Here is a 286,926-nt window from a genome sequence, read left to right on the forward strand (position 1 = left end):
AGACAGTGCGGCTACAGTTCCTCTCACAAATGAAATGGAGCCTCAACTGTTTCCCCAGATGACTGAACAGCTTCCAGATTGGCTTAATGTGGGAGCTCAACACATTCTCTCTCACACAAAGGAATTTGAGCTGGCTGCAAGTACAGCTTCTAGAACAGATGTTCTTAATTTGTGGTCGACAGATCCCTGATGCAAAATTTTAAATGTGCATGACAGTTTTCTAGAGAGTATTCAGCTTTCTTTGTATTCTCAAAGTGATCCATGTCCCAAAAAGTTAAGAACCAATGATCTTAATTAAAGAGGGTTTGAAAGCAAACTGACTAGATTGAAGCTCTGGCCATGGGTTGTGCAAAGAAAGCTTTTTATTTGAGAACACCTAGATACTTTTGGAAATGTTCTTGTTGGATCACAAACAACCTGACTGACAGTCTATCTCCAACAGCCACAAACACAGCAAACAGTCCTGTCCTGCAGACCATACAGGGTACATCTAGAGGGTTCTACTTGCATCACCCACACTTCCACTCCTGTGAAACAACTGTCTTGGGCATGAGAAGGGCCAGGATAGGCCAGGTGAATGTCAGGCTGCCCAACAACCCCAATCCCAAACCAACCTCACAGGCCATGGGCCCAAGTCCCTGCAGGAAAATGCTAATAGGTAGAACAGGTAGAACATGTAGACACAAACATCTAGTTTATTTTTTCTGACGGTAACCAAAGTCAGCAAAAGAAACAACAAAACTTCAGTGCCCTAGAAATCCTCCTGGATTCAATGACAACACATCAATGGCCGGGCACAGGGTTGGATTCCTTTTATGAAATCACCTCATGATCTCTCATCATCCCAGGACAGGACAGTGCCTTTTGGGACTGCCTGAATCTTTAATAGCACACCACATTTTCTCATCCTTTAAGTCATGACAGACAGGTTATCTCTCTCCAAGAGCATCAGGTTAGATGCTCTTTCCCTCTTACAAACTGTCAGGTGGAGGGAGAATCACGACATCGTTCATTTAACTGTGGAGTCTGGGATGCTGGCTGAAGGCATTCCAGGAAGGACTGGAGGGTGATTGTGCTAAAGGGCTGCTCACTGCTCATTTCACTGCATGCCGCTTTTCTCACTTTGGCTGGGAGTCTGAAGGACCATGTAATCACAGAGAAGATTAGAGCTCCCTGTGAAATCAATCACTGCCTTTAGATCTCCACAAAGACCTGTTCTCCAATAGCGCATGTGTTTCTCTGTGAGCTGTACTCACATCAGCGCCGGAGCCTCAGAAAGAATGCGTGTTTACACTCTGTACTCTCCAATGGGTAATATTTATCATAGAAATCTAATACATATTCTTCAGTCTTGAATCCAAACTTCTGGTACAGTAGCATAGCAGGGTTGCTTGCTGAGACATGAAGGGTTACGTCCTTGCCCATGCAGGTCTGCCAAAAGAGTGGAAAAATACAAGATAAAAATGGAAAGTCCTGAGGGAAAATGAGTAGGTAAAGAAACGCTTTTAAGTGTAGGTAGTTAGTTATGGAAACTGGAGAAATCAGAGACTGAGCCTAAGACATTGCAACACCTAGCAACAGCTGGAAACAGAATGACATTTTGCTGCTGATCAAAACATTCACAAGACCAAGGAAACTGATAGTATTCTGGGTGTTTTTTATTTTTCTTTGAAGCAAAGGGTCAATGGAGATATTGTTATTGTCAGCTTTATTATTTACAACTCAATTACCTTTAAATACGTCAAACATTTCAATACCCAACACTATGATAACCTTGAATAAATACAGAACAAAATAAGTTTTGCTTTTTGAAACTAGATGTTATCTTGTACCTCCCCAAAACCTGTAAAAATTCCTTTACTAGGCCTGCTAAATTACATGCACAAACATGAAATATTAAGAATGTAATTATAAAACCTGAGGCCCTTGTATAGACCTTCTGAATCCCAAAGTCCACCTTCTGTCTCTCTAAAACTGACAGAATTAGCTTCTTAGAACTGAGATTTCTACATTCAGCTTTGACCTAATCTTAGGGGAAAAGAGTAACAATCATTCTATCAACACAAGGCAAGTCCTTAGATTCTTTAATCAGCTACACAGAGTAAGGTGTCCCAAAAGTCATACCATTTAAGAACTTACTTTTTAATAAAGAAGGCACTGAAATACTGAAGTTGATAGAGTCCTTGAGATTTACAACCCATGGTTCTCTCAGGCCTCTAAGAACTCCTCTGTTGACAGTCATCTGATAGCTACCTGCTTTCTCTGCTTAACTTCCATGTGTATCCATAGGCATTTTTAGGACAAGAGAACACTTACCAGTATGCCAGGGACAAGAGCACCTTGTGAGTTTTTAAAGCAAATTTTGTGGGGTCATGTTAGTGTTTGCTAGATTGCAAATATACGTGATCTCACCATGGCCATCATTGAGTGCCAGCGACTGTGCGCCACCTATGTTTGGGCCCTCAGGTGTATGGCCTGGCTGGAGGGGAAGTTGTCCACCTGCAAAGATGAACCACTCCCCCAGTGGCCTCGCAAACACTCAGCAGGGACTGACTCTGTACCAGCCCTCATGTTGGGCACCAAGGACACACACACACAAGGACAGAGTACTATTCCTGCCCTGTCTTCAGGCCCTTACCAGTGACAGATAAGGCAGCAAATCCTCTAAGTGCTCTCCTAGGTTAAAAAAGATGCATACTGAGAGATCAACTCTTGTGCATGAGAATGGGGCAGAGAAAGGCAGTGCTGTAGAAATAACTGAGAAACTCTCAAGAGAAAACCACCACCCAAAGTAGCACATATTAATTACTCAGTGAGTGATTTACATAGTCACTGCCTAAGGAGAGAAGGAAAGCAATTTCTAGGAAAATGGTTCTCAAGGTTCCTGCCAACATTTGGGAATTATTAAGCAAGTTTCATTAAAAACTGGAGAAACAACTTTTATCATCTTCATCTCCTTTTTAAAAGGAATCTTGCCTGCATAACATATAATCCTCCATACCAAATGGTTTCTAAGTAAAAGTTAACTAAAAAAATTCTAGGGGAAAAAAATCCTTGCATGTTTTTTGATGTTGGTGTATGGTGTATTTTCTTCAAAGGTGATACAAATATATCAAAGGATGAATTATAATTCAATACTAGAATCAAATCTTAGAAGGTTCATATCAGCCTTATACAGTGATAGTAAAATTAAAAACTATCAGCAAAAATAAAATATGTAGCTAGGCACGGTGGCTCATGACCATAATCCCAGCACTTGGGAGGCTGAGGTGTGAGGATTGCTTGAACCCAGGAGTTCAAGCACAGACCAGGCAACACAGTGAGACCCTGTCCCTACAAAAAATAAGCCAGGCATGGCAGTGTGCACCTGTGGTCCTGGCTACCCAGAAGGCTGAGGTGGGAAAATCACTTGAGCCCAGGAGGTTGAGGCTGCAGTGAGCTATGATTGTGCAACTCCAGCCTGGGTGACAGAATGAGACCCTGTCTCAAAAAATATACATACATTCTAACTGATACAATTGTGCTAAAATGTTTACAAATATTTAAAAAAATAAAAATAATAGTCCTACCCTCACTTCTCTGAGCTGCGAAGGTGATGATCCTAAGAACAGTAGCTATTACTAATATGAATAGTCCACCCTAAAGCTCTTGCTTTTGGTATTTTCTCATTTTATTTACTACACATGTTCACAAACTGGTATCTATGAAACCTGAGCCTGAATAATAATCTTATTTTAGAGGGTCGGAGATTTTTGTCTGTGTGCTTTGGTAACCTCATGAATGCTGATGACTGGCTTTCTTCACTTGGTTTCCAAGGAAACCATTCCATTGGGCCATGCTGGGAAGGGCTAGCTCAGCTTCATTCCTCCTCCAGGTTGTTCAGGGGAGCCCAGACGCAGGTGATAAATCATAAACACAGACAACTTACCTGAATCAGATGATAGATCATGAAAGTTGCAATCCCTGCTCTTCTCCATTCAGGGTGGACAAACAGAAATGAAATGTAAGCTTCATTGTATTTCACATCGGGAACCATGAAGCCAAAGGCAATGATGACTTTTTTATAAAGAACAACAACACTGAAGTCTGGGTACTGCAGACACTCAGACAGGTCAATGCCTAAAGAAAAGAAACCATCGGAGACTCAAACCACATGCCTTTGAGACTTAAGGGACACCAAGCTGTTCAGCATGTACATATAGCTACACCTGCATGCTAAAAAAAAAAACCACCAAAACTAGAGGTAACATAGAGACCACACATCCAGATCATAAAAATAAGAGTGAATTTTAGAAAATATTGAAATTACATAGTATTTTCTAAAAGAAGAGTGGCAGAATAGGGTAGGTAGCAGTGCACGGGTTCAGAATTGGACACAGCTGGCTTTTAACTCAGCCTCCTCTACCATGTGTGGCTTGGCACATTTCAAACTGTCTCACAGACTCCGTTTCTGCAATGTGTAAGATGAAGAGCATACCTAGACCTGACAGGGTTGAGTAAAGATCCCCCGAGCGTGTTCTATCACATCCGTTACCCCACACACATATAATTTATAAGCTCTTTTGTACAAATGCTACCTTTCACAATAAATAAGTAAAATACGGTTCTGTGCATAATGTATGGAAGGCACCCAACATAAGGGCAGGAAGCAGGAGATGCTCCCAGAATGTTACTTTTGGCTCAATATGACTCCCAAAAGAATGAGTGCAGCTCTGCCACCACATTCACGGTTATGGGACTTTGTGACAATAAAGACGACACAGCTCTATCTTGATGAAATCGTATCTAACATCTGAAAGACATGTATTATTTCCTTTAGGTTTCAAGGCAGCGTGGGAAAGCAGATCCACAAAGAACAGTTTATATTTAGCAATGAAAATGTGTTCCTTTAACTAATGACTTTGATCTTCAGAGGCAATTTTGTTAAGGCTGATAAAATGACAAATTATATTGGGTTTACCCTTATTCTCACAGTCTGTGATCAGGTTATTTAGCTTTTAAAAAACACCTTCTGGCTGTACTAATACTCTCTAAGGAACAGCTAAATAAACAAAACAAAGAATTATTAAGTCAAAAACAAAAGTGTCCAAACACGCCCAAGCTACCAGTCTGTGTATCTTTGATAGACATTACCTGGTATCTAAATATATGCAGAAGCAAAACAGGATGAATCTTTTACTCTGGAAGCAGAGACAAACAGGGAAGAGAAACAAACAAAAACACTGTTTATTGCTGGCTTCTTCTAGATTTTAGGAAAGCAAGAGGTATTTGTATTTTAATATTTCCATGTTAGCAGAGACAAACTAAATGAAATCACAAATAAAAATCTTAAGGATATCACATAAACTAATTTTAAAAATTGCTAGAATGGACCGTACAGAAAAATGACCTGCCTGGTTTGGGAGGGGGAACATACCAGGCCAAAAAAACTCCTGACACATGGAGTTGATCGTTGGGATGTGATTTGGCCGCACATAACAGTAATCGAGAGGTGCGTCGGGCTCCGGTGTCCAGTGAGGGTCGCTCTTGTGCAGGTGGGAACGAATCTGTGACAGGAGCTGCAGTTTGGGTGGCTTTGTTTCATAATCACGCCTCCGGTACCACAGAAGATAAACAAATTCAAGTCAAGAAAAATACCTGGTATTATTCCTAGCTTTTTGACTCATATAAACTCTTTGATCTGCTTGAAACGTTAAAGTAATCTACACTGTTTTACACGAAGCTGGCTTGATTATAGCTATACTTTTATGTATGAAATCTAAAATTCACTCTGAACATTCATCAGGCCAAAGCCCTCTGTACCCACCAGGGACTGGGCTAGGTGCCTTCATGAACAAAGTGAAGAAACAGATACAGCATCAGATTCACCCCGAGGAGTCAGACATGAGGATGCATCTCCAGTGCCTTGGAGGCCAGAAGAGGGAACACTCAACTTCATGGGTCATTTGGGGAACACCAGAGACAAAGTGAGCTTGGAGCAGGCTCACAAACTGCTTCTCACTGTGCCTGCCCAGGAATGTGGTGCTGGCATGGAGGGTCAGGGTGATCATGGAGCTGCAGGGCAATTGTAGTGCAATGAGTGCAATAATGTGCTCTCATTTACAGTGCCAGACACTGCTGGGGCCTCTCTAGCAACCTCAGCTTCCATTTCATTGCCTGGACAATGACATTCATTATTGGAAACTGTTTCATATACATCCAGTCCAGATGGAGGCTCAACTGAGATGTCTTTCACATTTTTTCATTTCAGACTACTAAAAATATACAACTTTAGTATTTAAAATAACATAATGAGGGCCAGGCCCAGTGGCTCATGCCTGTAATCCCAGCACTTTGGGAGGCCAAGCTGGGCGGATCACTTGAGGTCAGGAGTTCAAGACCAGCTTGGCCAACATGGTGAAACTCTGTCTCTGCTAAAAATACAAAAATTAGCTGGGCTTGGTGGTGCATGCCTATAATCCCAGCTACTTGGGAGGCTGAGGCAAGAGAATTCCCTGAACCCCAGAGGCGAAGGTTACAGTAAGCCAAGATTGCACCACTGCACCCCGGCCTGGGTGACAGGGCGAAGAGTCTGTCTCAAAAAAATAATAATAATAATAAATAAAATAATGATTATGATCATCACAAAGCAATCTTTCAGTTAATTTATTTTTGCTTTTTAATTTTCTTTCAAAGGACCATGTTCTCTGCAAAAAAGTAGAGTTGAAACAAGCAAAGGACAAAACTGGAGGTGAAGAACAGAACTCAGTCCTTGCCAATGTTGCTCACAGTTTGTGATCTTTATTCTCTCCAACAGGAGAACAGGGCACAGAAACCACAATCATTATCCCTCATGACAGACCTGACATCACACCTCTAGTTCTCCATATACCTGATATAAGGTTTCAAGATCCGAGAGGTATAAGGGCTGACAATACTCTGGTCCACAGCCATATCTTCTGATCCCACCAAGCGATACAAAAACTTGGTGGTCTGGTGTCGAAATCCCTTTCTGGACGGCAAGGAAGTCTATGAGAAAGAAACACTGGTTATATAGAAATACTCAGGCTGGGCACAGTGGCCCATGCCTGTAATCCCAACACTTTGGGAGGCTGAGGCGGGCGGATCATAAGGTCAGAAGATTGAGACCATCCTGGCTAACACGGTAAAACCCCGTCTCTACTAAAAATACAAAAATTAGCCGGCCGTGGTGGCAGGTGTGCCTGTAGTCCCAGCTACTTGGGAGGCTGGGGCAGGAGAATGGCATGAACCCAGGAGGCGGAGCTTGCAGTGAGCCGAGATCGCACCACTGCACTCCAGCCTGGGTGACAAAGCAAGACTCCGTCTCAAAAAAAAAAAAAGAAAGAAAGAAAGAAAAAGAAAAAAAAAAGAAATAAAATTACTCTGAGGATTGGTTAATTTCCATATATAATTAGTATCATATTTTTATGTGTCAAAAAGTAGGTCTTTTTGTATTACTTATTTGGAAAGCTCAAACTTCAATACAAAGTTTGTAGACACCTTTGCATAAAACTAGACACAAAAAACCCCAGCTGTTTAAAATCAAAATAATAATTTTAAAATTTTGAAGCCATTTAAAAATTTTTTTAACTCATTAGAGTGAGTGAGAAGCAGGATTGAACACTGGATTTGCAGCTTCTCTAGGCTTCACTTTGTCTATATTATGCCTTCAACCCATTCACTAAATATTAACCAGCACTAGTATCAAGTAGGTAACACACACATGAGTCATATTATATGATCGCTCTGTTATCCAAAGAGCCACTGGGGCCAACTACTACTGTATATAGAATTTTTGAAATACATCTCTGATATGGTTTGGCTCTGTGTTCCCAGACAAATCTCATCTGGAATTGTATTCCTTTAATTCCTTTGTGCTATGGGAGGGACCTCGTGGGAGATAATTTGAATCATGGCGGCAGTTTCCACCATACTGTTCTCATAATAGTGAATAAGTCTCACAAGATCTGATGTTTTCTTTTTTAATCAGGGGTTTCTGCTTTTGCATCTTCCTCATTTGTTTCTTGCCACTGCCCACTAAGAAGTGTCTTTTGCCTCCTGCCATGATTCTGAGGCCTACCCAGCCATGTGGAACTGTAAGTCCAATTCAACCTCTTTTTCTTCCCAGTCTTGGGTATGTCTTTATTAGCAGCATGAAAATGGGCTAATATAATAAATTGGTACCAGGAGTGGGGTGTTGCAGAAAAGATATCTGAAAATGTGGAAATGACTTTGGAACTGGGTATTAGGCAGAGGCTGAAACAGTTCGTAGGGCTCATAAGAAGACAGGAAAATGTGGGAAAGTTTGGAACTTCCTAGAGATTTGTTGAATGGCTTTGACAAAAATGCTGATAGTGATATGAACAATAAGGTCCAGGATGAGGTGGTCTCAGATGGAGATAAGGAACTTGTTGGGAATTGGAGAAAAGGTAACTCGTACTATGTTTTATCAAAGAGACTGGCGGCATTTTGCCCCTGCCCTAGAGATCTGTGGAACTCTGAATTTGAGAGAGATGATTTAGGGTATCTGGTGGAAGAAATTTCTAAGCAGCAGAGCATTCAAGAGTGGACTTGAAGTCCAGGCATGGTGGCTCATGCCTATAATCCTAGCACTATGGGAGACTGAGGTGGGTGGATCACCTGAGGTTAGGAGTTCAAGACCAGCCTGGCCCAACATGGTGAAACCCTGTCTCTACTAAAAATACAAAAATTAGCCAGGCATAGTGGCACACACCTGTAATCCCAGCTACTTGGGAGGCTGAGGCAGGAGAATCACTTGAACCTGGGAGGCAGAGGTTGCAGTGAGCCGAGATCACAACACTGCACTCCAGCCTGGACAACAAAGCAAGACTCTGTCTCAAAAAAAAAAAAAAAAAAAAAGTGACTTGGGTGCTATTAAAAGGATTCCATTTTAAAAGGGAAACAGAACATAAAAGTTCAGAAAATTTGCAGCCTGACAATGCAGCAGAAAAGAAAAACCTATTTTTTGAGGAGAAATTCAAGCTGGCTGCAGAAATTTACATAAATAACAAGGAGCCGAATGTTAATCCCCAAGACAATCTCCAGGGCATGCTATAGGTATTCATGGCAGCCCCTCCCATCACAGACCTGGAAGCCTAGATGGCAGCCTGGGGACTTGCTGCCCTGTGCCCCAGCCGCTCCAGTCATTGCTAAAAGGGGCCAAGGTACAGCTCGGCCTATGGTTTCAGAGGGTGCAAGCCCCAAACCTTGGCAGCTTCCACTTTGTGTTAAGCCTGAGGGTGCACAGAAGTCCAGAATTGAGGTTTGGGAACCTCCACCTAGACTTCAGAAGACATATGGAAACACCTGGATGCCCAGGCAAATGTTTGCTGTCAGGTCAGGGCCCTCATGGAAAATCTCTGCTAGGGCAGTGCAGAGGGGAAATGTGGGGTTGGAGCCCCCACACAGAGTCCCTACTGGGGCACTGCCTAGTGGAGCTGTGAGAAGAGGGCCACCGTCCTTCAGACCCCAGAATGACAGATCCACCAATAGCTTGCACTGTGCAACTGGAAAAGTTGAGACACTCAATGCCAGCCCATGAAAGCAGCCAGGAGGGGGGCTATACCCTGCAAAGCCACAGGGGTGGAGCTGCCTAAGACTTTGGGAACCTACCTCTTGCATCAGTGTGACCTGGATGTAAGATAAGGAGTCAAACAAATTAGTTTGTTTTCAGCAGCGTGAAAACAAACTAATACAATCTCTTTTCCAGTGAATAAATTTGATAAAAATGGGAGTGATGTAGAATATCATCCCTAAAATAAATCTCAGTAGCAGAGAGGTCTTATCAGGGGTTCAATGAGGAAGAGGCCTCTGTTCCCTAGGAAGATATCCTAACAGACTTGGTAGATTTTATATGTTTCATTTCAAACCCCAGGAGCTGGCCTGGAAATACGTTGTTCTTCAGTGACTGCCGCTCCAGGGCTCTCAGTCATGTACTAACAGAACATGTGCAATTAGGGCTTTATAGCAAAGAAATCGGATGGAAGATTAAAGGCACATTTATAAAGTTGTTTGCAAAGGGTTGGATGAAGTTTAAAAACTTGTTTTTGTAGAATCAGTTTGCTCTTAACCTAGAAAATAACTTGGTTAAAAGGAAAGAGCAAGATTCCTTCCATTATAATTTGCTTTCATACCTTCCCAAACTGGACACCAAAATTTTCAAAGGCCAACTTTGAATTCTTCCAAGGCTTAAAGTCAGTTTCAAGGTAAAACTGAAAAGTGTGGTATGTAATTTCTAAATACAGCCACTAGCAGAAATAACTTTCTGGGACTTTTGAGTCTAGGTCTTAAGACAACTGGTGGCTTGCTTCCACTTTCTCCCTCTTGGAGTCCAGCTAGACCAGTTAATAACTAGAGGCCACAGGGAGACTGACTCTGGAGGAAGAGAGGCTCTCCTGGTCATTCCAATCCCAAACTAGCTCCCAGGTTAATGCAGCACATGAGCGACCCCAGCCTTCAGCCCACTAAGTAAAGAACCACCCAGCAGTGCCCAGTCAATCCACAGAATCAGAAAAAAGATACAGGGATCAAAAGCCACTAAGTTTTGGAGTGGTTTATAATGCAGCAACAAATAACTGAAACACCAGCCACTGAACTACTTACTGCACACAGAATACTCACATTATCTGGTTAATGTCTCAAGGTAAGTTCTGGGAAGCTCCATCAAAGTTATACAGCTCCCTAACTTCTTCCCACTCTAGTGTAAACCACTCCCAATGCTGTCTGGATCCACTACCTCCCACTGGTCTCTCTGCTCCCACTCTTACACCCATACTATCCACTCTCGACACAGAAGCCAGAGTCTTCTAAAAACATAAATTCACTTCTCTTGATCAAAACTCTGACATGGCTTCCTACCATATGTTCAGAATGCAGTTCAAACTCCTTACTTATGACCTGCAGGATCCTGCAGGATCTGGCCCCTGTCACCCCAGCAGCCTCATTAGCCACCAACCTGTTCCCTCTGCCATCACTAGGTTCCAGCCACATACACCAACCCAACTCCTGCCTTAGGGCCTGTGCCTGGGTCTTCCACCCTGGCCCTTCATCACCCTGGCTCCTGTTGTGGACTTAGTTCAAGTGCAGCCTCCTCAGAGAGGCCGTCCTGAACCCCCATAGAGCAGTGCTCCTGCCCGCTACTCCTCCACTGTCCCCGCGTTCACTCTGCATGACGTAATCTTATTTGCCTGGTGAGCTAGTTAATGTCAGCTCCCTGCTCAAGGATGTCCCCTGCCTAAGGACAGGGACCTACTCTGTCTTAGTTCACAGCAGATCCCCTGCTAGAATAGCGCTTGGCACTCTTTTTTTTTTTTTTTTTTTGAGACAAAGTCTCACTCTGTTGCCCAAGCTGGAATGCAGAGGTGTCATCTCAGCTCACTGCAACCTCCACCTCCCGGATTCAAGCGATTCTCCTGCCTCAGCCTCCTGAGTAGCTGGGACTACAGGCACGCGCCACCATGCCTGGCTAATTTTTGTATTTTTTTTGGTAGAGATGAGGTTTCCTCATGTTGCCCAGGCTGGTCTCAAACTCCTGAGCTCGTGATCTGCCTGCCTTGGCCTCCCAAAGTGCTGGGATTATAGGTTTGAGCCATGTTACGGCTCTTGGTGTATGTTATGTACTTGACTTACATTTGCTGAATGGTAAAGTGTGGAAAAAAAAGCATCCCAAGGTCAAATAAGTGAGAAAAAATGTTAAATGAGTTTCTTTAAACTTCTAGTTCTAAACAAAATGGAGAGCTAGGTGGGCTGCTTGGTCCCTTTCCAAGCCCATCTGAAAGATGCTACAGACAAGAGAGGGAAGGCAAAACACAAGGCTGGGAGAAAGCCCGGGGAAGCGACGGGTGGCTGGGTACGAGTGAGGCAGCAGAGTAGAGAGGGCAGAAAAAGGCTCTGCCCCGCAGATGGGTCAGGGGCTGCTTGGTTAAGCCATCTCCTCCCCTGAGCACTTCTCTGGGAGAGGTAGATCGCTGCCAATCAACTCTGCCAGCCACGTATTGGCTGGAAGGTAACACCAGAGCGGCACTAGAACCTTCCTGGGTGAGGGTGGACACCACTCTGGGCAGCCCCTGAGCATCCCACAGTCCTAGGAAGCAACACCAGAGGAAGATCAAAAGCAGCACCTGGGCGAGAGGTCCTGGGAGGTTCCCTGAGAGAAGAGGGTGGCTGATTGTGGGAAAAAGAGAGGATGAGAAATGGTTTTGCCCAGAATCTCCCATTTTGCTAAACTTGCTGACAGGATCAAAAGCTAGGAACCAGGCTTTTGCTCTCTCCCCCAGGTGTAAACTTCCAGCAAAGGTAGCTGAAAACACTAAGGGGGTATGAGCTCACAGGGGAAAAAAAAAAATCAACACCCGTAAATAAAAAGTGCAAGAAAATCGTCGGGCACGGTGGCTCATGCCTGTAATCCCAACACTCTGGGAGGCCAAGGTTGGTGGATCACCTGAGGTCAGGAGTTCGAGACCAGCCTGGCCAACATGATGAAACCCCCATCTCTAATAAAAATACAAAAATTAGCTGGGTGTGGTGGCGGGCGCCTGTAATCCCAGCTACTTGGGTGGCTGAGGCAGGAGAACTGCTTGAACCCGAGGCAGAGGTTGCAAAGAGCCGAGATCGCATCACTATACTCCAGCCTGGGTGACAACAGTAAAAATCCACCTCAAAAAAAAAAAAAAAATTCAAGAAAACAAAAGGATAACAAGCTATTACAGGAAAAGGCATACTTAATTTACCAACAGACAAGAATTTTAAAGTATAATAGTCATCAAAGAAATGCAAATCAAAACTGCAATGAGATACTACACTTCATACTCACTAGGATGGCTATAATAAAAAAGACAGACAACAACAATATGGCAAGCAAGGATGTGTGGAGAAATCAGAATCTGCATACCTTGCTTGGTGGGAATGTAAAATGGCACAGCCACTTTGGAAGACAGTCTAGCAATTCTTCAAAAAGTTAAACATAGAGTTACATTTGACCCAGCAATTCCACTCCTAGATCTACACCCAGAGAAATAAAAACGTGTCCACACAAAAACTTGTATACATATGTTCAAAGCAGTATTTATGTTCATAGTCGAAAGGTAGAAACAACCCAAAAGTCCATCAACTGATGAATGGATAAACCAAATGTGGTCTATCCATACAACGGAATATTAAGCCATATTTAGGAATACTAATATATGTTACAATATGGATGAATCTTGAAAACATTATGCTAAGTGAAAGAAAGTGTTCACCAAAGGCCACATATTATATGACTCCATTTATGTGAAATGTCCAGAGTACATAAATCTACAGAGGCAGAAAGTCAATTGATGGGCAGTAGGAATAGGGAGTTTTGGATAGTAACAGCTAAAGGGTTCAGGGCTTCTTTCTGGGTTAACAAAATGTTCTAAAATTGATTATGGTTCAACTTTGTGAATATATTAGGAACCCGTCAACTGTACACTTTAAATAGGTGAATTGTAAGGTATATGAACTGTATATTAATAAAGCTGTTACGGAAGTAAAAGCATAAGAAATAGCCTCCAAGGTAATGGAGGAGCCTGGAAGCAGGAATGAGTAGTTATGAAGCATCTCTTATTCATTACCAGATATTAAACACATGATCACTGAAATAAAGCACTCAACAAATGATGTCAGGGACTGGCTAAGGATTTTGTTTAAAAAGCAAAAGAAAAGACAAAAAAAAAAAAAAAAAGAAGTAATGGTGTTAACATCCATATTCAGAGTCCAGAAGAGGAAAAGATAAAGGAGGAACATATTTAAAGAACCAATAATGGGGAATTCCTAGATCACAGCAGCATATCCAAGGACTTCTGGTTTCCAGTCTGGCAGGCAAGAAGCTTAGAAGTCATTCCTCCAGTCTAACAAGTAAACCACTGAACAAAGTGAAAAATCAAGAACTCTTGTAGATCTGTAAAAGACATGAGATAACAAGGCAAACCACTGCCCTCAAATCTGGAGAGAAAGAATCACAGCACACGGGAGCAGAGCCTCTGTGGGAACCAGCATCAGGGCGGGAAAGCCCTGAAGAACTGAAAATTGCCGAAGGCTCAATGCGGACAAGTCTAAGGATAAAAACTGCACTCCACAAGGTTTACCTCCAGAAGTTGGACCAGGTTCTCACAGTGAATATCAAAGAAAACTCCCCTCTTGATTCCAGATGGAGAAGGGGAAAAGGAACCATCTTAAAATAAAACACAGCATTGTGTTCTTAGTAACACCTGCCCTCAGGAGAAGTTATTTTTATCAGAGCCTAACCTATTGGGATTTAATCAGAGCCTAACTCACCTGGGGGAAGAGAAATACCTAACTTCACACCCTCTAGCCATCCTGTCCCAGCTGACCGGACAGAAAACTGAGAAGCACTTTTAGTCCACAGCCCAGAGCACAGGCTCAAAAAAGACTGAGAACTACTCACAGAGCTATAGAGGGCTTTCCCTGCCCACACCTCCCACATTTCCAACAGCCTACTTATCACAGCTCCTCTTACCCAGAACATCATCTTTGGCTTTCAACAAAAAATTACAAGGTATAAAGGCAAAAAAACACAGCTTGAAGAAACAGAACAAACATCAGAACCAGACTGAGATATGGCAAAGATGTTACAACTACTGGACTGGGAATTTAAAATATAGGCACGTCTCAGAGACGTTGCAGGATCAGTGCCAGACCACCGCAATAAAGTGAATGTCATAATAAAGCAAGCTGCACAAGTTTTTGGTGTCCCAGTGCATATAAAAATTATGTTTAAGGCCGGGTGTGGTGGCTCATGCCTGTAATACCAGCACATTGGGAGGCTGAAGTGGGAGGACTGCATGAGCCCAGGAAGTCAACTGACAGCCACAGTGAGCCATGATTGTGCCACTACACTCCAGTCTGGGTGACAGCGAGACACTGTCTCAAAAAAAAAAAAAAAAGGGGGCCAGGCGTAGTGGCTCACACCTGTAATCCCAGCACTTTGGGAGGCTGAGGCGGGCGGATCACGAGGTCAGGAGTTCAAGACCAGCCTGGCCAATGTGGTGAAATCCCATCTCTACTAAAAATACAAAAATTAGCTGGGCATGGTGGCGTGCACCTTTAGTCCCAGCTACTCAGGAGGCTGAGGCAGAAGAATCGCTTGAACCCAGGAGGCGGAGGCTGCAGTGAGCCGAGATCACACCACTGCACTCCAGCCTGGGTGACAGAGTGAGACTCTATCTCAAATAAAAAAAAAAAAAGTTGACACTATATTGTTGTTGTGTGCAATAACAGCATTATGTCTAAGAAAAAAATGTATGACTTAATTTTAAATACTTTATTGTTAAAAAATGCCAATTATCATCTGAGCCTTCAGTGAGTCAAGCATTTTATTGGTAGAGGCTCTTGCCTCAATAGTGATGGTTGCCAACTGATCAGGGTGGTGGTGGCTGCTGAAGGTTGGGATGGCTGGGGTAATTTCTTAAAATAAGACAACAATGAAGTATGCCACATTGACCTGCTCTTCCTTTCACAAAAGATATTGGGTTTTTTTTTTGAGACAGTCTTGCCCTGTTGCCTAGGCTGGAGTGCAGGGGTATGATCTCAGCTAACTGAAACCTCCACCTCCCAGGTTCAAGCGATTCTCCTGCCTCGGCCTCCCAAGTAGCTGGGACTGCAGGTGTACACCACCACGCCTGGCTAATTTTTGTATTTTCAGTAGAGACAGGGTTTCACTATGTTGGCCAGGCTAGTCTCAAACTCCTGACCTCAGGTGATCCGCCCGCCTCGGCCTCCCAAAGTGCTGGGATTACAGGCGTGAGCCACTGTGCCTGGCCATGTGATACTGTTTGATAGCATTTCACCCACAACATAACTTCTTTCAAAATCTGAGTCACTGTGCCACTAACTTATCAACTAAGTTTATGCAATATTCTAAATCTTTTGTTGTGAAATTTCAACAATTTTCATAGCATCTTTAGCAGGAGTAGATAGCATCTCAAAAAACCACTTTCTTTGCTCATCCATAAGAAGCAACCCTTATCCATTCAAGTTTTATCATGACATTTATCAGTCACATCTTCAGGCTCCACTTCTAATTCTAGTTCTCTTGCTCTTTCCACATCCACGGTGACTTCTTCCACTGAAGTCTTGAACCCCTCAAAAGTCATCCATGAGGCTTGGAATCAACTTCTTCCAAACTCCTGTAAATGTTGAAATTTTGATTTCTCCCACGAATCACAAATGTTCTTAATGCATCTAGAATGGTGAATCCTTTCCAGAAGGTTTTCAATGTCTTTGCCCAGATCCATCAGAGGAATCACTATCTAAAATAGCAATAGCCTTACAAAAAGTCTTAAGTGGTAAGACTTGAAAGTCAAAATTACTCCTGGATCCATGGGTTACAGAATGGATGTTGTTTTAGCAGGCATGAAAATAATACTAATCTTATACCTCTCCATCAGAACTCTTGGGTGACCAGGTACATTGTCAATGAGCAGTAATTGTTTGAAAATAATCTTTCTCAGGCCGGGCACAGTGGCTCACGCCTGTAATCCCAGCACTTCGAGAGGCCGAGGCGGGTGGATCACGAGGTCAGGAGATCGAGGCCCTCCTGGCTAACACACAGTGAAACCCTGTCTCTACTAAAAAAAAGACAAAAAATAAGCTGGGCGTGGTGGCGGGCGCCTGTAGTCCCAGCTACTCGGGAGGCTGAGGCAGGAGAATGGCGTGAACCTGGGAGGTAGAGCTTGCAGTGAGCCGAGATCGCACCACTGCACTCTAGCCTGGGTGACAGAGTGAGACTCCTTCTCAAAAAAAAAAAAAAAAAAAAAAAAAGAAAATAATCTTTTTCTCTGAGTAGTAGCTTTCAATAGTGGGCTTAGAATATTCAGTAAACCATGCTGTAAACAGATATGCTATAATCCAAGCTTTGCTGCTATATTTATAGAGCACAGCCAGGGTAGATTCAGGGTACTTTATAAGGGCCCTAAGATTTTTGGAAGAGTAAATAATCATTGGCTCCAACTGAAAGTCACCAGTTGCATTAGCCCCTAACAAGACAGTTGGCTTGCCCTTTGAAGCTCTGAAGCTAGGCACTGACTTCTCTCTAACTATGAAAGTCCTAGGTGGCATCTTCTTCAAATAGAAGGCTGTTTGTTTCATCTACAGTGAACATCTTGCTTAATGTAGCCACTTCCATCAATGATCTTAGCTAGGTCTTCTAGATAACGTGTTGCTGCTTCTACATTAGCAAATGCTGCTTTAACTTGCACTCTTTTGTGTTATAGAGCCGACTTCTTTCCTAAACCTCATGAACCAACCTCTGCTAGCTTCCAACTTTTCTTCCGTAGCTTCCTCCCTTCTCCAAGCCTTTACAGAATTCAAGAGTTAAGGCCTTACTCTGGATTAGGCTTTGGCTTAAGGGAATACTGTGGCTGGTTTGATCTTCTATCCAGACCACTCAAACTTTCTCCATATCAGCAATAAGGCTACTTCGATTTTTTATCAGTCGTGCACTCACTGGAGTAGCACCTTTAATGACCTTCAAGAACTTTTCCTTTGCATTCACACCTTGGCTAACTGTTTGGCACAAGAGGCCTAGCTTTCGGCCTATCTCTGCTTTTGAAATGCTTTCCTCACTAAACTTAATCATTTCTAGTTTTTTATTTAAAGTGAGAGAAGTATAACTCTTCCTTTTACTTGAACACTTAAAGGCCATTATAGGGTTAACTGACCTAATTCCAATATTGTTGTCTTAGGGAACAGGGAGCCCCAAGGAGAGGGAGAAATATGGGGAACAGCTGGTTAGTGCAACAGTCAGAAAACACACATTTACCATTAAGTTCATTGTCTCATACGGGTGTGGTTCATGGTGCTCCAAAACAATTACAATAGTAACATCAAAGTTCACTGATCACAGATCACCATAAGATATAATAATAATGAAAAAGTTGGAAGTAATGCAAAAACTACCAAAACGTGAGACACAGAGACAGAAAGTAAGCACACACTACTAGAAAAATGGTACCAACAGACTTGCTCAACATAAGATTGTCACAAACCTTCCATTTGTACAAAATGCAGTATCTGTGAAGTGCAATACAGCAATGTGAATAAAACAAGGTATGCCTATAATATGTTTAATATGTTAAGGGCTTAATGGACAAAGTACACAATATGCAAGAACAGATGGGCAATTAAAGAGATGAAAACTCTGAAAATGAATCAAAAAGAAATGCTGGAGATAAAAAACACTGTAACCAATATAAAGGTTGCCTTTGATGATGGGCTTATTTGTAGACTGGACACGGCTGAGTAAAGAATCTCTGAACTTGAGGATTTGTCAGTAAAAACTTCCAAAACTGAAAAGCAAAGACAAAAAAGATGAAAAAAAGAACAAAACAGACTATCCGAGAACTGTGGAAAACTACAAAAGGTGTAACAAACACACAATGCGAATACCAGAAGACAGAAAGGAATAGAAGAAATATTTGAAGCAATAATGACTGAGAATATCCCCAATTTAATGTCAGACACCAAACCACACATTCAGGAAGCTCGGCGAACACCAAGCAGAATAAATGCCAAGAAGCATATAAAATACCTCTGACCAAAAGAACAAGAGTTGTGAAGTAAGACAAATGAGAACAAACACAATTTCTGTGTTTTGGATGTGCTGGAAAATAAAAAAATAGAAAAAAGAAAACAAAGCTTTAAAAAGAGAAAATAAAAGACAGTTAACATGCATTAATTAAAGATAAAAAACAAAGAGAAAATTCTGAAAGTTTTAGGAGATGGGAGAATAAAACAAGGAGGCCACTTAATTGATGAGAAACAAAAATTTTTTTTTTTTTTTGAGAGAGAATCTCACCCAATCACCCAGGCTGGAGTGCAGTGGCATGATCTCAGCTCACTGTAACCTCCACCTCCCTGATTCAAGTGATTCTCAAGCCTCAGCCTCCCAAGCAGCTGGGATTATAGGCATGCGCCATCAGGCCTGGCTAATTTTTTTATTTTTAGTAGAGACTGGGTTTCACCATATTGTCCAGGCTGGTCTCAAATTCCTGGCCTCAAGTGATCTGCCTGCCTCGGCCTCCCAAAGTGCTTACAGGCATGAGCCACTGCGCCCAGTCAAAAATTTCTATTTCTTATCAATACCGGGGTTCTCAGGAGTGACACTGTATGTAAGATGATAATGAAGTCATAATTTCAAAATATCAACGGAAAAAACAAAATAACAATTTTATATGACTGCTATCATTTAAATGAAAAAGTGAAATGAAGATATTCTTAGTTGTATAAGTTTTCAAAATTAACCTCAAAAAGCCCATATTTTTAAAGAACTGTTAGAGAAAGCAGTCCAGCAAGAAATTAACCTAGAAAGAAACAATAGGACGAGTGAATAATTTAGTAAAGATTTATGTCATTTAAATAAGCAATGCAAAAGAAAAAAGAGATGAGTGCATGAAAATGTACTTTTTTGTTTGGGGGGACAACCACATGATATTAAAAAAAGAATAAGGAAAAATAAATGTATCAAGTTAGGACTTGTAAAAAGAATAAAAATAGAATGTATAACTTTCTTTATGGTACAGAATCAACATCACATAGACTATTTTGTCTGATCATAATACAACATTAGAAATCACATCAATTACCAAAACATAGCTTAAAATTCTCATATATCTGAAAACTAAAAAACAGAACTAAATAACCTTTGGGTTAAAGAGGAAATAATGAGAAAAATAACAAAATGCCAAGTACTGATTGGAAATAAAATCACATCATTTCAAAAGTCAAGAATCACAGCTAAAGCGGCACTTATTGAGAAATTTATAGCTACGAATACATTCAAAGAATAAATATAAAACAAGAATATGGATTGAATAAATGCATTTACAGCCACTCCCTGTGTAAATACATTAAAATTTATACTAAAATTCCAAGTTAAGACCGGGTTAAAACACAAGCATATAAAGCTTTACTACTTTCCGAAATCCCACTAAAACTACAGAAGCTGACTTAATTAGAATAGTAACTGGTAAACAGATGGACAAATAGTAATTGATTTAACACCAAAATCCCGAAGTGGCTTTGGGTAGGCTAAATGAGAACTAACCCAATCTATACTGCAGAACCCGCTAAAATCCAGGCAGCAGCAGCAGATTCCTCTGGAACTGGGACCAAATGGGACAATAAAATAAGGAGCAGGCAAACACCATGTGGAAAGCAGTATAATCCCCAGATCCTTCCACTCCCTCTTGCCGGGTGGCTGCCCTCCCCCAGAAGCCAGGAGGTCTGATCTCTAGAGAAGTAACAGGAGATCCAGATGGAGGGCTGAGGTGTGAGTGCCTGACAAGCTGAATGCTAAGGTCCCTCTTCCCCAACTTGGCAACCAGCATCCTGAGCCCAGAAGATTATTCTCCAGGGACTCTGACTAGCTTCAAAGAAAAGACCTAAAGGAAGTGCAGTGGTCCTCAACAGAGGTCTCACCTAGACAATGTGGCTGTGTATGGAATTCCAGGTTCAACCTCACTTAATCAGGGTCTTTTCAGTATGTTGGTCTCAAATTTTACTTCCCATGCAGCTTTTCTCAGGAAGCCATTAAGAACAAGGGAATAAACCTATAACAAGGTAAAGATGGGCCACAGGAAACAGGAGATCAAATACAGAGGAGGGCAAAAGAATCTCCAGTGAGGGGAGATCCCAGCACCTCTGCTGAGTTTCACAACAAAGGGTGAACAAGTGTGACCCATGGGGCAGACATACTGTAGAAAGTAGAAAGTTTCCTCTTCGAAGTTTTCCTTCTTGTTAAAGAATAAATCATAAGTGTTAAAAATAATAGTTTCTTTTAAAGACTTTCTTCAGGCCTCCTTGCCTTGTGCTAATAACTCTTTGTTAAGCCCTATCCTATGTAACCGTTGGACATGCTCACAGGCACATTCCAGCCCACAGTCTATGCCCCTTCCTTATTTGGAAATGTTATTGCTTCCTTAAACCTTTTGTAAGCAACTTCTTTGTTCTTCCCTGCACTTACCTATTTAGGAAAGTTTTAGGCTGTTAGCAAATCGGGTATCAGTTTAAGATTGTGAGGTCCCGCTCCAGCCAATGGATGCAGGACACAGCAGTAAGGGATAAATATGTCTGCTTTTCCTTTGTTCAAGTGTGCTCTCGCCTTTGTTCCATCTGTGATTGAGCACCCTTTCTACAGAAAGTAAAGATGGCCTTGCTGAGATACCTTTTGTCTCTGTGCTGACTTTTCTTCGCAGCACCGATTATCTATTTCTAACAATTTTGGTATTTCTAACACATACTGAGGCTATCATCCTTAAGTCCTTGCTGCCACTGACCATCTTTTAAACCTAGGGCGTCGTGGCCCAGAATCTTATCTATGCTCAGCTTGTCTTTACCACGTACGGGTGAGCCTCCTGTACACCACCCATGCCCACCTCAAGGACCAGCTGATGATGCTCACTCCACAAATAACCGCTTTGACCTTCTGCAAGCTGGAAGAAAGCTGTCAGCTCAGGCAGGAAATACAGAGGATCTCACTTCCTCTGCCCAGATTCTGCCGCATCTCTGGTATACATCACAGCCCTGGCTGATGCATACACTATGGTGAGCCTCATGTTTCCCAGGATTCCCTAGTGACCTTGGCCAGTGACTTCCCCAGAAGGGGTTCATGGTAGCTGAAGCCAGAACATCACTGTAAGTATTAGTTTCCCAGGGCTGTAGGAACAAAGCACCACAAACTGGGTGGCTTAAAACAACATGAATTTATTGTCTCACAGTTCTAGAAGTCACAGTGTGGGCAGGGCTATGCTCTCTCGGGTACGCACTAGGGAAGAATTTCTTCTGTGCCCTTCTCTTAGCTCCTGGTGCTGCCGACAATCCTTGGTGGTCCTGGCTAATTATTATCTGTAAAGGGCCTATTTCCAGATAAGGTTGCATTCATAGGTACCAGGGTTGGGACTTCAACATATGCTTTAGGGGGACACAATTCAGTCCACAACAATGACCCAGAATAACTATTTAGCTTATCTTCTCCAGGAAACCTCATCTAATAGTGGCAGTTTCCTTACACAGCTAGATTTATGCTTGCTACTCAGTATTTTTTTAAACTGAAAGTATATCGTTTAGAGACATATACATTTAAAAAGCAAATGAATAATTAACACTATAAGTCAAAGTGGCTTCCTCTGGGGGAACAGAAAGTACACAAGAGACTTCTAAGGTGTTTACAATACTCTTTATCCAGGAGATGAATACATGGGCATTTATTCTATTAATGTCTAAACTATACCATATTTCTATGCTGCCTTCTATCTGTATGACACATCTTACAATTTGAAAAATTAAGTATAGGCACTAAACAGACAGGCCCACAAGAATAAGAACAAAGAACAGGTGAATATTGGCCAGGCGCAGTGGCTCATGCCTGTAATCCCAGCACTTTGGGAGGCTGAGGCGATCACTTGAGCCCAGGAGTTCGAGACCAGTCTGGGCAAGACAGTAAGACCCTGTCTCTACTAAAAAAAAAAAAAAAAAAAAAAAAAAATTAGCTGAGTGTGGTAGTGTGTGCCTACAGTACCAGCTACTTGGGAAGCTGAGGTGGGAGAATTGCTTGAGCCTGAGAGTTCGGGGCTGCAGTGAGCTGTGGTTGTGCCACTACATGCCAACCTGCGTGACAGAGACAGACCATGTCTCAAAAAAAAAAAAAAAAAAAAAGAACAAGTGAATAGATGACTAACAAAAGCATATGAACAAGCAGCAAATGACTTAACAGACCAAAGAAAGCCAATACCTAAGCCAGTGGTGAAGCTAAGCAGGGTGATTTACAAAACACAGCCTCAGGGAAGTGCAGTCACCTAAGGCATCAGGCTTAGAGCCTGGGGGGTATGACTATGGATTGAGAGGCTCTTTAAGAGGTTAAAGCCTCCAATTATACCCCTATAGTAATTATATTGCCCACATCTAGGAAATGATCTTTCCCTTCACAGGCAGAAGACTGGAGAGGCTCAAGAGGGAGATTCTGGACACAGGAAGCCAAGGGTGGGAGTACTGTACCGAAGACAGGGAGAGTCAGTTTACCTCCTAAACGATGGGCTCCTGGGCCCTCCCGACTTGGCTCCTGGTATGCAGGCCAGTTAATACTGTGCTTCCCAGGAAAGATGGGAATTAGGAGAAAAAAGAAAAGAGGATCTATCTGGAGTAGGGATCTTGGTAAACTATAGCCCCCAGGCTAAATCCAGCCCACTGCCCATTTCAGTAGATAAAGTTTTACTGGAACACAGCCACACTCATTCACTATGGCTCTCCAATCACAACAGCAGAGTTGAGGAGTTCCGAATGAGATTTTGTGGCCGGCAAAGCCTAAAATAATTACTATCTGGCAGAAATAGTTATTTCTTTACAGACAAAGTTTGCCAACTTTTTTTCTACAGGGTCCAATATCCAAATAATGGGGAGTTCTAAAATGAGAGAACAGAAAAAATAGAAGATAGGAAATCAAGACTTTTCCATACTCAGGAAAGAAAGTTTCAAATTGAAAGGGCCCACACACCACATGTCCAGCACAAGGAAAGACATAAGCCCTACATATGGCACATCACTGAATAATACCAGAACACCAGCAATGAAGAGCAGATCCCACTAGCTTCCAGAGAAGAAGAGAGAAAAACATGCAGACTCCAAACAGGCAATTCACAAAGAAACAACCAGGAAATTTAACCTCACCTGTAACCAAAGAAATGTAAATAAAAAACAAGATTTCACTTTACAGCCAGCCAATTAGCAAAACTTAAAGGCTGGTTAGTGTGAAGTGCTAGCAAAGATATAGGGAAATAAGGCCTCTTGTTCCTCCCAGTGGGAGAGTATATGCAGGTAGTTCTAAGTGGAATTAATTGTTCCCAGAAGCATCCACAAAATTTGAGTTCCACCGACCATCCTTTGAGCAACACTGATACCACGCTGATACCACACTGATCCCTTGGCTGCTATTTCTTCATTTTGTCCTATGCAGATGTCTACACACCTTCAGATCCTGTGCAGCACAGTGTCCGAGACACTGTCATGGCCTCAACAAATTTGTCAAAGCTATGACACAAACCATGTATAGCTATCCTCAGAGAGAGAGAGAGAGAGGGACGGATGAAGAAAACTTATAGGTTATGTTTGAATGCCCAAAGGAAAAGAAAAACTCAGATGTATTCAGGTGTACTTATAATGAACAATTCTGAAAAATAAAGCCCAGGGATTTTTGTATTTTTTTCCCTTGCACTTTACTTTTCTCTTCCCAAATGACTCAGGATTTAAAAGATCACAGCATAACCATGTCCAATGCCTGGTGCTGCCTGCCCCACCTCCACTCCTGCCCCCCACTGGCTTTACAGCAAGTGCTTGCATTCACCTGGTATCGGTCAAGGATTCTGAAGTCCTGACAGGTAGTTCTGTACGTGGCTTGTCCAGCTGGAAGTCTGGAAACTCCTTCTTTGGCTCCATAAATCCCATCAACTAACAGAAGAGCAGCATTAACAACTTGATCCAAGTCAAAAAGTGGTAATCCCCTATCCCTTTTCGCTTGTCTGATAATCAGTTTGCGTTTCAGTCTCCGAGCTTCCGGAGTCATGGCAACAGCACCGGGACAAGCTTCCAGCCTCTTGAGCAGCAGCTTTTCCTCATAGATGCTCACGGGAGTATACTTGGGCTCATTCAGCTTTGTGTCCTTCTCCAGCTGAGGCTTCCTCTTTTCTCTAGCCCTTGTTTGCAAAGACGTGTTTGAATCTGTGTCTTCACTGTCAATATCCATCCTGTCGGGTTTTTCCTCCTCACTCTCTACCTCCTGCTTTATCTGTTCAGGGCCTCTGACCTTCTTTCTGCCCCCAATCACTGGCCCAGAAGCTACTGACCCAGCAGGGGGTGGGACGTACTCCATCCCTGGGTCTATGACTCCATCGCCTTCCATCTCATCATCATCTGTGCAGAGTACAAAACAGTGCCATCAAGACATAGGAAGGAAGAAATGCAGAGCACACAGCCCACGGGGTGAAAACTTGTACATTTATACCATGGCCCATAAAAATAAAACAGCAAAGCAAACAAAGTCTTACCATGAAACAAGGCTTGTGGGGGCATCACATCTGGAATCAGATCTGCTTCTGAAAGCAAGCTAGGTGTGGCAGAATGAGAGGCAGGTGTCCCAGGGGCAGAGAAATCCAGAGAAGGAGAAGGAGATGGGCTTGTCAGCGGGGTGCGGTCAGAGGAGCTCAAGGAGGAAAAGTCAATCACTTCGCCTTTTTCCAGAATCACATCTGGCCTGCGGCCTCGGCTTATGAATTTTACAGGGGTAGAAGACGTGCTCCTGTCAAGAAAGCCAGCGGCCTCCTTCTGGGCTCTTCTAATGTCTTTTGCTTCCTGAGTTCGAGACCTTTTCTCTTTTAATTCCATGGCAGATTCCACAGGATTCCGACTTGCTCGTTTTCTAAGTCCCTCAACAGTAATGATGGGATCTAAAGTTGGTTTTGAGGCTGCTAAGAAAGAATAAATACAGGCTGAGTATCCCTCATCTGAAATGCTTGGGCACAAGCATGTTTTGGATTTCAGATGTTTTCGGCTTTTGGAATATTTGCATTATACTTATTGGCTGAGTATCCCAAACCCAGAAATCCAAAATCTGAAATGCTGCAAACGAGCATTTCCTTTGAGCGTTATGTCGGTGCTCAAAAAGTTTCAGATTTTGGAGTGTTTTTGATTTTGGATTTTCATATTTGGATTGCTCAACCCATATCTACATTTTAAAATAACTACTCAACTTTAGTTTCTTTTGCTAATTTATTATTATGAATAATATCATGTTCAATAAAGAGAAGTGTTCAATGAATGCCCTAAACTAAAAAAGACTTAGATATCTCTTGAGAAAAAATAAGTTATACTGCAAATTTAAACAAATAAATACTGTCTTTCACCTACTGGAACTGGCAAACATTAAAAGTTTAGGCAGGCGTGGTGGTGCACGCCTCTTAATCCCAACAATTTGGGAGGATGAGGTGGGCGGATTTTGAGCCTGGGAGGTGGTGGCTGCAGTGAGCCAAAAAAAGTTTGATAAAGCTCAGTAAATGTATGGGGAAATGGGCATTTTCATGGGCATTTCAATGGGCACTTTTTTTTTTTTTTGAGACAGGGTCTTGCTCTGTCACCCAGGCTGGAATGTAGTGGTGTCATCTCGGCTCACTGCAACCTCCACCTCCTGGGTTCAAGCAATTCTCCTGCCTCAGCCTCCTGAGAAGCTGGGATTACAGGCATGGGCCATCACGCCCGGCTGATTTTTGTATTTTTGTACAGATGGGGTTTCATCATGTTGGCCAGGCTGGTCTCGAACTCCTGACCTCAGACGATCCACCTGCCTCAGCTTCCCAAAGTACTGGGATTATAGGCATGAGCGACCATGCCTGGCCTTATTACAGTTTCTTGGAGGATAATTTGGCAATCCTGACTAAAATTTTGAATGAATATGCCTTTTGATGTAGAAACTCCAGGAATTTATCACATTTTCACATGTACACAAATTTGTAGAATTGTAGCACTGTTTAAAGTAACAAAAGGTCAGGCATGATGGCTCACGCCTGTAATCCCAGCACTTTTGGAGGCAGAGGCTGGAGGATCACTTGAGCCCAACAGTTCAAGACCAGCCCAGGAAACACAGTAAGACCCTATCTCTATTACTTTTTTTAAATGTTTTAATTAAAAAATAAATAAATAACAACAAAAAGGTAGAAACAACCAAAATGTCCATCAACAGGAGAATGGTTTAACAAATTATCACATAATTACATAATGGATGTAATGAAATAAAATAGTGTAAATCTACATGTACTGTCATGGAAAGATGTCCAAGACATACTGGTAAGTGTGGCAAAAATGGAAAACTCGTAATAGTACGAGTCCATTTTACTTTTTTAAAAAAGTAAGAAAATGCTTAAATCTGCAGAGATCATTTCTGAAAGTATTCACAAAAGACAACAGTGGTTACTCTGGGAAGTGAAATTGCAGGCAATAGGCAGGAGGGGGAACTTTCATACTTTACACCCTTAAGTACTATTTGATTTTCTTCCCAATTATATTTTAAAAATTTTAAAAGCTCATCAGCCTGGTCTGGTGGCTCACCCTATAATCCCAGCACTTTGTGAGGCCAAGGCAGGTGGATCGCCTGAGGTCAGGAGTTTGAGACCAGCCTGGCCAACATGGCAAAACCCCGTCTCTAATAAAAATACAAAAATATTAGCTGGGCATGGTGGCATGTTATTTGGGAGGCTGAGGCATGAGAATCATTTGAACCTAGGAGGCAGAGGTTGCAGTGAGCCAAGATTGCACCACTGCACTCCAGCCTGGGCAACAAAGCGAGACTGTACCTCAAATAAATAAATAAACAAGCAAACAAATAAATATAAAAATTTAAAAGCTCATTAAAAGCTTTTTAGATTATAAAACCAGATCAATATGTGATAGTAAGAAGTCACTGTTAACATCTTTTTAAATATGAAAATGGCATTATGGTCAGGCTGCAAAAAGGAAAGAATCCTGATCTCTTAGAGATACATACTAAGATACTTAGGAATGAAATGTTGATTCCTGTGATTTGTTTCTAAATAATCCAATTGTAAGAATGGGGAAGGTTGGGGAAAAGTACTGAGGATTTAGATAAAATGAGACTGTCAGGAGTTAATGTCAAAGTGAGGTGGAAGGTACATGGGAATTCATCATGTTATTTATTAATGAGAATTTTAAAACATCTCTTCACCTTTGTGAGAAGTTTAAAAACAAAAACCAGATGGAAAACATTGAACCTTTCAGATATCCTGGGAAATCTATAAAACTGATAACTTGATTAGGAAGTGATAAAATGTTTTTACGTGGCATTTATCTCTAGCACACACACAAGTGTCATCACAGAAGTGTTAAACAGAGTAGCTTCAGAGAGGCCTGAGAGCCATGCCCAGTGGAAGCAGGAGCATCTCCTGGACTCACACCAGCTTGGCTCTGGTCTGACTAGCATCTTTTGTACTGTTCTCACAACAGTACCTTTTATTTTCAAAGTAGAGGCAGACAACTTCTCTCCTTCAGGTTTCATCGTTGGGGGCTTGTTATGAACAAGTTTCCACCATCCCGGCTCTCCAAATTCCTGAGCACCTGAACGGAAGTACATGGGACTTCCCACGCTGAGGCAGCCTGCCACGGTGCTCCACCAGGTAGACGTCTTTTTCCTAAAGAGTCCAAGAATTTAAAAATGATTGGCACTTCAATTTGCTCATTATATAGAAAAGACAGTCTGTGTATACTGTGACTCCTGGCCTGCAACATGCAATGGCACCTCCGGCTACTGAAGGAGCAGAGCACGAGAGGCAGGAGAGAGGCTCTGGAGTCCGCCTGCTTCAAACTCTGGCGCTACCAACTTCTAGTAGCCTCGGTTTGTTCATCTGTAAAATCAGGATAATAGAACTTACCTCACAGGGTTGCTGTGAGGATTAAATGAAATAATTCAAACAAAGCACGTAAAATACTTCTCATCACAATCATCACGATTATGGAATTCTACAGGCTAATTTTAATTAAGTTGCTTTGTTATGTGAATTAAGCACAGCTCCCAAGAATAAAGCATACAAAAAGCGTAACTGCAAGGCTGGGCATTTTGTGATAGAATTAATAACTGGCTCCAGTAAATAGCTCATTTTACCTGAGGAGTCGCACACATCTCTCAATCTGATCCTATCTGCCTTGATGCACTAGAGTGGTAACAAAACTATGTGGTATACTCCACAAACACAGAGAGCACCTATTGCACAACAAAATAACAAAACATGCAAAATGTCAACTATCCGGGTTCCCTATTGAAAATTCTTTTAAGGCGACTGTTCTATTTCCACCTTGAAAACATAAATCAATTGCCGGAAATCCTAAAAGACAGTCTTTCACAAGAAGACCAGTCTAACAGTTGGAAGGTATTGCTGGGAAGGCAAAGGAAAAGCATTCTGAGGAACAGAAATGTAATATTAACAGAAAACTCAGAAAATAAAACAAATAAGCTAAGCTATAGTAGGCATAAGCACTATCTGAGGCTGGGCGCAGTGGCTCACGCCTGTAATCCCAGCACTTTGGGAGGCCGAGGCGGGCGGATCACCTGAGGTCAGGAGTTTGAGACCAGCTTGGCTGACATGGTGAAACCCTGTCTCTACTAAAAATACAAAATTAGCTGGGTGTGGTGGCACATGCCTGTAATCCTAGCTACTCGGGAGGGTAAGGCAGGAGAATCTTTGAACCCGAGAGGTGGAGGTTGCAGTGAGCCAAGACTGCGCCATTGCACTCCAGCCTGGGCGACAAGAATGAAACTGGGTCTCAAAAAAAGCACTGAGATGGAGAGAATGAAAGAGTACCTCTCCTACATTCTTATCTTTTCCTAATCTTTCCAAACCCTCTCTAATACAAAATGTAGCATAAGCACATACAATAGAATATTATTCAGTCTTAAAAATAAAGGAAATCCTATCATATACTGCAATGTGGATAACACTTGAGGACATTATGCTAAGTGAAATAAGCCAGTTTCAAAAAGACAAATACTGTATGGCTCTACATATATGAAGTATTTAGAGTAGTCGAATTCATAGACACAGAAAGTAGAATGGTGACTGCCTAGAGCTGTGGGGAGGGGAGAATGGAGAGTTATTTAACAGGGATAGAGTTTCAGATCTGCAAGTTGAGAAGAGTTCTGGCCATCTGTGAATCTATATTCAAATATGTGAACATACTTAACACCACTGAACTGTACACTTAGAACTGGTTAAGATGGTAAATTTTCACTGTTTTTACTGCAATAAACAAACAGAAGTCTGGGCAACATAGTGAGACTTCATTTTTACAAAAAAATAAAAAAAAATTAGCTGGGTGTGATGGCACGTGCCTGTGGTCCCAGCTACTTGGGAGGCTGAGGTGGGAGGATCACTGGTGCCTGGGAGGTCAAGGCTGCAGTTAGCCATGATTGTGCCACTGCACTCCAGCCTGGGCGACAGGGTGAAACCCTATCTCAAACAAACAAAAACAATAAAAAAGACTGACAAAGACTCAAAAGATTTTAAAAACCAATGTGTTATTTAGTGTGTGGAAAACGAGTGTGTACTTGTACATTGGCAGTGGGACTATAAACGGGCATATACTTTCTGGAGGTTACTTTCATAATGTACAGCAAAATTGTGTGTATCCTCTGACTTCACAAATCTACTTCTAATCACAAAAACACGAAGGATATATATACAAGAATATGCCCCACAAGGATAACTTAAACACAGGAAAACTGGAAATAACATAAATGTTTATAAAATTATCGGCCAGTGTTAGAGATTTCATTGTGTCCTCCCAAAAGATGTTGAAGTCCCAGTACTTGTGAATGTGACCTTATGTGCAAACAGTGATCATGAGGTCATTAAGTTGAACACTAATCCAATATGACTGGTGTCCTTACACAAAGGGGAAACTTGGACACAGAGACAGACGTGTAGAGAGGGAAGATGCATGAAGACACAGGGAGAACATCATCTACAAGCCAAGGAAGGCCTGTGGCTAACAGAAGCTAGGGGAGAGGCATAGAATACTCTCTCCCTCACAGCCTTCAAAAGCAACCAACCCTATCAACACCTGGATTTCAGATTTCCAGCCTCTAGAACTAGAATACATTTCTGTTGTTTAAGCCATCCAGTTTGTGTTACAGCATCATTAGCAAACTAATACAGCCAGCTAAATCACAGCACAACACATAATGAGATATTTGTATGGAATGGAATAAATTTGTTGTCAGGACATATACAAACACAGTATTTATGAATGGCCTCAATAGTTTTCCCCCAAAACTATTATTGTGGTAAAATATACATAACATTTACTATCTTAACAATTTTTAAGACTAGAGTTCAGTGGTATTAAGTACATTTATATGGTACAATCACCACCACCATCTACCTTCAGAACACTTTTCACAGGGCAAAACTGAAGCTCTATATCCGTTAAACAACTCCCAGTTCCACCCTCCCCGCCAAGTGCTGACAACCACCGTTCTACGTTCTGTATCTGTGATTTTCACTACCCTAAGTATCTCAGATAAGTAGAACCACACAGTATTTGTTTTCTTGTGATTGGTTTGTTTCACACAGCATAATGTCTTCAAGGTTCATCTACACTGCAGCATGTACCAGAATGTCCTTCCTTTTTAAGATTGAATGATATCCACTGCATGTATATGCCACATTTTGCTTATCCATTTATCTACTGATGGACACTTCAGTTGCTTCCACATCTCAGTTATTGTGAATAATGCTGCTAAAAACATGGATATACAAGTATCTCTGAGACCCTGCTTTCAATCCTTTTGAGTATACACCCAGAAGTGAAATTGCCAGATCATATGATCATTATATTTTTAACTATTTGAGGAAACACCACACCATTTTCCACAATGATTGTACAATTTTACATTCCCACCAACACTGCAAAAGGGTTCTCATTTCTCCACATTCTTGCCCACAGTTGTTGTTTTGTTTCTTTGATAATTGTCATCCTAAGAGGCGTGAGGTGGTATTGTGTTATAGATTTGATTTGCATTTCCCTAATGATTAGTGATGCTGAGCATCTTTTGATGTGCTTATTGGCCATTTTAATATCTTTGAAGAAATGTCTATTAAATTCCTTTACCCATTTTTGCAATGGGGGGAGCTATAACAACAATGGCTGCCATCTCTTTTCACCTCTATGATTAGAAGCAGCAATCAGTGATCAGAGCACAAATACCCAGTATTTGGAAAACAGGCTTATTTTTGCCCACCCTGGATGCTACAAGCTGTGTGTAAGCCACTCCAGGAACACACACACAGCTTTCTTCCTAGTGGCTGGAGAAGGGGGATGGGTAGCTGCTACTGCATTAAGAACTAAAATTGACCAGTATTAACCGCAATCTACTGTCTATTCCTTCCCTTGGAAACCACAAGCCTTTATTAGACTCCAGAGTTCCAAAATAGTTCCATCAGTCAGATTCTGCCAGTGCAACTGCTGTCCAGGCAGGAAGGCAAATGCTTCCTATCTGCCACCTTCCCAGAAACCTCCTTGTAAAGTTGATTGAAGTGTAGATACTACGAATGTGTACTATCATATTTCATCAATTTGAAGATCCATTAACTTTAAGATACACTATTTTATGTACAAATAAGAGCTAACTACCAATTAAATTGACATATCATTAACTATAAGATGTATCTAGCTGTCAGAGATGTCAAAATTTGCAAAATTACGTATCTTAAAATCAGTAAAATATGGTAATAGAAGAAAATATTCAAGCTATTCTTCACTAATCGAAACTATACCTTCTGGAAGAATTCAAGGTCAGGACTGTAAAAGCAGATTAAATGAACAAATACTAGGCAATTATTCAGTAATAACTAAGTTTTCATATACTTTTTAACTTGTTTCTACAATGGTACATAAAATTATTTAGGTTAGCACTAAAAAAAAACCACCTTTCTACATTTAAACTTTAATAACATATTAAAGGCATAAAAGAAAAACCTGTAAACATCTGAAAGAAAATTCAGAACTTCATTACACTGTATAGTATTCTCTTAGATCTTGTGACAAATGAGAAATGGTTACAATTTTCAAGAATTTAAAGTATGTCCTGGCCAGGTGCAGTGGTTCACGCCTATAATCTCAGCATTTTGGGAGGCCAGGCGGGTGGATCACCTGAGGTCAGGAGTTCAAGACCAGCCTGACCAATAAGGTGATACCCCATCCCTACTAAAAATACAAAAATTAGTCGTGCATGGTGGGGTGTGCCTGTAGTCCCAGCTACTCCACAGGCTGAGACAGGAGAATTGCTTGAACCTGGGAGGCGGAGGTTGCAGTGAGCTGAGATCGCGCCGCTGCACTCCAGCCTGGACGACAGAGCAGGGCTCCGTCTCAAAAAAATAAGTAAGTAAGTAAATCAATAATGTACGTCCTATGGATAGCAGAATGAAAATCTTTAGTAGCTATGAAAAAAGTGTACCTTAAATATAAATGCTCTTTACAGACAGCTTCTCTGGGGTATGGTAATCTTGTTAACATTCGCACACAGAAATGTCTGAGCAAGTGGTAACTACCCAGGGGTAGTGGTTTCAGGGGACTTCTTCAATCACTGATGTTTCAAGTGCAGTTCGCAAAGTGAAGAGCAGCACTGTAGCATGAAACCGGGTGGCAAGAATCATAGAGTGATTTCTAATTCTCTTTTGCTTCTTCTGGTTAGATCAAGAGAAAGTTTACTGCTTTAAATTCTCATTAACATTTGTAGCAGCCTCCCTTTTTGACTGGAAAAGAAAGTCATGGCTTGCCATTATATGCCATGGGATCCAGCTACAATTTAACAGCATTGTTTTATTTTTATTGTTACATTCTATTTATGACAATTTATATAGGTTTCCCACTTACTATGGTGATGTTTTCTTTTTAAAATTAAGTGACTTGATTTAAATAGGAAGATCAAATAAATAATAATTCCAGTGATATACCAATATGACCAACACACTAAATAAACTACACAGAAACTGGAGAGTAATTAATGCCTTTCATTGGTATGTTAAAAAGAAATAAGGCTCAGCTGATTCCTCTCAGAACATGCTCTAGAAATGAACAAATGAAGCAATTAAACAACTTCTGTTAAAATCCAGCAATATTCTTAAAAACAGGCAATCTAAATCTAATTTCTTCCAGGAAATAACCCACTAAATAGAACAGCACTCAAAGATCATGAAAACATTCCAAGATCCAATTTTATCAGTTTTTTTCCCTTTCTTATCCCTTATAAATGGGGTACATTAAGGTCCATAAATAGTGCTAAATCATTAAACTAAACAACAGATTTCTTTTCCTTATGAGAAAGAACGAGTTATAGTGTCGATTCTTTTCTTAGCACCAATAAATAGCTCAAGAACTAAAATAACCCCTTTTGCAAAAATGTAGGGAGTCTATTCCATTTTCTCACAGCAGCCTGCCGGTCACCCTCCTTCTGACTGCCCTCCCGCACCCTCAGTAATACGAGCAAAGCTGTGATTCCTCAGCGTCTGAAGAAACAGAGGCTGCAGTGAACCCCAAGTGAGGAAAGGCATGAACTCCCTGCCCTGACTTGAAGTGATCAAAGACTTTGTCATGTCTAAACTAACCTCATTATGTAAGATTCATGAATCTCACACGGGACTTCGGACAGCAACTAACAATCAGAATCTCAAACAAAAATTCACCAATGTGGTAGCAAACTCACAAGTACCCAAGAGCAATAAAAGTCTTGACAGATCCACGTGGACATTTAGTGAACATATATGGTTGCAAGGTCTGTGCATCCCTGAGTCTAATGAACCAAAGCAGCCACTGGGGAGAGCACACAGCAGCAAACTCAAAGCGCAATGATAAACACAGTGACCAATGAACAAGCCATATGCAGATGTGCCCAGACTTTGCTAAGCACTATGAAAAATAGTTAAAAATATAAAAGAGTGTCTACTTTACAGAGTTAAAAACAAATACTAGTAATACAAAACTCTATTAACTAAGGGCAACCTAAATAGATGCAGTCAGTAACTGCCATTATTTTTCCTCTCTTGTCCTCCTAGAAGGCACTGCTCTGTTTGGTTATTTTTTTTTGGTTGGTTGGTTGGTTGAGACGGAGTCTTGCTCAGTCACCCAGGCTGGAGTGAAGTGGCACCATCTCAGCTCACTGTAACCTCCACCTCCCCGGTTCAAGCGATTCTCCTGCTTCAGCCTCCCGAGTAGCTGGGATTATGGGCACCCGCCACCAAGCCCAGCTAATTTCTGTATTTTTAGTAGAGATGGGGTTTCACCATGTTGGCCAGGCTGGTCTCGAATTCCTGACCTCAGGTGATCTGCCCGTCTCGGCCTCCCAAAATGCTGGGATTACAGGCCTGAGCTACCAGGCCCAGCCTGGTTGGTGTTTTCTAAGAGATGAGGGTCTCACTATACTGTCCAGGCTGGCCTCAAACTCCTGGGCTCAAGTGATCCTCCAACCTTGGTCTCCTGAGTAGCTGGGACAACAGGCATGCCCCACCACACACAGCTTAAAAAAATATAATAACCCTATCTCCTCAAGTGAAATATTGACTTACCCAACTCTTGAACAGTCTCATGTAATACAACTCTTATTTTTAAATATTCTAAGAATTTCTTCAAAAAACATCATGTTCAGTTGAAATAAACATCTTTTTTTTGTTTGGTTTTTTTTTTGAGACAGTCTTACTCTGTTGCCCAGGCTGGAGTGCAATGGCGCAATCTTGACTCACTGCAACCTCCACCTCCTGGGTTCAAGCAATTCTCCTGCCTCAGCCTCCTGAGTAGCTGGGATTATAGTTGCCTGCCACCATGCCCAGCTAATTTTTGTATTTTAGTAGAGATGGGGTTTCACCATGTTGGCGAGGCTGGTTTTGAACTCCTGACCTCAGGTGATCCACCCGCCTTGGCCTCCCAAAGTGCTGGGATTACAGGCGTGAGCCACTGCACCTGGCCAAGTTTTTTTTTTCGGTCAAGTTTTTTTTTTTAATTTTAAAAAAGTAAAAACATTCTCTGGAATTCAAAAATTTTTGTAATTGCCACAAGTAAACACTCTAAATCTCTAACAAGGTAAGGAACGGTGGCTCACACCCATAATCCCAGCACTTTGGAAGGCTGAGGCAGGAGAGCTGTTTGAGCCCAGGAGTTTGAGACCAGCCTGAGACAACACGAGACCCCAGTCTCTACAAAAAAATAGAAAAATAAGGCCAGGCGCAGTGGCTCACGTCTGTAATCCCAGCACTTTGGGAGGCCGAGGCAGACGGATCACTTGTGGTCAGGAGTTCAAGACCAGCCTGGCCAACATGGTGAAACCCTGTCTCTGCTAAAAACACAAAAATTAGCTGGGCATGGTGGCAGGTGCCTGTAATCCCAGCTACTCAGGAGGCTAAGGCAGGAGAATCGCTTGAACCCGGGAGGTGGAGGTTGCAGTGTGCTGAGATCACGCCACTGCACTCCAACCTAGGGAATAGAGCAAGACTCTGCCTCCAAAAAATAAATAAATAAATAAGCCAGGCATGTTGGTGCACACCTGTAATCCCAGCTACTCAGGAGGCTGATGCAGGAGGACTACTTGAGCCCAGGAGGTTGAGGATGCAGTGAGCTATGGTCATGCCACTGCACTCAAAAAAATTAAAATAAATCTCTAACAAGTCTACATTAGGCTGTCTCAAATCTTGTATACTTCATTCTTTACATATTCCTTCAAGTATAAGATTTTTTAAAAACACATTACCTATTCCCTAGTAAAAAAGTCCAGTGTTTCTCAATAAAAGCACAGATATCTTCTTTCCACCTGAAATAACCTTGACGTCCACTTCCTTCCAGAGACAAGTTGTACATTGCCAACATGACGACCTGAAACACAATTGAAACAAGAGGTGGCAGAACAGCACAGTTAGGGATGTTAATCTTGAGGGGGGAAAAGTTTCTTCTGTTTTATATTCTGAGTAGGAATGGTGGGGAACAGAGGGAACAAAGGAAGGACGGTATCTTGGAATATTCCCAGGGTAGAATTTACTTCCTTTTTTACTTTCAAGATATCACTAATCCACTTAATTATGTGCAGAAACTAAGCATCTAATCCTTAGATGCCACACATGCAGGGCTAATATTGTGGCTGAACTGATGGCTACAACAAAGCTGTCCCTGAATCAGTTGATAAACAGGCATTGTCCCAAGGATCCCGCACCCTACACAGTGTAGTCCTAAATCAAGGGCTACCTTCTGGCCAGCAGGAGGCCTCCAGGTGCCTACTCCAGCCAGCATTTTCTGACCAACGGCACTACCTTTTATCAAATATCTTGAAAATCACCCTTGTATATACTTCTCTAAGCTCTTAGATGGCAAAAACAAGACTCAGAATTTCAGAACTAAAAATAATGCTACATGCCATCTACTCGGTGACTTAGCCGTTTTTGCCTGTCAAACTCCTCCTTCAAATGAAATCAGCATTAGAAAAGAAACAGGGAACTGAAAGGCCTGGCCACTCAGCCCATTCTCAGAGAGCTCCAAGACACCTCCAGAGCTCAGGATGCAAACTCCTAATCTAGTCTACTCTTATTTTGCAGATGAGGAATTCATGGCCCCAAATGGGGAGGTATTTTCCAGAAATATAAGTAACATATGCTCATTATAAAACACTCAGTAATACAGAATGTACTACTGCATTCAGTAATACAGAAAAGAGCAAAGGAGGAAGTAAAAATCACTTGAAATCCACCATCAGGAAATAATCCCATCCTTTCAGACATTTTTCTTTGAATCTATACTCAGATACTCATATAGATGTTTTTTTGTGTTTGTTTGTTTGGTTTTTTTTGAGACAAGAGTCCCACTGTGATACCCAGGCTGGAATGTGATGGTGTGATCTCGGCTCACTGCAACCTCCGATTCCTGGGTTCAAGCAATTTTCCTGCCTCAGCCTCCCAAGTAGCTGGGACCTCAGATGCGCACCACCACTCCTGGCTAATTTTTGTATTTTCAGTGGAGACAGGGTTTCAAACTCCTGACCTCAAGTGCCCTGCCCGCCTCAGCCTCCGAAAGTGCTGGGATTACAGATGTGAGCCACTGCGCCCAGCCTAATCCTTATTTCTATAAAGAGCATCCTGTGGCTGTAAGGAGTGTAGTAAATTGCAGTTAATGTCCCCAACATCTGTATTCACAGCATTAAATCCCCAACAGTCTTACGGAAAGACCAATATCTACACCACTCAAAGGGGCCCAGTAATTCTGACCCTTCACTAACCAAGTTTCAATTTCCCCCATTCTTAAACTTGCAATACTTGCAGACAGTCTAAAAACAATTAACCCCATGAACAGATTTTTAAAAATGTCTTCCAGTTATATCTGCATCTGGTCTACATCAGCCAACAAATATCTTCCTTTAAACAATCAATATTCATGGGAAGTTAGTGTTTAATGGGCATGGAGTTTCATTTTGTAAAGATAAATTCTGGAGGTAGATGGTGGTGGTGATTATACAGCAATGTGAATGTACTTAATTCCACTGAACTGTACACTAAAAAATGGTAAACTATATGTTATGCATATTTCATCACAATTTTAAAAAATAATTATTGCTCAATAAATAATTTAAGAAAATCATAGAACAAGCTTTGCCCACTCTAAGAGTATCTCAGAACTATGTATTTGCTGATAATCTCAGTGATAAAGTATTTCTATGACTTTTTTGTATAATTGAGACATTTTATGACCCTAAAAAGTTAAAGTTTACATATTTACTTGAAAATAACTTCTCTTATCACTTAATCTTTACTGGGCAAACTATAAACTAATATATAAAGGACCTGTTTTTCCTTCTCTCCTGGAATTTATGATCTAAAAGAATGAATCCCAGGCCGGGCATGGTGGCTCACGCCTGCAATCCCAGCACTTTGGGAGGCTGAGGTGGGTGAATCACCTGAGGTCAGGAGTTCAAGACCAGCCTGGCCAACATGGTGAAACCCCGTCTCTACTAAAAATACAAAAATTAGCCAGGCATGGTGGCGCACACCTGTAGTTCCAGCTACTCGGGAGGCTGAGGCAGGAGAATCGTTTGAACGTGGGAGGCAGAGGTTGCAGTGAGCTGAGGTCACGCCATTGCACTCCAGCCTGGGCAACAAGAGTGAAACTCCATCTCAAAAAAAAAACCACAAAAAAATGAACCCCAGTTTAGTTTTCCACTCTCATGTTACCAGACCAAGCTCATCAGTAACGAAGCTGATCTTGTGGACCAATGTATCCACAGGGCCTAGCTCAGAGCTGGCAGGTACTCAGTATATGCTGAAGAACACTAGAAAAATAACGAGCAAAGATCGATCATGGTATCTTTACTTGTGCCATAAGAATGAGTCTCCAGGAAAAGAATGCAAAAACTTCCCTATCCTTCCCAAATATTTGATAAAGTTTCTCCTATGTATGGAACTGCTATTCACAGGAGTCACCAAGGAAGAGGAAAGGACACAGAAAGGGAGTGTGGCAGGAAGGGGCTTTTTAATCAGGAGATCAGACCTCTTTACTGTAAGTATTTTATAATACAAACAAAATGCTGTTTGTGTTACAAGCATTTCTACATATTTCTTTGGTAAATCTTTCAAAGTTTAAGATTTAAAGACAGAAAACCCACATTTCAATATACTAAGAATATGGCTACATCAATGGAGTTTATTCAAGACCAACTGATTCTCTTTCAGGTCTTCAATGAGAGATGGGCTTTTTCAGATGCAACTAGAAATACTGGTCAGTTGTTTGCTAAGAACCAGATATGTGCAACCTAAGTTATCACTTCACCCTACCAGGTTAGTATCCACCATCAATACGTCTTTTGGAAGTGAAAAAATAATCTGCAAGTTATGTTAGTCTAATTAAATATGCAAAGTGGCCAGGCACGGTGGCTCACGCCTGTAATCCCAGCACTTTGGGAGGCCGAGGTGGGTGGATCACCTGAGGTCAGGAGTTCGAGACCAGCCTGGCCAACATGGCAAAACCCCATCTCTACTAAAAATACAAAAAATTAGCCAGGCATGGTGGCACGTGCCTGTAATCCCAGCTACTAGAGGGGCTGAGGCAGGAGGATTGCTTGAACCTGGGAGGCGGAGGTTGCAGTGAGCCAAGATCGTGCCACCGTACTCCAGCCTGAGCAACAGAGTGAGACTGTGCCTCAAAAGATTTAAAAATTTTTTTAAAAAAAGAATAAATATGCAAAGTGAGCCAATATTACATATTCTGAGCAAAATAAGCAAAAGCCAGCTTTTCTTTTAAAAAGAACCACTACAAAAAACTCACATTTTTGAAAATAACAAATTACATATATTTGCTCTTCTTCCATTTTACAGCTTTTGAGAAACCACTTGCAGGACAAATACAAATCTACCTGTGTGCACATATCACAATAATCTATTAATAAGATCTTGCCTACACACAGTATCCCATGTACACTTGAGAAAAATGTCCCAATTATAATATTCATAAAGCTCTATCCTCAATACAAACTTCTCTTCATTTTCTACTTACATTTTTTTCAGGCAAGTCAAAGAAAAGACTTCCTAATTCAACACTGACAGATTTCATCAGATGTCCTAATAAAGCACTGATAATTAAGATAATAGACGAACGCTATTAAGGCAACTACAATTTACAAGGAACACCGTAAGTGGCTAAAATGGTGTAATTTAAAATCTTTCTCATTACTCTATTTCCTTCAAAGTAAAAAGTGCTGTGGGTAATTATCTTGTTGATCTGTTTATTATCAAAATTAAGTATAGAACGTCAGCTGTCTTGGGGCAGAGGCCTTAGCTGTCTCGTTCACCACAGTAGTCTCAGGTCTAGAACAGCACCTAGTTCATAATAGGTACTCAGTATCTGTTGAATAAATGAATGAACATAAAAACTAAGTAATATATAATTTTTTTTTTTTTTTTTTGAGATGGGGTCTCACTCTGTCACCACCCAGGCTGGAGTACAGTGGCTCGATCACAGCTCATTGCAGCCTCAACCTCACAGGCTCAAGCAACCCTCCCACCTCAGTCTCCTGAGAAGCTGGGACCACAAGAGTGCACCACCACCACACTTAGCTAATTTTTGTATTGTTTTGTTTTGTTTTTTTGGTTTTTTTTGAGATGGACTTTCACTCTTGTTGCCCAGGCTGTAGTGCCGTGGCGCGATCTCAGCTCACTGCAAACTCCGCCTCCTGGGTTCAAGTGATTCTCCTGCCTCAGCCTCCCAAGTAGCTGGGATTACAGGCATGCGCCACCGTGCCCAGCTAATTTTGTATTTTTAGTAGAGACGGTGTTTCTCCATGTTGGTCAGGCTGGTCTCGAACTCCCAACCTCAGGTGATCTGCCTCCCTCAGCCTCCCAGAGTGCTGGGATTATAGGCATGAGCCACCGCGCCTGGCCTGTTTTTTATAGAGACAGGGTTTCATCATGTTGCCCAGGCTTGTCTCCTGAGCTCAGGCGATCTGGCCGCCTCCACCTCCCAAAGTGCTGGGATTACAGATGTGAGCCACCATGTCTGGCTTCATTTGGTTTTTGAACTAAAAAGTATACACTGATGCCTTATTATTATTCATATTATACATTAACATATTGATATAGAAACAAAACCAAAACAATTTAATACAACCTGGAGATCAGTAAAAAGCTACTGTTTAGGATACAGCTGGCTTAGATTAGGGTGTTGGTATTAGAGACGGTTAAAAATGAACAAGTATTTCAGCAAACAAAAATTCAAACATCTCCGAGTTCAAATGCAGAAAAGCTGGGTTATGTCGGTTTTTGCAATCAGTCACCTTCCTTCTTCCAAATCTATTTTCAACATAGCCATCTTTCCACTTTAAAAAAATAGTTTTATTGTTCTTAAAATGGCTGCCAGGAAAGTGAGAATTTCATTTTCAATTATAATCAGAGCTTGGTATCACATATAAATGAAATCATGAGATTCTCAAGCCTCTCAAGCCCAATTCATCAAGTCAGCAGTGAATATTTTTCTTTTTTTTTTTTGAAAAGGAGTCACACTTTGTCGCCCAAGCTGGAGTAGGAGTACAGTGGCGCGGTGTGGGCTCACTGCAGCCTCCGCCTCCCAGGTTCAAGCGATTCTCCTGCCTTAGTCTCCCAGGTAGCTGGGATTACAGGGGCCCACCACCATAGCCAGCTAATTTTTGTATTTTCAATAGAGATGGGGTTTCACCATGTTGGCCAGGCTGGTCTCAAAGTCCTGACCTCAGGTGATCTGCCTGCCTTGGCCTCCCAAAGTGCTGGCATTACAGCGAGTATTTTTCACTCCCTTCTCCACATATTTGGTATCTAATTTCATTGCGAAATAAAAAGTGCCCCTCCAAACAACTCAAAAGCTCATCCCTACGTTTCTAGATATTCGTTCCAACAAACTCCTGGGGGAACCACCCTCATGGACTTGGGGAAGGGCTTTTTACTCACTTGCTGCCATGTCAGCTTCAGCCTTTCATACTGCTCCTTGCCATCTGCTGAGCAATCCGAACAAGTAAACCTAAAAAAATTATCACCCTTAAGGTAACTGAGCTGTTCCCTCAGCTGACCTAGGAGAAAAACAAAAAGTCACATCATGGGTTTATCTAGAGCAGCGGTAACCTAAAGGCTTAATCAGTTAATCACCCAGATTTTCCTTTCCCATGTTGTCTTCTTTTCTTCAGCCAACCCACAGTTGCAAGACGGGGAAAAGGAAGGGAATAAGAAAGATTTCTATTCTTCTAACACCAAGTATACGCCCACTAAGATCTGTAGGATCCAGTAACTTTTAGGAGAAAGGTACTGGAAAAGCAGGTATTGTTGATGGATTTCCCAACTGTCACATTCCTGACTCCCAGAGGCAGGTCTCTTCACACATTCTTTCAAAAAATATGAGCTCCTGCTGCATACCAGGCACTGGGCTAGGCACTGGGAATACAAAGTCCAAGACAGATAATGGTACCTGCTGTCACAGGTTTGCACTTCCCTGAGGGCTGCATAGAAAATAGGTGATCACAACAGCACAGTGGTTCTCCACACTCACAGTGCATTGGAATCACCCAAGTTGTTCTTGGTTTTCTAAATATGCTTGGTTCTAGCCCAGATAAAATGAATCAATTTCTGAAGCAGAGCCTAGGAGTTACATTTCTTAGTCCCTCAGGTGATGCTGATGCTCTGTGACACATAAGGAATGGAATGTGATGTGTACCACAGGGCAGTGTGAGGGTAAATAAAAGGGGAGCCCAACCTATATTGGGGGAGGCTTAGGATTAGAAATTGGCCAGGTGAAAAGGGGTGTCTTTGTGTATAGGGAGAATGGAGGCTGTGGAGATGCATATTCCAGAGGAAAAAAACTGTGCAAAGCCCTAAGGATAAGAATTGATTGTGAAGAGTAAGTTCACCCTAACTGCAAAGTTGTGTGGGGATCAAAGAAGCTACAGTTAGCAGGGTCCTGACCACAAAGGGCAACAGGACAAAGGGAAAGCCACTGAGAATTCAGGCAGAACCTGAAATTAATAAGCAGAGACTGCTCAGAAGCAAAAACCAGCTAACTAGTAAATTCTACGTTTCCTGTGAAAATGTTACTATTAATTTGTTAACAGTGACTAAATTTGAAGTTGAACCCATTTTAAGAAAACCATTTTCACATGCCAGAAAATGACCCTCTTCACAATTATATATGTATTTCTCTGACTTGGTTACAAATTATATTACACAAAGGCATTCCTCAAGTACCTATGTCTTTACTAGTCTCTTGCCTAATGGGAAAATCCTGTTTCGGTATGAACCACAGGATGGCTGGCAAGCCACGCTCCTCAGGTGCCAGGAAGCTGGCCACTGAAAATCTCAAGATCAGGGCCAAGCACAGTGGCACATGCCTGTAATCTCAGCACTTTGGGAGGCTGAGGCGGGCGGATCACCTGAGGTCAGGAGTTCGAGACCAGCCTGACCAACATGGAGAAACCTCATCTCTACCAAAAATACAAAATTGGCCAGGCATGGGGGCACATGCCTGTAATCCCAGCTACTCGGGAGCCCAAGGCCAGAGAATCACTTGAACCTGGGAGATGGAGGTTGCAGTGTGCCAAGATCATGCCATTGCACTCCAGCCTGGGCAACAAGAGGAAAACTCCGTCTGCAAAAAAAAAAAAAATTAGCCAGGTGTGCTGGCAAATGCTATAATCCCAGCTACTTGGGAGGCTGAGGCAGGAGAATCGCTTGAACCCAGGAGCCAAGATCATGCCACTGCACTCTAGCCTGGGCAACAAAAGCAAAACTCCATCTCAAAAAAAAAAAAAAAAAAGAAAGAAAAGAAAATCTCAAGATTGAGGCAATCAGGGAGTGTGTATGAGGTATCTCTTGCCAGCAGAAAAAAAGGAAAATGGAAAAAAAGACTGGTCCTAGAAAAAGGGCAAAAAACATCTTCAATCTGCTAATTCTAACCTCTTTTCAGTATACAATAGCAGGAGTTCTCCACTAAGTTAAATATTAACAAGGTAATTTTTATAAACTTGAACATGAATTCAACACTGGGACTGGAATTTGGCCCTAAATCTCTATGATCTTGTTAGAAAAATATGGCTAATTCTTTAAGTAACACAGGATTTCCAATTTTCTCAATTTTATTGAGTTACCACCAAAAGTGTTAATTTAACAATGTGATAGAGGTTGACAGTAAGTTTCATTAGTACAAACATGCCTATGTTTTATATAAATTTATAGCTGATGAACTAGAGAATAAATATAATTATCCTTTTATTTAGGTCTCTTTTACATTCACGTTTCTTTCACAGGTTGGGAAAACAAACCTTCACACAGGAATTGACAAATCAAAGGAATTGAGAAGCTCCTTACTGGCTGGTATCCATTTTTGGCACTTGTCACAGAAGTAGGACAGCTGCTCCTCTATCCACGACACATCTCCTTCATCGCTGTTGAGGGAATCCCCACTCTGGTCGTGCGATAAGTCCACTGATGCCTGATCCTCGGATTCGACAATCAGGAGCGTCTCTCCCTCCACTTCACCTTCCTCCAGTCCTTCTGAGGTCGATGTTCTCGTGGCTTCGTCATCATGCCGACTGATCAGACTACTCAGGTGGATGCTACTATCCATCCCTTCCTTCTCTCCCTTCTCACAAGCTCAGCAGTGCTTCTCAGTAACAACCCTAAGCTCTGGACAGTGACCCTAATGGGGCTTCTACCAGGATCACCCAGACAGAGACTCTTCCAAAGAGTGTCTGCCCACACTCCTTTATTCAGATATAAGGGACCCTGAAAGCAGTAATTTACAATATATGACCCACTGTCCTTTATTTGATCAAGTTTAAAAGGACAGTGACCAAAAAAAAGATGAAGATACTACTAAGCTACTCTCCATCAACACACACACAAACTCGTGTTGTCTGTCCAACAGATATTTCACATTCAAGTCATGATTTTTGAGATCCTTTTGCCAATAACATCTTCTCTCTTTCTGCTTCGAGTTGCTCAGTCAAAATAATCTGTTCTCCCAAAAGACGAATGTTTTCTTTTTTCCGAATTTGCCTCTCAATGTCTCTGATAACTCCGTCACGAAGCCTCTAAAAACGTAAGAAACAGATTTCAGTAACATCCCGAACAGGTGGTCTCCATCCTTGTGCCATTCAAATCCAAATAACAGTGTTACCAAAATATACTTAAAACTTTCAGATTCCAAATATCCAGTTACTATTTTAATTTTCTGTACAAATGTAAAATGTAATAAATGATCAAATAAATTTGGTAGTGTGCTAAATGTTATTACTGAAATGATTTCTTATCATATTTTAAGAAATTCCTGAGTGTTTAGTACAGAAAATTTAATGGGAAATAACAGAAAAAAAAAAAAACTGGCACTATGTTAAATTTTTTTTTTTAATTTATTTTTTGAGAAAAGAGTCTCACTCTGTTGCCCAGGCTGGAGTGCAGTAGCGTGACCTCAGCTCACCGCAACCTCCACCTCCTGGGTTCAAGTGATTCTCTGGCCTCAGCCTCTCGAGTAGCTGAGACTACAGGCGCGCACCACCATGCCCAGCTAATTTTTGTATTTTTAGTAGAGACGGGGTTTCACTATGTCATCCAAGCTGGTCTCAAACTCCTGATCTCAAGTAATCCACCTGCCTCGGCCTCCCAAAGTGCTGGATTACAGGTGTGAGCCACTGCACCCGGCCAATGTTAAATTTTTAAAGTTTAATTGATATGTAATGCTTTAAAAACTTGGCGAGTTACTACAGTAACACTCTAAACTACTCTTCTGTTAGCAGTTATCCTAGCTGAACAATAAACATCAAGAGAAAAAAATGCAGATTACTAAATTCTGAACTTGGCTTCTAGCATGTAAAGTTAAAAATGTAAAAATCATGCAGAATTATTATTAATTATATAACAGAGAAAGAAGAAAAAGAAGAATGCTACTACCAGATGAAAAAATAAGTGCTCATCAATGGTAGTTACCTTAGTAAGCACTAAAAAACCACAGCATTTCAGAACGTGGACCTGGCACCCAAGACGAGACTTTTAAAAACATCAATTCAGTCATTACTAATAACTAACATTTTATAGTTTATTGCTCACAAAATACTCTAAAGGTTTTAGGCCAGGCGTGGTGGCTCACTCCTGTAATCCCAGCACTCCTGTAATCTTAGGCCAAGGCAGGCAGACTGCTGGAGCTCAGAAGTTCTAGACCAGCCTGGGCAACATGGCAAAATCCCATCTCTAGCAAAAATACAAAAAAAAAAAAAAAAAAAAAATTGCAGGGAGTGGTGGTGTGTGCCTGTGGTCCCAGCTACTCCGGAGGCTGAGGTGATAGGATCACCTGAGCCTGGGAGGCACAGGCTGCAGTGAGCTGAGACTGTGCCACTTCACTCCCACCTGGGTGACAGAATGAGCCCCCATCTCAAAATAAATAAATAGGTTTTTTTTTTTTTTTTTTTTTGAGAAGGAGTCTCATTCTGTTGCCCAGGCTGGAGATCTTGGCTCCATGGCATGATCTTGGCTCACTGCAATCTCCACCTTCTGAGTTCAAGCGATTCTTGTGCCTCAGCCTCCCCAGTAGCTGAGATTACAGGTGTGCGCCACCAGGCCTGGCTAATTTTTTTGTATTTTTAGTAGAGACGGGGTTTCACCACGTTGGCCAGGCTGGTCTCGAACTCCTGACCTCAAATGATCTGCCTGCCTCAGCCCCCCAATCCCTCATGCCTGCTGGGATTACAGGCATGAGCTACCGTGCCTGGCCAATAAATAGTTTTTAATAGTGGCTATATAGAGTAGAATTAATGGGAGTGGGGCCCAGAGCTTGCGTATGTCTGTGGGGTTTTTTCCAAATTATTTTACCTATTTTTAAAACTCACCTAATATAATACCTACTTGCTGGACCTCCTCCAGGCCTACAGCTTCATTATGAGGGATTTGAAGGAGTCCCGGGATTGATATAACTCAACTGAAACACAACTGTCTTGAACCATGCACCCTTGGCAAGATCCCCACTGAAACAAAAACAGAGGTGCTTATTCCACTCCCCCAACCGCAGGTCTTCCTGTCCTGTGCTTCTTACACCATGACACACCGATACCCACCCTCCCAAGCCCACACCATTCACCAGAATCATTCCTTCCACACCTGCCTCCCAGATCCTACCCTTCCTTCTCAGAGATGTCATGTGTGCTTATGATCTGGCTCTCCATCCCATCATTTGCTATCTTCCTCTAGGTTTCAAGGTCTATGCTGATTGCCTCACACATCCTTCCTGTGACCCTTACTGAACTACCTTTCTAACCACTTTCCTTACTAACCACTAAAGACCTCTTTATTCTTCCAACCCTAACACCTAGAACTCTGGCTCCTTATGTAGCACTGCTTAATTTTTGCTAGGTTACTGTGAGGATTACAGATGATATACGTAAAGTGCTTAATACACTGCCTGGTATGTGGTGGATGGTCAGGAAACAATATTCATTATTTAATTTCTTGCTTCCTTGAACCTTCCGACACATGCACTGTGCTAATCATTTGTCCTAGTCTTTCCCACTGCTATTAATACAATGTAAGCCCCTAATGAAGAACCGGACGTAAAAGGAAAAAAAAGAAACACACACACACACGTTATTCTTGTCAACCTTTTCTTCATCTCTAACTTCCAAATAACCACTTTTCCACTCTGTAACACAATGGTGCTTAGCCCTGTGTTAAAATTCTCAGGGTTACTTGCTGAACCAAGTCCCCATCCCCAGGAGATTCTGGTTTAAATGGTCTGGGGTGGGGACCAAGCCTTAGTCACATTGTAAAAACTTTCCGGGAACATTTCATGTTCAGCTAGGGTCCAAAGCCAAGCTCTAATCCATCCCTACCCAAACCCTTCAAACATCACTTCACTGACGTCAGAACAACATCTGTCATACTAAATTTTACTCCATCTCAAGTTTTCCCAGGATCAACATCTTTTACTTTTCCTTCTAAGAGGCGGGAGTCTTCTGCCTCTATTCCAAAAGCTAGCCCCTTAGGACCACATTTTAATCCCAAATCTCTGATCTCTCCTGTGCCCTTTCGTTGTTAAGTCATCTCATCCCCGTCAAAATTCTTGTACCATCACATGCTTCCTCTCTTCTAATTTCCACAGTCTGTGAACACCAAGAACAAAGACCTCATCCAATTCATCTCTGTATATCAAGCACATAGCACAGTCCAAAGCTGTGGGTAGGCAAATCAAGAAAAGACTGTTTACTCTTGATTCATCCAGTCCATTATTTTCACCCTTGGTGAACTAGGTTCAACCCCAATCACTGCCAAGTTGTTTTCTGAAAATTCACCAACGACCCAATTCCCTGTTCTCAGCACGGTCGTGAATCACTGATAGACTCTGGAAGAGCGGAGTTTCCTTATCTTTGTATTCCCAAGGTGCTTAGTGAGGTAACTTCCACACAGTTATCAGCCATTAAAGGTCTGTCAACTTGAATAAGAAAATATGAACTGAGAGGAAAGAATAGATAGTCACTGCTGATCAGCAGGTCACGGATATTTCCTGAAATAAAAGTACCAAAAAGAAAATCTGGAGGCTGTTATCTCTATCGTTCCCAGATTCTAGTTTCCATAGCAAACTGTTCATTTAAACGAGAAGTGCAAATATCTCACCAAATTATCTTGGTCAAAGGCATGGAGAGTGAGTATGGGGAGGGGGGCTCCCTTACCATGGGATAAAATCAATAGCACTTAAAACACATTAGGCTTTAACCCCAACCTTGGGCCAGGAGGGAGGCTGGTAGCTTGCAGAATGCACCCCAAGAAATTCCTTCCCCGCCTTCTATTTTCTAGCGGCCCAAGTGAGATGTGGAAAGGTCCGCACCCTGGGGGCCGGCTGTGACTTGAAAACAGAGCCGCTGCGCACCCCAAAAGCGTGCGTGCCGTGCCTGTGCGGAGCAAGGCCCCTTCAGCGCGGAGCTCCCAAGGCGCTAAGCCTGGCAGCCGGGTCGTCCTGAACCTGCGGGCTGCACACGTCCGCCGGGAGCTGCAGCGCCCGGAGCCCAGTAGGGCGGCCGCCAGCCGCAAACGCGTAGGGTGCAGGGCCGCGCCACCGCGGGGGAAAGACACCAGGAGGAGCTGAGGAACCGAACGGGCAGGGACCACGAGAGGCCCCAGGTCGCCGTCGCGCGCGGGCCCGGAAGAAACGGTCACGTGACACCGACCTGCTGGTCCCACTGCTGCTTCACATGTACGCCGGCCACTGTGGCCGCCGTCAGCAGCACCGAGAGGCCCAGCACCACCTTCGAGCTCCTCGACATCCCCACGCTGGCCGCCGCGGCCTCTCTCTCCCGCCCGCCCGAGGCGCAGAGGCCGCCGCAGAGTGCGCACCGCGGCCTGTTCGGCCCAGGCTCGACCCCTCGAGCGCAGAGCCCCAGCCGTCGCGTGCGCCGCCCGCCGCTGCCAGGCGCGAGCAATCGAGAGCCGAGCATAGAGCGGCGCCCCGGCTCTGCGAACTCTTGGCTTCGCTAGGGGCCTCCTGCACACCCCGCAGGCGACAGCGTTAGACCACCCCCGATTCAAATTCTAGGAGTCCCGGCCCAAACTGGCCCCGGCACCTTACCAGGGTGGAGGGTAGGGGTTCCATGCCTCAGTCAGTTCAGTACCAACCTCACCCCGGGTGGGGTCTGGCTACCGTACTGACCCCTCTCCCACAGACGTCCCTTCTGAGCCCCTGACTGACCCAGAAGCTTTGCCCAATACCGGCTTCGCCTAAACGCAGCCTCTCATTGCTCCTTTGGCAGGGCAGGCGCCACCAGGAGACCGCCTCGTTGGGCAGCTTCAGAGGCGCGGGGTTCCTATCCATGGAGTTTTTGTCTGAGGATCCATTATTAAACGCTGTAGTCGCGGTCACCTGGTTTCACCTTGACGCTGTGGGGCAACTGATCAGGCTCGGATTTTTATTATTATTATTATTTTGATACAGAGTCTCTGTCTATCGCCCAGGCTGGAGTGCAGTGGCGCGATCTCGGCTCACTGCAACCTTACCAGATTCAAGCGATTCTCCTGCCTCAGCCTCCTGAGAGGATTACAGGCGTGAGCCACCGCGCCTGGCCCCATGTAATCTTTGTGATCACTTTTACACCCAAGTTTCTGGGCCAGTAATACAGGATTCCTTCTGCCCACATTACTAGGGAAATAAATGATAGAATGAAGTCTTGCGTTGGGAATAGTTAAGCAATTGTGCAAGACGCATTTTCACTTCTTCCTTGGGTAAAAAAGGCAAGACCTCCCAGAAACTGTAAGTATCTGATAGAGCAGCCAGTGAAGACGTGTTCATCATTCAATCATTCTTTCCCACTAGAATTCACAGAGAACCAGCTTCTTCCGGTGGACACGGCTATAGGCAGTATTGGTTAAGCCTCACCAGGGACTTTTACAACATTCATCACCGTTCATAGTGCTTTGCTATTCCAGTCTCTTATGTGAGCGTAAATGGCATAAGGGGACTATTGGTCTTAAAGATATCTTTAAAGATACCTTTTTCAAATGTCATTTTGTCCACTGCATTTTTTGCAGCCTAGAGAGAATGTACCACTGAATTAGAAAATGGAGTTCTTGCCGTAATGAACTTTGGAGTGAGAAGAAATTCAATTCATGGTATGTTTGCATATTTCTCTTTAAAAATTATATTAGACTTCTTTTTATTCGTGGTATATCCTAGATATTTTCCCCTTTAAATCAGTGAGCCTTCAACAGAGCTGTATGTCTTTAGAATGTACATCAGGGAATTAGATCAATCGCCTTTCATTTTATTGTGACTAATTTTTCAACTTGTTTTCTCGAAATGTACTCTTTTCTTTATTTTCAGGATACCAGAAGCAAAAAAAAAAAAATTCTACTTTTAAGAAATCAATGGCCATCATTAAAAAAGCAGGAAACAACAGATGCTGGAGAGGATATGGAGAAATAGGAACACTTTTACACTGTTGGTGGGATTGTAAACTAGTTCAACCATTGTGGAAGTCAGTGTGGCGATTCCTCCGGGATCTAGAACTAGAAATACCATTTGACCCAGCCATCCCATTACTGGGTATATACCCAAAGGACTATAAATCATGCTGCTATAAAGACACATGCACACATATGTTTACTGCGGCACTATTCACAATAGCAAAGAGTTGGAACCAACCCAAATGTCCAACAACGATAGACTGGATTAAGAAAATGTGGCACATATACACCATGGAATACTATGCAGCCATAAAAAATGATGAGTTCGTGTCCTTTGTAGGGACATGGATGAAACTGGAAAACATCATTCTCAGTAAACTATTGCAAGGACAAAAAACCAAACACCGCATGTTCTCACTTATAGGTGGGAAGTGAACAATGAGAACTCATGGACACAGGAAGGGGAACATCACACTCCGGGGACTGTTGTGGGGTTGGGGGAGGGGGGAGGGACAGCATTAGGAAATATATCTAATGCTAAATGACGAGTTAATGGGTGCAGGAAATCAACATGGCACATGGATACATATGTAACAAACCTGCTCATTGTGCACATGTACCCTAAAACCTAAAGTATAATAAAAAAAAAAAGAAATCATTTATTATTAATTGTGTCAAATAAAAAAGTGGGTTGGGGGACTGAGGGAGGTCTTGCAAAAAAAAAGTATGTTTATCTGTTTAAATATTTATAAACCTAAGCAGTATTTTTCCGTGATTATTGTCGCATAAATTACTGATTTGTGAGAGTGACTGCATATCATCAAACTGAGAAGCAACTATTTTTTACTTTTTCTTTTCTTTTCTTTTTTCTTTTTAATTAAGACAGGGTCTCGCTCTGTCACCCAGGCTGGAGTGCTGTGACGTGATCTCACTGCAGCCTTTGCCTCCCAGATTCAAGTGATTGTTGTGTCTCAGCCTCTGGAGTAGTTAGGGTTACAGGCCTGAGCCACCAGGCTGCGCTAATTTTTGTATTTTTAGTAGAGATGGGGTTTCACCATGTTGGCTAGGCTGATCTAGAACTCCTGGCCTCAAGTGATCCACCTGCCTCAGCCTCCCAAAGAGCTGACATTATAGGTGTGAGCCACCTTCCTGGCCATGAATACATTTTCAAAAAGAAAAATTCAGATTTGCTGATCACCTCTTTTCTGATGTTGATTACATTCATTCTTTCAACAAATCTTGAATGTGTCAGAACAATGTATTCAAGGTACCCCTCCTGCCATCCCTCAAGCATGTCAATGCCCGGAAGGAAAAGAGACTGGTATACAAAATTATCACAGCAAAAAAGGGGAGATAGTTGACAAGAAGTAAATGTTACATTTGTGCCCTCAAATTCCTATGTTGAAACCCTAACCCCCAAGGGAATCTATTAGGAGGTGGGGTGTTTGGGAAGTAATTAGGGTTAGATGAGGTCATGAAGGTGGAGGCCCCGTGATGGGATTAGTGCCCTTATAAGAAGAGAAAGAGGCTAGTGCTCACTCTCCACCATGTGAGGACACAGCTGGAAGATGGTTGTCTGCAAACAGGAAGAGGGCCCTCACCAGAACCCAATCATGCCAGTACTGTGATCTTGAACTTTCCAGCCTCCAAAACTGTGAGAAATAAATTGTTGTTTAAACCATGTAGTCTATGGTATTTTTGTTACAGCAGCCCAAACTGACTAAAACAGCAATTAACTGTTTCCCAAAGTTAAGTGTGGGTGTGGGCCTACCCCAACCGAGGAGAAGATTCCATACTCAGTTCTCTGTCAGAAACTTCCAGCAACTCTCCTTCAGAAACTGAGTCCTGGTTGTCTTGAACTCCTCCCTCACTTCCTCTCTGTGCTGAATCATCACTAATGCCCAGTAAATGAAAAAGTCTTGCTTTGCCATTGATGACTCCTGGTGACATGGACACCTGAAAAAATCCCAGAGGTATGTATAGGTAAGACTTCCAGTCCAAGGTAGAAGACAAAATTGAGGCCCTCTCCCACACAGGGAGGGTAAAAACATCACTTCATGTTAGCAAACAGCACACTGAGGTGCAGGGCACATTTTAAACTGTTTATTATATCAAATTATTTCATCTTTGAGATGACCCTATGACGTAGGTGCTGTTATTATCTCCATTTTACAGGTGTGGAAGTGGAAGTACATTTTGTAATGTGTCCACAGCTAGGAAGTTACAGAGCTGGGCAACCTAACTGGCTTTTAGGTTTGTTTTCAAAAGATTAAATTCTCTTGGTTTAATAGAAGTTTAAGACACGTAACATGTCTTTAGTTAATAAATACAAGGGGAATGTGTATACATCTAGAATGTTCCAATTCCATATTTTCGCTACTTAGAAAAATATGAGGACATGGGGAAGAAGGAAGAGACGTGACTAGACACACAGGGCAGAGGGATAAATAAAACAGAAGCCCACAGAGGCAGCTGCCAGGTACGTTATCAGGTAGTAGTGTTCACCTTTGTGAACATTTGAACTTGAAAAACGATTTCAAAGGCTTTGAAATCGTTTTTCAAGTTTTCCATTCCTCCCTTTGAGCAGAGGAGCCGCTGTCACCCTCCAGCGACATGTTACTGGAAGCTGGCCTCTATGAGCAAAGTTCTGCAACAGAAAGTGGTGGGAAGTAAGGCTCTGCCTTCATGCAGCAGCTCATTTGCTGCGTGACTTGGGGACAGTCTCTTACTTTGCTGGGCCTCCGTTGCCTCCTCTGTACTATTGAGATAATAACATGTCTTCTACCTCATTGGTGTACTATTTGAGAGGATTAGTTAATAGTATGGCTTTGCCAAAGTCAGCTGTGTGGCGATCATACATGCTGAAGCATTCCACCCAGTGACCTCCAGTGGTCCCCTGTGAGTCCTAAGACTCAGACACTCTCGGTGGCCCTGAGGGGTAGGAAGGGAAGAAGACGGGGAGGTGCAGAATCCTTGTCTTTAAATATTTGGAAAATGTCTGTTTGCAGCTGAGTGGGCCTTCTGGTGACATCCCAGCTGACAGCAGCACTTCTAACAGTGCTTGCCCAAGCTGTGAATTAGAGCTTCATTGTTTCACAATACTTGGTGTGACTAAGTTATTTAGATTCAGGATTCACTTACATTATCAGGAGGAAAAAAATGTCAATACTGTATTGCCATTATGAATAGAAGAAAAGAGCTGTCAGATCTTTTGAATACTATTTCAGCTGCTACAAATGTATGAATCACTGTTTTTTGTTTTTTTAATGGCTTTAACTGACAATACCATGTGTTGGCAAAGATGTGGAACAGCTCTGCACTCCTGGTAGGAGCGTCAGCTGGAATCATCTGTACCCCACGACCTGGCAACTTCACCCCCATATGCATATCCAGCAGAACCGTATGCATATGTGCACAAAGAAACATATGGAAGAGTGTTCACAGCCACACAACCACAACAGAAAAACTGGAAACTACCCAAAGGTCCATCAGCAGGAGTGTGGACAGTAAATTCTGATATTTTCATACAATAAAATCCTATGCAGTCTTGAGAATGAGCGAACTGTTGTCACCCTAAGTGATGTGTGGATGAATCTCACAAACATAACATTGAAAGAAAGAAGCCAGGCGCGAAACAAATTATTCATATAAATTCCACATACAGAAGTCAGTATGGTAGTTACCTTATTGGAAGAGAAGGAGTATTTGCTGGGAGAGGCATGAATGGGGCTTCCGGGATGCTGGTACCATTCTGTTTCTTGATCTGGGTGCTGGTACCGGGTGTTTGTGAAAATTGGTCCAGTGGCACACCAAGGCTGTGTGGTCACACATACATGCATGATACATTTCTATACAAAATCTTACATAACTATAGGAACAGAAAAAAAAAATGGCTCTTTTTTGTTTCTTTTATTGTCTTTATTTCCTTTTGATTTTTTATTTTTTATTTTTCCATTGGTTCATAGACGATGGCTTTACATTTTATCATCACTTCTTGTATCAAATAGCTTTTTGGCTGGGAACGGTGGTTCATACCTGTAATCCAGGCACTTTGGGAGGCCAAGGCAGGTGGATCAGTTGAGGTCAGGAGTTCAAGACCAGCCTGGTCAACATGGTGAAACCCCATCTCTACTGAAAATACAAAAATTCGCCAAATGTGGCAGCGCATGCCTGTAATCCCAGCTACTTGGGAGGCTGAGGCAGGAGAATCGCTTGAACCCGAGAGGCGGAGGTTGCAGTGAGCCACTGCACTCCAGCCTCAGTGACAGAGTGAGACTCCAACTAAAAAAAAAAAAAAAAAAAAAGTTTTTTCTCCATGGTAACTATCAAAAATTAAAGAGATGATCATTTAAAAACATTTTGATGGGCCGGGCGTGGTGGCTCACACCTTTAATCCTAGCACTTTGGGAGGCCAAGGAGGGTGGATCACTTGAGGTCAGGGGTTTGAGACCAGCCTGGCCAACATGGTGAAACCCCGTCTCTACTAAAAATACAAAAATTAGCCAAGTGTGGTGGTGGATGCCTGTAATCCCAGCTACTTGGGAGACTGAGGCAAGAGAATCACTTGAGCCCAGGAGGTGGAGGTTGCAGTGAGCCGAGATCGCACCACTGCACTCCAGCCTGGGTGACAGAGTGAGACTCCATCTCAAAAAAAAAAGAAAAAAAAAATCTTGATCAAGAACTATGTGCAGGAACAATGATCAGGAACTATTTTTTTTTTTTTTTTTGAGACGGAGTCTTGCTCTATCACCCAGGCTGGAGTGCAGTGGCCCGATCTCGGCTCACTGCAAGCTCCGCCTCCCGGGTTCACGCCATTCTCCTGCCTCAGCCTCTCCGAGTAGCTGGGATTACAGGCGCCCGCCACCACGCCCGGCTAATTTTTTTGTATTTTTAGTAGAGACGGGGTTTCACTGTGGTCTCGATCTCCTGACCTCGTGATCCGCCCGCCTCGGCCTCCCAAAGTGCTGGGATTACAAGCGTGAGCCACCGCGCCCGGCGATCAGGAACTATTTTTAACACAAAACTTGATATTTAAAAGAGACTCCAAGAAGAATGTAATCAGGAAATTTTACCCAAAGTTGATATTTAAATCTACCCCAAGATTTGCTTTTATTTTTCTTCTCATAATTATATGTCATTTATTTTTTTGTTTTTTTTTTCTTTTTTATAAGAGTACCATATAAAGGAAATGTAAATAATTATTATCCATGAAGCTCCTTTTAGAATTATCCAAGCTCACTCAAGTTGATCCCAGTGAGTTATACAAATATCCTTATTTTTTATGTTTACCAAGGTAGGACGAAGCTTAGGAAGCATGGCTGATTTAATACAATTTGCTTATAAGGCCAGAACATCTGAACCCTGTGTATCTGGCTATATTCAGTGTCGCGGCATCCTAAGATCACATCAGTTCCTGCCCCTCTCCGCTTTGGATTGACTTAGATGTGCCCAGAATGGCCACTGCTTTCCTGGAGAGGACAGTGGGTGCCTTGCCCTGCCATTGGCTGGCCTTCAGAGTGAACTTACCTCCAAAGACAAAAATATGAAGCTGACCACCTTAAAAACCTCTCAGTGGCTCCCCATGCCTACAGGATAAAGTCCCATACTCTTTAGAACAGCATACTACCCTGTCCTTCTCTTCAGAATCCTCTAAGCAAGAGGCAGCATCAAAAAAGAAGTACAGTTGGAAGTCAGGGCTTGGAGAAGAATCAACAAATGAAAACTAAGGGGAGGGAATGCAGTCATTTTCCTGTGTTTGAACAACGTGGTCACACAATCTTTGTTCCATCTTCACTCACACAAGGGTGGGGACTTGAAAAAAATGCCTTCCCCACTGAGTGTGTAATTTGGCTTATGTTATTTGGGCTTGAATCATGGCCAGGTCCTGGCAGCTATCCTGGGAGAGCTGGGTTTCGGGTCACTTCTGTCTTAAAGAATAGTAAATCACTAGTACCATAGCAGGAGGTATCAGTAGGAGGCATGGGTTTAAACTGGACTTGATGGTGGGCATGAATGTAATAGGTCAAGGCAGAGGCTTCAGGCAATGATCAGAAGCTTGTAATCACTGGGGCTGAGAGAGAAAGAGGAGGTGAGGAGGAGGAGGTTTGTTTGGGAAGGAGGTGGAGGGTGTCAGCTGAACTGGCACCAGTGACCGATAAATTTATCAGTCTCAGCACTAAATGATTACAGAAACATCACACCACATGACACCACATAAAGCACCATTATGACTATTTTAAATGCAAGCAAGAAGGCTTGCCTTGTGTATGGCCCTGTAGTGGGCTCTATAGGCAGACAAGGCAATGAAATCCCACCTTCTTCAGGCTGAGGCTCTGAAATCAGCATATAAGGAAAAAATCAAAAACAGTTAAAACTACCCTTAAAAAACGTCTTAGGAAGGTGACATGTTGAAGAAAATAGATATTTTCTCAGAAACTGCAAAGCATCCAGTTTTTCTTCTAGCACTGGAATTAATCACCATGAATTCAATGCAGTATCTATATAACTAATCTGAAATTCTGCACAGGTTTGTCTCTTCTCTCCCATTTAGTAACGGATTCAATCATTTGTTTATATCAGTGTGGACTGGTGGTATTTTGTACTTGGGGTTATAATCTAATATTACTTTATTTTGTTGCTCAGATGGCTTCAGCTTTGGCCGTTGGGAGATCTTTCAGCTCCTCTGCTTCTCTGACAGACCCTCATCAATGTGAGTTTCCCTTGTTTAACACTTGTCTATTTTCTGACACTGCACAACATTCTGAGCTAATCTTGTATATTTCCTGCCCAAGTCTCAGAATCCACCATTTCTCCAAGAAGCCAAGGTTCTTTTTATTGTAGAATAATATTGGAATCCAAGATATAGGTCCTGGCATGCTTATTGCTACTGGAGCTTTGTTTCTTTTGGGCCCTCTCAGCTGACAAAGCACATAAATATGTGTGTGTATACTTATCTGTATATGTTACATATCTGCAAATATTTCTATATGTAATCACCTGAATCTATATTGACTAAAATGTGAGATATTGCTGATGTCTCCAACACTAGTCCATTACCACATGGATTGTTCTAACCTCCTTTGTTTATTGGTAAATTCCTACTCCATCAGTGAGAACTCAGGCTCCCATTTTCCGCCATCCACTTGTGCAATTGTTTGACTCCAGTGTACATGTATAGCAGTCTCAGGATTGCTTACCTCACAATTATATGTCATTTATTTTTTTGTGGGAAACAACTTTACCTACTAGAGTACCATGATTTTTTGCAGTTCCTATTGCTTTTGGCTTTATAGATCTCATTTATTCCAAAGTTACCAAATCAGCACCTTTGCCCTCCACCCCTTCAGTGATACCATTTCATATGTTTGCAATACAGTTAGATGCTCTTGTCATGGTTTGCACTTTTTCCTAGGATCTTCCTGAGAGTATTTTTTAACTCCTTTCTTTCTTTCCTTTCTTTTCTTTCCTTCCTTCCTTCTTTTCTTTTCTTTCTTTTTTGCGACAGGATCTCACTCATCCAGGCTGGCGTGCAGTAGCACGATCTTGGCTCACTGCAACTTTTGCCTCCTGGGTTCAAGTGATTATCTCACCTCAACCTCCCGAGTAGCTGGGAGTGCAGGTGCATGCCACCATGCCCGGCTAATTTTTGTATTCTTAGCAGAGACACGGTTTCACCATGTTGGCCAGGCTGGTCTTGAACTCCTGACCTCAAGTGATCCACCTCCCTCAGCCTCCCAAAGAGCATGGATTACATGTGCGAACCACTGCGCCCGGCCTTTTTTACTCCTTTCCATAAACATGATGGAATCAGCATATATCCTGTCTTCATACCACCCAACTTAGGGATTATATTGTTTTTAAGCTTTACCTTTATGCCTTTAAATATATTTAGACCTCTGTGCTTGATTTACCAGCTTTAAATAATATATTCTGGCCACAAGCTCTAAACATTCAGGAAACCAGCTGTATTAGTTTGTTCTGACATTGCTATAAAGAACTACCTGAGCCTAGGTAGTTTACAAAGAAAAGAGGTTTAACTGACTTATAGTTCCACAGGCTGTACAGGAAGCTTGGTTGGGGAGGCCTCAGGAAACTTACAATCATGGCAGAAGGTGAAGGAGAAGCAAGTACATCTTCACATGGCTGGCCGCAGAGAGAGAGAGAAAGGGGAGGTGTTACACACTTTCAAACAACCAGATCTTGTGAGAACTCTACTATGAGGCAGCACGTGGGGGGTGGTGCTAAACCATTAGAAACCACCCCCATGATCAAATTACCTCTCACGAGGCTCCACCTCCAACACTGGGGACTACAATTCAACATGATATTTGGGTGGGGACACACAGCCAAACTATATCACCAGCATACTTGACCTATTTCCTATCTTCTGCTTTTTCTCATTCAACTTTTGTTGGTTATATCACTCCTTCACTGTCAGAGTTTATAATATATATATTTTTCTCTTTTTTTTTTTTTTTTTTTTGAGACATGGTCTCACTCTGTCACCCAGGCTGGAGTGCAGTGGCTCAATCTCGACTTACCGCAACCTCCATCTCCCAGGTTCAAATGATTCTCCTGCCTCAGCCTCCCAAGTACCTGGGATTACAGGCATGCCACCATGCCCAGCTAATTTTTGTATTTTTAGTAGAGATGGGCTTTCTCCATGTTGGCCAGGCTGGTCTCGAACTCCTGACCTCATGTGATCCACCTGCCTCAGCCTCCCAAAGTGCTGGGATTATAGGCGTGAGCCACCATGCCTGGCCTACATTTTGTTCTTTAACCATAATTGCCATGTTTGTTTTCATCTTAGTTGCATCTTTAAGTGGATTTGATGGTCATCACCAGTCCCTTCTGTGTCTTTTCTCCATTTACCCTCTATTAGAATCTTTTAAAAAGTGTTGTAGAAATTATATTTCCTGAATTCTTGCACATTAAAAAACATGTTTGTGTTGCCTTTGTCCCTGAAGTGCAGTTCAGCTGAGTAAAAATTTCTTGGGTCACACTTTCTTTGCATGAAGACTATATAGACTTTACCCATCTGTCCTCAAATATCAAATATAGCTGTGGCGACTTGGAGGCCAGTCTAATTTTCTCCTTTTAGTTAATTACTTTGCATAGTTGCTTAAAGCATACTTTCTTTATCTTTGAAGTCCAATAACTTTACAAGAATATATTTTTGAATCTATTTTCCTTGGACATGAAGTACCCATTCAATTTTTAGATTCATACTTTTAACTCTGGAAAATTTTTAAAATTACATCTGTAAATACATTTTCTGTTCTATTCAAATTTCTCCTTTAGGGACATGAATTATGTGCCTATTGGATCTCCTGTGCCTGCCTGTCACATTTATTACTTTCTGTCTAATCCTTTTTAAACTCTGGTCATTTTAATTTCATTTGCCTTCCTATCTCTATTCTAATTGATGGGTCTCTCTTACTTCAATGGTATCTAGTCTACTCTGGAAAAGTACACTTGGAAATAATTTTTTAAATGCTTTTTTGAAATTCTACTTATTTACCCAATGCTTTAAACTCATAGTTCATCTTTTTAAAATTGTGTAAAATACACATAGCATAAAATTTACTATGTTAACCATGTTTAAGTGTACAACTCAGGGGTATTAAGTACACTCACACTGTTGTGCAACTAGCACCACTATTCATCTCCATAACTTTTTCATCTATCCAAACAGAAACTGTGTCCATTAAAACTAACTCCCTATTTCCCCTCCCTCTAGCCCCTGGTAAGTGCTATTCTACTTTCTGCTTCTATGAATTTGCCTATGTTAGGTATAAGTGGAATTATGCAATATTTGTCCTTTTGTGTGTGACTTATTTCACTTAGCAATAATGCCTTTGAGGTTCATTCATGTTGTAGCACATGTCAGAACTTCCTTCCTCTTTAAGGCTTAATAATATTCCATTGTAAGTATATACAACATTTTGTTCATCCATTCATCTGCTGATAGACATTTGAGATGTTTCTACCTTTTGGCAATTGTGAATAATGCTGCTGTGAATCTTGGTGTGCCAGATTCTGATCCTTGCTTTCAATTTTTTCAGATATACAGATAGTTCCAGAGTTATGACGGCTTGACTTATGATTTTTCCACTTTACAATGGTGCGGAAGTGATAGACATTCAGTATGCTTCTCAACTTATGATGGGGCTGTGTCCAGATAAATCCATCATAAGTTGAAAATATCAAAAGTCAAAAACTCTGGCGGGGCACGGTGGCTCATGCCTGTAATTCTAACACTTTGGGAGGCTGAGGCAGGCAGATCACCTGAGGTCAGGAGTTCGAGACCAGCCTGGCCAACATGGTCAAACCCCGTCTCTGTTAAAAATACAAAAATTAGCCAGGCATGATGGAGCATGCCTGTAATCTCAGCTACCCGGGAGGCTGAGGTAGGAGAATCCCTGGAACCTGGGAGGTGGATGTTGCAGTGAGCCGAGATCGTGCCACTGCACTCCAGCTTGGGTGACAGAACGAGACTCTGTCTCAGAAAAACAAAACAAATTCCAGGCGCAGTGGCTCATGCCTGCAATCCCAGAAACTTGGGAGCCAGAGGCGGGCAGATCACTTGAGGTCAGGGGTTTGAGACCAGCCTGGCCAACATGGTGAAACCCTGTCTCTATTAAAAATACAAAAATTAGCCGGGCACAGTGGCACACGCTTGTAATTCCAGCTACTTAGGAGCCTGAGGCAGGAGAATCGCTTGAACCCGGGAGGCGGAGGTTGCAGTGAGCCGAGATAACACCACTGCACTCTAGCCTGAGCGAAAGAGTGAGACTCTGTCTCAAAAAAAAAAAAAAAGTCAAAAACTCATTTTCAATTTATGATATTGTCAACCTTTTTTCCCCTATGGGTTCACTGGGATGTAAACTGGGGAGTGGAATTGCTAGATCATAAGGAAATTCCATATCTAACTTTTTAAGGAACTGCCATCCTGTTTTCCACAGAGGGTGCATCATTTTACATTCCCACCAGCAAGGCACAAGGGTTCTAATTTCTAGATATCCTTGCTGATATGGTTTAGGTCTGTGTCCCTGCCCAAATCTCATGTCTAATTGTAATCTCCAGTGTTGGAGGTGGGGCTTGGTGGGAGGTGACTGGATTACTGGGGTGGAGTTCTCATGAATGGCTCAGCACCATCCCCACTTGGTACTGTAGAGTGAGTAAGTTCTCATGAGATCTGGTTGTTTAAAAGTGCGTAGCACCACCCCACTTCCTCTCTTCCTCCTGCTCCCGCCATGAAAGACATGCTTGCTTCCCCTTCCCCTTCTGTCATGATTGTGAGTTTCCTGAGGCCTCCCCAGAAGCAGATGCTGCTATGCTTCCTGTACAGCCCGCAGAACCATGAGCCAATTAAACCTCTTTTCTTCATAAATTACCCAGTCTCAGGTATTTATTTATAGCAGTGCAAGAATGGACTAATACACTTGCCAACGCTATTTTCTTTTTCTTTCATCTTCTTTTTTGTATAAAAGTAGTTACCCCAACAAGTGTGAAATGGTATCACATTGAGGTTTTTATTTGCATTTCCCTAATGATTAGTGGATGTTGAACATCTTTTCATTTGCTTATTGGCCATTCATATATTTTATTTAGAGAATGTTTGAGTTTTTTGCTTTTTTTTTTTTTTTTTTGAGGCGGAGTTTTGTTCTTGTTGCCCAGGCTGGAGTGCAATGGCACAATATTGGCTCACTGCAACCTCCGTTTCCTGGGGTTCAAGCGATTCTCCTGCCTCAGCCTCCCAAGTAGCTGGGATTACAGGCATGTGCCACCACACCCAGCTAATTTTGTGTTTTTAGTAGAGACCAGGTTTCTCCATGTTGGTCAGCCTGGTCTTAAACTCCCGACCTCAGGTGATCTGCCCACCTCGGCCTCCCAAAGTCCTGGGATTACAGGTGTGAGCCACCACACCTGGCCTTTTGTTTTTTAAATTGAATTGCTTGATTTTTTGTTGTTGAGTTGTAGGCATTCTTTATATATTCTGGATATTAACCTCTTATCAAATATATGACTTGCAAATATGTTTTCCCATCCCATAGGTTGCGTTTTCACTCTACTGATAGAGTCCTTATGTATACTAAAGGTTTTAATTTTGATAAAGTCCAATTTATTTGTTTTTTCCTTTTATTGTCTGTGCTTTTGGCGTCATACTGAAGAAATTATTGTGCTTTTTTTTATTTTACTTTAAGTTCTAGGGTACATGTGCACAACATGCAGGTTTGTTACATATGTATACATGTGCCATGTTGGTGTGCTGCACCCCTTAACTCATCATTTACGTTAGGTATATCTCCTAATGCCATCCCTCCCCAGTCCCCCCACCCCACGACAGGCCCCAGTGTGTGATGTTCCCCACCCTGTGTCCAAGTGTTCTCATTGTTCAATTCCCACCTACAAGAGAACATGTGGTGTTTGGTTTTCCATCCTTGTGATAGTTTGCTCAGAATGATGGTTTCTAGCTTCATCCATGTCTCTACAAAGGACATGAACTCATCCTTTTTCATGGCTGCATAGTATTCCATGGTGTATATGTGCCACATTTTCTTAATCCAGTCTGTCATTGATGGACATTTGGGTTGGTTCCAAGTCTTTGCTATTGTGAATAGTGCCGCTATAAACATACGTGTGCATATGTCTTTATAGCAGCATAGCAGCATGATTTATAATCCTTTGGGTATATGACCAGTAATGGGATGGCTGGGTCAAACGGTATTTCTAGTTCTAGATCCTTGAGGAATCACTACACTGTCTTCCACAATGGTTGAACTAGTTTACAGTCCCACCAACAGTGTAAAAGTGTTTCTATTTCTCCACATACTCTCCAGCACCTGTTGTTTCCTGACTTTTTAATGATTGCCATTCTAACTGGTGTGAGATGGTATCTCATTGTGGTTTTGATTTGCATTTCTCTGATGGCCAGTGATGATGAGCATTTTGTCATGTGTCTGTTGGCTGCATAAATGTCTTCTTTTGAGAAGTGTCTGTTCATATCCTTTGCCCACTTTTTGATGAGTTTGTTTGATTTTTTCTTGTAAATTTGTTTAAGTTCTTTGTAGATTCTGGATATTAGCCCTTTGTCAGATGGGTAAATTGTAAAAATTTTCTCCCATTCTGTAGGTTGCCTGTTCACTCTGATGGTAGTTTCTTTTGCTGTGCAGAAGCTCTTTAGTTTAATTCAATCCCATTTGTCGATTTTGGCTTTTGTTGCCATTGCTTTTGGTGTTTTAGTCATGAAGTCCTTGCCCATGCCTATGGCCTGAATGGTATTGCCTAGGTTTTCTTCTAGGGTTTTTATGGTTTTAGGTCTGACATTTAAGTCTTTAATCCATCTTGAATTAATTTTTGTATAAGGTGTAAGGAAGGGATCCAGTTTCAGCTTTCTAAGTATGGCTAGCCAGTTTTCCCAGCACCATTTATTAAATAGGGAATCTTTTCCCCATTGCTTGTTTTTGTCAGGTTTGTCAAAGATCAGATGGTTGTAGATGTGTGGTACTATTTCTGAGGGCTCTATTCTGTTCCATTGGTCTATATCTCTGTTTTGATACCAGTACTATGCTGTTTTGGTTATTGTAGCCTTGTAGTATAGTTTGAAGTCAGGTAGTGTGATGCCTCCAGCTTTGTTCTTTTGGCTTAGGATTGACTTGGCAATGCAGGCTCTTTTTTGGTTCCATATGAACTTTAAAGTAGTTTTTTCCAATTCTGTGAAGAAAGTCATTGGTAGCTTGATGGGGATGGCATTGAACCTATAAATTACTTTGGGCAGTATGGCCATTTTCACAATATTGATTCTTCCTATCCATGAGCATGGAATGTTCTTCCATTTGCTTGTGTCCTCTTTTATTTCACTGAGCAGTAGTTTGTAGTTCTCCTTGAAGAGGTCCTTCACATCTCTTGTAAGTTGGATTCCTAGGTATTTTATTCTCTTTGAAGCAATTGTGAATGGGAGTTCACTCATGATTTGGCTCTCTGTTTGCCTGTTATTGGTGTATCGGAATGCTTGTGATTTTTGCACATTGATTTTGTATCCTGAGACTTTGCTGAAGTTGCTTATCAGCTTAAGGAGATTTTGGGCTGAGACGATGGGGTTTTCTAAATATACAATCATGTCATCTGCAAACAGGGACAATTTGACTTCCTCTTTTCCTAATTGAATACCCTTTATTTCCTTCTCCTGCCTGATTGTCCTGGCCAGAACTTCCAGCATTATGTTGAATAGGAGTGGTGAGAGAGGGCATCCCTGTCTCGTGCCTGTTTTCAAAGGGAATGCTTCCAGTTTTTGCCCATTCAGTATGATATTGGCTGTGGGTTTGTCGTAAATAGCTCTTATTATTGTGAGGTAAGTCCCATCAATACCTAGTTTATTGAGAGTTTTAAGCATGAAGGGTTGTTGAATTTTGTCAAAGGCCTTTTCTGCATCTATTGAGATAATCATGTGGTTTTTGTCTTTGGTTCTGTTTATATGCTGGATTACATTTATTGGTTTGCATATGTTGAACCAGCCTTGCATCCCAGGGATGAAGCCAACTTGAACATGGTGGATAAGCTTTTTGATGTGCTGCTGGATTCGGTTTGCCAGTATTTTATTGAGGATTTTTGCATCGATGTTCATCAGGGATATTGGTCTAAAATTCTCTTTTTTTGTTGTGTCTCTGCCAGGCTTTGGTATCAGGATGATGTTGGCCTCATAAAATGAATTAGGGAGGATTCCCTCTTTTTCTATTGATTGGAATAGTTTCAGAAGGAATGGAACCAGCTCCTCTTTGTACCTCTGGTAGAATTCGGCTGTGAAATAAAGATGTTCTTTGAAGCCAATGGGAACAAAGACACAATATACCAGAATCTCTGGGACACATTTAAAGCAGTGTGTAGAGGGAAATTTATAGCACTAAATGCCCAGAAGAGAAAGCAGGAGAGATCTAAAATTGACACCCTAACATCACAATTAAAAGAACTAGAGAAGCAAGAGCAAACACATTCAAAAGCTAGCAGAAGGCAAAAAATAACTAAGATCAGAGCAGAACTGAAGGAGATAGAGACACAAGAAACCCTTCAAAAAATCAATGAATCCAGGAGCTGGTTTTTTGAAAAGATCAACAAAATTGATAGACCACTAGCAAGACTAATAAAGAAGAAAAGAGAGAAGAATCAAATAGACGCATTAAAAATTGATAAAGGGGATACCACCACCGATCCCACAGAAATACAAACTACTATCAGAGAATACTATAAACACCTCTAAGCAAATAAACAGAAAATCTAGAAGAGATGGATAAGTTCCTCGACACATACATCCTCACAAGACTAAACCAGGAAGAAGTTGAATTCCTGAACAAACCAATAACAGGTTCTGAAATTGAGGCAATAATTAATAGCTTACCAACCAAAAAAAGTCCAGGACCAGACAGATTCACAGCCAAATTCTACCAGAAATTGTTGTTAAATTGAATGTCATGAGGCTTTTTCCCTGTGTTTTCTTCTAACAGTTTTGTAACTTTAACTCTTTGTTTAGGTCTTTGATCCACTTTGAGTTAATTTGTGTGCATTCTGTAAGGTAAGGTCCAACTTCATTCCTTTGCATTTAGATATACAATTGTCCCCCTGAAAATTTGAAGACTGTCCTTTCCCAGTTGAATGATCTTAGTACCCTTGTTGAAAATCAATTAATCATGTATAGGTTTATTTCTACACTTTATTGTCCTGTAGTGACCTATATGTCTGTCCTTATTGCCAGTCAGAACCACACTGTTTTGATTACTACAGCTTTGTAGTAAGTTTTGCAACAAAAAAGCATGAGTCCTCCAACTTTGTCCTTTTTAAGATTGTTTTGGAGGCTGGGTGTGATGGCTGACTCCTGTAATCCCAACACTTTGGGAGGCTGAGGCAGGTGGACCACTTGAGGTCAAGAGTTCGAGACCAGCCTGACCAGCGTGGTCTGTCTCTACTAAAACTGCAAAAATTAGCTGGGCATGGTGGTGCATGCCTGTAGTCCCAGTTACCTAGGAGGCTGAGGCATGAGAATCACTTGAACCCAGGAGGCAGAGCTTGCAGTGAGCCAAGATTGCACCACTGCACTCCAGCCTGGGTGACAGAGCGAGACTCTATCTCAAAAAAAAAAAGATTGTTTTGGCAATTAAGGGTCACTTAATATTCCCTATCGATTTTATAATGGGTTTTCTTTTTATGAAAAACAATCATGTTGGATTTTGATGGAGATGGAGATTATGCAGAATGTAGATAGCTTCGGATGATATTGTCATGTTGTCAATATTAAGTCTTCCACTCTATGAATTAGAGATGACTTTACATTTAATAATGTCTGTTCAAATTTCTTTCAGAAACATTGTATAGTTTTCTATGTAAAGTCTTTTGCTTCCTGTGGTAATTTCTAAATATTCTATTATTTTTGATGCTGTTGTAAGTAGAATTGTTTTTTTGAGACGGAGTCTCACTCTGTCACCCAGGCTGGAGTGCAGTGGCAAAATCTCGGCTCACTGCAACCTCTGCCTCCTGGGTTCAAGTGATTCTCCTGTCTCAGCATCCCAAGTAGCTGGGATTACAGGTGCCTGCCACCATATCTGGCTAATTTTTGTATTTTTAGTAGAGATGGGTTCTTGCCATGTTGGCCAGGCTGGTCTTGAACTCCTGACCTCAGGTGATCCGCCCGCCTTGGCCTCCCAAAGTGCTAGGATTACAAGCATGAGCCACTGAGCCCGGCCTTTTTTTTTTTTTTTTTTTTTTTTTTGAGATGGAGTATCACTCTGTCACCCAGGCTGGACTGCAGTGGCACGATCTCGGCTCACTGCAACCTCTGCCTCTCAGGTTCAAGGGATTCTCCTGCATCAGCCTCCCGAGTAGCTGGGATTACAGGCATGCACCACCATGCTTGGCTAATTTTTGTATTTTTAGTAAAGACAGGGTTTCACCATGTTGCCCAGGCTGGTCTCCACCTCCTGACCTCAAGTGATTCTCCTGCCTCGGCCTCCCAGAGTGTTGGGATTGCAGGTGTGAGCCACCGTGCCCAGCCCTGAATGGATTGTCCAGCTCTAAAAGTTTCTTTGAATGAAACCAATCTTTAGAGTTTTCTACATATAAGATCAAGTAATCTTCAAACAGAAATGATTTCATTTCTTCCTTTCCAATTGGATGCCTCATTTTTTTTTTTTAATGGGGTCTTGCCCTGTTGCCCAGGCTGGAGTGCAATGGCGTGATCTTGGCTCACTGCAACCTCCGCCTCCTGAGTTCAAACAATTCTCCTGCCTCAGCTTCCAGAGTAGCTAGGATTACAGGTGCCCATCACCATGCCCAACTAATTTTTGTTATTTTTAGTAGAGACAGGGTTTCTCCGTTTTGGCCAGGCTGGTTTCAAACTCCTGACCTCGTGATCCACCTGCCTCAGCCTCGCAAAGTGCTGGGATAACAGGAATGAGCCACTGAGCCCTGCCGGATGCCTCATTTATTTTCCTTGCCTAATTGCTCTGGCTAGAACTTTCAATACGATATTAAATAGACATGGCAAGAGTGTGGCCGGGCGTGGTGGCTTACGCCTCTAATCCCAGCACTTTGGGAGTCCAAGGCAGGTCGATCACTTGAGGTCAGGAGTTCGAGACCAGCCTGGCCAACATGGTGAAACCCCACCTCTACTGAAAATACAAAAATTAGCTGGGAGTGGTGATGCAGCCTATGATCCCGGCTACTTGGGAGGCTGAGGCAGGAGAATCACTTGAACACAGGAAGCGGAGGTTGCAGTTCCAAGATTGCACCACTGCCCTCTAGCCTGGGCAACAGCAGAGTTTGACTCTTTTAAGTCTCAAAAAAAAAAAAAAAAAGTTGCCAAAAGTAGGTATCCTCGTTTTATTGCTGATCTTAGGGGGAAAGTTTTCAATCATTCTCCAATGATGTTAGTCATAGATTTTTCATATATGGCTGTCTTAGTCCATTTGTGCTGCTATAACAAAATACTTTAGACTGGGTACTTTATAAAGAATAGAAATTTATTTTTTACAGTTCTGGAGCTAGGAAGTCCAAGATCAAGGCACTACCACTGGTGTCTGGTGAGGGCTGCTCTCTCCAAGATAGCATCCTGTTGCTGTATCCTCACATCCTGGAAGGTGGAAAGGCAAGAGACTGCTCCCTTCGTACTTCAGCCCTTTTATAAGGATGCCAGTCTCATTTATGTGGACAGAGCCCTCGTGATTTAGTCACCTTCAAAAAGCTACATCTCTTATAATTGCACTGGGGATTAACTTTCAACATGAATTTGGGAAGGGACATCATCGTTAAAATCATAGCAATGGTTTTTATCATGTTGTGGTAGTTTCCTTCTATTCTTACTTTGTTAAATGGTTTTATCACAAAAGAGGATTGGATTTTGCCACATGCTTTTTCTGCATCAATTGAGATGACCATGTGTTTTTTTCTTTTTGTCTATTAATGTGTATTCATTTCATCTTCATATATTGAATCATTCTTGTATTTTAGGAATACATTTTACTTGTTAAACGTATATAATCTTTTTTAAAATGCCACTGATTCCAGTTTGCTATTATTTTATTGAGGATTTGACATCAATATTGATAAGGAATACTTGTCTATTCCTTTTTTGTAGTGTGTTTTCTGGTTTTGGTATTAGGTTGATGCTGGCCTCATCGAGTGAGTTAGGAAGTACTCCATTCTCTTCAAATTTTTAGAACTGTTTGAGAAAGATCGGTGTTAATTCTCTTTAAAATATTTGGTAGAATCAGTCAGTAAAGAAATGTGGTCCAGGCATTTCTTTGTTTGGGAGATTTTGGATTACCAAATCAATCTCCTTATTAGTTACAGGTTTACTCAGATTTTCTATTTCTTCACGATTCGGTCTTTGTAGATTGTGTGTTTCTAGAAATGTGAGGATTTCGTCTACTTATTTAATTTCTTGACATACAAATGTTCATAGTATTCTCTTTTATTTCTTTAAATTGGTAGTAATGTATACACTTTTATTTCTGATTTTAATAATTTGAGTCTTCTCTCTTTTTTTACCTCATCAATTTAGCTAATCATTTGTCAATTATATTGATCTTTTTGAAGAGCTAACTTTCAGTTTTGCTAATTTTCTCTTATTTTTCTACTTTTGATTTTATCTTTGTTCTGGTCTTCATTATTTGCTTTCTTCTGCTAGATTTGTGTTTTATTTGCTTTTCCTTAAAGTGTAAAATGTAGTTACTGATTTGAGATCTTTCTTCATTTTCAATGTGTGTAGGTTTTAGCTACAAATTTCTCTCTCAGCACTGCTTTCACTGTATTCCATAAGTTTTGGTATGTTGTGCTTTTATTTTCATTTGCTTCTTGGCATTTTATAAGTTCCCTTGTGATTTCTTCCTTGACCTACTGGTTGTTTAAAATTGTATTGTTTAATTTTCATATATTTCTACATTTCCAGCTTTCCTTCTGTTATTGATTTCTAGCTTTATTCTATTGTGATCTGAAAATACATTTTGTATGACTTCAATCTTTTAAAATTCATTAAGAATTGCTTTGTGGTCTACACATTGTGTATCCTGGAGAAAGTTCCATGTACACTTGATAAAAAATTCTATTCTGCTGTTGTTGGGTAGTGTTTTGAATATGACTTATTTGTTCTACTTGGCTTATTACTTGTTCAAGTCCTCTATTTTCTTATTAATATTCTCTCTGGTTGTTCTATCCATTATTGAAAGTGGTGTTGAAACCTCCAACTATTATTTTAGAACTGTTTCTCCCTTCACTTCTATCAATGTTTCCTTCAAATATTTTGCAGCTCTAATATTTGGTGCACATGTTTATCATTGTTTTATGCCTTGGTGAATTCACCCTATATCTTTATGTAATGTCCCCTTTGATCTCCTGTAGCAGTCGTTTCCTTAATTCTATTTGGTTATATTAGTATAGCCATTTCATCTCTCTTTTGGTTACTATTTGCATAGAATATCTTTTTCCATTACAGGCATACTACAGAGATATTGTGGATATGGTTCCAGACCACTGCAATAAAATGAATATCACAATTTAAAAAGTCACATTTTTTTTTTTGAGACGGAGTCTCACTATGTCCACATTTTTTTTAGTTTCCCAGTGCATATAAAACTTATGCTTTGGGCCAGGCGCAGTGGCTCACGTCTGTAATCCCAGCACTTTGGGAAGCCCAGGCGGGTGGATTACCTGAGGTCAGGAGTTCAAAACCAGCCTGGCCAACATGGCAAAACCCCGTCTCTACTAAAAATACAAAAATTAGCTGGGCATGGTGGTGGGCGCTTGTAATCCCAGCTACTCGGAAGGCTGAGACAGGAGAATCACTTGATCCCGGGAGGCGGAGGTTGCAGTAAGCCAAGATCGCGCCATTGCACTCCAGCCTGGGAAACAAGAGTGAAACTCTGTCTCAAAAAAAAAAAAAGTTGTGTTTATACTATACTGTAGTCTTTTAAGTGTACAAAAGCATTATGTCTTTAAAAATGTACATCTCTTAATTTAAAAGCAAGTTGTAATTTTTTGCCGGTGGGGAGTCCTGCCACAGCATTCATGGCTGCTTACTGATTAGGGTGGTAGTTCCTGAATGTTAGAGCTGCTGTGGCAATTGCTTGAAATAAAATAATAGTGAAGTTTGCTATATCAATTCTTTTTTTTAATTTTTTTTGAGATGGAGTCTCACTCTGTCGCCCAGGCTGGAGTGCTGTTGTGCAGTCTCGGCTCACTGCAACCTTCGCCTCCCGTGTTCAAGCAATTCTCCTGCCTCAGCCTCCCAAGTAGCTGGAATTACAGGCACGTGCCCGTATGCTCAGCTAATTTTTGTATTTTTGGTAGAGACGAGGTTTCACCATGTTGGTCAGGATGGTCTCGAACTCCTGACCTCAAGTGATCTGCCTGCCTCAGCCTCCCAAAGTGCTGGGATTACAGATGTGAGCCACCGTGCCCAGCCTGATTATTTTATGTATAAGAAATTGAATTTATTCATTTTGTAGGTTGGGGATGTTCTTTTAAATATCCCAGCGTAGGTAAAAGCTGAGCAAACTGAAACATCAACAACTCTTCTTAGATCTGTTAAAAAAAAAAAGGGAAGTCACAAGGTAAAATGTTGCCCCCCACAACTGGAGAGACAAATAGGTAGGTGAATACAGAGAATCACAATATACTGGGGAAATCCTGAACCGTAATTGATTATTTGCCGGAGGTTGATTGTGGAAAACTCTGAGAGTTAAAAACTCCACTGGAGTCATGGGGAGGGGAGGGGGGTCCCCACACTTTTGTGAGTGTTACCTCTAGGAGCAGAACCAGTTCTCACGGTAAATGTATATCAGAGAATATTAGTAAAGAAAACCCCTTCATGCTTCCTGCAGGGGTGGGGAGAAGGAACAATTTTGAAATTCCTCAGAGCACTGTGTTCTTCTTAACAAGATTTGCTCTCAGGAGAAGCTAGTTAACCAGAACAAAGACTGGAAAAAAGCAGAACAGCATATACAAGAACTGTGGAACAGTTATAAAAGATGTCACATACGCATACTGTGAACACGAGAAAGAAAAAAAGAAACAGAAGAAATATTTGAAACAATAATGACTGAGAATTTCCCCAAATCAATGTCAGACACCAAATCACAGATCTAGGAAACTTAGAGAACACCAAGCAGGATAAATCCCAAACAAAAAACAAAAAGACAGAAAAATCCACCAAAAGCCTATACTAGGCATATCATTTTTCAAGCTACAAAAAATAAAAGATAAGGAAAAAATTCTGAAAGAAGCCAGAGGGAAAAAACAACTATCTATAAGGGATCAAAGATAAGAATTACATCCAACTTCTACTCTGAACCCACATAAGCAAGAAGAAAGTAGAGTGAAATATTTAAAGTGAGAGGAAAATACCAACACGTAGAATTCTGCAAAATTGTCCTTTAAAAGTGAAGGAAAAAGACTTTCTCAGACAAAGAAAAATTGGGGTAATTTGTTGTCAGTAGGTCTGCCTCGCAAGAAATAGTCTTTCCCTGTCTCCCTCCCTCCCTCCCTCCCTCCCTCCCTCCCTCCCTCCCTCCCTCCCTCCCTCCCTCTCTCTCTCTCTCTGTCTCTCTTTCTTTCCTTCTTTCTTTCTTTTGAGACAGAGTCTCTTGCTCTGTCACCCAGGCTGGAGTGCACTGGTGTGATCTCAGCTCACTGCAACTTCTGCTTCCCGGTTGCAAGTGATTCTTGTATCTCAGCCTCCCAAGTAGCTGGGATTGCAGGCGTGCACCACCACACTTGGCTAATTTTTGTATTTTTATTACAGAAGAGGTTTCACCATGTTGGCCAGGCTGGGCTCGAACTCCTGGCCTCAAGCAATCTGGTCTGCCTCAGCCTCCTAAAGTACTGGGATTACAGGTGTTAGCCACCATACTAAAAAAGGTGTTTAGAGACAAAGAAAAAAAATAGGTCAGAAAATCAGCTCTACATAAAGAAAGGAAGTACATTGAACAAGGAATAAACAAAAGCAAAATGAAAACTTCTATTTTTCCTTTTTTGTTGAGATGGAGTCTCACTCTGTTGCCCAGGCTGGAGTGCAGTGGTATGATCTCGGCTCACTGCAACCTCCGCCTCCCGGGTTCAAGGAATTCGCCTGCCTCAGCCTCCTGAAGAGCTGGGACTATAGGCACCTGCCACCATGTCTGGCTAATTTTTTTGTATATTTAGTAGAGACGGGGTTTCACGATGTTGGCCAGGTTGGTCTCGAACTCCTGACCTCAGATGATCCACCCACCTCAGCTTCCCAAAGTGCTGGGATTACAGGCGTGAGCCACCACACCTGGCTGAAAACTTCTATTTTTCTTACTCTTGATTGTTCTATCAGATAACAGTTCATTCAAAATAATAGCAACAATTGTATTTGATCATGTAGATTTCTGTGTATACCTCGTGTGTGTGTATGTTTATATGTATTTATATAGAAGTATAACGAATGACAGCGATGATAGAAGGGACAGGAAGGAAGAATTAGGATACTTTGTTTTTTGTTTTTTGTTTTTTTTTTGAGACGGAGTCTCACTTTGCCACCCAGGCTGGAGTGCTGTGGCATGGGCTTGGCTCGCTGCAACCTCCACCTCTCAGGTTTACGTGATTCTCTTCCCTCAGCCTCCCCAGTAGCTGGAATGACAGGTGCATACCACCACACCTGGCTGATTTTTGTATTTTTAATAGAGATGGGGTTCGCCATGTTGGCCAGGCTTGTCTTGAACTCCTGACCTCAGGTGATCCACCCGCCTCAGCCTCTCAAAGGGCTGGGATTACAGGCATGAGCCAGAATTAGGATTATTTTATTACAGGGTACTCACACCACTGGTGAAGTGGTATAGTATTATTTAAAAGTAGGTTTTAATTAGTTGTAAATGTATATTGCAAACTCTAAGGCAATCACTGAAAAAAGTAAAAAGAAAAAAGAAGTATAACTAATATGCTTAGAAAGGAGAAAAAATTGAAATCATATAAATGCTCAATTAAGACCAGAAAAGGGGGAAAAAAAAAAAAAGAGTGGAAGACAAAAATAGGGAAAAAGAGCAAGGGCAACATATAGAAAACAGAGGCAAATTTTGCAGGCAGTAATCCAATTATATCAATAATTACATTGAATGTCAATGGTTCAGATACATCAATTAAAAGAGCTTTGGATGTTGGCCGGGTGCAGTGGCTCACACCTTTAATCCCGGCACTTTGGGATGCTGAGGTAGGGGGATCATCTGAGGTTAGGAGTTTGAGACCAGCCTGGCCAATATGGTGAAACCCCGTCTCTACTAAGAATACAAAAATTAGCGTGGTGGTGGGCGCCTTTAATTCCAGCTACTTGGGAGGCTGAGGCAGGAGAATCACTTGAACCCAGGAGGTGGAGTTTGCAGTGAGCTGAGATTGCACCACTGCACTCTAGCCTGGGCAACAAGAGCGAAACTCCATCTCAAAAAAAAAAAAAAAAAAAAAGAAATGATCATGTGGATCAAAAAACAGGACCCAACTACATGTTGTCTACAAGAAACCCATTTCACATATAAAGACACATACTGATTAAAAAGTAAATAAATGGAGAAAGATATACCATGTTTACCTGAACCAAAATAAAGGAGGAGGCCGGGCGCGGTGGCTCACGCTTGTAATCCCAGCACTTTGGGAGGCCGAGGCGGGCGGATCACGAAGTCAGGAGATCGAGACCACGGTGAAACCCCGTCTCTACTAAAAATACAAAAAATTAGCCGGGCGTGTTGGCGGGCGCCTGTAGTCCCAGCTACTCGGAGAGGCTGAGGCAGGAGAATGGCGTGAACCCGGGAGGCGGAGCTTGCAGTGAGCCGAAATTGCGCCACTGCACTCCAGCCTGGGCGACAGAGCAAGACTCCGTCTCAAAAAAATAAATAAATAAAAAATAAATAAAGGAGGAGTAGCTATGTTAATATCAGACAGAGCAGACTTCAAAGTGAAGAAAGTTATAAAGGATAAAGAGGGGCATTACATAATGATAAATGGATCAGTTATCCAAGAAGACATAACAATCCTTAATGTGTACACACAACAACAGAGCATCAAACTACATGAGGTAAAATCAGATAGAACTGCAAGAAGAAATAGATAAATCCACTATTACAGTTGGAGATTTCAACACCCCTCTATCAGAAATGGACAGACCTAGCAGGCAGAAAGTCAGTAAAGACATAGTCGGTGATACACAACACCATCAATCAATTGGACATAATTGACATCTATAGACTACTTCACCCAATGACAGCAGAATACACATTCTGTCCACCACATAGAAATTTACTAAGATAGGGACCACATTTGGGGCCATAAAACACACTTTAACAAATTTTAAAGAGTAAACTATGAACTATAAGAAAACACTGAGGAAAGTCTCCAGGACATCAATCTGGGCAAAAATTTCTGGAGCAACGCCCCATAAGCACAGGCAACCAAAGAAAAAATGGACAAATGGGATCATATCAGGTTAAAAGCTTCTGCAGAGCAAAGGAAACAATCAACAAAATGGAGAGACAACCCAGAGAATGGGAGAAAATATTTGCAAACTATCCATCTGACAAGGGATCAACGAGAATATATAAGGAGCTCAAACAACTCTATAGGGAAAAAAATCTAATAATCTCATCAAAAAATGGCCAAAATATTTGAATAGACATTTCCCAAAAGAAGACATACAAGTGGCAAACAGGTATACGAAAAGGTGCTCTACATCACTGATTATCAGAGAAATGCAAATTAAAACTACAACGAGGTATCATCTCACCCCAGTGAAAATGGCTTTTATTCAAAAGACAGACAACAACAAATGTTGGCAAGGATGTGGAGAAAGGGGAGCCCTTGTACACTGTTGGTGGGAATGTAAATTAGTACAACCATTATGGAGAAGAGTTTGGAGATTCCTTAACAAACTAAAAATGGAGCTACCATATGATCCAGCAATCCCACTGCTGGGTATATTTCCAATAGGAAGAAAATCAATATATTGAAGAGATAGCTGCACTCCCTTGTTTGTTGTAGCTCTGTTCACAACAGCCAAGATTTGGAAGCAACCTAAGCGTCCAACAACAGATGACTAGATAAAGAAAATGTGCTACTTATACCCAATGGAGTACTATTCAGCCATAAAGAAAGAACAACATTCAGTCATTTATAACGACATGGATGAAACTGGAGGTCATTATGTTAAATGAATTAAGCCAGGCACAGAAAGATAAACATTGCATGTTCTCGCTTATTTGTGGGGTCTAAAAATCAAAACAATTGAACCCATGGAGATAGATAGTAGAAGGATGGAAGGGTAGTGGGGGTTATGAGGGGAAGGTAGAGATGATTGATGGGCACACAAAAAAAGAATGAATGACTAGGGGCTAGTATTTGGTAGCACAACGGGTGACTACAGTCAATAATAATTTAACCGTACTTTTAAAGATAACTAAAGAAGTATAATTGGATTGTAACACAAAGGATAAATGCTTGAGGGGATGGATACTCCATCTTCCATGATGTGACTATTATGCATCACATCCCTGTATCAAAACATCTCATTACCCCATAAATATATACGCTTACCATGTACTCACAAAAATTAAAAATTAAAAAAAATTTAAAAAGTAGAAAGTATACAATCTCTCTTCTCAGACCACAATGGAATTTAACTAGAAATCAATAACAAAAAAATAACCAGAAAGTCTTCAAATATGTGGAGATTAACTGCTTCTACATAACACATAGCTCAAAGAAGAAATCTCAAAAGAAATTTAAAAATATTTTAAACTAAATAAAAGTGAAAACATAGCATTAATATTTATGAGATGCGGTGAAAGTAGTACTTACGAGAAAATTTATAGCATTGAATGCATTCATTTGAAAAGAAGAAAGTTAAAAAATCAATCATCTAGGCTGGCCTGAAGGTAGTGAGTTATCTCAATTGATTGTTCACAGTCAGTTACAGATCAAACTCCTTGTTCTACTCTTTCTCCCCTTCTCACCACTGCACTTGACTAGTCTTATAGAAAAAAAAAAAAACGGAATAGAAAAATCAATCATCTACACTTCCACCTTAGGAAATTAGAAAAAGAAGAGCAAATTAAATCAAAGTAAACAGAGAGAAATAAGCAATAAAAATTATAGCTGAGGCTGGGCACAGCAGCTCATGCCTGTAATCTCACCACTTTGGGAGGCTGAGGTGAGTGGATCACCTAAGGTCAGGAGTTGGAGACCAGCCTGACCAACATAGTGAAACCCCATCTCTACAAAAAATACAAAATTAGCCAGCTGTGGTGGTGCATGCCTGTCATCTCAGCTACTTGGGAGGCTGAGGCAGGAGAATTGCTTGAACCTGGGAGATAGAGGTTGCAGTGAGCCGAGATTGCACCATTGCACTCCAGCCTGGGCAACAAGAGCAAAACTCCGTCTCAAAAAAAAAAAAAAAAAAAAAAATTACAGCCAAAGTCAAAGAAATTGAAAATAGGAAGTCCTCCAGGTGCAATGGCTCACACCTGTAATCTCAACACTTTGGGAGGCCAAGGCAGGTGCATCACCTGAGGTCAGGAGTTCAAGACCAGCTTGGCCAACATGGTGAAACCCTGCCTCTACTAAAAAATTACAAAAATTAGCCAGGTGTGGTGGTGGGTGCCAGTAATCCCTTAAGCTACTTGGGAGGCTGAGGCAGAAGAATCGCTTGAATCCAGGAAGGGGAGGTCGCAGTGAGCCAAGATTGTGTCACTGCACTCCAACCTAGGCAACAGAGTGAGGCTCCATCTCAAAAAATTAAAAAAAATATAAGAAAATAAGAAGTCAACAGAAAAAAAATCAATGAAACCAAAAGCTGGTTTTTGAAAAGATAAATAAAATGGATAAGACTCTAACCAGGCTGACCACAGGGAAAAAAAAGAGAAAGAGGACACAAATGCTAACATCATAATGAAAAAAGGATCATCACTACAGATCCCATAGATAGCAAAAGAATATAAAGGAATATTATGAAAAACTCTGTGCCCACAAATCTGATAACTAGATGAAATGGACCAGTTCAATAAAATACACTTCTGCCAAAATTTCCACAAAAAGAAATAGGCAATCTGCACATATATATATATACATATATATGTTCAGATTTTATATTCAGTCATATATATTCATATATATAAATATATACATTCATATATATATTCATTATATATAATATTAAACTGGATCAGTAATTAACAACTGTCCAAAATTGAAAACACCAGACCCAGAGGAGTTGATTGATGGGCTCTACCAAACATTTAAGGAATAAATTTTTATTTTTTGAGACAGTCTCACTCTGTTGCCCAGGCTGGAGTGCAGTGGCTCGATCTCAGCTCACTGCAAACTCTGCCGCCTGAGTTCAAGTGATTCTCCTGTCCCAGCCTCCTGAGTAGCTGGGATTACAGGCACGCACCACCACACCTGGCTAATTTTTGTATTTTTAGTAGAGATGAGGTTTCACCATGTTGGCCAGTCTGGTCTTGAACTCCTCACCTCAGGTGATCTGCTCACCTTGGCTTCCAAAACTCCTGAGATTACAGGAGTGAGCTGCTGTGCGGCCTTAAGGAAGAAATTATATCAATCCTTTATAATCTCTTTCAGAAGCTAGAAGCTGAGGGAATACGTTCTAACTCACCCTATGAGGCCAACATTACCATAATAACAAAACCAGACAAAGACATTATAAGGAAAAGAAACTGGTCGGGTGCAGAAGCTCACACCTGTAATCCCAGCACTTTGGGAGGCTGAGGTGGGCAGACCACTTGAGGTGAGGAGTTCAAGACCAGCCTGGCCAGCATGGGGAAACCCCATCTCTACTAAAAATATAAAAATTAGCTGGGTGTGGTGACACATGCTTGTAATCCCAGCTACTTAGGAGGCCGAGGCATGAGAATCACTTGAACCCAGGAGGAGGAGGTTGCAGGGAGCCGAGATCATGCCACTGCATTCCAGCCTGGGTGACAGAATGAGACTGTCTGAAAAAAACAAACAACAACAACAAAAAAAAAAATAGGAAAGGAAATTACAGGCCAGTATCTATTATGACTGTAGACACAAAATACTCAACAAAATATTAACAAATCACTCAAATTCAATAATGTATAAAAAAATTATACGTCACAATCAAGTGGGATTTATTCTAGGTATTTAAAGCTAGTCCAACATTTGAAAACCAGTTCACGTAATCAACTACATCAACATGCTAAGAAAGAAAAATCACATATCAATAGATGCAGAAAAAGCATTTGACAAAATTCAATATACCTAGTCATAATAATTACTCTCAGTAAACTAACAATAGAGAGAACTTCAACTTGATAAAGAATATCAAGCTAACATTATACTTAATGGTGGGAAACAAGAAGCTTTCTCATTAGGAGCAGGAGCAAGGCAAAAGTGGCCCATTTTACCACCGTTTTCAACATTATACTGAAAGTCCTAGATAACACTACAAGGCAAGAGAAGAAAATAAAAAGTATACAGATTGTGGAGGAAAAAATAAATCTGTCTTTGTTCACAGACGGCATGATTGTTTATACAGAAAATCTGAAAGAATAGACAAAACCAAAACAAACAAACAAAAACAAAAACAACCCTCCTGGAACTAAGAAGCAATTTTAACAAGGTTGCAGGATGTAAGGTTAATATACTAAAGTCAATGCCATTCCTGTACACCAGCAAGGAACAAGCGAAATTTGAAATGAAAAACTCAATACCTTTTATATTAGCAGCCCCCAAAATGAATTTGTGCCATTGCACTCCAGCCTGAGCAACACAGCCAGACCCTGTCAAGAAAAAAAAAAAAATTAGCTAGGTGTGGTGTCATGCACCTGTAGTCCCAAATCTAACAAATTATGTCTAAGATCTATATAAGGAATATGACATAACTCTAATGAAATAAATCAAAGAACTAAATAAATAAAGAGAAATTCCATGTTGATTACTAGAAAGACTCAGTATCACCAGGACGCCACTTCTTCGCTGTTTGGCCTATAGATTCAATGCAACCCCAGTCAAGCTCCCAGCAAGTTCTATTTTATAGATAGTGATGGCTGTGCACAGTGGTGGCTCACACCTGTAATCCCAGCACTTTGGGAGGCCAAGGTGGGAGGATTGCTTAAGCCCAGGAGTTCAAGACCAACCAGCTTGGGCAACATAGTGAGACTTGTCTCTACAAAAAATGAATAAATAATTAGGTCGGGAGTGGTGGCTTATGCCTGTAATCCCAGCACTTTGGGAGGCCAAGGTGGGTGGATTGCTTGAGGTCAGGAGTTTAAGACCAGCCTGGGCAACATGGCAAAACCCCATCTCTACAAAAAAATACAAAAATTGGCCAGGCATAGTGGCATGTACCTGTAGTCCCAGCTACTCAGGAGGCTGAGGTGAGACAATGGTTTCAGCCCCAGAGGCAGAGACTGCAGTCAGTGACCTAAGATTGTGCCATTGCACTCCAGCCTGAGCAACACAGCCAGACCCTGTCAAGAAAAAAAAAAAAATTAGCTAGGTGTGGTGTCATGCACCTGTAGTCCCAGCTGCTTGAGAGGCTGAAGTGGGAGGATCACCTGAGCTTGGGAAGTCAAGGCTGCAGTAAGCCAAGATCGCACCACTGCACTCCAGCCTGGGAAGCAGAGCAAGACCCTGTCTCAAAAAAAAAATTTTTTTTTTTACAAAAAGATACTGACAAACTGATTCTAAAGTTTACATGGTGAGGCAAAAGACCCAGGAAAGCCAGCTTAATATTGAAGGAGAAAACGAAGTTGGAAGACTGACATGCCTGACTTCAAGACTTACTAAAAGGCTATGCAGTAATCAAGACAGTGTGATATTGGTGAAAGAATAAACAAGTAGATCAATGGGACAGAATAGTAAGCCCAGAAGTAGACCCACATAAACACAGTCAACTGAGCTTTGACAAAGGAGCAAAAATAGTCTCTACAGCAAATGGTGCTGGAACAATTGGACATCCACATGAAAAATAAAAAGAAGAATCTGGACAGACATTAGAAGCTAACTAAAATGCATCATAGACCTGCCAGGTAGGATGGCACCCACCTGTTGTCCCAGCTGCTCAGGAGGCTGAGGTGGGAGGATCCCTTGAACCCAGGAGTTCAAGGTCAGCCTGGATAACACAGCAAGACCCTATCTCTTAAGAAAAGAAAAGTCACAGACCTAAATGTAAAATGCAAAACTATAAAACTGCTAGACAATAATATAGAAAAAAATCTAGATGACCTTGGGTGTGGCAATGACTTTTTAGATACAACACTGAAGGTACAATCCATAAAAAAAGAATTGATAAGCTGGACTTCATTAAAATTAAAAACTTCTGCTCTGCAAAAGACACTACAAGAGAGTAAAAAGCCAAGTCACAGACTGGGAGAAAACATGTGCGAGAACATGCCTGGTAGAAGACTGGTATTCAAAATAGACAAAGAATTCTTAAAACTCAACAGTAAGAAAACAAACAATCCAATTTAAAAATGAGCAAAAGACCTTAACAGACACCTCACCAAAGAAGATATACAGATGGCAAATAAGCATATGAAAAGATGCTCCACATATGTCATCAAGGAAATGCAAATTGAGGCAACAATTTACCACTACACATGTATTAGAATGGCCAAAATCCAGAACACTGACAATGCCAAATGCTAACAAGGATGTGGAGAAACAGGAACTCTCATTCATTGCTAGTGAGAATACAAAATCGTACAGCAACTTTGGAAGACAGTTTTACAGTTTCTTACACAGCTAAATATACTCTTACCATTCAATAGAGCAATCATCTTCCTTGGTATTTACCCAAAAGAGTTGAATACTTACATCCACACAAAAATCTGTTTAGTAGGTTTATTCATAATTGTCAAAACTTGGGAGCAACCAAGATATCCTTCAGCAGGTGAATGGATGAATAAACTGTGAGCTAAAAAGAAATGAGCTATCAAGCCATAAAAGATATGAAGGAAACATAAATGCATATTGCTAAGTAATAAGCCAATCAGAAAAGGCTGCTTACTGTATGATTCCAACTATATGACATTCTGGAAATGGCAAAACTGTGGCGACCGTAAAAAGATCAGTTGTTGCCTGGACTTAAGGGGAGAGAAGTATACATATGCAGAGCATAGAGGATTTTTGAAGCAGTGAAAATACTCTGCATAATTCTATAGTGGTGGATATATGTCATTGTGCATTTGTCCACATCCACAAAATGTTCAACATCAAGAGTGAATAGAGGCTGGGTGCAGTGGCTCACGCCTGTAATCCCAGCACTTTGGGAGGCCAAGGTGGGTGGATCACCTGAGGTCAGGAGTTCGAGACCAGCCTGACTGGTATGGTGAAATCCATCTCTACTAAAAGCACAAAAACTAGCTGGGCTTGGTGGCATGCGTCTGTAATCCCAGCTGCTTGGGAGGCTGAAGGCAGGAGAATTGCTTGAACCCAGGAGGCGGAGGTTGCAGTGAGCCAAGATCACACCACTGTACTCCAGCCTGGGCAACAGAGTGAGACTTCGTCTCAAAAACAAAACAAAACAAAAAAAAGAGTGAATAAACTATGGACTTTGGGTGATGGTGAGGTGTCAGTGTAGATCCATCAACTGCAACAAATGTACCACTTTGGTAGGGGCTGTTGATAAAGGGGAAGGCAATGTGTGTATATGGACAGGAAATATATAGGATAACTCTGTATCTTCCTATCGAATTTTGCTGTGAACCTAACACTGCTCTAAAGAAAAACAGTCTTTTTTTATTTTAAGTAACAAACAAACAAAAACTGGTGTTGGAGCTGTGTGTGTGCTGTTTCGTGTGTGGTGGTGGCTGACTGGTGGGATTCCCTTTAGTGGACTGGGCAAGGATTGACTGTTTCTTTGGGGAACCCTGCATATTTATATGTGTAAGTCTTTTCTTTCTTTCTTTCTTTCTTTCTTTCTTTCTTTCTTTCTTTCTTTCTTTCTTTCTTTCTTTCTTTCTTCTTTTTTTTTTTACATTTTCTGGAAGCCACATTAAGAAGGAAATAAACAGTCTGGGCATAGTAGCTCACACCTGTAATCCCAGCACTCTGGGAGACCGAGGTCAGGAGTTTGAGAGCAGCCTGGCCAACATGGTGAAACCCTGTCTCTACTAAAAATATAAAAATTAGCCTGGTGTGGTGGCACACACCTGTAGTCCCAGCTACTCGGGAGGCTGAGGCAGGAGAATTACTTGAACCCAGGAGGCAGAGGTTGCAGTGAGCTGAGATCACGCCACTGAACTCCAGCCTGAACGACAGAGGGAGACTCCATCTCAAAATTAAAAAAAAAATATTTTGGCCGGGTGCGGTGGTTCAAGCCTGTAATCCTAGCACTTTGGGAGGCCGAGGTGGGTGGATCACGAGGTCAGGAGTTCGAGACCATCCTGGTCAACATAGTGAAACCCTGTCTGTACTAAAAATACAAAAAAATTAGCAGGGCGTGGTGGCGGGCGCCTGTAGTCCCAGCTACTCGGGAGGCTGAGGCAGGAAAATGGCATGAACCTGGGAGGCGGAACTTGCAGTGAGCCGAGATGGTGCCACTGCACTCCAGCCTGGGGGACAGAGCTAGACTCTGTCTCAAAAAAAAAAAAAAAAATTAAATTAAAAAAAGGTGAAATAATTTCCATATATTTATATGACCCAATATATCCAAAATATTACCCTTTCAGCATGTAATCAATATAAAAATATATTAATGAGATGTTTTACCCCTTTTGTGTACTGTCTTTAGAATCTGGTGTGTAATTTACACTTACAGTACATTTCAATTCAGACTAGCCACACAGTTCAAGTGCTCAGCAGCCACACGTGGTTAATGGCTGCCATGTCGGACATTCAGATAGAGAAAATAATTATTATTGCCCTTGAAGGAACGAAGCTCCAGAAATTTTTTGCCTGTGTCTCTTCTGTTCCAAGTATCAGATTTTCAGGAGGGAGCATCTCGTTGGGTAGGCCCAGTTTTGCCTTGGGCCTGTCCTGGACCAAGGCCAGATGCCATCATATCATATTGAAGGGAGCCATCTTGGGTGTCTGAGAAGTTGGAGCTGTAAATCAGGCAGCCATCCCATGAAGGAGCACATAAACGCTCCTGTCAATATTTAATCACTTCACATGCAATATTATATCAATTGTGGTTTTTATTTTCTGTATTTCTTGATGCTTTAACATCCTGAGGGCCTTGCTGACTTGGAGATACTGCCCCTTCTAGGGCTAGCCAATTCCTAAAGGTAGTAAGGGGCTCATCTGCGAGTGCACCTTTCCAGTACAAACTAACCGATCTGAAGCCCATACCCCAACCACCTCCTTTATCAGACTCTCATACCTGGCCCAGACTCTCACATTCCCCTGCCCTATTCACTCCAAGGCCAGGTACTGGGAAAGCAGGGACAGCTCCTGTAGCCTAGAGCCCACTGAGATTACTCAAAGTAGCCAATCTCAAGCCCGCTTACCCTGCCTCACCCATTCCCTCCCATGGAATCCACAATAAAGACTTCTGCCCACACTCACTCCCTCTGCCTCCTGAGCAACTCTGGTGCTGCCCTGCATGGCGTGCTGTGCCTCCAGTTTCTGGTATCTGTGAACATAACAAACTTCTTCCTTCATGATAGTCATTTCCATGTCTGCAGGTCTTCTCATACCTGAATACAACAATGCTGGGTACCGTTTAAAACAGATATTAGACATTTCACAGGGTTTCTAAGGACACGATGGAACTTAGCAAAAACTCTCCTGTCCCTTTGCACAGTTCTTCTCCCGTGCCCCATGGATAACCTCTGTCTTGGTTTTTCATGGATCTTTCCAGAGTTTCTTTAAGTGTATTTAGGCAAATACAAACCTTTTTACCAAAAAGGCAGTACAATATACCCACTGCAAATGCTTTTAATCATCTCATGTCCACCAGTATCACTTCTCTTATTCTTGGTGTCCTTGTAGTAATTTTTAAAATTCTTTTTGTTTTGTTTTGTTTCTGTTTTTGTTTTGAAAAGGAGTCTCGCTCTTGTTGCCCAGGCTGGAGTGCAATGGCACCATCTCAGCTTACTGCAACCTCCGCCTCCTGGGTTCAAGCCATTCTCCTGCCTCAGTCTGCCAAGTAGCTGGGATTACAGGTGCCCGCCACCATGCCCAACTAATTTTTGTATTTTCAGTAGACACGGGGTTTCACCATGTTGACCAGTCTAGTCTGGAACTCCTGACCTCAGGTGATCCACCTGCTTCAGCCTCCCAAAGTGCTGGGATTACAGACGTGAGCCACCTTGCCTGGCCATTTTTACAAATTCTTATATGGTCATATGTGGTTTATATATTCTTGTATTGTTATTTGACAAAAGCTGTGTCTTATCTTTTACAGAGCTTCATCTATTACAGTGCTTCCCATGTTGTCAGTAAAAGTGAGCTAAATTGTAAAAGATAGTGAGCAGATCTTTGTGGAATAAATGAGTTAATATTGGGAAATTATATGCAGCACCCATTCTTTTCCAATAGTAATTGATTTTATGACTACTGTGCTTCTTAAATCATATTTTTAAAAAGTATAGTTGTCTCAGTTTATGTTTGGAATGCGTTTTGCATTTTAAGGAAAAGCAGATAGTATCTAGGAAGCTTGGAAAAACGTAAGTGTAGAAATCATATCAGAACTTTATTCAAACCTAACATAGTAAATAACCTCCTCAAATAAATGAGTCAAGGTTCAGTATTTGTCTTACAAGGAATGGACTTAGGTTTTTAATTTGGCAACTCTGTCATGAGTTAAGCGTAGGACAAAAGAAGCATAAATCAGACGAAAATGGAGACAAAAGAAGTACAGTATGTTCCCAGAAAGCTCTATTAGAAGTTAAATGGCACATAGAAAAATCCCTGCTCCTCGAATCATTCTGGTATGGATGCTGATCCATGCTTTCTTACAGTTCAAAAGCAAGTATTTCCTTTATAAGGGGCCTGTAGTAAAATCTAAATCCTCTCCCAATCCCAAAGTGGTAGTTTGGGCACTTATTATTATTATTTTTTTTTTCAAGACAGGGTCTGATTCCGTTGCCCAGGATGGAGTGCAGTGGCACCATCTCAGCTCTCTGCAACCTCTGCCTCCCAGGCTCAAACTATCCTCCTACCTCAGCCTCCCGAGTAGCTGGGACCACAGGTGCATAGCACCACTCCTGGCTAATTTGCATATTTTTGGTAGAGGCAGGGCTTTGCCATGTTACCCAGGCTGGTTTCGAACTCCTAGGCTGAAGCAATCCTCCTGCTTCAGCCTCCCAAAGTGCTGGAATTACAGGCATGAGCCACTGTACCCAGCCTAGTTTAGGCACTTTTTTTTTTTTTAAACGAAGTCTCTCTGTTGCCCAGGTTGGAGTGCAGTGGCACAATCTCGGCTCACTGCAACCTCTGCCTCCAAGGTTCAAACGATTCTCCTGCCTCAGCCTCCCAAGTAACTGGGATTACAGGTGCCTGCCACCACGCCTGGCTAATTTTTGTATCTTTAGTAGAGGCAGGGTATACCACATTGGCCAGGCTGGTCTCGAACTCCTGACCTCACATGATCCACCCACCTCAGCCTCCCAAAGTGCTGGGATTACAGGCATGAGCCACAGCACCCAGTCTAGTTTAGGCACTTTTAAAAAGTGTTCTCCTTCATCGTCTGGCAAGTGAGGAGCGCCTCTGCCCGGCCACCCACCGTCTGGGAAGTGAGGAGCGCCTCTGCCCGGCCACCCATCGTCTGGGAAGTGAGGAGCGCCTCTGCCCGACCACCCACCGTCTGGGAAGTGAGGAGCGCCTCTGCCCGACCACCCACCGTCTGGGAAGTGAGGAGCGCCTCTGCCGGGCCACCCATCGTCTGGGAAGTGAGGAGCGCCTCTGCCCGGCCACCCATTGTCTGGGAAGTGAGGAGCGCCTCTGCCCGGCCACCCCGTCTGGGAAGTGAGGAGCGCCTCTGCCCGGCCACCCATCGTCTGGGAAGTGAGGAGCGCCTCTGCCCGGCCACCCATCGTCTGGGAAGTGAGGAGCGCCTCTGCCCGGCCGCCCTGTCTGGGAAGTGAGGAGCGCCTCTGCCCGGCCACCCATCGTCTGGGAAGTGAGGAGCGCCTCTGCCCGGCCACCCATCGTCTGGGAAGTGAGGAGCGCCTCTGCCCGGCCACCTATCGTCTGGGAGGTGAGGAGCGCCTCTGCCCGGCCGCCCCGTCCGGGAGGAAGTGAGGAGCACCTCTGCCCGGCCGCCCCGTCCGGGAAGAAGTGAGGAGCGCCTCTGCCCGGCCGCCCCGTCCGGGAAGAAGTGAGGAGCGCCTCTGCCCGGCCACCTATCGTCTGGGAGGTGAGGAGCACCTCTGCCCGGCCGCCCCATCTGGGAGGAAGTGAGGAGCGCCTCTGCCCGGCCGCCCCGTCTGGGAAGAAGTGAGGAGCGCCTCTGCCTGGCCGCCCCGTCTGGGAAGTGAGGAGCACCTCTGCCCGGCCGCCCCGTCTGGGAAGAAGTGAGGAGCGCCTCTGCCCGGCCACCCCGTCTGGGAAGAAGTGAGGAGCGCCTCTGCCTGGCCGCCCCGTCCGGGAAGAAGTGAGGAGCACCTCTGCCCGGCCACTCATCGTCTGGGAAGTGAGGAGCGCCTCTGCCCGGCCACCCATCGTCTGGGAAGTGAGGAGCGCCTCTGCCCGGCCGCCCCGTCTGGGAAGTGGGGAGCGCCTCTGCCCGGCCGCCCCGTCTGGGAAGTGAGGAGCGCCTCTGCCCGGCCACCCATCGTCTGGGAAGTGAGGAGCGCCTCTGCCCGGCCACCTATCGTCTGGGAAGAAGTGAGGAGCGTCTCTGCCTGGCCGCCCCGTCTGGGAAGTGAGGAGCGCCTCTGCCCGGCCGCCCCGTGTCTGGGAAGAAGTGAGGAATGCCTCTGCCCGGCCGCTCCGTCTGGGAGGTCTACCACGGAGGCCAGAAGCAATGTGGGGGCTGGACGTGGTGGCTCACGCCTGTGGTCCCGGCACTCTGGGGGGCGAGGCGGGTTGATCACTTCGGGCTAGGAGTTCGAGACCAGTCTGGCCAACTTGGCGAAACATGAAAAATACAACAGACAAACCAACCAACCAACTCAGTGACAACAAAACAGGTCTACCCTGGAGTCATACTCTAATTTTTTCTATTTTCCTCCCTTTCTGATCCTTTATCCCACTTTCTTTTTCTTCCTCTTCCTTCTCCCTCTTCTTTGTCAAATAGAGGATTATTATCACTGATCCATATAAAGTCCCTCTCTCATCTATTTTAACTCCCACCCCCCATTTCTATTCCCCGACTTCCCATGTGCAACCTTCCTAATATGTTTGATACGCAAAAAAAAAAAAAAAAAAAAAAAAAGGCTATGTTGTGATTTCCCCAAAATAAAAATAAAAATAAAAATAAAAATCTGAGGATCAGTAAATCTAAGATCCATGATACACAAACAAATAAAAAAAAAAAAGTGTTCTCCTTTTGAGGAAAATGGTTATTTGTCCTCATATAGCTTCATTTTCACCCAGCAGGAGGAAACATAATCCTGAATTTGATGGATTCCAAATATCATCATCCCCTTTGTTATCGAAAGCAAATATTTATCAAGGGTAGGGACTGCTTCTTTGTTCTCCTGTGACCCTGGAGCCAGCACAGTGCCCTGTGTTTGCTGAGTTGAGATAAGGAGTCAGCTGTCAAAGAACTAACAATCGACAATAAATTTTGGCCCCTCGCATAACACCTATAACACCTAGACAGGTATAAATCAGTTGAAAATAATTTACATTTTTAAACACTGAGGTATTATTTTTAAAAGCAAAAGTACAAATCTTTTTTTTTTTTTTTTAAGTACAAATCTTAAGTGTATATGGCTGGGTGCAATGGGTCACGCCTGTAATCCCAGCACTTTGGGAGGCCGAGGCGAGTGGATCACTTGAGGCCAGGAGTTTGAGATTAGCCTGGCCAACAGGCAAAACCCCATCTCTACTAAAAATTTAAAAATTAGCTGAGCATGGTGGTGCACGCCTGTAATCCCAGCTACTCAGGAGGCTGAAGCATGAGAATTGCTTGAGCCTGAGAGGTGGAGGTTACAGTGAGCCAAGATCTCGCCACTGCATTCCAGCCTGGGTGACAGAATGAGGCTCTGTCTCAAATAATAATAATAATAATAATAATAATAATAATAAAATAAGTGTAGAGCATGACGAAGTTTAACAAATGAATACTTTCATGAAGTTGCCACCCAGATCACAATATATTTCTAGCACCCCCAGAAGGCTCCTTTATGTCCCCTTCCAGTCCTGTCCTGACTGTATCATCTCAATTTGGCCCATTTTGAACATTATGCAGATGGAATCATACAGTGTGCTCTCTTTTGTGTCTGTCCTCTTTCACTTAATATTACATCTGAGACTCATCCGTGCTATTGCATGTTCCAGTAGTTTGTTCTTTTCCAGTGCTGGGTAGTGTTCCCCAGTGTGAACCAACATACCACAATTTGAATGCCCGCTCTGCTCATAATGGACTTTTGGGAGGCTACCTGTTTAGGCTGTTATAAATACACCTCTATGAACATTCTTATGCATATTTTTTTAAATTATTTTTGTTCATTTGATTGACTTTTTGGTGTGCAGTTCTATGGATTTCAACATGTGTATAGATTTATATAACTACCACAATATCAAGATACAGTTGGTTCTATCACCCCAAAAACTCTCTCCTGCTGTCCCCTTAGAATCACAATCCCCTCCCCTTTCCCCAGTCCCTTACAGCTACTGATCTGTCTTCCATTACTATGGCTTTTGTCTTCTTGAAAATGCCATATAGATGGAATCATAGAGCATGTAACCGTTGGAGACTGGATTCCTTCACCAAGATAATTCCTGTGGCATTCACCAATACAACAGGCGTGCACCACCATAAGGTCGTCTCTGTCAACAACAGATCACATATATGACGGTGGTCCCATAAGATTATAAAACCTTATTTTTCCTGTACCTTTTCTGGTTTAGGTATGTTTAGATATACACAAATACTTATTTATCAGAACCCATCCCTGTCACTACACAGCGCATGGCTGTACATTCCTTTTTATTGCTGACATTACTACAAGTCTTTGATGGACAAACTTTTACTGGTATAGTCAAGGGAGTGGAATTGCTTGATCATAGGGTCTTCATATGTTTCACTTTAGCAGGTACAGCCAAATCGTTTTCCGAAATGGTTGAGCCTGCAACGTAAAAGAGTTCTGATTGCTCTCTGCCTTCTTCACCATTTAGGAAGTATTCTGGTCAGTGTGTAGGTAACATTTTAGCTATTTTTGTATATGTGCATATAAATTATCTTTTAAGATTTGCCATAAATCACACAAAGAATTAGCCATCCTCTGCAGCAGATGCTGTTGGTGCCTGCGTGGACCCCCTGGGATCCTTTTTACTGCCCCCAGTTGCTTCAGATGCGCTTGCTAAGGTTCACACCTTCAGCTTTATCCAGTGCTGCTCAGCAGTTGGGGCTGCCACACAATTTTCATCCTACCCCCCCATCTCCCAAACACACACACACACACACACACACACACACACGAGGCAGACAGATTCACAATGTTGTAACTTATACTTCAGAACTCCTGTGGGATCAGGCTGAGACAGGACTTCACCTGAATCCACATGCCTGTCTGGCTTTTCCTCCCGGCCCAGACTGCTTCCCTCACTCCCTTACAACACTTCCCTGTGAGCACTCTCCCAGTAAAGCCTTTGCACAAGCATCCCCGTTTTCAGCTCTGTTGCTAGGGAACCTGGCCCAGGACACCTTTGCAGCATCCATTTCTCCATCCTCCTTCTCCAAAGGCCCCATTTTCCACCTACAGACTGTCTAGTTAGAAAAACATTTGACTGCAACTAACAGAAAACCTGATAAGCAATAGCTTAAACAAACAACTGTTTGTTTTTTTTTCCCCACAAACAGCTATAGTCTCACCATGACATGTGCCAATTCAGTTACAGGTTTCCAGGCAGAAGCATGAGATAAATGAAATCACTCTCGATCCTCCCCTTGCCCTTCCAGCCCCTGCCGCCCCTGTCAGTCCCTCCTAGTTTCTCCCTCTTCCCAGGCCCCCAGCCCTGAGGCCCAGTGACCTCTGAATGCTCACGCCAGTCATTTCCAAACAGTGTCCCCTGAGAATGTTCAGGTTCCTGGGATGCTTCAATGACTCAGCGTGCATAAATTAATATTTTATGCCAAATAGTAGAAAATTTTAAATCCTGACTAGTAATTTTTATCACTAGTCAAGTTAGTAACTGGGCAGTTAATTTCATTAAATTTTTCTTTTTTTTTCTTTTTTTTTTTTTTGAGACAGAGTTTCACTCTTGTTGCCCAGGCTGGAGTGCAATGGCGTGGTCTCGGCTCACTGCAACCTCCACCTCCCGGGTTCAAGCTATTCTCCTGCCTCAGCCTCCCGAGTAGCTGGGATTACAGGCATGAGCCACCATGCCCAGCTAATTTTGTATTTTTAGTAGTGACGAGGTTTTCCCATGTTGGTTAGGCTGGTCTCAAACTCCCAACCTCAGGTGATCGCCCGCCCCAGCCTCCAAAGTGCTGGAATTACAGGCGTGAGCCACAGCGCCCAGCCAATTTTCATTAAATTTTTCAAGACATCTTTCTAGTTTTGTCTCCTCATAAGAAATGCTTAGGCCGGCACAATGGCTTTTACCTGTAATCCCAGCACTTTGGGATACCGAGGTGGGCAGATCACCTGAGGTCGGGAGTTTGAGACCAGCCTGGCCAACACGGTGAAACTCTGTTTCTACTAAAAATACAAAAATTAGCTGGGTGTGGTGGTGCACACCTGTAATCCCAGCTACTGAGGAGGTTGAGGCAGGAGAGTCACTTGAACCCCGGGGGCAGAGGTTACAGTGAGCCAAGATCGAGCCATTGCACTCCAGCCTGGGCAACAGAGTGAGGCTCCGTGTAAAAAAAAAAAAAAAAAAAAGAAAAGAAAAAGAAAAAGAAAAGAAATGCCCAGATAAACTCATTCATTCTCAGGTATTAATGACATTTACTAATTCTTTGGTTCAATTTGTGTTTATAGAGGGCATGACCTAGGATCTGAATCAGGTGTGGGGTTTACAAATATGGATAATATATTGGCCTCTTTTAAAAGGCCCTGTGTGCACATGTATACATGCATTTTCCACTCTTTATTGTAGCTGTCAATTTATTTTGTCCAGTAGATTGTAAGCTTCTTGAGGTCAAGAGCTATGTTTTATCTCTGTGCTACTAACTAGCATAGTGCTTGGAACATATCATACATGTTTCTGGAAAACAGCATAGCCAGGCAAGGTGGCTCATGCCTGTAATTCCAGCACTTTGGGAGGCCAAGGTGGGTGGATCACCTGAGGTCAGGAGTTCAAGACCAGCGTGACCAACATAGTGAAATCCCATCTCTACTAAAAATACAAAATTAGCCGGGCGTGGTAGCACATGTCTGTAATCCCAGCTACTTGGTAGGCTGAGGCAGGAGAATCATTTGATCCCAGAGTGGGCGGAGGTTGCAGTCAGCAGGGATCAGGCCACTGTACTCCAGCCTGGGCAAAAAGAGTGAAACTGCGTCTCAAAAAAAAAAAAAAAAAAAAAAAACCCAGGATGGCAGGGAGGATAGACAGGCAGGAAGTGGAGAAGCTGTGGTAGATTAAAGATGGCCACCAAGGCTGGGCGTTGTGGTTCATGCCTGTAATCCCAGCACTTTGGGAGGCTGAATTGGGGAGATCACCTGAGATCTGGAGTTCGAGACCAGACTGACCAACATGGGGAAACCCCGTCACTACTCAAAATACAAAAATTAGCTGGATGTGGTGGTGCACGCCTATAATCCCAGCTACTTGGGAGGCTGAGGCAGGACAATCGCTTGAACCCAGGAGGCGGAAGTTATAGTGAGCCAAGATCACGCTATTGCACGCCAGCCTGGGAAACAGGAGTGAAACTCCGTCTCAAAAAAAAAAAAAAAGATGGCCACCAATTCCTTGTAGTTTTCTCCACTGAGAAGTGGAGGCTATCTTTGCTCACCTTGAATCTGGGCTTACCTTGTGACTTGCTTTGATAATGAAATACGGTGTGCATGATGATGTGCCAGCTCCAGACCTATGCCTGAAAAAGGTCTGGCAGCCTCAAGGAACTACCCTGAGACTACCATGCTGTGAGGAAGCCCCAGATAATAACCTCGTGGAGAAGCCATGTAGAGAGGACTGAGGAACCCAGACAATAGCAAGGGTGAGGCCTAGACATACCCTAGTTGAATTGTTCCAGCCAGACCTCGGCTATCTGAGCCATTACAGCTGAGACCCCAGACATCATGGAACAGAGATGAGCTATTCCCACTGTGCTGTGGTCAAGTTACTGACCCACAAAATCATGTTCCAATAAAATGTTGTTTTAAGTCACTGAGTTTTGGGATGGTGTGTTCCACAGGAAAAAAGAAAATCTGAAATTGGAGATATTCACCATCAAAAGAACAACGTACTGTCCCATCATTTCCAGTAGTCTTTATTCTACTTGAGATATGCCTGCGGGAAGAGAGCAATTCTTTTCCTTTCTTTCTTTTTTTTTTTTTTTTTTTTTTTTTTGAGATGAAGTTTCGCTCTTGTCACCCAGGCTGGAGTGAAGTGGCGTGGCTCAGCTCACTGCAACCTCCCCCTCCTGGGTTCAAGCGATTCTCCTGCCTCAGCCTCCAGAGTAGCTGGGACTACAGGCATGCGCCACCATACCCGGCTAATTTTTGTATTTTTAGTAGAGATGAGGTTTCACCATGTTGGTCAGGATGTTCTCAATCTCCTGATCTCGTGATCTGACCGCCTCAGCCTCCCAAAGTGCTGGAATTACAGGCGTGAGCCACTGCACCCGGCCAAGAGCAATTCTTAATATAAAGAAAAAGTTGTACTAGTGGAGATATCTGGGGGCAGAGAAAATATTTCCAACACATTTCTCATATCCTACCAAGGATTGGATATGAGAATATCTCCACTACCAACCCTTGGTAGGATATAAGAATTGTATTGGAAATATTTGCTTGGTTATGTTGGGCGTCTTGATCTGGGTTGAAGGAAGGCTGGAGTCCACCGCAGGAAACTCAAGTATCTACTACGGTCTGGGAGCAAAGGTCAATGAGTGAAGTGGATGGGGAAATGGTGACAGTGGATGGACTGGCAGACACCAACACTCGACTCTGGCCATTTATGGTCATGAGGGAACTTGGGCCCTCTATTGCTGGATCCTTCATTTTTTTTTTCAGAAGTAAAATAGCCAGATTTTTATATAAAATCTCCAAATTTTGCGGAGCTTGCAGTGAGCTGAGATCACGCCACTGCACTCCAGCCTGGGCGACAGAGCGAGACTCCGTCTCAAAAAAAAAAAAAAAAAAGAAATAAAATCTCCAAATTTTATATCTGGACCATTGGGTTGCTCATTTGAGCTCCCTGGTCCAATGAGAGCACTGGGTGAGGTGTCGTACTCGTCACATATTGCATGTGTGTCTCTCCAGGCAGCCTGTGGCTTTGCAAAATGAAAGTTGTCTATGTGCTTTCCGGCAGAGTCCAGCTGGATCAGATCCGGTGTGTGAAGTTCTAAGTGCTGGCAGGGATGTGCAGCAACTGGAACTCTCAGACATTGCTAATGAGCCTGTGAATTGGTACATTTTAGAGAAGTTTGGCAATAACTACTAAGGCTGAACATATACCTCCCCTAGCACTATGACCCAGTAGTGCCACTGCAAGGCTTGGTGAACACATAGCTGCAAGAGAAATGCAAATACATGTTCACCAAAAGACATCTATTAAAAAGTTCATAGAAACACTATTAGTACTAGTCAAATACTAGAAATAAATACATCCATCATCTGTAGAATGGATAAACAAAGCATCTATTTATGGAATATTACACAGCAATGCAAAAAAAAAAAACCACAATAGAAATTTGTTGCATGTTTGCTGCATGCAACAACACAGATAAAACTCACAAACAAACTGTTGAGTGAAAGAATCAGTTACAGGAGAGTCCCTACAGCACGATATATGGTGCGTGAAAGTTCTGGCTGCATCACATCTTTGTATACCGACGCTTAGTATATAAAGTTCAAAACAGGAAAACTCATCTGTGGCATGATGTTGGTTACCCTTTTTTTAATTTTTAAATTATTTTTTAATATTTTGAGACAGGGTCTCACTGTGTGACTCAGACTGGAGTGCAGTGGCAAGAGCATAGCTCTGTAACCTCAAACCCCTGGCCTCAAGTGATCCTTCAGCCTTGGTGTCCCAAAATGCTGAGATTACAGGTGTGAGCCACTGCACCTGGCCAACAGTAGTATTATAGGAAAGAGGTCATCATCCAGACCAAAGAGAGGATTCTCAGATCTCGTGCAAGAAAGAATTCAGGGAGAGTCTGCAATGCAAAGTGAAAGCAAGTTTATTAAGAAAATAAAGGAATAAAAGAATGGTTATTCCATAGACAGGGCAGCCCTGAGGGCTGCTGGTTGCCCATTTTTGTGGTTAGTTCTTGACGATCTGCTAAACAAGGGGTGGACTATTCATGCCTCCCCTTTTTAGACCATATAAGGTAACTTCCTGACATTGCCATGGCATTTGTAAACTGTCATGGCGCTGGTGGGAGTGCAGCAGTGAGGACAACCAGAGGTCACTGCTGTCGCCATTTTGGTTTTGGTGGGTTATGGCCGGCTCCTTTACTGCAATCTGTTTTATCAGCAAAGTCTTTATGACCCGTATTTTGTGCTGACCCCCTATCTCATCCTGTGACTTAGGATGCCTTAACCATCTGGGAATGCAGCCCAGTAGGTTTCAGCCTCATTTTACCCAGCTCCTATTTAAGATGGAGTTTTCTGGTTTACACACCTCTGACAGTAGCAACCCTTGAAAGTGAGATGGTGACTAGATGGGGGCGAGGGGACTTTTGGCGCAGTGGTCCTGTTCTGTTTCTTGTCTGTGCATTGGTTACATGGGTGTGTTCACTTTGTGAAAGCCACTGAGCTATACACTTCTGATTTCTGCACTTTTCTGTATACATGTTGTATTTCAATACAAAGGTTTTTTTGTTTTTGTTTTTTGTTTTTTTCTTTAGACAACTCTCACTCTGTTGCCGAGGCTGTAGTGCAGTGGCATGTAGTGCAGTGGTGTGATCTCGGCTCACTGCAACCTCCGCCTCCTGGGTTCAAGTGATCTCCTGCCTCAGCCTCCCAAGTAGCTGGGATTACAGGAGTGCACCACCACATCCAGCTAATTTTTGTATTTTTAGTAGAGACGGGTTTTATCATGTTGGCCAGGCTGGTCTCGAACTCCTGACATCATGTGATCTGTCTGCCTCGACCTCCCAAAGTGCTGGGATAACAGGTATGAGCCACCGCACCCAGCCAATACAAAATTTTTAAAAGCAGCATTTGAAAAATGTAGCACTTGCTCCTTCAACCTGGGTTGTAAAGTGAGGACAAGAGCAACCTGGAACAAGCCTCTAGCCTCTAGCTTACCTAAGCTGAACATGTAGTAGGAGAGGGAACTAAGCCTTTATGTGTGTGTGTGTGTGTGTGTTTTAAGTCCCTAGAAAATAACGCAGCACTCTAGTCCTCCTAGTTGTCCTCTCAAATCTATTTTCCATCTTCCTGGATACATGGCTGCCTAACCAGAGGCTACATTTCCCAGCCTCTAATATTGGGCTAATGAGAAGTAGGCAGGAGGTAATGACCTGAGCCACTTCTGGCTATTTTGCTTTTGCCCTTTCTCAGGTGCGTCAATGTGGAGATGGCAAGGACAGCAGCAGCAACAGCACCTGGGAGCTCATTAGAAAGGGAAATTAAGGTTACAGCTCTTTTAGAATTTGTCTAACAGGTTTTCCTGTCTTCACCGGAACTCACCAACTCCCAACAAAAAAGAAATGGACATTCAGTTGACTCTTGAACAATGAGGGAGGGGCTGGGGCACCACCACCTGCACAGTCCAAAATCTGAATTACCTTTTTTTTTTTTTTTTTTTTTGAGACAGGGACTCGCTCTGTTGCCTAGGCTGGAGTGCAGTGGTGCGATCGCGGCTCACTGCAACCTTCACCTCCTAGGTTCAAGTGATCCTCCCATCTCAGCCTCCCAAGTAGCTAGGATTACAAGCACGCACCACCACACCTGGCTAATCCTTGTGTTTTTAGTACAGACAGGGTTTCACCATGTTGGCCAGGCTGGTCTCAAACTCCTGACCTCAAGTGATACACCTGCCTTGGCCTCCCAAAGTGCTCAAATAACAGGCATGAGCCACCGTGCCAGGCCTGCATTAACTTTTGATTCCCCAAATACTTAACTACTAATACCCTACTGTTGACTGGAAGCCTTATAGATAACACAGTTGATTAACACATATTTTGTATATTATATAAATTATTACTATATTCTTACAATAAAGTTAGCTAGAGAAAACAAAATGTTATTAAGAAAATCAAAAGGAAGAGAAAATACATTTACTATTCATTAAGTGGAAGTGGATCACCACAAAGGTCTTCATTCCTCACCATGTTCACATTGACTAGGCCGAGGAGGAGGAGGAAGGGCTTGGTCTTGCTCTATCAAGGGTGATAGAGGCAAAAGAAATCTATGTATATGTGGATCCGCACAGTTCAAACCCGTGTTGTTCAAGGGTCAACTGTTCTTGGTTCCCACCTGAGACCTAATGAATCAGAGACCCTGCGATGGAGCTCAGCAATTTGTGTGTAAACAAGCCCTTGGGGGGATTCTAACACACTCAAGTTTGAGGACCACTGATTTAAAGGAGTCAACACACGTTTTCTGTAATGGGACAGAGAGCAAATATTTTAGATTGCAGGCCGTACAGTCTCCGAGGCAACTACTTACCTCTGCCATTGTAGTGCACAAGTAGCCAGAAGACAATCTGTAAATGAATGGGTTAGCCGGATTTGGCCTAAGGTGGGACTCAGAGAATCAGGTATATGATTAGAGTACAAGTAAACGCCAGGCAAACCGTTTTCTTATCTTTGAGCAGAAGAATGTCCTCTGTGTCTCCCTCATGCCTTTTATCAGTCTTAACATCTACTCTGAGCATACTAGAGTGACCAGTGCTGAATCCTTTATCCTCTGTGGCTGAGCCCTCCCCTCCAGGTTCCTTACTTCTTGCACCCTGCAAAATCTGCTCTGTGAAATTCTATAATAACCCTGTGTAAGTATTAAAGTCTACTAATAGCCAATAATGCCACTTTGGTTGGAGGCATTGGCATTTTAATTTGGGGCAATCCTCGTTGGGCAGGGGGAGGATTGTGTCCCAGTACTGTCATGGGCCAACTGGTGGATCTATGGAGTAGGAAGGGCCTCCAATTTCCCCAAAGTCGCTTTCAGGAGAGAGACTACTTTCGTGTAATTCCTGATTTGTCTGTTTTGAGTTCAGATTTTTGCGGATTTTTTTTTTTCTAGACTGAGTCTCGCTCTATTGCCCAGGCTGGAGTGCAGTGGTGCGATCTCAGCTCACTACAACCTCAGCCTCTAGGGCTCAAGCGATTCTACCTCACCCTCCCAAGTAGCTGGAATTACAAGCATGTGCTTGTATTTTTAGTAGAAACGGGGTTTCACCATGTTGGCCAGGCTGGTCTCAAACTCCTGACCTCATGTGCTGTGCCCGCCTCGGCTTCCCAAAGTACTGGGATTACAGGCATGACCCACTGCGCTCGGCCAGATCTGCCAATTTTTAATCCCACCTGGGTTTAGAGTGCGTGCGGTGTTCGTACGGCGCTGTTTGCAGTTTGTTCCGTTCTGGCTTCAGCGTTCCTACAGGGAGCCACAGCTGAACATACCGCCAGTCCCTCTTTCCCCTGGGCCTGACCCCCTGGGCTGGGAATGCCTGGCACCCCCTAGGGACGGGAGCAGCCCAGATGGGTTTCCCTTCCTACGCAAGCAGAGATCACTTCCCACCACGTCTGTCTGAACTGCACCTGCTCGGCCACAGAGCCAAGGCAGCAATCACCTCTCCCTCTGTTTCTCATGAGAAACCCAGGAGAAGGCCCTTTCTCTGTCTTGTATCCATTAGGTATCTTAGTCACAACTCAAAATGGGTTTAATAGAGAAGTTCCTGACTCGTTTCACTGAAAACTCTCGGGATAATTCTGGCTTGAAGCACAGCTTGATTCAGGGGCTCAAACACTACCACAGGCCTGGTTTCTCACTCCATCCAGCAGCCCTCCTTGTTGGCTCCATCTTCAGACAGGCTGGCAGGTGATGGCGGCGGATCGAGGCTTCATTCTTCCAGGTGCACAGGGAGCAGGGCGGGCCTCTCTACTGGCTAAAGGCTCCTCACACCTCATTGGCTCTGAACCGGTCACAAGCTGCCCCTAAGCCATTCTCTGTGGCTGGTAAAAGATCAATGCTGATTGGCTAGGTGTGATCCATGTGCCCTGCCCTGGGGTTGGGATGGAGCCACTGGAAGCACACAGAGGGAAAGTGAACGAGGGGTGTGTCAAGGAAATCAGAACCCAGCGGCCCTTACTGAGATAGTGGGACTGGATGAACCTTAATGTGAGGTCTCCCAGACTCTGTAGTATTCAATTCCAAGTAGTTTGAGAGATGATTTCAGGGAGTAGGGAAGCAAGAAAAGGAAGAGAGCCAATAAAGAAAGCTGCGTTATCGGCTGGGCGCGGTGGCTCACGCCTGTAATCCCAGCACTGTGGGAGGCCGAGGCGGGCGGATCACGAGGTCAGGAGATCGAGACCATCCTGTCTAACATGGTGAAACCCCGTCTCTACTGAAAATACAAAAAATTAGCCGGGCGCGGTGGCGGGCGCCTGTAGTCCCAGCTACTCGGGAGCCTGAGGCAGGAGAATGGCGGGAACCCTGGAGGCGGAGCTTGCAGTGAGCCGAGATAGCGCCACTGCAGCCCAGCCTGGGCGACAGAACGAGAATCCGTCTCAAAAAAAAAGAAAAAAGAAAAAAGAAAGCTGCGTTATCAAGCAAGTTATCTCTGCGGGCACCCGGAGCCCACTCCCCCTGGAGAGCTTCAGAGATGGTGTAGAAGACGCTTCAGAGTTCTCCCAATGGAGGGGCGAGAAAGCTGCTGTGCTAATCTGACAGCTCCTTATCTATCATTGATACAGAACTTTCAGCTTGCCCTATTTGCCAGCCTAGCTTGCTCTTAAGGAGGGGGGTGGGGGGCAGGGAAGAGGAGGGGGTAGAGAGAGGGAGAGAGAGAACCTTCCGGCAGAGGAGGACTTGGAGGTGTTTGCAGTAGGCAAGCCCTCCTTGTGTAGGGGTGCATGCCACGGGGTTGTGCATGGCATATGGACAGTGTCTGCCGCAGAGTGCGAACAACAAACGTCCCGTTCCTTTCCCGCATTCCATCCACCGAGAGTCTTTTCCCATAGCAAGGACTAGGGCCTTCTCTGGCCCATCTAAGCAAGACGCCATTCCTTCTTCTGATAAATGAAGGAGAATATCAAGCCCATAAACACAGAAATAAAACAGTACCCAAAGCTCTCCTTAACATTAAACATACCCTATTTCACAGGGACGGCTCCTGCAAAAGTAAGAAAGGTTTTGCAGGTGCAGAGTCCTGGGCCAGAGGCTAAAGCTCTTAAACGGCGTGGTTGACTCATTGGGCAGGAACAGATAAGCTGAATTCGAGACAACTCCACCCAGACCATGTGGAACAGGGTTGGGAAAGGGTAGATATCCAAACAGAACTCCGAGCTGTCACTGGGAGTGGAGTGGCTGGACGCTGCACCAAAATTCCCCACAGATGTTGGCTGCAATGGCAACTCTTTTATTTGTTGATGTACAAATATGCAACATCCGTGAGTTCCCCGAGTATGACAATTTAACCTCTGTACATTCTCTACTTCTCTACTCTATTTCTCCCATTATTTTATTCTTAAATTCTATTAGTTACCTTTGTAACTTTAAAAAGAAGACCTTTATTTCTTTTTCTTGATGCATTAACCATATTTTTAAAAATATATTTTATTTTAAAAAGTATTTTATGGTCTATTTGCTTGGCTCTTGATGTCTGGCTCTTCTGATTTTGTTTTCTTTTTCTCTTTCTTTCCTTCTCTCCTTCCTTCCTTTCCTTCCTTCCTTCTTTCTTTCTTTCAGACAGAATCTGACTCTGTTACCTGGGCTGGAGTGCAGTAGTGCAATTTTGGCTCACTGCAACCTCCGCCTCCCGGGTTCAAGCATTCTCTTGCCTCAGCCTCCTGAGTAGCTGCAACTACAGGTGCGTGCCACCACACCCAGCTAATTTTTATATTTTTAGTAGAGACAGGGTTTTGCCATGTTGGCCAGGCTGGTCTGGAACTCCTGACCTCAAGTGATCTGCCCACCTTGGCCTCCCAAAGTGCTGGGATTACAGCCATGAGCCACCGTGCCTGGCTTCTGATTTTGTTTTCTTTCAGAAAATATTTTGGCTGGGTGTGGTGGCTCACGCCTATAATACCAGCACTTTGGAGAGGCTAAGGTGAATAGATTGCTTGAGACCAGCCTGTACAACATAGTGAGACCCTGTCTCTACAAAAAATACAAAAATTAGCCAGGCTTGGTGGTGCACGCCTGTAGTCCCAGCTACTGGGGAGACTTAGGCTTGAGCCCAGGAGGTCGAGGCTGCAGTGAGCCATGATCACGCCTCTGCACTTCAGCTTGGGCAAAAGAGTGAGACCCCGCCTTTCTGTCTGGCAGCAGCCATCAGGTAAGCCACGGTGGGTGCATACAAGTACATCCAGGAGCTATGGAGGGAGAAGCAGTCTGATCTCATGTGCTTTCTTCTCAGAGTCCGCTGCTGGCAGTACTGCCAGCTCTCTGCTCTCCACAGGGCTCCCCAATCCACTCGGCCCCATAAAGTGCGCCGACCGAACTACAAGGCTACATTATATATAGGATTCGTGTGTGCAGTGATGGCCAAAAACACCCAGTTCCTAAAGGTGCAACTTATGGCAAGCCGGAACATCATGGTGTTAACCAGCTAAACTTTGCTTGAACCCTCAGTCCATTGCAGAGGAGCAAGCTGGACACCACTGTGGGGCTCTAAGAGTCCTGAATTCTTACTGAGTTGAAGATTCCACATACAAATTTTTTGAGGTTATCCTCATTGATGCATTCCATAAAGCCGTCAGAAGAAATCCTGACACCCAGTGGATCACCAATCAATCTACAAGCCCAGGGAGACACGTGGGCTGACATCTGCAGGCCGAAAGAGCCATGGCCTTGGAAAGGGCCTTAAGTTCCACCACACTATTGGTGGGTCTCGTCATGCAGCTTGGAGAAAATGTGATACTCTCCAGTTCCACTGCTGCCACTGACATAAGTAAAGTTTGTAAAATTCATACCTAATAAACAATTCAGGACAGTCAAAAAATAAAAATAAAAAATAATGAGACCCTGTCTCAAACAAAACAAACATGTTTTGAAAAAGTTTTTTATTCTTATTTTATACAGTCGAGATATACACTACATAATAATTAGCTGATCCTTAATAACTTGGACACTTGAAGGAGTTCACTGGTAAACTGGACCTAAATCCTTTTTTTCTGTCTTTTTAAAATTGATATATCATAGTTACACATATTTTGAGAGTACATGTGATATTTTGATACATGCATACAATGTGTAATGATTAAGTTAGGGTAATGAGGATATCCATTACCTGAAACGTTGATCTTTTCTTCGTGTTGGGAATGTTACAATAATCTTCTAGCTATTTTGAGATATACACTAAATTATTGTTAACTGTGATTTCCCTACTGTACTATTGGACTAGAACTTATTCCTTCTATCAAATTATATTTTCGTGCGTATTATCTCTTCACCCCTACTTCTCTTCACCCCTACTTCCTCCTCCTAAGTCATTCTTAGAAGGTAATTTTTCAAACTTTGTTTTCACTTTATTTTAGATGTGTCTTTGTGTAAGGAGTTTATCATTGAGTTTTTTGTTTGTTTGTTTGTTTGAGACTGAGTCTCACTCTGTTGCCCAGGCTGGAATGCAGTGGTGTGATCTCAGCTGACTGCAACCTCCACCTCCCAGGTTCAAGCAATTCTCAGGCCTCAGCCTCCGGAGTAGCTAGGACTACAGGTATGAGGCACCATGCCTGGCCAATTTTTGTATTTTTAGTAGAAATGGGGTTTTTCCATGTTGGCCAGGCTAGTCTCAAACTCCCGACCTCAGGTGATCTGCCTGTCTTGTCTTCCCAAAGTGTTGGGATTACAGGCATAAGCCATCGCGCCTGTACTGTTTGTTTTTAGGTGAAGTTTTGCTCTTGTTGCCCAGGCTGGAGTGCAATGGTGTGATCTCAGCTCACTGCAACCTCCTCCTTCTGTTTAATCGATTCTCCTGCCTCAACCTCCCAAGTAGTTGGGATTACATGCACGTGCCACCATGCCAGGCTAATTTTTGTATTTTTAGTAGAGACAGGGTTTCACCATGTTGGCCAGGCTGGTCTCGAACTCCTGTCCTCAAGTGATCCACCCGCTTTGGCCTCCCAAAGTGTTGAGATTACAGGTGTGAGCCACATCACCCAGCTAATCAACTGATTTTTAAAATAGGGAGATTATCCTGGAATATCCAGGCAGACCGAATTTGTTCATAAGGATTCTTAAAAGTGGAAGACAGCCTGGGCAACATGGCGAGACCCCATCTCTACAAAAAAATACAAAAATCAGCCAGGGGTGGTGGTACCTGCCTGTAGTCCCAGCTACTTGGGTGGCTGGGGCAGGAGAATCACCTGAACCAGGAGACGGAGGTTGCAGTGAGCCAGGATTGCATCGCTACACTCCAGCCTGGGCAACAGAGCAAGATCAAAGAAAGAAAGAGAGAGAGAGAGAGAGAAAGAAGGGAGGGAGGGAGGAAGGAAGGAAGGAGGGAAGGAAGGATGGAAGGAAGGAAGGAAGGAAGGAAGGAAGGAAGGAAGGAAGGAAGGAGAGAAAGAAAGAAAGAAAAAGAAAGAAGGAAAGAAAGAAAGAAAGAAAGGAAGGAGGGAAGGAGAGGAGGGAGGGAGGGAGGAAGGAAGGGAGGGAGGGAAGGAAGGAAAAAAAAACAAAACAGGGCTCAGTGGCTCATGCCTGTAATCCTAGCACTTTGGGAGACCTAGGCGGGCGGATCATCTGAGGTCAGGAGTTCAAGACCAGCCTAGACAACATGGTGAAACCCCCTCTCTACTAAAAATACAAAAATTAGCCGGGCATGGTGGTGGGCACCTGTAATCCCAGCTACTCAGGAGGCTGAGGCAGGGAGAATTGCTTGAATCCAGAAGGCAGAGGTTGCAGTGAGCCAAAATTGTGCCACTGCACTCCAACCTGGGCGACAGAGTGAGATTTCGTCTCAAAAAAAAAAAAAAAAAAAGAAAGAAAAGGTGAGAGAGGGAGGCAGAAGAGGAGGTTGGAGTGATGGACATGAGAATTCAACTTGCCATTGCCGACTTTGAAGATGGAAGGGACCGTGGGCTGAAGAAAGTAGGCAGCCTCTAAAATCTGGAAAAGAGAAGGGTATGGATCCTCCCTTAGAGCCTGCAGAGAGGAATATAGCCTGCTGACCCTTTGATTTTATCCCACTGAGGCGCGTGTCAGACCTCTGACTCCAGAACTTTAAAATAAGAAGTTTGTATCATGTTCAGCCGTGACATCTGTGGTAATTTGTTACAGCAGCAATACAAATCTAATAGAAGCAGAGTATCTACATAATATTTTGGATTTCTTCTGCATAGGAAAGTTAGTTGTCTTTTCTCACTCATGTCTTCTGATCTTTAGGAAAGTTGTATTTTTGTTCTGGTGAATATATGTAAATGTATGCAATATACTCAGACTCAATTCCTTTAGACATTAGATTAGATGTTCGCTTCCTGCTATGAACAATGGTAAAATTAGTATGCTTTTCTTCCTTTCCTTTCCTCTATCATCTAATGCTAGCAATAAAATTATCTTTGCAAATCTTAATTTTATACTTTAAAATATGCTGTATTGCATTCAACATACATACCTTCCCGACTTGACTCAGCTGTGTATTCCCAGGTCCCCTCCGAGCAACAGCCAGTGATTCTAGAAGTATTCTGGCCTTCCTTGGGCTTCCACCATGTAGTGGACCCCTGGGTCAGCAGCTGCCTCTTGGAAACTGGGTCAATGGTGGCCCCCCACCTTCACCATCAGCCTAGCTTTCCATCCGAGTTGAGCAAGCCCTACTTCTTTGGCCCCTCCCATTGTTAATGGGCTCAGCTGAAGCACAGCCTTGCCAGGCACAGGCTCTGACTTCTCCAGAAGATGCTAGGGGGAACCACAGAGTGTAGTTAACACAACAAAAGTTTACTACAAGGGCTTTTGTTAATAAGCTGTCTTGAAGTCATGAAACTCCAGAGTCAAAACTGTATATGGACTCCCCAATGATTTCTCTAAATTGAAAAAGAAAATTAGTGTGAGTAAAGAGGTGTGTTATTAGACCAGAGGTAAGTAAGAGATTGTATTAAGCCATCATGGTTCATAGTTATGGGCTAGTGGAAAAGATACTCAATTATAGCTAGGCGGTTTTGGTTCTTTAAAATTGTCTCCATTATGTAATTAGCACCTTTTATTCAGCTCTCATGGACAATAATAGAAATTGCTGTATTCCTAAATCCTTTCATATGTTATCGTTGGAAATCACTCAATAGATTTTTTTTCCTAAGTGTTTTATTTTCCTCCTCTGCTTTATTTGTTTGTTGATAGAGACAGAATACAAAAATAGCAAAACATACCTAAATAACTCGTGAGCCAAGGAAAGATTCACAACAGAAATGAAAACTGAATGACAATGAAGATATGACATAGCATAATGTGTGGAATATAGCTAACACAGTACTTACAGGGAAATTTATAGCTTAATAAATACATTAGAAAAGAAGAAATGGCTCTATCTCAAGAAGCTATAGGCCAGGCATGGTGGCTTATGCCTGTAATCCCAGCATTTGAGGAGGCTGAGGCAGAAGGATCATTTGAGGTCAAGTTCAAGAACAGCCTTGGCAACATAGTGAGATCCCATCACTATAAAAGTTTTTTCAAAAACATTAACAGGCCAGGCATGGTGGTTCACACCTGTAATCTCAGCACTTTGGGAGGCCAAGGCAGGCAGATCACCTGAGGTCAGGAGTTCGAGACCCGCCTAGCCAACATGGTGAAATCCTGTCTCTACTAAGAATACAAAAATTAGCTGGGCCTGGTGGTGGGCACCTGTAATCCCAGCTATTTGGGATGCTAAGGCAGGAAAGTCTCTTGAACCCAGGAGGCGGAGTTTGCAGTAAGCTGAGATCACATCACTGCACTCCAGCCTGGGTGACAGAACGAGACCCTATCTCAAAAAAAAAAAAAAAAACCCAGGCAAAGTGTTGCATGCCTATAGTCCTAGCTACTCAGGAGGCTGAGGTGCTCCAGCCCAGGAGTTACAGGCTGCAGTGCCCTGTGATGGTGTCACCGCACTCTAGCCTGAGCAACAGAGCAAGACCCTGCCTCTTAAAAAAAAAAAAAGGAAAAGAAAAGAAACTTTTTTTCTTTTTTCTGGTAAAAAGAATACCAGATAAAGCTGAAGAAAGGACATAATGAAGACAAGAGGCATGGCAGCTGCTGGGTTGAAACCAGCAGCTTGGGGTCCACATATCAAGAGAATCTGAAGAGGCTCTACTAGATGTAGCCAATACACCTTTGTCTTAGTCATTCACGCTGCTGTAACAAAATGCCACAGACTAGGTAATTTTAAAAGAACAGAAATTTATTTCTTTTGGTTCTGGAGGCTTGGGAGTCCAAGTCTGGGTCAGCACTGGTGTCCAGTGGGGGCTGCTCTTTACTTCCAAGATGGTGCCTTGTTGCTGCATCCTCACCGGGTGGAATAGAGGGGTAAACTCTCTCTGCACCCTTATTTATAAAGGGATTAATCCATTCATGACAGTGGAGCTCTCCTGACTTAATGACTTAATCATCTCCCAAAATGCCCACCTCTTAATCCCACCACAATGGGCATTATGTCTCAACATGAAATTTGGAGGGGACACCAGGACACCACATTTAAACCATAGCAACCTTGTTTCTTTTCTTTTGTTTTTTTTTTTTTTTTTTTATTTTTTGAGACAGAGTCTCACTCTGTCGCCCAGACTGGAGTGAAGTGGCGCGATCTCGGCTCACTGCAAACTCTACCTCCCAGGTTCAAGCGATTCTCCTGCCTCAGCCTCCTAAGTAGTTGGGACTACAGGCGTGCGCCATCACACCCTGCTAATTTTTGTATTTTTAGCAGAGACGGTGTTTCACCATGTTGAGCAGGCTTGTCTTGAACTCCTGACCTCAGGTGATCCGCCCGCATCGGCCTCCAAAAGTGCTGGGATTACAGGTGTGAGCCACTGTGCCCGGCCCTTGTTTCATCTTTTACCCTGTTTCAGAATTATCTTTCTATTGTAGATATGACCATCTACCCTCCTGCTCAAAGCTTTTCATGGCTTTTTATTGCTCATAGAACGAAGTCCGAGTAATTCTGCATGTTCAGGACTTTCAAAACCTTGCCTACCCTATCTTCCCAGCCATATTTCCTGTCCCTTTATTATCCCTGCAGGTGTCGGAGATGACTGGTGCTCCTCCAAAAATTTGTGCTGCTCATTCCATAGCATGGAGCTGTCTCTTAAAGATGGATTCCCATGCAGGGACGCCATTTCCCGCCATCCTCAGGTCTATGTGTGGCCAGATGGCTAATGCTTTGCATAGAATGAGAATAGAAATGACATGTATCACTTCTAGGCTGGAATTTTTAAAGCGGTTGGAGAATCCTCATTTTTGTTCTTCTGCTGCTTGCTAGAGCCAAAGAGAACCAAGGTCCTAAAGATGGCAGAGCCACCCAAGGGAAGTAGTCTGGGTCCCCAAGTCATTCCACAAAGAAAAGTTGCCTTGCTCGCCTCTGAGTTGGCTTCCTTTTTACCGTTTTTTTTTTTTTCCATGCAGAGACAAAAATAATCTGCTGCAGATTCTAGCTCACATTCTGCTAGTTTATTAACTGCAGCTCAAAGAGAACTCAGGCCAGGCGCCATGGCTCATGCCTGCAATTTCAGCACTTTGGGAGGCTGAGGGGGGCAGATCACTTGAGGCTAGGAGTTCGAGACCAGCCTGGCCAACATGATGAAACTCTATCTCTACTAAAAATACAAAAAAATAGCCAGGCATGGTGGCACAAACCTGTAATTCCCAACTACTCAGGAGACTGAGGCAGGAGAATCACTTGAACCCAGGAGGCGGAGGTTGCAGTGAACCAAGATCACACCACTGCATTCCAGCCTGGGCAACAGAGTGAGATTCCATCTCAAAAAAACAAAAACAAACAAAAAAAAAAGAAAAGAAAAGAAAAGAAAGAAAAGGAAAAAAGAGAACTAATGTTTATCATGAATCTAGCAAAAGTCATAGGCTTGATTCTCATGGGGATACTTCGGGTCACATGTGAATCCCTGAGCCATTCTCATGTCTCAGATGTTTTGGCCTGGCCTAGGTCACTGACCCACTTCTGCAGTTGAAGGTTGGAAAACACGTAGCCTGGGGCTTGGAAGAGACCTGTTTCCCCCAATAGCTATCGAGTATGCAAAAAGAAACACACCCATTCAGTGGGCTCAGGACTTAAAGAGAAAGTGTCGTCCTAAGGTTGTCTCAGGCCTTCTTCCATGCACAGGGGCTAAATCCCCACACCACTCCTCCAGCAAAAGACTGGCTCTTGGCGTGGCGCTGTGGCTCATGCCTGTAATGCCAGCACTTTGGGAGGCCGAGGCAGGTGGATCACGAGGTCGGGAGATCGAGACCATCCTGGCTAAAACGGTGAAACCCCCTCGCTACTAAATATACAAAAAATTAGCCAGGCGTGGTTGCGGGCTCCTGTAGTCCCAGCTACTCAGGAGGCTGAGGCAGAAGAATGGCGTGAACCTGGGAGGCGGAGCTTGAAGTGAGCCAAGATCGCCACTGCACTCCAGCCTGGGCGACAGAGCAAGACTCCATCTCAAAAAAAAAAAAAAAAAAAAAAAAAAAAGACTGTGGCTCTTTTCTTCTCTGAGGGACAAGGAGAGAATCCATCTCTTGACCACGTACTCTTCATTTTTCCTCGATGCCCTTCTATGGAGATCAATGACGTCAGAGAGAGGTGGCCAGAGTTGCTGCTTCTTCCACCTTCATTTCCCTTCCACACCAGGCTGAGGCCCGACATTCTTCAAGAGGGTGGAAAGAAGTCTGCGGCATAACATTTAAACTAAAACCTGAAGGATGACAAAGGAGCCGTGGGGAGACCATTGATAACCAAGGCACCGAGGTGAGAAGAAACACCGGATGTTGGAGGAAGGGAAGGAGGTCAGTCTGGATGGATCAAGGGAGGCCAGGGAGTGGTCGGAAGGAGACAGGCTCAGAGAGGGAGGCAGAGGCCTGATCAGCAGGACCTTGTGGGCTGGGGCAGGAGTCTGGATTATTTTCTACTCGTGGTGGAAAGTTGTTGAAGAATTTTTAAATAGCATGATTTATTCTAGCTTTCCAGAAGTTCCCCTTTCTTACTATGGAGAGAATGGATTGGAAGGCACAAGACAGGATTGAGGACACCAGCTAGGAGACAAGCAATGCCAGAGGGTGGAGACTAGGATGGTGGCATCGGAGTGAAGACAGGGTGGGCTGGCGTGGTTAGAGTTGAGAGCGTGTGACAGCGTGTGGAGGGGTGGTGAGAGAAAGGAAGGATCAAGCGTGACTCGGAGGTTTCTTGCTGCGGCTGCTGAATGAACGCTATTTATTGAAATGGGGAAGCCTGGGGCAGGGACATGGGGAAGGAGAGATTGAGGGGAAACATCCAGGCCTTTTCAGACTTACTGGGCTGTTTGTGAGACATTCAGATGAAGATACCAACAACTGGATCCGTAAGAATCTGGAACTCTAAGAAAATTTTGGGTTGCATTTATGACTTTGAGTTCATGGGATTTAACTAAGAAATGGGCGAGAGCTCCTTGGGACAGAACAAAGATGGAGAAGATGAAAAGGCCAGGGCCAAGCTCTGAGGAAGAGTTGAGGATGAAAATCAAAGGGGGAAGGAGTTCCACGGAAGGAAGAGTAAAGGAAAAAGTGAAAAGCGTGGCACGTATTGTAGAAGATATTGAGGTTCTCAAACAATGATCAGAATCACCTGTTGAGCTTGTAAAGCCCAGATTTCTGGGCCCAGAGTTTCTGACTCAGTGAGTCTGGGGTGGTACCCAGGAATTTGAATTTCTAACTAATTCCCAGGTGATGCTGATGCTGAGAGCCTGAGGACCACACTTTGAGAATCACTGACAGAGTGACACTTTCAACATGTTTATTTATGAATGGGGACCAGAGAAGTAGAAGGGAGTGAGGATACAGGAGGATTCTTTAAGATGAAAGACAGAACACCTGCTTGCTGATGGAAGTGTTCCAGTAGAGTAGGGGAGATGAATGATGCGGAAGGGAAGGGGATAGGTGAAGGGACAGAGTCCTTGATAATTCAAAAGGGACCTGGGCTTGCATCGTCATAAAGGCTTTGGCTTCTATAGGAGGCTGGACATTCCTCCACAGTGGCAAGTGTGTGCAGGTTTAGAGGAGTTGAGGTTGGAGACTGGGCCAGCTTCCATTAGGAGCTTCTATATTATCAGTAAAGAATGGAGCGCTCACCTGGAAGCCTTTATATTCTTTATTCTCAAGGAAGAATGAAGGAAGACTGGAGAGGCCGGGCGCGGTAGCTCACGCCTGTAATCCCAGCACTTTGGGAGGCCGAGGCAGGCGGATCACAAGGTCAGGAGATCGAGACCATCCTGGCTAACACGGTGAAACCCCGTCTCCACTAAAAAAAATACAAAAAATTAGCCGGGCTAGGTGGCAGGCGCCTGTAGTCCCAGCTACGCGGGAGGTTGAGGCAGGAGAATTGCGTGAACCCCGGGGGGCGGAGCCTGCAGTGAGCCGAGATTGCGCCACTGCACTCCAGCCTGGGTGAAAGAGCGAGACTCCGTCTCAAAAAAAAAAAAAAGGAAGAGTGGAGAAAATGGTTGGGGAGATTTAAGGCAAGGGGGAAAGGCTATGAACTGGTTATCTTGGGGAGTGGGAAGTCAAGTTTCCTAACCTAGTGTAACAGAACTTTCTGGAATCATGGAAATGTTCCATAACCTGCGTTAGTCACATGGGGCTGCTTGTATTTAACTTAATTAAAATTAAATAAGAATTTAGCAACAAGAATGTAGTTGCTTGGTCTCACTAGTTGCATCTCAAGCAGCTATGGTCTCACAGAGCACTCAGTTGGCCCAGGAGCTGCGTTGGGTGTGTGCTGGAGGTCCTTGAAACCAGCCAGCCATGCTTTGCAATTTTCTCCCAGCAGTGCTCACCAGCTCTGCAGCAGGCCCAGAGAAGGTGAGAGATATAGGCCCCTCAGGGTGAGGTTTTTCCAGACAAGCAGGACAAAATTAGAGAGGCCCAGAGCAGCAAGGGTATTGGGGAAGGAGAGATTATAATGCTGGGCTGGAAAACCTACACTAGGAAAGAACAGTGAAGTTGCAAGGGGTCTATCTCATGTAAGATTATCTTACTTTTATCTTCACTTTTTCTATAAACTCTATCTCAGGGATTAAATTGTTGATAAGGGGGAGTTTCATTTTATGCAAGTATTCCAGCTAGTGAAGAAGGAATGATAGAACTAGAGGATCAACAATCTATAAATTCTGGCCAGGTGTGGTGGCTCACGCCTGTAATCCCAGTACTTTGGGAGGCCGAGGCGGGCAGATCACCTGAGGTTGGGAGTTTGAGAGCAGCCTGACCAACACGGAGAAACCCTGTCTCTAGAAAAATACAAAAATTAGCCGGGCATGTCGGTGCATGCCTGTAATCCCAGCTACTCTGGAAGCTGAGGCAGGAGAATTGCTTGAACCCGGGAGTTGGAGGTTGCGGTGAACCGAGATCACACCATTGCACTCCAGCCTGGGCAACAAGAGCGAGACTCCATCTCAAAAAAAAAAAAAAAAAAAAAATCAATTTTGGAAAACACAAGGGACTAAGGGACTAAGGAACATGTTAGCATCAGACGTATAGAATCAGTAAAATCCAGACTGGAAAATTCTTCTGAATAAACAACATGCTTTCTTTCTTCCTTCCTTCCTTCCCTTCCCTGCCCTCCCCTCCCCTCTCCTCCCCTCCCCTCCCCTTGCCTTTCCTTTCTTTTTTGGATGGAGTCTCACTCTATTGCCCAGGCTGGAGTGCAGTGGCGTGACCTCGGCCCACTGCAACCTTGGCCTCCCAGGTTCAAGGGATTCTCCTGCCTCAGCCTCCTGAGTAGCTGGGATTACAGGCGCATACCACCATGCCCGGCTAATGTTTTTCGTATTTTTCGTAGAGACAGGGTTTCACCATGTTGGCCAGGCTGGTCTTGAAAAACCTGCTTTCTTCAACAAATAAGTTGCAAGGGAAAAAGAGATGGAGGGGGAACCTAAAAGAGATTCATGACACACATCAACAATAATTGTATTGTGGCTATATATTTTTAGAATACAAACTGAAATAGTAACAGATAAAATTATGCACCTGGGATATACTTCAGGATAATCCCAATGGATGGAGTTATTAGCTGACTATCACAGCTGGTGGATGGGTGCCTGGGGCTTCATTATACTATTCTACTTTATGTATATTTGAAATTTTTCATAATAAAAAGGTTAAATAGAAATAGCACTTCCTACACTAGATACCGTATCCAGATGGTAGGCTGCCTCTCTCCTTCCTTTCACAACCAAGCTTCCTGAAGGAATGATCTCTGCCACTTTTTCATGTCCTTACCTTCCATTCGGGGCTTTAGCCACTGCAGTCTTGAGTGCCTCCACCAGAACTAAGTCTCCAGAACCTCTAAGCCAGGGGACACTTTTCTTTTCTTTTCCTTTTTTTTTTTTTTTTTTTTTTGAGACGGAGTCTCGCTCTGTCGCCCAGGCTGGAATGCAATGGCGCAATCTCAGCTCACTGCAACCTTCGCCTCCCAGGTTCAAACGATTCTTGTGCCTCAGCCTCGGGAATAGCTGGGACTACAAGCACCTGCCATCATGCCTGGCTAATTTTTGTATTTTTGTAGAGATGGGGTTTCACCGTGTTAGTCAGGCTGGTCTTGAACTCCTGACCTCGGATGGTCTGCCCACCTTGGTCTCCCCAAGTACCGGGATTACAGGCATGAGCCACTGCACCCGGCCCAGGGGACCCTTTTCTAATCTCAACTTCCTCACCACACCTTCCCTTCCAAACGCTTTCCAAACCAGGACAGCTGGAATCGGACAGCATAGGACTCACATGTCAGCTGGCCACACTCTGGCTTGATGTTCTCAATGGAGAGCCTCTCTAAGCCTCCATCTCCCCATTTCTAAAATGATGATAATAACTGTGTTTCCCTATCCTGAATATCAATTCCTGTGTAACAATCTACCCCAAAACTTATGGGCCTAAAACACTATTTATGATGATCTTTCATGGTTCTGGGGGTGAATGGTTTCAGCTGGGCAGCTGGGCAGCTGTCCCTTGCCTCATGCAGTTACAGGCAGATGGTGCCAGAGGCTTGTGTCATCTTCACTTACATCCCTGGCCCTAGACTAGGGCGGCTGGAGCAGCTAGAGCTGGTCAGGCATCACCGTCTCCATGAGACCTCTCCCTGCAGCTGGCTTGCTCTTCCTTTCAGGATACTTGGACCTCTTATATGACAACTGGCTTCCCCCAGAGTGAGCACTCAGGGAGACAGGAGGCAGAAACTTCTGATTTTTTATAGCCCACAATGTGGCACAGCATCCCTTTTACTATATTCAACTGGTCAAAGCTGTCACAGAAACTGCCAAAGTTCAAAAGGAGGGGACAGTGAAGTCCCAGGGAAAAAGTCTCAAAGTCATTCAGCCTTGAAATAAACCCCACTTTCTATTGTAAAAAGCTCTCTCTCTCTTTCTCTCTTCTCTTTCTTTTTTTTTTTTTTTAGATGGAGTCTCACTCTGTCACCCAGGCTAGAGTGCAGTGGCACAGTCTCGGCTCACTGCAAGCTCCACTTTCTGGGTTCACACCATTCTCCTGCCTCAGCCTCCCGAGTAGCTGGGACTACAGGCGCCCACCACCACACCCAACTAATTTTTTGTGTGTTTAGTAGAGACAGGGTTTCACTGTGTTAGCCAGGATGGTCTCGATCTCCTGACCTCGTGATCCACCTGCCTCGGCCTCCCAAAGTGCTGGGATTACAGGCGTGAGCCACCGCGCCCGGCTCTCTCCTCTCTTTCACTCGCTCTCTCTCTCTCTGCCAACATCCTTTAGATCAGAGTTTATCAAAATATGAATGTGTTAGATACTCATTTGGCTGCAAGAAGCAGCACTGGCTTAAACAGTAGAAGGTATTTTCCCCTCATTATAAGCCTCTCATTATCACACCTCAGCCTCCCAAGTAGCCAGCACTACAGGTGCACACCACCATGCCCTGACAGTTTTTGTATTTTTGGTAGAGATAGGGTTTCACCATCTTGCCCAGGCTGCTCTCAAACTCCTGGGCTCAAGCAATCCTCCTGCCTTGGCCTCCTAAAATGTGATTATAGGCATGAGCCACTGCACCCACCTAATGTGATGTTTCAATACAGTATATAATGTGTAATGCTCACATCAGGTAATTGGCATGCTCGTCATCTCATTTATCATGTATTTATATTGGGAACATTTAAAATCCACTTTTCTAGCTATTTGAAAATATATGATAAATTATTGTTTATTATAGCCGCTCTATAGTGCTGTAGAACATTGGAACTTATTCCTCTTATCTAGCTGTGGTTTTGTATTCGGCAACCAGCATCTAGGCATCGCCCCCCTCCTCTGCTTCCCAGCATCTAGTAGCTATTGATCTACTCTCTACTTCTATGAGATCAACTTTTTAAGCCTCCACACATGAGTGACAACATGGAATATTTATCTTTCTGTGCCTGGATTATTTCGCTTTTTTTTGAGACAGAGTTTTCACTCTTGTCGCCCAGACTGGAGTGCGATGGCACGGTCTTGGCTTACTGCAACTTCCACCTCCCGGGTTCAAGTGATTCTCCTGACTCAGCCTCCTGAGTAGCTGGGATTACAGGTGCCCACCACCATGCCTGGCTAATTTTTGTATTTTTAGTAGAGACAGGGTTTCACCACGTTGGCCAGGCTGGTCTTGAACTCCTGCCCTCAGGTGAACTGCCCGCCTCAGCCTCTAAAAGTGCTGGGATTACAGATGTGAGCCACCACGCCCAGCCTGGCTTATTTCACTTAACAGAATGTCCTCCAAGCTCACTAAGTTGCCACAAATGACAGAATTTTGTTCTTTTTTAATTGCTAAATAGTATTCCATTGTGTATATATACCTGGTCTCTCTCTTATAAGGATATTTATGTTGGCATTTAGAGCATCCCCTCCCAGATGATCCTGGATAATCTCCTCATCTCAAAATCCTTAATCCAATGACATCTGCAAAGACCCTTGTTCCAAATAAGGTAATATTCACAGTTTCCAGGAATCAGTGAATGGATATCTTTTGCTGGGAGAGAATGCATTTTTCAGCCTACCACAGTGGGAGTGAGCAAGGCAGAAGAGGATCAGCCTCTCTCACAGGCAAAGCCATCTTCCTTTACAAGATATGTTGTTACAACACAAGAGTGTTGCCCCCAAGTCCTTTTTCTGACACCATCTGTAGGATTTTAGCTCCATGGATGTAACTCCCATTCCATCACATGGCGGCCGTGAGAATGTGCCACTCACATCTCTGACTGCAGGAAATGCGATGGACCCAGGGCCTTGGCCACTGCACTCTGAACTGCCTCACTGCAGTGGGGGTGAGGCTGTGCTTTCCACGGGCTCCTCCAGCCAGTGCCTGAGCACAGTAGGGTAGTAAGGTAGGTCCATTGTGGGATCCTCTGACAGATGGCCGGCTGAGGACTCCTCAAAGGCCTTGCTGAACCTGTCTTAGAATTGTCCTGCAGACTAAGATGCTGCCACCCAGACTCCCTTCCTTCCTTCCTGCTCTTCGCTGCTCCCTGGGGTCAGCCCTGAATCCCAGTCTGACCACTCACAAAACCTTCTTCTGGCTCCCTTCTCATTTCTCTCACAGACATTCCCCCTAGTACATTTCTTGCATGTTTAATCCCTTCTTGGCATCTGCTTCTTAGACAATCTACTTACACTTAACTTTTCATTAAATAAATGTATTTAAGAAGGAATTTTACATCGCTACTGTAGATAGGAAGCCAAAATCACTTGCCATAAGTAGAGGGAAAGCTGAAAATGCATAGATATAGACCGACAAAATAATGTTATTAAATTTTAGCCAGTTACTCATTGCTTACTTGCCAGAGGGTCAAAGTCCGAGATTGGATTGCTCTTTAAAGGGAGTTTAGCCAGTGTTAGGAAGGTGTTAAAGACCTATTCACGGCTGGGTGCAATGACTCATGCCTGTAATCCCAACATTTCAGGAGGTAGAAGTGGATGGATTGCTTGAGATCAGGAGTTCAAGACCAGCCTGGGCAACATGGTGAAACCCTGTCTCTACTAAAAATACAAAAATTAGCCAGGTGTGGTGGCATGCACCTGTGGTCCCAGCTACTTGGGAGGCTGAGGCAGGAGGGTCACTTGAGCCAAGAAGGTTGAGACTGTAGTGAGCCATGCTCATGCCACTGCCTTTCAGCATGGGTGACAGAGCAAGGCCCTGTCTCAATAAATAAACAAATAAACCACAAAAAACCAACCCTATTCACACCAAACTAAGACTTTCCCCTGAATCGAATCAGAAGTATCAACAGAGAATTAAGGAGAGAATAATTTTCTCATTTGGGGGTTCCATGTTAACATTTACCATAGACCAGTAAATACTCCTCAAACAGACACATAGCCACACACATTCAGTAAAGATGAGTTAATCGTTGAGGAAAGCTTGTGGCAGGAAAACTATTGAAATATTAATTTGTGTTTTGTTCTAGTAGTAAGTTTTCCTCCATCAGCACCAATCAGGTAGCCGTTCTTCGTGCTTTCTTCTCTTTGGGGGTCTGTGTGGAGAGAGCAGGGTCTTTTGAAGACGCTTCTCTTGCAGTCTTCAAAGCAAGCTAAATTCATGAGTGGGGAAGAGAGGTGTGTGGACACAGGACCATGGAAGGACAGAAGGAGGTTGCTCAAGCTAGGGAGGAGGACAGAGGCTTGGGATCCAGAGAGCAGTGACGATGCCCATTCCCCTCCTTGGGGACAGAGTCCGAAGTGGAGAGGGAAGAAGGTGGCTGCATGGCAAACCCACCACATCGGGATGGAGCCTTGGAGTCAAATTGAAGAAAGCAAAATCACATGACATTATCCACACACTTGAGTTTGTGCACCTGGAGCCCTACATCTTAAATAATTCTTTTCTTCTTTTTTTTTTGAGATGGAGTCTCCCTGTGTCTCCCAGGCTGGAGTGCAGTGGCGCAATCTCGGCTCACCACAACCTCCGCCTCCTGGGTTCAGGTGATTCTCCTGCCTCAGCCTCCCGAGTAGCTGAGATTAGAGGTATATGCCCTGACGCCCAGCTGATTTTTGTATTTTTAATAGAGACAGAGTTTCACCATGTTGGCCAGGATGATCTTGAACTCCTGACTTTGTGATCCACCCGCCTTGGTCTCCCCAAGTGCTAGGATTATAGGTGTGAGCCACTGCACCCAGCCAATAATTCTTTCTTTTTCTTTGTTTGAGATGGAATCTTGCTCTGTTGCCCAGGCAGGAGTGCAATGGCATGATCTTGGCTCACTGCAACCTCCGCCTCCCAGGTTCAAGCTATTCTCCCACCTCAGCCTCCCAAGTAGCTAGGATTACAGGTGTGCGCCACCATGCCTGGCTAATTTTTATATTTTTAGTAGACATGGGGTTTTCACCATGTTGGCCTGGCTGATCTTGAACTCCTGACCTCAGGTGATCCCCCCCAGCCTCCCAAAGTGCTGGGATTACAGGCCTGAGCCACTGCACCCGGCCAATAATTCTTATAATGACAATCAACTCACTCCCAAGCCATCTATTTACATTTATATTTTTATGGTGCCCCAAATGATGGCGATCTGTTGTTTTACATGTATATCTTCGATCTACAGAACCATACCCTCTGCCTCATGAGGGTCAGCTAAAACGTTATTGTGGCCTGGTGGCCTTTGGAGAACCAACTTGTGGTTTGTTGGGAAAGGACACACTGTGTTTTCCATGAGTCACTAGGAGAGCAGAGAAATAACAGGCTCCAATACAGTCTTGTGGACCCAGCCTTGCACTCTCCACTTTCCTCTGTTGGCATCATCTGCAGGCGGCTGCTGGTGGCAGAGGTGGCTGCCAACCCTAAGCTTATATCACATCCTCTCCTCAACCTCGGAGGGATGGGAGTCTCCACAGCAGCTCACCTACACAGCTGGCTCTGTTTGGATATCACATCTGTCCTTGAAACAATCGCCATGGCCAAGATGGTGGAGGGTTCTAATTAGCTGGGTTAAATTCCCACCTCTGCTAGGAGGGGTGGAACCGGCCTGTCCAGAACAGCATGAGAATAGGGAAGAAGCAATTTCCCAAGAAAATGAGAGTTCAGTTACTGGAAGATGAGGGATGAAGGCCGGGGGGATGGGAAAACACCAGATGTCTTCCTCAGGTAAACTTCAAGCTGGTAGACCCTTCCTTTCCCACCCTTCCCCAGAAACAATCGTGCCCAGAGCATGCAGAGCTCGTTCACGTGGAGAAGACACTGATACCTTGTTCTTGGAAAATTCTGAGTGTGTTTACAAACTGAGGAGCCTCAGGCAAGGGGGTCCCCCACCTGGCATGACTGGGGGCCCTGATGGACACGCTGCCCGTTCCTGCTAAACTCAGAATGCACATTCTTAGAATCCTGTGTATTGGCTGGGCGTGGTGGCTCATGTGTGTAATCCCAGCACTTTGGGAAGCTGAGGAGGGAGGATCACTTTAGCTCAGGAGTTCGAGACCAGCCTGGCCAACACGGTGAAACCCCATCTCTACTAAAAATACAAAAGTTAGCCAGGCATAGTGGCCCCAACCTGTAATCCCAGCTAATGGGGAGGCTGAGGTGGGAGAATCACTTGAACCCGGGAGGCAGAGGTTGCAGTAAGCCGAGATCATGCCACTGCCCTACAGCCTGGGTGGCAGAGTGAGACTCTGTCTCAAAATAAATAAATAAATAAAAGAAATTTGTATATCTCTAATGAGGGGCTTAAAAGCAGGGGCTCTTGACCTTTCTAAGCCTTTTTTTCTCACTTGTAAAATGGGTATGAAAAGAATATTTCTCAGGCTGGGCGTGGTGGCTCAAGCCTGTAATCCCAGCACTTTGGGAGGCCGAGGCGGGAGGATCACGAGGCCAGGAGACCAAGACCATCCCGGCTAACACGGTGAAACCCCGTCTCTACTAAAAATACAAAAAATTAGCCGGGCGTGTTGGCGGGCGCCTGTAGTCCCAGCTACTCGGGAGGCTGAGGCAGGAGAATGGCGTGAACCAGGGAGGCGGAGCTTGCAGTGAGTCTAGATCGCACCACTGCACTCCAGCCTGGGGGACAGAGAAAGACTCCGTCTCAAAAAAAAAAGAAAAAAGAAAAGAGTATTTCTCTCCCACAAGGGCTGCTTAGGGAACAATATGCCCAGAGCATATTACCTAGTAGCTAGGTCACAGGGGCAGTTGATTAACATTGGTCATTGTCTTTTTTTCTGTTTTTTGGAGACGGAGGCTTGTTGCAATGGTGCAATCTCAGCTCACTGCAACCTTCACCTCCTGGGTTCAAGTGATTCTCCTACCTCAGCCCCCCGAGTAGATGGGATTACAGGCGCATGACACCACACCACCACACCTGGCTAATTTTTGTATTTTTAATAGAAACTGGGTCTCACCATGTTGGCCAAGCTGGTCTCGAACTCCTGACCTCAAATGATCCAACTGCCTTGGCCTCCCAAAGTGTTGGGATTACAGGCGTGAGCCACTGCGCCCAGCCTTGTTATCTAAACAGTAGCATAATTCTTCATACAAGCACATACACAAATATGATACCATTTGATTTTCCTAGTGTGATGGTTAATATCAGGTGTTGGCTTGACTGGATTGAAGGATGCCTAGATGGCTGGTAAAGTACTGTTTCTGGGTGTGTCTGTGAGGGGGTTGCCAGAGGAGACTGACATTGAGTCAGCTGACTGGGAGAGGAAGAACCCACCCTCGGCATGGGTGGGCACCATCTAATGGGCTGCCAGCAGGGCTAAAACAAAGCAGGTGGAGGACGGTGGGATAAGCTGGCTTGCTGAGGCTTCTGGCTTTCATATTCCTCCCGTGCTGGATCCTCCCTTCCACTCCCCCTGCCCTTGGGCATCAGACTCCGGGTTCCTCGGCCTTTGAACTCTTGGACGCGCACCAGTGATTTGCCAGGGGCTCTCAGGCCTTTGGCCATAGACTGAAGGCTGCACTGTCAGCTTCCCTGCTTTTGAGGCTTTCAGACTGACTGAGCCACCATATCCCTAGAGCTTATCAGTAGCAGAGCCAGGTTTCAAAGCCAAGTCACTGGCCTTTCAATGCAATCTCCTTCTCATCCCCCACTCAATCGAATGCTGATCAGGAATATTGGAGGACTACCTGAAGTGAGCCTTCCAGAACAATACGGGCTCTTCATGCCAGTCTAAATAGTCTAGAACCACTGTCCAGTACAAATACAATGTGAACAGCCAGGCGCAGTGGCTCACACCTGTAACCTCAGCACTTCCGGAGACCAAGGCGGGCGGATGATGAGGTTAGGAGTTTGAGAGCAGCCTGGCCGACATGGTGAAACCCTGTCTCTACTAAAAATACAAAAAATTAGCCTTGGTGGAGGGCGCCTGTAATCCCAGCTAACTGGGAAGCTGAGGCCAGAGAATCACTGGAACCCAGGAAGCAGAGGTTGCAGTGAGCTATTGCACCACTGCACTCCAGCCTGGGTGACAGCATGAGACTCCATCTCAAAAGAAAGGAAGAAGGAAGGAAGGAAGGAAGGAAGGAAAGAAGGGAGGGAGGGAGGGAGGGAAGAGAAAAGAAAAAAGGAAGGAAGGAAGGAAGGGAGAGAGGGAGGGAGGGAGAGAGGGAGGAAGGAAGGAAGGAAGGAAGGAAGGAAGGAAGGAAGGAAGGAAGGAAGGAAGGAAGGAAGGAAGGAAGGGACTATGTGGACCACAGGTGTAATATGAAATTTCCTAGTATCCTCATAAAAAGTTTTTTAAAGAGCCACACATGGTGGCATGGCCCTGTAGTCCCAGCTACTAGAGAGGCTGAAACAAGAGGATCCCTTGAGCCTAGGAGCTCGAGGTTGCAGTGAGCTGCGATTGTGCCCGTGAATAGCCACTGGACTCCAACCTGGGCAACATAGTGAGATTCCCATCTCTTAAAAAAATTTAAAATAAATAAAACTTTAAAACATTGATTTTAATAATATATTTTATTTACCCTGATATATCCAAAACACTATCATTTCAACATGTAAATGAATATACAAACAGTTAATGTTTTACATTTTTTTCATATTAAATACTTGGAATCTGGTGTGTATTTTACCCTTATAGCACATCTCATTTCAGACTACCCACCTGTCAAGTGCTCAATAGCCAGTAACCACATATAACCAACTGCAGTTCCTATTTGGACAGTGCAGGACTAGAGGCAGATTAGGCATACATTTAGGACACCAGAAAAACAGGAGGAAAAGGAGAGGGGCTGAGAAAGACAGAGAGACAAAGAGAGAGATTCTGCTTTGATGAGTTTAACCAGAACCTTGCAAAATAGCCTAGAAAGTGGAGATTTAAGATAAGCATAGGCTGGGCACAGTGGCTCACATCTGTAATCCCAGCACTTCGGGAGGCTGAGGCGGGCAGATCACCTAAGGTCAGGAGTTCGAGACCAGCCTGGCCAACATGGTGAAACCCTGTCTCTACTAAAAATACAAAAATTAGCCAGGTGTGGTGGCACACGCCTCTGATAGGGGAGACTGAGGCAGGAGAATCGCTTGAACCCAGGAGGTGGAGGTTGCAGTGAGCTGAGATCGCACCATTGCACTCCAGGCTGGGTGACAAGAGTAAGACTCCATCTAAAAAAAAAAAAAAAAAAAAAGACAAGTACATATTTTGTGGTTTAGCATTGTTTTTATTTTGAATTACAATGGGGTAGGGACGATGAGACACCATGATCTTGTCCTCGATCAGAAGACAGCTGAAGGTCTTAATGCTGTCCTAGGACACCAATGGCAGAATCGATGACCCAAGATGTGGCAGCAGAACCCACTGTAGCCAGCTCAATCAGAAAAGGAAGGTGTTAAACACTGCTAGGTAGCTCGTGGAATCTCCGGAGATGGAGACTCCATCCTGGAAGGAAGCGTCCTGAATCGATGCTCAAATTAAAGTGCAGGCCACTCCTGCGAGGGCGTCTGTTTCTGCCATCTCTGGCCAGGATGCCTGAGTAACTAACTACCATTCTTGCTGAGTACAGGGCTCGACCACCAGGAACCTGGCCACAGCACCCTCCAAGCTTCGGAAGTCTCTCTCCATCACCCTTGCCCCAGCAGACACTGGCAGCTCATCTTGGTTCATGTTGTTTATGTTGCTTGTTTTTAACTGGAGTCTATGGGAAAATCCCAGTCATAGAACCTGGGTCACGTGCTTGCACTCAGTAGCGTGGAGTCTGGGAAAGTAATTTGCAGACTCTGTTGTGAGGAAGTTAACTCATAAGTGGGAAATTGCCCAAGCATAAAGGTGTGCAGCAGGTTCCTATAAGCATGATGCACGCCCACTAGGCTAACTGATTGGGTTTTCTCTTTTAAAAATTATTGTGACGGTCGGGCACAGTGGCTCACGCCTGTAATCCCAGCACTTTGGGAGGCTGAGCTGGGTGGATCACCTGAGGCCAGGAGTTCGAGACCAGCCTGGCCAAAATAGTGAAACCCTGTCTCTACTAAAAATACAAAAATTAACCCGGTGTGGTGGTGGGAGCCTATAATCCCAGCTACTCGGGAGGCTGAGGCAGGAGAATCTCTTGAACCCGGGAGGTGGAAGTTGCAGTGAGCCAAGATCATGCCATTGCACTCCAGCCTGGGCAACAGAGTGAGACCCTGTCTCAAAAAAAAAAAAAAAATTATTGTGGCAATCAACAAAAAGAGAAAGTAACCCATGGAATAGGAGAAAATGTTTACAAATCATATATTCAGTATGGGCATACCCAAAATAAATAAGGAAGTCATGCAACTCAATAACAAAAAAACCCCAAATAACCCAGTTAAAAAATGGGCAAAAGACATGAATAGACATTTTTCCAAAGAAGACATACAAACTGGCTTGACAGGTACATGAAAATGTAGTCAATATCACTAATCATCAGGGAAATGCAGATCAAAACCACCATGAGATATCACCTCACAACTGTTATGGTGACTATTATCAAAAAGGCAGAAAATAACAAGTGTTGGCAAGGATGTGGGGAAAATTGTTGGTGGGAATGTAAATTGGTACAGCCATTGTGGAAAACAGTAGGGAGGTTTCTCAAAAAAATAAAAATAGAACTACCATATAATCCAGCAGTCTTACTTCTGGGTATATATCCAAAGGAAATGAAATCAGTATCTCGAAGAGATATCCCCACTCCTGTGCTCACTGCAACATTATTCACAGTAGCCAAGATATGGAAACAACTGAAGTGTTCATCCACAGATGAATGGATAAAGAACATGTGTATATATTATATAGTGTATATATATATATATTTTTTTAATTAATTAATTTTTTTTGAGATGGAGTCTCACTCTATCTCCCAGCCTGGAGTGCAATTGCGTGATCTCCACTCACTGCAACCTCTGCCTCCTGGGTTCAAGCCATTCTCCTGCCTCAGCCTCCCGAGTAGCTGGGATTACAGGCATGAGCCACCACTCCTGGCTATATTTTATTTATTATATGTAATATATATTTCCTTTGGATATATACCTTTCTTTTGTTAATATATAATATATAAATGTAAAATATATATATATAATATGCATATATAACGGGATGTTATTCAGCCTTAAAAAAGAAGGAAATTCTGCCATTTTCTACAACATGGATGAACCTGGAGGACAAGAAATACAGATATTGCATGATCTCACTTACATGTGGAATCTTAAAAAGTTAAATTCATAGAAGCAGAAAGTAGAAGCGTGGTTACCGGGGGATGGGGTGGGGGAAAAGGGGTGATGTTGGCCAAAGGTTACAAACTTTCAGTAATTAGATGAATAAGCTCTAGAGATCTAATGTGCAGCGTAGTGACTATAGTAAATAATACTGTATTGTATACTTGAAATTTGCTAATGGAGGAGATTTTAAGTATTCTCACCACACACATACACACATACACATTTACCTCTGTGAGGTGATGAATATGTTATTAGCTTGACTAAAGTAATCATTTCACAATGTATATGTATAGCAAAACATCACCTATACCTTGAATATATGCAATTTTTGTCAATTATACCTCAATAAAAATTGTCATAAAATATGTCTTACAGACAAGAGTATATATTATATATATATATGTATATATTTTATATATATATACATATATATATATAGTGAAATAATAATAATTATTCTGGCTGGGCACAGTGGCTCATGCCTGTAATCCCAGCACTTTGGGAGGCTGAGGTGGATGGATCACCTGAGGTCAGGAGTTTGAGACCAGCCTGACCAACCTGGTGAAATCCCGTCTCTACTAAAAATACAAAAAATTAGCCTGTAATCCCAGCTACTTGGGAAGCTGAGGGTAGGAGAATCCCTTGAACATGGGAGGCAGAGGTTTCAGTGAACTGAGATCACGCCATTGCACTCCAGCCTGGGCAACAAGAGCAAAACTCCATCTCAAAATAATAATATTAATAATAATAATAATTGTTCTTACTTCCTGGTTTAGAAATCCAACATTACCAGCCTGAAACCATAGCCTCTCTTTTTCTTTCCTTGGGATTTTTGTTGAACTTTTTTGAAAACCCAGCCTGTCTTTGTCTTTCCTTGGGATTTTTGTTGATTTTTTTTTGTTTTGAGAAAGTAATGATTCTTATTGTCAAAACAAGAGATCATAATAGAAGACACAAATAAATTAATGGTTCTGATAATTTTACACTCCAGGGCCTCTCTACGGAAAGTTCAGCTTCTTATTCAGAGAAGATACTATCCACAACAAAAAACAAGTATTTGAGACAGTGTTCAAGACAATAACTGAACTTATACATGGTAAGGAGAAATAAAAAGCCAGTTTCAGCCAGGCATGGTGGCTCACGCCTGTAATCTCAACACTTTGGGAGACTGAGGCGGGCAGATCTCTCGAACTCAGGAGTTTGAGACCAGCCTGGCCAATATGGTGAAACTCCATCTCTACTAAAAATACAAAAATTAGCTGGGCGTGGTGGTGTGTACCTATAGTCCCAGCTACTTGGGAGGCAGAAGCGGGAGAATTGCTTGAATCCGGGAGACGGAGGTTGCAGTGAGCCAAGATGGCATCACTGCACTCCAGCCTGGGCAACAGAATGAGACTCCATCTCAAAAAATAAATAAATAAAATAAAAAGGCTGTTTCCCTATTTCCTTTAGTGTGTGTGTTTTGCATAAAGGGATGAGGTTCATTTTGGTGAAAAATGCTTTCATACAGAAAATTTTGAATTCTTTCGCCTCCCCCACCGCAGACTTTTCAGGCCCTGAACTGATCAAGGAAATAAAAATAAGGTAACACTGGTTTCACACGAACCTCAAGACTATAATCTAACTGTACCTACCAACTTCTTTACTTTAAAGGAAGTTTAAAGTCCATTTACCTATATCAAATCAGTAGACTAAATTATCTCCTTTAGGAAGTTTTTAACCAAACTGGAATTAACTTAACCTCACTTTAAAGTGAAAGACAGGCTTTGCAAGACTGACCAGTGTTTGTTCTGTGGCAAAGAAAGAGAAGCATGCCTCCTCCAGGACTGGCCTAACAGGTACCACATGAAGAACTGGCTGCAGAACAGTAATCCATTAGATATACCAAAAAGCAATGGGACTCAAGGTTCAGCCTAGAAAGAGGGGTTGCTGCCAAGTCTGGCTCTTACCAGACAACCCAGGTCCCAAACAGACCTTAGGTCCCCTAACTGAGAAGCCTGGAGCACAGCGTCAGCAGTCAACAGGGCCCGAGTCGTCTCAACGAGTCAGTGAGCTTTGTTGAATTTATTTTTAATTTTTTTTAGTAGAGACAGGGTTTCGCCATATTGGTGAACTCCTGGCCTCAAGTAATCCACCCGCCTTGACCTCCCAAAGTGCTGGGATTACAAGCGTGAGTCACAGCACCTGGCCATTTTGTTGAATTTTTTTTTTTTTTTTTTTTTGAGACGGAGTCTCGCTCTGTCGCCCAGGCTGGAGTGCAGTGGCGCAATCTCGGCTCACTGCAAGCTCCGCCTCCCGGGTTCACGCCATTCTCCTGCCTCAGCCTCTCCGAGTAGCTGGGACTACAGGCGCCTGCCACCACGCCCGGCTAATTTTTTTGTATTTTTTTTTTAGTAGAGACGGGGTTTCACCGTGGTCTCGATCTCCTGACCTCGTGATCCGCCCGCCTCGGCCTCCCAAAGTGCTGGGATTACAAGCGTGAGCCACCGCGCCCGGCATTTTGTTGAATTTTTTTATTGACATATGATAGTCGTACATATTTTGGGGATACCTGTGATATTTTGATAGATGTATACAATGCGTGCTGATCAAATCAGGGTAATTGGGAAATTCATCACCTCAAACATTTATCTTTTCTTTGTGTTGGGACACTCCTTGTGTATACCCTTTCCTCTCCCCCTGGTGGTCACTACTATCCTGACTTTTGTTATTAGTCATTTTCCTACTGTAACTAATGATGATTTAAATTATTAATTTTGAGATACTACAAATTCATTTGTATTTTTAGTAGAGTTGGGGTTTCACCGTGTTAGCCAGGATGATCTCGATCTCCTCACCTTGTGATCCGCCTGCCTCGGCCTCCCAAAGTGCTGGGATTACAGGCATGAGCCACCGTGCCCAGCCTTTTTTTTTTTTTTTTTTTTTTGAGATGGAGTCATGCTCTGTTGCACAGGCTGGAGTGCAGTGGCGGGATCTCGGTTCACTGCAACCTCTGACTCCCGGGTTCAAGCAATTCTCTTGCCTGAGCCTCCTGAGTAGCTGGGATTACAGGTGTGCACCACCATGCCTGGCTAATTTTTGTATTTTTGTAGAAATCGGGTTTCACCATGTTGGCCAGGCTGGTCTTGAACTCCTGATCTTGAGGGATCTGCCCACCTTGACCTCCGTAAGTGCTGGTATTAGAGGCCTGAGCCACCGCATTTGGCCTGTTGCTTAATGGTTTTAACACATATGTTTGTATTCCTAAATAGCCTATTGTTCACTTTTATGTGTTTAAAAAATAGTTTGAATATTATAATTTTTTTGTAATTTACTTTTTTCATTCAACTATATTTTTGATTGTGTGGCTTTATTGATGTGTGTGGCTGTGGGGCCATTTATTTTTATTGCATAAATTTATCACAATGTATTCATCCAATTAGTTATTGACAGATATTTGGGTTGTGTCTTTTATTTTTAGGTTGAGTTTTTATTTTTCAGAATATTATGAATGATGATATTATGAATATTCTTGCCTGTGACTCTTGGTTCACTAATGTATGACTTTTTCTAGAGATTGCGCCACTGCACTCCAGCCCGGGCGACAGAGCGAGACTCTGTCTCAAAAAAAAAAAAAAAAAAAAAAAAAATGTGGATTGGAATTTCTGGCTCAATTTTACTAAATAAAGTCAAACCTATTGCTTGGTGCCCTCACCAATACTTGGTATTTTCAGACTTCTAGATTTTGTCAGTCTGATATAAAACAGTATTTCATTGTCATTTTAATTTGCATTTTCTTATTTATGAATGAGATTGAGCATCTTTTATATGTTTGTTTATATATTCATGTTTTCCTGGAAATGCCCGTTCATGTCTTTTGCCATTTTTCTATTGAGTTTGTCTTTTTTTGAAAAATTGATTCATAAGAGTTCTTTATATATTCTGGATTCTAATCATTTGTAAGAGAAATGTGTTGAAAAAGTTTTCTCAGCTTATCGTTTAGCATATCATTCCCCTTATTGTGTGTTTTGATAAAAACATTCTTAATTTGTCTACAGTTAAATTTATCAACTTTTTCTTTTCTTTTCTTTTGAGACAGAGTATAGCTCTGTCGCCTAGGCTGGGGTGCAGTGACATTATCTCGGCTCACTGCAGCCTCTGCCTCCCGGGTTCAAGCAATTCGCTTGTCTCAGCCTCCTGAGTAGCTGCAACTACTGGCGCGCGCCACCACTCCCGGCTAACTTTTTGTATTTTTAGTAGAGACGGGGTTTCACCATGTTGGCCAGGATGGTCGCAATCTCCTGACCTTGTGATCTGCCCGCCTTGGCCTCCCAAAGTGCTGGGATTACAGGTGTGAGCCACCGTGCCCGGCCCCAAGCTTTTTCTTTTCTTTTTTAAGTTCACAATTCTTCAAGGTGGAAACCCTTTTTCTTTTGTGGTTTATTTTTTGGGTCTTATTTAAGAAATTCTTTCTTATCCTGTGATCATAAACATATTCCTCTACATTGTCTATATACGTATATGTGTATATGTATTCACACACATCTAAATGTTTAATCCACCAGAAACTGATATGTGTGTTATTCAGTTTCCTTTATTTTTCCCAAATGGATAACCACTTGTTCCAATTCCATGTATTGAATATGACATCTTTCCCAGCTGCACTGCATACCCTGTCTCATAAATCAATGCACACACATGTGTGGGGCTGTTTCCAGGCTCTCTCTCAGGTACCAGTGGTCCCTCTGTGAATGAAAACCACATCGTTTTAATTACCATTGATATCTGATTGATCGAGCCTACACACCTTGTCCTTCAGGAGTGTTTCGACTCTCCTTTCACATAAATTTTGAAAGAAATTTATCGTGTCCCACAAAAAGACTGTCAAGTATTTTTTTAAATTGTATTACATCTATAGATGAATTTGGAGATTTTTGGCCTCTTTGATTCTGAATCTTCCAATCCATTAATATGGTAAAACTTTCCATTGATTAGTGTCTTCTTTAATGTCTTCCAATAAAGTTTTTTTGTTGTTGTTGTTTGTTTTTTAGACAGGGTCTTCTTTTCCGTGGCCCAGGCTGGAGTGCAGTGGCGCCATATGGGCTCACTGCAACCTCCACGTCCTGGGCTCAGGTGATCCTCCCACCTCAGTCTCCCGAGTCTCTGGGACTACAGGTGCACACCGCCACGCCCGGCTACCAGTAAAGTTTTCTAATTTTATATACAAAGAGCTTGCACAATATTTTTAAAAAATCAATTGCAAGGGACTTTGTATTTTTGTTGTGTTTTAAATCATTTTTTCATTAGGCTTTTTATTTTTCTGACTGTTGATGGCATGTAGAAATTTAATTGACACTCAAACCTTACACACTCAGATTCTTTCTTTTTTTCTGTTTTTTTGTTTTGAGACCTAGTCTCACTCTATCGCCAGGCTGCAGTGCAGTGGTGCGATCTCAGCTCACTGCAACCTCCACCTCCCAGGTTCAAGTGATTCTCCTGCCTCAGCCTCCCATGTAGCTGGGACTACAGGCATGCTCCACCACATTCAGCTAATTTTCGTATTTTTTAGTAGAGATGGGGTTTCACCATGTTGGCCTGGATGGTCTCGATCTCTTGACTTCGTGATCTGTCCACCTTGGCCTCCTAAAATGCTGGAATTACAGGCGTGAGCCACTGTGCCCAGCCCACACTCCCATTTTCTACACTGCAACCTTGCTAAACTCTCTTATTAATCCTAGTAATTTACCTATAGATTCTTTTGGGCTTTCCATAGACAATGATACTAACTATAAACAATAGTAGTTTTGTTGTTTTCCCTTATAATCCTTATACTCTTATTTCTTCCTTGCTGTACCTGCAAGGAAGCAATCTAATGTGAGTGGGGTGGTGAGAGCAGGCACCCTTGGCTTGTGCTTGGGTGCTTTTTCCACTAGTGAGTTCAGTGGGTAAAAATACATCATTTTCCTAATATTGTACTATACTTCAATTAAAAGTTTAGGGTGGGCGCGGTGGCTCACGCTTGTAATCCCAGCACTTTGGGAGGCCAAGTCAGGCGGATCATCTGAGGCAGGGAGTTCGAGATCAGCCTGACCAACATGGAGAAACCCCGTCTCTACTAAAAATACAAAAAATTAGCCAGGCGTGGTGGTGCATACCTGTAAATCCAGCTACTCGGGAGGCTGAGGCAGGAGAATCGCTTGAACTCAGGAGACAGAGATTGCGGTGTGCCATTGCACTCCAGCCTGGGGAACAAGAGCAAAACTCTGTCTAAAAAAAAAAAAAAAAGTTTAAATAAAGTTTCCTTAGGAATATTTTCGCAACATCTTACCCTCTCCTCATTGCTGTGTGCTCCAGGGATGCCACTGAGCAGGTTTGTACCTGCCTCCTTTCAACCTGACTATATATTACTGGAGAAAAGAAGTCTTAAGTGAGGGTGCAGTTGGCTGCTTTGAAGAATTTGAAGAACTACCAGGGGGAGGGAGTACACAGGGATTCTCAGCAGCCCTGGATGACAGAGTAAAAGGGGAGATGGAAGGGCAGGAAAGCAGATTTCCACAAGCAGAAAGAAAAGCTTTCTAGCATCATTGTTGTCTAACCGGAGAATAGGTTGCTTTTTGAGGCAGTGAGCTTCCCAGCACTGGAAGTATTCAAGCAGGACTAGATACACACCTACCAATGATGCCGTACAGACCCCTCACCCTCAATATTGGGTGGGATATGGACCACATTATGTCTCTGTCTCTTCCAACTTCAGTCTTGAGATTTGTAAAGAATTGGATTCATTTCTTCTTTTTTTAAAATTGAAATTGTTTTTATTAACATCTTGTGTGTGTTTTTAAGTTCTGAGTATTCAACTTTGACTATGACCAAAATGTCTATACTTAAAGAGGTAACAAGGTATTTAACACATTGTGTAATATGAACCAGATAAATTGCTTTCATAATGAGGGCTCGGTCCAAATAAGGCAGAGGCCACGATCCCAGGTGGAAGGAATGGTAATGAATCTATTTCAAGGCCAATAGCTACACCCAGAATTCACTCAACTCTACCAAACGTACCTGCACTGTCTCAGCAACACATCTCTACAGTTTGACAAGACAATCAAAAGTACATTTTGTACTTAATGTAATAAGAGGCTCAGATATAAATGTCTACTTTCATATATTTTTAACTTATGCAGATTGTTTGCTATTTAATAAATAGGTTAAACTGACTTTGTTGCAAATGAGATATGAGGATGTGCATATGAAGAATAATTGTCCTAGGAGCAGTGGCTCACACCTGTAATCCCGGCACTTCGGGACACTGAGGCGGGTGGATCATGAGGTCAGGAGCTCGAGACCAGGCTGGCCAACATGGTGAAACCCGTCTCTACAAAAAAATAGAAAAATTAGCCAGGTGTGGTGGCGGGCGCCTGTAATCCCATCTACTCGGGAGGCTGAGGCAGGAGAATCACTTGAATCCAGGAGGCAGAGGTTGCAGTGAGCTGAGATTGTGCCATTACACTCCAGCCTGGGCAACACAGTGAGACTTTTTTTAGATAGAGTCTTGCTCTGTCACCCAGGCTGGGACGTAGTGGGGCAATCTTGGCTCACCGCAACCTCCGCTTCCTAGGTACAAGTGATTCTTCTGCCTCAGCCTCCCGAGTAGCTGGGATTACAGGTGTGCACCACCATGCCCAGCAAATTTTTGTATTTTTAGTAGAGACGGGGTTTCACCATGTTGGCCAGGCTGGTCTGGAACTCCTGACCTCAGGTGATCCGCCTGCCTCGGCCTCCCAAAGTGCCGGGATTACAGACGTGAGCCACAGTGCCCAGCGGAACTTGAATGGTACTTAGTTTCTCATAGCCTATTTTCCCTCCTTCTTAAAAAATGGGACAAATAATACTGCCAAATGAATGTAAATAAAGGTATTTAGGAAATAATGTGAAAAAGATTTAAAGCATTATTTACTTTTTCTTTTATTTTTTTAATTTTAGATTTGGGGGTACATGCGCAGGTTTGTTACATGGGTAAATTGCATGATGCTGAAGCGTGGGCTTCTAATGATCCTATCTCCCAAACAGTGAACACAGGCCGGTTGTGGTGGCTCATGTCTATAATCCCAACACTTTGGGAGGGCGAGGCGGGCGGATCACTTGAGTTCAGGAGTTCGAGGCCAGCCTGGCTAAAGTGGCAAAACCCCATCTCTACTAAAAATACAAAAATTAGCCAGGTGTGGTGGTGCATGCCCGTAGTCCTCGCTACTTGGGAGGCTGAGGCACGAGAATTGCTTGAGCCCAGGAGGCAGAGGTTGCAGTGAGCTGAGATCTCACCATTGCACTCCAGCCTGGGGACAGAGGGAAACTCTGTCTCAAAAATAAAATGAAAATAAAAACAAATAGTGAACATAGTACCTGACAGGTAGTTTCTCAAGCCTTTCCCCCTCTCTCCCACCCCACTTTTGAAATCCCCCGTGTTAACTGTTCCCATCTTTGAATCTGTGTGTACCCAATGTTTAGCTCCCACTTCTAATTGAGAACCTACAGTATTAGATTTTCTGTCTCTGAGTTAATTTGCACCAGATAATGGCCTCCGGGTGCATCCATGTTGCTGCAAATATGTGATTTCATTCTTTTTGTGGCAGCATAGTATTCCATGGTGTATATGTACCATATTTTCTTTTTTCAGTCCACCACTGATGGGCACCTGGGTTGATACTATGTCTTTCCTACTGTGAATAATGCTGCCATAAACACACAAGTGTTTATTGGTAAAGCGATTTATTTTCCTTTGGTTGTATACCCAGTCATTGGATTGGTGGGTCCAATGGTAATTCTATTCTTAGTTCTTTGAGAAATCTCCAAACTGCTTTCCACAGGGGCTGAATTAATTTGCATTCTCACCAACAGCGTATAAGCTTATAATAGCAGTGCAAGAAAAGGAGAATCGCGTTCATTTCTCATCCTGCTTTCTGGGATACTCTAGCAACTCCTCTCATAATACTTAGAAAACCGACCTTACAATGGAGACAAGTCAGCCAAGATAAAAGCTGGTTCTTTGTATATGTTAATAATTTTGATAGACCCCATCACGTCTGATCAAGAAAAAAGAGAGAAATAAAACACATTAAAATTCCTTTCTCCTCAAGAAGCACCCAGCAAATATCGTAGGTGTGCCTCCAACGATCATAGAATAAAAGCGTTGTTATCCTGTTGAGTCTTCATCCCCAAACCTATAAAGGTTGCATTGCTTTGGAGGTTTCTAGCCTTATACCTCATCATCCTATAATCTTTTAAAATAATACAAATAGGCAAAGTAGTCAAGGCACTCACTGGTTTGAAATCCAGTGAAAGAAAAAAAAAGCTTTGTTAATGGAGTTGACAGCCTCTTCTGTATAATTGGGAGTGCTGAACGAAGTTCTGAAGATTTTTAAAGACTAGGAATAATTCTGTAACTTCATAGTTGTACTTTATTTTTACTCTTCCATTCACCCAAGCTCCTTCTTTCTAGCAAATCCCGTTTGTTGGCGGATACAAATACATCTGCAGAGTCTCCCGGAAGCTGCCCCATCAGCCTCATAGACAAGAAGCCTTGTTTTCCTGCACCGCTACAGAAATGTCTTCCTCCTCCTCCTCCTCCCGCTCACCGTGATCAAAGTCTTTTTCGTCCTTAGCTGGTTTTTCTTAGAGAAAAGCTGGAGTTCAGAGTTCAGTCCAGAAAGGGTGACTCCTTGAGGGCAGACCTAGAGGCGCCGCGCACCGGTCCCGCCCGCAGCCCCGGCAGAGCTGCGCCCCGGCTCCCTGCGCCGCGCGAGTCCGCCAGTAGCGCCGAGAAATCCGTTACCAGGCGGTTGTGTCCCCAAGGGCCATTCAGGGCGGAAGGGAACAGGGAAAACCGCTGTATTGATTCCCGGGTCCTGTAGGCTGGGAGCTCGGAGGGTCAGGTTACAGACAGGTGAGGCTGGCTGTTGGGTGAGCCGTGGGCTCCAGGGCATCCCTGACCAGACGCGCCCCCGCAGCACCCGGCAGCTGGCACACGTCTGACGACCTCCTGGAGGAGGGCGACCGCAGCGACACAGGAGGCTGTGCCGGTTGTCCTGGGCGCACCCGAACAAGGCCTTGGGAAGGGCAGCGCGCCCCGCAACGTGAGCACAACTGCTTTAGAAACTTGGCATATTTTACCAACTCCCCCTCCTTCTCCCCCTCTCCCCTCCAGGCATAAAGGTTGATAAGAACAAACAGATATAATAATAAATGCAAAGCTTTCCTACCTCCCCATTAGGGGCGGCGAGAAGATGTGGCCAATGTTCACTATGCTAGCTTCCTGGAAAGGTATTTCCCAGTCTCAGAATTTGGGGATCGGGTGGTTAGGGGAGGCAATGGTGGGAGTGGGCGAGGATTGGGGGCTTGTTTTGAAGCTGCATTTGCATAATATGCTCCTGGCTTTTGTTTCTATTGTGTGTTTACTTGGGGTGAGGGGGCTCTCGGGGGTGCAACGTCTTGTGAGGAGAAGCTGCTTTGGCGGGGCAAGCCTTGTTTTTCTTAGATTCTATGATACTAGTCAGAAAAATAACATGTTCTAAAGATGCCGAATTTTTAAATTTATTTTTACTGCTTATGGGGGGGGGGATGTTGTAGTTGATGGATAGCTTAAGCCCCTAAGCCCCCACCCCCCCCATTATTAATAATCAGAGTCCTTGGAAGTCTCCCGCCGCCTCCCCCTTCTGACCGCCCAGATTTCATCAAGCCCCAGGAAGGCTCCACAAGGTTCAGAGGAACTGAGCCATTTTCTGGCTCGTCGAAGACAAATCCACCGGGCGGGGGAGGGGGGCAACTCGTGGGAGGCCCCAACTCACCGGAGGGGTGCCCTGGGAGGCGAACCTGGGGTTTACCTCGAAGAGCTCACCTCGAGGTGCAGGTGATGGGGGAATGGGGCGGGGGTTGATTAAAAAATGTTCTTCCTTTCTTAAAAAGAGGAGGGGGAAGAACAGACTTTAAATTCTTTTGCAAACATTCATGCCTAAGGAAGGGCTGGAACAGGCAGCCCCGGCCGCCGGAACCGGTCGGACAGGTAGCGAGCTTGTTGACACCGTTATGTTGCAGGGCGCATGCTCACTCCCAAGTTTCCTGGTGCCTTTTCTATTCCACCTTATGAAACTTTTTCCCCGGCGTGGTCTCGCTCGCGATTTAAAGCATAGGTGTCGCCGAGCCGGGAGGCTGGGAGTCGCCAGGCGTGCGGGGGAGAGGCCTGGGCCGCGCCGCGGCGGGGGGTGGAGGAAGAGGGCAGGCGAGGCGGGAAGGTGGGCTCTGGCCGCCGGGAGCCGGGGACCGAGCCGCCGCCGTCGCCCCTAGCGGGGAGCAGCCGGGAGGAGGGGGCCGCAGTCGGGAGAGGGGACCCCACCATGCCCAAAGTCTTCCTGGTGAAGAGGAGGAGCCTGGGGGTCTCGGTCCGCAGCTGGGATGAGCTCCCGGATGAGAAAAGGGCAGACACCTACATCCCAGGTGAGCGCGCGCGGGGCCCGGGCCTGGGCGCTGGGCTCCCGGGGTGGGGGAAGGGGTGGCGGGTCTTCTCTGCTCATCGGCAGGGGCGGGCTCCCCACCTCATCCCCCTCTTCCGGGGGGCACACGGGGGTCTTCTAGGCGGGGTAGGGTGGGCAATGAGGGACTGGGTTGCCCTAGACTCTAGGCGCCCCCTTCCCCGTAGTGGGATCCTCTAATTGCCCGGCGGCGGGACCGTTGGCTGCCGCGCGGGCCGAGGTCTCCCAGGAAAGGGATTGAAAGCCAGCAGAGGCTACCCCCAATCTCACGTCCTCATGGGGGTGCACAAAGGCCCGCCAACCCTTCTGGTGCTAGGTGGGGAGAGGTCAGACCCGCCTCCCCCGCCCCGAGAGGAAACTTGGCGCGCGGGGTCCTCCGCCGCGCGTGGCCGCCTGGTTCCTCGTGGGCGCCGGGGCTGGGACCGGGAAGAGGCCCCGAGCACCCCAAGCTAGCTCTATGGGCCGATTCGGGGCTTTCTCGCCACCCCCGCGACGTTGCCCACTTGGCGAGGTGCCCAGGTCCGGGGCGGGGCGGCGGCAGCACCGCCCGCAGGTCAAACTGCCGCGGGCGTGCGGGCTGACGCCGAGTGTGTGTGTCGGGGTGCGGCCCCTCCCTCCACAGTGGGCCTGGGCCGCCTGCTCCACGACCCCCCCGAGGACTGCCGCAGCGACGGCGGCAGCAGCAGCGGCAGCGGCAGCAGCAGCGCGGGGGAGCCTGGAGGAGCTGAGAGCAGCTCGTCCCCGCACGCCCCCGAGCGCGAAACCCCCGAGCCCGGCGACGCCGAGGGCCCCGATGGACACCTGGCGGCCAAGCAGCGCCCGGTCGCCAGATCGAAAATCAAGGTACTGTGTCGACTCTGCCCCCGCCGCCACCTGCACCACGCCCTGGCGTCGGGCTCCCGGGGCCGGCGCCCCTCCCTGCCGCGCCCGCCCGCGCAACCCGGCACCCGCGCCCCGAGCGCGCCCGCAGCGCGGCTCCTGCACCTGCCCCTGGGCGGCGGCCAGGGCGCCTCGGCGCGTCCTCCCGCCCGCAGGGTAGCTGCTGCGCAGGGGCGGCCGGTTCCCGGAGTGGGGTCCATCCTCCCGGTGGCCCCGCCTGATGCCGAGTGCTGCCTCTGGAACTGCCGAAAAGGCACAGGCATCGCTGCCTTCCGCCAGCAGCCCGTTCTGTGCGCTAGGCCTGTAGAATAACCAAGGCCGTCGGAGTTCCGGAGGTCGGAAAGGAAGCCTCAGCGCTCTCAGAAATTCCACCCTCTGGGACGCAGTTCCTGGCGCCGCGATTCTGAGAGTTCACCCCCCATGCTTATGTTCTGGACATGGGAGACAGCTTGACACGTAGTGGGCCTCTCCCAAAATAAGCGGTTCCCAGTGTCTGTCAGACAGGAGGCTTGTGCGCGGCACTTGAGATCTGTCATCTTTCCAATCTTGAGTTAAACTGATGGGTAAAAGGGTTCAACTACAGATTTCTCGAGCGCCCCTACCCCAGTGGATTGGAGTGTTTCCTCTCATCTATGGTCGCGCTTCGGGGCCCCCTCGAACATTCTGGACGCCCACCTGCGCTTTCGGGCAGAACTTCCATGATGGTCTGCTTAAAGGTATCCGCTACCCACCAAGATTTAGGAATCCCATTCCACTGACTCAGCCAGCTGGAGCTAGGGGGTGGTGGTTTATGATCACTTGACCCCACTTTCTAGCCTGGTGGGCCGCAGTGCTACACTGTGCACCCCCTAGACCTCCGGTGCAGGTGGTAATTCCAGGGCTCTCCGGTGCCCTCTCGCCACCCAGACTGGGAGTAGAGGGCAGTGGGGAGGGAGAGACTGGGCTTTGCTGTGGATTGAGAAAGCAGCCCTCATTTTCCTGGGAGAGGCCACCCCTCCCCTGTGCGCATTCATATTCCCAGGGTTTGACTCCGGGGTGGGCTGAGGCGCATTTGGTTTTGAATTGAGGTTTGAGGCTTCAGCGGGGATCCAAAGGAAAGACCTCTTTAAAGAAGAAGCTGCCGATACCGTGCGGGCCGGCAGCTTAGCGGTAAGTGTGAGGGTGAGGTTCAAAGTCAGCTGGCCTGAGGCTCTTCCGGGCGAGGTGGGGTTAAGTGGGAGGGAGCAATTTGCCTGAGGCTGGTAGCTCTGCCCTTCGGGAAATTCTACAAAGTGTCCCACTTGCATATTTATCACCAGGCTGGAAGGACAATTGTAACGTTGTTTTGGGAGCCTCTGCAGCTAGTTTGCCCCTCTGTCCCCCAATTGCCCAGATTCCGCTAGAGAGAAAGTGACAGATTCTCATCCAGTCTCTTAACCAATATTTTAGGCAATCTCTTCTGCCTCAGGCACACAGGGCCGTTGGAATCCTGGATTAAAGGAAGACGTAAACCAATCTGATTTCCTAGATTAGTTGCCTGTGCGCTGGGGGAAGGGGGGCGGGGAGGCACAGTTCACTCCTGAACCGTTAAGAGTCTTCTTTCCATAGTTTCCAGGGGAGTTTTTATTTACTGGGGATGTTTAGGTTTCTTCTTTCTGCCTCTATCCCCAGAAAGGAGACATTTTGGTGTTAATATGCTCCAAGCCTCCAGAATTATTATCAGCCATGGCATTGGCGGTTTTCAAATGACTGACCAAATTGCCTGTGACTTAGCATGTTGTATAATTATAAAGCTCTTTCCAAGGCGTGCTGAACTCACAGTTTCTCTAAGAATTAGTTTCTTTTCTTTTCTTTTTTTTTTTTTGAGGTGGAGTTTCGCTGTTCTTGCCCAGGCTGGAGTGCAATGGCTCAATCTCAGGTCACTGCAACCTCTGCCTCCTGGGTTCAAGTGATTCTCCTGCCTCAGCCTTCCAAGCAGCTGGGATTACAGGCATATGCCACCACCGCCGGCTAATTTTGTAATTTTAGTAGAGATGGGGTTTCTCCATGTTGGTCAGACTGGTCTTGAACTCCTGACCTCAGGTGATCTGCCCGCCTCGGCCTCCCAAAGTGCTGGGATTACAGGCGTGAGCACCACGTCCAGCCAAGAATTAGTTTCTTAGGCAGCGGGCTCCCAGGACCACAAGAAGGGCAGGTTTGAGCCATTGCCTGGCACAGAGAAGCAACACTCTGCCCATCTAACACCTGGGGTGTGCAAGGCAGCAGGAGGTAAAAATGCTCCCACCCTGGTGTTCCTTCCAGAATCATCTGGCAGTAGCAGTTAATCATGTAAGCTCTGGCTTTGTCCCTTCTTAGATGTGGACCTTGAGTGGCTCACCCACTGGGCTCACCCCTCTGGGCCTCGGCTTCCTTATCTGTAAGATGATAATAATGATACCTACTTGATAGCATTGTGAGGATAAATGAGTGGAGGGTAGAACATGGTATGTGCCCAATAACCGTAGATAGTATTCAGGTTAATAGGGAGACACAAACATTATTAACTCTGCTGCAGGACAGTGAATGTGAAACCAGAATTCCAAACACAGACATGACCGATTTGAGTGAGGAAAGTGTCCTGATATGGATTTGAAGGCCTGGGAGAAGGGAGGGGGTGGGCCTGAGGGCAGTGTGGGCTGAGTCCCGCAGCTGGAGCATAGAAAGGACGAAGCTCTGGTGGCTGAAGATACGAAACAGGGCTTGCTGGGGTCAGGGAGAGAGCTGGCGGTAAAGAGCTGGAAATGTAACCAGGACAGGGTGAGATGGTGAAGGGGCCAAGCCGAGAAGTGTGGGTCTCCTGCTGGGCAGAGGAGAAGCTCTGGATGATGTAAGAAGGAAAACCTCAATTGGGTTCCTCTTTATTTATTTATTTTTATTTATTTTTTGAGACAGAGTCTCGCTCTGTTGCCCGGAGCTGGAGTGCAGTGGCGCAATCTCGGCTCACTGCAAACTCTGCCTCCTGGGTTCAAGTGATTCTCCTGCCTCAGCCTCCCAAGTAGCTGGGATTACAGGCACCTACCACAAAGCCTGGCTGATTTTTGTATTTTAAATTGAGACAGAGTTTCGCCATGTTGTCCAGGCTGGTCTTGAACTCCTGACGTTAGGTGATCCGCCCACCTCAGCCTCCTAATGTGCTGGGATTACAGGTGTGAGCCACCGTGCCCTGCCATTTGGGTCCCTCTTAACAGCTGTGGTCATGGATACATTGTCTCCTCTGAGCCTCAGTTCCTTCATCTGTAAAGTGGAGGACTCAAAGAATCAGCCTCCTAGAAGAGTTGCATAGATTAAATGAGATAGTGGGTGTAACGTGTTTAGCTTTCTGCGCATGTGTAAACTGCCCAAGAGGAAGTTAGCTGACAGTGACATACAGCAAGTTTTAATGCCCAACATTGTGGTGGCTACAGTAAGGACATGGGATTCACTAACCTGATTTTGTTGATGGATGGATCTGGAAAAGGAGTCCGAGGTGCAGATTAGGAAATGTGGCTGGCCCTTCCCAGCCTATCTGCCTTTTGACGGTGTGCCTCAGGGCAGATTGTGAAATTGTCTCTTTACTACTGAGAGCTCTGTAATTTGCCAAACAAATAGGGGTGAGAAGATGATGTACATTCCAGAGAGTGTGCATGGCAGGTCTCTTTTCTGCTGGATCCATCTGCAGGTCTTCAGCTGCGGGGTAGAGAAACCCAGGAAATACTAATCGCCGTTGTCCTTTGGAGGCTTATTAAAAACTAAGTAACTCTGAAGTTAACCCAGTTGACTGATAGTATTCATTTGTGATTCTCTGGCTGGTAGGATCCAGGTCCAAGTAGGGAGTACCACGTGAATTTGTCCTCTCACCTTGTCCTATTCTGTTCTTTCTTTTTGCCCTCTCCCGTGGGTTCTTCAAATTAAATAAAGTTTAGATTCTTTCAAAAGTATTCTTGGCCTTTTACCCGGCTCTCTAACAAGTCTTGTGGTGGTGGAGATGTGTGTTTATGGAGTAGTCCCCATATCCCCATCACTTTGTATTATTTAGAATCTCAAAGGCATAGTCATACGTATCTGCCACCCAGCCCTAACAACCATTAACCCATGGCCAGTCCTGCCCAGCCACACCCCCACCCCTTGCCCCACACACGATTTTGAAGCAAATCTAGGACATCATACCATTTCAACCATAAATAGTTCAGAATGTGCGTTTAGTGGATAAAGACCAAAATTCATGATCACACCCACATTACCAATTGTGTTCACATTACTAATTGTCTCATAAATTCATACTTTTCCCCTCCAGTTTGCCTAATTAGGTCCACATAATGTCCACACATTGTAATTGATTGGCATGTCTTTTGAGCCTCTTTTAATTTCATACATTTTCCCTCCATCAAGTTAATTGTTGAAGAAATGGGTGATTTGTTTTGTAGAGTTCCCAACAGTCTGGATTTTGCTGAGCACATCACCACGTGCCTAACGTTCCTCAGTCCCCTAGGTTTTCTCTAAATGGGTAGTTGGATCTGCAGCTGCAGCATCCAATATCATGTGTGACTATCACAGCCATAGTCAATTAAGAATTAACAATTAGACCAGGCGCCGTGGCTCATGCCTGTAATCCCAGCACTTTGGGAGGCCCAGGCGGGTGGATTACCTGAGGTCAGGAGTTCGAGACCAGCCTGGCCAACATGGTGAAACCCCGACTCTATTAAAAAAATACAAAAAAAATTAGTGGGGCTTGGTGGCATGCGCTTGTAATTCCAGCTACTCAGGGTGATGAGGCAAGAGAATCGCTTGAACCCAGGAGGCAGAGGTTGCAGTGAGCCAAGATTGCACCACTGCACTCCAACCTGGGTAACAGAGTGAGACCCCATCTCAAAATAACAATTAAGTTCCTCAGTCCCACTAGCGACATTTCAAGTGCTCAGTAGCCATGTGTGACTAGTGGTGAATGTACTGGACAGTACAGAATATAATTTTTCTGTCACCACAGAAAGTTCTATTGGACAATGCAACTCTCCCTGCTTGGTCAGCTCTATTTTATTTCAGCTAGAATATGTCACAGTCGGGGACATCTGTCTTCATCAGGAGGTACTGAATATTTGGTTATCTCTCTTTTTCTGATGTTAGCAGCTGTTGATGCTCAGGACCTAAATATTTTGGCTTTTTAGGTGTTCTAAAGCAGCAATAATCTAATTCTGCCCTCTGTTTATTAACTGATGTATTTCTTTTTTTTTTTTTTTTTTTTTTTTTTTTTGAGACGGAGTCTTGCTCTTTCACCCAGGCTGGAGTGCAGTGGCGCGATCTCGGCTCACTGCAGGCTCCGCCCCCCGGGGTTCACGCCATTCTCCTGCCTCAGCCTCCCACGTAGCTGGGACTACAGGCGCCTGCCACCTCACCCGGCTAATTTTTTGTATTTTTAGTAGAGACGGGGTTTCACCGTGTTAGCCAGGATGGTCTCGATCTCCTGACCTCGTGATCCGCCCGCCTCGGCCTCCCAAAGTGCTGGGATTACAGGCGTGAGCCACCGCGCCCGGCCTGTTTATTAACTGATGTATTTCTATAGAGACACACTTTGCCTCATCTACTGCTTGGTTTCCCAGTGGCACAGTTCATTTATGAAAGACAGAATAATGCCGGATTCACTTTACCTTTATTTGTAAATGAAGATAATCAGTTGTTAACCAGAATTCTCCATTGATGGCTAATTAGTTCTTTTCTTTCTCTTTATTTATTTTTCCTTTTGAGACAGGGCCTCACTATGTTGCCCAAGCTGGTCTCAAACTCCTGGGCTGAAGTGATCCTCCTGTCTCAGCCTCCCAAAGTGCTAGGACTACAGGCACATGCCGCTAAGCCTGGCTGTCAATCCGTTATTTCATTCATTTTGTTGTGAATTATGGATTTAAGCCGTTTTAAAAAAACAATTCATTCGATATTTGGAAGGGAATATAAGTTTCATCCCTGACTCCTTTCCTCTTGTTTTTTGTCTCTCAAGACAGACTTGAGTACTCCTCCCCCTGCCCCACTGTAACCTGCTGCCCATTTTCCTGGCTGCACATTTGGCCAACTGACTTCTCTTTTCCACTCTAGATCCATCAGAGCCAGGGCTCGTATTCCCCAGCAACCAGTGCAGTAGTGCCTGGGTCATAGAAGGACATAAGTCAACACAGAACAAGAATATAGGCAGGGGAAGAAGTCAACAGTACCCAGACATGAGTGATAGCATTTGAAGGAAAGCACAGAAAGCAGGAAGAAAAGGGATACTGGAAAAATGCTTGGAATGGATTCTTGATGAAGGTTAAATTAATTAAAACGGGGAAAAGGAGGAATATGAGAACAATGTGTATGAATTGCCTGGTTTTAAACTTGTATATAGGTGAAGTAGGTTTTTATTGTTGGAAAGGAATACATAGGCTTAGTTACGAACATCAGAATCCACTGTAGCTAGTTTAAGCAGAGAAAGGTATTAAATGGACTAAAGAAGGACCAAGCTGAGCTCCTAGGAATGACTCAGAGCCACAGAGCAGAACTGGGCCATCTAGGAGCTGCGGCTGCTGCCCAATCAGGAAGCTGCCACCTCGATGGCTGCCCGTCCCTGCATCTGCCATCGCAGAGTGTAAAACAATTACCTCTTGCCTGCCTCTGCCCAGTTAACTCAGGGCTGAATTCAGATCTCCTAATAGTGCATGTAACTGGTGGAACCCAAGTTACTTCCCAAATCCTCATGGCAAGGGAGTCAGGGAAGCGTAATTTTCACTTCTCTAGCTTCGGCAGTACAGGAAGGCCCACCAAAAGGACTTGGGATAGATACTGAGTCCTTCCATAGGATCGACTACAGGAACCTTTAAAGCATGTATGGCCCCAAATCTCCTTACTTTCAGGGTGAGAAAAATTAAGCCCAGCAAGTTTTTGTTGAGTTCCTCAAAGTTGTTAGTGGCAAAACTCAACCCAAGGATCCTCAACCTTTCAGCATTGTTCCATTGCATTGTGGGACAACTGCACTGTCCAGTATGTCAGCCGTACTCAACATGTGGCTTTGATGCTTTAGCCCTTAGTGTTGATAGTCTGACATTAAGGACTCATGATGATATGAGACAAACAATGGGGTTCATGCCCCCTCCTCCTGCCCCAGAGACCTGCAGGCCTGTCCTGAGGGAACTGTAGGCACAAGTTTTGCAGATGACGGACCACATTCAAAATTCTCAGGGTGGGCCACCACAAGTCACGTGGCCGTGGGCAAGTCATATCTCTTTGGGTCTCAGTTTCTTCTTCGGTTTTATAAAGATATATATTCCCTTCATCCTCTCTGCATTTGAGAAGGCTCTCCATTCTGCCATGTAGGGGAGTTGTGAAGTCTAAGGAAATGGTACATAGGACCAGGAGGGGAATCTGAATGCCAAACGAATTGGGGAAATATGCTTAGCATGCTTTTAGCATTCAAGCATCGCAACGTATCGGTGGAAATTGGTTCAAATGGCCACCAGAAGGTAGCCTTGGACTCAGAATATCCTCCCATAGGAAACAGGACCATTAACTAAATGAACTTATCTGCTAGAAACATCAACAGAAAATAAAGGTTGTTCTTTTTTTGTTGTTGTTTTCACCTTTAGAAGTTTGACAGGTGAATGATCTGAGCCAGCTTTGAAGCTGGTCAGAGGGCCAGCCGAAGGCCCTGACTCCCTGGATGTTCCTGCAGTTTTCAGCAGTGCGGAGACAATGATTGGTTTGTTCTGCCGCCGAGTCCTGTTTTCTAGAAGAAGAACTTGAGGAGAATTTTGCACATTTTTTGAAATGAAAGCCGAGATCCTGCAGAAAACAGGACAGTGCTCAGAAAAGCGCCAGGCCATGGGGTTGGAGAGCTATTCATTGTCTCTTCGTCTTCATGCCCTGAATTAATTTCAAGACCAATGTCATTTCCCTCCCTCTATGGTAGTTTCCCCACCTCATTAATAAGCCTTTTGCAAAGTGTTAATTTTGGATTAAAGGTGAGACGATTAAGCTTTTCCAGAAGGCAGCATGGTGTAAAAACCACCCCTGGCAGGCCTGGAGCTGTACCTTATAATTAAATATATTAATAAATTCTGTATTAAAACATGTGAATATTGACACTAAATGGGATAAAGTCTGCACATATTTTTACATCAGCTCAGGTCAGATTTCACTGTCATGGGAGATAGGACAGAATGTTGGTTGGCAGAGTTTTTGTCATGTATTTTATTTTTTGAGACAGGGTCTGTCTCTGTCACTCGGGCTGGAGTGCAGTGGTGCTATCTTGGCTTACTGTAACCACCGCCCCCTACCTCAGCCTCCTGAGTAGCTGGGATTACAGGTGTGTGCCACCATGCCCAGCTAATTTTTGTATTTTAGTAGAGTCAGGGTTTTACCATGTTGGCCAGGCTCATCTTGAACTCCTGACCTCAAGTGATCCTCCTGCCTACACCTCTCAAAGTGCTGGGATTACAGGCATGAGCCACTATACCCAGCTGTTTTTCAGAGCTTTTTGAATTACAGAGTTGCAGATGAAGGACTGGGGGCTAGTGGCTCCCTTTTTAGTTTAGTTTTTTTTTAGTTCCTCTTTTCTTCCATCAAAGAGAGAAAAATTCAAAAGCAAATTGAGAAACAAAATTTTTTTTCTTTTTTTGAGACAGAGTCTTGCTCTATGGCTGAGGCTGGAATGCAGTGGCATGATCTCGGCTCACTGCAACCTCCACCTCCCGGGTTCAAGTGATTCTCATGCCTCAGCCTCCTGAGTAGCTGGGACTACAGGCGTGCACCACCACACCCGGCTAATTTTTGTATTTTTAGTAGAGACAGAGTTTCACCATGTTGGCCAGGCAGGTCTCAAACTCCTGAACTTCAGTGACCTGCCTGCCTTAGCCTCCCAAAGTGCTGGGATTACAGGCGGGAGCCACCATACCTGGCCGAGAAACAATAAATTTTGACCAATTACCTTTTGTTTAGGACCACAGAATTTTGGAGTTGGTCTAACTATAATAGGACTTACAAAGCACCAGGTTAATTAAATTAAAATTTAATTTCTTCATTTCTTTCTTTTCTTTTTCTTTTTTTTTTTTTTTTTGAGACAGAGTCTCACTCTGTTGCCCGGGCTGGAGTGCAATGGCACTATCTCAGCTCACTGCAACCTCCACCTCGCGGGTTCAAGTGATTCTCCTGCCTCAGCCTCCCAAGTAGTTGGGATTATAGGCACCTACCACCATGACTGGCTAATTTTTGTGCTTTTAATAGAGGCGGGGTTTCACCATGTTGGTCAGGCTGGTCTCGAACTCCTGACCTCAGATGATCCACCAGCCTTGGCCTCCCAAAGTACTAGGATTACAGGTGTGAGCCACTGTGCCCTGCCAATTTCTTCATTTATTTCTAAGAGGCAAATATTATCATTATTATATTTATTTATTTTGTGACAGAGTTATGGTCATGTTGCCCAGGCTGGAGTGCAACGGCACGATTTCGGCTCACTGCAACCTCCGCCTCCCAGGTTCAAACCATTCTCTTGTCTCAGCCTCCTGAGTAGCTAGGATTATGAGTAGCCACCATGCCCGGCTAATTTTTGTATTTTTAGTAGAGACAGGGTTTCATCATATTGGTCAGGCTTGTCTCGAACTCCTGACCTCAGGTGATCCGCCCACCTCGGCCTCCTGAAGTGCTGGGATTACAGGCGTAAGCCACCACGCCCGGCCATGCAAATATTATTATTCACATTTTACAGGTGATGAAATTAAGGCTCAGAGAAGTTAGGTAACTTGCCTACAACTAAGTTAGGTAACTTGCCACAAACTAAGTGGTGGAGCAGGAATTGAAGGAATTTAAGAAACTGGAAAACAGACCCTGCTCTTAGCTTCTTATACTGCTGAAGAGATCATCTAATACTATTCTGTTGTTTTACATGTGGGGAAATTGTGACATAGGGATGTTAAATGACATTCCATATCACACCCGTAGCCAGATCTAGGTTTTTTTTTGATCCTTCAGATTTATTGTCTCTATTCCATGACTAAGACGTAATTAAGTTTAGTCTACTACTTGTAGAGGAACAAGGTAAGATTGATTAACTCTTTTTTAACTTTTAGGAGGTAGAGTGTAAACATAATAAAGGTGCTCCAGTGAGCAGAGCTGTGATCCTGATCCAGGCAGGGTCAACTGGTCCTCTGGCCCATGAGACATCAGTCCAGGAGTCAGATATGTCTTCTGTACCATGCAGTCCTGGGAGAGACACTTAGAAATGTGGCAGGTCTGGCGTCTGGAGAGAATAATACGTTTATTACTGTTCCAGTTAACCTGTTTCTGCTTCACAAGTATCTCCAAATTTAATAGCTGAAATGATGTAGTATTGTATCATCCACCTCTGGGGGATGAATAGGCTTAGCAGGGCAGTTCTTGCCTTGTGGTTGCAGTCAGATGGCGGCTGAGGCTGGAGTCTTCTGGGGGTTTGACTGGGATGGACATCCACAAGGGCTCACTCACATGGCTGGCTGGTGACACTTGAACTGCTTCTAGCCTCTTACCTTTGTCCAGTGCATTAATTGTAAGGTTCTGCCACCATTTTTTAACAAGTTCCTATTGATAGACATATATTTAGTTTCCAGTCCTTTGCTATTACAAACCAAATTTCAAGGCACAAGGCATATTAAATATACTTTTAGGGATAAATTTCATGTTTAGGAATTTACAAAGATCCCTTCCTTTCTGAGAAGTGAAATAGTCTGGCAGAAGCTAGCTTTGTCAGCCATGATTTTTTGCCATTAAATAACCTTACATCTTCTTTCAACATGGCTCCTGAAGACTTTGAGTGTAATTTGTTAATATCTGATGGCTGGATTGGTCATAAGGGTGGTAAGCAGCACTTAATGGATTGGAGGGTGTGCCACAGGGTGAATTCCCTACATGAGCTACTTCTTGGTGACTCAGCTTTCCATGCTGTGAAATGGGGAAAAATGGAAAAATTGCCTTTGCTGAGGGATATGTGGAGAATTTCCATTTTTGCTCTAAGAAAACCAGAGGAAACGTCCCCTTGAGAATTAGGTGTGCCCTCAGTCTCCAACCCCTTCTCTCCACTCCCATTTTCTCCCCTGTTTTATAAAGCTTCCTGGCAAGTCATGGTGGCTCACGCCTGCAATCCCAGCACTTTGGGAGGCTGAGGCAGGAGAATCCCTTGAGGATAAGAGTTGAAGACCAGCCTGGGCAACATAGTGAGATTCTATCTCTAAAAAAAATTAAAAACAAACAAAAATAAATAAAACACTTTTCTATGTCTTGATCAGATGATCTACTGGCCCTCTACTCCCTTAAATTGTCACTGATCTCCCTTCCCTGTGCCCTTCAAGATCTTATTCTTTTCAAACAAAATAATACCGATGATTTGAGATTTTCATTCTAGACTGCAATAGAAGGCATCTGTATTGCATTCAGAGCATTTTTTTTCTTTTTTTAAAATTATTTATTATTATTATTATTATACTTTAAGTTTTAGGGTACACGTGCACAATGTGCAGGTTTGTTACATATGTATCCATGTGCCATGTTAGTGTGCTGCACCCATTAACTCGTCGTTTAGCATTAGGTATGTCTCCTAATGCTGTCCCTCCCCGCTCCCCCCACCCCACAACAGTCCCCGGGGTGTGATGTTCCCCTTCCTGTGTCCATGTGTTCTCATTGTTCAATTCCCACCTATGAGTGAGAGCATGCGGTGTTTGGTTTTTTGTCCTTGCGATAGTTTGCTGAGAATGATGATTTCCAGTTTCATCCATGTCCCTACAAAGGATATGAACTCATCATTTTTTATGGCTGCATAGTATTCCATGGTGTATGTGTGCCACATTTTCTTAATCCAGTCTGTCGTTGTTGGACATTTGGGTTGGTTCCAAGTCTTTGCTATTTTAAAAATAGGAATTTGCCAAAAAGATTAAACAAGAGTTCATGTTTGAACTATGGTTGGTGAGTCCTTAGGCACATTCTACAAGACTTTAAAAAGACAGTTGCAGGTTTTTACTAATTTTAATTGGAATTACCAGGGTAATTGTCTTTGTTCTATTTCATTAGCCCCTCACTACCACTCAAATGTCTTTGTGCACACTTGGTCTTTAGAAGCTCAAAGTACTTAGTGGAGCATATTTAGTCTTTTCAAATCCCTTCAAGGGTGGCAGTGAGCAGGATGGGGACTGCCAGGCAAGGAGGAGAATGTGATCTGCCCGGGTGATAGGAAAGCCTTGGGCAAAGGTGGGCAGCTGAAGTTCTCGGGAGTGAGGTAGTTGATGAGGATCCAGGACAGCCACCCAACTGGGTCATTGAACTCAGCCCCTGTGATGGTCCCCCTTTGTCTTCCAATGGCTCCCTCTTGCCCTTTGACTACATTCCAGCTCCAGTAGGGCCCTCAAGGTAGACTCCCAAGGGGATCTCGCTCTTCTCAGCTACCACTGCTCTCTTCATTAACTGCTCTCCCAGGCTCAGGCTAGCCATGCTGAACCACACAGTTCCCTCTTTCCGACTGTCCTCTCCTGGAATGTTCTTTGCTGTGCGCCCCTTTTCTTCCTCATCTTTGCCTGGCTAAGGAGTTCACTTCCTCTGGAAGCATCTTCCCTGGTGCTGTAGGTCTGGGGTAGGTGCCCCCTTGGACCCCTGGGCCTCTCAGATGTCAATGGCTGTTGACTTGCCTGCACCCCCACTAGACTCGGCAGCTTCCTAGGGACTGGAGATTAAGTCATCTCTAACTGTATTGCCTCCAGCTCTAAGCACAGGGCTTGTCACAGATCAGGGACTTATCAATGTTAGCTGGGGCAAATTAAGCTCCAAGCAAAGGAAAATGAACTAGTGGAGGAGGCTGACTGGAATACCCTGTTCTGGGGTCTTGTGCCTCCTTGAGACTCTCTGCATCCTGCCACCTGCTCCCAGCTGCCAGTCAGCACATACTGATTGTGCACTGGCCCTAGACTAGGCTTGGAGCAGCGGGTAGGGAGGCAGGAATGGGACTGAATGCTTGCTGACCATCCTCAAGGTGTTGAGTTGAGAAAACCAGATGAACTGTGTGCATAGTGAAACTTGGGAATGAGATAGAATATAGCATGACTTCTCGGGGCTAGTGTGGCATGTGCACCAGCTGCAGTGGCATCTCCTGGGCTCCAGTTAGAAATGCGGCACCTCAGACCCTACCAGACCTTGTGAATCGGAACCTGCATTTTAACAAGACCCCAGGGAAGGCATAGGTATGCTGGAGTCTGACAGGCACTGGTTTAAGTGGGACAGTGAGCAGTTTAGTCATGGGCTGCAGTATTTGGAGAAGGCTGCATTGGCAAAGGAGCAACTGAGCTCCCTTGAGTCCTGGGAGGGCAATACCCAGGGTGGATGAAAGAGGACAGTATTTGAAGCTGGGAGAGTGTGGAGCCAGGAAAGGACCAGTCTTCTTGCTAGTGATGGATTTTGGCAGAGCAATGGGATCCATCTTCTAAAGGATCTCATTTGGTACCATTCACGTCACATGTTCAAAAGTTACCAAATCAGATACTAAAATTGAACACATCATTTTTATCACCCAGGTGTAGATTCTATGTTCTTCCTTAGCAGCAGCAAAGGTGGTAGAAAGCACTGGGCAGGGAGTCCAGACCCAGGTCTGGTTGTGGTTTTGCTGATAACAAAGCTGTGGATACTGACCAAGCCGCTTTACAAAATGATAATTTTATGCGTTTATGATTTTGTGGGTCAAGACAAAAGCCGTAGGCATTGCTCTGCTAGGCAGTTCTACTCTGGGTAGCGTTAGCGGGGGCCACTCATTCAGCTGGTGGCAGCCCTGAGTTGGGCTGGAGAGTCCAATCAGGCTTTATTCATATCTGGCTCCTCCATGCTCCCCCATGTGGCCTTTGGCTGTCCGCATGGCTAGCTTGGGCTTCCTCACAGCATGGTAGCCTCAGGCTTCTTATGTGGCAGCTGGCTTATCAGAGGGAAGAAGTGGAAGCTGCAAGGTCTCTTAAAACCTGGAACTGACACATCTTCATTGCATTCTGTTGATCCAACTGGTCATAAGCCCTGCCCAGATTCAAGGGGAGGGAAAACAGTCTCCGTCTCTTGATAAATGGAGCAGGATGCAGGCACAAGGAGGACAGAATTGAGTGTGGCTTTCTTTGGGTACTGTCTGTAATATAACATACCAGGCTCCATGACGTCATCAGGACCCAGACTCCTCTCTGCTACTCCATCCTCAGCACGCACTTCCGCCTCACGGTCCAAGGTGACTGTTGGTGCTCTAGTCAGCAGGAAGGAGCGAAGGAGGAAGAGGGCACCGTTTGCTCCCCTTCAAGGAGATTTCTATTTCATTGGCCAGGTAGTCCATGGCCATGCTGTCTTAGTCCATTTTGCGTTGCCATAAAGAATAACTGGGACTGGCTAATCTATAGAGAAGAGGTTTATGGCTCATGGTTTTGCAGGCTATACAAGAAGCATAGTGCTGGCGTCTTCTTCTGGTGAGGCCCTCAAGAAGCTTTCACTCATAGAAGGCGGAAGGGGAACAAGTGTGTCACATGGTGAGGGAGGAAGCTCTTTTTTTTTTTTTCAGACGGAGTTTTGCTCTTGTTGCCCAGGCTGGATGCAATGGCACGATCTTGGCTCACCGCAACCTTTGCCTCCTGGGTTCAAGCGATTCTCCTGCCTCTGCCTCCCGAGTAGCTGGGATTACAGGCATGCACCACCATGCCCGGCTAATTTTGTATTTTTAGTAGAGATGGGGTTTCTCCACGTTGGTCAGGCTGATCTCAAATTCCCGACCTCAGGTGATCCACCTGCCTCAGCCTCCCAAAGTGCTGGGATTACAGGCATGAGACGCCGCGCCTGGCCGCCAGGCTCTTTTAAACAGCCAGCTCTCCCCTGAACTGAGGAGAGTAAGAACTTGCTCTTTACTACGGGGGCGGCACCAGGCCATTCATGAGGGATCTGCACCTGTAACCTCCCACCAGGCCCCACCTGCAACGCTGGGGATCACATTTCAACATGACATTTGGAGGGGCCTAACATTCATACCCCATCATATGCCTGTAGGATGCTATAAGACAGTATGCCCAGCTAGAAGTCAGAGGTTTGTTCTAAAGAAGAAGGGGAGAATAAAAAGTGAGAGCAACTGGCCGGGTGCGGTGGCTCATGCCTGTAATCCCAGCACTTTGGGAGGCTGAGGCGGATGGATCACTTGAGGTAAGGAGTTTGAGACCAGCCTGGCCAACATGGTGAAACCCTGTCTCTACTAAAAATACAAAAATTAGCCAGGCATGGTTGTATGTGCCCCTGTAGTCCCAGCTACTTGGGAAGCTGAGGCAGGAGAATTACTTGAACCCAAGAGGCGGAGGTTACGGTGAGCTGAGATCGAGCCACCGCACTCCAGCCTGGGCAAAAAAGTGAGACTCCATCTCAAATAAAAAAAAAAAAAAGGTGGGAGGAACTGCCAGTTGTTACTTCACCTTTCCCAAAGCCAAGACCTGCTTGAAAATTTTAGGGAGGCCAGGCGCCATGGCTCACGCCTGTAATCCCAGCACTTTGGGAGGCCGAGACGGGCGGATCACGAGGTCAGGAGATCGAGACCATCCTGGCTAACACAGTGAAACCCCGTCTCTACTAAAAATACAAAAAATTAGCCGAGCGTGGTGGCGGGCGCCTGTGGTCCCAGCTACTCGGGAGGCTGAGGAAGGAGAATGGCGTGAACCCAGGAGGCGGAGCTTGCAGTGAGCGGAGATCACGCCACTGCACTCCAGCCTGGGCAAGAAAGCGAGACTCTGCCTCAAAAAAAAAAAAAAAGAAAATTTTAGGGGCAGAAGCTGCAGACAGGGCAGCCTCAAGACACAGGGAGGTGGGTCTCTTGAGTGAGCCTACTGGATGTGCCTGCCTGCCCGGGGATCCTCATGGCCTCTCTCTGCCCTCAGTTCACCACAGGCACATGCAGCGACTCGGTGGTTCACAGCTGTGACCTGTGTGGCAAGGGCTTCCGTCTGCAGCGCATGCTGAACCGTCACCTCAAGTGCCACAACCAGGTGAAAAGACACCTGTGCACCTTCTGCGGCAAGGGCTTCAACGATACCTTCGACCTGAAGAGGCACGTCCGCACACACACAGGTGAGCAGGGAGCGCGTGCTTTGTTCTCTGTTTTGTTATTCTGGCCAAGAGCTCCTGTTTCTTTCCCACCAAAGAACCAGGTCGAGACCGTGGAACAATGTTGTGTTCCTAGAAAGACCACAAGATGCGGATCACGAGGCTAGGAGTTTGAGACCAGTCTGGCCAACATAGTGAAACCCTGTCTCTATTAAAAATACAAAAAAAATTAGCTGGGCGTGGTGGTGGGCGCCTGTAATCCCAGCTACTTGGGAGGCTGAGGCAGGAGAATCACTTGAACCTGGGAGGCGGAGGTTGCAGTGAGCCAAGATCACGCCACTGCACTCCAGCCTGGGTGACACTGCAAGACTCCATCTCAAAAAAAGAAAAAAAAAGAAAGATCACAAGATGATGGGGCATTAGGGCCAGCCCTTCTGGGTTCACCTCCTGACTCTGCCACCTGCCGGCTGTGTCACCTTGGGCCAGGTGAACCACCTTTGGTAGCCTGCCTTTCACCCCTGTAAAATGGAGATATTGATGTGAGTTCTAGCGAGGCTCAAAACGGACCCCTGGCTGGAAGTATTCTGAGAATCACGATGCATGGCACACACGCAGGGCCTGCCATAGCTCACTCAGCCCCTTGGTTCTGGCTGCTGGAATGTGTTTCTTGTGGCCCCACAATGAGTATTTTATGCTTCTCGCTTGGGACATAAGCCTGTCTCTGGATAGCATCGTGTTCCTCCTGAGAGACAAAAAGGAGCTCATTGCCTTTAAAGCTGACCCGAGCCTCACACTGGAGCCTGGCAAGCAGCTTCCTTTTCTGGGACCTGCCTCAGTTTTCTGAGTTAGGAAGTGGGAATCCAGGTTCTCCCCAGTTCCAGTTCTTCACAGAGTCCTGGGGGTGCCCTTGGCCTCTTGTCTCGGCGTCACTGCTTCTATCTGAGAAACACCTGGCCTCCATGCTTTCCCGCCTGAGCTCCATTGTCCACACCTCTGCCAGAGTGATCCCTCCAGGAGAATTCTAAGGACTCTACTTCTCTGCTAAGAAATCTCCAACTCTGAACAGAATGAAATCCAGACTCCTCATCTCTCAGCTTGATGGGCTTCGTGTAAAGGCCTGTACAATGTGGGTCCCATCTTCAAATCCCCATCCTATCTCAGCCCATCCCAGCCCATCACGTCCTATCCCATCTCATCCTATCACAGCCCACCTCAGATCAGCCCATCTCACTCCAATCCATTTCAGCTCATCCTATCCCATCCCATCTTAACCCATTCAACCCTATCCAGGCTACCACCCACCCTCCCAACAGACTTATAGAATTTACTATCTGCAGGCTGGGTGCAGTGGCTCCTGCTCATAATCCTTGCACTTAAGGAGGCCAAGGTGGGAGGATTGCTTGAGGCCAAGAGTTGGAGACCAGCCTGAGCAACATCGAAAGTCTGTCTCCCCAAGAAAATTTAAAAATTAGCCAGGCATGGTGGTGCATGCCTATAGTCCTAGCTACTTGGGAGACTGAGGCTGGAGGATCGCTTGAACGTAGGAGTTTGAGGCTGCAGTGAGCTATGATTGTGCCACTGCACTCCAGCCTGGACAAGAGAGCAAGACCCAGTCTCAAGGGAAAAAAAAAGGGTTTACTATCTATAGTCCTCGAGGCCTTTCAGTCCTTGGTATTTTGGTAGGGAAGGGGAGACACTTTTTCCTCCCTCCAGTTGGGGCTCCCAGCTACTCAGCCTTCACACAGGTTCCTTCTTAGGCCTCTGCATCCTATTTTCCAGTTCATATCATGCGTGTTTGCTCTTAGAGGACTGGCCGTGAGCTGCCTACCTGGTCTGGAAAGAGTTTCTGTCACCTTAGAGAGTGGCTGGAATCCTAACATATTTCTTTTCTGTTTTCCTTTTTTAAAACTTTTTCTTTTCTTTCTTTCTTTCTTTTTTTTTTTTTTTGAGACAGCGTCTTGCTCTCTCACCCAGGCTGGAGTGCAGCCACCAACTCCTGGGCTCAACTGATACTCCCACTTCAGCCCCCCTAGTAGCTGGGACTATAGGTGCATGCCACCACTCCCAGCTAATTTTTTTTGTATTTTGTATTTTTTGTAGAGATGGGATTTCGTCATGTTGCCCAGGCTGGTCTCAAACTCCGGGGCTCAAGCCATCCACCCACCTTGGCCTCCCAAAATGCTGGAATTACAGACATAAGCCACCACACCCAGCCAAAAACTTTTTCTAAAGAGGCTTTTCATTTCAGTGTAACATACATCTAGAAAAGTGCACAGATCCTAAGTGCGGACCTCAGCGAATTTAGGAAGTTTTACAAAGTGAACACACTCGTGCAACTAGCAGTCAGACCAAGAAACAGATTATTTCCAGCCACTAGAAGTCACTACCCCTCCCAGTCTGCCTCTTTCTCTCCAGGGAAAACCACTGTTGCAAATTCTAACAGCTTAAGTTACTGTTGCCTGTTTTTGAGCTTGACGTAAATGGAATCCCATAGTGTGCTCTTTGGGTCTGGTTATATGGCTTCTTTTCCTAGCACCAGTGAATCAGTAAAAGTTTGACCTCTGTGAGGCTAAGCTGGCCATCGGGTGGGGGTGAGGAGAATGCTTAGGGAGTGGTGGAGGATCCATAGGGCAGTAGGGGGTCTTATAAGAGGCCTAGGGAAGGTCTCGTGGTTGTCAAGGGACCCATCCAGCAGCAGCAAAGCTGGGCTTTCTTCCTGACCCCAGAGGCAGGAAATCGGGACCACTCCTGAAGTCGCTGGCCATTGGCGGTCCTGGAGGGTGTCTCAGCCCCTCCTTGAGGGTGTCTCAAGGACATCATCTCTGAGGATGTCCTTGAGGGCATTCCCTGCCTGGATGGACTCTGTGGTCACTCCCCCAACCCTGACTTCTAGGACACAGTGCAGGGGGCCCAGGAAGCATGGCTGGCTGTTGGTACCTTCAGCTGGAGTAAACACTGAGCTGATGGCGTTGCCTCCCCTGTGATTGAGTTAATTCTCCATTGCTGGAGACTAAGGGAAATATTAGGGACTGGCAGCTTCTCAGAGAAGAGTTTACAAGTTGAGGCGGTCACATAGTAGTTAAGAACTCCTGATCTGAGTTAGCTGACTGTGAGACTTGGTCTAAATTATTCATCTTTCACCTTAGTTTTTCCATCTCTAGAATGGGTGTGATCATTTTAATACTTGCCACTTAAAGTGATGGTTGTGAGGTTTTGGGGCCAGAATTACATAAAAGTGCTTTTTACATTGTAAGTGCTTAGTAAATATTAGCTATTATTGGTAGTAAAATTGCAACAGTTGGCAGAGGCTTCCTGAGGACCTGATGTGGAACAGACCCTAGGATTCACCTCTGTGCTCATGGAGCTCTCAGCCAACACAGGGAGGAATGACTCAGACATCTGACTGTGAGACAAGGGAAACAGTAGATATGCCAGACAGAGGAAAAAGTGGCACATGCCAAAGGGAAGTCCTGGGAGGTGCATTGTTTCTAACTGTATGTCAGGGAGGCTTCTTAGAAAAGGTAGTCTCTCAGCTGGGCCTTGAAGGATGAGCAAGCTTTCTACAGCAGGACAGAAGGAGGAAGAGCGTTGCTGATGAGGAGTGTCTTAGTTTGGGTTGCCCAAGAAGCAGACGCTGACACAAGGATTTGGATGTGAGCAGTGTATTTGGGAGGTGATCCCAGAAAACACAGTAGAGGAGGGAGGGGAGGTCAGGAGGGAAGACAGCCAATTAGAGCTCAATAATAATGAGTGGGTTATCACTATGGGCAATGGAGGCTCAATCCCGCTGGAGATCCTCTGAAGAACCATATAGAATGCACCCCAGGTTGCTCAATCAACCCCCATCCCTCCTTGGGTGTCCATCCTGGACCTCCTGACTCCTAGGCAGTTCTCCCTACCCACTGCCCACCAGCCCTTTGCAGGCCTGGAGAGCATCCTTAGGCAGAGAGATGCAGGAACATCTGAGATGCCTGGCGATCTGCTAAGGGGATATGAATGGGGCATCCACCCTGGGAGGCAGAAGATTTAGCAAGTGAGGAGGGTGGCTCGGCAGAGACTGGGAGACCCTTCAGAGAGTAACACAGCTCCTTCAGGCAGAAGCAAGCCACACACGGTCACTCTCCTTCATGCCAGGCCCCCAGCCTTTATCCTGTCATCTCAAATTACCCAAAGCAGTCGGTGCTGTTGTTCCCCACCTCTTGCAGAGGAGGAAACCAGGCTCAGGGAGCTGGCTTCAGGGCCAGCTGGGAACCAGAACTGGCTGGCCCTGAAGTTCGTGGTCTTTTATCCTCTGTAGGGTCTCCTTCTCTGCCCTCTTTGCCTCCCAGTGCCTTCCTCAGCATTCTCCCTGAGGCAGGGGCCTCACCAGCCTGCCCTGTTGCAGTTTCTAGAAGCCTGCTTGCTTCTAGAGGAAGGTGAGATAAAGGGAAACTCAGACCTATTAGTAGCACAAACTGCACACTTCAGCTTGGGGTTTAGCAGGTTGTAGAGGAGTCTGTGAGCGTGTGAGTTCAGTCGTGCCAAGATGTCCTCTGCCCACAGAGGAAGCAAGAAAGGGGGTACCTGTACCCCCTCGGACTCCCAACCTGAGGTTCTCAGATTTTCTCCACCTCCTACTCTTCTAGTGACTCCTGTGAGGGTGCTGAAAATCATTTAAGTTAGTGAATGAAAATACCTTCCACCTGACGTTTTCCCAAAGGGCTTCACAGTTATCGCCTTAGGGGAAAGGCTAGGGCTTAGGAGGCAGCTAGGAGTGAAAAACCTAGAGGTGCGCTGGCTGGTCCGGCGGCCACTGGCTGTGTGTGGCTCCTGAGTCTCAGAGGAGTGGCTGGTCCAGATTGAGATGTGTTGTATGCGCAAAAGAGACACTAAGTTTCAAGTTGTAATGCAAAAAAAGAAGGTGTAAAAATCTCAATTTTTTTATTTTTTTCTTTTTTGAGAAGGAGTTTTGCTCTTGTCGCTGAGGCTGGAGTGCAATGGCTTGATCTTGGCTCACTGCAACCTCTGCCTCCTGGGTTCAAGTGATTCTCCTGCCTCAGCCTCCTGAGTAGCTGGGATTACAGGGATGCGCCACCATGCCTGGCTAATTTTGTATTTTTAGTAGAGATGGAGTTTCTCCATGTTGGTCAGGCTGGTTTCGAACTCCTGACCTCAGGTGATCTGCCCGCCTCGGCCTTCCAAAGTGCTGGGATTACAGACGTGAGGCACTGCACTCGGCCAAAAATCTCAATTTTTAATATGGATTTTACATTGAAATGGTAGTAGTTTGGGCATAATAAGTTAAACAAAATATAGCATTAAAATTCATTTCACCTGTTTCTTCCTACTTGTTTGAGGCTTCTACAAAATGTTAACTTATAAAGCAGCTTGCATTTTAATTTCTTAGATGGCACTAAGATAACCTTTAAAAATTTTAATCATCATTTTGACACTTAAAGTGATGAACAAATGGAACTATGGAAATGTTTTAGACCTATTTACCCCATCCTGACCTATTGTCTGATGAAGGTGTGTCTCCATGTAATAAAAGACCAGAAAGAGCAGCCGGGGGCTTCCTGACACATCAGCTGGTGGCAAGCTCAGAGGAACGGGCTTGCCGAGCCATCTCTTCAGCTCTGTCCAAAGGAGACAGTTGGTACAAAGTGCAAAAATGTGGGTTTCTCAGATGATGTTTTAGTTCGTGTGAATAAACTTCACCAGCTCCAAAAGACCTTACTGGAATTCAGTGAGAATTTGGTCTTACCTTTGTTGTTTGTTGGTTGGTTTTGTTTTAGATGGAGTCTTGCTCTGTTGCCCAGGCTGGAGTACAGTGGCTCCCATCTTGGCTCACTGCAGCCTCTGCCTCCTGGGTTCCCGCGATTCTCTTCCCTCAGCCTCCCAGGTAGCTGTAGCTGGGATTACAGGCACATGCCACCACGCCTGGCTAATTTTTGTATTTTTAGTAGAGATGGGGTTTCACCATGTTGGCCAGACTGGTCTCGACTTCCTGACCTCAGATGATCAGCCTGCCTTACCCTTCCAAAGTGCTAGGATTACAGGTGTGAGCCACTGCACCCGCCTGGCCTGGTCTTGCCTTTGATTGAGCTGTGAGTGTTGTATTTTTGCTACTGGTTCTTATAAGTAAATGTTGTATTTAGGCCAGAAACAAAGATATAGACACTTAACATAAATACGACAGATAGTTAAATGAGGGGTATGTTTGTTTGCAGTCCAATTAGACCAGGCCATGGCCTAGACCCAGGACCCAGGACCCAGGACCCAGGGCCCAGAACCCTTTGTTGGAGAATTGTAGCTATAATATTGATGAGGTGGTCAAAGACAGTGAGGTAGAGAATTAGGGTTAATCTGCACCATCCCCCACTCCCCCATCTCTTCCTATCCCCTGCAACTACTGAGCAAACAGGATATCTAAGGAAAGACTCAAAACACAAAGAAATATCTTGGAAAAGATCCAGGGAAACTAGAACCTGAAAATGTCTTACATTAATATCCAAGTAGATGAAAGAAAAGATTAGGACTTCTTCTTTGGCTGTGAGTTCACCCAAGAAAGGTAAATCGGAGCAGTGTGTGTGTGTGTGTGTGTGTGTGTGTGTGTGTGTGTGTGTGTGTGTGAGAGAGAGAAAGAGGGGAAGGGAGTGTTAGTTAAATGGTGTCTTACTGAAGACTGGAAGAGAGAAACTGACCTGTGCAGAAAAACTCCGTAATATTTTGTGAAAAGAAGTGGCTATTTTCAATCCAAATTATCTTAGGTGGGGTTTGGAAGCGGCTTCCCATCAAATGGTTTATTGAGGGAGGGCTGTCAAGAGGAGCCTGTGAGGGCAGAGGATGAGCATGGGTTTTGCTGTTAGCTGGAGTGCAGCCTCGACCTCATCCCAGCGGGCATCGGGAGTGTGAATGGACTCCAGGATGGATCTGCTACAGGAAAGGTGGGGGCAGGGACTTTTTTACCCCCATTTCAGTCTGACCTTGGCTGAGGGCTGTGTCTGCCCTGGGCGAGGTCAGGCAGACACTCCTGAGCATCTGGAAGGTCACTTGCCCAGTGCTGATTCCTTAAAGAAGGGGACAGCCAGAAGCCACACGACAGCTGGGACATGCACTGACCCAGAAAAGCAGTCTGGATGGGAAGCCAGCAGCAGCCACTATATAACTGAGGGACTTGCTGTACTTCAGTGAAGTTGACAGGATCACTGAGGCCAACATGGGAAATTCTGCCTGCTGACCAGCTCAAAATAGAGAGAGGGGACATGAGCTTCCAGGAAATGAATGTGTATTCAGTTCACAGCCTGTGAAAAACATGGGCCTTTATATTTATAGGACATAATATAGTATTTATAGGATATTCTTTTGGATTTATTTAAGTGTTTTAGGTTGAACAGGCTAGGATGCTTCCTAAGAATGGCTCTCTGTTGAAGTAAACGATTTGCTTTGGGAGGAGAGGGAGGAGATCTGTATTTTAGAGGAAAAAATAATAACCAGCCCTTGCAAGCACAAGACTCTGCACTGAGTGTCCACACCCTCCCTACTCAAAGGGTGGTCCGCGGACCGGCAGTGCCAGAGTCCCCAGAAGCGAGCATGCGGGAAATGCAGACTATTGCTTTGGAAGTGCCCGATGTGCCCGGCCCATCATTTAAGTCCCGCATTTATGGGAAGTGTTTCATTTTGCTCATTTGTAAAATGACTACGTATTCTGTAAAAGATTTCAGACAATACCCGGCCGGGCGCGGTGGCTCACGCTTGTAATCCCAGCACTTTGGGAGGCCGAGGCGGGCGGATCACGAGGTCAGGAGATCGAGACCACGGTGAAACCCCGTCTCTACTAAAAATACAAAAAATTAGCCGGGCGTGTTGGCGGGCGCCTGTAGTCCCAGCTACTCGGAGAGGCTGAGGCAGGAGAATGGCGTGAACCCGGGAGGCGGAGCTTGCAGTGAGCCTAGATCGCGCCACTGCACTCCAGCCTGGGCGACAGAGCGAGACTCCGTCTCAAAAAAAAAAAAAAAAAAAAAAAAAAAGATTTCAGACAATATAAAAAGCTGCAGAGAAGACAGTGTAAAGGGCCATAAACAGGTGAGAAGGGCACACACATCCGTGGGGCTCCCGGCTAAGGCTTTGCAGGGAGCCATGTGGCGCAGGGAGGTCATAAACCCGCGCTGGTTATAACTTAACAATGCTAGCTGGAATAAAGGAGACAGTTCAGGGCTCATGCCATTCCTGGGGAAGCTGCTGAGTTCCACAGGGTGAAGCCGAGGAATTCCAATTCTGAGCTCAGGGAGGTGGGGGGGGCACCGGCCCCGCCCTCTAGGGCGCCTTCTGTCCTTATCTTCCATCGGGGGCTACATTCAGAGGGAGGAAAAGGCACACAAATCCCGTCTTGATTAAAGAAGAGAAAACAATGGTGTCTTTGTTTGGAGCCCAAAGGGAAGAATTGACTCGATTGGGAAAAATGCAGATTGGGAGATGTTTGGAGTGGGGCAGATGGAGAAGAAAGAATCAAGTCACCTCCACCCCTAGTGGCCTGAATGCTGTCATGCGGAATTGCCTGGTCCAGTTAACAAACCCTCGCTTCATTGTTTTATTTTTAATTTGTATTTTATCTTAATTTACTTTTTAGCTAAAAAGGTAATATGTTCATTAGGAGATAAAAGGAAAGAAAAAATGTAAACTCCCTTCACATGCCCCAAGCCCCAGTTCCACCATTTAATTTTTTTCCCAAAAGTTTTTAATGTATATTGCTTTTTCATATAATATATATTTTGGAGCCAGGCACAGTGGCTCACACCTGTAATCCCTGCACTTTGGGAGGCCGAGGCAGGCTAATCACTTGAGGTGAAGAGTTCGAGACCGGCCTGGCCAGCATGGTGAAACCCTGTCTCTACTAAAAACACAAAAATTAGCTGGGCATGTTGGCTGGCGCCTGTAATCCCAGCTACTCAGGAGGCTGAGGCAGGAGAATCGCTTGAACTCGAGAGGCAGAGGCTGCAGTGAGCTGAGATGGTGCCACTGCACCCCAGCCTGGGCAACAGAGTGAGACTCCATCTCAAAATAATAATAATAATAAAAGAAATCATGACAAAATTTCCAATATTGAGGGACTGTGCTTTTCCTATTCCTCAATTGATGACATTTGTTTCCATTTGCAGATTTCCTTCCTTCCTCCCTTCCTCCCTCCCTTCCTTCCTTCTTTTTTCTTTTCTTTTCTTTCCTTTCTTTCTTTCTCTCTTTCTCTCTCTCCTTCCTTCCTTCTTTCCTTCCTTCATTTCCTTTCCTTTCCTTTCTTTCTCTTTCTTTCTCTCTGTCTCTTCTTTCCTTCCCTTCTTCCTCCCTTCCTTCCTTTCTTCTTTCCTTCCTTCTTTCCTTTCTTTCATTTCAGGCAATCCTACCATGAGTATATCTTGTATATCCTTCGCCTCCCTGTGTGAGTCTTCCTGTAGGATAATTTTCCTGATGTGAAATTGCTGGGCCAAAGGATAGATACACTGTGATTTTTTTTTTTATGGCCATTGCCAAATTGCCTTCCAGGGAGGCTGCCGTAAATGTCCACTCCCACAAGCATGCCTGTAAAAATCTTCTCACTGAAGTTCACCTTCGGATAAAGTTCAGTAAAGGAGCAGTTGAACTACAGCAAGGAAAGCAACTAGAAAGTTCCAAAGTGAAGAATTTTCCTTGAGGATGTATGCATGAAGCTTGATTTGCTATTAGGGGTAAAAAAATTGAAAACAACAAACCCTTTTTGATAACCCAATAAACAATATTTTTTGGACTAGGTAGGACAGGCTGATGGTACAAAATTCAAAAGGGCAGACGGGAAAGCAGTCCCCCCTCTCCTCCACCAGCCACATTTAAAAAAATTATCCTTTTCTTTTGTTGTGAAATAAGTAACACATACAAAAGTATACATATAGGTACAGTTTAAAGACAAATCTGCAAAATACTCATATGCCCAGCAGCCAGCTTATTTTTTTTTTTTTTTTTTTTTTCTGAGATAGAGTCTCACTCTGTTACCCAGGTTGGAGTTCAGTGGCGCCATCTCAGCTCACTGCAACCTCTGCCTCCCGGATTCCAGCGAGTATCCTGCCTTGGCCTCCCAAGTAGCTGGGATTACAGGCACTTGCCACCATGCCTGGCTAAACTTTTTTTGTATTTTTTAGTAGAGGCAGGGTTTCACCATATTGGCCAGGCTGGTCAGCAGCCAGCTTATGAATGAGGCTTACCTGCATTATGTTGAGCTGTATCCCATTGAGAACTTAGTCTATCTCGGCTAATCCTCACCGCAGCCATGCAACAGCTATGACACCCCTGTGACAGGTGAGGAAACAGCCTTTCGGGCTGGAGCAGCCTGCCCCTGTTTCAGTTAATGAGCAGCAGATCTGCAGCCTGGCTCTTCAGTGGCCTTGGACTCACAGTCGTATGGGTGTCAGTAGGTTAATGACGTCTAGTGCATGGGTGGTGCTCTTCGGTTCCCATGTCCTGCTTTAGACACAGGCATGGTTGGCCTTTGCATGAGAGCACCAAGATGGGTGAGCCTCAGTGGTGGGAGGGGCCTTGGCATCAGTCCCTCTTGCCCAGGGCTCCTCTCTGGCCACCTTTGTCCCCCTGAATGTGTGGGTGATGGGGGTGCTCTGGGAGGGAGGTGCTTGTTCCCAAGCCTAGAAAGGGTCACCAAGGGGCTGCCGCATGGCAGTGCCTGCACCAATGAATGAGGGGTGAATGGTGGCATTTACACTAGAAAATGGGGAAGCAGAAGTGCTGGGGCACAGAGCAGTGCATTTGGCAAAAGTCAGAAGTGCCGTAACTGGAGATTGCTGGGCCTATGTCTCCTTCCAATCTCTGCCTGCGAGTCACTCATCTTCCAAGCCAGGCTCTAATTCTACCTGCTCCCTGGAAAAAAAAGCCCCCACTGCCATCATCTCTGTTGTTCGCATGATGCAGGGCTTCGGAATCTTCTAGCCTTTGCTATCCAGGCCTTGCTGGGTATTCTGCTAATATCAGAGGATGTGTTGACTGAAGAGAGGAAGGAGATGTGGCCCTGTGCACACGGGGCTGAGTGGTGGCCTGGCTGGCCTCTCCTAGGGGGCAGATCACCTTTGAGGATGGGAACCTCCGGGAGTTTGTTGCATCCAGGTTAAAGCCTGATGTAAGTGTGCCAGCTTCCCCATATTTTTAGTTTGGATGTTTTAAAACAGCAGTCAGTTATTTCTACTAACTAGTGAAAGGAGCAACTAACCTCTGGGTGGATTTCTGCTCTGATGAGCCGAAGGTTTGAAATCGGGTTTGCCGCTTGATCTGCTGGGTAGTGGGAGCTAGCTGCTCGCTGCTGCATGGGCCCAGAAGGCCGGGAAAACACAAAGTCTGCTGCAAACATGAAAGCTAGAGTGGGCGCGTTCCTTAGGAGAGAAGTCTGTAGTCCTTGCCTATGTGGAAAACTAGTCCCAAAGATGTGGCCTTTCTTTCCTGGAACCAACAGAGCTCATCCATTCATTCAATATTTTGATTTTTAAAATATTGCCTTAAAACTTTCTTAACCTTGGTTGGTGAGGGTTTGTTTGTTTGTTTTTTGTCTTTTTGAGACAAGGTCTCACTCTGTCGCCCAGGCTGGAGTGTAGTGGTGCGATCATGGCTCACTGTAGCCTTGAACTCCTGGGTTCCAGTGATTTCTCCCACCTTAGCCTCCTGAGTAGCTGGGACCACAGGGGCATGCCACCATGCCCAGATAATTTTTTACTTTTTTGTAAAGACGGGGATCTCCCCATGTTCGCCAGGCTAGTCTCGAACTCCTGGACTCAAGAGATCCTCCTGCCTTGGCCTCCCGAAGTGCTGGGATTACAGGTGTGAGCCATGCACCCATCCTAGAATAGTTTTAAGAAAAAAGGTGGGAGATTCATTGTCATTACACTGCCCAGAAGGAACTACAGTTAATACGAAAATTATTATTATTAATACTGGCAGGTGGTTGGAGATGGGAAGTAGTACAGACAGGGATGCAATGGCAAGTGTAAACCTTCACCACCCTCCAGACCTTCTCTCCAGAACCCCAGGTTTATGTTTCAGAAAAATGTACATCCGTGCATATGCCAGTGTGAATGTGCATTTATTTAGAACTCTCGTTTTCATACTTGGCTGCACACTAGAGCCTCCTGGGGAAGCTTTAAAAAATTCTCCTGCTCAGGCAACACCCAGAGATGACATATATTTATTAATCTTAAAATATATATGTAGGCCGGGCATGGTGGCTCATGCCTGTAATCCCAGCACTTTGGGAGGCCGAGGCAGGTGGATCTCCGAGGTCAGGAGTTCAAGATCAGCCTGGTCAACATGGTGAAACCCGGTCTCTACTAAAAAAATGCAAAAGTTAGCCGGGCATTGTAGCAGGCACCTGTGGTCCCAGCTACTCGGGAGGCTGAGGCAGGATACTCGCTTGAACCCAGGAGGCGGAGGTTGCAGTGAGCCGAGATTGTGCCACTGCACTGCAGCCTGGGAGACAGAGTGAGACTCCTTCTCAAAAAATAAAATAAAGTAAAATATAAAATAAAATAAAATAAAATAAAATAGTGCATACATATAATTTGTAGAAAACATGAAGGATCACAAGAAACTTGCGAGTTAGGACTAGGGAAGGAGAGGTGCATGGGGTGACAAAGGGATCTTTTCTGTTTTATTTTTTTAATTTACTGCTGTTTTTCACCATAAAACTGGGGGTATATTACTTTTAAATTTAAACAACTATTAATAGTAACCTTTTGTTATTTATTTTGTTTGTTTGTTTATTTATTTATTTGCAACAGGGTCTTGCTCTATTGCCCAGGCTGGAGTGCAGTGGCACTATCTCAGCTCACTGCAACCTCTGCCTGCTGGGTTCAAGCAATTTTCGTGCCTCATTCTCCCAGGTAGCTGAGATTACAGATGCGGGCCACCACACCAGGCTAATTTTTGTATTTTTAGTAGAGACGGTGTTTCACTGTATTGGCCAGGCAGGTCTCAAACTCCTGACCTCTGGCGATCCACCCAGCTCGGCCTCCCAAAGTGCTAGGATTACAGGCGTGAGCCACCGCACCCAGCCTATTTTTTATATTTTAATAAAAGGTAACTATTAGGGCCAGGCGCAGTGGTTCATGCCTGTAATCCCAGTACTTTGAGAGGCCAAGGCAGGTGGATCACCTGAGATCGGGAGTTTGACACCAGCCTGGCCAATATAGTGAAACCCCTTCTCTACTAAAAATACAAAAATTAGATGGCTGTGGTGGCGGGCACCTGTAGTCACAGCTACTTGGGAGGCTGAGGCAGGAGAATTGCTTGAACTAGGGAAGCAGAGGTTGCAGTGAGCCGAGATCGTGCCACTGCACTTCAGCCTGAGTGATAGAGCAAGACTCAGTCTCAAAAAAATAAAATATTAAAAATAAAACTGCAGCTTCCCAGTCCCAGCCCCTGACCTAGTGCCTGGGGTCCCTGAGGCAGGCCTGGGAATCTGTACAGGGTCTGCAGGTTTCTCCAGTTGGCACCCTCCTGTCTCTAGGCTCTGGGACAGTCTCGTGGCTGTGGCAGTGGCCCCGTCATGCTCCATGCACCCCCAGTACCACATTCACCCTCTCTCAGCTTCCATGCTTGTGTGACATGTGGCTCCTTCACAGCCATAACCTCTCTTTGAGAGCCTAAGTTAGACCTTACTATGGTGATTTCTTAATTTCATTTATTTATTTATTTACTTATTTATTTTTTTGGAGACAGTCTCGCTCTGTCACCCAGGCTGGAGTGCAGTGGCACAGTCTCGACTCACTGCAACTTCTGCCTCCTGGGTTCAAGCATTTCTCCTGCCTCAGCCTCCCCAGTAGCTGGGATTACAGGCATGTGCCACCATGCCCAGCTAATTTTTGTATCTTTAGTAGAGATGGGGTTTCGCCATGTTGGCCAGGCTGGTCTCAAACTCCTGACCTCAGGTGATCTGCCCACCTCAGCCTCCCAAAGTGCTAGGATCACAGGTGTGAGTCACTGTGCAGCATCCAGCCAATTCGTTTCTTAAAGCCCAGTAAAACTTGCTGATATGACCTACGGGAATTTCCTAGAATCTGTCATGTGAGATTTCTGCTTAGTGTGCTTGCTTCTGTCACATACCAGTCTCAACCTTTAAAAAAAAAAATTCAACTTTGATTTTAGATTCAGGGGGTGCATGTGCAGGTTTGTTTATACGGGTACATTGCATGACGCTGAGATTTGAGGTCCAGATGATCCCGCCACCCAGGTAGTGCGCGTAGTACCCGATGGGGAGTTTGTCAGCCCTGGCCCCTCCCTCTGTCCGCCCTCTGGTAGTCCCCAGTGTCTGTTGTTCCACCTTTAAGTCCCAACCTTCTTTTTGAGTGTGAGCCTCCTATTCAGCCACTGGCTCGAGGGGTGACCTTTGCCGGTGTAGGGTACTGAGCTGGGTATGCTCTGAGGTCTTTGCCCTGCTACTACCTTACCTGACCTCAGGCAAGACCACAGCCAGAATCTTAAAAACCCTAATCTGTGGCTCTTGAAAGCCAAGTTGAGGCCGGGCGTGGTGGCTCAAGCCTGGGGGACAGAGAAAGACTCCGTCTCAAAAAAAAAAAAAAAAAAAAAAAAGAAAGCCAAGTTGAACACTGGAATATCCAGCGATGTTTGTTAAAAATAGATTCCTGGGCCCAGCGCGGTGGCTCGTGCCTGTAATCCCAGCACATCGGGAGGCTGAGGCGGGCAGATCACAAGGTCAGGAGATCGAGACCATCCCGGCTAACATGGTGAAACCCCGTCTCTACTAAAGATACAAAAAATTAGCTGGGTGTGGTGGCGGGCCCCTATAGTCCCAGGTACTCGGGAGGCTGAGGCAGGAGAATAGCGTGAACCTGGGAGGTGGAGCTTGCAGTGAGCTGAGATTGCGCCACTGCACTCCAGCCTGGGTGACAGAGCCAGACTCCATCTCAAAAAAAAAAAAACAAACAAACATAGATTCCTGATTCCTACCCCAGATCCAATGAGTTGGTCTTAGGAGAAGTGAGTTAAGATTTTCAAAAGCTCTCCAGGTGATTCTGAGGCTCTGGCAAGTATGTAAAATACTGTACTGTCCAAGCTCATCTAAATAGTCTGTTACACACACACAGAGTCCATGTTTATATTCTTTATCTGACATTCTGCCATACACATCAGGGTGAGTACCAATCATGGAGGTAGGAGCAGCAGTGCTTTGATGAGGCTGAGCTCGCTGCTCTATATTGTACCTGTGATATCTCAGCTAGAAGGCAGGTCCAATGTTAGCCCAGTTCTAACGCCAGCATGAGATCTTGTTTGGAAATGATATGAAAATCATAACTGCCACAAATGCCTCAGTGTCCTGCCAATGGCCTGGGCATCTGCCATTTCTGAGCACACCTGTCCAAGTGGCAACGGCCCACCCCTGCACCTCTGCCTGAGGAGTTTCCTGCTGGAGCCCAGTCTGTCTGCACAAGGCAGGCAGAAGTGCTGGGGATGGCGAATCAAAGCTACCCAGGAGCAGCCGGCAGCCAGTGACTGACCTCAGCTCCTGGAGGGGCGGGATGATGCCAAGGTGTGTGCCACATTGTCTGCCTGCATTGCATAGCAGGACTGGACCCTGGTTGTCCACCGCATAACTGGCTGGGTAGCTTCTCCTGTACTGGATCCTACCCCTCCCTGCCTCACATCGTTGTTGCCCTATAGGTTCTTCCCAGGATCACCTCTCAAATAAACTACTTGTACTGGAGTCTTTGTCCCAGGCTCTGTTTCTGGGAAAACCCAAATTAATTTTTTTTTTTAATGGAGTCTCACTCTGTTGCCCAGACTGGAGTGCAGTGGCTCGATCTCAGCTCACTGCAACCTCCACCTCCTGGGTTCCAGTGATTCTCCTTCCTCAGCCTCCCGAGTTGCTGGGACTATGGGTGTGCGCCACCATGCCTGGCTAGTTTTTTGTATTTTCAGTAGAGACGGGGTTTCACTATGTTGGCCAGGCTGGTCTCGAACTCCTGACCTCAAGTCATCCGCCCGCCTTGGCCTCCCAAAGTGCTGGGATTACAGGCGTGAGCCACTGCACCTGGCCCGAATTAATTTTTTTTTTAAAGTTTACTTTGCTCACAATAATATGAAAACATTAAGGTATGCGAGTTGGAAGAATAAAAATCTTCCTCCCTAAAGCAGGTGGTGGTTTTGTTTGTTTGTTTGTTTGTTTTCTATGTTGGCATCTGTTTGTGTTAGGTTTGCTCAGGTGGATGCTATGATTTTTTGAAGACAGTTTTATCTCCTGCTGTAACCATTGTCCTCATGCTGCCATGAATCCTTGGTCAGGATGACTTTTACTGGCTTCATATTGGGTGGTTCTGGCTTGGCCATGACCAATCGATGCTGTGTCTGTCCCTCGTCCTTGCAGGCATTCGTCCCTACAAATGCAATGTCTGCAATAAAGCCTTCACCCAGCGCTGCTCTCTGGAGTCCCACCTGAAGAAAATCCACGGGGTGCAGCAGCAGTACGCCTATAAGCAGCGGCGGGACAAGCTCTATGTCTGCGAGGATTGCGGCTACACGGGCCCCACCCAGGAGGACCTGTACCTGCATGTGAACAGTGCCCATCCGGGCAGCTCGTTTCTCAAAAAGACATCTAAAAAACTGGCAGCCCTTTTGCAGGGCAAGCTGGCATCTGCACATCAGGAGAATACCAGCCTGAGTGAGGAGGAGGAGAGGAAGTGAGGAGAAGGAAGGGGAGGACAGACGTTCACACTGCCACGTATGTCTACGTGGATTTTTGGTTTTCAGCGTCCCCCACCCCACTGGCTCTTCTTAATTAGAAGTGACCAGTTCACCTCTGTGTCCTTTTGAAACATCAGCAGTAGGGTCCATTCCAAGATTGTCAGTTACCGTAGTGACGTCAGGCCGTGTAACCTGTGTCCTGTCTGGCGCGCTTGCTTGCATTCACCAAAGTTTGTTTTCCACGATCCTGATGGCCAAGAACACCGTGTGGGATTTTATTTTTCCCCCAAGGATTTTCACACATGGAACGAGAGGTATTTCTTAGAGAGATCATCATTTTATGGTGCCTTGAAATAAAAATACTTCTACTTGAAATGCTGTTTAAGCAAGGAAAATGAATTTTGTTATTCTGAAAGAGTTTACAGAAATTATTTTAATAAACGAAATGTTCTTGTGAAGCTTTTAAAAGCAAAACGGAACATTGACCTACAGCTCTCTGTTCAGGGCTTATTGTGTGATGTTTAATTTTAGGTTATTGAGGTGGGGAGGTTGATTACTTTGTATTAGTTGTGTGGGTTTGAAGAAGCAGATTTTCCTCTCTTTTTTTTTGTTTCTGAGACAAGTTCTCACTCTGTCGCCCAGGCTGGAGTGCAGTGGCACGATCATAGCTCACTGCAACCTTGACCTCCCAGGCTCAGGTAATCCTCCCACTTCAGCCTCCCGAGTAGCTGGGACTACAGGTGTGTGCCACTATGTCCAGCTAATTTTTGTATTTTTTGTAGAGATGGGGTTTTGCTATGTTGTCCAGGCTGAGAAGCAAATCTTGACTGTTGGGTGGAAGAACAAACAGCCAATTGGAAAAACCTGCACTGAGGGGCTGGCTCACGCAGGCTGGTGGGCAGAGATGCCTGGGGGTGGCATGGCAGGGAACTCAACTCTTAGATCTGTTTTTATGGGCCTGGTCTCTTTTTCTGCAGAGGTCTTGGCTTTCTGCGGTTAGGATGCGCTGGCCGAAGGCTCTTCTCCCTCCCTTGAATGGGCTCTGGGGCCAACCCTGGAGCATGAGAAATGCTGGCTCCTCACTTGCAGGTGGGATAACAGTGCCAGGAGTTCCCTCAGGGTGTGTGACAGCTGAGTGCAGTGACCTCTGCTACCTCCATCTCCTCACCTTGGAGGCCTGCGTCAGAGCCATGGGAGGTGAGACCCTGATGGGGTAAAACGTGGGCAGCTGGCCATGTGGGGCGGGGGAGGTTTCTTCATCCTGACTGCCTGGGGGGGTATTTGCCTCAGGCTGGGAGCTGTTGCCTGAATTGAGTAGGAAGTTCGGATCACCTACACCCCGGTCAGCAACACCCCATCACCTACACCCTGATCACCTACACCCTGGTTGCCAACATCCCATGACCTACACCTCAATCACCTTGACCCCATCACCTACACCCTGATCACCTACACCCTGATCACCTATACCCTGGTCACCTACACCCCGATGACCTACACCCCAATCACCTACACCCTGATCACCTCCACCCAATCACCAACACCCCATCACCTACACCTCTATCACCTTGACCCCGATCACCTACATCCCATTGCCTACACCCTGATCACCTATACCCCATCACCTACACCTCAATCATCTACACTCCATCGCCTACACGCCATCACCTACACCTCATCACCCATACCCTGATCACCTACACCCCATCCCCTATACCCCATCGCTTACACCCTGATCACCTATACCCTGATCACCTACACCCCAGTCACCTACACCTGATCATCTACACCCCACCACCTATACCCCTTCACTTACACCCTGATCACCTACACCCCAATCACCTACACCCTGATCATCTATACCCCATCACCTATACCCATCACCTATACCCCATCACCTATACCACGATCATCTACACCCCACCACCTATACCCCATCACTTACACCCTGATCACCTACACCCCAATCACCAACACCCCATCACCTACACCTCGATCATCTATACCCCATCACCTACACCTCGATCATCTATACCCCAATCATCTACACCCCATCACCTACATCCTGATCACCTATACCCCGATCACCTACACCCTATCACCTACATCCCATTGTCTTTTATTACCCACTCCCTGTCCCCTGGGTACCACCTGGGCCACTTCTTGGTCTAGGGAAACATCCAGATGAGGAGGCCCTTGTCTTATTTTCTCTCTCCCTGCTTCCTCCCTTCCCTTTCCCCTCCCTCCTTTCCTTCCACCTTCTCCTCTCCTTCTCTCCCACACTGTGCGCCAGGCATTATGCCAAGATCTGGACATTTTAAGTGGCGTGTCCTATAGCTTGAGTCAACATTTCTCTTACAATTAAGCGCTTTTGTTTCAGAAGGAGAGGAAATGAACCCTTTTTGGGCAGTGAGCTAGGTAGTCCTCACTGGGCAGATGTTTTCTGGAAGAATCCTCAGAGCACCCCTGGGGTCACAGCCCTGTTTCCATGAGTAGAGGAGGCAACTGCAGAGGCTGTCCTCTGGCGGTCAGAGGCAGAGGCCAGGAATCCTAAGTCTAGTCAGAACACCTCTATTTTCCCCCTCTCCTCACCCTCCCTACAAAAAAGAAAGCAGGCCTGGTGCGGTGGCTCACGCCTGTAATCCCAGCACTTTGGGAGGCTGAGGTGGGCAGATCACAAGGTCAGGAGATCGAGACCATCCTGGCGAACATGACGAAACCCCATCTCTACTAAAAATACAAAAAAATTAGCCAGGCGTGGTGGCGGGTGCCTGTAGTCCCAGCTACTCGGGAGGCTGAGGCAGGAGAATGGCATGAACCCAGGAGGCAGAGCTGGCAGTGAGCCGAGATTGCGCCACTGTACTCCAGCCTGGGTGACAAAGCGAGACTCTGTCTCCAAAAAAAAAAAAAAAAAGAAAGAAAGCAAAGGCCTCAGGCTGGACTGGGACCATGCAGAGGCAGGTATGAGACCAGGGCTGACTGGGGGATCCTTACACCTCTGCTGTTTAAGCTGGCAAGTTTCAGGGACCCTGGGGCCTTGCTTTGCCTCATCTGAAGCTCCAGGTTCCTGGGCTTAGGCTGTAGAACTCAACAGTCTAAATGGCCCCATTCAGGCAGCAGCAGCAGGGGTTGAACCTGGCACTCAAGTCTCACAGGTGCAGCCTCCCAGGACAGCAAGTGCTGAGGATCAACCCTGACTCCAGAGGGCAGAGTACTAACATTGTGTTCCTCTTAGCACCTGCTGCCGAGGAAGGTGCCGCTGGAAGGCGGTTGATTTGCTTTCTGCTTGGTTATCTGGGTCATGTAGACAACAAAAGTGAGCGTTCTTAGAAAGGAATATCCAAATGACAAGCTGTTTTGCAAAGGGAATTGTGAACCAGCCAACGTTCTCTTTAGGGTCAGGTTTTTATTTAACAGAGCTCTTGGTTGCAAGAGACAGAAACCCAGTGTAAAACAACTTCAGCAGAAAAGGGAATGTAGTAGCTGAAAAGCCTAGGGTTGTTCCAGTTTCAGGGGTGGCCAGATCTGGTGCTTATGTGATGTCATCCTCTCTTACCTCCCTCTCTGTCTTTTAGCTCGATTTCCCCCATGGTGGCTTCCTTCTCAGGCAGGCGCAAATGGAGGCTGGATGGCCACCCACAGCTCTGGACTTCTGCCTCACAGTGCAGCCACTCAGTAGGAGGGTTTCTCTTGCAGGCTAAGATCTTGGGCAGATTTGGCTCTGGGACCCACCCTCAACTAATCACCGTGCCCTGGGCAATGTGCGGCTCTCTTAGCTCAGGCCTAAGCCCCTCCCTCCCCTGAATTGAGTGGAGAGAGCGCAGGTCAGCTACACCCCTGGTCTGGGAGCAGTGGGAAAGGGATTCTCCAGCAGAATCAGGATACCATGGCCAAAAGAAGTGGACGGTGGACGGCTGTGCTAGTTAAGATAAGGCGTGGCTGGGCCGGGTGCGGTGGCTCACACCTGTAATCCCAGCACTTTGGGAGACCAAGGCGGGAGGATCACTTGAGGTCAGGAATTCGAAACCAGCCTGACCAACATGGTGAAACTCCGTCTCTACTAAAACTACAAAAATCAGCTGGGCGTGGTGGCGGGTGCCTGTAATCCCAGCTACTTAGGAGGCTGAAGCATGAGAATCGCTTGAACCCAGGAGGCAGAGTTTGCAGTGAGCCAAGATCGCACCACTGCACTCCAGCCTGGCGAAAGAGCAAGACTCCATCTCTAAAACAAAACAAAACAAAAGATCAGGCGTGGCTGCTGTAACAAAGACTCCCAACACACCTATGGCTTAAAGAAGAGAGAGCGTTGTTTCTCATGTAGTAGTTCTGGGTTGGGAGTTCTCCTCCATGCCATCACTTGGGGGCCCAGAGTTTTCCCTTGTGTTGCTCTGCCATGCCCTAGGATAATGCCATCATATGTGTGGTAGAAGCTGGGTTTCTATGGGTCTCAGCTGATCGGAGAGCTGTCTTGAAGAAGCAAATCTTGAGTGTTGGGTGGAAGAACAAATGACTGATTGGAAAAACCTGCACTGAGGGTCTGGCTCATGCAAGCTGGTGGGCAGAGACACCTGGGAGTGACTTGGCAGGGAGCTCAACAATTTGGGCTCTTTTTAAGGCCCTGGTCTCTCTTTTTTTAATATATTTTTGGTTTCCCCAGAAGCCAATTCTGAGGCAAGGATTAAAGTTCAAGTGGGGCTGGGCACAGTGGCTCACGCCTGTAATCACAGCACTTTGGGAGGCCGAGACGGGTGGATCACAAGGTCAGGAGTTTGAGACCAGCATGGCCAACGTGGTGAAACCCCGTGTATACCGAAAATACAAAAATTAGCCAGGCGTGGTGGTAGGCTCCTGTAATCCCAGCTACTCAGGAGGCTGAGGCAGGAGAATCGCTTGAACCCAGGAAGCAGAAGTTGCAGTGAGCCAAGATTGTGCCATTGCACTCCAACCTGGGCAACGAGAGCAAGACTCCATCTCAAAAAAAAAAAAAAAAAAGTTCAAGTGGATTGTTTAGGAAGCAATCCCAGAGAGTATCTGCAGGGGATTAGGGAGGCGTGACAGGAAGAAAAACGCCCATGTGGGGAACAGAATCAAGGAAGTTACTGCTGTGGGTAACTGGTGCTTAATCGCCCTGGGCCCTCTGGGAGGCAGTACAGCACATGTCTCAGAGTTATCCCACTGCAGATGCATAGGACACTGTCCACAACTTTCCATCCATCATTGGTTGAAGGCTGCTGACATTAGGGCCCTTCCAACTTGCCCTGTGCACTGGCCAAGCATGCTTCCTCTGCCAGGATAATCTCCAGAGGCTAGCTGTAAGCAGCTTTCAGCACATGGACCTGAAAGCCAGCAAAACCCAGTGAGATGATGAATGTGTCTGGTAAAGGTGTGGAAGAGTCACAGCCCCTACCTGAAGACACTGGCCTGGGTATGGCCCTTCCATTCCCATTCCATAGGGAGAATTTAGTCACATTAACTAGAGGGGTGGAGAAAAGCAGGCGTCTCAGCCACAATACTTCTGTGCAGCAGAATGGGGATGGATTACGGTGGATGACTGAAAGTCTCTACCATGGCAGGCAAAGTCAACTGACGTCCACTTGAACCTTTTTTGCTCCCTCCTCCTCCCAACTCTATTTACCTGTCCTGCTCTCAGCCAGTTGCTAGGAAATCCAGCCAAAGTGCCCAAAACCATGACTTAGGGTTCTCAGGCTGGCAGCCCTGGAGCCTTGGGTCTGAAGGTGTTGGGCATGGAGACCCATGAGCTATTAACCTGTACCGAGTCCACCCAGCACTATCTGCTTTGGGTTGGTGTTAGTTTAGCACCATGTGGATATGCTGATGCTTGTGCTAGTCAGAAGTGCCTACTGGTTATTCATTTTGGAGAATGGGATCTGTTTTCAATCAATGTGATTTATTTTGTGAATGTCTTAAGTTGGGTCCTAGAAGCGGAGTCTCAGACAAGGATTCTGGGGTAAGTGATTTATCGAGGGAGGCTCTCAGGAGAAACCAAGAAGGAGGTGAGGGAAGCAAGGGAGGTACAGCAGAGGAAGAAACTCAGCAAAGATGCGGGGTCGGCTGATGTCCAGCCTCAGCCTGATTCCAGGCAGCTCTGGGCATGAATGGCACCACCGAAGTTGTCCCACCTTGAGGCAAGGGGGCCCGTCGTCAGCTGTGGGCTACCCCTGGTCGGGGAAGGCATAACCACTGGGCATTTTCAGCAGTAGCAACTGTGAGCTGTTTAGTAGTCAATGCTCTGAGCAGCTGTAGGCTGGCTCTCTAAAGGTCTCCAAGCAGGGGAAGAGAAATCATAGGGATGGATTCTTAGGGGTGAAAAAGACTGTGGTCCACAGAATCTGGCTACATCCCTCTGGAACATTTGCATTTTGATAAAGGACTTGCTTTTGGAGCTAAGGAGTGAATCATTTATTGCAAATTATGTGGCATTTTCAGAAGAAGATAATATATAGAAATGTACACAAACGAAAGTCATATCTGCAAACGAGTCCCTTATCTGCCAAGCCTCTCCTCTACCATTGTAATTAACCACTGTTATTAGCTCCTCCTGTAACTTTCCTGAGTTTCTTTACCCATATATAAGCAAACATGAATGTGTGTATTCTTGCTGTCCACTGTTTCTTCTTCTTTTAGCATTTTAATTAGCAGATAGCATATTATACATACTGTTTGGCACTTTGCATTTTTCTTTTTTCTTCTTTTAAATTTTAAGTGGTTTTTTTTTTTTTTTTTTTTTTTTTTTGAGACGGAGTCTTGCTCTGTCACCCAGGCTGGAGTGCAGTGGCCCGACCTCAGCTCACTGCAAGCTCCGCCTCCCGGGTTCACGCCATTCTCCTGCCTCAGCCTCCCAAGTAGCTGGGACTACAGGCGCCTGCCACCGCGCCCGGCTAATTTTTTTTTGTATTTTTAGTAGAGACGAGGTTTCACTGTGTTAGCCAGGAGGGTCTCGATCTCCTGACCTCGTGATCCGCCCGTCTCGGCCTCCCAAAGTGCTGGGATTACAGGCGTGAGCCACCGCGCCCGGCCTTAAATTTTAAGTTTTAATTGTTGTGGGTACATAGTAGGTGTATATGCATTTTTCTTTTAATAGTACATCTAGTAGTTCTTTCCAAAATAGTACAAAAAAGTGTTCTCATACAAAAAAATTAGCCGGGCATGGTGGTGTGTACCTGTAATCCCAGCTACTCGGGAGGCTGAGGCAAGAGAATCGCTTGAACCTGGGAGGCAGAGGTTGCAGTGAGCCAAGATTGTGTCACTGCACTCCAGCCTGGGGGACAGAGTGGACTCCACCTCAAAAAAAAAAAAAAAAAGTGTTCTCATTCTTCTTTACAGCTATCTGGTATTGTATTATATGGATGTGCCATAATTTAGGCTATCAGTCTTCTATTGATAGGCAGTGACATTATTTCCAATGTTTTACTACTATGGAGAATGCTACAATGAGTAACTTTATACACATGTCATTTCATATAGGTGCAAATATATCTGTGGGATAAATTCCCAGAAATGCAATGGTTAGAGCTAACAATTTCATACAATTAAGGGTCATTTGTAGTTCCTTCTTCTGTGAACTGCTTTAATGCCCCTTTTTCCACTGGGGTGTTGGTCTTTTTCTCTGCCTAACTTCTGGAAGTTTTAGGTTTTTTTCAAAATGTATCAGGAAGTTTGGCCCATTATGATGTAAGCTGCTGGTTTTTATAATGTTGATAGATATGGCCCAATTACCCTACCTGAAGGTTGTACTGTTTGTGATGTGTGAGAGTGCCCATGACCTCACCACCCTGCCAGTGTTGTCTTGCTATGGTTTGGGATGTCTGCCAATCTGATATGGAAGAAATAGGTTTTCGGTGTAGTTTTATTTTATATTTTGTTATATTTGAGAGAGAGTGAATGCTTTTTCATATGATTAAGGGCCATTTGTACAGTCTATGTGCATGGGATTGGTTCCAGGACCCCTACAGATACCAAAATCCACAGATGCTCAAGTCCCTGATGTAAAATTGTGTAGTATTGGCTGGGCACCGTGGCTCACACCTGTAATCCCAGCACTTTGGGAGGCCAAGGCGGGTAGATCACCTGAGCTCAGGAGTTAAAGACCAGCCTGGGCAACATGGGAAAACCCTACCTCTACCAAAAATACAAAAAATTTTCCAGGCTGGTGGCACAGGCCTGTAGTCCCAGCTACTTGGGAGGCTGAGGTGGGAGGATCGCTTGAGCCTGGGAGGCAGAGGTTGCAGTGAGCTGAGATCGCTCCACTGTACTCCAGCCTGGGTGACAGAGTGAGACCCCATCTCAAAAAAAAAAGAAGCATAGTATTTGCATATAACCTATGCACATCCTTCCATATATATATGTGTGTGTGTATATATATATATATGTCCATATATATATATATAAAACTTCTAGGAGTTTTGAGGATCTTTTCAAAATATATCAGGAAGTTTGGCCCATTATGATGTAAGTTGCTGGTTTTTACAATGTTGATAGATATGGCCCGATTATAGATAGATATAGATATAGATATAGATATAGATACACACACACACACACACACATATATGTGTTTTTAAAGATGACGTCTCACTATGTGGTCCAGGCTTGTCTCAAACTCCTGAACTCAAGTGATCCTCTCGCCCCAGCCTCCCAAAGTGCTAGGATTACAGGCATAAGCCACCACTCCCAGCCATTCCATATACTTTAAATCATTTCTAGATTACTTATAATACCTAATACTATGTAAATGCTATACAAATAGTAGTTATGCTTTGTTGTTTTTTATTTATATTATTTTTATTAGGTTTTTTCCTTTTTTTTTTTTTTTTTTTTGAGACAGGGTCTCATTCTGTTGTCCAGGCTGGAGTGTAGTGGCGTAATCTTGGCTCACTGCAGCCTTGACCTCCCAGGCTCAGGTGATCCTCCTGCCTCAGCCTCCTGAGAAGTTGGGACTACAAGCATGTGCTATTACGCCCAGTTAATATTTTGTAGAGTCAGGGTCTCACTATGTTACCCAGGCTGGTCTCAAGCAGTTCTCCGACCTCGGCCTCCCAAAGTGCTAGGATTACAGGCATGAGCCGCTGCTCCTGGCCCCAAATATTTTCAACCTGTCGTTGGTTGAATCCACAATGTAGAACTCTTGGATACAGAGGGCTGACTTTATAGTCCCCTTTTCTGTGAACTGCCTGCCTGAATGTCCATTTTCACACTGGATTTCTGCCTAGCTTGGTCTTTTTTTCTGCCTAATCTCCAGAAGTTTTTTGTTTCTTTGGTTTTTCTGTTTTTGTTTTTGTTTTTTTGAGACAGAGTCTCCTTCTGTCGCCCAGGCTGGAGTGCAATGGCGTGGTCTCGGCTCACTGCAACCTCCGCCTCCCAGGTTCAAGCAGTTCTCCTGCCTCTGTCTCCCGAGCAGCTGGGCTTACAGGCACCCGCCACTACACCTGGCTAATTTTTGTATTTTTAGTAGAGACGGAGTTTCACCCTGTTGGCCAGGCTGGTCTCAAACTCCTGACCTCATGATCCACCCGCCTCAGCCTCCCAAAGTGCTGGGATTACAGGCATGAGCCACCGCACCCAGCCTGATTTTGCTTATTCTGTTTTGTTGTTGTTGTTTTCGTGACCAAGCAGAAGTTTTTGATTTTTATGTACTTTGAGTTGATCCATCTTTTTCTTTCTTTCTTCCTTTTTTTTTTTTTCTTTGAGTAGAGATGAGGTCTTGCTATGTTGCCCAGGTTGGTCTCGAACTCCTGAGCTCAAGCAATCTGCCTGCCTTGGCCTCCCAAAGGGCTGGGGTGACAGGTGTGAGCCACTGCACCCGGCCCATCTTTTTCTTTAATGGCTGCAGGAGACTGAGTCGTAGCTAGAAAGGCTTTCCTACTCCAAGGCGACATCAGAATGCTACGGGGCTTTTTTCTAGGACTTGAATGGCTTCATTTTACCATGTATAAATCTTTGATCCGCTTGGACTATTTCCTGGTGTATAGTGGGAGGTATGGATCCAACTTTATCATTTTCCAGATGGCTGACAAGAGATATTTTTTAGCAGGGAGCCGGTCCAAAACACACCAGAGAACACTTTCTTCAGGAAAAGGTCACATGCCTCAGCAGAAGGTGTTGCGAATTATAGTAAGGAGCAGTTTTCTTTAATTAGCAGTTTTCTTTAATTCATTTGTTCAACAAATATTTTTCAAGTGCCCACTGTGTGTTAGGTACTTTTCTAGATACTGAGGCTAGAAAAAATAGACAAAAGTTTCTGCCTTCAAGGAACTCACGTTCTCTTGGTGGGGGGTGTGGGTAGACAATAGAGAAGCAAGTAAATACACATTATGTTAGAAACTATAGAGAAAAATTAAATGAGGTGTTCTGGTTACTATGGCTGTGCAACTAAATGGGCCCAAACTTATGGATTCTGTGGGTCAAAGATTTGGACAGGGCCTAGCATAGGGGCACAGGAGCAGCTTTCCCTGCCCCACCATGTCTGGGACCTCAGCTGAAAGACTCAAAGGCTGGGGCCTGGGCTTCATCTGAAGGCCAATTCTCTCGTGCACCTGGTAGTTCATGCTGGTGGTTGGCTAGGGGCCTTGATTCCTCTCCACATGGACCTCTCCTTATGGTCTCCTCTCTGTGTGGGCTGGTTTGGTCTCTAAGGACATGGTAGGTTCCAAAGGAGAAGGTCCTAAGAGGAAGAGTCAGGTGGAGGCTGTGTCACAAATTAAGAGCTGGCCTCAAAAGTCCTGCAATGTTGCTTCTGTCACAGTTTGCTTATTAGAAGCCAGTTACTAAAGGCTGGTTCATATTCAAGGGGAGAGAAAGAAAACTCTCCTGGCCAGGTGTGGTGGCTCATGCCTGTAATCCCAGCACTTTGGGAGGCCAAGGCAGGTGGATGGCTTGAGGCCAGGATTCGAGACCAGCCTGGCCAACATGGTGAAACCTCATCTCTACTAAAAATACAAAACTTAGCTGGGTGTGGTGGTACGTGCCTGTAGTCCCAGCTACTCAGAAGGCTGAGGCATGAGAATTGCTTGAACCGGAAGGTGGAGGTTGCAGTGAAATGAGATTGCGCCACTGCACTCCAGCCTGGGTGACAGAGTGAGACCCTGTCTCAAAAAAAGAAGAAAAAAAGAAAACTCTCTTGATGGGAGGAGTGGTTCTAGAAGAACTTGTGGGAACATACGTAACTGTTAGAAAATTTAATTTACCACGTAAAAGAAGGAGAGCTGGGATGAGGTGGAGGTGATGTCGATAGAGATTGGTGTCATTTTGTTTTGATTTTTTTGAGACAGGGTCTCGGTCTGTTGCCCAGGCTGGAGTGCAGTGGTGCAAACATAGCTCACTGCAGCTTTGAACTCCTGGGCTCAAAGGATCCTCCTGCCTCAGCCTCCCGAGTGGCTAGAACTACAGGTATGCACCACCATGCCCAGCTAATTTGTATGTATTTTTTGGAGAGATGGGGTCTTGATATATTGCCTAGACTGATCTCGAATTGTTGGCCTCAGGCAATCCTCTTGCCACAGCCTCACAAAGTGCTGTGATTACAGGCATGGGCCACCGCGCCCAGCTGATGTCATTTTTGTTGTTGTTGTTAGAACAACTCAGGAAAATAAAATTCCTGTTTATTGTTGGACAACATTGTTTCACACATACCTCAAATAGGCAATAAATAAATAAATAAATAAACAGCAACTTCATAGACAAAAAAGGAAAAAAAAGAAACCTTTTATCTCTGGCCCTTTTAACCATCTCATACAAACCAACTACTTATAGTACAGCTAAGCACGTACACAAAAAAGTTACCGGAATGCTTGGAATAAGATTGTTTTTCTGTTGTTGTTTTTGCTTTTCTTACAAGGTTTTATTTCTCCTTTGAGATTATAACGAACGTGGTCACACCACAAGTGAAGTTAGAAGCAGGACAGAGAACGCTGTGAAGGCTGGTTTGGTCATCTGAGATCGTTAAAAATGGCTGACCCTAACAATATGTACAAAAATATAAAATGTAAATTAAAAAATACAGACAAATTTCCTTTTTAAAGTATTTTTAAGGAAAAAAGCGGGGCCTTGGGAAGTTTTGGTTCTTTTTTCCTCCCCTGTTGCAAATTCTCATGGTCTGGGTTGGGTGGTGGAGAGCGCGTGTCATCTGCGGGTGGCAAGGCCCGCGGTGGGTGGGCCTCAATACTCATAGGTGACCACAGGTAGATTCTCAGACGGGAAGTGGAGGGTGAATAGGTCACCCTCCTAACGTTTCCTTTTTTGCTGTCTAGTCATCCTCGTTGGTCTTCTGCTTCTTGGTATCGGCATTGTCATCCTCATCATCTTCAGCTTCCCACTTGACCTAGCAGACTAAGCTTCCTCGTCTTCATCTCCATCCTCTTCCTCACCATCACCTTCTTCTTCCTCCTCGTCTTCCTCCCCACCTTCTTCCTCTTCTTCATCTACTTCATTGTCAGCCTCCTGCTCCCCATTTTCCTCATTAGCCTTCCCATTAGCAGGGGCGTCTCTTCCATTTTCCGCTTCTTCCACAACTTCCTTCTTCTTCAAGTCCTTGGTGGTGATTTTGGAGCTGGTGTCTACAGCTGCGTCTCACATGGTCCGGTACGCCAGTGATCCGATGCAGGGGATTAAAAAGAAAGCGAGAATTCAGGGACTCTGGCGATAAAGTGGCCGGAGTCCGCGGCAGCAAAGGCGGCTGCGGCGAGCAAGGAGCCGTACAAGGAACAATGCAAAGATGGCTTTTCAGAGCAGCCAGTGGGTGATGTCATTTTTTTATATGGGAGTCAGGGACGTGTGACCAGAAAGGAGTGAAAGAAGAAGCCCTGTCGTTATGTGGGGAGCGTTCCAGGCAGAGGGAAGAGCAAAGTCGAAGGCCAGGCTGAAGTGGGAGTGTGCTTGACTTACCTGGAGAGTGTGAGAACTGGTGTAGCTTACGTGGAGTGAGAAGACATGGGGAGCATGTGGATGAGGTCAGAGCAGTTGCAGGGAACAGATTGCTGCTGTAGGCCATTTTAAAGACTTTAGCTTTTCCTCTGAACGGCCGAGTATTTTCAGCAGAGGAGTAACACGATCTCACTTATTTTTAAAGGGCTTACTCTGGCTGCTGTGAAAACAGATTTAGGGCTAAGAGGCAAGTCTAGAAGTGGAGGATCAACTAGGAGGCCATTGCAAAGATAAAGGCAGGACACGATGAATGCTTGGACCAGGATGATAGTGGAGGAGGTGAGAAATGGCTGGATGCTGGATATGTCTCTTATAATAGAGCTAACTGGATTTACTGATGGATTGGATGTGGGTTAATGGATGGACCATACAGCTTATTTGTCTGGGGAAGTTCAGGTTTATATAATGAATTATACAGTCACCCTAGTACTGAGAAAAAGAGAGGAGCCAAGAATGACTCCAGACCGGCATGGTGGTTCACACCAGTAATCCCAGCACTTTGGGAGGCCAAGGCAGGAGGATTGCTTGAGGCCAAGAATTTGAGGCCAGCCTGGGCAATATAGCAAGACCCCGTCTCTACAAAATAGTTTTAAAATTAGCCAGGCACCTGGCAATAACCTGTAGTCCCAGCTACTTGGGAGGCTGAGGCTGTAGGATCACTTGAGCCCTGGAGTTCGAGTCTAGCCTGGGCAACATATCAGACCCTGTTTCTTGAAAAAAAAAAAAAAAAGAAAAGTGCTGTAAGCATTGTTACAGATATCGCCTGTTGTCAGGTGTTTGCTGGCACAGCTTGGAGAGCTGCTGAGGCCCACGGGCCAGCTTGTCCCTGCCATGCAGCCCTAGATGGCTCTGCTCTGAAACATCACCCTTCTGACCCAACCACGTTTGCATTTTGAGTTTTCTGTCCTCCCCTCACTGACAGCTGGCATTTTCCTTCTTGTCTCAGGCCTCTCCTCCTTTAATTCAGGGCTCGCCAGGCTATGACTGCTTGGTAACTGACTTACCGAGTACACCAGCATCATAGGTGAATGAGAGGCTGTCCTGTGACTGTCGGTTATGGCATGGGCTACTTTGAAGGCTTTTTTTTTCTTCTTCATTTTCCCTGGATAATTGCTTACTTGAAAGCAACTTTTGGGTAAGTTGACTGGAACTATAAAAATTATTTTTTTGGCTGGGCGCGGTGGCTCACGCCTGTAATCTCAGCACTTTGGGAGGCCGAGGGGGGCGGATCACGAGGTCAGGAGATCGAGACCATCCTGGCTAACATGGTGAAACCCTGTCTCTACTAAAAATACAAAAATTAGCTGGGCGTGGTAGCGGGTGCCTGTAGTCCCAGCGACTCCGGAGGCTGAGGCAGGAGAATGGAGTGAATCCAGGAGGCGGAGCTTGCAGTGAGCCGAGATCGTGCCACTGTACTTCAGCCTGGGTGACAAAGAGAGACTCCATCTCTTAAAAAAAAAATATATATATATATATATATATATATATATATATATATTTGTTGTTGTTGCTGTTGTTGCATTAATTCAGTCATGCAGTTTTTGCTACAAGCCCCATATAGTTTTAGCACCAGCTGGGGTTGCAGAGATGGGCTGGTTAGTTCATTGGTACAACAAATACTATTTAATGGTTGTGGGCCTACGGATGAAACAGACAGACATCCCTGTATGTTTCAGGTTTACATTCTAGAGTGAGACGGTAAACAAGACAATAGGGACATCAGCAAAATATCAGGCATGCAGTGGTGCCGAGTGCCACAGAGGGACCATCAGGCAGAGAGGCAGCCGGAGGGTGCTGGGAGCAGGGGCTGCAGTTGAAACAGGGCCATTCTGGGCAGCATGCGAACCCGGCAGTGGGGATGGGGCGGGGATCTGTCCCCGGCTTCGGAACCCACCAGTTATGGATCAAGGCAGGTCCAGTGCTTCTCGTCCCACTAGGAATAACTCCTGAATCCCTCTCTGTGGCCTGTGGCCGGGACAGTCTGGCCCCTGGCTGCCTCCTGACCTCGTCACTTCTCTCTCCTCTCTGCTGTTCAGCTCCCGCCACAGTGGCCTGTTTCTTTCCTTGCTGCTCCCACAGCACAGCCCTGACTCGGGGCCTTTGCGTGTCCCCTCAGCGCTGCAGGGCCCACTCCTTCCTCTGTCCTGGTCTCTGCTTAGCCGGCACACGGTCGGGAGGCCTGGGTGGCCAGCTCGCAAGGAGCCAGGCCTCCTAGCACCCCTTCCCTTGTGTAGCCTACTCCCACACAGGATCTCAGCCGGTCCTGGCTTCAACTAAACAGGACGTGGCAGGCGTGATGCCCTGCCAATTCCAGGCCTAAGCCTTGACACAGCCTGGCAGCTTCTGCTTCTGAATTTCAGGAGTCCCGAGCTGTCATGTAAAGAAGTCTGGCTGCTTTGCTGGAAAGGCCAAATGGAGAGACCACGTGAGAGGCCACATAGGCAGGCCTTGTGGAGAGGGAAAGGTGCTGAGACTACCTGGAGAGGGAGCCCAGTTGACCAAACACCCCCACTGAGCCCATCCCCCCAGCCATCCCTGCCAGGACACCAGACATGTAAGTGAGGCATCCCGGCCGTTCCAGCCTGGCCAAGCGCCAGTGGACTGTAGCTGCAGAGAAAATCTGCATAGAATAAAAGAACTGCTGAGCTGAGCCCAGTTAGTCCACAGAATCATGAGAGATAAGCAAATGATTGTTGTTTCAAGTCACTTAGTCTTGAGGTGGCTTAGCATGCAGCAAGAGATGACTGGAACACCTTCCCTGGCCACCGAAACTCAAATACTCAAATTGCATTTTCTTTCCTTTGCTTTTCTTCTTCCTTTTTTTTTTTTTTTTTTTTTTGACAGAGCCTGGCTCTGTTTCCAGGCTGGAGTGCAATGGTGCAATCTTGGCTCACTGCAACCTCCGCCTCCCAGGTTCAAACCATTCTCCTGCCTCACTCTTCCAAGTAGTTGGGATTACAGGCATCCACCACCATGCTCGGCTAATTTTTATATTTTTTGGTAGAGATGGGGTTTTGCCATGTTGGCCAGGCTGGTCTCGAACTCCTGACCTCAGGTGATCCACCCGCCTTGGCCTCCCAAAGTGCTAGGATTACAGGTGTGAGCTACCGCACCTGGCCCCTGTGCTTTTCTTCACACTTAAAATCTCCTGACATTTGTACATATATTTGTTTACTGTCCAGCCCTCCCACTGGTTTGTAATCTTGACGAGGTGGGGAATTTTGTTGAATTTGCTCACTGCTTTCTTCCTGGAGCTCAAGACAGTGCCTAGATCAACACAGGCACTCAATAAATATTTGTAGAATTAATGTATAAGTATCCATGGCCATGCGTGGTGGCTCACACCTATAATCTGAGCACTTTTGGAGGCCAAGGCGGGCAGATCATTTGAGCCCAGGAGTATGAGAACAGCCTGGGCAACATAGGGAGACCTTCTCTCTAAAATAAATAAAAAAAAATAGGCCGGGCACGGTGGCTCAAGCCTGTAATCCTAGCACTTTGGGAGGCCGAGATGGGTGGATCACTTGAGGTCAAAAGTTCGAGACCAGCCTGGCCAACAAAGTGAAACCCCATCTCTACTAAATATACAAAAAATTAGCCACGAATGGTGGCACACGCCTGTAATCCCAGCTGGTTGGGGAGGCTGAGACAGGAGAATCACTTGAACTGGGGAGGCGGAGGTTGCAGTGAGCTGAGATCATCCCATTGCACTCCAGCCTGGTTGACAAAGCGAGACTTCATCTCAAAAAAAAAAAAAAAGAAAAAAAATTTAAATAATAAATAAATATCCAATCTTCTAAGATCCAAACAGTCCTGCTTTTAGAATGACCCCTTTACTCTGAGAAAACAAAAAAGAACAAAACACCCAATCCCCAGCTCGTAGGGGCACACGCTGTTCTGCGAGGTACATCCTGCAACTGATCTCAGGCATAGAAAATCCACACATTTTTCTTGAACTGCACCATGGAAGATTGATTGGAAAACGAACTGAACATTTAAAAATAAACAACGACTTTAAACAAACTGAGTTCTAAGTTTGGACAATCCCCTCTGTTCTGGGAGGAAGGGGTGAAGAGCGCTCAGGGCAGAGGGCCCTGCTCCAGCTGCCCCGAGTCCCAGGGCCCCCTCCCTGCAGCCTTCGCCACATACCAGTTCCCCCGCGAGAGGCCTCCTGAGCTCTGGGAGTCCTGCCTTCTACGCAAAGGGGCAGATTTGTGTCGCCACCACCGTCCACACAGTTGCTATTTCAGTTCTCTCCCCTGTTCTGTCAGCCTGACATTTCCCCAGCCGATTCCAAGCCCAGTGCACCATTTTAGCTGACGTGGGTGAGCGTTTCGTGGGGACAGCAGATGGATGGAATGACAAATAGCAGGATGGTGGGGACAGCTGAGAAGTGCTTTTTCCTGTGTCGGATCTGTTGGCTGTGCACGTGCCCCGACGTAGTCTAGACACACTGTGGGGGCAGCGCGTGTGCCAGGGCCCAGCCGGCGCGCGGGCTTCCATTTCTTTCTTTGCTGCTAATCGTGCCCATTCACACAGCCAATCAGCCAACTAGCCAGTTGTCTTGGTTTGAGCTCCACCAGAAGCAGACCCCAAGATAGTAGTTTCTTTGACCCAGAAAGCATGAGATGGTAGAGGGGAAGTGAGACTGGAAGAGAAGGCAGAGTAGTTATGAGCAGTCACAGCTGTGGACAGCCGGGGCTCAGTGCTGCTGGGTCCGGCCAGGTGACTGTGCAGAACCTGCCCCAGGGTTGTCTCGTGCTGGGCTATTCATCCACTAACTGCTGGTTTTCATTGGTTAAGTGTTGCCCCAGGGTGTTAACACCATGGAACTTTGGCCTGATCTGCACCCAGACAAAACCCGCAGACAGAAATTCTCAGGTTCTTTGTAAGAAGCCATCATTTGGAACAGCGAGTGTGAGGGTATGGTCATTTGTAACACTGACCTGTGTGTCTGCCACATACCAGGCACTGAGTTAGACCAGGGGCAGAGGAAACATAAAATGAGAGGTTTAGGCCGGGGAACCGTGGCTCATGCATGTAATCTCAGCACTTTGGAAGGCTGAGTCGGATGGATCACTTGAGGTCAAAAGTTCGAGACCAGCCTGGGCAGCATTGCAAGACCCCTGTCTCTACAAAAAATGTTAAAATCAGCCAGGCATAGTAGCACATGCCTACAGTCCCAGCTACATGAGAGGCTGAGGTGGGAGGATCACTAGAGTCCAGGAGTTCGAGGCTGCAGTGAGCCATGTTGGCACCAGTGTTGCACTTCAGCCTGGGCAACAGAGCAAGTCACTGTCTCAAAAAAAATAATTAAAAAAATAATAATAATTTAAAAGTTTGAGGCTTGCTCAGAGTCTAGTGGGGAGATGGATATACAAGCAGATGTGGTGAATACCTTGGCAGAGCCCCGTGTCAAATGCAACAGGAGGCAGAACAACCACGGAGCATTCCTGGGAAGCTTCGCAGCGCAGGGAACATGAACTGGGTCTTGTGAGCAAGACTCGAGTTCAGGGTTACGTAAGTGTAGTTCACAGTTCACAGTCTCTCCACACATATGGTGGCTGCCTTCCACGATGGGACAGCTGGGACTCCCTGTCAGTTAGAGAAGTTCTTGGAATTCCTAACCAGGGAGCTGTTTCTTGAGCATTCAGCAAAGAAACCTACCAAAGGAAGGGGCAGAGGCCTCTCGATCAATTCCATGTCCTGGGGTGACACCTGAGCTGCCGTGCAGGGAGTGAGGGCTGCCTGGTTGTCCTGGTGACAAGCTGGAGGTCCTGGAACTGGAAAGCAGTTGGAGAGGTCACCAGTCCTCTCATCTCTAGGCCCTACCACTGGCTGGATCCTTGATTTTAGAGGCCCCCATGGATGGGGGAGGGACGCCATCACACTGTCATTTGTTCCCCTGGTTAATGAGCTGGTTCTCCCTTCTTCACAGCTCACCTCTTCATGCCTAGCCTCAGGGAATAGCCTTACAATCTGCTCTATTTATTCAGCATTTTACACACTATGAGGCCTTGTGACATGTGGGCTTACAATTGGTTCTTACAAGGACCCTGTGAGGCAGGCAAGCTGTCATTAACTGCATTTTTCTTGAGAATCCCCAGGCCTCCAAATGTCGACAGGTGAGTTCAAGGTTACACAGCTAGGAGGTGGAAAGTCCCTGAGCCACACCAGGTCTTTGCCCCATGTCCTATATGTGTCTCGAGCTTCATGAAGGGGAAAGTTGTTAAACAGGCAGTTTTCTCCCTCTTGTTTCTGGTCTAGCCTCAGCGTTTCCTAAACGACTTGAGACAATTTTATGTACTGTGCTGTGCTGCTCTAAATAACACTGGAGTGCACCGTAAGAAAGTGTATCCATTTTCTATATTTCTGATTATATTTGGAAGAAAATCTCTGTAGATAACACAGCCTTTGTCACCGGCCTTTTGTTCGAATATCTTCTTTTTATAAAAGAGAGAGCAGCCCTCAGATTCTGCTTTTGGAAAGCAGAAGTGAGTTAGAATTAATAGCCCTGGTTTGTTGTTGTTTTTGAAACAGAGTCTCACTCTGTTGCCCAGGCTGGAGTGCAGTGGCACAATCTCAGCTCACTGCAACCTCCACCTCCTGGGTTCAAGCAATTCTTGTGCCTCAGCCTCCCGAGTAGCTGGGATTATAGGCATGTGCCACCATGCCCGACTAATTTTTGTATTTTTAGTAGAGACTATGTTGGCCAGGCTGGTCTCGAACTCCTGACCTCAAGTGATCCGCCCACCTCGGCCTCCCAAAGTGCTGGGATTACAGGTGCGAGTCATCATGCTCGGCCACTGCTTTGTGTTTACTATATTTATTTTACAATAAATAAATTTATTTATTGCCTTCTATTTAGGGCAGGTGATAGTCACTTCCCATTGTTGTAGTTAACATGCTTCATGCTTCCTTTTGAAATTAATTTCTTTTTCTTTTTTTTTTTTTTTTTTTTTGAGACAGTTTTGCTCTTGTTGCCCAGGCTGGAGTGCAATGGTGTGATCTTACCCCATAGCAACCTCCGCCTCCCAGGTTCAAGCAATTCTCCTGCCTCAGCCTCCCGAATAGCTGGGATTACAAGCATGTGCCACCACTCCCAGCTAATTTTGTATTTTTAGTAGATACGAGGGTTGTCCATGTTGGTCAGGCTGGTCTCGAACTCCCGACCTCGGGTGATCTGCCCGCCTCGGCCTCCCAAAGTGCTGGGATTACAGGTGTGAGCCACTGCGTCCAGCCTGAAATTAATTTCTTTAAATAAAAAGAGTGGGGCTGGGCATGGTGGCTCACACCTGTAATCCCAGTACTTTGGGAGGCCGAGGCAGGCAGATCATGAGGTCAGGAGATCGAGACCATCCTGGCTAACATGGTGAAACCCCGTCTCTACTAGAAATACAAAAAAATTAGCAGGGCATGGTGGTGTGCACCTACTTAGGAGGCTGAGGCAGGAGAATCGCTTGAAACCAGGAGGCGGAGGTTGCAGTGAGCCGAGATCATGCTACTGCACTCCAGCCTGGCAACAGAGCAAGACTCTGTCTCAAAAAAAAAAAAAAAAAAAAAAAGAAAGTGAACCTGTTTAATAGTCTTAAGTGGTCCTCAGATATGGCAAAAACAAAGTTTTTTTGTGGCACAGCAGTGACTGGAGTTTGGGAAATATGAGTTTGCCCAATAGGGACTGAACTTTTTCATTATGATGATAACAATAAAACAGCTACTATTACGTTATGTGCCAGCTACTTCTAGTCTTTATGAATACCCTATGAAGTAGTTATTATTTTACCCATTTACAGATGAGGACACTGAGGCTCAAAAGCTTTAGATAACTTGCCTGGGTCATGCTGTTAGCGTGGTGGGTTGTAAAAATGGTCCCATTGTTCCCTTTCCTGTCCCACAGCCCTTTGCCATGTGAGTTTTTGGCTCCTCTCTGCAAGAGGTGGAATTTATTTCTCCATCCTTTGACTCTTGCCTTGGCCACGTGACCTGCTTTGGCAAACGAGACGTTAGTAAGCACGGCCTAAGCCGAGGCTTGTGAAGTGCTGTGTGCTGGGACTTGTTCTGCTGCTGTCCGGAATCCTTCTGCAGCTGTTGCATGAACGCGAGCCCAGGTTAGTCCTCTGGAGGATGAGAGTCACCAGGCCCAGGCATCTCCATGGCCCCAGCTGACACCAGGCCAACCCTCAGACATCTAAGTGATGACATCCTAAATCATCTAGCCCCACCTGAGCCAGCACAGACCAGAAATGCCCAGCTTGACCTCAGAATAATGAGAAATCAGTTGTAAACCATTGAATTTGGGGGTGATTTTTATTTACTTGTTTTTGAGACAAGGTCTCACTCTGTCACCCAGACTGGAGTGTGGTGACACAAACACGACTCACTGCAACCTCTATCTCCCAGGCTCAAGCGATCCTCCCGCCTCAGCCTCCCAAGTAGCTGGGACCACAGGCCTGTGCCACCACACCTAGCTAGTTTGTTTTGTTTTGTTTTTTTCTGTTTTTTCTAGAGGCGAGTCTCACCATGTTGCCCAGGCTGGGTGATTTATTGCACAACAAAGGTAACCGATAGTGCTAGTGAGGAGAAGAGTTGGGGTTGGACCTGGATTGTTCTCCCTCCAGCCTTTCCCATGTCAGCAAGTAACACGCATGCCCCACACCTACAACTTGCCTTCCATTTATACATCTTCCTCACTCTTCTCATCCAAACCTTCAGGCAAGGCTCCCAAAATACACCTCGAATCTTCCTTCCCAGCACCTCCTCTGCCATTTCTCTAGACCAGCCTACCTCTTCTCTCATCTAGACTGAGAGTCGGCAGACTTACTCTATAGAAGTCCAGATAGTAAATACTTGAGGCTTTGCAGGCCATACAGCCTCTGTTACCCACTTAATCTGCCGCTACAGAAGGAAAGCAGCCAGAGACAAAAGCAAATGGGTGATGCTGTGTTCCAGGAAACCTTGACTTACAGATACTGGAATTCGAATCTTTATAATTTTATAAAAATTATATATGCCATAAAAGATTCTACTTTTGATTTTTTTTTCCAAACATTTAAAAATGTAAAAACAACTCTTTGCTCACAGACCATATAAAGACTGTATCAGGCAGCAAGCCGGGTTTGGTGGATGAGCCAGTGTGCTGACTCCTATTATAATAGCTCTGTCTATAATAGTCCAGCCAGGCTGTGCTTCAGCACTTGCCTCCTGCATTCTGCTCTCCAAACAATGCTGAACTGCTTCTGCTGCTTCTCCTCCCCCTCCCCCTCCCCTCCCCCTCTCCCTCTCCCTCCCCCTCCCCCCCTCCTTCTTCTTCTTTTTCTTCTTCTTCTTCTTCTTCTTCTTCTTCTTCTTCTTCTTCTTCTTCTTCTTCTTCTTCTTCTTCTTCTTCCTTCTCTTCCTCTTCTTCTTCTTCTTCCTCCTCTTCCTCTTCTTCTTCTTCTTCTTCTTCTTCTTCTTTTCCTTCTTCTTCTTCTTCTTCTTCTTCTTCTTCTTCTTCTTCTTCTTCTTCTTCTTCTTCTTCTTCTTCTTCCTTCTCTTCCTCTTCTTCTTCTTCTTCCTCCTCTTCCTCTTCTTCTTCTTCTTCCTCCTCTTCCTCTTCTTCTTCTTCTTCCTTCTTCTTCCTCTTCTTCTTCTTTCTTCTTCTTCCTCTTCAATAATTTTAATTAAATTAGGCCAGGTATGGTGGCTCATGCCTGTAATTCCAGCACTTTGGGAGGCCAAGGCAGGTGGATCATTTGAGGCCAGGAGTTTGAGATCAGCCTGGTGAAACCCCATCTCTACTAAAAATACAAAAATTAGCCAGGCATGGTGGCATTGGCATGCACCTGTAATCCCAGCTACTCGGGAGGCTGAGGCAGGAGAATCACTCGAACCTGGGAGGCAGATGTTGCAGTGAGTCGAGGTGGTGCCATTGCATTCCAGCCTGGGCAACAAGAGCGAAACTCCATCTCAAAATAAATAAAATAAAATAGAAAAGATAAAATAAAAAAAAATAGAGGTGGAGGTCTCACTATGTTGCCCAGGCTGGTTTCGAACTCCTGGGCTCAAGTGATCTCCTGCCTTGGCCTCCCAAAGTGCTGAGATTACCAGTGAGAGCCACTGCACTCAGCCCCGATCTTCTTAAAAGGCAATGGAATGGCTTTATTCCCCTGCTTATCCCTCCTTTCCATCTCAGAGTAAAATCTAAACTCCTTACCATGGCATATTGAGTTTGACATCACCTGGCTCCCCCGCCCACTTCTGCAGCCTGCAATTCCTTTCCTTTCCCCACTGCCTTCTGGCCACCCCTGTGTTCTTATAGTTCCTGTAACATGTTGTTCTTTCCTATCTTGGGGCCTTTGAACATGCTGATCCTTCTGCTGGAATATTCTTCCTGTGGCTCTCTGCAGTGCTGGCCACGTTTCCTCCTTTCCTCCTTCAAGTATCATGTTATGTGTCACCCCTCAGAGGAGCCCTTTCTGACCACACAATCCAAAGTTGCAATTCCCCTCCTGGCTCAGTGATCCTCTGTTTCTTCATGGCACTGTCAATCTGTAATTTTCATACTAACTTTCTCACTTATTAATTGTTTGCCCCTTCTCTAGACTGTCAACTCCATGCATTTTGCAAAAAACTAGCGCAAGGCAGACATGAATATTCAATAAGACATTTGTTGGGTAAAGGAATGAATTACCACCTATGATGGTCAATCTTAGGAGTCAGTGTAACTGGATTAATGATACCCAAAGAGCTGGCGAAGCATTATTTCGAGTTGTCTGTGAGGTGTTTCTGGAAGAAACTGGCATTTGAATCAGTGGACTGAGTAAGGAAGATCCATCCTCACTCAATGTCAGGGGGCACCGTCATAACAAAAAGGCAGAGGAAAGGAGGATGTACTCTGTTTTCTGGAGCTGGAACACCCTTCTTCTCCTGCCCTTGGACATCAGAACTCCAGCTTCTCCAGCCTTTGGACTCTGGGACACCAGTGGCCTCCTGGATTCTCAGGCTTTCAGCCTAAGACTGAGTGCTATCAGGTTCTCTGGTTCTGAGGCTCTTGAACTTGGACTGAGCCATGCTACCAGCTTCCCTGGTTTTCCAGCCTGCAGACAGCAGACCGTAGGACTTCTCAGCCTCCATAATTGTGTGAGCCCATTCCCCTAATAAATCCCCTGTCATATACCTATATCTACAAGCCCTATTGGTTTTAGCTCTCTGATTTATACACCATCTAACTACAATCCCATGACTTTCTTCAGCATCACATCCTTATCTGTACTGCCTCATTAATCCTATTTTGCAAGTCTTGTTTCACACGAGACTCCCCTAGTTCTACACAAAGCTTTCATTTCTTTTTTTTTTTTCTTCATATACTCAAAACTTTCAAATCACTGAGCTCACAAGTCAATCCACAGCCTCTTATCAAAGGGGTGACCAGCACTAACCAAATTTCTCTGGTGAGCCATTCTGATACCCAGCTCTTTTTCTGCTGCTCTAGGAAATGGCAGTTTCCTCTGTTGTTTGTCTCTTTACTCATCTCTCTCTTAAAATACTATTCTGGGCCAGTCATGGTGGCTCATGCCTATAATCACAGCACTTTGGGAGGCCGAGGTGGATGGATCACCTGAGGTCAGGAGTTTGAGACCGGCCAGCCAACATGATGAAACCCCATCTCTACTAAAACTACAAAAAATTAGCCAGGTGCGGTGGTAATGACCTGTAATCCCAGCTACTCAGGAGGCTGAGGCAAGAGAATCGCTTGAACCCAGGAGGCAGAGGTTGTAGTGAGCCAAGATTGTGCCACTGCACTCCAGTCTCGGCGACAGAATGAGACCCTGTCTCAAAAAAATAAATGAATAAAAAGATGTTTTGGGTTCAGATTTGAGAGGTTTTTTTTTGTTTTGTTTTTCATTTTACTTAAGAAATAGATATAAAATAAGTAGTGTTTTTTTGTTTGTTTGTTTGTTTGTTTGTTTTGAGACGGAGTCTCGCTCTGCCGCCCAGGCTGGAGTGTAGTGGCGCAATCTCTGCTCCCTGCAACCTCCCCCTCCCGGGTTCAAGCGATTCTCCTGCCTCAGCCTCCTGAGTAGCTGGGACTACAGGTATGTGCCACCACTCCCGGCTAATTTTTTGTATTTTTAGTAGAGATGGGGTTTCACTGTGTTTGTTTCATATACATCTGAAATAGTCAAGTAACAGAAAAAGGTAGAATATGAACAAGAATCAAAGTGGGTGGTAAAAACAAAGGCATCACAAGAGTTCAGTGAAGGGTAGAGTCAGTTCCAAGGAGGAAGTAGCTGATCTTTGCCCAGTGCCTATTCCTCGTTCAGCATTTGTCACACATTTCCTATGTTAATCCTTCCAGCAACACTGAGGTTAATACTCTTCCCCAAATTACTAGTGAGGAAAAAGGCACGGAGAGCTGAAGTGACTGTTAGCATTGCACAGCAGGATTTGAACTCACCCCTGCCCAATTCTGAGGCTCTTGCTTCCTGCCCTATACCATTTTGTTTCCTGTGGAGCAGGTAAGACTTGAGCAGATCATCAGTGGGATTGCGGTTCAGGCCCAAGCTCTTAGGCAAGATATGGCTGAACAAAGGGAGGAAGGGAAGTTATTTTATGCAAAAGTGTCAGCACAAAAAACAGCTTAGAAATGGGTGAGACTGGTGCTGTGGGACAGTCTAGACTTGCCTGAATGAATGCTTCTAATCACAGTTGACCTTAGCTTGCTGTTCTTTAGAATTTGTTTTCTTTTTTTAACTTTTTTTTTTTTTTTGAGACAGGGTCTCACTCTGTCCCCCAGGCTGGAGTGAAGTGGTGTGATCTTGGCTCACTGTAGCCTCTGCCTCCCGGCACAAGTGGTCCTCCCACCTCAGCCTCCTGAGTATCTGGGCCTGACTACAGGTGTGCACCACCATGCCTGGCTAATTTTTGTATATTTTTGTAGAGACAGGATTTTGCCATGTTGCCCAGGCTGGCCTTGAACTTCTGGGCTCAAGCAATCTGCTGGCCTCAGCCTCCGAAAATGTTGGGATTACATGCACAAGCCACCGCACACGGCTTGTTTTAAAAACTTTTAATATGCCATTAATTTAGTGACACTCTTACTTAAAGACACATTAGGTTACATTTCAGCAACATTGCTTTTTTTACACTGTTACATTTAATGAACATTTTTGTTCATTACAAAATTGTAGCATGTTACCTAACCTGTTAGATAATATTTGTTATCTAACAGATCTTTTTTTTTTTTTTTTTTTTTTTTTTTTTTTTTTTTTTTTTTTTTTTTTTTTGAGACGGAGTCTTGCTCTGTCGCCCAGGCTGGAGTGCAGTGGCGCAATCTCGGCTCACTGCAAGCTCCGCCTCCCGGGTTCACGCCATTCTCCTGCCTCAGCCTCTCCGAGTAGCTGGGACTACAGGCGCCCGCCACCACGCCCGGCTAATTTTTTGTATTTTTAGTAGAGACGGGGTTTCACCGTGGTCTCGATCTCCTGACCTCGTGATCCGCCCGCCTCGGCCTCCCAAAGTGCTGGGATTACAAGCGTGAGCCACCGCGCCCGGCCTTATCTAACAGATCTTTAAAACTATATCTATGTCTCTGATGATTAATATCTAATATTTTCATACACTTTTCAATCCTTTTAGAAGTCCTCACAGAGAATGGCTGAGGCTGAGTGGGACGCACTAACTGGGGCTCTGGTGAGTCGACTGAGCTGAGTCCCCTGCAACGCCTGTGTGACCTGCACCAACGTGGGCATTGCCATCTCTCCTGCTGGAAAGTCAGTGCTGCCTGTGGGAAGCCCGCCCTGGTTGGAGCTGCAGTTTCCTGCTAGTTTGGTAAATAGCCTCATTTCTAATTTATCTCACTCCACTTTTCTGAACCAGTGACCCAGATGCATTTGGTAGCAAGGGGCCTCACTGGGCTGTGTAGCCAGGCTTCCATATTATTGTAGTAGAAAAAGTGAGAAGAAGTACAAGCTGCCCGAAAATAGAGAGGTAATGGAAGAACGCTCATGTAGTTGATTTTATTCAAAACAGACCTGTGTTGGTGACTAAAATACCCAAATTACCCGGAGATAGATGTAGGTCCGCCCATTTTTGGCTTCTGCCCCATAATTGCAGTGTACTTCTCTCACCACTAGATGACAGTCGCGTTTTAAAGCAGATTTTATTCCCGCATTAATGCTGTTCCAAAAAAGAAAAAATGGTTTTCATCCCATCAGAAGAGGGGATCACAACTCTTGTGTTAGTGAATATGCGAGAAATCAGGAAATTTCAGACACCACTGGTGGGACTGTAAGTCAATGTCACTGTTTTGGAGAGGAATTTGGTGGTAATGTTCAAGCTTTGACCCAGCAGACACATCCAGGTCTGATCATTTGATAGGAGGATGGCTAACATTTTGTTCCCACCATGTGTCAGGCACTTTTCTGAGTGCTTCTCTCATTGAATCCTCACAATTTCAAGAAGCAGGTACTATTATTTCCCCCCAAATTACAGATGAGGAAATCAAGCACAAAAAGGTCAAGTAACAGGCTGGGCGCGGTGGCTCACGCCTGTAATCCCAGCACTTTGGGAGGCCGAGGCGGGCAGATCACGAGGTCAGAAGATCAAGACCATCCTAGCTAACACGGTGAAACCCCATCTCTACTAAAAATACAAAAAAAATTGGCCGGGCATGGTGGCGGGCGCCTGTAGTCCCAGCTACTCAGGAGGCTGAGGGACGAGAAATGGCGTTAACCCTGGAGGCTGAGCTTGCAGTGAGCCGAGATCGCGCCACTGCACTCCAGCCTGGGTGACAGAGCGAGACTCCCTCTCAAAAAAAAAAAAAAAAAAAAAGTCAAGGTCAAGTAACTAGTCCGAGGTCACAGAGCTAGTAAGTGGCAGAGTCACAATCCATACTGCACTTTCCACTATATTGCATGTGTCTTGTGTGCACCAGAAAACGCGTGCAAAGGTGTTCACTGCTGCATCGTCTGGAGTGGCAAAGCACTGTTAACCGAACAGTCCATTAGCGTGATAATAAAACAGGAGGGAGAACTGCAGAGGAGTCAAAAGCAGTTATGAAAGATCTAGAATTGGTGAACCTGGAGACATCTCAAAAACAAAGTTGAGATAAAGCAAGAAAATCTAAAAACACAGAAAGCAAAACTATATTATACATGGAAACCAGTACACACAGTAAAACTATACCAAAAAACCCACATCAAATTTATGACGGCATTTGTCTCAGGGGAGAGGGAAATGGGGTTAAGAAAACAAGGCAACAGCTTTTATCTGTAATGCTTTTTTTTTTTTTTTTTTTGAAGACTGAGTCTCGCTCGCTCTGTTGCCCGGGCTGGAGTGGAGTGGCATGGTCTTGGCTCACTGCAACCTCTGTCTCCCGGGTTCAAGCAATTCTCGTGCCTCAGCCTCCCGAATGGCTGGAATTACAGGTGCCCACCACCACGCCCGGCTAATTTTGGTATTTTTAGTAGAGACGGGGTTTCACCATGTTGGCCAGGCTGGTCTCGAACTCCTGACCTCAGGAGATCCACCCGCCTCAGCCTCCCAAAGTGCTGGAATTACAGGCATGAGACACCGTGCTGGCCTGGTCTATTTGTTGTTGTTGTTGTTTGTTTTTAGAGACAAGGTCTCACCCAGGCTGGAGTGCAGTGGTGTGATCATAGCTGTCTGCAGCCTTGGACACCTGGACTCAAGTGATCCTCTTGTCTCAGCCTTCCAAGTAGCTAGGACTATCAGCATGACCCCCATGCCCGATGACTTTTTTTTTTTTTTTCCGAGACGGAGTCTCGCTCTGTCACCCAGGCTGGAGTGCAGTGGCGTGATCTTGGCTCACTGCAAGCTCCGCCTCCCAGGTTCATGCCATTCTCCTGCCTCAGTCTCCCGAGTAGCTTGGACTATAGGCGCCCACCACCACGCCTGGCGAATTTTTTGTATTTTTAGTAGAGACAGGGTTTCACTGTGTTAGCCAGGACGGTTTCAATCTCCTGACCTTGTGATCCGCCTGCCTCGACCTCCCGAAGTGCTGGGATTACACGACTTTCTACTTTTTAGAGATGGGAGTCTTTCTATGTTGCCCAGCCTGGTCTCCAGCTCCTGGCCTCAAGCCATCTTCTAGCCTTGGCCTCCCAAAGCACTGGGTTCAAGGTGTGAACCACTGCACCTGGCCTGTAACAATCTACTTATTTTATAACTAGTTCTTAAGTAAAATGGAAAAAAACCCTCAAATCTGAACCCAAAACATTATTTATTTATTTATTTATTTGAGACAGGGTCTCATTCTGTTGCTGAGGCTGGAGTGCAGTGGTACAATCTTGGCTCACTACAACCACCACCTCCTAGGCTCAAGTGATCCTCCCTCAGCCTCCCAAGTAGCTAGGACCACAGGTGCATGCCACCACACCTGGCTACTTTTTTGTATTTTTGGTAGAGACGAGGTTTTGCCATGTTGCCCAGGCTGGTCTCAAACTCCTGAGCTCAAATGATCCACCCGCCTCAGCCTCCCAAAGTGCTGAGATTACAGTCATGAGTCACTGTGCCTGGCCATCTTTTTATGATTGGATCTTCACAAATGCATTACTCAACCTGACAATTGTTATTGTCATGGCAACATACAAGCCTTTTGCTCATTCAGGGGTCTCTCCCCAGAGATTCTCTCTAGTTCCCTTCAATAGTATAAATAACTGAAGTGGATCAGTAGGTTAGACTTCCAGCAGAAGCACATATCTGCTTAACTTTTAGGCCTCTGCTGGCTGGGAGGGACGAAGGAAAAGTCAGTTCTACCTTTTACTTAGCATTGAGTGATTTAACACATAGCTCCAAACAACTTATTGTTTCTTTAAACATGGAAGTTTCAACTATTCTCTATTTTGTTTCTTAATTTTTTTTTTCTCCAATGATTCCCTTCCTTCACTTTTTTGTTGAGGGGTGGGCAGGAACACAGGGTAGGTTATAACCAAATATTTAATTGCTCAGGTGGAAAGCCTCAGTGATTAAAACAAATTACCCTTCTCCAATTCCTTTTAAAGCCAGTAGGCAAACTGGTTACCTAGAAACACACTGACTTATGACTAACCCCCTTCCTACATTTACCAAGGTCAACACATATGAAACCATAGGTCGTACACTGATGAGTTTTCCTAGAATTATAATAGGGTTACAGAGGCTAATGTTCTCAGATTATCAGGCTCCGAGGAAGAGGTCAGGTGTAAGGGGGAAAAAGGCCACGTATGTATGTGTGTGTATATATATATATATATTTTTTTTTTTTTGAAAAAAACAAAATTGGCTTTTGTGTCAGCATGGAACTTCTGTCAGTTGCTGACTGCATTGGTAAGAATGAGTAGAACTGTGGAGGAAAAGGAAATGCAGTTAGCTTTGAAGCCAACGGATTTTCTCAAAACTAACACTGGAAGGCAACATTCTGTACTTCTGAGAAAGCCTCCTCAGAAAAGCAATACACACACACCTCCTTTAAAAAAATGTAAATTATCCTTGAGCGTCTCTCCTTATTTTGAATGCTGTTTCATTTCACTGGAGTTTCATATGCAGTATATCACTTAGGCAAAGAGATGGCAATCAACAATTCCTAACATACGTGTTAATTCTTTTTTTTTTCTTGAGACAGAGTCTCGCTCTGCTGCCCAGGCTGGAGTACAGTGGCGTGGCCTTAGCTCACTGCGACCTCTGCCTCCTGGGTTCAAACGATTCTCCCGTCTTAGTTTCCCAAGTAGATGGGACTACACCAGGCCCAGCTAGTTTAATTTTTAGTAGAGAAGCAGAGTTTAACCATGTTGGCCAGGCTGGTCTTGAACTCCTGACCTCAAGTGATTCACCCACCTCGGCCTCCCAAAGTGCTGAGATTACAGGCGTAAGCCACTGCGCCCGGCCTCATACATGTTAATTCTTGAAAAACTGCGACTCATTTAGAAACTCAAATTTGACTTTCTCCTCCTATGCTTTCATAGTAACAATAACTTTTTCCATTGACATTAACATCTCAGGAGATGTGACCCCCAAGTATCATGATTGTCAGGAGAAACTGGTAAGCCCTTGAGCTCAAGAAAACCTACCCAGGGATTTACCTTCTCTGTTCTTATACCAACCACATCCTCCTGGTCACACTCTTCTGAGGGGCTCCCTCATAGAACTTTTCAGGCCACCATTATCTTGGGAGACTCCTAGTACAAAGTGACAGGTCTGAGACAAATTTCTATTTACATAACAGAACACCTGTATTAAAATGAAATTTTGCAGCTGGCCATAGTGACTCACGCCTATAATCCCAGCACTTTGGGAGGCTGAGGCAGGCGGATCACCTGAGGTCAGGAGTTCGAGACTAGCCTGGTCAACATGACAAAGCCCTGTCTCTACTAAAAATACAAAACTTAGCAGGGCATGGTGGTGCACGCCTATAATCCCAGCTACTTGGGAAGCTGCGGCAGGAGAATTGCCTGAGCCTGGGAGGCGGAGGCTGCAGTGAGCCCACCACACTCCAGCCTGGCTGACAGAGCCAGACTGTCTCAAAAAAAAAAAAAAAAAAAAAAAAGAAAAAGAAATTTTGCTAGGTCTAGCCTCCTAAATTCTAGGTTGAGGCTTATTAGAGCAGTGGCAAACTCTGCTGGCACAACTTTTAATTGCCTCACTTCATTTTTGACTGGAAATTACAGGCTACAGAAATATGTATCTGCAGCTTGAGAAAAACCCACATGAATGCAGAAGTGTATAGAGATAATACAAAGGTCCCCCTTGATCCTCCCATCTCCTACCTGAATCTTGCTTTCCTTGCCAGGTGACCATGGCTGAGGGCTTAGTGAGGACGCTTTCTTTTATGCACTTACATAGAACTCTCACCAAAGCTATTAGGCTGGTGGTAAAATTCTGAATTATAAACAAAATGCAAACAATTTCCAGGTTTATAAAATTATCCTATAAACACACAAAGTAAACAAAACCAAAGCTTCATTACTCATATCTTGTATTTTATTTCTTATGAAAATGGCTACCCAAAGAAGTCACTGTAGCAGGCTACTATTTTAAGGCAGCAACTATAACTTAAATGCTAACAGACTCACTCCATAAGACAGAAAACCCTTCCCCAGGGCTGTAATGGGCATTTAAGTTTCCCAAACCCAGGGACAACTAATTTTTATTACCTGTTGAATAGAAACAAATGGATTTTAATAGTTCCCCTCCCCTATAGCTGAAAAACTCCACAAACAATAATTGACTCTATCTACATGATCCGTTGACTCACGCCAGAAATAGCTACTAAAACACTTACAACTGTGATGTTCATACTGGCCTCTGGCTACTTCTGGGGGTTATTTGGTGTTATGCAATGGCATATTGCCAGCGACATGGTGAATATACTGTCTTTATAGTCAGCAATGTTTAGTTGAGGCTAATCATGTATTTATTTTTTTAAAAGGTTAAATGTAAGCTTTTCCCAACTGAAATATATAGAAAACCCCAATGTATGAAACAAGTTTTAGGCATTGGTGTTGGCAGCGGTAGTGGGCTGATGTGTCCTCCCTGCACATAGCTGGGGGCGTGTAGCCCCTTCCCCTCTGGGTGAACCCTGGGGAAATCTTGGCACCCTCAGCCTCACTGCCTTCCAATCTCAGCTCAAAGACTGGGCATTCTGCCTGGGACACCCACCCCCTCCCCGAAAAAAACATCCCTCCAGGGAGTCCGAGAGTCACCAGCGTGACTGCCCATCCTGCGTGTCCTCCTTTCAGGTAAATAAGAGGTAGCATAGCTGGGATTTCGCGTGCCGAAGTCTAGCTCTTTATATCTAGACTTTGGGGCTTTTCAGTCTTTTTGGTAACAATACATTTCAACAAATTAATACTTCTACTTGTGTTCGTGTAGCACTCAGATCCAGTGGCACCTCATTTTTACACTGGAGTAAATGGCAATATATGTTCCCAAACTGTGAGAAGGTGCTGAATGTTCCCAAATAGCATCCTGTTCCCTATTCTGGTTTCTGAATATTCTGGTTCTTTTTCTTTTCCGTATATTCTTCTAGTCGAAGAAGCCACTTGGCCCAGTACTGGGAACAGAGCTCCGCATCCATGAAATGTGGGTGGGCAGGTGATCCGTCTTTGTAGGCCACCACAATTAAGCCACATTGAACCTAGGAAGAAATATAGGGCAATTCTCATTTCATTACAGTAGGTCCAGAGTTTAGGTTCATTTCCTTCTTACTCCAGGGCTAACTCAGTATAAAACAATCTACAGGATATCTCCAATTTCTAAGGTGGGTTGATCAAAGACTGCACCAGGACACAAGAACACAAAGATGACACATAAAACATTGAAGACTGGGCTGTGATCATTACGGAGCCATTAAAAAAAAAAAAAAAAAAGGCCCAAGAAGAGGGTGGAAAAGTGCTTTGTTTTTTTTTTCTTTTTTGAGATAGGATCCCACTCCCATTGTCTAGGCTGGAGCGCAGTGGCACAATCTCGGCTCACCGCACCCTCGAAGCTGAGGCGGGCACCACTTCCGGCTGATTTTTCTATTTTTAGTAGTGATGGGGTTTTGTCACGTTGCCCAGGCTGGTCTTGAACTCCTGGGCTCAAGCAATCCACCCACCTCGGCCTCCTTCAAAGTGCTGGGATTACAGGCATGAGCCACCACACCTGGCCAAAAAGTGCTATTTATTTATTTGGAGAGACACAGTCTTGCTCTGTTGCCCAGGCTGGAGTACAGTGGCACAACCTTGGATCACTGCAACCTCCGCCTCCTGGGTTCAAGCAATTCTCCTGCCTCAGCCTCCCAAGTAGCTGGGACTAGAGGCACACACCACCACGCCCAGCTAATTTTTGTATTTTTATTTATTTATTTATTTTTGAGACGGAGTCTCGCTCTTTCACCCAGGCTGGAGTGCAGTGGCGCGATCTCGGCTCACTGCAGGCTCCGCCCCCCAGGGTTCACGCCATTCTCCTGCCTCAGCCTCCCGCGTAGCTGGGACTACAGGCGCCCGCCACCTCGCCCGGCTAATTTTTTGTATTTTTAGTAGAGATGGGGTTTCACCGTGTTAGCCAGGATGGTCTCGATCTCCTGACCTCGTGATCCGCCTGCCTCGGCCTCCCAAAGTGCTGAGATCACAGGCGTGAGCCACCACACCCAGCCAATTTTTGTATTTTTAGTAGAGACGGGGTTTCGCTACGTCAGCCAAGCTGGTCTTGAACTCCTGACATCAGGTGATCTGCCCACCTTGGCCTCCCAAAGTGCTGGGATTACAGGCTTGAGCCACCGCGCCCGGCCTATTTATTTATTTTTGAGACAGGGTTTTGCTCTGTTGGCCAGGCTAGAGTGCAGTGGTACAATCTCAGCTCACTGGAACCTCCACTTCCTGGGCTCAAGCAATCCTCCCACCTCAGCCTCCCAAGTAGCTGGCACCATAAGTGCACACCACCATGTCCAGCTAATTTTTGTATTTTTTTTGTAGATACGGGGTTTCACTATGTTGCCCAGGCTGGACTCGAACTCCTGAGCTCAAGCAATCTGCCTGCCTTGGCCTCCCAAAGTGCGTGAGCCACTGTGCCCAGCCAAAAAGTGCTTTTTTAAGTGGGAGAGGAACAAGGAAGACATTAAGCAATGGGATAAAATAGAGATTTAAAAAAAAAAAAAAAAAAAAGGAAAAACCTCAAGGAGTTCTATTTTTTAACTTTTTTTTTTTTTTACAATTTTTCTCCTCCTACCCCCCGACCGAGGAGTTTTGTTTTTTTTTTTTTTTTTTTTGAGGCAGATTTGAGATGGAGTCTCACTCTCTTGCCCAGGCTGGAGTGTAGTGGCGTGATCTTGGCTCATTACAACCTCCACCTCCCAGGTTCAAGAAATTCTCCTGCCTCAGCTACTAGAATAGCTGGGATTACAGGCATGAGCCACCATGCCCAGCTAGTTTTTGTATTTTTGGTAAAGACGGGGTTTCACCATATTGGCCAGGCTGGTCTCAAACTCCTGACCTCAAGTGATCCACCGGCCTCGGCCTCCCAAAGTGCTGGGATTACAGGCATGAGCCACTGCACCCGGCCCGGAGTTACAGTTTTAAGTAAGCATTGAGCAAAGCTTTAAGTAGAGGCTCAGTGTCCTGACCTGAAAGCTGTAGTTGGTGTCATGGTTCATGGCACCCATGTATGCCACAACTTGCAGTGGGTTGTCAAATGTACTTTGAATAAAAGGCTTTGGTTTCTCTGATGTCTTCCAATCAATCACACACAGCTTGCCCCTAAAGAGAAACCACAGGAAGACTTTGTAGGTAATAGATCACACTGAAAATCTCTACTAGGTTAACAGTTCTCTTATGTATAGCTTGTTACTTGTCAGCCAACGACCATTGCTCCTATTCACCATTTTTTTCCTTTTTTTAAAAAGAGATGAGGTTTCATATGTTGCCCAGGCTAGACGCATACTCCTGGGCTCAAGTGATCCTCCCACCTCAGCCTCCCAAGTAGCTGGGACTATAAGTGCACCGCACCACTTTTTCCCTTTTTTTTTTTTTTTTTTTTTTGCATCAAATAACCAGTGGATTTCTCCCCCCATCCCCTATCCTGGTGGGGTTTATACTTGCCAAATGCAAATATCAAAAGGATACAGAGAGTGGACCAGTAACTGGTGACTCTCAAAGGACTCTATCGGTTCAATCTGTCTTTCATGACTTCAATTTCAAAATCAGCAGTTTATAGGGAGATTTTGTACAAAGCATGTATATTACTTACATGTCACTATAGCTCTAGACAGAGTTACACCTCATGCAAACTCAGTCTAGAGCAGCACTGGCTAAAAGAAATAAAATGTGAGCCATGTGTCATTTTAAATTTTCTTTTTTTTCTTTTTTTTGAGACGGAGTCTCGCTCTGTCACCCAGGCTAGAGTGCAGTGGCGCAATCTCGGCTCACTGCAAGCTCCGTCTCCCGGGTTCACGCCATTCTCCTGCCTCAGCCTCTCCGAGTAGCTGGGACTACAGGCGCCCACCACCACGCCCGGCTAATTTTTTTGTGTTTTTAGTAGAGACGGGGTTTCACCATGGTCTCAATCTCCTGACCTCATGATCCACCCACCTCGGCCTCCCAAAGTGCTGGGATTACAAGCGTGAGCCACCGCACCCGGCCGTCATTTTAAATTTTCTAGTAGCCACTTCAGAAAAGAAAAAAAAAATACAGCTGAAATTTTAATATTTTACTTAACCCAACATATCCAAAATATCATTTCAACATGTAATCAACTAACAAATGATTAATGGGATATTTTAGTCTTTTTTTTTATTATAGGGATATTTTACATTCTTTTTTGTACAAAGTCATTGAAATGTAGTTTGTATATTGTTATAGCACACCTCAGTTTGGCCTGACCACATTCAAATGCTCAACAGCTATAGGGGTTAGTGGCTACTCTACTGGACAGTGTAGGTTTAGAGATAATTTTATTGTCTTTATAATTGTTTTGCAATATTGCCAAGTTTGACAATCTATGTAGTTGAGAAAAGGGCCCCAGTAACTCTAGGATGCCATTCCTGGTTCTTTTTTTTTTTTAGTTGGAGTCTCACTCTGTCACCCATGCTGGAGTGCAGTGGTGTAATCTCGGCTTACTACAACCTCCGCCTCCTGGGTTCAAGCGATTCTTCTGCCTCAGCCTCCTGAGTAGCTGGCATTACATGTGTGCGCCACCTCGCCCAGCTAATTTTTGTATTTTTAGTACAGATGGGGTTTCGCCATATTGGCCAGGCTGGTTTCAACTCCTGACCTCAAGTGATCCACCCGCCTTGGCCTCCCAAACTGCTGGGATTACAGGTGTGAGCCACCATGCTATATTTCTGCCACAGACCACTGTTTGCAGCAATGTACTGTAATTGTAGAAGAAATGTAAATTAAAAAAAACCTTAATAGCATTCTGAAAACTATAAAACTGTAAAGAAACTGAAAATGATACAAATAAATGGTAAGATATCCTCTGTTTATGGACTGGAAGAATTAATATTGTTAAAATGTCCATAGTATCCAAAGCAATCTATAGGTTCCACGCAATCTTTATCAAAATTCCAATGGCAGGCTGGGTGTGGTGGCTCACACCTGTAATCCCCAACACTTTGGGAGGCCCAGGCAGGCGGATTGCTTGAGCTCAGGAGCCCGAGACCAGCCTGGGCAACATGGTGAAACCCTGTCTCTACAAAAAATACCAAAAAATCAGCCAGGTGTTGTGGCTGGAGCCTGTTGTCCCAGCTACTCAGGAGGCTGAGCTCAGGAGGTGGAGTTTGCAGTGAGCCGAGATTGCATCACTGTACAACAGTGTGGGTAACAAAGCCAGACTCTGTCTCGGAAAAAAAAAAAAAAGAAAAGAAAAATTCTGCTGTGCACGGTGGCTTACACCTGTAATCCCAGCACTTTGGAAGGCCAAGGTGGGCAGATCACCTGAGGTCAGGAGTTCCAGACCAGCCTGGCCAACATGGTGAAACCTCGTCTCTACTAAAAATACAAAAATTAACCAGGCGTGGTGATGTGCGCCTGTAATCCCAGCTACTCGGGAGTCTGAGGCAGGAGAATTACTTGAACCTGGGAGGCAGGGGTTGCAGTGAGCTGAGACTGTGCCATTGCACTGCAGCCTGGGTGACATGGGTGAAACTCTGTCTCAAAAACAAACAAACAAAAAATTCCAACATCATTTTTCACAGAAATAGAAAAAAAAAATCCTAAAATTCACATGGAACCACAAAAGACCCTGAATAGCCAAAGCAATCTTGAGTGAAAAGAACGAAGTCGGAGGCATCACATTGCCTGATTTCAAAGTACAGTCACGTGTAGCTTAATGACAGGGATATGTCCTGAGAAATGCGTGGTTAGGCAATTTTGTCATTGTGAAAACATAGAGTATATTCACAAACCTAGGTAGGATAGCCTACTACACACCCAGATCTTCACTCCTAGGCTACAAACCTGTACAGCATGTTACCGTACTGAATACTGCTGGCAACTGTAACACAATGGTAAGCATTAGTACATCTAAACACAGAAAAGGTACAGTAAAAATATGGTATAAAAGATAAAAAATGGTATACTTGTATAGGGCACCTACCATGAATGCAGCTTGCAGGACTAGAAGTTGCTCTGGGTGACTGAGTGAGTGAGTGAGTGGTGAGTGAATGTGAGGGCTTGGGACATTACTGTATACTACTAAAGACTTTATAAACACTGTACACTTATGCTACACTAAATTTATAAAAAACGTTTCTTTCTTCAATAATACATTAACTTTAGCTTACTGTAACTTTTTTACTGTATAAACTTATTTAATTAATTATTTTGAGATGGCGTTTCGCTCTTGTTGCCCAGGCTGGAGTGCAATGGCACAATTTTGGCTCACTGCAACCTCCACCTCCCAGGTTCAAGCGATTCTCCTGCCTCAGCCTCCCAAATAGCTGGGATTACAGGCATGCACCACCATGCTTGGCTAATTTTGTATTTTTAGCAGAGACGGGGTTTCACCATGTTGGCCAGGCTGGTTTCAAACCCCTGACCTCAGGTGATCTACCTACCTTGGCCTCCCAAAGTGCTGGGATTCCAGGTGTAAGCCACCATGCCCGGCCACTTCTTTAATTTATTGACTCTTGTAATAATACTTATCTTAAAACAAACACATTGTACAACTATACAGAAATATTTTCTTTTTTTTTTTGAGACAAAGTCTTGCTCTGTCACCCAGGCTGGAGTGCAGTGGCGCAATCTTGGCTCACTGCAACCCCCACCTTCCGGGTTCAAGCCATCTTCCTACCTCAGCGTCCTGACTAGCTGGGATTACAGGCATGTGTCACCACACCCGGGTAATTTTTTGCATTTTTAGCAAAGACGGAGTTTCATCATGTTGCCTAGGCTGGTCTCAAACTCCTGACCTCAAGTGGTCCACCTGTCTCGGTTTCCCAAAGTGCTGGGATTACAGGTGTGAGCCACCATGCCCCAGCCTCTTTTTTGATATCTTTATTCTACATGCTTTTTCTATTATTAAAATTATTTCTTACCCTTTAAACCTTTGTTAAAAACTAAGACACAAACATACACGTTAGCCTAGGCCTACACAGGGTCAGAATCATAATAAATACATAAGCCAGTAATAGTTGTTTATTGCCATTGTCAATTATATACTGCAGTGTACATAATGGTATGTGTTGTTTTTATATGACTGAATAGGAGGTTAGTTTATACCAGCATAACCACGAACACGAGTAGTACGTTGCACTATAACATAACATCACTAGATGATAGGAGTTTTTCAGCTCCATTATAATCTTATGGGACCACTGTTTACATGCAGTCTGTTGTTGACTGAGATATTGTTATGTGGAACATGGCTGTATAAAGTAAAGCTGTTATAATCAAACAGCATGATAATAGCATAAAAACAGACACCTTAAACCAATGGAACAGGACAGATAGCCCAGAAACAAAACCATGAATTTACAGTCAATTGATTTTCAATAAAGGTACCAAGAACGAACAATGGGGAATGTCTTGTCAGTTTTGTTAGGAAAACTGGGTATCGACTTGCATAAGAATGAAATTGTACCCTATCTCATACCACATACAAAAATCAACTTCAAATTTAAGACCCTTGCAGTAGAGCACATCTCCCCAAGATCTTTTTTTATCTTATATATATGAGCACTATACTTAGGGTGGAAGTGTTCCTCCTCTTACTTTCAGGAACGCCCTGCTCTGTCTATGGAGTAGCTATACTTTCACTACTTTACTTTATTAATAAATCTGCTTTTACTTTGCACTGCAGACTCATCCTGGATGCTTTTTCTTTTCTTTTTTTTTTTGAGACAGTCTTGCCTGTTGCTCAGGCTGGAGTGCAGTGGCACCATCTCAGTTCACTGCAACTTCTGCCTCCCAGATTAAAGTGATTCTCCTGCCTCAGCCTCCCGAGTAGCTGGGACTATAGGCGCACACCACTGCGCCTGGCTAATTTTTGTATTTTTAGTAGAGACGGAATTTTGCCATGTTGGCTAGGCTGGTCTCGAACTCCTGACCTCAGGTGATCTGCCCACCTCGGCCTCCCAAAGTGCTGGGATTACAGGTGTGAGCCACTGTGCCTGGCTTCACCCTAAATTCTTTCTTGCCCGAGATCTAAGAACCCTCTTGGGGTCTGGATCAGGACCCCTTTCCTGTAACACTTGGCCTCTGAAGTACCTGAGTAAAACAGTAAGACAGCTACGATATAAAAACCACAGGGACCGGGCGTGGTGGCTCACGCCTATAATCCTAGCACTTTGGGGGGCTGAGGCAGGCGGATCACCTAAGGTCAGAAGTTCGAGGCCAGCCTGACCAACACGGAGAAACCCCATCTCTACTAAAAATACAAAATTAGCCACGCATGGTGGCGCATGCCTGTAATCTCAGCTACTCGGGAGGCTGAGGCAAGATAATTGCTTGAATCCAGGAGACGGAGGTTGCAGTGAGCTGAGATCGCACCATTGCACTCCAGCCTGGGCAACAAGAGCAAAACTCCGTCTCAAAAAACAAAACGAAACGAAACAAAACAACCACGGGAAGCTTTAGAAAGTTCAGAGCTCCGATCCATGTCAAGCACTGCCTGCAAGCCAGGAAGAGAGTTGATTTTCAGAACCAACAGATCATGGTGCTATCTTTAGGAAAACAGGAAAGAAAACACAGGAATGAAATTGGATCTTATGGCAGGTACCTTGCTTTGGGGGAGGGGAAGGAGAGGCTGGCAAACAGGCCATGTTAGGGATATTGAAAAATCTTGGCCAGGCGTGGCGGCTCACGCCTGTAATCCCAGCACTTTGGGAAACCAAGGTGGATGCATCACTTGAGGTCGGGAGTTTGAGACCAGCCTGGCCAACATGGTGAAACCCTGTCTCTACTAAAAATACAAAAATTATCCTGGTGTGGTGGTGCATGCCTGTAGTCCCAGCTACTCAGGAGGCTGAGGCAGGAGAACCACTTGAACCTGGGAGATGGAGGTTGCAGTGAGCCAAGATTGCGCCACCGCACTCCAGCCTGGGTGACACTCCGTCTCAAAACAAAACAAAGAAAGAGTATACCTTTCTCCAGCAAACAATTTGATTTTGGAGCACTGGATGACAAAGGTTACGTGGCTCTTCTCCTTGTACCTGTTCTCAACCCTGCCCCACCCAATTCTTTTACCTAGCACAAAGGTTTGGACATTAAACAGACAGAGGCAACAGTACCTACAGGCACACCTTTGACAGGCACCATCTGTCCTACCCTGTATTAATTCACCTCCAATCTCATACTTACTGATATTCAGCCACACAGTCTAGCAGACCTATATAGTTTAACGTTTCATGTTGAACAGCACTTTCAAGAGCTCGCACTCCACTGACATCTTTCAGAATATGCTGGACACTTTCGATGTAACCAGACTTGAGGAGATTTTCATCTCTCTCTTTTACGGTTTCCTGGGGTGAAAGTATGCTTTCCAAGGCTTCGTGGAACCGTTTCCCTTGTAAAAAGATGTCTGAAAAGAAAATCAGGGAAAAGGGGAGGGGGGAAACACAAAGCTAACACTAAAAAACAAGTACTCTAAAACGCTCTGAAACAATACAATTAAAAATGACATTTTTTTTTCTTTTTTTTTTTTTTTTAGATGGAGTCTCCCTCTGTCGCCCAGGCTGGAGTGCAGTGGGCGATACTGGCTCACTGCAACCTCTGCCTCCTGGGGTCAAGCGATTCTCCTGCCTCAGCCTGCCGAATAGCTGGGATTACAGGCGCCCGCGACAGTGCCTGGCTAATTTTTGTATTTTTAGTAGAGATGGGGTTTCACCATGTTGGTGAGGCTGGTCTTGAACTCCTGACCTCGTGATCTGCCCGCCTTGGCCTCCCAAAGTGCTGGGACTACAGGCATGAGCCACCGTGCCCAGCCAAAAATTACATTAGTTATTTTTAAGTGACAACCCCTAAGACCAAATTTCAGCCTCTTGTGAAACCTAAGAATATACTTTGAAACCAACGGGATTATTAATAGAACGTTAGGCAATAAAATGAATTAAAATTAAGTACTTCTAGGAAAATTGGGCCAAAGTCAAAACTGAAGATCTGGCAGCTACAGGACCACACCCAGTTTACGGTACTATCTGTTTAAGTATCCAATTTAATAAGTTAACTGGCTGTGATAAAATTAAAAAAAATTAGAAATCTAGGGAACTGTGCTTCTGTTTATAGTTCTTTTTAGACCAAAATTTAATTATGAACATAAGTGGAGGAATCCTTTTACTAACAGTATTAGTGACAAACAATGAAAGGAAAATAAGGCACACACAAATGAAAAGTAATGAATTCGATATTATGGAATCTGGAGGGGGAGGAAGAGGAAAATATGTGACATTCTTCTCCTGTATTTTTTTTTTTAGTGCTGGAGCAGCCTGAAAAATTCAGCTGTGTCTGAATTTTTTTCCCTCATATATTTTTCTATTCTAATATTTAATATTTAACATGTAATATTTTTCTAATTAGCTTTAGATTATTAGAATTCTGATTCATGGCTTGTAGGAGGATACATTTTCCCTCTTCCTAACATTTTATAACATGTGAATACTAGAGAAATTTCATTAGGACACATTATTTTTCCTGTAAGTTCATTTTCTGAGGTCAAAGCCTTACTTTTCGTCCCCAGGTTTCTCTGAAAGAACTGTAGTATCTGGATTTGTTGGTGTATCCCAGGATCTAACTTGATTTTTGAACTCTCTCCTCATTTTCAGTACTCCTTGGCCTCCAAGTGCTTGCATAGTAAGCCCCTTCCTCATACACATTTTAAAAAAGGGAACATGGCCAGGCATGGTGGCTTATGCCTATAATCCCAGCACTTTAGGCAGCCGAGGCAGGCAGATTACCTGAGGTCGGGAGTTCAAGACCAGCCTGGCCAACATGGTGAAACCCAGTCTCTACTCAAAATACAAAAATTAGCCAGGTGTGGTGGCGCACACCTGTAATTCCAGCTACTCTGGAGGCTGAGGCAGGAGAATTGCTTGATCCCAGGAGGCGGAGGTTGCAGTGAGCCAAGATCATGCCACTGCACTCCAGCCTGGGTGACAGAGCAAGACTGTATCTCAAAAACAAAAAACAAAAAACAAAAAACACAGAGACTCAACAAACGCAAGAAACACTGTATATTCACTTGTTTCTTAGTAAGAGGAGAGAAAGAGGGGGGACTGTTATGCTAAGCAATGGCCTTGGGGCTTTCAAAACATTATTTAATTTTCAAACCCAACAACCCAGCAAAATAAGGATCGTAAGTTACCCCCATTTTAATGAATGAGGCCCTGTCCCACTAGGCAGTGCTGTTAATTTGCCCCAAAGCAAAAAGCTGGGGACAGGCAGCCTGGCACCAGAATCTGTGTTTCCAATCTACCACACAGTAGAGCAAAGGAGGCAATCTTGGAAATCACCAATTAGATACTCAGAGAAACAGAGCAGGAAATACACGTGCTTGGAACATGCTTGCAGAGAGACCCACAGAAAAGGAGGAAAACAACTTTACATTTGTCAAGTTTTTTGTTTTTTTTTTTTTGAGACAGGGTCTCACTTGTCACCCAGGATGGAGTGTACTGGCTCGATTACTGCTCACTGTAACCTCGAACACCTGGCCTTAAGCAATCCTCCTGTCTCAGCTTCCTTTACAGGCATGTGCCACCACACCTGGCTAATTCAAAAAAAAATTTTTTTTTTGTAGAGATGCGATCTCTCTCTGTTGCCTAGGCTGGTCTTAAACACCTGGCCTCAAGCAATCCTCCCACCTTGGTCTCCCAAAGTGCTGGGATTACAGGCATGAGCCACCGCACTGGGCCTTCAACTATTTTTTACAAAGATGGAAATTTACAAAGATGGAAATGTCAATTTTTTTTTTTTTCCAGGCTGGAGTGCAGTGGTGTGATCTCAGCTCACTGCAATCTCCACCTCCCAGGTTCAAGCAATTCTCCTGCCTCAGCCTCCCTAGTAGCTGGGATTACAAGTGATTGCTGTGCCCGGCTGATTTTTTTGTATTTTTAGTAGAGATGGGGTTTCGCCATGTTGGCCAGGCTGGTTTTGAACTCCTGACCTCAAGTGATCCACCTGATACAGCCTCCCAAAGTGCTAGGATTACAGGCATGAGCCACCACGCCCGGCTGGAAATGTCAATTCTATCATTAGCAAAAAATGGAATCCCTTCTGAAAAATTATTTGGAGAGTTAAATGAAATTCAACTTAGGAACTAAGTTATTCTACTCCAAATTTACTTGGCTCAATTGGAATTATTAACACGTGAAAGACCTACAAGAAATTTATGACTGGTGGAATTAAAGCCTAGGAAAAAGAAGTGTAGCATTCATCTACACACTAGGTTAATGAAGCAGAAGACAAACATGTTAAAAACGGGAAGAAAAAAACTTAGCAAATGCCATGCCAACAGACCATACATTTCTCGCTGCAAACTTACCCCTGGCTAGGTTCTTCACATACACATGATCACAAACATGAAAACCTAGATTACAGGATCCTTTAGATACTAAGGCTCAGAACATTCAACATGATTCAATTTATAAAAATAAAAAATGATCCAAGAATATTTACTGCATGTAGCATCAAGCCTGCTTATTCACTCAAAGTAATGAAAGTGAAATGTTTTCAAGTCCTTGTATATGAAGTGCACTAAAAACACCTTCATGCATCTCCAGTATTCTCATGATGGAACTGGCAGGATGGCTAATACTTCAGGATTAAATCAGCATAGCAAAAAAAAAACAAAAAAAAAAAACTAAAACCTAAACCCCAGCCCTTTGTGTGTATTTATACACAAAATATAAATCAGAGTAAGTCAGACTTTCTCATTCCTGCCAGTCTTCAAAAGGTGAACTGATGCTTGGGAAACTGCTCAGGTATTTGGAAGAATGCCAGACACATTTCTATGCTCTCACCTTTGAGAAGACTGGGTAGAAATTATTGATCCAATATTTTTCATTAAAAACATCTTTTTAATTTTTAAAATGTAATTCTTCTTGGGTGCCACCTTCTTGGGTTTGGGATCCAGTATCCTCCAGACCCATTAATCAATTTAGTGAGCCCTTTTTCTTTTATTCACCATGACACTAATTGTCCCTTTATTTATTTCAGAACCCACTACTTACTAATACTTATTTTCTAAAAAGAGTGATTCTGCCTGGGCGCAGTGGGTCACACCTGTAATCTCAATATTTTGGGAGGCCTAGGTGGGAGCACCGCTTGAAGACAGGAGTTGGAGACTAGCCTGGGCAACAGAGAGAGACCCTTGTCTCTACAAAAAATAAAAAAATTAGCCAGGCATGGTGGTGCACGCCTGTGGTCTCAGCTACTCAGCAGGCTGAGATGGGAGAATCACTTGGGTCCAAGCGGTCAAGTCTGGGCGGGGTGCGGGGGGAAGCGATTCTGCTCATTTCTTAAGGTTGCTACTGAGTTAACTGAGAAACACAGCTGAGTGCTAATCTAGATCAACAAAGCTGACTCTATGAAAAAAAAAAAAAAAAACAACCAGTCTTCTCTCTGCCTAGGCTATTGGGGCTCATTCACATTCCAAACAGAAATTCCTCTCTGGTGCACTTCCTTACTTTGTGCCAAGAGCTACAAGCCCTAGGGTCCCACGTGTTCCAGCAGGTTTCTGCCTTTTAATAATATATTTCTTATTAGTAATTTTAGCTGTGACATTCCTGGTTTAAGGAAAGTAACTTCTCATGAGAAAACTATCAATTCTAAATTTTAGTGATACAAATACAAAACTGTAAGATGCCATTAGAAGATTTTTATGTTGCTTGCTTGGAAAGCAGACAATAGTTTGGTGGTTGCTACTAATTATCCTAGGAAGGCAGTTAGCTCTTGCATATATAATCCTTGCCCCACACAGCTGAGGAATGTTATAAGGAGCTAAGGCCTTGACCATTTGGTACGTATCCAGTACCACCTATATATACTTAGTATTTTTCTTTAGAACATGTGACATGTTTAATGTGTTACACACATAGTTTTAAGCGTCTGGATTAGGGAAAAGACGACTTAAATAGAAGCCCAGGCTACAGCAAGGGTCAGTACACTATTCTTAAAATAAAAATGAAAGAGTCTGTGTACTACTAAGAGTACATGTACTGCACTTTGGGAAGCTTGGATAAAGGAATGATTGATGTAAAACTTTCCTTTAACAAAAGACCCCTATATAACTTATGGGACTAGCTAATTCACCAGTGCCAATGGTCTTTGTTTTTGAATGGAATATTAAATTTAAGGAAGCTATTCTCCTCACTTGTCCAAGTTAGTAAATTAGAAGTTGAAGGTTAAAGTGTATTTATTCTCAGATCCTTATGAAGAACCTCTGATTATCTCAGTTTACCAAGGTCTAAATATAGGTCATGGGTTCTGGTCTGCTTCAGGGTCTTTAACTTTACGAGTCAGTTTACACTAATAAGTAGGGCAGTGGGTATTTACTGGATTCTAAACAGAATATCTAGCAAACAACTAGAATTCTGTTACCAGGTGACTTTTTTCCATAATCAAAGAAAACAAGCAATTCTAATATTGTTGGTAGCTCATAAAACAAGTGAATTTTATGTATTATTTAGTTAAATTATTTGATCTACTTTAGTTTCATCTGTAAAATGTGGATAACAGTATCTATACTTCACAGGACTACCATGAGGATCAAGTGAGTTAATACACATGAAGTGCTATTTAATGTTAATTACTATCTGAAGGGAGTTCCTTGCTAGTAAGTTAAAAAAACAAAACCAAACCTCATTCTTTTGACACCATTGCTCTCTATTATAGAAAACATAGCAAACATATAGAACCAGAATTGAGATAATTACTTGAAGTATATTCTTTAAAGCCATCTTCTCCCAGTTCCAGAATCATCCGCTGTTTCCACCTCTCTAACCAGAAAGCCTGTTGTTTTGTCATGGTCTGCTGAAGGACTCGGGTCACACTTGGTATCACATTCCTTTGCAAGGGGATTTTCAAAGGAACTGAAGGATCACTTGCATTTGGTTTATCACTTCTCTCTGGATTGAAGATAGGAAACCAGTTTTGTGGCACTCGTCTGTCCTCACCTTGGTTTGGCGGCTTATGCTTGCTCACAGGTCCACAGGGCAAAGCGTCTTCCTCCACCGATCCTGGGGTGTGGGCGACGCCTCTGGATGACAAGACAGACTGAACTAAATTAGAGTATTTTTCTTGGTCCACTTCTTCATATGGGTTCACTTTTTTCTTCCGGCCACATGAGTAAGAGGAAGTAGAGAAAGCCACAAGGGCGGCTGATTCCACAGAAAACCCCTTTGAACTCCTGAGCTGCCTGCAAATGGTCCGAAATAACTTCATCTTCATTCAGATTTGTTTTCACTTTAGTCTATTTGCAACGGTCGAGGGCCTTTATGTTTGTATTCCTATTAGAGAGAAAACAACCATCAAAGCGAAAGCTGCATCAGAATGATATTGCACATCAAAATTGTGAACTTTTTCGACATGTTTGGACAGAGCCCTTTCTTAAGAAAGTCGACAGAGCCAGACCCTGCCTCCAAAAAAAAATTTATAAATTAAGACTCTCAATACCCGAAGGACCGACACATACTAAACGCGAATTAACAGACAGCTTGAGGCAAGACGTCCCAGTCTCTAATCTGCAGGAATGTGACACTCAGGAAGGGAGGCGTGTGCAAGACACGGAAAAACACAAAGATGGAGCCCGTCCCATGGCGGCCACACAGTCCTAGGTGACAGACAACGACTAATTCCTAGACACCAGGCTCTCTGCTAAGTGTTCTGTGTGGATACTTCTCATTGGTCCTCACACCCTCTACCGTGGATCTAGAATGAACCCGTTGCACAGACGTGGAAATCGGGTTGGAGGGTCCCGTCGCTCGCCGGTCAGAGCTAGTGGCGGCGCTGAGGTCCCATTACTGGGACCGCAAAAAGGCGCCTCCCGCTCTGCCGTGGGTGCGGACCCCTGGCGGGGCCGGGACGGCGGTGGCCCCTGTGGCAGGAGTCTGGATTAGAGAAAAGACGACTTAAATAAAAGCCCAGCCTACGGCAAGTGTCGGTACCTTGGAAGCCACCACACTTCGCTTAACTCTCAAGGCGCGCACAACCTCTCGCGACCCGTACTTTCATCCGTCCCGCGCTTTGGTTTCGAATTAGGCACAGCCTAAGGCAAAGCAGGTCCAGAATGCCCCGCGGCGCTCACGCCCCACCCGAGGCTCTCGTCGGCCCCCGCCGACGCGCCATCAGTTAGAGGCAAGGAGTACCTCTCCGAGCAGAAGGGCCGTCGTCTCCGAAGCGCGGGAGCCTCCAAATCGCGCGAGCCTCCAAATCGCGCCCGTCTGCTCTCACGAGATTTGGTGACGTCAGCGCTCGCCGCCATCTTGGACTGGGGCTGAGTAATAAATTCCCCCCGCGCCGCAACGCAGTCTTTCTCTAGACGCGTCTTGCTGAGAGAGTGTCCGTAGCTTCGCGTCAGTGTCGCGGCCCTGCGGTCGGCGGCCTCCTTGTGGAGCGGAGCAAGGGTAGGCCCCGCGTGGCGTCTTTGCCCGGCTCCAAGATGGACGGCAGCGGGGACTGGGAGGCCGCTCTGGGGGAGCACGTGGCGCCCTGCTCGCCTGCTCCTGGGGCAGCTGGGATGGTGGCGGACTCCGGAGGCCTCCTGCCGCTGTCGGGCAGGGAGGCCGGCGGAGGCGGGGCCGTGGCCGCCCCCGAGAGGCGCCCAGGCGGCGGCGGCCCAGTCTCTTCTTTCCTCGCACAGCCAGGCGGCCCCTGCTCGAGTCCCGCGTCGCCATGGCCGCGGTTCCCGAGTTGCTGCAGCAGCAGGAGGAGGACCGCAGCAAGGTGAGGTCCTTCCCGCCTCAGACTCCTGGGCGGGCGGCCCTGCGAGTTCTGGAGTTGCTGCATTCTTTCCTTTGCGCGTCCATAGGCCCTGGCTGCTCGCCGCCATCCCCAGCGCGGGAAGCACCCGTGAGACCCGGGCAGCCCCTCTCCCTCGTCTTCCCTGAAGGCTGCCCCGGGGAATCCCTGTGGATATCTCGGATTTTATCAGAACAGAACCAGAGACGCGGGATCTTAGCCCCGGCTCAGGCGCCGGTGCCGAGCGGACTTGGAGAGATGATCTCTGGAGACCCTGGAATGTTCTTTTTAAACCTTTCCTCGGCTTCGTGGTGACCAGTAGGTGAACGTGAAATTGACTTAACATGCGACAGACCAGTTTGGTTTGTGCCCCTAAAATGCCCCCCTTTTCCTCCCCCGCTTTTTCTGAGAAGACCTGTTTTTTTTGGGGGGGGGGCCCAAACAACTTGGGAAATTCCATCAAGCGTCTGAATATGCTTCTTACAACTTTAGAAACGCAAAATGCGTTGTTGTGGGAGTTGTGTAATTTTTAGTAGGTGCTCAAATACTTGATGAACTTGGTGTCTATTTTTAAGTCTTGTCCATTGATGTAAACTGTTCCTAGGTCACGTGTATCTTGAGGTCTAAAAGATTATTAATGCAATAAATTGAGATTCCCATAGCCAATTAAAGATTCAGACGAGCCTCCACTCTTTTTCATTGGTTCTTTAAATTTGCCTCGTTAGCTTTGCGATGCATGGTTTGTGAGCAACCTTGCATGCAGAATCGTCAACGTAAGTTTTTCTGACCGATGAAAAAGAACCTTTAAAAATACAAGGCTCTCTTAAAATTTAACTTGGAGCCGTCTTAACTTACACATCTCTTGAGAAGTTAAAGGCACCTCCATAGAGAAACTTGCTCATCTAGTAAGTAAATACCAGAGTTTCAAAGCGGCTGGATTGTTTCAACAAGGGTATCATTGCATTAATTATTGAAATAGAGCTTTGTATACAGGAGGGTGTTGTTTAGAGTGTTCTTTTTTTTGAAAGTTCTTTATTACTAAAACAGTGGAAACTTGAGACCACGATTCTTTGTAAAACATTATAAAGGTAACTTCTCCCTAAAGGGTAGATACTGGATTGGGATTTTGGTAGCATTTTATTTTTTCTTTCTTTCTGGTGCATTCTTTTAGCTGTGTTGATTCAGAGTCAGCTAGGTAAAAGGACTCCGTTGCTTCACCCCACTCTCTGATAGTACAGTATATTGCAACTGGTTTTTAAAATGACTTTTCCACCACCCTGATCCTCCAGCAAAATTGGAGAATGGTTATGAAGGCCATTTCCTGCCTGTTTTAGAGGCTACAGAAACTGTCCGTATCTGTGAAGAGAGTTACATGACATTGTTTTCCTTTTTACATTACAGGAATAAAGAGACAATAAAACTAAATAATTACCCTGACGCGTGGCTTTATTTTTGTTTTCTGATCTCTGCTGATACTGATAACCTGCTGTGGTCTGGCCTAGATGGTGTTATGGTTAACTGAAAGGGAGTTTGGGGCAAGTATGAAATAATGAGAAACTAAGTCTTGGGCAACTTCTTGCCATAATACAATTTCAGTAGTCAACTGAAATGTTTTGTGTGTTACCTACATTGTGTGTTACTTAAAATGTTTAAAATGCCCCCCTGATAATTTACTTTGGTTTGGAATTCCCTTGAGGATGGAGTTAAGACCCACTAAGGTAGGGGGACATACTTGATTCTTCAGGATTTTGAATTCTAGCCTAATACTCATTTTGGCCAATTCAGCAAAACTGAAAGAGAATACTGTGTCAGTCGTGTCTGGTAGCCAGACACTGGCATTTTGTTACATTCTTTAGCCGAGGGTGTTGGGGTTTGCCTTCTTCCTCAGAAAATAGTTCAGGGGAAGAGATGCATGGTTAATTTGGTTTCCTAACTGGTCCTCTACTAATTATTGGTTTTTGGTTTTCTTTTTTTTTTTTTGAGACGGAGTCTGGCTCTGTTGTCCAGGCTGGAGCGCAATGGCGCGATCTCAGCTCACTGCAACCTCCGCTTTCTGGGTTCAAGCGATTCTCCTGCCTCAGCCTCTCGAGTAGCTGGGATTACAGTCGCTCACCACCATGCCCGGCTAATTTTTGTATTTTTTTGGAGACCGGGTTTCACCATGTTGGCCAGGCTGGTATTTGAACTCGACCTTCCCAGCCTAGTGCTATTTTTAACTAGGGGGTTCTCGACAGTAACAACTTGGCCTTAACTTACTGCTTGGTTACAGGGACGTTGGTGAATGATATCTGTCCTCTTACCTAGTCAAGAGTGTAGACTAAGTGCTGCTGCTCTGGTTTCGTGTTTAACTGGTATGGAAGCTGCCTCTAGGGATATTTTTGTTCTCCATTAGCTAGGATGGAGTGCAGTTTGTTAGTTTAGGAACAATCCTGAACTTTGACCAATACCATAGCAAATCCAAACTTACAAACTTTGTGGACTGAAGCTTTATGCTACCCTTGCAACTATTTTCTAAGTTGAGGAAGTATAACATATCAAGCTGCCCACGCCTTAGTTCTAGTTCAGTAACTTGTACTCGGTGTCTTAAGATCCCCATTTGTGAATACTCTAAAAGGTCATTATCTGTTCACATTATTTTGGCCATAGGTAGAAATGGCCAAGAGGCTTTTTTTTTTTTTTTTTTTGAAACAGGGTCTGGCTCTGTCACCCAGGCGGGAGTGCAGTGGCACTATCACAACTCACTGCAGCCTCGACCTGGGGAGCTCAGGTGATCGCCCCCACCTCAGCCTCCTGAGTAGCTGGGGCTACAGGCATGCACCACCATGCCCGCTTAATTTTTGTATTTTTTGGTAGACGGGGTTTCACCATCCAGTTCAACATGCCAGGATTACAGGCATGAGCCATTGTGCCTGGCCAAGGCTGTAAGTTTTCTAGATTTGTTTCTGAGCTGTAAACTCTCATTCGGTGAGACCTAGTGGTCATCTAAACTAGAGGTTTAGTTTAAAATTCAGTTTCTCAACCTGGGGAGCACTGTTGACATTTTAGCCTGATCACTTGTTGAAGAGTGCCCTCTGTGTTATGGGATGTTAAGCAACTGTTCTTGGCTTCTGCTAGGACGCGGCCTCCTCCCTCCCATGGTGATAGTAAGAAGTCAAAATTGCCTGTTTGAGAATCACTGGTTTAAATGGACTTCCTTCTAAAATGGTGTGATATGAGTGGGGTCAGGTTGTGTTACAGAAGCTAGTCTTTGTGTGCTTGTTGCGAATTTTTCAGGTTTTCTATTAATCTTGCCTAAGGAAATAACATGCCATGTAAAAATTAGCATTGTTGGATATCTTTGTGAGAATTAAGCTTTTCCACTAATACTGAGGAACCTTATCAAAAGGTGGTGAAAGATGGTTTTCTTCAGCAGGTTCTGGGTACTTGAGGGTTACAAAGGGAGGGCTTCGTGTTTGTGTTTGTGAGTGTAGGCTTTGGACACTGGAAACTTACCTGAGTTTCTTGTGCTGCAGAGGGGAACTTGGTTTAAAATCCTGCTGTTTCAACATTTTGCTGTCTTTATTATCAGGATCTGGATGCTTGAGCAAATTAGGTGAGAACAGATCTATAGGTTAGTACCCTGAATGTCTTAGCCCGTGGTCACAACAGTGTGTAGTGAAGTTAAATAGTATTTAAGGAAACAATCTAACTTTTAATGATCCCAATAGTGAGAAATGACTGTTTCAGAGCTTGGTAAGTTCTGTCTTGTCTTACTGAAATTGTAAAGGAAGATGGCCATAGGATAGCTCTCATCTCACATGAATGTGGTAAATTTGATTTTTTAAAGTGTAAATTAAGTTTCTCTGCATGATCTAACTTTCCAAAAAGTGGCTTCTTCACCCTTAATACCTGCTTTCTGATTGGCCATTGAGGTACTCTGACAAGATCTCCTAAAAGAGATCTTCACACCTTCACATGCTGCCTAAAGGCAAACCATAGTACCCCAGGAGGAGTGTGTAAGTTGCAGTTTGAGGGGCAGCCAAGACTTCAGTTTAGAAATGGGGGTCCTTGGCTTGACTCTTCTCCTTTTTACATTTTGGCATAACTTTTTAAGGCACTCCTATATGGTCTGGAGAGAAAAGTATAATTTCTGCCTGAAAAGCTCAGTTTCTGAAGGGCACATTCAGCATTCTAGTCGTGGTAAATGATGAGGAATACAAATCCAGATGGCTCCCTTTGCAGGGTTTTCACTTTTTCTTCCAAGAGCACCGCAAAGCTAGGACATCATGCTGTTAGATACTTGGTAGCTGGTGGGTGATAAAATGTTGGACTTCTTCCCTTACCCTTCCTATATCTTTCATGAATTTTGTTTTGAATTCTTGTTTTTATTTTGCTTAGAATTCTTTTTCTCAAGACAGTCTTGCTGTGTTGCCCAAGCCGGTATCGAACTCCTGGGCTCAGGCCATCTTTCCGCACTCAGCCTCCTGAATGGGCCCCTGGCTTGAGTATTGGAATATTTACATCTGAATGATTTGGGAAATTTGCTGTACCTCAAACTCAGAGTGAAAGAAATGTCCAACCAAAAAGCGGGCAGCCTGCTCTCCATGCTGCCATTTGTGTTTCAAACTGAGATGACCAAGTTTAAGTTCAAACAGGCAGCTCTACCACTGTTGCTGAATCGTCTTTCTTGGTAAAGGTAAATTGTCAAACCTACTTCCTGTGCATCTTGGTTTGATCATGAAGTGAGACCATGAAGGAAGGCAGTAAATGTCCTTCAACACCCTCATCCACATGAGTAATATGGACCATCTTAGCTTTGTTGAAGAGGGCTTGTTCCAGCCTTGGCAACAGAGTGAGACCCTGCTACAAAAAAAGGGGGCTTACTTACTTGATATGGTATGCCAGTGAACTTTTGGGAGGGAGCCTTGATGGGACTGGGTAGTAGGTGAAGGCCTTTAGCTCTGAATAAGGGAAATTGGCATTTCTGTTTTTTACATTTTGAGACAGGGTCTCAGGGTCTCAGCCTGCTCCCAGGCTGCAGTTCAGTGGTCTGATCATAGTTCACTGTAGACTCAAATCCTGAGCTCAAGTGATCTTCCCACCTCAACCTCCCAGAGTGTTGGGAGTACAGGCATAGGCCCCTGAGCCTAGCTGATTTTTTTTTTTTTTTTTTTTTTTTAAGGCTTTGCTGTGTTGCCCAGGCTTGTCTCAAACTCCTGGCCACGGGCGATCCTCCTGCCTCAGCCTCCCAAAGTGCTGGGATTACAGACAAGAACCTCTCTGCCTGGCTGGGTTTCTGTTATTCATTTGTTGGAACTGTTTTCTTGGTAGCAGTGGTGTATTGATTCCCAGTAGGATTTATCTGCCAGGAGATCTTACAGATCATGTAGTTCAACCGTTTTGCTTTGTGGATTCATTTGAAAGTATTATAATTTTGGTACTTAGTAATTAGATGGATTTCTTGACATGCATTAGATATTTAAGGCAGTAATTTAACTCTGGTTCCATGTTGATTCCATTAGTACATGGGCTTGCAGCCTTGTGAAATGATGATTCAGTTTATCCATTCGCTGAGTGCGCTGCACTGACCTCCTTCCAAGCCTCAGTTCCTGTTCTAGGAACTTGAGGCTATGTAGCCTGCAAATGCCCTGCAGTCTGCAGTGTTCTACTGTGAACTGCTTGTGTGTTGGCAGGCTACCGGTAAGAATGGTTGGTGTCAGCAGGGATGGGGGCCCTCTGAGACCCATCTCACAAAGATGAGTGGTGAAAATCTGATCACTTGCTGCAGCCCTTTAGTTTTTATTAAGCTGATGCCTGAGTAGCTTTAATAGCTATTAGCTATGTTAGTAGACTGAGATCTTCTGTTAGAAGTCTTTAGTTCTGTTTTCCCTGGGGGACTAAGAAATTATATTGCAGGCCTGAATTACAGGAAGGGGAGAACCAGTGGCTAGGGAATGAGAGCCAATACCTGTGAAAGCAGAGTTGGGCTGGGCGCGGTGGCTCACACCTGTAATCCCATGACTTTGGGAGGCTGAGGCGGGCAGATCACGAGGTCAGGAGTTAGAGACCAGCCTGAAACCCCGTCTCTACTAAAAATACAAAAATTAGCTGGGTGGGGTGGCGTGCGCCTGTAATCCCAGCTACTCAGAAGGCTGAGGCAGGAGTATCTGGGAGAATTTAACCTGGGGGGGCAGAGGTTGCGGTGAGCTGAGACCGTGCCACTGCACCCAGCCTGGGCAACAGAGTGAGACTCCGTCTCAAAAAAAAAAAAAAAAAAAAGCAAAGTTAGTATATTGCTTATATATTATATAATATATTGCTTATATAGTTGAACCAGTTGTTTTTCACACACCAGTGCCATAATCTAAAGCTGACATTGAACACAGATAGGTAGGTATTAGTTATCTTCAGGATGGAAAAGAATAGTAACAATTTGGAGCACCAATGGGAACATTGTTTCCTGAGAGTTCAAACAGTAACAAAGTAGCATATGTTTCCTAGATATGTATCATGTGAATCTTTAATGTTTGTGGATATTAATACAAATCTGGAGTGTGACAGAACATCTTCGAATTTTATGTTCTCACTTAACGAATATTGGACTAGGTAAGGTGTGGATACCTTTCCAGCTGAAAATCTGATCAAGGAGGCAGGCTTCTTGGGTCCATGCTAAGAATCATGGATGATTTGTCACATTGGCCCTCTTCCTGGCAAAATCTTAGTTTCTTAGGCAGTGGAATGAAGCATAACAAAACAAAATCCCTAGAGGCTAGGAACAAATAGTTTGAAAGAGAAGACACTGTAGCATGTGCTGCTTAAGTACATATCTTCTGCTTTTGGAATGGAAACTAGGAAGTCATTTAAATAGATATGTGTCTTTTTTATTCTATCTGTAGTAATTTATGTGGGATATTCAAATAGGAAGATACGGGCTAGCACTGCATATTGTATCCATGTCTTACATTATATACAAATGACTATTAGATTTAGATGACTAATTAGATTTAAATGACTGTTCAACTAGCCCCAATGTAACAGATCAGGGATTGTGGAGTTTCACTTCTTTGGACTGTGTCTTTTTCATTTTGGCGCTGAGTCTGCACTCACCATAACCACTTAGAAAAAACTGTATTTTTTCTGTCTCCTCGTGGGTTCTGAGTTTTAGAATCTTGCCTTTTGTGTTGTTCAGTCATCCAGGTGCCCTTTGCCCTCTGTAAGCCGTTAAACCTTTTGAAGAGGCAGCTTTGCTGGTAGAGTCGTAAGTGAAATTTGGACCCAAAGTGAGTAGTCTATGAAGACTGGTGGCAGGAGCTCAAGAGCTGCAGGGTTGTCCTGCAGCCAGTGTCTGATGTGCCCCAGCTGGGAAGCTGATGAATAGGTGAGGAAATGCACAGGGATTCCGTAACTACTTTTCTCCTTTTAGAAAAGTGCCTTGGTTCTCTTACCAAAAGCATTGCAATTTTTTAAAACAGTTGTAAATGTGCTTTCCAAATGAAGCTGTGCTTGTTTACCATGAAGGCTGATTATAATCCGTATTGTAAGGATTGACCTGGTAGGGAAGTACATCATGAACTGAAACTTCACCTAAAACTTTAAATACGTGAGCCATTAGTTTCAAGGGAAATCTACAAAAATAAGGTTTTTAAAAATTCTGAAATAGAGATGAGGTCTCACCATATTGCTCAGGCTGGGTTGTTGGGTTTGTTTTGTGTGTGTGTGTGTGTGTGTGTGTGTGTTTGTTTTTTTTTTTTTTGAAGAGTCGCTCTGTTGTCCAGGCTGAAGTGCAGTGGTGCGATCTCGGCTCACTGCAACCTGTGCCTCCCGGGTTCAAGCAGTTCTTCTGTCTCAGCCTCCTGAGTAGCTGGGATTACAGGCGCACGCCACCATGCCAGGCTAATTTGTGTGTGTGTGTTTTTTTTTGTTTGTTTTTTAAGACAGAGTTTCGCTCTCATCGCCCAGGCTGGAATGCAATGGTGTGATGTCGGCTTACTGCAACTTCTGCCTCCTGGGTTCAAGCGATTCTCCTACCTCAGCCTCCTGAGTAACTGGGATTACAGATGCGTGCTACCACGCCCAGCTAATTTTTGTATTTTTGGTAGAGACGGGGTTTCACCATGTTGGCCAAGATGCTCTCGATCTCCTGACCTTGTGATCCACCTGCCTCCAGCTCCCAGAGTGCTGAGATTACAGGCGTGAGCCACCGTGCCTGGCCACTTTTTGTATTTTTAGTAGAGATGGGGTTTCACCATGTTGGTCAGGCTGGTCTCGATCTCCTGACCTCAAGTGATCTGCCTGTCTTGGCCTCCCAAAGTGCTGGGATTACAGGCGTGAGCCACAACACCCAGCCAGAAGTCAGTTTTAAAACTTAAATTATTTGAGAGTAGGTATGTTTTCAATTTGATTCTTATAAGTGACCTAAGGGATCTGGAAAAGAGGTAAAACTTTGCATGGTAAAGGTCCGGCATGCCCAAGGCCGGACTTGGTTCTGAAGCCTGCTTTGTCAACTTGTAAACGGCCACTGTAAGCATTGTAACATCTGTGGGCTAAGGAGTACTCTGAGCACTTCAAGCTTAGGGGGATGGAGGCAGAGGCAAGTGAGAGGGGAAGAGTGGAGCCTGGCAATTATTTAGCAAGTTCTGTAGCACTGTGGAGTGGGTTTGTTGACTAAGCAGAAGGAGTGCTGAACTTTTAGTCACACTTGATGCTTCCCGAGTGAGAGTACAAATACTGACTTGGAAGCTCTAGTCATTTCACAAGTTTCTACCCGTGTTTGTCTCATCTGGAGGGTTATATGCTATAATATGAGAAAGTTCATTTAACTTGTGCCTGGGGGACATTGAGTTAGTGATGGCCTGGATGCTGAGGGATTTTGCCAATACTCTCTTTTTGACAGTTCTTTAAGGCCCAAATACAACATTGCATTATTTGCTTATTTGGTGGTTAGGGCTATCATGTCAAGTGATTGGATTTTTGCTTGAATCTCTTCCTAGGGCGAAATGTCTGGGCAAAAATGGCTGCTAGTGAAGCTTGGATGTTTGATATGCTATGGTTGCAGTCACTTATAACCTAGTGGTTTTCTTCTTTTTGTCTTCATCACATTCTGAAACAAAAGATACGTTTCTATACTAACCAGAAAGGAAGACAGGTATAGTTGGGGGTATTACCTCTGCATGGGAAAAGGGACGAAAACAGAAGATAATTACTCAGTGGAACGAAAAGCAGCGAAAGCAGCTGCTAGCATCCATTGTAGCTTTAACTGTGGTGCATAAATGAGCTCCATTTACTTGATTACATCCCCCTTGGGTCCTCCTATTCTAATTCCAAGGGTATCCCATGTGGAGTTCACAGGCTCACTGAGTTTGCTGGGCTTGTGAGTGAAAATGGAACTGTCAGCATATTCATTTGAGCAGTGCTAGAAGTCAGGGTTTGTGCCTTTAGGAAATGGAATCTTAGGAAATGTGGCAGTTTTTGAGCTCTGGGAAAAGCACCTTAGACCTGTCCTGTCAGCTGTCCTATGTCTCCTCCAGAGATCATGGCTACTACTTATGCCTGGCTCTGTTTATTCCTGTTTTTGGGCCTGCCTGACCTTGACAGATAAGCCTGAGATCAGTAGAGTCATTGGTATTCCTCTGCAATCACATCTCAGTTAATGGTTTGAGGTATTTTTAAAGGCCATATTTGCCCAGTGTTAACTTAGCAGAAGGAAGCAAGCTCTTATCAGAAAATATGCCAGAGCTGGAGTCACAGTTATGATCAAATGAAGTCGCTGACCTTGAAGCTTTATCTTTCTTTGCAGAGATCTCACAAATGGACATGTGAAAATTAAGCCAGACACAAGCAGGTATTTCATAGGAGTTATCAAGAATTCATTTGGAAGAAAAGTACTTAGGTTGAGATGTGAGGACTCAAAAGTATCTGTTTTGATCTTACTAATAGTTGATGTTAAAATCAACTTCTGGTGACTACTTGAGCTTAATTTCTTGGAGGAAAGCCATTGTAATAGGCTCCCTCTGGCTTTCAGAATTATAAATATACAGTGCTTAAGGAAAAAGGGAAGTACTTGAAACTTTTAAGTAATCCATGTGCTTTTAGTGAATATATTTAGTCTTTTTGTAGCTGATTGACCAGCTTTTCACGTTTTAGAGGTTAAATACATAAGTTTTTAGTCTTGAACTTTTTATTTTGAAGAAAGGGACCCAAAGGGAAATTTGGAGCGAAATACCTCATCTTCTTAATTCTAGTCTTCACTTGGCATTCCCTGCTTTGGGTAATCCAGTGTTATGACAATTTTACTGTAGCACTCCTTACAGTAAAAGGAATGGGGCAATGAGATGCTTACTCTATGAGTTCCTCGTGCCTTGTGTGTCAGGTTTTCAGATTGACCACCACCTTGTCTGCTTTAGTTTACCTTTATTTAAGTCACTTTTCCCTAATAGCCCAGTTCCTATTAGTGCTGCCACTGTTCTCTCCTCTCTCTTTTTTTTTTTTTTTGACGGGCAGAAATGGAGTTAGTTTTTTCCTCTCAGTTTCCAGCTCACAAAATCAGTTAATTGAGTATTCAGAGTGGTGCTCACACTTGTTGCTCATGTGTAACCACAGTGGGATTGTGCTAATTAAGTAAGGCCTTGGTTGGTTTTTCTAATTCACCCTCCTGTCTAGATTCCTTGGCTATTTGAAACAGTCCCAGGTTTACTCGGAACTCTCCACCCAGGATCCTATTCCACATGACTGTTCTCTGTGCCATCTCCCAGGTTTTCCTTTCAGATCTTTGTGTGGCCTGGTTAATGCCTCTTGAATGTTCATTGTACTTTGGCATTTATGTAAGAATTCAAGATTTTGTTCTGTTTAGTTCAGGCCTTAGTGTACAGTCAGGTATTTGGCCAAATGTACATGACATATGTAATGTACATGACATTGTAGCAGTTGTTTTGTTTACATTACAGGAATACTTTGGATATATTCACATGCATGTGAAGAATGGGTTTCCCCTCAGTTTCAAATAAACTTAGAAATGTCTCAACTGACATTTCTTTTTCTTTTTTTTTTTAATTTTTAATTTTTTTTTTGAGACAGTTTCGCTCTGTCGCCCAGGCTAGAGTGCAGTGGCGTGATCTCAGCTCACTGCAAGTTCCGCCTCCTGGGTTCACGCCATTCTCCTGCCTCAGCCTCCCGAGTAGCTGGGACTACAGTTGCCCGCCACCACGCCTAGCTAATTTTTTGTATTTTTAGTAGAGACGGGGTTTCACCGTGTTAGCCAGGATGGTCTCCATCTCCTGACCCTGTGAACCACCTGCCTTGGCCTCCCAAAGTGCTGGGATTACAGGGGTGAGCCGCCGTGCCCGGCTCAACTGACATTTCTAAATGATCTATGTATAAACTGCTTTTTAGTAACTACTTATTTTTGGAATAATTTTTTAGAGCCAAATGAGTTTGAAATTAATATGCAAAAAATGTATTTCAGCTGAGATCTGTATCTGTGGACCTGAATGTTGATCCCTCGCTTCAGATTGACATCCCTGATGCGCTCAGTGAGAGAGATAAAGTCAAATTTACCGTGCACACAAAGGTAAGTAACATGCAGGGGTAATACATACAGTGCTAGGTTACAGCCTTGTTATTCACGGTGGATGTGAGAAGAGATTCCCTGGGCTTCAAACAGTTGCTATTCATAGGGTAGCACTATTAAGTGAGAACCTCCCCAATCTATCTCACAGTAAGCATCAGGTGAGTGCCATTGTGGCAGCAGCATTCTGCTGTGGCAGAGCCCTGGGCTGTGGGGCATTTTTTTTTTTTTTTTTTTTGTGAGACAGTCTCTTTGTGTTGCCCAGGCTGGAATGAAGTGGTGCCATCTTGGCTCACTGCAACCCCTGCCTCCCGGGTTCAAGCAATTCTAGTACCTCAGCCACCGGAGTATCTGGGATTACGGGCCTGAGCCACCACACCTGGCTAATTTTTATATTTTTAGTAGAGATAGAGTTTCACTGTGTTAGCCAGGCTGGTCTCAAACTCCTGACTTCAGGTGATGCACGTGCCTCAGCTTCCCAAAGTGCTGGGATTCAAGGCGTGAGCCAGAGCCATCACACCGGACCCCACCTTTGTTTTTAATTTGCATCCAAGGGAAGTTTCTCTCTGTAGCTTGCTTTTTTTCAGCATTTACTAAATTGGGAAAGACCTTTCCCATGTGGTTTTTTCTTAATGCCTGGGCGGCTTGAATAGCACACTTCAGTTATTCCGGAGGCAGTGTAAAAAGACTGGTGACATAATTCTCTGCCTGAGCTTACCAGATCAAAGGAGGTAAAATCAGCATTCACTGGAGTGAAAAGGAAGGAAGCCAGGGACAATTTTTAGAACCATAGTAAGTTACAGCTAAGAGGTTTTTTTAAAATTTATTTTTCTTTTTTGTCATAAGTTGGGGGTGGGGGGTAAATTCATACTTACAAAGGTAGAATTTGGGGTTGGATTGGGTGGCTCACACCTGTAATCCTAGCACTTCGGGAGGACAAGATGGGCAGATCGCTTGAGCCTGGGCAACATGGCAAAAACCTGTCTCTTCCAAAAATATAAAAATTAGCCAGATGTGGTAGTGCACACCTGTAGTTCCAGCTACTCAGGAGGCTGAGGTGGGAGGATGGCTTAAGAGCCTGGAAGGCAGAGGTTGCAGTGAGCCAAGAAGCCAAGATCAGTCCACTGCACTCCAGCCTGGGTGACAGCCAGACCCTGTCCCAAAAATGTATATAAACAAAAAAAAGTACACAGAAACAAAAAAAATAGAATTAGGGTTGTGGCTTACTTCTTGGAACTGAACTTCTACCAGTAGATTCTGATTGGGTATTCATTACAGGCGTCAGAAAGGTGGAGTTTGGGGAGAAATCCTTAGAGTTCAGGTTGAATCTTAGCTATGACTTTCATGACAGGAGATCATGTGTTACTGCTTTGTTCTTTACTGGATCATATTATGATGTATTATGCAGAATTTTCCCACTGCGTAGCCTAGGAAACCCAAATCACTTATCTAAAAGTCGTGGTTACCAGTTAACTTCTTTCTTTCTTTACAGACCACACTGCCCACGTTTCAGAGCCCAGAGTTTTCTGTTACAAGGCAACATGAAGACTTTGTGTGGCTACATGATACTCTTATTGAAACAACAGACTATGCTGGGCTTATTGTGAGTCTTTTAGAAAATCAAATAAGCTAGTTCTTTCTGCCTTGCTATGCATTAGTTTAAAAGAGACTTATATCCACTTTTTGTAATGGATTGTGAAAAGTTAGATTTCATCCACCCACTGGAGTATTTGCTAACTGTCAAGTGGAAAGTATGTGAAGGAATAGTGTTACAGCTTTGAGGTGGTGCATACAGGCTTACATCATTTACATTGTAAAGGGGTGTGAACAGTGTAATGACTTTAGTCTTACCTACCTTTAATTTGTTTTTTCTCTGGTATGTTTTTTCCAATGTCAGTAGAATTGATTTCTAGGAAACAGTATTGGTAATAGTTTGTGATAAGATTTCTCAAAAGTTGCTGAAGGAGGCCATGCCTGTAATCCTAGCACTTTGGGAGGCTGAGGTGGGTGGATCATCCGAGCTTAGAATTTTAAGACGTGCCTGGGCAACATGATGAGACCCTGTCTCTACTAAAAATACAAAAAATTTGCTGGGCGTGGTGGTGCGTACCTGTAGTCCCAGCCACTGGGGAGGCTGAGGCATGAGAATCGCTTGAACTTGGGAGGCAGAGGTTGCGGTAAGCTGAGGCCATGCCACGTCACTCCAGCCTGGGTGACAGAGTGAGACTCTTTCTCCCAAAAACAAAGTGCTCAAGGACGCAGTTTTCAGCCCTTGATTGTTATTTCTTGGCTGCAGGAACAGACTTAACTGATTTTAAAGGAGATTTCCATGCATTTTGTCCTGCCAGGCAGACTGAAGAAGCTCTCCAAATGATGATTTCTTAATCATTAAACAAAATTAGTACCAAAGCTTATATTTAGATAGGTCTGTTCATTCAAAATTAGAGTCCTTGATTATCCTTTGGGATTAGGAAAAAATTCCTTTGGAATACTGGACACTTTATAATCTTGATGGCTAATCGTTGGTGTTTAGCATTCGTTGTACTAGTTCTAGGCCAACATTGAAGCAGTATAGACACTGTTGTGCTCTGAACAATTGTCTATAATGGATAAACTGAACAAATGATTGCCATCAAAGTGAATATGCAACTCTCAGGAAGACACCTCATTTTAAATGTCCAGAAGAGTTAAGGAAGGTTAAGAAAAAACAGGAGTTGACTTTTAAATAGCCCCACAGGAGTGGAGTGGTTGTCTCCTGTGGACCAGCAAGAGTAGAATGAGGCACCAACTAGAAAACATCGCTGCTGGGACAAGAGGCTCATGAGTTCCTGCCTCTGCTGCAGATTCCACCTGCTCCTACGAAGCCCGACTTTGATGGTCCTCGAGAGAAGATGCAGAAACTGGGAGAAGGTGAAGGGTCTATGACAAAAGAAGAATTTGCCAAGATGAAACAAGAACTGGAAGCGTAAGTGGATTTTCCTGGTGGGCTCTGTCTTTTGAGAAGTAGAAAAGTGGTGCTGTGTACAAAAATAAGTGGAAGAACCTGACTTAATTTTGTTTGAAGTGCAGCTGTTTAATTAGGTCCCTAGCGTCGTTTTCTAAAACTAGTAATGCATAGTGTGGGGCATGGTCTTTGTACTTCACACGTTGATTCACTGGAGGCCATCGACACCAATACTCGATAGACTAGTTGTTTTTCCCATATGTAGAGCATACTTATTAGGGATGCTGGTCTGGCACAGTGAGGAAATAAACTTTTGTGCCTTTATAAATTGCTCATAATGTACAAAGCTTTTCTTTCGGAAGCTTGGTTACTAGATGTTGAGAAGAAACTAGAGAGATGGGGTTTCGTCATGTTGCCCAGGCTGGTCTCGAACTCCTGAGCTCAAGTGATCAGCTCACCTTTGCCTCCCATAGTGCTGAGATTATAGTGAGCCGCCCCGGGGCCAGGCCAAATAATGAGTGCTGTTATAGAGTAGCATTCTCAGTAACCATCACATTGATGATTTGAAAGAGGAAGTCCAGGTCTACAGGCAGCAAGTATATTTTAATCTGGTTGTCATTTAATTTTTTCAAACAAAAATAGATTTTTGGAAAGTTTCTTACGAATCCATCCTTGCACTTCCTCATCTTAGCTGAAAAGTACTCATTCCTCCCCTCTTCCACCATCAGCTCCCCCTCTCCAAACCCCTGTGTCATCTAGGGCAGCACTCAAACCTCCAGGCCCTGAAAGCATTTAGCACACACTTGAGTGGCTCTCGGGACCAGCTCTGGGGAATGAGGCACTGAACACAACAGACCCAAGTTTCTACCATTAGGAATTTTAAGGTGACCTTTAATGTCTAGGTTGAGATAAAGCTGCTTTGTAATTTTTGTTAACTTTTAGCTTCATTAGACTCATGCTGTATACTCGGGCTGCGGAGTTAAAGGTTCTCATTGCTTTAAAGAAACAAATGTTCTGTGGCTACTAAGTAACAGTAATTGCATGTAGATTTAGGAGCTCATGGACTTGATCCATCAAATCCAATTACAATATTGCTTTCCTCCATGGGCTTATTCCACAGATTCAAAAATGGCAACTGCCTTATTATCTAACTAGACACCAGTTTATACTGAAACACTGTTTGGTCCAGTTGCAGTGTTTTATGTGGTGGCATGAGCAGAGCCATAGAATTAATCAGGAGTGGTACTGGTCAGGTAGTTGAGCTGTGTCAACTGAATGCCATGTGTGCATCTCTTTTCAGTGAGTATCTCGCTGTTTTTAAGAAGACTGTGTCCTCCCATGAAGTCTTCCTTCAGCGGCTTTCTTCTCACCCTGTTCTCAGTAAAGATCGCAACTTTCATGTTTTCCTGGAATATGATCAGGATGTAAGGCATTTTTATTCCGTTTTGATAATCCACTTCAAATGTTTATACTTTCAAAATGTACTTGATAGTTTCTACTGCTTTAAAATTTTGAATTTCTTACACAGTGGAAACCTTTTTAGATGCTGCTTTTCCTTCATTGTGTAAGTCATTTTTTGTAAAATTCTGCTTAAAGAAAATTTTGACTCTTTCCCCTTCCAAAACGTAGGTTTCTTTTTAAGAAACTAACAGTCCCAAACATCCCTTAGTTAATTTATTAACAATTCCAAACTTAACTAAGTTCATTTTAAGGAAATTAAAATTTGTGTAATTTATTTTCTTCCCAGCTACCCTTTTTGTTGAATTATGACTTTTTTCTTTCCCTTTTTGAGGCGGAGTCTTGCTCTGTCGCCCAGGCTGGAGTGCAGTGGTGCGATCTCGGCTCACTGCAAGCTCCACCTTCTGGGTTCACACCATTCTGCCTCAGCCTCCTGAGTAGCTGGGATTACAGGTGCCCACCGTGACACCCGGCTTATTTTTTGTATTTTTCGTAGAGACGGGGTTTCACCGCGTTAGCCAAGATGGTCTCGATCTCCTGACCTCGTGATCCGCCTGCCTTGGCCTCCCAAAGTGCTGGGATTACAGGCGTGAGCCACTGTGCCTGGCCGTGAATTATGACTTTTATGCTATTTTTCTTTTTAACATGTTTTGGTTTTTGCTACTTAATATGGATAGAACAGTAATTTTCCCGAGGATTTCAGAGCCACTAAGACTTAGCTTCTAGTCCGTCTTTCAAAATCTCTTAAGCTTTTTAGAATGAGATGACCTACCTATGTTTGGGTTTAGCCATTAGGTGTTTTAAGCTTGGAGGTTAAGGCAGAATTAAAGATACTTTATGCATTTGCCTGTACTGATAAAGAGGATTACTTATAATGTTACTCAGAACTTCTTTAAGAGAATCTAGAAAAATACATACCATATAAACTGTTCTTTGGAATTTTCTTCTTTTAGCTAAGTGTTAGGCGGAAAAATACTAAAGAGATGTTTGGTGGCTTCTTCAAAAGTGTGGTGAAAAGTGCTGATGAAGTCCTTTTTACTGGAGTTAAGGTCAGTGACCTTTGGCTGTTGGAGAAAATTTTTTATTTCATCGGGAATAGGTGACCTTTTGTTTCTTTGAAAGAGATACTTGTGAAACAAATGGTTAACTTTTAAGAAATGTAAGTTTTCTTCAAATTTTGGTAGTTTTCATCTACTTACTCAATTTTCACTTATTTCCCAAAGCACCTTGTTCTCTCCCAGGAGAAGCAACTTGAACCTTTCCACACTTGGCTTCATTTTCTCCTTTTCTGTAAGGAGGGAGATTACTCAGTTAATTTCTAAAATAAAGTACAAGATCAGTATTTTATCCCATTCTCAGAACTACACTGTCCAGTTTGGTCACCAACTACAGGTGATAGAGAAGCACTTGACATGTAACCTAGCTGGCACAACTAAGGAACCAAACTTTAGATTTTATTTACATACTGGATTTCAAGGCGTTAGCGCAAAGATAAGAATACAAAATAACATTTCCATTACCCTTAGAGGCGTAATTTACTTTCCTACTTCTCAGGCCTCATTCCTTTGTAACTGAGTTAACCTTACAGTTACTCTCTGGTATCTGGCTTTGCCACTCCAGGGAGCCCAGAATACAGGTGCTAAGTAGAGAGGGCATCATCAGAAATTAGGAAACTCGGACTTGGTCCTGTTTAAAGTGTATGGGACTGTCCTGTATCCACGCATTATGGGATATTTGGCATTGGCATCCTTGGCCAATGCCTACCAGATACCAGGATTTCCTCCCAGTCTGAAACCAATCAAGAGAAAAAAAAAAACCTCATTGACACACAGATAGGTATCCAAACCATTGTACTAGTGTAAAATTGCTGGGTCTTCGGATGCCAGTTTTACTGGTGGTTGTTAAGTGATTCTTCTGTAGACATTTTCTGCCAGCCCTTGATTTTTGCCAGCCTTGGTTAAGAAATAGTATCGTAAATTTGTAATTCCCTGATGTGAAGAGGTTAAACTTTACTCGTATTTATTTGCCATGTTCTAAGCAATATATTTTTATATTGATAAATACAAAAGGCTGCAGGGATAGTATATTTTCACATTCATGAAATGTCTGGTTCTTTTTTTCTTCCTTCTAGGAGGTAGATGACTTCTTTGAGCAAGAGAAGAACTTCCTTATTAACTATTACAATAGGATCAAAGATTCTTGTGTGAAAGCTGACAAAATGACCAGATCTCATAAAAGTAAATATCATTTACCACTAGTCACTTACAGCTTTGCTGATGAGCCTGGCTGTGTTTGGATAAAAAGACTTGTCCTTGTTTCTGCAGATGTTGCCGATGACTATATCCACACTGCAGCCTGCTTACATAGCCTGGCTTTAGAAGAGCCCACAGTCATCAAAAAGTAAGGTTTTTTTGGAAAAGCATTTCCTCTAACCCAATTGAAGAGTGCTGAGTGGTATAATTAAAAGCATAAATGAGTAGTGACTACATGGTCCTGCTCTGGAGTTACAAGCTCAGTAAGACAAATCTCCAGCACTCATCTTACATGTTCTCTGGACATAAGACACTTGTAAGACGATTGTAGGGGACTGGGGCTCTTCTATATGTAAACAAATACAGTAAATGTCAAAGCAATAGTTTCTGTCACACTTAAAAGCCTATTTTCTTTAGTTTTGGAGTTTGTGAGAGTTTATCTTGAATCTTCCCCTGGCAATTGGTGCTTGCCATTTTGCCTGGTAATGCCCTAGACCTTCTTTTTTTTTGGCCTGTGATGCAGCCCCAGGAGATCCTAAGAACATGTGCCCCTGCCCTGGACCTTGAAGAGATTTGGTTATAGTGGTCATGAGAATAATTTAATGACCCCAGTCTGACAGACAGCTGTTTTGATGTACAGTTTTCTGAAATTACCTTCATTCATTGAATTAAAAACCCTTCCATTTTCACTCTGCACTTATGTATGTGTTTCAATTTCTCCATCCTGGGCATTTCTGGTGTAAGACAATATTTTACTTAACATCCAGGCTTGGCAAAACAGGTGATTCTACTTCTGACTTGAAATTGAAAGGCTAATGGCAGAACCATGACGAATTAAGTAGCATATTTACTGCTTTGTGATGCCCATAGCAGAGCTCATTAGAACCTGACCTTGGTTAACAGAAGCATTGGCATTTAATAAGAATATTTGGGCGCATGGCAGGATGACCGAAGGGTCACCAAGAGGCTGAGTGTGGTGCTGTACATGTGTGTAATTTTGTGACCATTTTCTCTACTATTTGGGGTCAGTTGAAGTGAGAGCACTACTTTTAAATTAATGCTAAATCACCAAAGGCTAGGACTCCTGAGTTGACCCATTCCTGTCTTGCACACTGGTAAGATCATGTTTTATAGATGATTTAAGACCTTAAACCAAAATTATGTGTACATTTCCAGGTACTTATTGAAGGTTGCTGAGCTATTTGAAAAACTAAGGGTAAGGATTTTTGTGTTGGTCTTCATAATATATATTTCATAATCTGTAGCTTTCTGCCTTGATGGTGACCTTTCCTTTTCTATATAGAAAGTAGAGGGTCGAGTTTCATCAGATGAAGATTTGAAGCTAACAGAGCTCCTCCGATACTACATGCTCAACATTGAAGCTGCTAAGGTAGGAAGAGAGTTGCTCAGCTTCTCAGAGCAGTGCAGGACCAGAAGTCTGTTTTAAAAGTTTCTTTATACAAAGGGGCAGAATAAGAATTGATCAGACTTGTTTTTATAAATGACATGCCTTTCTGGCATTGTATCCATAAAGCTTGTGTATCTGACAGCACTGTAGGGGTTGTGTGAAGTAGACAGGTAATAGTTTGGGGGATTATAGGTCATTGATGTGGGACATAACATGCAGAAAGGGCTGTTTCTGGGGCAGAGAAGATTTGGGAGTTTTTATTAAATTGCAAGTATCCCTGCAGCCTTTGAGCCGTAAAGCATTATATGTATATGTGGACAAAATGGTAAGCATATTTCATTCCTTTGGGAACGAAACATGCGTTGTCTGCATTGCCCTGAACAAATATGTCTTAATTTTATGTGAAATGTATTAAATCGGGCAAAATAAAATTAGATAGGATTGTATGCCCTCTAAGGCTGAAATGTCATCAGAAAGTAAAAGGGTAAAAATTTTTTCCCCCATCATGTAATTTTATTTTAGTTAATTTGCCCTTTGGCATGTTTTCTGAATCTTGGGAGTTTTTAAAAACATACTTTTTTAATAGCCTATTTTCTGCTTTCATGTAATTAAGAGCTCACTTAACGATTATTTGAGTATATACAAAAATAGGCCTAGTAGTTTCACCCATGAGTTATTATTTCACCTAGTTTTAAATGTGTAATCTATACATCATAATTGCTGATTTCAGATACTAAAGTAACTTCTACTCTGTTGTAAGATTGCAAAGAACCTTTATATCTGACTAAGTGGATCTCCAGGGTAGATTACCAGAAGCAGGATTTGCAGGGTAGGGTTATGTTTCTTACTACTTCATTGCCCAGTTGTATTTTAGCAGCACTGGACTTACCCAGCAGTGACTGTATATTTCAAGTTATCTCTGATAACACAATAGTTAATTTTTAAAGTTAACTTTATTTACTGAGTTACTGGGAAAAAAAAAGTCCTGTTTTCACTCTTGAGTAATCACTTGATTCATATAAGGAATTCTAAAAAAAGCTCTCAACAAAGCTATCAGCATTGCTCATCCCTGCTGAAGCTGGAGATTTAAAAATACTCTGGGAGAGGGAAGGTGTAGGGGTAAATTATTGCCACTAACATCTCAGGTGGTACATTGGCACTTGGGCTATTTTTTAGACTGGTTTAGATATTTAGTGTGTATACCTGTTAATTTTTTTCCCAGGATCTCTTATACAGACGCACCAAAGCCCTCATTGACTATGAGAACTCAAACAAAGCTCTGGATAAGGCCCGGTTAAAGAGCAGAGACGTCAAGTTGGCTGAGGCACACCAGCAGGAGTGCTGCCAGAAATTTGAACAACTTTCTGAATCTGCAAAAGAAGGTTGAGCAGGGACATTCTTCTTTCTATAATTTGAAAATAATTTCAAACTTAGAAAAGTTCCACAAATAGTGCAAAAAACACCCATGTATCCTTCACCCAGTGTCAGCACTTCACCCCCTCTGCCTTATCACTTGCGCATACACAGTCACCCTCATGGCTTTGTGTGCTTACAAACGTTACACACCTGGTTTTTGTGTACCATTGGAGATTAAGTTGCATACGTCATGCTCCTTTTAGCCCTAAAAATGTTGTGCTTTGTTTCCTAAGACTGAAGACATTCTCTTGTATGGTTACAATATGGTTGTTTGCTGTGATAAACTTAACTTTGGGACTACAATCTGCTGTCTGTATTCTCATGTTTGTCTTGATGTCCTCTGCAAGATCCAGTCTAGGATTGCATCTGGTTGTCTTAGCTGTTAGTCTCCTTTACTCTGGAATAGTTCTTAGTTTTTAACGATATCAGTCTTTTTAGAGAATCTCTTTACAAATCCTGTATTTCTGACTTTTGGTAGGTTTCCTCATGTTTAGATCTGGTTATGGGCTCCTGGCAGAATAGAAGTAATATGCCCTTATTGGGGTGTCACTTCTGATTGGACAGTGTGTCTCTCCTTCATTTGTGGTGGTAATTTTGATTACTCAATTAGATAGTATCCAAATCCAGTTTCTCCACTGTGTAGTTACTATTTTAACCCCCATCAATCTGTGGTGAGGCTATTTAAGACCACGCAAATACCTTGGTCTTCATCAAACTTCCTCCTTAGGCTTAGCATGTATTAATGATTCTTGCCTAAACCAGCTGTTACTCTGATGATTGCAGAAAGACAATTTCCCTCATCTCCAGCTCTAGCTTTCCTACCCAAGTTGGCACTTGTCATCCTACTACAAAAAAGCCTTCCATTTTCTCAGAAATTTCCTTTATCTTTATTAGAGTCATGGACTCCCAGTTTTTAAAATGGTTTAGAATTCATTATTGTATTACCAAGTTATTTTTGATGCTTGTCCAGACTTTGCCAATAGGAGCACCTTTAAGCTGGCATGTGGTTGTAACACCCTGACCCCTCTTTTTTAGAGCAACAGGCCATGCTAATCTTACTCTCTACTCCAGCCATGAAACTGGCCATTTCTTCAAGGAGCCAGGGTTCTTTCTCTTTGGGAACAGTTATCAGCATCTGAGTATGCTCATTGTTTCAGGGTATCTCTGCTTCTGTGCACTTCAGTGGACTGAGCTAGGAAATGTATGTGTGTATGCACAAGCATGCCGTTGGACACACATGCAGTTTTCAGGGATCACAAGTCCGGTCCATGTCCACGTCCACAGGGTTCTTTCTCGCCTTATCTATTTCACCTCTTAGAGCAGAGGACTTTCACCATTTCCATTGAACATGAGTGTAATATGTAGTCCTTACCTAAGAGGATTATGTGGATCTTCTCTGGGGTTCTCAGGGGCCATGGAACATGCCAGAGCAAATGTTGGAATGGATTACCCAGAATGTGAGTGGTTGTAGCGGGGCACTGTTGGACTCAATCCCAACCCCCTAACGCATGTTTCCATGAAAAATTCATGTTTCCCAGTGGTAGTGTAATCTAGACATAGGGAAATGATCTGTTCATCAGCATGCTTGAAGCTACCTGGGGGAAACCTAAACTTTATAGATTTCTAATCATTTGTCTCTTTGTCTATTCAGGATTATAATACAATGCCTTAACTGTAAGGCACAAAGGCACAGAGCTTCCTGGCAAATGTCATGTAGACGGACTCTGAGGCTGTCCTGGGTTCTTCCAAAATAACCTTCATGCTCCCTGTTCCTGAAACAGCTTTTTTTTTTTTTTTTTTTTTTTAAACTAAAATTTTCAAGGAAACGTACACACTTCAAAACTACTGAGTTGAAATCTTATAGGCCAGTTTCATGGCTCTGGAAATTTTAGAGGAGATTGAAGAAAAAACAAAACTTTAAAAAATGATGCCAATTCAGGTCTACCTTTACTGCCTGAAGTTTTCGCCCACATTGATTATATCCTGTATTCAAAATGCAAGACAGGTACATTATCTAAAAATACTGTGGAATGGTGAGATTGGTGGGTCTTAACCTGTTTGCCTTTGGTCTAAGTGCTTTCTGAGACTTGCAGCTGAGCCGACAACTAGAGTTGAGTCAGTGGGTAAGGTCTGGTTTCACAGGAGGTGAATAGTTAGCGTATGGAGCCCTGGTACTGTGTGTAGGTCCAGAGGAAGGCAGAGAGCTTATCTTCACCCAGGATATCCAAGGGACTGATAAATATCACCTTGTAGTGCAAGCACTATAGACTTGACATATCACTATGAAATTTGTGACTTTTTAACTTGGATGTGGCTGCTTGTATTGTTCTTTTGGACAGCACTGTAGAGACAGGAGGGAGGGTGAGTCTGCTCTGAACACTTGAGCACCAGCAGAAGGTTGGGTGATGGTCAAAGTTTTACCCAAGTAAAACTGCAAGACAGAACTTGATGTCACAAATTCAATGAAGGAATTGGGGCGAGAGATGCATATTCTTGGTTTGATGACCCAATTTCCAATGGGTCATTAATGCTGCATTCTGATAGCAATAGGAGTAGATGAAAAAGGGCCGGGCATGGTGGCTCACGCCTGTAATCCCAGCACTTTGGGAGGCTGAGGCGGGTGGATCATGAGGTCAGGAGATCGAGACCATCCTGGCTAACACGGGGAAACCGTGTCTCTACTAAAAATACAAAAAAATTAGCCGGGCGTGGTGGTGGGCGCCTGTGGTCCCAGTTACTCGGGAGGCTGAGGCAGGAGAATGGCGTGAACCCAGGAGTCGGAGCTTGCAGTGAGCTGAGATCCCGCCACTGCACTCTAGCCTGGGCAACAGAGCAAGACTCCGTCTCAAGAAAAAAAAAAAGAAAAAGCAGTAGATGAAAAGGAAGCATGCCCTAAAGATCATCAAGTAAACCTGTCTTGAATGCGTGTAGCAGTTTTCACTGTTTTGGATTTAAAAATGTTTTCAGTTTTATTTTTAATCGACAAGTCATTGTATTGCATTTATGGAATACAGTGTGATGCTTTGATACAGGTATATAATGTGAAATTATTAGATCAAGCTAATTAACATCTTTCATTTTTTTCAGTGGTAATACATTTGAAATTTGCTGTTTCAATATATATTATTGACTGTAGTCACCCTGTTGCACAGTAGATCTCAAAATTTATTCCTTGAGTTTAGCTGCAGCCTTCTACCCATTCTTACTCCCACCTTCCCCAGCACCCCACCATCATCCTCTGATAACCATCATTCTGTTCTCTACTTCTAGGAGCTCAACTTAAGATTTTACCTATAAGTGAGATCATGTAATGTTTGTCTTTCTGTGCCTGGTTTATTTTATTTGGCATAATGTCCTCTAGGATCCATCCACCTTGTCCCATATGACAGAATTTGGTTCTTTTTAAAGGCCAGATAGTATTATGTGTCTATACTACATTGTCTTCATCCACTGATGGATACTTCTCAACTGATTTTGTATTTTGGCTCTTGTAAATAATGCTGCAGTGAACATGGAAGTACAGATATCCCATTGAGATACTGATTTCAGTTCCTTTTGTTATATTCCCAGAAGTGGGTTTGCTGGATCATATGGTAATTCTATTTTTAGTTTTTTGAGGAACCTCTATACCATTTTCCGTGGTGGCTGTACTAATTTACATTCCCAGCAACGGTGTAGAAGAGTTCCCTTTTCTCTGCATTGTTGCCAACACTGATCTTTCATCTATTTGAGAAAATCCATTCTAGCAGGTGTGAGGTAATCTCATTGTGGTTTTAATTTGCATTTCCCTAATGGTTAGTGATGCTGAACATTGTTTGCACGAACCTGGTATGTCTTTTGAGAAGCATTTTCACAAGCCATTGGTGAAGTATGTGGCTCACCACCACCCATACTCCAGCCCTGTTCCCAGTCACTGGTACCTAAAGGTGAGAGTGAGGCTGCTCATCACATGTCCTCCAAGTCATAAGCTGCTGCTCTCCCACTCACGATGCTTGGTGATTCAGTGATGTTTTCCACTTAAAGACAGTGATAGCTGTATCACCACAGTTAATAGATGTCTGGTGTGTCCCAGTCACAGCGATAATACAAATGTGAGGAAATAATGCTGGTTCATGAAAGCATTGGAGACCATTTGTAAGAATGCCATTTGGTAGTTAAAGTGAACATGAAAATTGTTTAGTTTTTCTTGGTTTCATAAACATTTTTTCTTCCTGTAGAACTGATAAATTTCAAACGGAAGAGAGTGGCAGCGTTTAGAAAGAATCTAATTGAAATGTCTGAACTGGAAATAAAACATGCCAGGGTAAGTATTTTCTACAAATGAAGCCAACATCTTTTATGGTTTTTTTCAAAGTTATTTCCCAATTTACTAACCCATTGTCATCAGGCAGTTGGAGTGGCCTTGTGGTATTAATCCTCTGTAGTACTTAGTTGATGGGAGCCACTCATTGTTTATTTGTAGTCTTGTTTATAATGTCACCCATGACTAATTTTTAGCAATTTTTTTTTTTTTTTTTTTTTTTTTTAATAGAGATGGGGTTTCACCATTTTGGCCAGGCTGGACTTGAACTCCTGACCTCAGGCGATCCACCTGCCTTGGCCTCCCAAAGTGCTGGGATTACAGGTGTGAGCTACGGCTCCCAGCCCTAATTTCTAGCAGCTTTTATTCAATCTTTCCAAGGCCCTCGCCTTCATAGAACAATGCACCGATAGTGTCTAAGAAGTTACAGTAAGCAGGATCACATTTAGGAGCAAGCAGGTGAGGGCAGAGGTGCTGGGGTGAACGTCAGCTCTTTGGCTGGTAGCCTTGCCCACTGAGGGAGAGGAGCTGAAACATGAAATTGGGATGCATGGTACGTTGCAGTTCACCTGGGATTTAATGAAGAGAAGGGCCAGCTTGCTCTGGCTGACTTTAAATCTCCCGTGAGAAGCTATGTTGGTGGACTTGAGTCATTACAGGTATATGGCAAGTTTTAATAATTCATTGGTCTGCCTTGACTTTTTTCCCCACAGAACAATGTCTCCCTTTTGCAGAGCTGTATTGACTTGTTCAAGAATAACTGATATGCCTTCACTCAGAAGAAAAGAATGTGAAAGAAAGCCAAGCATCACTTGCACTTAAATCATTACCACGGAAGATATATTAGCTTCAACCTTAGTTTAAAATTATGTGAATAAATATTTTGATTTCTACAAATCTTAACATTTAACCATGTTGGTTTAAAAATATTATTGCTTGCTACTTGGACATAACTAATTTTTCCTTGCGCATTTAATACCTCTGGGCAGAATCTAAATACTGGATTCTCCCGTAGTTTGTCTTCAGTTACTAAGAAAGGGTGTAGGAGACATTTGCCTTCTGGAAACAAGTAGAAGCAATCACCTGGCCCATGTCCCTACAAACCCATGATTGTCAGGGAGGTGCCAGTTACAGCAGGTGATTCAGCTATTTGAGGCCGGTAACAGACCTTCCATTCCTCGCTGAAGGTGGGGTTTGTGTTTTTGTTTTGCTTGATTACTCCACTGGTAGTCATCTGGTGTTTGTACTATAACAACAGCAAGAAAGTCTCATTTATCTTTATATACTCTTTGCACCTCCTTTTTTTAGTCGAGATATAAATATTTGAGGGGAGAGAAATATCTACGGGTATATATGGAAACAAATAATGTGGTCTGCTTTATAAGATGGCCAGGTCTACATTAGGAAAAGTATGAGCCCCCTCCCTAGTGGCCGTTGGGGGGCGAGGGGGTTGTGTTGTATGTCTTTGGGCATGTTTTTTATAAAGCATATAATAAAATAATCGTGCTACTAATGTACGGCCTGTTTTTGTGGAAACCAAAGCCAGGGTGTGTCCCAGGAATGCAGGTGGTGCTAGGCTTTGCCTGTGGTTACAGGGTTTTCACGGTCTGCCCAGAGTCCTGGGGGTGGTCAGGGGAAATTTGTCCTAGTCTTTTTTTTTTTTTTTTTTTTTTTTTTTTTGAGACAGAGTCTCGCTCTGTCTCCCAGGCTGGAGTGCAGTGGCGCAATCTCGGCTCACTACGAGCTCCGCCTCCCGGGTTCACGCCATTCTCCTGCCTCAGCCTCTCCGAGTAGCTGGGACTACAGGCGCCCGCCACCATGCCCGGCTAATTTTTTATATTTTTAGTAGAGACGGGGTTTCACCGTGGTCTCGATCTCCTGACCTCGTGATTCGCCCGCCTCGGCCTCCCAAAGTGCTGGGATTACAAGCGTGAGCCACTGTGCCCGGCCTGTCCTAGTCTTAACATTCTTAAATACTCCAGGCCTTTTTTTAGATGGTCTCTAAATTTGGGTTTGTCTGTTTGCTCCTGACCTGATGGAAGTTCGCATTTTGGCTAGGGGCTTTACCATAGGGCAGTGGTCCCCAACCTTAGGTCCGTGGCTTGTTAGGAAGAGGTGAGCTAGCGTCGCTGTCTGAGCTTCAACCTCCTGTCAGATTAGCAGCAGCATTAGATTCTCATAGGAGTGCAAACCAGTATTGTGAACTGGTCATGCAACAGGTCTAGGTTGTGCGCTCTTTAGGAGAATCAAATGCCTGATGATCTGATGTGGGATGGTTTCATCTGGAAGCCATCTTTTTCCACGCCCCACCTTGTCCATGGAAAAATTGTCTTCCACGAAACCACTCCCTGGTGCCAATGCCATGTCTTCAGGAGGTGTGTGTCTATTCCTTTGTTGATGACTGAGCACTTAGGGTGGTGATCTGCTTTACCTTTCTAATAAGTAATTCATGGAAAGACCATGAGGCTAAAAACATTTTACCCACCACATTTAGCATCTGTTACAACCAACTGGTATGAGGGTTGCAGAACTGATTTCAATACATTCAGGGAGCATGTTTCTAAACATTTATCTGGTCTTCATGTCTTGCCTCCCCAGCTGTTTACAGGTGGCCACAGTGCCTTCTGCCTTCACAGTACATACTTGGGAAACGGTGCACAAAATGAGTGAATTTAAACTTGGCAGTTGTAATGTAACTTCAGTCTGGGCTCCTAACCACATCTGTCCTTCCTACCCATCTCCCCCATAATGTCCACAGCAGCCACCCACACATGCCCAGCATTCTGTTAGTGTAGAGCCAGCACTCTGCAGTCAGGTTCCTGGGCCACAGTGCTTGAGCACCAGTGTGATCAGCCCTGATTGGAGGAGCTCTGGCTGTTGGCCTTGGGGCCTTGGTGCATTTTCTTCAGACTAAACCTTGTGAAATGGACAGTGGAGGCATGAATCTGAGTCCTGGGTCTGCTGCTCACCAAGTGATCTGGGCTTCCTCTCTCAGCTGACTGATCTGTGAGCTGGAGTCAGCACTTAAGAGGCCCCTCAAATTAGTTTCATGCCAGCAATCTCTAATACAGCCTTAATCGATGGCATGATTGTAGATGTTTTTACCTGCTGTATTTGTTTCAAGGCTTTTCATTAAATTGCACCTGACAGTCACTTAGGAAATTTGAGGCACTCTGGGTCAGGGATGTAGTCACCTTTCCACTTCTGTCAGTCACCTGATGAGTTGCTACCTTTACCTGTATGTGAGGGTCCATTCATAGTGGTCTGGGGTGGGAGGATGGGTTTAGATGCTGACTGCAACCTATGTGATGTGCTGAGACCTGGAAAGGCAGGCAGGCACTTGTCAGCAGGAGGAACAGCACCAGATCAGAATCCACAGCTATCTTGCTGGAGTGCAGGAGAGCGTAGGTCCCACATTGACAAGTGGGAATTTGGGTCACTTCAGGCTGATGTGTGGAGAGGCTTTTGCTGTGCTTGTATGGTTTGTTTTGAGAACTAGTGATCCTCCAGGAAAACCCATGTGGGTGCACAATTCATATTGAGCCCTTGAGGGTTTCTAGGAATGATGGGAATGGGAAGTGGTTTCAGATGGGCTGCCGTAAGGCATCCAGGCCGAAAAGGCTGTGACTTGCCCAAGTCACAGCTGAGAAAGTTGCCTTGTGGGCCGGGCGCGGTGGCTCACGCTCGTAATCCCAGCACTTTGGGAGGCCGAGGCGGGCAGATCACGAGGTCAGGAGATGGAGACTATCCTGGCTACATGGTGAAACCCCGTCTCTACTAAAAATACAAAAAATTAGCCGGGCGTGGTGGCGGGCTCCTGTAGTCCCAGCTACAGGACTGCTGAGGCTGAGGCAGAATGGCGTGAACCTGGGAGGGGGAGCTTGCAGTGAGCCGAGATCGTGCCACTGCACTCCAGCCTGGGTGAGAACGCGAGACTCCGTCTTAAAAAAAAAAAAAAAATTTGCCTTGTGGCACACGCAAAACTGCACAATTCACGGTTTTTTATACGATTTCATTAATCGTATGATTAATGAAACCGCAACCCTGTCTATAAAAAATGTTAACCTAGAGTGGTGGCATACACCTGGAGGGCTGAGGTGGGAGGACTGCTTGTGCCCAGGAGTTCAAGGCTGTAGTAAGTTATGATCGCACCACTGTACTCCAGACTAGACAACAGGGACAACTGCCATCCACCTCCCCTCTCCCCACCCTCCCCCACTCTGAAAAACAAAATGAGGAGATAGTCACCAGGAAGGAAAGCACATCCCTGGTCTGTGAAGCCGTTGAGGTCATGTCAGACCACTGGGGTCGTTTGTGGTGACAGCACAAGCATTTGGCCAGTTCACCACCCAACACATTCACTTGTGCCATCTCAGGGTTTAGGGGTCTGTTTTTCTGAACGTTTGCCTTGTGCGCCTTTTATTTACAGCTGTGAGCTTTCTTTGTGGTAATTCCCAGGCTCAGCTCTGTGAAGGGCGATTTCCGTTTGGAAGGAAACCTTGCACCATCCGCTTTCTGCCTGTAGGCGGCAGGGGCGACCCAGCACAGCCACCTGCCCACCCGCAGCTGAGCAGGAGCCTGGCATCCCTGCAGAGCTGCTCAGATTATCAGTTTATAGCTAAGGTAGCAGGAAGAGAAATGTCAGGCTACCTGAGAGTTAAGTAGTTCTGGATGGTGTCTTCCCAGACCAGCAGTCCCCTCCAGGATTCCTGCGGGCTTCAGGTTTCTGGTTACCCAAGACACAACCTCCATTCCTGAGGCCATTCTGTTCCAGGAACTCCCCATCTGAGCCTGGTGTCAAAACAGTTCTGACGTTGATGGGGGTTCACAGCCAAGCCACGTGATGTGCCTGGAAGGAAGTTGTTGGGGGTGGTGGACAACATTTGGGCAGTGACCAGTTATGTCCTTTAGACACAGCTGGTCTGCAAGGTCCAGGGGACCCCCTTCCCCATCCACTCCTCACACACACACGAGGTGCCCCTTGCCTGGGTGAGGTGCCCCTTGCCTGGGTGAGCTGCCCACAGTGATTTCTTATTGGAGGTTTGGTTTGTCACCATTCAAAACCATTGACTCTTTTGGTTTTAATCTTTATTTCTAACTTTATTACATGTAGGGGTTTAATGAAGTCCCCACATCTTGTAAAACTAAAAATAACAGTAAAATACCACATCTCATGAATAAGTTATTAAATGTTTCTAGATTTTTTTCGTATCCGAATAGGAATTGTTCACAGAAAACGATTCAGGATGCCAGCATTGGGGTTGGATTCTGGAGGTTTTCTGCTGTTGGTTCTCTCCATGGAGATCCATGGAGGAGTTGTCCTGAGGCCCCCAAACAGCTCTTTTGCCTCTTTGTCCTTCCACTGCCTGCTTCCCATGAGGAAGAGGTGAGGGCCCCCTGCAGACAAGCACGGAGGCCCTGACCCTCCCAGCCTCTTCCCTGCCTTCAGCAACCACCCCACCCAACCAAAGTCTTCATTAGCTAGAAGGCGTGAATGGTTTAGGTAGCTGTTTAGGAGAATTTTAATTTTTTAATTGAGCCTTTCTTTTTTTTTTTTGATTGGTTGTTTCTGAGACAGGGTCTCACTGTTGCCCAGGCTGGAGTGCAGTGGTGCAGTCATGGCTCATGACAGCCTCCAGCTCCTGGGCTGAAGCCATCCTCCCACCTCAGCCTCCCAGGTAGCTGGGATTACAGGCACACACCACCATGCCTGAGTAATTTTTAAAAAAAATCTTTGTAGAGATGGGTCTTGTTATATTGCCCTGGCTGGTCTTGAACTCCGGGCCTCAAACTGTCCTCCCACCTCAGCCTCCCAAAACGGCATTACAGGCATGAGCCACTGCCCAACTGGGCCTGCCTTATTTTTTAATACATGCTTTACAAAACTCCCTTTAAAGCTTCTTAAGTTGTGGGACCTGTAATATTCAGGTCAGGAAAATAACAGCCTGTAATCCTAGTCCACAGCCACTTCTGATAGTTGCCTTCCAGCTCTTATCCACATTCATTAATTCATTTGGTGTGTCCTCAGCTAAAGGAACAAAGGCCTATTTGGGGGGATTTTTAGCATCAGTCAAAGGGTAGGGATTTGGGGGTTTGGGGTATAGAGTTTCTACTGAAACTTGCTGCAAGGATAATGTAGCAGGAGACCGGCCAGCTGCTTAGGTTTCAGGAACTGTTTATGAATGGCCTTACTTTTTAACTGTTACATTGCAGATCCTTTCCAGTCATTCTGATGGGGTTTGGAGAGGGAATGGAGGTCATGTGTTTGTTGTTTACCCCATCCTCTCTACGTTGCAAAAAGACGGAGGGGATGACCCATGCTCTGGACGGTCAACCTAAGACAGGGCAAAGCCAAGGAACAGTTAATAAGAACAGTGCTGTGTGGGTGTTAGACTGTGTATCAGTTACCCCTAAATCAGGCCGGATACCCACAGCAATTCTTGACATAGCTTCCCATTGCTCTGCCCTGCTGAAGTTAGGAGGTTTCTGCGAAGCAGTTGGTGCACTTCGCATGAGGGTGGAAACCTAGAGCTAGAGCCAGCCTTCAAGATTCCAGCTGGATCCAGCTGCAGCTCCTGGGGCCTCTCAGCTCCTTGGATTTGTTGATTGTATCATGATACCATGATTCAGTCCTGTTGGGTGGCAGGTGGCCGGACATTTATCTGGGGGCAGAAAAAGTGTCAGAAATAGGAGAAAGAATACACAAAAAAGACCCCAAGGGGAGGAGAGGAAAGGAGCCAGAGAGAGCCTGCAGACAGCAATGTAGGAAGCCCATTCCTGCCTTCCTGTGAAGCTGATCTTGGCCTGCTCAGCGAATGCCTCAGAAGACAGGAAATCCCTAGCTTGCAGTCTGGAGAAAAACACTGGAAACGCCTGCTGCGAATCCCAACAGGGCTCGCACTATGTGTTTTTCTAAAGTCTGGTTCGTGTCTGCAGTGCTTCTGACCCCTTTTGCACTCTGTTAAAGCACTTGTCGCCGTAGGAGGGGGCAGGGGAGTGAAACTGACCAGATGTGACTTGCCTCAGAATTAGGGGCAAGAGGTGAAGCTGGTGTGAGGGGAGGGGCTGCTTGCAAGGGTCCTTGTTGCAGGGAAGAGGGAAGTAGGGTCCAGAAGCTGGGATTGTCATGCCAACTCCACCACCAAGTACTGGGCTGCGGTCTGATTTCACTTTAGTTTAGGGCTAGGTACAACCTAAGGAAACTCCCAGACTCTGCCTTCACCCCCTACGTTTTATTCACTTGCAACAGCCAAAGGGATCTTCCTAGCACATGAGTCATTGTGACCCTGCTCTGCAAATACCCTTCATGACTCCCTGTTTGACTCAAAGCCCCAGTCCTTCCAACAACTACAAAGCCCGACATGATTTGATGTCCCCAACTCCAACATCGTATTTTCCAACAATATTTCCAGTCCCGTATACCCTTCTGTAATGTGATCTTGCAGCTTTCCCAGCAGAAGGAATCGGATACCCCTCCTCTCGAACCTGGGTTGGCTGGAATGGCACATGTGTAACCCGCAGAACAGGACAGAAGTGACGCTGGCGGGTAACCTCCAGGTACAGAGCGGAGGAAGCCTTGCTCTTGGGCCACTCTCCTGGAATGTGGTTGCCATCTGTGAGGACCCATGCCAGATACAGAGGTCCCACATCCCAGTGAAGCCCCGTCTTCACGTCCTCCCAGTCCAGGAAGCAGACGGGTGAGTGAAGACCTCTCCAGAGCAGCAGTGTCCATAAGGACTTTCTGTGTGACGGGAATGTTCGGTATCTGTGCTGTCCAGCCTAGTGGTCGTTAGCCACATGTTAGCTGGGATTTAGATAAAACATGGAACACTGCCAAATTTGAATTCCAGACAACAAATAATATAGTGTAATACATACCATGCAATGTTTGGGACATAGTTATTCTAAAAAAAAATTTATTGATTATTTAAAATTCAAATTTCACTGGGTGTCCTGTATTTTTATCTGCCAAGTATGGCAATTCTCTCTTTTGGAAAAATTATTTTAATTTTTTATTTTTTACAGAGACGGGGTCTACCTATATTGCCCAGGCTGGTCTCGAACTCCTGAGCTCAAGGGATCCTCTCACCTCGGCCTCCCAAAGTGCTGGGATTGCAGGCATGAGCCACTGCGCCCAGTCAAGTCTGGCATTTCTCTGTTAAGCACCTGGAATGTGGCTGGTGCAATTGAGGAAGCTAAGTTTTTAATTTTGCTTAATTTTAATTAATTTCTGTTTAAATAGTCACATGAGCCTAGAGGCTACTGTATTAGACAGTTGTCCCTGCAAGACATTCACGTCTTCCTAGCTGAAGCCCCAGATGTTATGTAACAGAGACGAGTCATTCCCACTAAGGCCTGTCCAGACTCTAGCCCCCCAGAAGCCCAAGCACAATAAAATAGCGGTGGGTTTATTGTGGTTGTTTCCTGCATGAAATGTGGGGTGGTTTGTGATCTGCAAGTGTAGCTGAGCTCCCCTAACCTCTGTGAACTTCCCTCCTGTGCCATCCCTCTCCTTCATCCCTGTCCAGCCACACCTGTTCCAGGACACCCCAGGCTGTCCCGCGCAGGCCCTCTGTTCCAATTGTCCCTGTGCTTGGGATGTTCCCACCCAACCCTCCCCACCCCCCACCAAAGATTCTGATATCAATAGTACAGGGTACAGCCTAAATATTGGAGGTTTAACACGTCTTCACCTGGTGGTCCTGATGTACAGCTAGGGTTGAGAACCAACTACTTGTTTAATTCAGTCACAGTTGGATCCTGTGAGCCGGGGCTGTTTTACAGACGAGGAGAATGAGACTCCAGGAGATTCAGCCAGGCCCCAGAGTCAAAGGGTGAGAAATGGTGCATCCTGGTAAAATGTTGGGTCCTCCCCCTATTGTGCAAGGACAGGTTTGACCTGAAGGCAGAAGCCTGGGCTGAGGCCCCTGAACTTTGGAGGGGCCCTCAATCCCCCAGGAGGTAGCCGGCGACCTCCCCCGGCCTTCCTCCCCCATGGCTGGGCCTCTTTCCTTAGCTGATCAGGCTGATGAAAGGCTCTGCTGCCCGCCCACTCCCTCTCTGTAATTTGCTCGTCCTTCTCTCTAATTTTATTGCCTCCTCAGCAGTTTCCCAAGGATCAAGGGCTCAGTTTCCACTGGAAGCCCCTCCCTGGCTTAATGAAAGGGGCTGCTTTGCAGCCACTGACTGGCTAAGGGTGGGGGTCATTCGCAAAGCCCTAGGGGATGGGAAGATGTGTTGGCAAATGTTTTAGAGCAGGGGCCAACAACCCCTTTTGTCCACCAAGTGCTATCCTAAGTCCCTTTTTAGCAACTTCTTGAGAAAGGCCCTTATGAGAAGAAGCGGCTGGGAGGCGGTGAGGCTGACTGCTGGGTGTGGAATGTCCGGCTCTGGGTGGTAGCCTCCTTGTATTATTGCCTTGTGTTGCGGTTTAACTTCTCTTGCTCATTTTCCTCGGGATCTTATTTCCCCAGCTGGATTGCAGCTCCCTTAGGGTAAGGACTCTGTGATGTGTTTGAATCACCCAGGCCTCCCAGGGTTCTGCCTCTGTCTCACTCCCTGGCACCGGTGACCATGGCCAAGCTCCTGAAGCCCATCCCTTTCCATGTTAGTAAAATGGGAGGGGGGTTACTCTGAGCACAAAAGGAGAGTCCAGTTAGTGAAGGGGCTGCGACCCCTGCCTGCCCTGGAGAGGTGTTTGGAATACCAGTCCTATCTCAGAGGAGAGTCATAGTTGCCACTAGGAGGAGGGGCTGTGAGCGCTGAGGGAGGCCATGCATAGCCTCAGTCAATGCTTAATGAACGTGACCTTGGTGTTCTCTTATGGGCCCCTGCCAATCTCCTGGCTGCAGCTATGCACACAGTAGGCTTTCAGTCTGTGCTGTCTGTGCCTTTGCATGCAGAGCCATTGGTCTGGGGACTAATTCTAGGGGTTTCATTTCTGTAAAAGAGCTCCAGGCCGGGCTAGCAGCTCTCCTGCGGCAGTGCAGAGCCTGCTCTCCTGGCTTTGGCTGGGGCTGGCCCTTTGCTCAAGTGCCTCTGGGGGCAAAGCCCTTAGCCAGGTGGGCTTGGAAAATTCAATACCCAGCCTGAAGATGGAGGGTCCTCCCTTTCTCATTGGTCTCCTCTGCTGAAATGCCTCCGTAGAGTCATCCTTTGCTCTCCATCCCCTCCCCTGGGATCAGCAATGCTGTTCTCAGTTTTCCCCAGGGCCCTGGACCCCCAAAGTCACCTGCAGTTCCTTCCTGCACACCCAGTGGCGTCCTGCCTCAGGACCTGCCTGCCTGTCTGCTCAAGGGCACCCCTGATGGCAGGGGCACACTCCACCAAGCTGGGAATGCCCAGAGTTAGCACACGCTCCTACTGGAGCTTCCTGGGGCCACCTCCCCACAAAATGCTTCTGCTTGAATCTTCCTTTTGGGTCAGCTCTTGGGGAAAGCTGGGCTAAGGCAACAATTCCAAGCAGTCACATGTGAATTCCAGAGACTCTCGCTCTGTGGTTTTCATCCCAAGTTGCAGAGGATTTCCCCTGAGTGCCCAGGAGGGCAGGAGGGCTTCTGACCAGGGCAGGAGGTGCCGTGGGAGACGGCTGGGTGAGGCTAGCCAGAGGCTGCCGGGGACCCTCCCCGTCACCCCTCTTCCTCAGCCTTCCCGACACTCTGAGAGTTGAGGGGACCCCTGGCCAAGGTCTAACAGCCCCTGATGTTTTCTTTCCTTTGGTAGCTTTATATGAAATGATGAAAATCTATTTAATGAGGTGCTGGGATTGTCAGAGGCTTCTCACTGTGGAGAATTTTTTTTGTCTCCCTGTTAGGGGCCGTTCAGGTCTCAACGCAAGTTAGGAGAAGAAAAGGCTCAGACCAGGGGTCCCTGATGCCTGGCCCAGCTCTTGGTGGCGGGAGGAGGTGCCTCTGTCCAGTGGCCTGAGGGAGCACCAGGCAAGATGTGCCACAAGATACCTGTGTCCCTACACCTGCACTAGTCTCTCTGTCTCAGTTATCTCACCTGAAAAATAGGGCTGGAGAGGGGTCTGCAGACCCCACTAGTGGGTTGCAGGAAAGGAGGACCAAGTAGGTAAGGGTGGAAGTCCCTTTACACTCTAGAGGGTTATTCAAGTGCAGTGACCACTGTCATTCAGGGATCGAGGGCCCAGAGCCAGGCCGGCAGCTGGGAGGTGCCCAGAATACGTCGTCTTAGTGAGAGCGCCGTGGCCAGCTGGATGGGACCCCCTAAGGCAAAAGATGAACTTGTTTATGCCACAAATATCTGAACCCCTACCAGGTGCTGGGTGCTAATAGTAGTAGACAAAATAGAGAATCTCCTTGCCCCCATGGCACTCATATTCCATGGTGTGTGTGTTGGGGGAAGAGAGACAATAAACAAATAAACAAGGAGATACATAAAGAAGCGAGGTGGTAAGTGCTATGGCAAGATATATATGAGGGAGAGTGATGGGAGAGAGGCTGTTATTTTATATGGACTGGCCAGGGGAGACCTCACTGAGCAGAGACCTGAAGGCAGCGAGAGAGAAAAGGCCCATGGAATTTGCAGGGAGTGGGGTTTCAGGCAGAGGAAAGAGCAAGGGCAAAGGTCATAAGTTAGGGGCATGTTCAGTGTGTTTGTCAGTTAGCTGTTGTTAGCTACATAACAAACTGCCCCCAAACTGTTTGTTTTATTTATTTATTTACTTTTGAGAAGGAGTTTCACTCTGTTGCCCAGGCTGCAGTGCAGTGGCATGATCTTGGCTCACTGCAAGCTCCGCCTTCTGGGTTCACACCATTCCCACCTCAGCCTCCCAAGTAGCTGGGAGTACAGGTGCCCACTCCACGCCCGGCTAATTTTTTTATTTTGTATTTTTTTTTTTTTTTAGTAGAGATGGGGTTTCACCATTCACAGGATGGTCTTGATCTCCTGACCTTGTGATCCACCTGCCTCAGCCTCCCAAAGTGCTGGGATTACAGGCGTGAGCCACCGCACCCGGCCCAAACTGTTTATTTTTAATGGCTGTGCTCAGCTGGGCAGTTCTTCTGGTAGCTGGGCTCACTCAGTTGTCAGAGGTCAACTTCCAGGTCTGCTGGGGCCAGCTGGCTGGCTCAGAATGGGGTCAACTGAGATAGCTTGTCTCAGTTCGGTGTGGGCTCTCATCCTCCAGTGAGCTAGCCCAGGCTGTTCTCATGGCAGCTGGGCGGGGTTCCGAGAGAATTAGTAGAAGCTGCAAGGCCCTTGAGGTCCGCTTGGAACAAGCACACCATCCCTTCTCCTGCATTTCACTAACCAAAACAACTTACAAGGGCAGCCTAGATTCAGGGGGAGGGAAAACAAACTATCTTTTGATGGGAGAAGTGGCAAAGATTACAGCCACTTTTGCCATTTACTATATAATCCCCCATTTTGGGGGGTGAGAAACCAGGGCTCAGAGAGGCAAAGGCACAAGCCACTTGCCCAAGACCACACACTGCTGAGATTCACATCCATGCCTATGGGTTTACCTTCAAGATTTGTGCCTTTTCCAATATCGACTGTCTTTTGTTTATCCATTAAGTTTCTTAAATTGATTTTTTAATTTCCCCAAAATTACATGTTAAGGTAGAAAATACAGAAAAGCAAATAAATCACTGCAATGGCAAGACCCAGAGGTGAGGTGCCAAAGCAACCCTCCAGGCTTGTTTCCCACACACATGTGTGACTCCATACCCCAGCTACACACACACACACACACACACACACACACACTCTCAAATACTTTCTCAGGTGGTGTCTTTATCTCATGTGAAAATAAAGTAAGAGTGGCCACAGGCTTGGTGCCATGTCTCACACCTGTAGTCACAGCATTTTGGGAGGCCAAGGCAGGAGGATAGCTTGAGGCCAGGAGTTCAAGCTCAGCCTGGGCAGCATGGAGAGACTCCATCTCAAAAAAAAAAAGAACAGCAGCCACAGGGAGATTTCATCTCTAGGAGGGTCAGAGAATTTGGAGATATTTACGTTTTTAAAATCACGCAGCCTGGGCAACATAGGGAGACCCTGTCTCTACCAAAAAATAAAAAAATTAGCTGGGCATGGTGGTGTGTGCCTGTGGTCCCAGCTACTTGGGAGGCTGAGGTGGGAGGATCATCTGAGCCCAGAAAATCAAGGCTGCAGTGAGCTGTGATTGCACCATTGCACTCCAGCCTGGGTGACAGAGCAAGACCATGCCTCAAATAAAATAAAATAACAAATAATCAGAACAGGCTTATGGAATAGTGCCTAAATGCCAGTAGCATTTTGGGGTCCAGGTTTAGATGAGTCTTCAACACCAGAGTGACTTTTTGGATGGCGGGTGATGAGGATTGGGCAGGTGGTGGCCCAGGCGTGGGGAGGTACCCACGGCAGGTGTTCTTGGCTGGACAGGCAGCCAGCAGGGCCGGGGTCTGGAATCCACGACATGAAGACTGAGCATAGATGAGAAGGTGAGGGGGAACCAGGGATACCCCGAGGGCAGGGGAGTAGGGTTTGGGGTGGTTGGTGGGGAACGTGACAGCAGCCAGCCAGCCTTTCAGGGCCACTAAGGGAACAAAGGAAGAGGCAGAGCCAGGAGTGTGGGGTAGGAGAAACAGATTTAACTGGCTTCTGAAGAACCTTCTGGTCATCAGAGTAGCCATTGTGGGAGGTCAGGAGGGCAGGTGGGCTGGAGTGGATGGTGCTGGTTTCCGCCTGCCCAGCCTCCTGCCCTTGGTAGAGCCCCGGTTTTCCTGTGGGGCGCCTCCCCACTTCCCAGTCTTGCCCTTTCTGGTGGGCTGCCCCCACCCTGCATGCAGCTGTGGCCAGAGCACTGGGGCCTCATCTCCCTGCCTCAGAAACTGGCTCACACACTGGCACCCGACCCCTGGCAGGCCAAGGACAGGGAGTCCCGGGACTGTGGCTGGGCTGATAGTTGGGAATGCACTCCCATTCTGTTGGAGCTGCAGGGCAGGCTGGGGTTAGTGGGGACTGCAGGGGGCCATAGAAGGGAAGGCAGGACTGAGATGATGGGAGAGATTCCTGATGGCATGGCTCAAGCACCTGCATCCCGGCCGCATCCACTACATGCCAGGCACCATGCTGGTGGGGGCATTCAAGGGTCGGGGGTCATTTGCATTCCAGTGTGCCCAGTGCCAAGGGAGCAGGAAGCCCAGGGGCTGAGGAGCCCAGGGGACAGGCAGGGGCACCTCCCTGGACTGGAGGTGAGGGGTCAGAGAAGCCTTCTGGTGGGAAGTGATTTGAGCTCCCATGGCCCAGGGGGTCATCTGGACAATTAGACCGTTTCCAGCCAAGGGACAGAGCAGCTGTGACCACTTCGCTCTGCCCTGGACCCTCCTCCCTCGCTGCCCCTCACTCCCTGTGCTGCCAAAGAGTGCTGCTCCCTCTCTGAGACTTCGCTTCCTCTTCTGTTAGGTGGCTCTAATGAGCCCTCTGCCTAAAATCACTAGGGAAGGTGGTGAAAATGCACATTCCTGAGCTTCGACCTGCAGTGTCCTGGAGGGGTAGGTGTGGGCTCAAGAATGTGCCTCTTACCCAGTGCCCAGGGGCCTCTATTGAGAGCCCCGCACCCACACTTTGAGAGGCTCACTGAAGAACGCCATCAGGCCCTTTGGTTTGGGGGATCCACTGAGCGCACTGTTGAAGTGGGACAGGTGTTTGGCCAGGGCCTTCCAGCCGTGGCACCGTCAGAGGCTACGGGTGGCCCCTCTGGGACACACCTTTGGCAAACACGAGCAACTGAGCCCGTGGCTTGGCTCCTCATCCTGACAGCCTGAGTCCAAGCCCTCAAGGTGCCGCAGCATCTGCCGAGACACGGGAAGGACCTCTGTAGAGGCAGCCTCACCAAGGTCCCCTGGGGAGGGGGGCTCGGGGCTGAGGCTTCCTCGCAGTCATCCCAGGAGACCCTATCTAGGCCATGCTCCCTCTGGGACCTCGGCCACCTGGCCTTCCTGCCACTCCGCACCTTTGTCAATATTTATTTCTTCTCTGGCCTCGAACAGCCTGGTATTTGTTTAAAGGGCAGGAGCAGACGTGGCTGTTCCTGCCTCCTTGCCTTGCGCCCTGCTTCCTGGCACCTCCCCAGGGCTGCCTCTTCCCTGCAGGTGGGCTCACCAGGCAGGCCCACCTCTGTCCCTGGCCCTGCCACTGGGGCCAAAGGTCTCACAAGAGCTTTCTCACTTCACCACCGACTCCAATTTCCCTTGAGACACCTTGACCTGGGCCTCTGGCCCAACGCACATCATATGTGGCCTACAGGCGTAGAACTGAGATGCTCAGAGCATTAACAATGTTCCGAAAATACTCCTTGCTTCTGATCCAATAGAACAAGCCACAAAGAGGTTGTGGCAAAAGGTCATGTGGTTTGAAACAGATGTGCGCATCATTTTCTGAGAAATCAGATTCTGTCCTGGGCTGAGGCTAGGGCGTGGGCCTGGGAGACTTGCACAGGGAATGCGGAGCTGCTAATACTCCTGGTAAATGTGTGACTGGCCCTCGGACAGGTCATTGGACGTTTTTCTGCCAAACAGATTCAGATGTGATTTGTCATTTTTGCCTCCTCCCAGCCTCGGGGGCATGCTTCAGAGGAGGCTTCAGCCTTTACCTCCCCACTCCCACATGTCAAAATATTTTGAGATCTGTTGCCTCAGTTTTGAGTACTGCTCACATCAACACAATGTGGGGATTGTTCCTTTTCTAATAAAGATACTGCTGAAAAACTGGACATTTGATGCTTTTTAAGAAAACCTTTGTATTTTGACCTACTTTTAGAAAACTAGTAGTAAAAGTAGCAGAAAATTTGCAAGCCTGGTGCAGGGAACTTCTGTATGTCCCTCCAGCAGTTGACCCCAATCTTGCAAAACCATAGCACAATTTGCAAAGCCATAGCACAGTAATCAGAACCAGGAAATTAACCTCAGTACAACAGCCTTAATCGAACCAAAGATCCCGTGTGAACTTCGCTGGTTTTCCCATTAACATCTTTTTCTTGCTCCAGAATCCCATTCAGGATCCCGCATTTGCATATAGTTGTTTTTTTCTCTCCAGTCTTCTGGACTCTACAACAGTTCCTTGGTCATTCCTTGTCTTTCAGGACCTAGATACCCATGAAGAGTATTGATCAGTTACTTTGCAGAAGTCTCTTAGTTCAGGCCTGTCTGAACTTGGGCTCAGGTTGTGCATCCCAGGCAAGAGCATCAGAGGCCTGGGGCTGCATCCTGCTCAGTGCACGTGTCACGGGGGCGTGGCGTTGACGGCTTACGTCTGTGATGATGGCCCTGATCACCTGGTCAAGTGGTCTCTGGTGGGCTTTTCCTCAGTAATGTTTTTTCTGTCCCCAAACCCCACCCTTGTCAACAAACCTCCTGGAAGAGATACTTAAGGCTTTGCAAACCCCTTTTTTCCTCAAACCTTCCACCTCTTCTGTTATCTATTAGCAGCTCTTGTCTGCAACAGTTGCCACTGTGGTGTTGACCTAATGCTGATTTCTCCTTTGCTCCTTCCTTCCGCATGGATTGACTGGATTTTCATTGCAAGGAAGAGCTGTCACTTCTCTGTTGATTATTTAATCAAATATTTATATCAGTGTGGACTCGTGGACATTTATTTAACTCTATGGGTTATTGTCCTAAACTATCATTATTTTTCTTATTGTTTAAATTCTTCCAACCTTGACCATTTAGGGCTCCTTCAGGGCTCCTGTGTTCTTTCAACAAACCACCATCTTCTTCTAGTTCCACACGATGTTCCAGGATTTGATGCTGGTTTTGCTCAGTTAATTGTTACATATTCTCTTTGGGTTCTGCATAGATTGTGAGCTATGAGAACCACAGATCACATCTTCTGCTTGATAATCAACTACGGGCCAGATTATGCTCAAAACGTATTTCTGAGTCGTTGGCAGAGCCAGTTCTTTGGAACTTGGAGATTGGCAGTTGTGATTGTTGTGTTGGGAGCGGTTAAAACCAGGCGGAGCCCAGTAGGCTCCAACTCTGCTGTCTTTTACGGCTTGTGTTCATTCTACCTTAAAGTCTCCATGTGACCAGCTAGAGTTCAAAAGCCCCAGAATACCCAACTCAGACTAACCTGTGGCTCCCTTTGCCTGGCACACCGAATAGTGCCACGGTTTCACGCTAATAACCTTGATCTTTGTCCGAGAGCTGCACCTGATCTTACCAACAACACTGTGAGAAAGTTGGAAAGTTTCTTAATTTGGGTTCCCCCAGAAGCTGACTCTGTTGCATGGATTCTTGTGCAAGTGTTTTATATGGAGAGTGATCCCAAGGGGGTGTAGGGAAGTGAAAGAGGGAGAGGAGGGCGACTGATTTGGGGTATATTGTCAAGCACCTCATTGCTATGGGTAGCTGGAGCTTGATCTCATGGGGGATCCCTGGGAGACAGTGTAGAACTCATACCTCAGAATGATTCTGCCCCTCAGGAGTTGGGGTGTTAGGCTATTTTGGGGGGTTGCTCCTGGGAGTGTGAATTCTCTAACACTTCTAAGCACATAGGCAAAGTTGTACACAGGGATGACCAGGGTCTGTGGGATACAGGTGCAGCCCCAACGTCACCCACTGCAGGCAGAGCCCCATTTTACAGATGAGTAAACTGAGGTTCAGGGAAGCTAAGTAATGTCTAGAAATGGTGCAGAGACCTGGTACTTGAACCTATGAATGTGGGTAAGGATTAGGTTAGATGGTTCTAAGTCTCCACCCAACTCTGAGATCTTCTCTCTTTGCACCCACTTCTCATGGCATGTTCCTTCTCTGTTACCTGTTTGCCTGCCATGAGGCAGACCGGCCATTATAACCCGCCACCCGTGGTTTCTGGAAATGGCCTCCCAGACTTGGCAGGGTGAGTATTTGCACAAAGTCACGCCTGAGCAAAATGAGTGATGGTTTGGCCTGATGTCTTAGTAGTTGCAAGTTCATTGCTTGAGTTGGACAGGATAAGCCCCGTGTTGTTTTAGGAGGTTTGAGTTACATCGACCCCACCGATAAGCAGTGTTAAAAGATTAGGTGAATTGACGGAAAGAACTCCTGGCTTCTTCTTTGCTTAGACTGTTGGGCTGACAGATAATCTACTTATCTCCTCGCACAGCGCCAGAAGATAGACATTCCCAGCACTGAGATATACGCTGTGCTGTGTCCCAGTTTCTCCTTTCCCTCCCTGACCTCCCAGATCTAGTTCTTGGCCTTAATTCTGACTCCCCCCTTCCCCCATCATGTAGCCTCAGCCTGTCCTCCTGGTCAACTTTTGGACCCGGGCCATGGGTGTTAGTCTTTGGACTCTCATAAATCTTTGGAGGGAATTCTAGGCTAGGAGACCTAGTCTCCGGCCCAGCCTTGCCAATAAATACATATGCATGTGGCCTGGGTGCAGCCTCAGCCTCAATGTCCCACAGGAGGAACTGGAATGTTTAAAGAGCAAATTATCCCTGCCTGGTCCACCTCCTAGGACTTCTGGGAAGTTCAAACCAGATGAGGCTGCAGGAGGTTTATCACAACCCAGGATTTGGCTGACTTCCTGGACTTGAGGCTGGCTTCAAAAGACATATATATGGATAATACACATGTAAAAAGAAGCTCCGTCTCACTGGTATTCAGGAACATGTGAGTTACAACAAGATACCAATGGTGACGGGGATCTAACCTTTTGAGGGGCAAGTTGCCGCTCTCGATTACAATAAATGACGTCTAAATCCTGTGCCCCAGAGAATCACTTCTTTAGATTTATGGCAGAGAGATGCTGACGTGAGAATAAGAAGATAGGCATGCATTAAGCTGTCCACAAAAGCAGCTCTTCTCAATAATCTGGGAATCTGGGGGCAAGGTCTATTGTTTTGGCTTGTTATGTTTTTCTTGAGATGGAGTCTTGCTCTGTCGCCCAGGCTGGAGTGCAGTGGTGTGATCTCGGCTCACTGCAACCTCCACCTCCCAGGTTCAAGCGATTCTCGTGCCTCAGCTTCCCAAGTAGCTGGAACTACAGGTGTATGCCACCACGCCTGGCTAATTTTTGTATTTTTTGTAGAGACGGGGTTTCACCATGTTGGCCACGCTGGTCTTGAACTCCTAACCTCAAGTGATCACCCGCCTCGGCCTCCCAAAGTGCTGGGATTATAGGCTTGAGCCACTGTGCTCGGACTGTGGTCTAGTTTTTATTTCCGATCTGTCATAAACACATACATTTTTACTTTTGTAGTAAAAATGAATTACTAGAGAAGTGAAAATTTAAAAAATAAAGACTTAGAAAATATAAGCCTCCAATTTTTACTGGGAGATTCAATATAACATTACCTTGCCAAGTTGCTATAAGTTTCTCAACACCTATCCCAAATTTCTGTTCTTATCTTGTGGTAGACGGCTAATAAACTGCACCTATGGGCCAGCACGGGGCTTTGGACCACAGACTGTGAGTAGCACTGTGCAGCCCCATCACTTGCAAAAATCCTGGAAAAAACAGAAACATCTATCACAAGCAGAATGGCTATAAAATGTGTCATCCTTACTATAAACTCCATGTAATAGTAAAATATAAAGATGGGAAATTTGTAAGTCCTGACGTGGGAAGGTGGCTGACATACATTATTGAGTGAAAAAGAAAAAAAAAGCAAACTGCAATATGACATACAGTTTTCTCATGTGTTAAAGGAAAAAAAAAATCCACACTAAAGCAGCACAATATATTTCTTATGGATACATAAACATCTAGGAAAATGTATACAAAAAGGACTGGAAATTTATGCCTCTGGTATTGGAAATGGCAAGTATAGGAGGAATCTTTTGTAATGGTTTAATTTTTGTGATATTATTCAAATATTATTTGTGTAATTAAAAAAATAACATCTTAGCAAGGTTGATCTAAGGCAGGGAAAAGCCTCTCCCCACCCCTTGAGTTGCACTAGGAACTATTTTTCTCAGCATCCATCTATCTCCTAACAGAGGGACACCATCACCCACTTGCTAAACAGGTGACATATGGACTTAGATGAACAACGTGCATCAAGGGCAAAGTCATGTGAAAAGAGCCGCCCTGGCCAGGTTGCAGCCTGAGAGGCAGGGGAGGCATCGCCGATGCTTGGTTGCACATGAGTCCCTTGTGAGGTGGCCAGAGGCAGAAGCAAAAATTTGGATTTCAGAATCTAACGTAGGGTAACATTCTAGCGCCCGACTTCTGAGTTGAGAGGGTAGACTGAGCCCAGGTATTAGGCTCAGCTCTCTCCTGAATCTTGGCTAAACTGACAGTAAGATGAGGCAAGCCCCCCAGAGACTGGAGCTGGGAGGCAGATGGAGGAGTGGTCATTGACTTCACAGATGGGAGGCTACTGCATCCTCAGTCAGCGGTGGGGGGCGGGGGCGGGAGCGGGCGGGGGAGCGAAAAGTGATATGGCTTATACCACAGAACCCCCAGGAGACGCTTTTCCTTTTTCCTCTCTGTGTTCTTTGACCCTAGAGTTCTGACATTTTGTGATGATTTACCTTTATATGGATCTTGCAATGTGGGAAATAAGTTCCTTTCATTCTGGTGGTTTTTTTGTATTAGTTCCTTGATAATCTCCTTCCCCACTGTTTTCTCTGTTCTTTCTTGGAACTCTTCTTAGTTGGATGTCTGTATTGTATTAGTCAGGGTTCTCCAGAGAAAAAGAACCAACGTGACATTCATGCTGTCTTGCTCTCTGAGAGAGAGAAAGATTAAGGTTTCTTTTGTTGTTGTGTTTCTTTTTTTGAGACGGAGTCTCACCCTGTTGCCAGGGCTGGAGTGCAGTGGCACGATCTCGGCCCACTGCAACTTCTGCCTCCCAGGTTCAAGCAATTCTCCTGCCTCAGCCTCCCAAGTAGCTGGGATTATAGGCGTGTGCCACCACACCCGGCTAATTGTTGTATTTTTAGTAGAGACAGGGTTTCACCATGTTGGCCAGGCTGATCTTGAACTCCTGACCTCAGGTGATCCATCCGCCTCAGCCTCCCAAAGTGCTGAGATTACAGGCGTGAGCCACCGTGCCCGGCTGAGATTTCTTATGGAATTCACTTGTGTGGTTATGGAAGCTGAGGAATCCCGTGATCTGCCATCTGCAAGCTGAGACCCAGGAAAGCTGGTGGTGGAGATCAGTGGAAGTCAGAAGGCCTGAGAATCAGGAGGCTGGTGGCATCCTAGCTTGAGTATAAAAGCATGAGAACCAGGGGTGCTGATGTCCAACGGCAGGAGAAGATGGATGTTTCAGCTCAAACAGAGCAAATTTGTTCTTTTTTGCTGTTTTGTTTTATTCAGGTTCTCAATGAATCGGAGGATGGCCACCCACATGAGGGAGGCCATTCGCTTTATTCACTTCACCAATTCCAATGTGGATCTCCTCTGGAACAGCCTCACAGACATGCTCAGAAATAATGTTTAGCCATGGGCATCCCTCAGCCCAGTCAAGTTGACATACAATTAGCCTTCACAATTGCAGACCACCTGAATGAATGCCGTCTCTTTCTTGTGGTTTGTTTCCTACTTTCCATCTTATTTTTTATTGCTGTTCTACTTTTGGAAAATGTCACTGACTCTATCTTTTAATGTATCTGTTTGATTGTTTTCAATTAAACTTCCTATTTTGAGATAAATATACTAGATTCACGTGTAACTGTACAAAATAATCTAGAGGTCCTGTGTATCCTTGGCTGCTATGGTAACATCTTGCAAAACTACAGTACAATATTACAACCAGGATGTGGACATTGACATAACACATCAGATACACATATTTCTGTCCCTACCAGGATCTTTCATGTTGCTGTCTTATAGCCACACCCACTTGCCTCCTGCAGCCACTCCCTCCTTAACCCATTTCTCTAACTTTCCCATTTCAAGAATGGAATCATATAATATACAACCTTTTATAACTGGCTTTCTTTCACTTAGCATAATTTTCTGCCAGTTCTACCAGGTTATTATTTGTATCAATAGTTTATTCCATTTATTTATTTATTTATTTATTTATTTATTTATTTATTTTTGAGACAGTGTCTCACTCTGTCACCCAGGCTGGAGTGCAGTGGTGCGATCATGCAGCCTCACTACAGCCTCAACCTCCCAAGCTCAAGCGACCCTCCCACCTCAGCCTCTGGAGTAGCTGGAACTGTAGGCTGCATTACCATGCCCAGCTAATTTTTTTTTTTTTTTTTTAAATAGAGACAGGGTCTCACTATGTTGCCTAGGCTGGTCTCGAACTCCTGGGTTCAGTGATCCTCCTGCTTCAGCCTCCCAAAGTGCTGGGATTACAGGTGTGAGCCACTGTGCCTGGCCAGTTTATTCCTTTTTAGTGCTGAATAGTAGTCATGATATAAAAGTACTATCTTTTTTAGAACCATTTCCCATTAAAGGAATTAGGTTTCTTTCTAGTTTGGGCTGTTGAGAATAAGGCTGCTATAATCATTCATGTATAAGTTCATATCTGAACTTAAGTTTTCATTCTCTGGGATAATTACCCAAGAGCGAAATTGTTGGGTCGTATTGGAGTTGCATGTTTAGATTTTTTTTTTTTTTTTTTAAGAAACTGTCAAACTGTTTTCCAGGGGGCTATTTCATTTTACATTCCCACCTGCAATGTATGAGGGATCCGTTTTTTCCACATCCTCACCAGTATTTGATGTTGTCCCTATTCTATTTTGTATTTTAGCCATTCTGATAGATGTGTATAATATTGCATAGTGGTTTCAATTTGCATCTCCCTGATGGCTGACAGTGTTGAGCATCTTTTCATATATTTATTTGTTATCTGTACATCCTCTTCAGAGAAATAGCTCTTCATATTTTTTGCCCATTTTATTCTAACTGGATTGCTTATTTTCATACCGTTGAGTTTTAGGGATTCCTTATGTTTTCTAAATACTTGTCCTTCGTTGAACAAGTGATTCACAAATATTATCTCCTAGTTTATAGTTTGGCCTTTCACCCTCTCAACAGTATCTTTCACAGAGCAAAATAACAATAATAATAATAATAATAATAATAATAATAATAGTTTTCTGAGACAGGGTCTCACTTTACCACCCAGACGGGAGTGCAGTGGTGTGATCACCGCTCACTGCAGCCTCAGACTCCTGGGCTCAAGCGATCCACTCACCTCGGCTTTCCATGTAGTTGGGGCTACAGGCACATGCCAGCATGCCTGGTTAATTTTAAAATTTTTTGTAGAGATGGGATTTTGCCATGTTGCCCAAGCTGGTCTTGAACTCCTAGCCTCAAGTGATCCCCCTGCTTTGGCCTCCCAAAGTGCTGGGATACAGGTATAAGCCACTGCATCCAGCCCAGAGCAAAAAGTTTAAATTTTGATAAAGTTCAATCTACAGTTTTTTTCCTTTTACAGATAGTGCTTTTGCTATCAAGTGTAAGCCCTAAACTCTAGAGATGTTCTTTGTTTACTTCTAAAAGTATTATAGTTTTACATTTTTCATTTAGGTCTGCAATTCATTTTGAGTTAATTTTTGTAGAAGGTGTGGGGTTTAGGTGGGTCATTTTTTGCCTCGGGCTATCCAGTTGTCCCAGTATCACTTGATGAAAAGGCCAATTTTTCTTCATTGAATTGTTTTTGTGACTTTGTCAAAAATCAGTCGTGCATATTTTTGTGCATCTAATTCTGGATACTCTACTCTGTTCCATTGATCTATGTGTCTCATCTTCCACCAGCACAACACAGTCTTGATTACTGTGGCTGTATTGTAAGTCTTGAAATTGGGTCGGCTGATTACTCCCATTTTATTTCTCTTTCTCAAAATTGTATTAGCTATTCTAGTTCTTTTGCCTTTCTGGATACATTTTAAAATAATATTGTCTATATCTACAAAAAACTCTGCTGGGATTTTGATGGGTATTTCTTTAAACCTATGCAATTTTTATGGAGACTTGACATCTTTTCTGTGATGAGTCTTCCAATTCATGAACATGTGATGACTCTCCATTTATTTAGATCTTTGATTTCTTTCACTGGCATTTTGTAGTTTCAGCATACAGATCCTGTGCAAGTTTTTTAAAATTTCTACTTTTGAGACAGGGTCTTGCTCTGTTGCCTAGGCCGGAGTGCAGTGGCACGAACACGGCTCATGGAGCCACCGTGGCAGCCAGAAAGTTTTGATAGATGTACATCTGAGTATTTTACTTTCTTTTTGTGCGATCTGTGTTATCAAGTTTATATGTGTAGAGCTGTTTGTAATATTTTCTTGTTATTCTTTCGATGTCTGCAATGTCTACTGATAGCCTCTGTTTTGTTCCCGATATTGGTAATTTGTGTTTTCCTTTTTCCTTTCTCAGTCTTCGTAAAGTTTTGACAATTTTGTTGATTTTCTCCAAGAATCAATTCCTTGTTTCATTGGCTTTATTTTTTTTGTTTTTGTTTCCATTAAGTTCTGCTTTTATTATTTTCTTTCTTCTATTTGCTTTGAGTTTATTTTGCCCTTCTTTTTTTAAGTTCTTGAGGTGGGAGCTTACATTGTTCCTTTGAGACTTTTGATCTTTTTTTTTTTTTTTTTTTTTTGAGACAGAGTCTCACTCTGTCACCCAGGCTGGAGTGCAGTGGTGCAATCTCGGCTCACTGCAAGCTCCGCCTCCCAGGTTCACGCCATTCTCCTGCCTCAGCCTCCCGAGTAGCTGGGACTACAGGCACCTGCCACCACGCCCGGCTAATTTTTTGTATTTTTAGTAGAGACAGGGTTTCACCGTGTTAGCCAGGGTGGTCTCGATCTCTTGACCTCGTGATCCGCCTGCCTCAGCCTCCCAAAGTGCTGGGATTATAGGCGTGAGCCACCGCGCCCGTCATGATCTTTTTTTTAAGAACGCTTTTTTTTTTTTAACAGTTTAGACAAAACTGAAGGGAAAGTACAGCTACTATATACCTCCTTCCTCCAACCCACAACACACAGTCTCTTGCATCAGCAATACCCTGTACCAGGGTGGTAGATTTGTGACAATTGTTGAACCTACATTGACACATCATTATCACCCAAAGTCCAAGTTTACATTAGGGCTCACTGTTGGTATTATACATTCTTTGGGCTTTGACAAATGTATAATGACATACATACATCATTATAGTATCACACAGAACAGCTTCACTGCCCTAAAAATCCTCTATGCTCTGCCTGTTTCCCCCTCCCTACCCTTCCCAAACCCTGGAGACCATTGAACTTTCTAGTGTCTCCATAGTTTGGCCTTTTCCTGAATGCCATATAGTTAGAATCGTATAGTATGTGGCCTTTTCGGGTTGGCTTATTTCACTAAATAATAAGCATTGAAGATTCCCCTATGTATTTTCAGAGCTTGAGAGTACATTCCTTTTTAGTCCTGAATAATATTCCATTCTCTGGATGTACCGGTTTATTTACCCATTCACCTACTGAAGAACATCTTGGTTGCTTCCAACTTTTGGCAATTACAAATAAAGCTGCTATAAACGTCAATATGCAGGTTTTTGCACGGACATGTTTTCAACTCCTTTGAGTAAATACTAAGGAGTGTGATTGATGAAAATGGTATGGTAGGAGAATGGTTAGCTTTGTAAGAAACCGCATAAGGGGGTTTTTCTCCAGTCTTTACTGTGAGAAACCAGTAGAACTCCTGAAGGTAAAACTCACGAAAGTATGGCATGTGGCTGGGCATGGTGGCTCATGCCTGTAATCCTGGCACTTTGGGAGGCCGAGGTGGGTGGATCACTTGAGGTCAGGAGTTTGAAACCAGCCTGATCAACATGGTGAAATCCCATCTCTACTAAACATACAAAAATTGGCTGGGCGTGGTGGCACACGCCTGTTATCCCAGCTACTCAGGAGGTTGAGATGAGAGGATCGCTTGAACCTGGGAGGTGGAGGTTGCAGTGAGCCGAGATTGTGCCACTGCACTCCAGCCTGGGTAACAGGGGGAGACCCTGTCTCAAAACAAACAAACAAAAAAACCCCCAAGAAACCCAAAGTATGGGCATGCCCTTCAAGACTGGCCCCATCCCTGGAGTTTTAAACTCTTAGACTTGTCCACACTGAGCCTCCAGCAATTTGTAAATTGCAGTTCAGGCTTTCCTTTCCCCGTACTTGTTCCTGGCGAGGTCTCTGCACCTGTGACTCTGCAGTGATAAGTTGTGATTCTCTGTACGATCTGTCTGTCTCTCCAATTTTGGAGGCAGCGGTTTGCCCTGTGACCTCAATTCTGTGACAGATCTAAGAAGTTTTTTTTTTTTTTTTGAGACAGTCTCACTCTGTCACCCAGTCAATCTCGGCTTATTGCAGGTTTGACCCCCTCAGACTCAAGCAATCTTCCCACTTCAGCCTCCTGAGTAGCTGGGACTACAGGCAGACGTCACCACACCCAGCTTATTTTTATTTTTTATTTTTGTAGAGACGGGGGTCTCCTTATGTTTCCCAGGCTGGTCTCGAACTCCTGGGCTCAAGCAATCTTCCCACCTCAGCCTCCCAAAGTGCTGGGATTACAGGCATGAACCACTGCAACCGGCCAAGAGTTGTTGATTTTTAGTTTGTTCAGTTTTTTTTAACTTATTAAGATGGAGGCATGACTTCCAAGTTCCTCATATGTCGGACTGAAAACTGGAAGGAAGTTTCTTTTCCTGTTTTTAAAGTTTGGGTTCCTGTATTGGTTATCTACTGGCACAATGACGCTGCCTAATACACAACTACAAAGTCTTAGTGACATAAAAGTATCATCTGTTTTTAGTCACAAGTCTACCAGTTGGTTGGTTGGTTGATTTGTTCTGCTGATTTATATTGGGCTCTGCTGACTTTGCCTGGGGTCATTCACTTGTAGAAAGGCAGCTGGTGGTTAGTTTGGGCTGGCGGAGCTTTTAGGACTCAGCTGGTATTACTTGGCTCTGCTTCATGTGGTCTCTTACCCTCCATCAGGCAGGCCAGATTGGGCTGTTCTCAGGACGGCTGGGCAGGGTTCTGCAACACAGCAGAAACCCCAGGCCTCCTGAGACCCAGGATCAGAACTGTATCATGTTACTTCTGCCTCATTTTGTTGGACGAAGCATGTCACAAGATCATCTCAGTGGTGGTGAAATTATTATTATTATTTTGAGACAGAGTCTCACTTTGTCACCCAGGCTGGAGTGCAGTGGCGTGATCTCAGCTGCTCACTACAACCTCTGCCTCCCATGTTCAAGAGATTCTTGTGCTTCAGCCTCACCAAGTAGCTGGGATTACAGGTGCATGCCACCACGCCCAGCTGAATTTTGTATTTTTTTTTTTTTTTTCAGTAGAGACGGGGTTTCGCCATGTTGGCCAGGCTGGTCTTGAACTCTTGACCTCAAGTGATCTGCCTGCCTCGACCTCCCAAAGTGCTGGGATTACAGGCATCAGCCACTCTACCCGGCTGTGGTGAAATTATTAATTCAACCTCCTGGTAGAAGAAACTGGGGTTATCTTAGCTCCTTGAACTCCTCACAGTTTCTGTCCTTGATTTTTAGAGGCTTTGTTCAAATAGCCACTAATCTTTTGTTATTTTTTGTTTGATATTTAAAATCCATATGCATATCGTGCTGGGGTCAAAATATAAATTTAAAAGTATTTATACCTTGTATTTGGAATTTATATACAATATTTCCTGCAATGTTATTTCATTTTATTTCCTGCAATACAATGAAAACATGGAAAATTCTAAGTGTCCCAATAATGAAAGAACCATTCAGTAAATTATGTTATTTATTAAATAGAATATTCAGCCATCGAGAATAATATCCTTGAAGTTCTAAATGCTCAAGCTCTCTCTCTCTCTCTCTCTCTCTCTTTTTTTTTTTGAGATGGAGTCTTGCTCTGTTGCCCAGGCTGGAGTGTAATGGCACGATCTCAGTTCACTGCAACCTCTGCCTCCTGGTTGAAGTGATTCTCCTGCCTCAGCCTCCCAAGTAGCTGGAATTACAGGCGCCCGCCACCACACCCGGCTAATTTTTTATATTTTTAGTAGAGATGGGGTTTCACCATGTTGGCCAGGCTGGTCTGAAACTCCTCCTCAAGTGACCTGCCAGCCTCGGCCTCCCAGAGTGCTGGGATTACAGGTGTGAGGCACTGCGCCTGGCCGAATGCTCAAGATCTCTTGTCGAGGGAGAGAAACAGGGTACAAAACTCCATACACAGTGAAATCCACCTGACGAAGCCCCCAAATCTCAGTGGCTTACCCAGCACAGCGTCCTTCCTACCAAGAGTCCCACTGGTCTGGTGCTCAACAACTGGGCTTGGTGCTCGGAGGTCTGTTATTCTAGGACTGCAGTGAAGGAGCCGTGGCTGGCTGGGGCAAACTCTTTCCATGGCAGATGGCAGGAGCATGAGAGAGGGAGGGGAACATGCAAGACTTCCTAAGGCCCAGCTTTGGGACAGGCACCCTGACACTTCTGCCAGCCTATTGGTCAAAACAAGTCACATGGTCAAGCCCAAGGGCAATGTGGGCAGGGAACTCTTTTGCATACCCTGGGTTGGGGTCAGGGAAGGCAGGAGGAGAAAATACTTATTGGACAGTAAGACAATCTACCACACTTCTTCACAAACTCCTTCAGCTCCCTGGCCCTCTCTCTTTGTAGAGCCCAATCCTGAATGAACACAAATATTTCCCTTCTCTACCTACATACCTGAGCAGCAGAATATTGCAGGAGAAAAGTTTGCAACTTAGCTAATCGGCTAATTTCTCTATAAATGAATTATCTCAAGCATCAACTGGATACTAAACACGGCCTGCCTAACTTCTTTTCCCTCCATGAGTGTATGTATATTTGTGTGTGTTTGTTTGTTTATGGTGGTAAGAAAACATACAACACAAATTTTACCTGAGCCAGTTCTAAGTGTACAATTCAGTAGTGTTAAGTACATTCACATTGTTGTTCGACCAAGCTGCAGAATTTTTTCATCTTTCCAAGCCGAAACTCTGTTCCCATTAAAAAACTCCCCATTGCCCACTCCTCCACAAAGCCCCTGCTAATCACCATTCTACTTTCTTCTTCTATGAATTTTATTACTCTAGAGATGTCACATACATGGAACCATACAGTATTTGTCTTTTTGTGGCTGGCTAATATCACTTAGCATAATGTCCTCAAAGTCCATTCATGATAGAGCATGTGTCAGAATGTCTTTCCTTTTTTTCCTTTTTCTTTCTTTTTTTTTTTTGAGATGGGGTCTCATCTGTCATCTAGGCTGGAGTGTGTTGGCACAATCTCGGCCCACTGCAACCTCCACCTCCCAGGTTCAAGTGATTCTCCTGTCTTAGCCTCCTGAGTAGCTGGGATTAAAGGCATGCACCACCACGCCTGGCTAATTTTTGTATTTTTAGTAGAGACAGGGTTTTACCATGTTGGCCAGGCTGGTCTTGAACTCCTGACCTCAGGTGATCCGCCTGCCTCAGCCTTGCAAAGTGCTGGGATAACAGGCGTGAGCCACCACGCCCGACCGTCCTTCCTTTTTAAGGCTGAATAATATTCCATTGTGTATTCTATATTTTGTTTATTCGTCCATCAACAGACAATTGAGTTGCTTCCAGCTCTTGGCTATTGTGAATAGTGCTGCTGTGAACCAGGGTGTATGAATGTCTCTTAAAAGTTCTGATTTCAATTCTTTTGAGTATAAACCCAGAAGTGAACTTGGTGGATCATATGGTAATTCTATTTTAATTTTTTGAAGAACCACAATACTGTTTTCCACAGTTTACATTCCCACTAACAGTGTGCCTAGCTTTTTATATTTCTCCAGGAAGCCTACTTTGCCACTGCCACCAATGACTTTGCCATACTTTCTCTTCCTCTAAACTCCCCTCCACTCTTCTACTCTTACAGTCAGTTTCACCTGCAGATGCTGCCTTATTCTACTGAGAAGAAGACCATCAAATCCAAAAAGAAGCCATCAAATCCAAACACACTCCTTCTCCCAATTTCAGACCATATTCATTGTCACCATCTTCTCCTTCTTGTCTGTTATGACCAACGAAATGCGTCTGCTCCCCGTCAGGGCAAATCCCTTTGCCTGTGCTCTGACTCCATCTCTCTTGCCAACTCAAGACTTCATTACCTCATTCATTTTTCTAATTTCCTTCCCCGTCATCCAAATTTCCTTCCAATTTGTATCACCCATCTACTGGATCATTTTTGTCAGCATTTAAGTAGGCTGAGTGTTGTCCACCTTTAACAGAGATTCACCCTTAAGAGTTCACATCATCTCTGTGATATTCTTGCCAAGAATGTTTAACCTGAATCCAATCATGACAAAAAAATCAGGACAATCCAGAATGTGGGACATGCTACGTGACAACCAGCCCAAACTCTCCAATGTCAGTGGCATGAAAGACAGAAAAATACAGGGGACTGTTTCTGATTAAAGGAGACTACAGAGATGTGGCAACCAAATGGAATGCATGACTCTTGATCAGATCCTGGACCAGAAAAAAAGCTACAAAGGACATTTTTAAACAGTTGGGGAAATGTGAATATGGTCTGTTTGTTTATTAGATAACTTTGATGCTAAATTTCTTTAGTGGGATATATCATGAGGTCATGTGGAAGAATGAGCTCGTTCTTAAGAAAAGCATGCTGATATACAGGGGGGTCTGCAACTTTATTTCCAATGATTTACCCCAAAGTGAGTACATGTATGTGCATGGGAATTAAATGTGATAAAGGGTTGACAAATGATTAGTTAAAGTGAAGGGTACAGAAGTGTTCATTGTTCTATCCTTTCAACTTTTCTGCAGGTTTTTCATTTTTCAAAATAAAAAGTTGAGCAGAAAAAGAACGTTTCTTTTCTTTCTTCTTTTTTTTTTTTTTTTTTTTTTTTTTTAAGATGGAGTCTCGTTCTGTCACCCGGGCTGGAGTGCAGTGGCACGATCTCGGCTTACTGCAAGCTCCGCCTCCCAGGTTCAAGCAATTTTGTATTTTTAGTAGAGACAGGGTTTCACCACGTTGGCCAGGATGGTCTCAAACTCCTGACCTCAGGTAATCTGCTCCCCTCGGCCTTCCAAAGTGTTAGGATTACAGGTGTGAGCCACTGCGCCTGGCTAAGAACTTTTCTTTGACCTATATCTGCCTATAGCTACATCCAATTTATCTGCTGGTCTTCTCAGTTAAACTTCTGAAGTCATTGACACTCAGTGCTCCCACTGCCTCATCTCCCATCCACCAGTGGTTTCTGCCCCCACCGCTGCCTTGAAACTGCTCTTATCAGGGCCCAGACAATCTCCATGCTGGCAATTCCAATGGTGGTGTTCCACATAGGTGGCTGCTTGCTCATTCTTGAAACAGTCTTGTCTCTTAGCCTCTGGGATAACTTATCTCTTGGATTTCCTTCTAACTCACTGATCTCTTTCACTCTTTGCTTGTTCCCTTTTCTCCACCCAACCTGTAAATTTTGGGCTCCTCGGAACTCAGACTCTTCCTTCTTTAAATTCTCCTTTGCTAATGTCATCAATTTTTATCAATTTTAAAAAAACTGAGTTTGTTCCAGTAATACCCAAATATGTACCTCTAGGTTGGATCTTTCCCACACTTGTCTACCTGACAACTCTCTTCTTGACACCACTCCTTGGATATTTCACAGACATCTCAAGTTTAACTTTTAGTCATTTTTTCATTAACTGAGCCTATATTGATTGAGCACCTGCTGTGTACTTAAGTAACTGTTCTAAACACTGGGGACATAGGGAGAAAAAAACAATATGACTGTACCGTGAGAACACATTCCAGCTGGAAGAGAAGGATGGTAAGCAGAGAAGTAAGAATTCGTTTGTGGTCAGTGCTATGAAGAGAATAAAATAGGAAATATGTTAGATACACTGGATGGACAGTATATTTTGGATGATCAGAGAAGGCCACTTTGAGCCTGATGCAGGTGAACCCCAAAATTGGGGCTTAGCCTAGGGGGGTTATTGGCTTTGCTCAAGAAAGAATTCAAGAGTGAGCTGACAGTGAAAGAAAGCAAGTTTATTAGAGCAATAGTGTATAGCAAAATGGTGGCTCCATAGACAGGGCAGGGCTATCCCATAGACAGAGTAGCCCAGAGGAGCCCAGCGGAGCAGTGTACAGCAAAGTGGCTGCTCCACAGAGCAGTCCTGAGCAACAGCAGCAGTGTGAGGCAGCCGTAGCAATGTGGAGGAGGAGTCAGAGCAGGAGCTGCTGCTTGGATTGCTGGAGTTCTATTTATACCCACTCTTAATTATATGCGAATTAAGGGGTGAGAATTTTCTAGAAAAAGGGTGGAGAGTTCCTGGAACCATATAAGGTAACTTCTGGGTCATTGCCACGGTACATTGCCATGGTATTTGTAAACTGTCATGGCACTGGTGGGAGTCTATTTAGTAATGAAAAATGAGGGCAGCCAGAGGTCACTTTGGCAGCCACGTACTGGTTTCAGCTGGCTTCTTTACTGCATCCTGTTTTTGTGTGTGCGAGTGTGTGCACGTATGACGGAGTCTCTTTCTCTCACTCAGGCTCACTGTAAACTCCTCCTCCTGGGTTCAAGCAATTCTCCAGCCTCAGCCTCCTGAGTAGCTGGGATTACAGGCATGCGCATTGCACCTGACTAATTTTTGTATTTTTAGTAGAGATGGGGTTTCGCTATGTTGGCCGGGCTGGTCTTGAACTCCTGACCTCAAGTGATCCACCCGCCTTGGCCTCCCAAAGTGCTGGGATCACAGATGAGAGCCACCAGGCCTGGCCCTGCATCCTGGTTTTGATCAGCAGGGGCCTTACAGGTGCTCAGAAAATAAGTCCTACTGATTTTCTACCTCAAAGAGACCAAGATGAGACCAAGATGAGAAGACAGGGCCAGAATAAGCAGGTTTAGAGAGGAGGGCTCTAGGCTGAGGGGAAGCTAGTTTCGACACGCTGAGGGAGGAATTGCTTGGCTCCAGAACTGAGATGTGTCCAGATCTAGTTTTTAATGTGTCCCCAGGACAAGAGCTTTGATGTCTTCTTTCTCTGGTTTGTATCTTTGAATTTCAGGCCATCTAAGACCTGCTCACCAACTCTGTCTGAAAAACCTTTGGTTGACCTTGAATTTCTATTCTGGAATCTTCTTCAAATTAGCAGCAGCTTTTTCTCTGAGCTAGAAAGCACTTTGATTCTTTTATTGGAAACAAGTCAGGAATTTTAGAACAAGATGCAGGCATTTGTCAGACTTTTATAGTCCTTCTTTTCCACATGCAAAGTGCAAATAATAATCTTGACGTCTGCTTGAAGGGGAAAGGTTTCCATTGTCCAGTGAGTCTTGGGTCCCACCCCCAGCCCATCCTCTACCCTCCACAGCTGCCTTTGTTTTTCTGGAGGCTGGAGAAGATTGGGGAGACAGAGGTCTTGGGACTGACAGCTGACACACGCTGTAAGCGTCCCTCCAAGCAAAGTAGAAAGGGCAACCTGACCCTGTTCTGTAACCTTCCTGTAAAAAGTGCAGTGATGCTGACAAAGATGATGATAAAATCTCCTGCACCTCCCTCAGGGCTGAATCCCACTAGGCCTTGCTAATGAGGCATGATCCATCTTTTCCTAAATAGGGGGAACCACCCCTTAAATAAATTAGAATCACTCTTAGAACCTAGGGTTTTTTGTTTGTTTGTTTTTGAATGGGCAATATATTCATATCTTTCTAAAATTTAAAAAATAAAGATAAAAACATTTCTGAAAACATCTTCCCAAGTCCCTGTTCACAACTCGGTTTTCATTCACCTCTATCCCCTGCCCTCCAAATGTGTAACCACTATTATCAGTCTCTCGTGTATCCTTGTGTGCGGCCCACTTGGAACTGAAGACTGCCATACATTCTGACTTTGGGGCAGCTTCCACTTCCAGGAGAGGGACCAAGAATAAACCTACCACAAATCTTCTATTCAGGGGAGTTTCATGTCCATGAAGAAGACACAGAGACTATTTGCACCTGCATAAATAAACCTCATCACAAACTTCTAAAATATCCTGTTTCTTCTCCTAAAAACCCATTTGTAAACCTATTTGTTCTTCCCATGGTAGCCCTCCTATTCTCCTTCTAAGGCATATAAGCCCCCAGTTCTAACCACTCCGTCATTGAGCACGTCTATGTGTCTGTGCATTGCCTGGGTAATTAAACTCTTTTTTCTTGCTAATCTGTCTTTTCTCAGTTTAATTTGCAGTCCCCCAGTATTGAACCTGAGAGTAAAGTTTTTTAAATTATTTATTTATTTATTTATTTATTTATTTATTTATTTATTTATTTTGAGACGGAATCTTGCTCTGTTGCCCAGGCTGGAATGCAGTGGCATCATCTCGGCTCACTGCAAGCTCTGCCTCCTGGGTTCACTCCCCAACACCTGCAAAGACTTTATGGGGGAGGGTGTATATAAACAAATATATTCTTTTACACCCTACCCCATACACCTTTTTAAAAACTTTGAGACAAGATATTGCTCTGTCGCCTGTGCTGGAATACAGTGGCACAATGACAGCTCACTGCAGCCTCAACCTCCTGGGCTCAAGCGACCTTCACACCTTGGCCTCCTGAGTAGCTGGGACTGCAGGCACGCACCACCACACCCGACTTGTTTTTGTATTTTTCGTAGAGATGGGATTTCGCCATGTTGGCCAGGCTGGTCTCAAACTCCTGAGCTCAAGCAGTACTCCTGCCTCGGCCTCCCAAAGTGCTGGGAGGTGTAAGCCTCCCACATCCAGCTTCCATACACTTACCTTGAAAAAAAACCCCACAAATGATTTTGTACTGTAGGCCAGGTGCGGTGGCTAACACCTGTAATCCCAGCACTTTGGGAGGCCAAGGCAGGAAGATCACTTGAGGTCAGGAGTTTGAGACCAGCCTGGCCAACATGGCAAAACCCTGTCTCTACTAAAAATACAAAAATTAGCCGGGTGTGATGGTGCGTGCCTATAGTCCCAGCTGCTTGGGAGGCTGAGGCACGAGAATCACTTAAACCTGGGAGGCGGAGATTGCAGTGAGCCAAGATTGTGTCGCCGTACTCCAGCCTGGGTGACAGAGCGAGACTCTGTCTCAAAAAAAAAAAGGGAAAAAGATTTTGTACTATATAAGTGTTATTCATCTTTCTTTTCTTTTCACTTGATAATATAACTTGGAAGACTTTTGATGTCTGTATATAGAGAGAATCCTGTTTTTTGTGCCTGAATAGTATTCATTGCGTGCATGTGGCTATAATTTTTAAAATAAATATTAAATTATGAATAAAGTACAATAAATATGCAATCCCCTCCAAAATTCCTGTTGAAACGAAATCCCCAATGTACCAGTAGTAAGAGGTATAGCCTTTGGGAGGTGATTAAGTCATGAGAGCTCTGCTCTTAGGACTGGGATTAACAGCCTTGTGAAAGGGCTGGAGGTTGAAGGGAGCAGTCTCTCATCCTTGCACCTTCTGCCATGTGAGCACACGGTGGCAAGGTGCCATCTTGGAAGCAAAGAGCATCCCTCACCAGGCAGCAATGATGGAGCCTCAATCTTGGACTTCCCAGTCAACAGAGCTGTAATAAATACAATGAGTTTCAAGGCTGGGCCCGGTGGCTCATGCCTGTAACCCCAGCACTTTGGGAGGCCGAGGCAGGCAGATCACCTGAGCTCAGCACTTTGAGACCAACCTGGGCAACATGGTGAAACCCTCTCTACCAAAAACACAAAAAATTAGCTGGCTGTGGTGGTGCTCGCCTGTGGTCCCAGCTATTTGGGAGGCTGAGGTGGGAGGATTGCCTGAGCCTGGAAGATGAAGGTAGCAGTGAGACCTTGTCTCTAAATAAATAAATAAATTTCAAAATACCCAGTCTAAGGTATTTTCTTATAGCAACACAAATGGACTAAGATGAATATACATACTTAATACATATTAAGGCCGGGCATGGTGGCTTATGCCTGTACTCCCAGCACTTTGGGATGCTGAGGCCGATCACCTGAGGTCGGGAGTTCGAGACCAGCCTGGCCAACATGGTGAAGCCCCATCTCTACTGAAAATACAAAAATTAGCTGGGCACAGTGGTGCACATCTGTAATCCCAGCTACTTGGGAGGCTGAGACACGAGAATTGCTTGAACCCGGGAGGTGGAGGTCACAGTGGGCCGAGATTGTGCCACTGCACTTCAACTTGGGTGACAGAACAAGACTCTGTCTCAAAAAAAAAAAAAAAAAAAAATATGGCCAGGTGAGGTGGCTCACGCCTGTAATTTCAGCACTTCGGGAGGCCGAGGTGGGTGGTGGATCACCTGAGGTGAGGAGCTCAAGATCAGCCTGGCCAACATGGCGAAACCCTGTCTCTATTAAAAATTCAAAAATTAGCTGGGTGTTGTGATGGGCGCCTGTAATCCCAGCTACTCGAGAGGCTGAGGCGGGAGAACCACTTGAACCTAGGAGGCAGAGGTTGCAGTGAGCCGAGATCACACCATTGCCCTCCAGCCTGGGCAAAAAGACTGAAACCCCACTTCAAACAAAACAAAACAAAACAAAACAAAACAAAACAAAACAAAACAAAACAAAACAAAACAAAACATGTTAGTATTTATCTAATGGCCTTGTTGAGGGGCATTTGGGTCTGTTTTGATCAAACAGCATCACAATGAGGCAACAAATAACCAAGTACATACATGGTTTCATCCGTGTGCAAGTTTATCTGTAGAATAAATATCTCCTGTTGTATTTGTACCTCCAGTGTGCATTTGTAGTTTTGATAGTTTTTGCCAAACCGACTCCTATGGAAGTTGAACCAAAGTACATTCCCACCAGCAATGCAGGCAGGTGGGAAAGACCGATTTGGTGGGGCAAGCCAGCGGCATCCCTAGGAATTTGGGGTGGGGAATTCACCTAGCTTATTTAGCTTTCCTCAGTGCAAACATACAATAAACTTCTTATGGGAAAGGGGCATGGGGACTTTTGGCACACCTTGTGCAGGGGCAGTGGTCAAACAGCAATATCTATCCCTGTGTAGGAATGAAGACGTGAAAGACAGTGTCAGGAGATTCAGGCCACCAGGTGGGTTTTCCCGGGGGTTCTCCTAGCAGCCTCCTGTTGGAGCCCACTCTCCTTCCCCAAGCTCCCTGACAAAGCTGCCGAAGGCTTCCTCTCTGCTCCCTCAGCCCAAGTTATGATCCCTCAACCCACCTTTAGAACTGGCCTCTCAGGAGTGACTTCTCCACTTGGACCCCATCCTACAGCCCTCTCCAGGCGTTAATCTTACTGGCTGGCCCGCTTGGCTCTTTCGACTCTCTGCTGTCTGTGGCCGCCAACCTTCTTACTTCTTTGACTCCCAGGGGACTTCATTCTGACCTCTGCCTGTGCATCTCTACTCATTCTTCCTTTTCTTTTCTTCAAGTTCGACAGCTCTTCACGGTTTTCACCTTGGTCCAGTTCTCTTCCCATTCTGTGTGCCCTTCCTATTTTACTGTTTTATTATTTTTACCACAAAGTCTCTTATTTTTTCTTTATTTTTATTTTATTCTTGTCCTTTTTTTCCTTTTTGCTATTTTTTTATATTTTTATTTTTGATTCATTTTATTTATTTATTTTTGAGACAGAATCTTGCCCTGTTGCTCAGGCTGGAGTGCAATGGCACGATCTCGGCTCACTGTAACCTCCGCCTCCTGGGTTCAAGCGATTCTCCTTCCTCAGCCTCCCGAGTAGCTGGGATTACAGGTGCCTGCCACCACGCCCAGCTAATTTTTTTTTTTTTTTTTTTTTGTATTTTTAGTAGAGACAGGGTTTCACCATGTTGGCCAGGCTGGTCTCGAACTCCTGACCTCAGGTGATCCACCCGCCTCAGCGTCCCAAAGTGCTGTTCTGGGGTTGCAGATGTAAGCCCGTGCCGGCCAATTCATTTTAAATAAACGTTATTGAGGTATTATTTACATGCAATAAAACTCATTCATACATTTTAAGTATTCAGTCAGATGACTTTTGACAAAGGCATGCACCTAAACAAGATATAACACCTGTCCATCACCCCAGAAAGTGTTTTAGTCCCCCACTTGCAGTCCCCTCAGTCCCAGTTCATCATTGATCTGCTTTCTGTAACTATAAATTAGTTCTCTTTCTTTAACAATTTTATATAAATGAATCATATGGTAGTCACTCTTGCATCCAGCTTTTATTTTACATAGTAATTTTAAGACTCATCCATGTTGTTGCATCTATTAGTAATTTCAATCTTTTTATTACTATCCCTTTCTATGAAGAGACCAAATTTTGTTTACCCATTTCCTAGTTGATGGATTACTTGAATTGTTTCCAATTTTTAGCAATCGTGAATAAAGCTGTTATGCACATTTGGATACAAGCCTTTTAAAAAGACAACCTATTATTCCAATGTAGACTTCCACAAGCTTTTAGGCAATCAAATCAAACAGCACTATGGTGGCCACTAGCTACTTATCCCTATTCACATTTGTGTACAAGTCTTTTTGTGGGCCTATGTTGTTACAGCACTTCAGTAAATATATAACAGTAGAATTGCTGGGTCAAATGATGGGTGTTTGTTTAGATTTAAAATAAACTCCAGTAGTTCTCCCAAGCAGTTGTACTATTTTATTTTATTTGTATTTTTATTTTTTGAGACAGGGTCTCACTCTATCACCCAGGCTGGAGAGCAGTAGCGTGATCATGGCTCACTGCAGCCTCGACCTCCCTGGATCAGGTGATTCTCCCACCTCAGCCTTCTGGGGTAGTTGGTATTACAGATGCGTGCCACCACACCCAGCTAATTTTTTGTATTTTTAGTAGAGATGGGGTTTTGCCATGTTGCCCAGGCTGGTCTCAAACTCCTGGGCTCAAGCAGTCTGCCTGTCTTGGCCTCCTAAAGTGCTGGGATTATAGACGTGAGCCACTGCGTCCAGCCTGTACTATTTTAAGTTCTTGCCAGTGAGCTAGGACAGTTTCAGCTGCCCTACATTCTAACCAACACTGGTATTACACATCTTTTTAATTTCAGCCATGCTTGTGGGTGTGAGGTAGCATCTTACTGTGGTTTCATTCTGCATCTCCCTGAAGACTACTGAGGATGAGCATCTCTTCCTGTGCGTGCTGGCCATTTGCATGTCCTTTGTGAAGTGTCTGTTCATGTCTTTTGCTCAGTTTTCACTGTTTGCCTTCCCATTAGTGAATTGTATGGGTTCTTTATGTATCTGGAATGCAAATCCTCTTTCAGATACAGGTGCTGTGAACATTTTCTCCCAGTCTGTAGTGTGGCTTTTCAGAGCAGGAAGTTCTCACCCTGATGAAGTCTGACTCCCTGCCATGGTGGGCCTGGACTCCAGCCCCGCTCACTCCTTTGGGTCTCCTTTAACTCATTCTTTTAAAAAAATTTTAAAATAATTTTTATTGATATGGAACTTTTAATGAATTTGCATGTCATCCTTTCAGGGGCCATGCTAATCTTCTCTGTATTGTTCCAGTTTTATTTATTTATTTAGAGACAGAGTGTCACTCTGTTACCCAGGCTGGAGTACAGTGGCGTGATCTCGGCTCATTGAAACCTGTGCCTCCTGGGTTCCTGCTTCAGCCTCCCGAGTAGCTGGAATTACAGGCATGTACCACCACGCCCGGCTAGTTTTCATAGTTTTAGTAGAAACGGGTTTCATCATGTTGGCTAGACTGGTCTCGAACTCCTGGCCTCAAGTGATCCGCCCACTTCAGCCTCCCAAAGTGCTGGGATTACAGACGTGAGCCACGGTGCCTGGCCTTCATTCCAATTTTATACATGTGCTGCCAAAGAGAGCACTTTGACTCCTTTCAATCCTTTGCTTTCCTGCTTTGCACATCAGCTTGCCCAGCTCTTGCACCCAGTCTTGCATAAAACCCTTCTCAGTGCTCAATTTAAAAAAAAAAGAGAGGGGGTGGATGCTCCTTGGAAAGGAGAGACCATCTTTCAGTCCTCCTCTCACAGTTCTTTCTCTTCCTCCCCATTTGCTCTCTCCTCCCCAGCCCGGCACATCATCTCTTCTTTTCATTCTCTTTACTCCTCCTTTACTTCCTCTCCCCTTCTAAATCTCATCTACCTTGGGCAAAAAATTAACTTTTTAAGGTAAAATCAGGTCCCCCTCCCCATAGAGGCTTTTATGCAAAGTGTTCTAACAAAAACAATCTCCAGCTTCAATATTGCCAGAACAAATTCTCACGGCTAGGCACCTAGAACCTAAATTCTGCCGTACCAGGAACCCCAAATTGCAGTGTTATAGAAATGAAAAGAGACCCCAGACAGGTCAAATTGTTCTCCTGTAACACTCTCACCTGTGTGAGCTCCCTCTCCAGGTGTGTACCTCTTGTCAGATGAGATGATGAGAGCCTATGGCAATGCTAATTACTCTCACCTGCATCAGAGCCACTCACTTGGGTAGCTTTTAATTTCCCCCACTCTCTCCCAGAGCTTGGCTCTACCCATTAGACAGTTAGACTCTGGTGGTTTTCAGAGTGTAGTCCCCAGAGCAGCCACATCCGCACTGCCTGGAAAATTTCTAGAAATGCAGTTTCTAATTAGGTCCCACACTTCCACATGCATCAGAACCCCTGGCAGGGACTGTTAGAACAGTCAGAACAAAGATTGCTGGGGCTGGCCACAGAATTCAGTGGGTCTGAAGTGGGGCCTGAGAATGTGCATTTCTAACAGGTTCCCAGGTGATGATGTTGCTGTGGCTCCAGGGGGCCCTCTGAGAAACACTGCATTAAAGATTCTGATTCAGTCGGTGTGGGTCAGACGGTCCAGGCATCCCATGTTCCACTGCTCCCCCGTGCTGTGCAGCTGAGGTTGGGAGCTCCTGGTCTGTGGTCTGCGTTGCAGCATGGCTAGAGCTGCACATCTGCAGGAGACAAGAAAGACCCTCCTAAAGGGCTTCTTCCTTCATCTAAGTTTTCATCACAGGCAAACTCTGTGTGTCCAGTGTACTTGGGGCTTGTAATTTTCCTCTAAGGACCTGTAGGACCCTCTCCAAGTTTGAGCAGGTCTAGCATCCCAGGGTGCTGGGGCCTGCTGGCAGCTCACGTGCTTGGCCCCAGGTGCTCTGGGAGCCGTGAGAGTTCGACCCAGAAAGGTGGATCCCTTGAGAGCTCTGGGCAGGGCCACAGCCCCCTTGGTTGGAAAGGGACACATCCCTTTTGGTGCTGGTGAGCGGTAAGCAACAAAGCTGTTGCCAAGGGCCTCTGGAATATGACTGTTTCTGAGGCTGTTACAAAATTATATTAAATTCCCAAGTGACTGTATTCATTGTAATATATGCAAGCTTTTTATGTATCAGCCATGCTTATATCAGGTGTGGTCATCTAAGAGTTTTGATTGTTTTTACTCTTTTATTGATGCATAATTTGCATATAGTAAAATGCACAAATCTTAACTGGATGCTCAGTGAATTTTTACCTATGTGTACACCCATGTAACCACCACCAAGATCAGGACAGAGAACATTTCCATCATTCTAGTAAGTTCCTTCAGGCCCTTTCTCACTCAATCCCCATCTCCCACTGCCCTAAACAAGTAGACACTATTCTGACTTCTCTCATCATATGTAGATAAGTTTTGCCTTTTTTTTAATTTTTATTTTTTAAAAAGGGGTCTTGCTCTTCTGTCACTCAGGCTGGAGTGCAGTGGTGTGACCATAGCTCACTGCAGCCTTGAACTCCTGGGCTCAAGCAGTGCCCCCACTCCAGCCTCCCGAGGAACTGGGACTACAGGTGCACACTACCACATCCAGCTAATTTTTAAAAAATTTGTTGTAAAGATGGGGTTACCCTATGTTGCCCAGGCTGGTCTTAAATTCCTAGACTCAAGGGATCCTCTGGCCTCAGCCTCTCAAGGTTCTGGGATTACAGGTGTGAGCCACTGTGCCTGGCTTATTTGATATCTTGTGATCAATATTGTGTTTTTGAGATTCACTCATATTTCATGTAAGAGCAACTCATTCATTTTTCTTGCTGTGCTGTACACCACAATGTATTTATCTATTCTTCTATTGGTGGGCATTTGGGTTGTATTTAGTTTTTGGCTGTTATCAATTTAGCGGCAATGTGTATTTTTGTACATGTTTTTTGGTGTGCGTATGCACTCATTTCTTTCAGGGTATATACCCAGGAGTGGAACTGCTTGGTCACATGGTGAGTGTATGTTTAATTTTAGAAGAAACTGCCAAATGGTTCTCCAAAGTGCTTGTACTGGTTTATACTTTCACCAGCAGCATGTTAAGAGTTCACTTCCTCCACATCCTCACCAATGCTTGATATTTTCAGAGATTTAATTTTAGCCATTCTAGTGAGTGTATAGTCACAGCATATTGTGGGTCTAATTTGCATTTCCCTGTAACCATTGAGGTTGAGGATCTTTTTTTTTTTTTTTTTTTTGAGACGGAGTCTCGCTCTGTTGCCTAGGCTGGAATGCGCTGGAGCAATCTCAGCTCTCTGCATCCTTCGCTTCCTGGGTTCAAGGGATTCTCCTGCCTCAGCCTCCCAAGTAGCTGGGATTGCAGGCATGTGCTACCATGTCTGGCTAATTATTTGTGTTTTTAGTAGAGACAGGGTTTCACCATGTTGGCCAAGCTGGTCTCAAGCTCCTGACCTCAAGTGATCCACTCACCTCGACCTCCCAAAGTTCTGGAATTACAGGCATGAGCCACCGCGCCTGGCTGATGTTGAACATCTTTTTATAAACTTACTGGCTATTTTGATATCCTTTTGTGTGAATGCCTTTTAAATTCATTTGCGCATTTTTTTTCCTATTGGATACCCGACACCTTTAATAAAGGTAAAAGGGTTATGAAATAGCACCTTACTCATGCCAGGAGTTAAGAGGAAACTGAAGTGGGTTTGTGAAGAAAGTGAGGAGGGAGAGAAGGACCCTACCTCTCAGGTCTCTGAAGCTTATTGGTCTCTGTCTCCCCAGAACCTAGCACACAGCTCGGCACAAGACAGGAACCCGACAAAAGTTCATCAAATAAGGGGACTGTCCTTGTTTTGGGGGGCTGTTGTGGACTTTGCAATGCATGATCCTCTTTACTATTCCATCTCTCTGAAGCTACACCAGACCCTGGGACCCCTCCAATTCTGGACAGGTGGCCCATAAGTAGCCTC

At 44.7% G+C, this 286,926-nt stretch overlaps 5 protein-coding genes, 2 long non-coding RNA genes, 2 other non-coding genes and 3 pseudogenes across 25 annotated transcripts; 7 read left to right on the top strand and 5 right to left on the bottom strand.

Moving 5' to 3' along the window:
• Positions 1-677: 677 nt before the first annotated feature.
• Positions 678-44,709, bottom strand: KAT14 (lysine acetyltransferase 14). 4 transcript variants are annotated; one of them, XM_055265359.2, is made up of 10 exons: positions 44,451-44,709; positions 42,048-42,166; positions 36,347-36,468; positions 28,063-28,244; positions 25,095-25,511; positions 24,395-24,960; positions 6,872-7,008; positions 5,417-5,592; positions 3,929-4,119; positions 678-1,431 (listed from the first exon to the last, which is right to left on the bottom strand). In XM_055265359.2, the coding sequence occupies exons 1-10, from the start codon at positions 44,707-44,709 to the stop codon at positions 1,258-1,260; spliced, it is 2,343 nt and encodes a 780-aa protein (XP_055121334.2). In that variant the 3' UTR covers positions 678-1,257. The 4 variants fall into 4 exon arrangements, with proteins under 4 accessions (XP_055121334.2, XP_055121335.2, XP_055121333.2 ...); XM_055265360.2 differs by having other exon boundaries at positions 6,959-7,008; positions 25,095-25,514; XM_055265358.2 differs by having other exon boundaries at positions 25,095-25,514.
• LOC129474252 (uncharacterized) lies at positions 7,017-42,481 on the top strand. Its single transcript, XR_008654503.2, has 5 exons — positions 7,017-8,096; positions 39,050-39,132; positions 39,306-39,410; positions 40,137-40,260; positions 42,281-42,481. It is a non-coding gene; the product is annotated as an uncharacterized lncRNA (long non-coding RNA).
• PET117 (PET117 cytochrome c oxidase chaperone) lies at positions 44,201-49,474 on the bottom strand. The gene is made up of 2 exons (XM_055265365.2): positions 49,292-49,474; positions 44,201-45,175 (listed from the first exon to the last, which is right to left on the bottom strand). Exons 1-2 carry the CDS (start codon positions 49,385-49,387, stop codon positions 45,026-45,028), a joined length of 246 nt encoding a protein of 81 aa, XP_055121340.1. The 5' UTR covers positions 49,388-49,474; the 3' UTR covers positions 44,201-45,025.
• A 63-nt stretch (positions 49,475-49,537) lies between these two features.
• On the top strand, positions 49,538-51,675 carry LOC134735888 (uncharacterized). The gene is made up of 3 exons (XR_010119456.1): positions 49,538-50,367; positions 50,646-50,726; positions 50,938-51,675. It is a non-coding gene; the product is annotated as an uncharacterized lncRNA (long non-coding RNA).
• A 5,721-nt stretch (positions 51,676-57,396) lies between these two features.
• OVOL2 (ovo like zinc finger 2) lies at positions 57,397-170,296 on the top strand. Of its 4 annotated transcripts, XM_055265363.2 has the most exons (5): positions 57,397-57,546; positions 57,663-57,729; positions 134,138-134,581; positions 152,942-153,131; positions 169,489-170,296. In XM_055265363.2, exons 4-5 carry the CDS (start codon positions 153,017-153,019, stop codon positions 169,803-169,805), a joined length of 432 nt encoding a protein of 143 aa, XP_055121338.1. In that variant the 5' UTR covers positions 57,397-57,546; positions 57,663-57,729; positions 134,138-134,581; positions 152,942-153,016; the 3' UTR covers positions 169,806-170,296. The 4 variants fall into 4 exon arrangements, with proteins under 4 accessions (XP_055121338.1, XP_055121339.1, XP_055121337.1 ...); XM_055265362.2 differs by lacking the exons at positions 57,397-57,546; positions 57,663-57,729; positions 134,138-134,581 and adding exons at positions 135,623-136,128; positions 136,786-137,006; XM_055265364.2 differs by lacking the exons at positions 57,397-57,546; positions 57,663-57,729; positions 134,138-134,581 and adding an exon at positions 134,604-134,771.
• Positions 82,183-102,900, top strand: LOC129474433 (large ribosomal subunit protein eL15-like; annotated as a pseudogene).
• LOC129474933 (U7 small nuclear RNA) lies at positions 97,352-97,415 on the top strand. Its single transcript, XR_008654680.1, has one exon. It is a non-coding gene; the product is annotated as a U7 small nuclear RNA (small nuclear RNA).
• Positions 170,297-182,059: 11,763 nt separating the features above from the next.
• LOC129474684 (prothymosin alpha-like) lies at positions 182,060-182,396 on the bottom strand (annotated as a pseudogene).
• Positions 182,397-201,679: 19,283 nt separating this feature from the next.
• Positions 201,680-231,482, bottom strand: MGME1 (mitochondrial genome maintenance exonuclease 1). 7 transcript variants are annotated; one of them, XM_055265205.2, is made up of 7 exons: positions 231,357-231,482; positions 222,080-222,165; positions 216,565-217,137; positions 214,173-214,217; positions 210,998-211,217; positions 204,823-204,955; positions 201,680-202,857 (listed from the first exon to the last, which is right to left on the bottom strand). In XM_055265205.2, the coding sequence occupies exons 3-7, from the start codon at positions 217,076-217,078 to the stop codon at positions 202,696-202,698; spliced, it is 1,074 nt and encodes a 357-aa protein (XP_055121180.1). In that variant the 5' UTR covers positions 217,079-217,137; positions 222,080-222,165; positions 231,357-231,482; the 3' UTR covers positions 201,680-202,695. The 7 variants fall into 7 exon arrangements, with proteins under 7 accessions (XP_055121180.1, XP_055121185.1, XP_055121181.1 ...); XM_055265210.2 differs by lacking the exon at positions 214,173-214,217 and having other exon boundaries at positions 216,805-217,137; XM_055265206.2 differs by lacking the exons at positions 222,080-222,165; positions 231,357-231,482 and adding an exon at positions 217,795-218,046.
• SNX5 (sorting nexin 5) lies at positions 218,164-245,420 on the top strand. 5 transcript variants are annotated; one of them, XM_063633944.1, is made up of 13 exons: positions 218,164-218,253; positions 230,028-230,132; positions 231,622-231,732; positions 232,973-233,094; positions 234,374-234,497; positions 235,485-235,580; positions 236,663-236,768; positions 236,856-236,931; positions 237,960-237,999; positions 238,087-238,173; positions 239,414-239,573; positions 243,825-243,910; positions 244,621-245,420. In XM_063633944.1, the coding sequence occupies exons 4-13, from the start codon at positions 233,021-233,023 to the stop codon at positions 244,669-244,671; spliced, it is 900 nt and encodes a 299-aa protein (XP_063490014.1). In that variant the 5' UTR covers positions 218,164-218,253; positions 230,028-230,132; positions 231,622-231,732; positions 232,973-233,020; the 3' UTR covers positions 244,672-245,420. The 5 variants fall into 5 exon arrangements, with proteins under 5 accessions (XP_063490014.1, XP_063490016.1, XP_063490013.1 ...); XM_063633943.1 differs by lacking the exon at positions 218,164-218,253 and adding an exon at positions 218,322-218,572; XM_063633946.1 differs by lacking the exon at positions 231,622-231,732.
• On the top strand, positions 224,108-224,345 carry LOC129474944 (small nucleolar RNA SNORD17). The gene has a single exon (XR_008654689.1). It is a non-coding gene; the product is annotated as a small nucleolar RNA SNORD17 (small nucleolar RNA).
• Positions 245,421-283,193: 37,773 nt separating the features above from the next.
• On the bottom strand, positions 283,194-283,293 carry LOC129474991 (uncharacterized; annotated as a pseudogene).
• Between the last annotated feature and the right edge of the window lie 3,633 nt (positions 283,294-286,926).

The sequence above is a fragment of the Symphalangus syndactylus genome, chromosome 24, assembly GCF_028878055.3.
Source record: "Symphalangus syndactylus isolate Jambi chromosome 24, NHGRI_mSymSyn1-v2.1_pri, whole genome shotgun sequence".
NCBI lineage: Eukaryota > Metazoa > Chordata > Mammalia > Primates > Hylobatidae > Symphalangus > Symphalangus syndactylus.

Coding starts and splice junctions, on each gene's coding strand:
- KAT14 (XM_055265358.2), bottom strand. CDS start 44,709: ATGGATAGTAGCATCCACCTGAGTAGTCTGATCAGTCGGCATGATGAC. Junction 36,469..42,047: donor TGAAGCTGACATGGCAGCAA/GTGAGTAAAAAG, acceptor ATTGTGTTTCAG/GTCGTCATGTTGGCAATGTA. Junction 28,245..36,346: donor ACTTTTTTACTAGGGAATAG/GTAATGTGTTTT, acceptor TGGACTCTTTAG/GAAAAAGACGTCTACCTGGT.
- PET117 (XM_055265365.2), bottom strand. CDS start 49,387: ATGTCGAGGAGCTCGAAGGTGGTGCTGGGCCTCTCGGTGCTGCTGACG. Junction 45,176..49,291: donor AGCAGCAGTGGGACCAGCAG/GTCGGTGTCACG, acceptor TTACGTTTTTAG/AGGCTTCGTGACGGAGTTAT.
- OVOL2 (XM_055265362.2), top strand. CDS start 136,029: ATGCCCAAAGTCTTCCTGGTGAAGAGGAGGAGCCTGGGGGTCTCGGTC. Junction 136,129..136,785: donor GGCAGACACCTACATCCCAG/GTGAGCGCGCGC, acceptor CTCCCTCCACAG/TGGGCCTGGGCCGCCTGCTC. Junction 153,132..169,488: donor GCACGTCCGCACACACACAG/GTGAGCAGGGAG, acceptor TCGTCCTTGCAG/GCATTCGTCCCTACAAATGC.
- MGME1 (XM_055265205.2), bottom strand. CDS start 217,078: ATGAAGATGAAGTTATTTCGGACCATTTGCAGGCAGCTCAGGAGTTCA. Junction 211,218..214,172: donor TGTGAAGAACCTAGCCAGGG/GTAAGTTTGCAG, acceptor TTTTCTTTTCAG/ACATCTTTTTACAAGGGAAA. Junction 204,956..210,997: donor GACTGTGTGGCTGAATATCA/GTAAGTATGAGA, acceptor GTTTCTCTTTAG/GGGCAAGCTGTGTGTGATTG.
- SNX5 (XM_063633943.1), top strand. CDS start 218,522: ATGGCCGCGGTTCCCGAGTTGCTGCAGCAGCAGGAGGAGGACCGCAGC. Junction 231,733..232,972: donor CAGACTATGCTGGGCTTATT/GTGAGTCTTTTA, acceptor CCTCTGCTGCAG/ATTCCACCTGCTCCTACGAA. Junction 233,095..234,373: donor ATGAAACAAGAACTGGAAGC/GTAAGTGGATTT, acceptor ATCTCTTTTCAG/TGAGTATCTCGCTGTTTTTA.